This window comes from Chlorocebus sabaeus, chromosome 16 (assembly GCF_047675955.1).
Source record: "Chlorocebus sabaeus isolate Y175 chromosome 16, mChlSab1.0.hap1, whole genome shotgun sequence".
Classification (NCBI taxonomy): Eukaryota; Metazoa; Chordata; class Mammalia; order Primates; family Cercopithecidae; genus Chlorocebus; species Chlorocebus sabaeus.
Window position 1 is genome coordinate 11,766,972 of NC_132919.1, and position 288,358 is coordinate 12,055,329.

At 40.1% G+C, this 288,358-nt stretch overlaps 3 protein-coding genes and 2 pseudogenes across 7 annotated transcripts in view; 3 read left to right on the forward strand and 2 right to left on the reverse strand.

The window, feature by feature from the left end:
- DNAH9 (dynein axonemal heavy chain 9) overlaps positions 1 to 48,458 on the forward strand; it is a 372,533-nt gene extending 324,075 nt beyond the window's left edge. Inside the window, exons 62-69 of the mRNA XM_008010391.3 lie at positions 1,456 to 1,583; positions 8,677 to 8,904; positions 10,874 to 11,065; positions 12,770 to 12,961; positions 15,580 to 15,750; positions 20,719 to 20,901; positions 39,788 to 40,177; positions 47,391 to 48,458. Coding sequence (XP_008008582.3) covers positions 1,456 to 1,583; positions 8,677 to 8,904; positions 10,874 to 11,065; positions 12,770 to 12,961; positions 15,580 to 15,750; positions 20,719 to 20,901; positions 39,788 to 40,177; positions 47,391 to 47,618 — 1,712 coding nt within the window. The 3' untranslated portion in view covers positions 47,619 to 48,458. The remainder of the gene's footprint in view (positions 1 to 1,455; positions 1,584 to 8,676; positions 8,905 to 10,873; positions 11,066 to 12,769; positions 12,962 to 15,579; positions 15,751 to 20,718; positions 20,902 to 39,787; positions 40,178 to 47,390) is intronic.
- Positions 48,459 to 50,320: 1,862 nt separating this feature from the next.
- Positions 50,321 to 70,461, reverse strand: ZNF18 (zinc finger protein 18). Of its 4 annotated transcripts, none has more exons than XM_073004699.1 (7): positions 70,278 to 70,461; positions 65,548 to 66,016; positions 64,111 to 64,300; positions 63,610 to 63,698; positions 57,435 to 57,519; positions 56,620 to 56,730; positions 50,321 to 51,629 (listed from the first exon to the last, which is right to left on the reverse strand). In XM_073004699.1, the coding sequence occupies exons 2-7, from the start codon at positions 65,932 to 65,934 to the stop codon at positions 50,842 to 50,844; spliced, it is 1,650 nt and encodes a 549-aa protein (XP_072860800.1). In that variant the 5' UTR covers positions 65,935 to 66,016; positions 70,278 to 70,461; the 3' UTR covers positions 50,321 to 50,841. The 4 variants fall into 4 exon arrangements, with proteins under 4 accessions (XP_072860800.1, XP_008008600.3, XP_008008596.3 ...); XM_008010409.3 differs by lacking the exon at positions 70,278 to 70,461 and adding an exon at positions 69,492 to 69,574 and having other exon boundaries at positions 56,620 to 56,727; XM_008010405.3 differs by lacking the exon at positions 70,278 to 70,461 and adding an exon at positions 69,492 to 69,574.
- A 29,190-nt stretch (positions 70,462 to 99,651) lies between these two features.
- On the forward strand, positions 99,652 to 220,298 carry MAP2K4 (mitogen-activated protein kinase kinase 4). 2 transcript variants are annotated; one of them, XM_008010410.3, is made up of 12 exons: positions 99,652 to 99,821; positions 111,023 to 111,055; positions 133,287 to 133,389; positions 159,326 to 159,500; positions 172,916 to 173,035; positions 185,119 to 185,238; positions 187,858 to 187,909; positions 190,731 to 190,858; positions 203,186 to 203,263; positions 207,036 to 207,184; positions 216,312 to 216,357; positions 217,619 to 220,298. In XM_008010410.3, exons 1-12 carry the CDS (start codon positions 99,707 to 99,709, stop codon positions 217,730 to 217,732), a joined length of 1,233 nt encoding a protein of 410 aa, XP_008008601.1. In that variant the 5' UTR covers positions 99,652 to 99,706; the 3' UTR covers positions 217,733 to 220,298. The 2 variants fall into 2 exon arrangements, with proteins under 2 accessions (XP_008008601.1, XP_008008602.1); XM_008010411.3 differs by lacking the exon at positions 111,023 to 111,055.
- LOC119620398 (small nucleolar RNA U3) lies at positions 155,023 to 155,101 on the reverse strand (annotated as a pseudogene).
- LOC140708600 (dynein light chain Tctex-type 1 pseudogene) lies at positions 190,865 to 200,897 on the forward strand (annotated as a pseudogene).
- Positions 220,299 to 288,358: the final 68,060 nt, after the last annotated feature.

A 288,358-nucleotide genomic window follows, 5' to 3' on the forward strand; every position in this document is an offset into this window, starting at 1 on the left:
TCTTGGGTTCATCTCAGTTAAGTCTCCAATATCTATTTCTTACTACAAAAAGCCGTCGTCATGCATTGTCCTGTACATTTCAATGACAGTCTATACACTTTTTATATTTAAAAGAAATAGTCAACATTAACCCTTATTTCCAAAAATTGTCTTGCACACGTATCAAACTACATCTTCAGTTTTAGTTCCTCTGAAACTAAATTTTTTTTAAGTATGGATTTTTATTGTTCCTCTTTTTCAATTTCTCCCCTTTTGTCTACTTCACCTTGCTAGAAACGTTGCTTAGTGATTCCTTCATGGCATTATACATTTTTATGATTCTTTTATCTAAAGAATATTATGTAATTTCTCTACACTTTATTGGATTGTGCCAAGAGCTAATATTCTCTGTATTAGGGTCATTTATTTGGGTTGTTTCCCTTGGGCTTGGAGAGCAGCTGAAGCCCACTGGCCTTGCTCCAATGGTGTGGCTGCCACGTTTGTGTGTATGGTCATTCCTTAATCCATCTGCAACACCAGCAACCCTGATATACATCCAACAGAAAATTCACACCTACACAACTAAACAGCTTTGTGTCTTGCCCCTCTTCACTCTAATTCATGCAAAATGATGAGATAACACTTTTCTATGTGTTGGGAATGATAGGAGAGGAAGTTAATAGGGCAAAAAGTACAGGAAGCCAGAACTACCTGAATCCTGCCCCTACTGGCCACACTTCCCAGTGAAGTTCCAGAGAAGACACAATATTTATTCAGAGCACAAGGCAAGCCACAAAGGACCACACCCACATGCTTGCTACTCTTCCACCCTTCTCTCATCAGCACTCCCTAGAATCGTGGATCAATGTCTGGTCTGCAGATAAGACACATAAAGAATAGCATCAGCAATCCTACCCCTCTTTGGGAATTAAGTGCAGAGGGAAGAGTGAAGTGATTTTGGTCTGAACAAGTGTTTCCTCTTTTTTTTTGAGACAGAGTTTCGCTCTTGTTGCCCAAGCTGGAGTGCAATGGCATGATCTTGGCTTACTGCAACCTCCGCCTCCTGGGTTCAAGTGACTCTCCTGCCTCAGCCTCCCAAGTAGCTGGGATTACAGGCGCCTCCCACCATGCCCAGCTAATTTTTTGTATTTTTAGTAGAGATGGAGTTTCACTGTGTTGGCCAGGCTGGTCTCGAACTCCTGACCTCAGGTCATCCACCTGCCTCAGCCTCCCAAAGTGCTAGGATTACAGGCATGAGCCACCACGCCCGGCTCAAGTGCTTCCTTTTATATGAGAACCAAAAGCTAGAAGAAGTAGCCTCCTGTGAAGGAAAAGGGTCAGTATATGAGGCTTGGGTTATAGATTCGGGCATGCCTGTGTTTGAGAGGTGATCTGAGCGTGTGCATTTCTTTATGAACGTCAAACATCCATCATTAGACCCAAGAAATAATAACGACGACTCCATCCCCCTTGCAGGAAGAAAACTTGGATACACCTTCAACAATCAGAACTTTCACAACGTGTCTTTGGGGCAAGGACAGGAAGTGGTGGCTGAGGCTGCGCTGGGCCTCGCTGCCAAGAAAGGTCACTGGGTTATTCTGCAGGTATGTTCCTCTACCCTGGTCTGTGTTATCTCGACCCATACTTGCCTCATCCCACGCTCACTGGGCATCTCCATCCACTCTTAGCTTCTCCCCACCTGTCCTTTCACACTGTTGTCTCCTTCATTTCTTCATCTTCTCTCTTGCCAGTTCTCCTCACTCATATGTTCTCTTCCCCAGACCATGTCCGGGAACAATCCTTCTCCCCTCACCTGCTCTGCCACTCTCTCTAGTTTAAATAGCTCTACTTATAAAAGGAACAGATTCCCACTCTGATAGGCATTCAGGAAGTTAGCATTTACGTTGAAGGCCCTGGCAGCTGGATGCTTTCAACAGCCGGTTTCTTCCTGTGAATTTCATGGCACGTTCCTCTGCTGTGCCTTTCTGTTGGACTGTGTGTCATATACTCTTTGTTACGGGCATGACTAGGATATGGGAGCAACCTTAGCCTCTTCACTGAAAGCTCATGTTGGTGTTTGGAAATCTGGAACCCCTACTACGGATAATTTCACCAAACAGTTACAAGGAAAAAAAGCCTACCTCTCTTCTATCAGAAGAGAGGGTTAAAGAATTTAGCCCTCTCTATTAACCCCTATTACATTTTATTTAACCCCCATTAAATTATTTCATTTAACCAATTTTCATTTCAGCAATTACTACTAACTCTTTTTTTTTGAGATGGAGTCTTGCCGTGTTGCCAGGCTGGAGTGCAATGGCGCAATCTCGGCTCACTGCAACCTCCGCCTCCCGGGTGCAAGCGATTCTCCTGCCTCAGCCTCCTGAGGAGCTGGGATTACAGGAGCACATCATCACGCCCAGCTAATTTTTGTCGTTTTAGTAGAGACAGGGTTTCACCATGTTGGCCAGGCTTGTCTCGAACTCCAGACCTCAAGTGATCTACCTGTGTCAGCCTCCCAAAGTGCTGGGATTACAGGCATGAGCCACTGCACCCAGCCTAACTACTACTAACTCTTACATAGCATTTTACAGTACACAAAACCTTTTCAGATCCATCTATGAGGGCCTGCCTGCCTAATCCTCTTTTATGCCACTTGTATAGATGCTGGAGTTGTGGCAGAATGCATAGCTTGCTCCTCTTTTCTCCTAGAACATTTTGGAATCTTCTATTAGAGCTCCATTGCTATGTTGACATGATTTATTTTATGATTGTATTCTCCACTAAACTTTTTAGGTAAAGAGATGTTCCTTCTTTACCTTTTATCACCGAGCCTACTGCCTTGAACATAGCAGACACTGAAACAAAAGGCCGGTGGGTCAAGGAATCCATGAAGAAATTAAAGAAAGAATAAATGCAAAAGCCAGTCGCTCCCATTCTTCCTGGCTTTCACTGCCATGAACCTCCCCCATCTCCTGATTACTGGTGACATCACATCTTGCTGCTGGGTCTTTGTCCTTAATTATTCTATTATTTATTTGGAGCCTAGCAACTGAGAGATCTGCCCCTCCGGGGCCTCCTTTTCCAGAAACATCAGGAAGTTCAGGAGAAAAGATAATAACAGCTGAGCTTCCTCCTTCCTCCCTCATGGGTCAGCACAGTGCTTGTGTTATGCCCAGACCGTTTATTCCCCGAAGAAGACTACCAGAGTCCAGAGTCAAAGCTAAGCAGCAAGGATCTTTATTACAGGTTCGAACCTGGAACTCTCCCTCGCTCGCGAAACGAGACGGGCAGGAGAGCTCCCCCACTGAGCTCCGAGCAGTGTTATATAGTCTAAGAAAAGTGGGCATAGAATTATTATACAAATCAGATATATGATTGGCTAGTGTTTGAACAAGGCGATTTGTCTAACTATGATTGGTTCCCGCCATTTCTGATATTTTGGTTTAACCTTTGAGGCGGGAGAGCAGGTTTATGGCAGCAAGAGTTTATCTTACTTTTTTTTTTTTTTTTTTTTTTTTTTTTTTTTTTTTTTTGAGACGGAGTCTCGCTCTGTCGCCCAGACTGGAGTGCGGTGGCCGGATCTCAGCTCACTGCAAGCTCCGCCTCCCAGGTTTACGCCATTCTCCTGCCTCAGCCTCCCGAGTAGCTGGGACTACAGGCGCCCGCCACCTCGCCCGGCTAGTTTTTTGTATTTTTTTTAGTAGAGGCGGGGTTTCACCGTGTTCGCCAGGATGGTCTCGATCTCCTGACCTCGTGATCCGCCCGTCTCGGCCTCCCAAGGTGCTGGGATTACAGGCTTGAGCCACCGCGCCCGGCCGAGTTTATCTTACTTAAACACATCTTGTGACCTTGCCTCAGAACTTACAAAATTTCTGGTACGTGCAGAAAAACAGGTACTCACAGAACTTACGAAATCTCTGGTATGTGCAAAACAAAATCTCTGGTACGTGCAGAAAAACAGGTACTCACAGAACTTATGAAATCTCTGGTATGTGCAAAGATTAGAGAGCAGAACAAAGGGTGTAGCGGGGAGGGGGGGGCGGGTACACATCTATCTTTGTGTCCTTTCACTTGAAGGTGTGACCTCCCCACCCTCTCAGGCACATTTGCCAAGAGACCCCTCCAGACACCAGTGCTGGGAACCCAGGCACTTGTCATGGACATCAGAGTCTGTTTCTGAGACTGTGGTGCTGCCTCTGCTGCACCCATTGCCCCCCAGCACCTACTGGCCTTGCAGGGCACCAAAATCTTGTACTGATGTGGTTGCTCGGAGCTCTCCAACACTGAACTCAGTATTCCCTCTTTATTTCCTGGTGATTGGACATTTCCAAAGGAAACGTGTGCCAAACAATCTGGAGGCCTGCCTTTCCCCCTGAATAAAGCATTGGCGTATTGAATAGACATCATCTGTCCAAACTGCAAAGTGCTATCAGAAACGAAAGATCCTCACTGGTTTGTGAAATCTCTTGTAGGAATCACAGCTACCTGGTTCTAAGAATTTCCTGACATACTGAACTAGACTGGACTGGAATCCTACCCAGCAATGTTTCCCGGCCTGTAAACCTGAGAGATTATCTGGAAAAAAAAAAAAAAAAAAGTGGGGGAGGAATACACTTAAATTCCTATTTCAAACATTGGAAAATACTACATACAAATTCCTTTTAAGGATTTTTTTTTTTTTTGAGACAGAGTCTCGCCCTGTGGCCCAGGCTGGATGGAGTGCAGTGGCACAATCTTGGCTCACTACAAGCTCCACCTCCCGGGTTCACGCCATTCTCCTGCCTCAGCCTACCAAGTAGCTGGGACTACAGGCGCCCACCACCATGCCTGGCTAATTTTTTGTATTTTTAGTAGAGACAGAGTTTCACCGTGTTAGCCAGGATGGTCTCGATCTCTTGACCCCGTGATCTGTCCGCCTCGGCCTCCCAAAGTGCTGGGAGTGCTTGGCCTCCCAAAGTGCTGGTGTGAGCCACTGCACCTGGCAAGGATATTTTCAATGATATCAATAGGATAATGGTTCTGAGAATCCTTTGGTATAGAAATCTTATTCCATCCAGTATTTCCCAAATTCCATTGAACACAGACCTTCTTTTTTTTTTTTCTTCAACTTTTATTTTGAGTTCTGTGGTACATGTGCAGGATGTGCAGGTTTGTTCCATAGGTAAACGTGTGCCATGGTGGTTTGCTGCACAGATCAACCATCACCTCAGTATTAAGCCCAGCATCCATTAGCCGTTCTTCCTGATGCTCTCCCTCTTCCCACATCCCGCAACAGGCCTCAGTGCGTTTGTTCGCTACCCCATGTGTCCATGTGTTCTCATTGTTCAGCTCCCCCTTATAAGTGAGAACATGCAGTGTTTGGTTTTCTGTTCTCCCATTAGTTTGCTAAGGGTAATGCCTTCCAGCTCCATTCATTTCCCTGCAAAGGATATGATCTTGTTCCTTTTTATGGCCGCATAGTATTCCATGGTATATATGTACCACATTTGCTTTATCTAGTCTATCATTGATGAGCATTTGGGTTGATTCCAAGTCTTTACTACTGTGAATAGTGCTGCCATGAACATATGTATGCATGTATCTTTATAATAAAATGATTTATATTCCTTTGGGCTTATACCCAGTAATGGGATCGGTGGGTCAAATGGTATTTCTGCTTCTATATCTTCCACAATGGTTGAACTAATTTACACTCCCACCAACAGCATAAAAGGGCTCCTTTTTCTCTGAAACTTCACTAGCATCTGTTGTTTCTTGACTTTTTAATAATCCGCGTTCTGAGTGGCGTGAGATGGTATCTCATTGTGGTTCTGATTTGCATTTCTCTAATGATCAGCAATGTTGAGCTTCTTTTCATACGTTTGTTGACCGCAATGAATATCTTCTTTTGAGAAGTGTCAGTTCATGTTCTTTGCCCATTTTTTAATGAGGTTGTTTGTTTTTTGCTTGTAAATTTAAGTTCCTCGTAGACTGTGGACATTGGACCTGTGTCAGATGGATAGACTGCAAAAATTTTCTCCCATTCCGTAGGTTGTCTTTTCACTCTGTGGTAGTTTATTTTCCTGGGAAGAAGCTCTTTAGTTTAATTAGATCCCATTTGCTAATTTTTGCTTTTGTTGTAATTGCTTTTAGCATTTTTGTCATAAAATCTTTGCCCATGCCTATGTCCTGAATGATATTACCTAGATTTTATTCTAGGGTTTTTCTAGTTTTGGGTTTTACATTTAAGTCTTTAATCCGTTTTCAGTTAATTTTTCTATAACACATAAAGAAGGAATCTAGTTTCAATTGTTTGCATATGGATAGCTAGTTCTCCTAGCACCATTTATTAAATAGGGAATCCTTTCGCCATTGCTTGTTTTCATCAGGTTTGTCGACGATCAGATGGTTGTAGGTGTGCAGGAACACAGACGTTCTTTATGGATCTAACATCTTTTAACATCCCATGGTGCACTTTTGGGAAATGCTGCCTGAGGACCCTGACCCAGATGAGCTAGGGGTTCTATTCTGGGAGAGCTGGCTTCTCTGGTCCTTGGTGACAGAGCAAGGCCCACAGTCTTCCCGCTCTTCCTTCCTGGCTGTAGGAGCTGTTAGGTGGTTTTCCCAACCCAAGCCCATCAACCCAGTGGGGCAGCCTCAAGGATTTCTGAATCCACCCCAGGGTTCTATACACAAGCAACAGACATTCTTTCTGCCAGACCTGCCCAGTAGCAGAACTTAGAGTTTCGAAAGGAGGAGCCAAATTACCCACATGTGGGTTGCTGGTGATGCTGGCCACAAGGAACCCTGGATCTCAAGTAGCCCACTAAACACTCTGCTCCAATTGATTTGATTATAAGTAAATTCTTTAACCAATTTTCATCTCAACAACTACTACTATCCCTTACATCGCATTTTACGGTATACAAAACCCTTTATTTTTATTTTTATTTTTATTTTATTTATTTATTTATTTATTTATTTATTTTGTAGAGACGGGGTTTCACCATGTTGGCCGGGCTGGTATCGAACTCCTGGCCTCAAGTAATCCATCCGCCTTGGACTCCCAAAGTGCTGGGATTACAGCTGTGAGCCACTGCACCCCGTCCTACAAAACCCTTTCAAATCCATGTCTTTGGTTATCTGCAGCCACTCTGTGAAATAAGTATGGCAGATGTTATTGTTATTTCTCTTCTTATAGAAGAGAAGGCAGAACTCAAAAGACCAAATTACTGTGGACCAAGTGCTGGGCTTAGCTCTGATCTGTGTATTTAAGGCTTTGCATGCTTACTTCCTCAAATATTTATCAAGGAGCTTTTATCTATCCATTATAATGAAACACATTGCAATGAAGCCAGGTGACTCTCCTAACTACAGTGAAAGGCTCATTCTGCAAAGCAGTGGTAAGAAACAAATGTAGGTTTTGATAGATAGACAGATAGCAATCAAATGTGGGGGGAGGAGACAGGCTCAAAGACCAGACGGAGGAGCTTGGGATTAGAGTAGAGAGCCTTGTTCGGTCTTTGAGCAGCAGTGACTCAGTGTGTTTTAGGAAGATAAGTTTGGCAACAATTAACAGACTGGTTTGGAGAGTGGAGACAGAAGACTAAGGAAAGCTAGCTGGAAGGAGTTTAAATCAGTGCCTTTCAAATGTTAACGTGCGTACGAATTACCAGAGGATCTCATTAAAATGCGCTGATTCAGTAAGTTTGGGCGGAACCTAAGATTCTGCATTTCTAGCTAGCTCCCAGGTACTGCCAGCAATGTAGATCCATGAGCTCCAATTTGTACCATCAAGGTTTCAAGTAATCTAGCTGTCGGGTGTTAGACTTGGAACATTATCATGTGTTACATTCTTTTTTATTATTATTTTTATTTTTTATTTACTTATTTATCTTTCTATTTTTGAGATGGAGTCTCGCTCTGTCGCCCAGGCTGGAGTGCAATGGCGCCATCTCCGCTCACTGCAAGCTCCGCCTCCCGGGTTCCCGCCATTCTCCTGCCTCGGCCTCTGGAGTAGCTGGGACTACAGGCGCCCGCCACCACACCCGGCTAATGTTTCGTATTTTTGGTAGAGACGGGGTTTCACCGTGTTAGCCAGGATGGTCTCGATCTCTTGACCTCGTGATCCACCCGCCTCAGCCTCCCAAAGTGCTGGGATTGCAGGCGTGAGCCACCGCGCCCGGCCCTGTTACACTCTTAAATTGTGGTCTCCGGACCAGCAGCATCTGCATCACCAGGAAGCTTGTTAGAAATGCACATTCTCAGGCCCGATCCTGGTCCTGCTGAATCTGAAACCCCGGGCTGGGGCACAAGAATCTGTGTTTTAAGAAGCCCTTCAGGTTATTCCCATGCACAGGCAAGTTTACAAACATTATGCTGGAAAGCCTTAGGCTAGCGAGGGATAGAGTTTAATTGCAGAATACTGGGAGGTCCTCACTACTGGGCATCTCAGAAGTCTTTTCTATGATGTGGTTTAAGACACTTCTGCCTTTAAAAGTCATTGAGTTGCACAGCATGTGAGTGCATGTAACGCCATTAACTGTACACTTAAAAAGGGTTTGAGGTGGTAAATTTTATGTTATGGCTTACCACAATTTTTTGAAATTATTTGATGCTAAGACCAGTCCCCACTCTGGCTGCCTTCCTGACAACTGTTGACTGCTAACAGAACTACGCAGATGTCTGTATGGGCGGGGGTTCCTTCCTTCCCACTAGAACATTCACCTGGTGGCCAAGTGGCTCAGCACCCTGGAGAAGAAGCTGGAGGAGCACAGTGAGAACAGCCACCCAGAGTTCAGGGTCTTCATGAGTGCAGAGCCGGCACCCTCCCCTGAGAGTCACATCATCCCCCAGGGCATCCTGGAGAACTCCATTAAGATCACCAGTGAGCCCCCCACGGGCATGCATGCCAGCCTACACAAGGCCCTGGACCACTTCACTCAGGTACTGCCCCGGGAGGGAGGGAAAAATAACAGCCCACCTCGCAATCAGCTGATGCAAACTGGTGCGGGGAGAGCATGCAACTCAGAAGGGAGTGGGGTGCTGGTTGGGCTATGGAGCAATGCTGATGTGGGTAAAATGTGCCCACCTGATACCCACTCAGGGCAACCCCACTCTCCATTGCCAGATAACCCCAGGGGAGTAGAGCTCAGGACATTTCTTTGGCAAGAGATGTGGGGAAGCCTTCTGCAAGTTTACTGTTACCTAATATTCCAAGATGAAGAAGGGCGCGTTGCTGTAAAAGTAATTGACAAGATACACTGGGTCACACACCGGCGGGCTGTCTTCAGGCAAGGGGATGACACCGTCAATCAGATGATATCACTTGACATCTCCATGAATCTGAGTATCAAGGGTTCAAAGAATCCAGGTGTCAAGCGGTGGAGATATGGATCTGAAATGTAACTGCATGTTAGACCCCTTCAAATATGGCCCCTGGACCAGCAGCAGCAGCAGCACCTGGAAACTTGTTAGAAATGCAGATTTTTTTTTTTTTTTTTTTTGAGATGGAGTCTCACTCTGTAGCCCAGGCTGGAGTGTAGTGGCACAATCTCGGCTCACTGCAAGCCTAAAGTAAGATGAAGACCGCGTTAGCCAGGATGGTCTCTGTCTCCTGACCTCGTGATCCGCCCACTTCAGCCTCCCAAAGTGCTGGGATTATAGGCATGAGCCATCGTGCCCAGCCAGAAATGCAGATTTTTAGGCCCCAATCTGAAACTCTGGGCTGGGGCCCAGGAATCTGTTTTAATGAACCCTCCAGGAGATTCTTATACACAGTCAAGTTTGAGAACACTGTGCTCCGGAGAGACCCAGAATACGAAGGCACGGTGTTCAAATGCAGACCGCTACATGTCCATGACTGGGAATTCCAAGGCTTATGTTGTAGCATATTTATTTAAAGCCAGGTCCAAGCCCATGGTGGCCAACTTTGTATATGAAGTTGCACTGTCAAAGTCTGCGGCTCAGGCTTCTTTGATCTTCTCAAGAAGTCACTATTTCTTGTTGGTTCTCTTTTGGGAGTTCCACCTCCCTGGGCAGGGGAGTACCCAAAGGCATAAATCGGAGCAGAGTGGGGGCCATGGGATCACCTTAAAAGTCTATCTGCCACACCACGCTTTGGGGGAATCCAAGGAGAGGGTTCCAGCAGCTGCTGGGGAGGTTTCCTTCTCAGTTGTCATCTTGTAACAGTACCAGTGCGTCTCAGGTTTCCCAGAAGCCCTGCTAGCTCACATGTTGTCAGATGGGCCATTCAACAGGATGACTGTGCCAGCTAAACCAGCATAAACCTTTGGGGCCTGGTCGAAGCCTAAAGGAAGATGAAGACCACGTGGCAGTCAGAGTCTCAGAAGATTTTACTGACTGCGTGACACTCTCATAGCGTAGGAGTCCAGCAGCCCAAGTCTGGGCGGGGGTGATGTTTCCTCAAAGATTTGAGAAGCAAAACGCATTCAGTCCCCCTCTGTACTCTTTTTCCAAGCTTAACTCCAAGGCAGTGATGACACCTGCTAAGGTTCCACAACAGGCAAGAAAAGCGTGGTAGGAAGGGAAGATATGGGAGATGCCGCCATGGGAGGTGCACCCACACCCCACACCCCGGTACACAACATTCTCGTTGCATGTCGCCCTGATCCCCATCAGCTACAGGAGCGAACCTTGTTAGCACGTTCATATGCGCAAACTTGAACCCTAAACCAAACCCCATTATAACCTGAATCTAAACCTTAATTCAATGCTCAACTAAAGCCTGACCCCTCCACCCATTCCCCCCAGGCTGTCGTCTCACTGTAACTCAAACCCAAACCAGAATATATGGTAACATCTTCCAACACGAACCCTGATTGTAACCCCACCCTAGCCAGCCCCGTATAAGAGAAGCTGTGTGTGAACATTCAAAGCAATGCTGTCATTTCAGGACACTCTGGAGATGTGTTCTCGGGAGACGGAGTTTAAGAGCATCCTCTTTGCTCTGTGTTACTTTCACGCGGTGGTGGCAGAAAGACGGAAATTTGGGCCCCAGGGATGGAATCGCTCGTACCCCTTTAACACCGGAGACCTCACTATCTCCGTGAACGTCCTCTACAACTTCCTGGAGGCCAACGCAAAGGTAAAGGCCGTGGACGTTCAGAAACCAGCCAGGTTGGGAGAGGGTTAAAATTATTTGATTTTGAGGGGTGAATCAGAGGGGTCTGGGATGGGGCTTGAGAATGCGCATTTCTAACAAGCTCCCTGGTGATGCAGATGCTGCTGCTTCCGGGACCACAATTGAAGAGTGTAACTCATGGTCAGGTTCCAACTCTCACTCCCCATTACCTGACAGCTAGATTATTTGAAGCCTTGATAGTACAAATCAGAGCCCATGGATCAACATCATTGGCAGTACCTGGGAGCTAGTGAGAAATGCAGAATCTTCGGTTCCGCCCAAACGTACTGAATCAGCGCATTTTAATGAGATTCTCTGGTAGTTCGTATGCACATTAAGGAAGGCCACCTCTCACGAGGGTGATGCAGTGCCATCCCACAGAAGGGGCATGTGCACGCTGAAGGGCTGCGCCTCTCACAGCTGGGATGAGGCAGTACCAACCCCAGGACTAGCGCAAAGGCTGAGGATAGTAGAACTGTGAGGTGAGAGCCATGGTTGCTCAGGACGTCTAACTAGAGACTCACACAGTGAGTCAGTCCCATGAGAGAGTGTCCCGGGCCCCAGCAGACCACACCTGTGTCCTCACAGCGTGGCAGGTAGGCTGTGGATCGGCAGGAAGAGACTTCAGACTCGCCTGATGTAAGTTCCCAAACTGACGCTAACGATCACTGCTCTTCCACTTAAGGGACTATTCACCTCATCAAGGTTATTCTAGTTCAGGAACCAAACACAGAGTCAGCAGGGCCACCACCTCTTCCTTGTGCGGAAAATGAACCAGGCCCAGATGTCCTGAGAAATCCTTCTGTCTCCAGCCCTTGGGCCTGGAAAGCCCACGCCCCTCGACAGTATTCTTTCATTGCTGGCTCTCCTCCAGTGACCTCCCTCCCTAAGTTTCACACCAATGAACCTGTGGGCTTTGTTTATTCACTTTGAACTTTCAAAGGGGACGGTTAATCTTGCCATTAAAGGCAGAAAATTAGAAAAGTACTCTGGTCCTCACTTTTCTCCTTTTGACATTCACCTATTTAAATTGCTTCTAGGTAGAGCCTGCCTTCATTTTCACAGTTAATGATCATGAAAGAGGGAAGGCATATCTATATGTGGGACGTGAGGCTGGCATCTTTCCTCTCTTCATTCTTTGATGTAATTATTCAAGCTTTTTTTTTCTCTCTCTCTCTCTCTTTTTTTGAGACGGGGTTTCACTCTTGTTGCCCAGGCTTGAGTGCAAAGGCACGACCTCAGCTCACCACAACCTCCACCTCCCGGGTTCAAGTGATTCTCCTGCCTCAGCCTCCCGAGTATCTGAGATTACAGGCATGCGCCACCACGCCCGGCTAATTTTGTATTTTTAGTAAAGATGGGGTTTCTCCATGTTGGTCAGGCTGGTCTTGAACTCCCAACCTCAGGTGATCCGCCTGCCTCGGCCTCCCAAAGTGCTAGGATTACAGGCGTGAGCCCCTGCACCAGCCTTCTTCAAGCTTTTAATGAACTCCCCAAACACCCCTAACCCTGCTGGGCACTGGGGGTATGAAGATAGACAAGATATCACTCCCAATCTCAAGAAGCATCCCCTCTTGTGACTTTCTGTGCTGCCCAGATGGCAGGCCAGCCCCGACGCCTGTGTGGAGATCTTCCTTCCTTCCTGTCTTTCTTTCCTCCGTCACTCAGGTCCCCTATGATGATTTACGCTACCTGTTTGGAGAGATCATGTATGGAGGCCACATCACAGACGACTGGGACAGAAGACTCTGCAGAACCTACCTGGAGGAATTCATTCGACCAGAAATGTTAGAAGGAGAACTGTCTTTGGCCCCAGGGTTCCCACTCCCAGGCAACATGGACTACAATGGTTATCATCAGGTGAGGCTCTGCTCTGTGCTTCTGATGGCGTGAGGGTGCTCACAGGGACCTGGGTGTTCCTCCCACGCTGACCTGAACCACCAGGGAAGCTTCTGCTGGGCCATCACCATGGCTGCCGGCAGGGGCCGGGACAGAAGGGCTTAGACAGCTGAGCTCATGCCAAATCTGGTCCTGTGCCCCAAGCCTGCCCTGTTTAAGTTGAGAGATACGGGATTTCCAGCCTCAAATTAATAATCAAATGGAGCCTTTGGAGAGCTCTCCTTTCTTGAGGTTTGCTTCAGCCGTTCTCTGTGTTAATATTTTCTACAGATAACATCTGGGACAGTTATTTGGTGGTTTTCACTTGGAATGTTGACAAAGCCATTTGTCATGGAGCAAAATTTTAGGCAAGACCTTAGCCAACTTTTGGTAAAGTTTCTGTTGGTGATTCTAAATATCCCTGGAGGAGAATGATCTTGTGCCAAGATCACTCAGATCACTCACCCCTCCGACTCCCTGCTGGTGGCTGTGGGCACCGGCACATACCACATACGTATGCCACAGTCAGCATTCTCATGAAGGTTTTCTTTTTTGTTTCTTTTTTGGGACTGAGTCTTGCTCTGTCACCCAGGCTGGAGTGCAGTGGCGCGATCTTAGCTCACTGCAACCTCTACCTCCCGGGTTGAAGCTATTCTCCCTGCCTGAGCCTCCTGAGTAGCTGGGATTACAGGCGCCCACCACCACACCCGGCTAATTTTTGTGTTTTTTACTGGAGATGGGATTTCGTCATGTTGGCCAGGCTGGTCTTGAACTCCTGACCTCAGGTGATCCACCTGTCTCGGCCTCCCAAAATGCTGAGATTACAGGCGTGAGCCACCGCGCCCAGCCTCATGGAGGTTTTCTTACTATTACTTCAGTCTTTGATGTTACTGTTACCACAGCTATGTTTAAAGTATTCATCTTAGCCTATTTCACCTACCATGGAAAACATTCCGAAAGATATTTTTTTAACAGTTTTTATTGGTAGGCTTTTGAACATGCCTAGAAAAACTCTTGAATATAAAACATAAGGGAAATATTGATCATAGGAATATTAACTGCAAGTTAAAAAAAATTTTTTTTAATTCATGAAACTTAAGGGTAAATCGTAAAAGTCATTTGATCCAGAAAAATTGGATCTATAAGAAGAGATTTAAAACAACAAAGCTCTTTAAGGAAAATAAGAGGAAATGGTTTTTAACTACTTCACCAAAGGAAAATTGTGCAACAGCGTCCCCTAGTGTCCATGGGATAATTCGACAGGCGGCTGGAGCAAGTAACAGGCAAAGTCTGGTTCTCTTTATTCAGCAAGAGTGCAATTGATTTGCACATTTCCAAGTGACGGAGGTACACTCTCTTTCTTTATACTTCTCTTTAATGTGTCAGTTAATAGATGGTTCTAGGGCATCCACATAGATTCCAGACCTGCACAGAACGCTGGAGGAAATACAAAAATGAACATACAAATCGGCCTTTGAGGAATGTGCAATGTATTACACTAGGTGTTAATAACACCAAGGAATCATCAAAATGATATCAGGGACAGAACTTGAGGGATATTTTCCCACCATCGTGAAAAGAGTCATGAAGAGGCACTCAAAGCATTCAGAGCCAGGCACGGGGGCTTCCGCCTGTAATCCCAGAACTTTGGGAGGTCAAGGCTGGAGGATCATTTGAGCTGACGAGTTAGAGACCAGTGGGCAACACAGTGAGACCTCGTCTCTACAAAAAATAGAAATTAAAAAATCAGCTGAGCATGGCGGCATGTACTTGTAGTTCCAGCTGCTTGGGAGACTGAGGTGGAAAGCACTTGGGCCTGGGAGGTGGAGGCTTCAGTGATCTGTGATGGTGCTGCTGTACTCTAGTTTTTTCAACAGAGTGAGAGCCTGGCTCCAAAACAAACAAACGAACAAATAAATAAAAAAACTGAGCCTTAGCCGCTGGGGAGGATTTTTAGACATTAGGCATGGCAGACTCTGGCCAGTAGCACTGACCACAGAAAGGAGTTGCTTGGGTGACACACAGTTTGAAAATTTGTTTTATTTGAATACCTTTCACCAGGGGCGCAGACTCTCCGGTTCACAGCCAATCTCACCTCCCTCGTCCTAAGCCCAATTCACTAGCTTATTTTGCATGTGCCATCCCATGTATGTGTTCAGGTTTGTCATGTCTGATTTAGATGGAGGGGAGAGAAAAAGAAGAAGGAAAGGTCTGGAATCCTAGAAGAGCTTAAGTAAAATCACTAGGGAGGGAGGGATGCGTATTTTTGAAAGACTAGGAGAAGTCCTCCTCTGGTCTGCAGGAACAAGAGTCATCAGGGAGCAGTGGGACTGGAGATAGATAAAGTCATCTAAGCATCCCAGAAAAGAAAGAACGATAGAATGAATGTGGAAGTTCTGGGAAACAGGTCCAGCCGACAAAAACAGATGATGTCAAGGTGCACTAATAGTGGAGAGGGTGCTGAAGTCAACCAGGGATGGCGAGCAGTGTCCCTGGAGGGAGGACACCAGCCCATGGACTCCCTGCAGAGGACAAGCCGGTGTGGGAGATGGGAGGTATGTGTTGGTTGCTTTTTAATCGAGCTTGCCCTTGATTTTCAGTACATCGACGCTGAGCTGCCCCCAGAATCCCCCTACCTCTATGGCCTCCACCCAAACGCAGAGATTGGCTTCCTGACCCAAACCTCAGAAAAGCTCTTCCGCACTGTGCTGGAGCTGCAGCCTCGGGACAGCCAGGCCGGAGATGGAGCGGGGGCCACAAGAGAAGAAAAGGTGTGTGTGGTGGGGGCTGCCTGAGGTCATTCTGGGGTAGCCTGAGGATCAGAGATGCACATCTTTCCCCTGCTGGCCATTTTGGCAGTACACAGCATAGACAACACACAAGGCAGCAACCACCTGCAGCCTGGAGATGCTTGCCTGACACCACCAAGAGCCTCTCCCCTCCCCCGTCATCACCGTGCTGGCCATCAGTTAAATCATAGGAAGTTCCTGCCATGGGGTTCAGCAGTTTGCTTTGCCAGTCCACCCAAAGTCCATTTGTATTCAGCTTCTCTGCCAAAGTGAAGAAAGGGCAGGGCTGAACAGTGGTGGCTTGGGAAATTTGAATGCGACTTCCTGATTCCCTGGCAAACCAAGCAAGGGTGGGGAAGGGGCTGCCCCTAAGCACCCCCACCTCAGTTCACCAAGCAGATGCTGGTGGGGAAGAACACGCTCCTCCACAATGCAAATGCCTTCTCTTTGTGTGAATGGCTTCTAGTCAGAGAGTCTCCTAACACACAGTTACCTGCTACTAAGCACAGGACTTCCTGAAATGTTGGGAAGGTGGAAGGGAATGACGGAGTAGAAAGGCAGACCAGGGTGAGGTGTGGGTTTCAGGACAACCCAAGGCAACATGGGGGCTCTGATCCTGGTATGGGGGTAGCTGAGGATAAAGAAAGAATGGGCCTCACGCCTGTAATCCCAGCACTTTGGGAGGCCGAGGCGGGAAGATCATGAGGTCACGAGTTCAAGACCAGCCTGGCCAACATGGTGAAACCCCGTCTCTACTAAAAATACAAAAATTAACTGGGCGTGGTGGCGGGCACCTGTAATCCCAGCTACTTGGGAGGAGGCTGAGGCAGGAGAATCACTTGAACCTGGGAGGCGGAGGTTGCAGTGAGCCAAGACCGCGCCACTGCACTCCAGCCTGGCGACAGAGCAAAACTCCATCTCAAAAAAAAAAAAAAAAAAAGGACACCAAAGGGAGATTTCTCCCTGAAATTTTTTCTGAGACAAGCTAACCAACTTCCTAAAGACGTGTTTGTACCACCTCACATCCACCTCATGGCACTGCCTGGAATTTTTTTTTTTTTTAATTTAAATTTTTCTGAGTAAGATTTTACTCCATCACCCAGGCTGGAGAGTTCAGTGGCATAATCACAGCTCACTACAGCCTCCAACTCCTAACCTCAGGCAATCCTTCCATCTCAGCCTCCTGAGTAGCTAGGACTGCAGGTGTGTACCACCACGCCCTGCTAATTTTTTAACTTTTTGTAGAGACAGGGTCATACTGTGTTGCCTAGGCTGGTCTTGAACTCCTGGGCTCAAGAAATCCTCTCACCTTGACCTCCCAAAGTGCTAGGATTATAGGCGCGAGCCACTGCACCCGGTCCTACTTAGGTTCTTTAATTTAGAGATACCATTAGGTTTACAAGTAAACATCCTTGGGAAGATTATCCAACTTTGAGGCTCTAGAGACCGATTTTAGGAAAGCAAACTGATACTAAAAGAGTTGGACTTTTATATAAAGCTACGGAGTCGTGTCATCAAAATAGTATTTCTCAAATTTTAATATGCCTAGGAAGGTGCCAGAGAGATTGAAATTCTGACTCCGAGGCCTGGGGTTAGGTTGCACTGGCAACCTAGTGATTTTGATGAGGTGAGCATACTTTGAGAAGCTGCCCCATATGACCCTCCTCAGTCCATTCCACTATTTGATGTACAATTTGAAAATAAAGAGAAGAACCCACCCAGAATGAATCATGTTGCTAGATCTAAAACTGAAAAAGGCTGAGACTGTATAAGTAATAGACTTAGTGCTCTTCAGTCAAGGTTCAAAGAAGGTTCTAATGCTTATCATTTCCTTATCCCCTCCCCAAGCTAACCCAAGAAATGGGGTGTGTGTATGTGCTCGTGTGTGTATTTCGAAATGATATAAACTGTGATTCCTTGCCATGCACAGTGCTGCATGGGACAAGTGGGCAAGTTACTGGGTGCACATCTGATTGTGCAGTATCCCAGTATTTGGCCATGGTGGTATTTCTCACATAGCTCACATGTTCCTATGAGCTATGTTCCTTCCTGTCCACAGAGCTGTCCAGCTCAAGATGAGGGACAAAGAGTCAAAGCCCAGAGAGTATTTTGTTGTTAAGAAGTAAATGACCAAGAGGTTGCACGCTCCACCTACACTCATGAACTCTTGACTTAATTCTGCTCACATGTTTACATCTATATGAAGGGAAGCTGGGGATTTTTAGTATATAGCTAAAGAGGAGAGAGAAGAGAGGCTGGCATGATAGACACATGGATGGATGGATGGATGGATGGATGGATGGATGGATGGATGGATGGGTGGATTGATGGATGGATGGGTGATGGATAGATGATGGATGGATAGATGGATGGATGGATGGATGGATGGATGGATGGATGGATGGATGGGTGATGGATAGATGGGTGATGATGGATAGATAATTGATGGATGGATGGATGGATGGATGGATGGATGGATGGATGGATGGATGATGGATAGATGGGTGATGATGGATAGATAATTGATGGATGGATGAATGGATGGATGGGTGATGGGTAGATGGCTGATGGATAGGTAGTTGATGGATGGATGGATGGATGGCAGAGGAATAGAGTTATGTACACTCAAGGGCATCTGCAGGAATATATACCAAAAAACTAATAGTCGAACGGTGTTTTTCTCCCACTGGGGGAAGAGTTAAGACTGTGGGAGGACTATGCTTCTCATATCATGTGTATCAGAAATGTTTAGATTTTTCTGATAAGCATTTATTACTTTTCTGAAAAGGAAGAAAGCAGAAGTGTTTGTCTGTGGAAATAAAGTGGACCCCATCCCTTGGAACCCACTCTTCCTATCTGAGAGTCTCTGGGTTCCTTGAGCAAAAGAGGGCTCTGCATATATCTGCGGAGCTGGGCCCTTCCCTATCAGCCCTCTCCCTTCTCAGGCCCCCACACCCTTGACAGTCTGATCAGAGAAGAAACAGAACTCTGTGTCCCCACATCCTATGTATTTTGGAACAATACCTCCAGATGATCTTTTCATCTTTTTGTGAATCATGTCCAAATGGAAGCTCACTGATACAGAGCTGTTTTTTCAAACTCTGCTCCAGAGAAAAAATATATATATAATTTTAGCCGTTTGTCTTCTCCCCCAGCAGCCGCTCTCAGGTACTATTAAAATCCGATTCCAGTTTTTGCTATGACAGCACCAAAGACCCATTCGTGACAGAGTGATTGGTTTTTACTTTCTTTTTTTTCCAACATCAGCTCTTTTCCTGGAGATGGCATTGTATGTTAACAATACAAGGCAAGGTGAATATTTATCATCCTTTACACTTATACAGTTCTTTACAGCTTTCGGAGACAGCCACACTCATCAGCTCATTTGATTTGATCTTCACATCAACTCTGGGAGTTGGGAAAGGGGACGAGTGGAAAAAAAGACACTCGTGGAAGTGTTTACAGTTGGAGAAAATTGAGGCCTAAGCAACTTGCTTACGTTCACATGGGTAATGCATGGCAGAACTATTAACTCTGTCAGGCCTTCTTGGTTGTAAGCAATAGACACCAACATTGCTTAACTAGGCAAGAAATAGCTCATTCTATCAAGGGAGTCAAGCTAAGAACAGATAAAAATCACGATGGCTCTAGAGTCCCAGGAAGAAGGGTAGACCATCCTTTCCAGGCACCTCCCTCCTGCCAGTGGTTCCTTGGATTCCAGGCTTGAGATTCAATTTGTTGTGCTCCTGGAAAACATAATCTGATTGGCCTAACTTGGTTCAGGGGAAACTGGGCCCAGTGACTAAACATAAACATAAAACAATGAGGAAGACGTAGTTTCACAAAGGAGATAGGGAATTGTTCCTAGAAGGAAAGAGAGATAATGAACAGACAAAAACAACAGATATCCTCCACAGGCACCTAGAGCTCAGCTCTCAGGACTCCAGAAAGGGACTGGTGCTCGCTCGCTCACTCCCTCCCTCCCCTCTCTCCCTCTGTCCCACCCTGCTGGCTGTGTGGTCTATTATGTCTGCAATGGTTTCATCTTTCTTTCTCTGCTGACAGACCTCCTGGGCTTACTCATTTATTCCACAATGGCAGACTCAACCTCCAAGTGCCCCAAATTAACTCAGAATCTCTGACCCTCAGTTCCAATTTTCCAGGAGAGAGACCCTAGTTGTCCCAGCTCTGCTCATCTAATTAGCTGACAGTTTGTGTGGGGAAAAGAATTGTGGGGTACAACAGGAGGTTTACATGATAGATGAGGGTGTTTCTTCCAGAACTCAAGGATAGAAACTGCAGTGTTGCCTCATAGAAACTGAGAACTGAGTGGATGGCCAGATAGATAGATAGATAGGTAGGTAGGTAGGTAGGTAGGTAGGTAGGTAGGTAGGTAGGTAGGTAGATAGATAGATAGATAGATAGATAGATAGATAGATAGATAGATAGATGGATGATTGACAGATTAGATAGATGGATAGATGATTGATAGATAGATATTATTTATAACTGTATATGGATATACTGTATCTGGATATAGATAGATTTATCATTGCGGCTCATCACTTCAGCTTCACATGGCCCACAGGGGCCAACTTTTGGCCCAAGTCTGTCTTATGGCTTTCTAGTTCGATTCCCACAGTCAACTGGGTCAGCCTCTGAGTTTTTCAACTCCAAATTCTTAGAGAGGTATCTGTGTTCATCTTATTACGCTAGCCATGCCAGTCCTAGCCAACTTGGCCAGCCTATGAAGAGGTCCTACTGTGATTAGTCAGTCCTCAGACCTGAATCAGTTGACCTGGACAAACAGGCAAGCATTTGGCCAGGTTGGTAGGGGGAGGGGCAGCCGATGATGGATGATTGGCATCCCTGGTCCCATACTGTAGGAAACTGGATTCCTTCTGGAGAATAGAGCCCTTTCTTAACGCTGTGTTTCCTTCTGTGGGGCAGGTCAAGGCACTTCTGGAAGAAATATTGGAGCGGGTGACAGACGAGTTTAACATCCCAGAACTGATGGCCAAAGTGGAGGAGCGCACCCCCTACATTGTAGTTGCCTTCCAGGAGTGTGGCCGGATGAATATCCTCACCAGAGAGATGCAGCGCTCGCTGAGGGAGCTGGAGCTCGGCTTAAAGGTGAGTGCGGTCTTGTAAGGCATGGTGGGGACGTTGCTAGAGGACACAGCTGGAAACCTATGGGGAAGAAGGAGCACTGGGGGACCTGGAAGCTGGGGAGCAGTTGTCCTGCAGCATCCTAGGTGCCCAAAAGGTATTACTCCCCAGAAACCGAAGTCTGGCCATGAGGTTGTCTGCAAGAACCAAGGTGTTATACAATCTTTGACATTTCTTGTCAACAAGGAAAGAGTCTACTATTTCTACTACCAGTTTTACTTTCCTCACCATGAGATGATGTAAAATGCCTAGCACAGAGCCTGTTAATTACTGTTCACCCAGACGACAGGTAGATGGGAGCTCTTTCTGCCTTTGAGGAGCTGAGGAGGGTGACTGCTGTTGGTTTGCATTGTCTTGTTTATTAAAAGAATTGTAAATGAACACTCAGACAAGCCCTGGAAGTCCAGGTATGGAACACGCGGGCGCCTTCATCATGTCTGGCTCTTGGGGTTAAACAGCCAGGGTCACATGTGGATAGGAAAAACACGTATGAGTTTTTTCACACAGAGTCACATAGATGATGAAACAGACTGCAAAATCTAGGTTAGGGCCGGGCTCACGTCTGTAATCCCAGCACTTTGGGAGGTTGAAGCGGGCGGATCACAAGGTCAGGAGATCGAGACCATCCTGGCTAACATGGTGAAACCCCGTCTCTACTAAAAATGCAGAAATTAGCTGGGCATGGCGGTGGGCGCCTGTAGTCCCAGCTGCTGGGGAGGCTGAGGCAGGAGAATGGTGTGAACCCGGAAGGCGGAGCTTGCAGTGAGCCAAGATTGCACCACTGCACTCCAGCCTGGGCGACAGAGCGAGACTCCGTCTCAAAAAAAAAAAAAAAAAAAAACTAGGCTAGGGTTTTTTGTTTGTTTGTTTGTTTAATCTCTTAATGTTCTTTCTCCTTCCTCCACCCCACCTCCACATGGGTAGAAGGAAATAAGGAAGGAGAGACAGGAAGGGAATGTTGAAGATGGACAATGTTTGGTAACGTTTCCAAATTCTGTGCCGGCTTGTAATCAAATGAAGGACAAAATTCCACAGAGTAAATAAGAAGTCTGTCTGTCGTGTAACGCAGTTCCATTACTTAGGTATGCAGCTCTATGTCCGTAACTATCTTGAGCAGGTGTGCTGCCATTTTAAAGGCTTATGGAGCTTGTGTGATGTGGTACAGCCTATTTACCCATTCGATTTCCAATTCATTCACTCATTTTTCTTCCGAGAGCCTTTGCTGCATTTGGAGTCATGAATCTCAGAGCTTGCCTGGGCAAAGATGAAGGGTGCGGGAGGCAGATGTCTTGTCTTTCAGTCTGATTCAAGTAATGTTGATTGATGAGCCTCTTGGGCAAGTCTCAGCACTGCCTGCTGGAGGGTGCAAAGGAGATTGGAAAGGGAGCCTTCCCTTGAAGGACAGTCTTGTGGGGAAACACACACACACTGATATAAAGCAGGGTAGAATTAATTAAGAGCCACATAGAGAGACGTGGGAGAAGAAAGAAGAAAGAAGTTTTGTATGTGGGGTAAGGAAAGCCCCAGGGAAGAAGTGGCATTCATGGGGTTCCAGAGGAAGGGGAGGATTGTGACAGGTGATCATAAAAGGCAGGGGCTCCTAGAGGCACAGAGCACAGCAGCCCACGGTCTGTTCTCAGAGTTAACATGGTTTGGCCGCAGCTACAGGCCCACTCAGGTGAGCAACAGTGATAGGGTGAACTTCCAAAAGGTGACAAAACAATGACAGCAAAACAGCCGGGACCTTTGTCTACTGGTCCCGCTGTGAAAGGAAGACAGACAGAGCAATTTCCATTCAAACTTGCTGTCATGAATCCCGGACTCTCCTTAGGACCGTCCCCCAAGCTGGCCTGGTCCTCAGACTCTCCGGAAGTTCTATCACATGTTCCCATCTCCAGGCTCCAGTCCTACCAACCTCTGGGGGTGGGGCCTAGAAATCCGTAATGTTTCATCACCAGCCCGGAAATTCTTTTGATGACTCAAGTTTGGGAAGTACAGCATGAAGGTAAGAGGCAAAAGAAAAAGTTAGGACGGTGGTATTCATGGCAAAATGAAGGTGCAAAGGGGATGGCAGCAGAGTTCAGAGAAGAGAGTTTTAAGTCTAGGGAAGGGATAAAGCTGAGCTGGCCAGAAAGAAGAACAGCAGGGAAAACAGGCAAAGCAGGTGACTTGGCAGGAGGAGTTCGCAGGATGGTCTGGCCTGTGAGTGAGAGGTGGAGGGCCCGAGTAGGGCAAGTCCCTCAGATGGAGCAGCGAGGAACGTCAGCTCCGAGTTCTTCCCGGAACACTGGTGGAAGGCGTGCTTGGCTTTGCTGACCAGCTTACCTGGCAGGGGGGAGGGGGAAGAGGAAATTCTGCTTGAGGTTTTCCTTCTTCACTTTCTTTGTTTAACAATCACTTTATACTGGGCGCGGTGGCTCACGCCTGTCATCCCAGCACTTTGGGAGGCCGAGATGGGCGGACCACGAGGTCAGGAGATCAAGACCAGCCTGGCCAACATGGTGAAACCTCATCTCTACTAAAAAATACAAAAATTAGCCACGCATGGTGGTGGGTGCCTGTAGTTCCAGCTACTTGGGAGGCTGAGGCAGGAGAATAGCTTGAACCCAGGAGGCGGAGGTTGCAGTGAGCCGAGATCGCGCCACTGCACTCCAGCCTGGGTGAAAGAGCAACAGTCCATCTCAAAAAAAAAACAAAGAGCCAGATTAGATCCCCGGTCAGCAAGCCAGACTTTAAACCTGAACAGCTTCACATCTTTAGAAACAGATTTTATCAATCAGGAGGGGCAATCAACCACTGAAGCTTAGAAAAAAAAGCCTGATGTCATCACACGTTTGAATGATAAAAATTAGTTCCTGGCCAGGCGCGGTGGCTCACACCTGTAATCCCAGCACTTTGGGAGACCGAGGTGGGTGGATCTCAAGGTCAGGAGCTTGAAACCAGCCTGGCCAATATGGTGAAACCCCGTCTTTACTAAAAATACAAAAAAATTAGCCGGGCATGGTGGCTGGCCTCTGTAGTCCCAGCTACTCGGGAGGTTGAGGCAGGAGAATGGCGTGAACCCAGGAGGCAGAGGTTGCAGTGATCCAAGATCACGCCACTGTACTCCAGCCTGGGCAACAGAGCAAGACTCTGTCTCCCAAAAAAAACCAAAAATTAGTTCCCAGCCCCTCCCAGATTCTGGGCTGGCCATGGCTCCATCTAAGATATGCAGTGCCTAAATGAAATAGAATGCAAACCACATATGACAGCCACATAGGTAATTAAAATTTTCCTGGAATTCACATTTTGAAAGTAAAAAACCAAACAGGTGAATTTAACTTTTATTTAACTCAGTATATCTAATTCTTGAATTTTTTTTAGTAGAGATGGGGTTTCACCATATTGGCCAGGTCTCAAACTCCTGACCTTGTGATCCACTCACCTCGGCCTCCCAAAGTTCTGGGATTACAGGTGTGAGCCACCACACCTGGCCAGGAACTGATTTTTATCATTCAAACGTGTGATGACATCAGGCTTTTTTTCCTATGCTTCGGTGGTTGATTGCTCCTCCTGATTCACAAAATCTATTTCTAAAGATGTGCAGTTGTTCAAGTTTAAAGTCTGGCTTGCCGACTGGGGATCTAAACTGGCTTTTTTTTTTTTTTTTTTTTTTTTTTTTTTTTGATGGACTGTTGCTCTTTCACCCAGGCTGGAGTGCAGTGGCACAATCTCAGCTCACTGCAACCTCCACCTCCTGGGTTCAAGCTGTTCTCCTGCTTCAGCCTCCTCCCGAGTAGCTGGGATTACAGGCGCCTGCCACCATGCCCAGGTAATTTTTGTATTTTTTAGTAGAGATGAGGTTTCACCATGTTGGCCAGGCTGGTCTCGAACTCCTGACCTCAAGTGATCCACCTGCCTCAGCCTCCCAAAGTGCTGGGATGACAGGAGTGAGCCACCGCACCCGGCCTGCTCTGGCTCTTTATTCTGATGCACTGTGTGTTGACTTAATAGTGAAGATCTGGACGGGTGGCCCGTGCTATGGCCCTTTAATCCCCACTCACTGGGCAGCTATCCTGGCCCATATGCCTTTGGCTTTCCAGTGCTCTACCAGAATACCTGAAGAGAAAGGCTGCTGCCAACCCAGCCTGGAAGCCAGCCTGGAAGGAGTAGGACCCTTATCACTTTCACTTCTTCCCATACTCTCAGCTCCCAGTGTCTTAAACAAATGAAAGCTCCTTGCAAAGAACATCTTCATAGAGAAGAAAAAGCAGAGAGGAGCTAAGCCTCAGGACAGGTTACAGCATGGAGCCCCTCCAGGAGGGAGGCCCTGGGTGCTGCTGCCCTGGCCCCTGGCCCTCTGTGGACTGAACGCCCGCTGCACGACCGTGAGCCCAGGGCAACAGCCGCTTCAGACATACCAGAGGCGCCCTTTTCATACGGAGGTACCTGGCCTCACTCCCAGAGGTACGAGTCCTTAGTTTGGACTACAGCCTATGAATCCAAGCTTTTAACAAGCTCCCTGACTTAAAAAGAATGAAGACCTACAGGAAAAATGAGGTTTCCACTCTGTATTATGCCAAAGAAAGATTATGAAAGCATTTATTGATAGGGACGAATGAAAGGGTTAAAGTCACAGCCAGATAGCCCTCCTATCCTGAAAAGGGGTCACCCAGCCTGTAGTTCTCCCTGCAATGCCAAAACCAAGGAAGCATCCTGTAGACCCTGAAATGCAGCATTTTCTTGAGCACAGGGTCCAGTGTTTTAAGTTTTCTTTTCATTGACTCTTGACCTGTGAACAAGTAAGTGTGACTATCAATCGCTGTTAAACGGGATTCAGGCCAGAGGAGTTTAGGAAACTGGTTGAATGAACATAAGTAGGTGTCTTTGCTTAGTATAGCTTGAGACCTTTTTTTTTTTTTTTTTTGAGACGGAGTTTCGCTCTTGTTGTCCAGGCTGGAGTGCAATGGCACGATCTCAGCTCACTGCAACTTCTACCTCCCAGGTTCAAGCAATTCTCCTGCCTCAGACTCCTGAGTAGCTGGGATTATAGGCGCCTCCCACAACACCCAGCTAATTTTTTGTATTTCGTAGAGATGGGGTTTCACCATGTTGGCCAGGCTGGTCTTGAACTCCTGACCTCGTGATCCACCCGCCTTGACCTCCCAAAGTGCTGGGATTACAGGCCTGAGCCACTGTGCCCAGCCAATGATTTTTTATTTTCTTCTTTTCCTAAATGACTCCTGGTTCTCTTCTCCAGGGCTGTCCCTGCTTCATTGACAAGCTGAGAGACAGAATATTCTTTAGAGTTCCATCACTTGCACATTCAATTAGTATGTGTAAAATTATTGTCAGAATACATTATAATCTTATTATAAGCAGATGTGAGAAATTTTTAAGAAAGCCAAGTTACACATATTATGTCCTCTGCTTTCAAAATGATTTTAGATTTCTGCAGGGTGTTAAAAATTAAGTACTGCATATATTTCTAAATTTATTAGATCTTATTTTCAGAGTAATTTTAAGTTCACAGCAAAATTGCACAGAAGGTGTGGAGATTTCCCATGTGTCTGCTGTCCTCAAAGACAAATTATCCCCCCTCGACTCTCAAATTCAACACCAGAGTGGTACATTTCTTATAACTGATGAATCTATACTCATACATCATCATCACCCAGAGTTCATAGTTTACCTTGGGGTTCATTCTTAGTGTTAGACTTTCCATGGATTTGGACAAATAATTAATAACTTGTGTCCACCATTACAGTATCATACAAAGTAGTTCCACTGCCCTAAAACCCCTTTGTGTTGCATATATTTTAAACTGTTTTTTGTTTTCAGAGATGGAGTCTTTCTCCATTGCCCAGATTGGAGTGTGGTGCTGTCCTCATGGTTCAAGAGATCTTCCCACCTCAGCCACATGCGTAGCTAGAACTATGGGGGCACACAACCACACCCAACTAACTTTTTGTTTTTATTTTTGTAGAGATGGGGTCTCACTATGTTGCCAGGCTGGTCTCCAACTACTGGCCTCAAACTCTCCTCCCCCTCGACCCAAAGTGTTGGAATTACAGGCATGAGCCACTGTGCCTGGCTACTTTAAACTTTTTTCAAGCACAGTATCTCTTCCTATAACAAAACTTATAGAAACAGTTTGCATGGCTTCACTGTTTTCAGAAATGGCACATCTCTGTATGAGGGATGGTAACAGAGAGTGCGCTATTGACTTAGCCCACAGAAATGACCAGAAACAAAGGACTTCTGAGTCCAGGGCTCCATCTGAGTTCATCTGTATCTGCCTCTGTCTGGCCCAGTCCTCAAAGCACATCCCAAACGACCAGGACATTTCCGTCACACTTAGTCCAGTGTACCGCCAGCAGTGCACAACCTGATACCTTAGGAGTTCTGTTGAGTCATGTTACAGGGCGACTCCAGAATGGGGCCTTTATTCCCCTATCAACTCACAGGACAGACGACATTCACAGTATGTTTCCACAGATGCACCCAAATTTCATACAACCCCAACCAATTTTGTATAGAAGCAAATTTAGTAGAACTATATTTTGCTGTATGGTTTGTAAAGGCATTTTATAACCATGGAAGTTAATTGGCCATTGAAACTTCTTAAAGTTTTTATTCTAAAGGGAAAAATGAATACAGTATGGCCTGTATTTTTTTTTAAATGTCCATTGGACTCATTTCACTTTTGAAGTGAGTCACGACTTTTCAACGCATCTTCTTAACCAAAGGTTGGCAAGCAAGTAGTGGATTGTATGCACATAAAAATTTGTATTAAAACTGTCATTTGTAGTTTTTAACGTAGGCCAGGCACGGTGGCTCACACCTGTAATCCTAGCACTTTGGGAGGCCTAGGCAGGTGGATCACTTGAGGCCAGGAGTTTGAGACCAGCCTGGCCAGCATGGTAAAATCCCATCTCTACTGGAAATACAAAAATTAGCCAGGCATGGTGGCTCATGCCTGTAATCCCAGCTACTTGGATGGCTGAGGCACAAGAATTGCTTGAACCTGGAAGGTAGAGGTTGCAGTGAGCAAAGATCATGCCACTGCACTCCAGCCTGGGCAACAGAGCAAGACTCTGTTTAAAAAAAAAAAAAAAATTAACGTAGCTTTGGCAAAAACATGCATAATAGTTTACATTACCAAACAGAAGACTTCGCCTTTCTGCCTAAAATGCCATCATCCCCCAGAGCTTCCCGGGATGGTAAAGACAGTCTATATCTGTGCTAATAAGATCGCATGTGGCTATTGAGCACATGAAATGTAACTGATGTGACAAAGAAACTGAATTTTTAATTTTTTTTTTTTTTTTTTTTTAAGATGGAGTTTTGCTCTATCGACCAGGTTGAAGTGCAGTGGCGGGATCTTGGCTCATGCAACCTCCACCTTCCAGGTTCAAGTGATTCTCCTGCCTCAGCCTCCTGAGTAGCTGGGATTACAGGCGCCCGCCACCAAGCCTGGCTAATTTTTGTAATTTTAGTAGAGATGGGGGTTTCTCCATGTTAGTCAGGCTAGTCTCGAACTCCTGACCTCGTCACCCACCCACCTCAGCCTCCCAAATTGCTGGGATTACAGGCATGAGCCACTGTGCCCAGCCAAATTTTTAATTTTTTTTTTCTTCAAGATAGGGTCTCACTATGTTGCCAAGACTGGTCTACAAACTCCTGGCCTCAAGCAATCCTCCTGTCTCAGCCACCTGAGGAGCTGGGATTATAGGCGTGCACCAATACACCCAGCTAATTCTTTATTTTTTTGTAGATACCAGGCTTCACTGTGTTTCCTAGGCTGGTTTCATACTCCTGGGCTCAAGTGATCCTCCTGACCTGGCTTCCCAAAGGGCCAAGATTATAGGCATGAGCCACTGTGCCCAGCTCTCAATTTTTAATTTTGTAATTTTAATTCACTTGCACTTAAATAGCCACATGTGGTTAGTGGCTACTGTATGAGACACCGTAGACCTAAAGTATATGTATTTGAGTCCTGTAATGTAAGGCCAGGGACAATGGGTAAGCACTTGCCTTATAGCTGTGTTTGCTAAAGAGAGTATCAGGTAGTTTCCCCGTAAAGCACAATATTTCATCCTCCCCCTAAAGGTGAATTTCAGCCCCTCTCTCCTAAAATGGCTTGTAGCCCTTAAAGGCCATTTTTTTTTTTTTTCTATTCACAGCAATTACTTTTCCCACTGATCTCTCTCCTGGTTCTCTTCTCCAGGGCTGTATTAGTCAGGTATGGCTGCTATAACAAAATACCACAGATGGTGTGGCTTAAATAACAGACATTTATTTCTCACAGTTCTGGAGGCTGAAAGTCTAAGGTCAAGCACTGGCAAATTTGGTTTCTGGTGAGGGCTCTCTTCTGGGCTTATAGAGAGGTGTCTCCTCTCTGTGTTCTCAAATGGCAGGGAGGCGGAGCAAGAAAAGGGGAAAGTAGGAGAGAGACTGAGAGATTTCTTCCTCTTCTTATAAGGCGAAAGTCCTATCAGATTAGCCCTTCATCCGTATGATGTCACTTAACCTTAATTACCTCTTTAAAGACTCTATTTCCAATACAGTCACATGGAGGGTTGGGGCTTCAACGTATGAATTTGCCAGGGACACAGCCCAGTCCATAGCAGTGGGTTTTCTCAGCTGTCCACCCTGCAGCTTCTCCCCTAAGAGAAGTTGCTGCATTAGTCTGACTTACCGTTGGAGCCTCCTGTACCCAGACTCAGTGGTTCTACCAGCCACCAACCCACAGCCCTTTTGTGCTGCTCAGGCCTCAAGGGGCATCAGTGGCTTTACCTTGCTTTTGCCCCTCCTTTCACTCTCACTCACCTGATTCCGATTCTCGTTCATAAATGGGAGAAGTGAGGTGGTATCAGAGCTACTGGACATTGGGAGTATGTCCTGTTAATGGGCATAATCCACCATGTATGTTAGAAAAGAAGTGCCGACAACCACTGATCTGGGATGCCTCCTGCCTCCCTAGAAGGCAACGCGCTTCAGCCACCGCCGCCTCTGCCGCAGTGCGGGCTCCAGGCTGTCTTGACACGTGTCTCCAATAGCCATCCCCTAGCGTCTTTCCCTGGCTAAGGCTGTTTCTTTCTTAAAAACACACCTGCATTCCCAGTTCCCACTGAATGCAGGTGTGTTCTTAAGAAAGAAAGAGCCTTAGCCAGAAATGTTTTTAGCCGGTGGTAGAAGGCTGCCTACACTGGGCACTGTTTTAGGTTCTCTTATAATTTAAATAGCAAGGAGGTTCAGGGAAGAATAACCGCAACCTTGGGTAATCCACTAGGGCTTTTGCGAGTGGGAGAGCTGATACCTCACATTCTTAGCAGGTGAAAACTTGCCATGATGGAAATAGTAAAGAGTTACTGACATATCCCAGATTATACGCTGTGATATGAATTCCCAGCATGCCCACCCCTGATTTCTGAGTTCATAGTAATTCTAGTGAACCTTAGTAGGAATTCTGGGTAAGAAAATGAGGTTGCCATTGGTCTTGTTTGCATCACCAAGCCCAGACATCTAGAAGAGCCCCTCACCTTGAAAAGCAGACAGATTTTAAATTAACCTCCCCTTCCCACTCACCTTCATCTCCCTAAGAGTTTTGACCATTTAGTTCCACATTTTGAAAGGAATACATGGGTGAAATTTGGGAAGAGAATCTGTGCTATGCAATGTTTCATTAAAATCTTCAGTTTTTCAAGTCTCTCTAAAAAAATAAAATAAAAACACACTTGCAAATGTGTCATATGTAAGCCTTTCCATGACTGATCCAACTTGACTGCGTTTACTTACCTCTTCTATACCTCTGCAGTACATAGATCCAGCATTATTCCTGGATTAATATGTACTTATGCCTGCATTTCTTTATGATTGCTATTAAGTTATCTCCCAAGCCTTTTCCATGAATACAAACCCTCCTTCCCCAGCTAAACTGTAAACTCCTCAAGCAAAGACTCTCTCTTCTAATTGCTATAGATTTCCGGAGGAAAAAAGGCTGGTATAGCTCTCTCTCTGTTTACCATGGGTCTGAGCAAAGGGAGGGAGGTCAGCTACATCTGTTCACTCCTCAGGATGCGTCTTTCTGTTTAAAATAATGTGTTTGCTCACCAATGCAAATACTCTGTAGCCTGAAAAGGATTCAATGGGCTTCCCTTTTATAAATAAGGGATTTGAAAAGTTACACACACATACATTATAATCAGTCCACTAAAAGTTAGTGCAATGGATTCATGGTGAGTTTTAAGTTTTTGAATAATTCCATTTACATACTTAGATTTATTTTTTGGCCTAAACAGAGAAAGGAACAAATTTTAAAAGGAAAATTTATAATTGTGGTAGTAACTCTGAAAAGTATTATTGAAGCAGTGCTTAAAAGTAACTCGTGGCCTTCTGCTTATGACCAACAAGCCAGATTTATCTTTCTACCTTAAACTGCTAGAAAATTAGACAAGCTATGAAAAATATCAGTTTTCAGATATGAAACAACAGGCAGAATAAGACTATGATACTTGAGAGAAAGGAAATAAGAGATGTGAGGCCTTCATTCTACAAGCTACAGGTTATAGTTCAGGAACCCAAAAGAGTCCCACAGTCTTGCTGAACTGGGAAGATGTAGAATTTGCAGAGTAAAGTACTAAGGTGGGGAGCTGCACAGAGAAAGAGCTCAAGAGATCCACAGAAGGAATCCTCTTGAGACTGTGGCTCTGCACATGAGTGAGAGGAAACTACCCAAGGCTGAGAAGGAACCACCAGAAAAAAAAGTACAGAGAGCAATTCTCAGAGTTCACAAAGCGCTGAGAATAGTTTGTGTTCCTACTAGCCAGAGCAGAAATAACTCAAAAAATATGAGGTGTCAGGGAGAATTCTCAGAAGTGTATCAGCTTAGTAATGGGGCTACATTGAACCTAGACTAAAAACTGGTCTGACCCCAGCCTAACAAACTTAAATGCAAGTCACCAACAGATCCATTGATTTCAAGTCAATTAACTGCTGACCAAAAATAAATTCCACCACTGTTTAAAGGAGTATAACAAAATTCAGCACGCAATAATGTAAAATTCACAGTGCCTGACACAGAGTAAACAAATTACAGCCACGTAAAGAAGTAGGAATACACAGCCAGGAGAAAGTGCGATCCGTTGAAATGGAGCCAGAAATGACAGAGACAATGGAAAACAAAGATGTTAAAACAACTATTTTAAGTTTGCACCACATATTCAAGAAGCTAGAAGAAAACAAGAGTATGATAATGTAAAACATGTAAGATATTTATTAAAAGACCCAAATGGAATTTGTAGAGATGAAAAATACAATATTGATATGAAAAATGAACTTCGGAGAATTTGCAGCTGAGTAGGCACTGCAGGAGAAAATATCAATAACCATGAATACACAGCAATAAAAATATCTAAAATGATGAAAAAATTGAAAAAAGTAAACAAATCACTAGGTCCTGTAGGATGGAATCAAGTGATCTAACATACTTGTAATTGGCGTCCCAAAAGGATGGGGTTGCTGATAGAGAAGGGGGGCCAAAAAAACCATTTGAAGAAATAAGGGCCACAGTTTTGCAAATTTGATGAAAACCACAAAACCTATAGGTACAAAAAGCTCAACAAGCCCCATGCAGAATAAGCCTAATGAAAACATTGTAAATACACCTCATAATAAAACTGCTGAAACCCAGGGATAAAGAAAAATTTTTAAAGCAGCAAGAGGAGAAAAATTAAAATTATATTTAAAGGATCAAAGAAAAGAATGATGGCAGACTTCTTGTCAGAAGCTGTGCAAGTCAGAAGAAAGTGGAGAACTATCATTAAAGTACTAAAAGAAAAAAAAAAACTGTAAACTTAGAATTCTTTGCCCAGGAAAAAATAGCTTTCAAAAAAGAAAACTAAGTAAAGATGTTTTCAGACAACTGAGATAATTCATAGCCAGCACGCCTGTGGTACAAGAAATGTTAAAGAAATTTCTTAGAACCCGGGAGGCGGAGGTTGTAGTGAGCCAAGATCATGCCAGTGCACTCCAGCCTGGGCAACAGTGCAAGACTCTGTCTCAAAAAAAAAAAAAAAAGAAAGAAATTTCTTAGAAAGAAAGAAAATGATATCATATGGAAATTTGGATCTGAACAAAGAAATAATGGTCTCCACAGATGGTAAATATATGAGTAACATGAAAGACAGTTTTACTCATCCAAAATCTTTTTTTAAAAATAATAGACTGTTTAAAACAAAAATAATAAAAATTTACTGTGGGCTTTAAGCATATGTAAAACCAAAATGTATGCCAACAACAGCATGAAAAATGAGAGGAGAGAAATAGAAGCATATTGTATATGATTCTTACACCATATGTGGAGTGGTATAATTTTGAAGTTAGGGTGTGATGAGTTAGAGATATGTATTGTAAATCCTAGAGTAGCATTCAGCAAACTCTTGGCCAACAGACCAAATCTAGCCCACAACCTGTTTTGGCAAGTAAACATTGGAACACAGCCACAATCATTCATTTATACAATGTCTATGGCTATTTTGTGCTACAATAGCAGAATGAGTAGTGTCAGTAGAGACCATGTGGCCCACAAAGCCTGTAATATTTATTTACTATTTGACACTTTACAGGAAAAAAAAAGTTTGTCATAAAAGCAGCCATAAAATAAATTATCTACAATTATTGTAATTACTGTATTGGTAACTACATTAAATATAAATGGCTTAAGTGCCCAGGGTACTGATTAGAACTGCCAGATCCAATTTTAAAAAGCAAGACCTAGCTATAGGCTGTTATGTCCGGAGTCCTGTCTCCAGACCACTCCTACATTTGGAGATTTGCTAGAAGGACTCATGAGTTTCAGCATATGATTGTATTAATACATATGGCTAAAATTTGTTATGGTGCTTTAGTAAGAATACACACATAGCCAGATCATAAAGGAAAAAGACATAGGTGGAGTCAGGAGAAATCCATGTACAGGTCTCCATATGCTGCCTCCCCCTCATGAAGGATCACATAGAGTGCATCCTCTCTCCAGCACTGGAAATGGAGTAACATGTGTGTAACATTTCTGCCCAGGGAATTCCATTAGAGACCCCAGCACCCAAGGATTTTATAAGGAGCTGGTCACATAGGCACCCTCTGTCTAGCACATTCCAAAATCCCATGCTTCCAAATAGGAAGTAGGTATTCAGTGTAAACCAAATTGTTTGCACAGTCTGGATATAGTCAACCACTCTTTTCTATTAACCGTTAACGAGGCGCTAAGTTTCTAGATGCCAGCCACAGGCCAACCGTGCTAGCAGGCATTTCTAAGGATAGCAGTCTCAAGCTTGCCTCTTAACTCTTTCAGCACAGATGACCACGAAAGCAAAGAACAAAAAAACTTCACATATTAAGCTAAACACAAGTGAGAAGAAAAAGATGAGAAAAAAAAATAATATAAAAACTAATCGAAAGGAAGTTGTAGAGGCTATATAAAAATCAAACTATATTTTTAAATAAGCAATATTACCATGGATGAAGAGGAGTATTATGTAATAAGTCAATTTGTGAAGAGCATATAACAATCCTAAGTGTATAGGCACCTCATAACAAAGCATCAAAATACATAAAGCAAAAAAAAAGATGATAGAATCAAAAGGAGAAATAAATCCACAATTATAGTTGGTTTCAAAACTCCTCTCTCAATAATTAGTAGAACAAGTAGACAGAAAACCAGTTAGGACAAAAAATGATCAACCAACTTCCCAATTTTACAGACACTCCGATGGCAGAATACGCATACTTTTCAAGAGCACATGGAACATTCACCAATATCAACTATATTTTATGTCATAAAACAATATGAGAGGATTAAAATCATACACAGTATATCAACTGACCATAGTGTAATTGAACTAAAAATAAATAACAGAAAGATAATCAGAAAATCTACAAGTATTTGGAAATTAAATAACATATTTCTAAATAATTCTAACATATCAAATAAAATAAAAATAAAAATATATAAAATTGGTAACATGTAGCTAAAGCAGAACTTAGAGGGAGATGTATAGCATGAGATGCAAATATCAGCAATGAAAAAATCTCCCAAATCAATTATCTAAGCTGCACCTTAAGAAACTAGGAAAAAAACAGCAAAACAAATCCAAAGTAAACAAAAGGAAGGAAACTATAAAGAGCAGAATTAATGAAAGTGAAAACAAAACTTATAAAACTTTATGAAACCAAAAGCTAGTTCTTTTTAAAAATGAATAAAATTAATAAACATTTACCTGAATTTATAAGAAAAAAAGAGAAAAAACAAAAACTTGAAAAAATCAGGATGGAAGGGGAGATATCATCATAAATCCTATAGACATTAAAAGCATTATAAGAGAATATGAGTAATTTTCTGTGATTAAATTCAGCCACTTAAATGAAGTGAACCAATTCCCGATAAGACTCCATCAAAGCTCACTCCAGTAAAATATATCATCTAAATAGCCCATATCTATTTTAAAAATTGAATTCATAATTTAAAATTTCCCACCAAGAAAACCCCTGATCCGCAAAGTATCCTTGGTAAATGTTACCAACATTTAAGGATGAAATAATACCAATTTTACATAAACTCTTCTCCTTCGAGGAAGATGGCGTAGACATATGTTCCCCTGTTCCTCCTGCTAAGTATAAATAAAAACCATGGCCAATGTATATAGAAGAAACATAAGACTCTGAAACATGTAGAGAGGAACGAAGACTATCTAGGAACCTCAGGACCCAAGAAAGGACATAATAGTGAGTTTCTTGGATTTTCTTTATGCCTCATAGACCTCAGAATGGGAGAAAAAAAAAGAAAGCCAGCAAACCAGAAATGCCAGTGGATGCTGACAAAACAGCAACAAGAACAAAACTGTTCTCTTCATCAGAGAGAGAGATGAACCAGTGAAGAGACAGCCTAGCAAGACAGAAAACTTTTAGACAACAAGCGTGCTACTTCAGCCATACACCACAGAAAAAACAGGAATCCTTATCGTGATTGAAATGTCTTGTGTCTTGACTGTATCAGTGTCAATATCTTGCTTGTAATACTGGACTATAGTTTTGCAAGCTGTTACCATTCGGGGAAACCAGGTAAAGGGTACACAAGATCTGTCTGTATTATTTCTTACAACTATAAATGTACCTATAATTATCTCAAAATTGTAAGTTTAATTTAATGTTTTAAATCACCATGCAAAACCTGCAGATGTTTATAACGGCATTATTCAAACTGCCAAAACTTAGAAGCAACCAAGATGTAGCTCAGTAGGTAAATGGAAAAACTGCAGTACATCCAGACAGTGGATTGTTATTCAATGCTTTAAAAAAAAAAAAAAATCAGCTTTCAAGCCATGAAAAGAAGCAGAGGGAACTTAAACGCATATTACTCAGTGAAAGATGCCGATATGAAAAGGCTACATACTGTATTATTCTAACTATGTGACATTCTGAAAACGGTAAAACAATGGAGGCAGTAAAAACTCTGGTTGCCCAGAGTTAAGAGTGACAATGGCATGAGTAGGTCAAGCACAGAAAAATTTTAGGACGCTGAAACAATAATGATGAATATGATACTATAATGTTGGATACTTGTCATACACTATAATGACACAACATGATACTATATTTGTACGATACTGTAACGGTGGATACATACAATTATACTGCAATAATATATAATACTATAATGGTGGATACTTGTTATTACACTATAATGGTACAATATGATACTATAAGGGTAGATACATGTCATTATAAATTTGTCCAAACACATAGAATGTACAACACAAAGGGCAAACTGGGGTAAACTATGGACTCTGAGTGATAATGAGGTGAATGCAGGTTCATTACATGTAACAAATGTACCACTCTAGTGGGGAATGCTGATCATGGCAGAGGCTGTGCATGTGTCCAGGGAAATCGCTGTACTTTCTGCTCAATTTGCTGTGAAACTAAAACTGCCCTAAAAAAAAAAAGCATATTTTTTTTAAAAAAAAAAGCATAGAGAAAACTTCTCAACAAATTTTATGAAAACAGAATTAACGTGACACCAAATACCTTATGAGCAAATGACAGATGAGCTTTCCTCATAAACACAAATGCAAAACTCCTTAGCAAAATGTTAACAAATCAAATCACACAATATAAGAAAAAGATGATATGTCATGGCTAAATGCGGTAATCCTAGGAATACAAGATTACTAATCACACAATATAAGAAAAGGATAATATATCATGGCTAAATGCAGTAAGCCTAGGAATACAAGATTACTTTTAAGATTCAAAAATCAGTCAGTGAAGTTTACCATATTAATGCGCTAAATTTAAACATTGTGTGATCATCTTCATAAATGCAGAAAAGGCGTTTGATGAAAGTGAACACCAAATCTTCATTTTAAAGTATCAAAAAAAAAAAAAAAAACAGAAATCAAAGGAAATGTCAACTTAAAGGATATCCAAAGAAAACAGATTTAATGGTGAGGGACGGCCTGCTTTCTCTCTAAGTTTGGGAACAAGGCCAGGTTTTCCACCCTCATCACTTTTGTTCACCATGACCGTGAACGTCCTTGATAATGCAGTAAGGGAAGACATGGCTACACAGAGGGTCTCATAAGACAAGGGAATGATCTTTCTTGACCATTGATTTTGTCCTTTGCACTAAATTTAATCTTTACACTTAATGTTATTTTATTAACTAACCAGTTAAAAGGAAACAATTATTACATAAGCTATACAATGCATGTAGCAATGAATTATCACATAACTACAGATATGAGGAAGACCATATTGTCTGAGAAGCTCGATTTGGGCTCAGAGACATAAGCAGCATTTGAAACCCTTTTCTCAGAAGCCTGTGTACGCTAAAGCAGAGATTCCAAAGAAAGGAAACAGTTTTTTTCTATTTTAACCTAATAAGGTTATTCATTTCAGCAGATCCTTAAGGAAATCTACCGGAAAAAACTTGCTCATCAAATTCGGGTTTGTTTGAAAGTGATAAACTTTGGTGGCACATACAGGGCTCTTTTACATCCCATTGAGCCTTGATGTGGCCTCAGATTCATCACAATGCCCTGCTCTGGTCATCCACCTCAAAACATCTGGATAGACACGTGGAATGAAATCTATTTTCTATCCCTGTAATAAAGTCCTGTTACTTGGGGGGAAACATTTTTAATTCACACTGTACTCATTCAGGCTGGTCCATCTGTCACCGGTCTGATGAGGGATATTTGTCTTTTCTTTAAAATATTAAGGTTTTTATGTCTTAAAATAGTACGGCCACCAGACACTACAGTCTAGAAAGTGAATTCGTAATAATTACACTCCATGTGGGAAGTTCATAAAAAAGTTACCAGTGTAGTTTATTTCTTATAAATCAGGAGCCTCTGGCTGTCACTTAGGAGACTGAAATATGTTCATCTTAAGGTAGGTATGCTTAACTGTTTTTAAGAATTCCAAAAGTGGGCCAGGCACGGTGCTGTAATCCCAGCACTTTGGGAGGCCAAGGCGGGCAGATCACAAGGTCAGAAGTTCGAGACCAGCCTGGCCAACATGGTAAAACCCCGTCTCTACTAAAAATACAAAAAAGTTAGCTGGGTGTGGTGGCACACGCCTGGAATCCCAGCTACTTGGGAGGCTGAGGCAGAAGAATTGCTTGAGCTCAGGAGGCGGAGGTTGCAGTGAGCAGAGATTGTGTCCCTGCACTCCAGCCTGGGTGACAGAGCAAGATGCCATCTTGAGAAAAAAAACAAAAAAGCATTCCAAAAGTTAAGAGGAAGAGTTAGACCTAGAATTCTATGTGCCAGTCTCCTTTCCCACAGGCCAGGAGACTCCAGGCCCTGTGGAGGTGAGAACATCTTACATTTTAGCAGTCTGCCCTTGATGAAACAACCAAACGCTGTCAAGTGCCCTAACACCTGTTACAGAAACCACAACCATAGAAATGGGGTCTTCAAGAAATTGCCATAGATCACTGGCAGAGCCAAAGTTACAAAGTTTGCTTTTAAAGATGGTGTTCAGGCCGGGTGCGGTGGCTCACGCCTGTAATCCCAGCACTTTCGGAGGGTGAGGCAGGCTGATCCCTTGAGGTCAGGAGTTCAAGACCAGCCTGGCCAACATGGTGAAACCCTGTCTCTACTAACAATACAAAAATGAGCCGGGCGTGGTGGCAGGGGCCTGTAATCCCAGCTACTCAAGAGGCTGAGGCAGGAAAATCACATGAACCCGGGAGGCGGAAGTTGCAGTGAGCAGAGATTGCACCACTGCACTCCAGCCTGGGCAACACAGTGAGACTCTGTCTCTGAAAAAAAAAAAAGATGGTGTTCAGTGTAAACCTTTCTTTACAAATCCTATCTAGCTGTTGAAAGAGTGTCCCTTAAAGTTGATTACATATCCAATAGCTCGATTTCTGAAGGAAATCCCTGATTTGGGGTAATATAGATCTTTGCAGGCGTTGGCTTCTTGGATTTCTAAGCTGCATGCAGGAGAGTCATGGAATTTGAGCTTTAGGGTAGGGTCATGTAGCACTGAACCCACAAATGGTTTAAAGCCTGCAATGGGAAGGAATTGTGTTTTTTGAAACACTGTCAGTAGACAGTTGAGACTCCGACATCAGAGCAGGGAGGATTTTCAAGGACCAGCTTCTGTGAGACAAACTTTCCAAAGCAAGTACTAAACAGGACAGTCATTATGTCACCCAACCCGGAGTCACATTCAAATGACATGAATAAGGATGGATAACTCTTGTCCGCCTGGGTGCCATGAGCCAAGGGTCTCTGGGCCCAGTTGCTTGGAGGGACTTCCCACTGTCTCACTCTTTCCCCCCCCTATTCTTTATCTTCAGGGGGAGCTGACTATGACCAGCCACATGGAGAACTTACAGAATGCCCTGTACTTCGACCTGGTGCCAGAGTCCTGGGCTAGACGGGCCTACCCTTCCACAGCAGGCCTGGCAACCTGGTTTCTAGACCTCCTCAACAGAATCAAGGAGCTAGAGGCTTGGACGGGCGACTTTACAATGCCCTCCACTGTGTGGCTGACAGGTTTCTTCAACCCCCAGTCGTTCCTGACTGCCATCATGCAGTCCACGGCTCGCAAGAATGAGTGGCCACTGGACCAGATGGCCCTGCAATGTGACGTGACGAAGAAGAACAGAGAAGAGTTTAGGAGTCCTCCTCGGGAAGGGGCCTACATCCACGGCCTCTTCATGGAAGGTGCCTGCTGGGACACACAGGTAAAGCTTGGGATGAACCAAAGGGCATCTTTCTGAAGGCTGATTAAATACACATTGCTTCCTATGAAGTGTGACTACTAAAAGAGATGCTCCTGAATCTTTTTCTCTAGATAACCTTTCTTTCCTTGAAGCCATCAAGCCATTTTTATTTAGCCAGGGATGATGCAAAGAACATAGCCTTTGCAGAGGCAGTAGAGTGGAGAGGTTAATAGCAAGGTCTTTGGAACCAGACTGGCTGGATCTGAATCCAGCACCATTTATTAACTCTGTAACCTTAGATACAGTTTCACCTTTCCAGATCTCACCTGTTAGATGGGAGAATAGTGTCATTGTAAAAATTAAACGAGCTAATATGTAAGACACTTGAACAGTACCTGGCACATAGGCAGTGCTCAAAAAGTGTTGGAGTCAGCTATCTCTGCTGCTGCTGCTGCTGCTGCTGTGTATCTGTCACCCAGGCTGGAGTGCAGTGGTGTGATCTCGGCTCACTGCAACCTCCGCCTCCTGAGTTCAAGCAATTCTCCTGCCTCACCTCCTTGGTCCACTTTCCTCATTCATGAGCTCTCAAAGGGCAGGAATCTTCTGCCTTTTATGTTGTCCTATGTCAGCGAAGAGGAGTCAGTAGATATCACTTAAAGTGGCATTTTGAAAAGATTCCTCATCAAAGGCTAATAAAAACGTGAGTCACGTGAGATTGGAGATGTTTTGTCACCGGTAAGAAACTAGCAAACAAGCACAGATGGCTGGGATAAATGTAATGAACAAGAATGGATAATTCTAGAAGTGTACACTTGTTGTACACATAATCTGGAAAGAGTCCCTAGTCAAATATCCCACTTGACAGGTGACACTAAACTATTCTTAGCAGTCAACATAAAGCTAATGGGGCAAAACTGTTAGAAGATCCAGAAGATCCCAGGAGGCCATGTGAATATGCAAATAGAAATTTACTTGGTTAAGTAGTACCCCCAAAAATTCATGTCCAGGCATAACCCCAGAATGAGTATTTAGAAATAAGGTCTTTGCAGATGTCATTAGTTAAGATGAGGTCATACTGGATTATCAGGAACCCTAAATCCAATGACCAGTACCCTTACAAGAAGACCACACAGGTTGGGCACAGTGGCTCACACCTGTAATCCCAGCACCTTGGGAGGCCGAGGCAGGCAGATCACCTGAGGTCAGGAGTTTGAGACCAGCCTGACCAACAGGGCGAAACTCTGTCTCTACTAAAAGTACAAAATTAGCCAGGCATGGTGGTGCATGCCTGTTATCCCAGCTACTCGGGAGGCTGAAGCAGGAGAATTGCTTAAACCCGGGAGGCAGAGGTTGCAGTGAGCCGAGATTGCACCATTGCATTCCAGCCTGAGCAACAAGAGCAAAACTCCATCTCAAAAAAAAAAAGAAGACGACGACCACCTAGATGGACACAGATATGGGAACAATAGACACTGTGGATTATTAGAGGGTGGAGGGAAGGGTGGGGGTTAATAAAAACTACCTATCTGGTACTATGCTCACTAACTAGATGAGGGGATCCATACTCCAAACCTCAGCATCATACAATATTCCCATGTAACAAATCCGCACATGTACCGCCTGTATCTAAGAGTTGAAATTTTTTTAAAAAGAAACGAAAAGGCAAAGGAGATGGAAAATTTTGTTGAGACATGTTTTATAATGCTTACTGTTTTGTTGGATACAGCAAGTAACAGTCTCCTGGAGTACTATTAGCAGTAGGAAATGCATTCATTCCATATAGGCTTTCAGTTAAACAAATTACCTCAAAAAAAAAAAAAAAAAACAAAGAAGACCACGTAGAGACACAGAGGAGAATTCCCTATGAAGAGAGAGGCAGAGATTGGAGTGATGCATCTACAAGCCGAGGAATTCCAGGGATTGCCAGTAACCATCAGAAGCTAGGAAAGGTATGTGATGGTTTCTGCTTCAGAACCTCCAAGAGGACCCACTCTGCCCACACTTTGACTTAGGACTTCTGGCCTCCAGAACTATGAGATAATATGTTGTTTCAAGCCATCCAGTTTGTGGCATTTTATTGTGCCAGCCCTAGGAAAGCAATTCAAGAGCCAACAGAAAGGACAGTAAAGTAGGATAATGTTTAGACATCCTGAATCTTGAAAAGGAAGTTGACTTCCCTCTCTCCACTTGAACATTTGCACAAGATTGTGTCAGTGGAGATCATATATGGATTGCATTAGGTATAAGGTGGCCTAGAGCAAGCCACAGCTATTAATAGAATCCTCCAAACCACCAAAATGAGAGAAGTACCAAAAGGAAAGTAGGCAAGAAGCTCAGAAGGAAAGTCATGACACTGGAGGTGGGGGAAGGATATCAGTTTCAATTGTCAACCTCCCATTTTTCATAACTCATTGTAAATAATAATAAAAACTTCCCCAAAATCAATACTTGTTCACCATAAGCTGTTGTTCTCAAAGGTTTTATCCCAGAAAGATGTCAGCAAAAATGGAAGAGCCAGGACCTCCTAAAATCCTCTCCTCCATAAAACAATGAGAACATTCACAAAAACTGAGTCAGAATCAACTTTCTTAGAATTCTGGAAATTAACCAAAGGCTTTCAGCAATCCAAGAAGTGTTTATTCAAGCAAAACAGCTGAATCTCAGTAGGAAGAACAGTCTGTGGCCTTTTAACTTGTCTATTCCCATCTCTACCCAACCCCTAGCTTGGAGGTTGCCTATAAAACCAACAGACCACAATCACAGTGAAAACCAGTAACCTAGAAACCACTGGAAGGGGCAAAATGGGGTTGGAGCACTTTCAAAGCCCTGTTAACCCCACAAAAAACTGTCATTATTTTGCCTGTCCATGGATTCCCTGGACTCACAAGTCTTTCTTATTTCACCTGAGTTGGAACTCACCCAGAGCAACAGCCTTTCTCCCCAGGGCATTTGTTGAAGACAATCAAAGACAACTGCTTAACACTGCAGTTTGTCTGAAGTGGTAGATAATAGCAGAGCAAACAATAGGCTAACCAAAAAGCTTAAAAGGGCAAGCTGGAGAATGAGATGGCCACAGGGGGCTTTGAAAACTGCTGACATGTTCCTGGAAATCTAGGCCATGCCTATGTGCAGATCTGTGCACACACCCACAGCTGTGGACATGCTCAACAGAGTTGAGAAGGCTGTACACTGTAGCTAACCTTGAGGTTCTAGGAAAACAGGGGAGTTAAATCTAAGTTAAATTGCCTGGCTAAGCATTGAAGGTGTGCTCCAACACTTGCACACAGCCACTCAGCCAAGACTTTGTGACTTACTGGTTCCAGGCATTTAAGAAAATCTGTCCAATTATTTGGTGACCTCTAAGCTAATAGGGCAGGCCACTTCAGTTGCCATACTTGACAAAGAATATAGACTTTACAGAATCAGTTCAGAAAAGTCACTAAACAAACCCTGAAGAGAGAGAGAATATGATTTGCAGAGTGGCCACATTATTTAAAATGTCCAAGTTTTCAACAAAAAAAAATTATGACATACAAAGAAACAAAAATGAATGGGCCATACACAAGGAAGAAAGCAATCAACACAAAGTATTCCTGAGGGGGATCAAATACTGGACTTGCTAGACAAAGACTTTAAATCAGCTATTTTAAATGTGTTCCAATAACCAAAAGAAACCATGTCTAAATAACTGAAGAAAATTGTGTCAACAATGTATTACTGAATAGAGAATACAGAGAGGAAAATTATATGTTTTTAAAAGAATAAAGTAGAAACTCTGGAGTTGAAAAATATAATACCCAAAATGAAAACTCAATAGAGGAATTCAATAGCAGAATTGAATAGGCAGAAAAATCAGCAAATTTAAAATCAGGTGAATTGAAATTATCCAGTTAGAATAAAAAAAATGAGAAAATGAAGTGTCTCAGAGACGTGTGGGACACCATCAAGCATACTAACATATGCACAATGACAGTTTAGAAAGGAAAGGAGAGATAAAGGGCCAGGATAATGACCCAAAACTGTCCAAATTGGAAGAAAAACATTAATTTACATGTCCAAGAAGCTCAATGAAATTCAAGGAGAACAAACTCTGAGATCCATACCGAGACATATTATAGTCAAATTGGTGAAAGATAGAGACAAGAAGAAAATCTTAAAAGCAACAAAAGTGGCTCATCACTTACAAGGGGTTCTCAATGAGAGTAATAGCTGATTGCTCATCAGAAACCATGAAAGAGAAGGCAGTAGGATGGCACAGTCAAAATGCTGAAAGAAAAAGACTGTCTGCCAAGAATCCTACCTGCAGCAAAACTCTCTTTCAAAAGTGAAGAAAGTTAGATATTCTCAGATTTTTTAAGAAGAGAGAGAGAGAAAGAATTCATCACTAGTAAACCAGCCTTATAGGAAATACTAAAGGGAGTCCTTCAGGCAGAAAGGAGAGGACACTAGACAGAAACTCAAGTCCACACAAAGATATAGAATATGGATAAAGGCAATTACATATGTAAGTATAAAAGATAGTATAAATGCATAATTTGTCATTTTTATTTCTCTTCTATCTAACTTAAAGGACAACTGCATAAGGAAATAATTATAAATCTGTGTTGATGGATAGAAATGTATAAAGATGTAATGTAAATGATAAAAACAGCCCAAAGGAGGGAGAGGAGACGGAGCTATACAAGATTAGTTTTTGTATACCATGGAAAGTAAGCTGGAATTAGGCCAGGCACAGTGGCTCAGGCGTGTAATCCAAGCACTTTGGGAGGATGAGGTGGTTGGATCACTTGAGGTCAGGAGTTTGAGACCAGCCTGGCCAACAGGGCAAAGTGAGCCAAGCATGTGGCACACACCTGTAGTCTCAGCTACTGGGGAGGCTGAGGCAGAATCGCTTGAACTCAGGAGGCAGAGGTTGCAGTGAGCCGAGATCACGCCATTGCACTCCAGCCTGAGCAACAGAGTGAGACTCCATCTCAAAAAAAAAAAAAAGTAAGCTGGAATTAATCTGAAATAGATTGTTATGTACATTAGAATTTTTTGTTTGTTTGTTTGTTTAAGACTGGGTGATTTGCTTTGCCACCCAGGCTGGAGTGCAGTGGCATGAACAGGGCTTACTGCACCTCAACTTCCTGGGCTCAAGCAATCCTCTTGCCTCAGCTCCCAAGTAGCTGGGACTACAGGCATGTGCCACCATGCCTGGCTAACTTTTTTGAATTTTAATAGAGATGAGTTTTCCCTATGTTGCCCAGGCTGGTCTCCAACTCCTGAGCTCAAGAGATCTTCCTGCCTTGGCCTCCCAGGGTGCTGAGATTACAGGTGTAAGGCACCATGCCCAGCCTTGGAATGGTAATTGTAATCCCCAAGGCAATTACTAATAATTTAAAAAATAGTAAACAAGGGAAATTAAAATGATACACTAGCGTATGTCTATTAATACAAGAGAAGACAATAATGGAGAACTAGAGAAATAAAAAAGACATAGACATATGGAAAACAAATAGCAGATTCTACTTAATCAGTGATTACATTAAATGTGAATGGATTAAGCACTACCATTTTAAAAAGGCAGAGATTAGCTAAATGAATTTTAAAAAATAAACCATGAAACCCATCATGATCCAATTATATCATTTCCACAAAAGACACGTTTTGGATTAGAAGATACCAATAGGTTAAAAGTAAACAGATGGAAACAGATATGCCATGAAAACAGTAACCAAAAGGCAGCTAAGAGGCTATACTATATCAGACAAAATGGACTTTGTAAGATACAAATTGTTACCAAAAAATAAATAGGATAGAAATTATAGAGAAAAAAAAGGACATTTTATGAGAATAAAAAGATCAACCCATCAAGAAGATACAATTGTATATATGGAGGCACCTAACAAAAGAGCCCCCAAAAAATACAAAACAGAAACTGACAGAATTAAAGGATGAAATAAACAATTCAACCATAATAATTGGAGCTGTCAATACCTCCTGCTAATGTGACTGCTAATATAGAGTTTCTTTTTGGGGAGATGAAAATGTTTTAGAATTAGACAGTGATCATGATTGTACAACTTTGTCAACATACCAAAAACCACTAAATTATACACTTTAAAAGGATTGGTTTTACAGTATGTGGGGGAAAAAAAAGAGGTTCTACCTCTGTTCCTTATCCTTGCCATAAACATTCATCTCTGTGGGGCAAGGAGGTCCCCATTGTTTACCTTAATTCTGTTACTCACCATCCCTTACCTCATCAGCCTTTAAAAGAAGTGAAGAGGTACATCCTTCCCTTTAAATAAATTTAACACAAATAAACCAGATTTTGTCCACGGCATAAAGGCCTCAGAGTCACATGGACACAAAGAATCTGTGAAACACTCTGAATCAGCATTTCCCAGACTACGTTCCATACAGCACTAGTGCCATGGGAAATGAACAGGTTGCAAAGAGAAAGGTTCTGTGGTCAACTAAGTTTGGGAAACATCAGGTTAAATAAACTGTTTTCTTTATTCCTAGGACTTCTTGTCTTCAGTGTGGTAGTGTATGTTGTAAAATGTCAAGTCCAGAATATGGTAAGCACCACTTCCCAAATGTATTTGACCAAGGGAGACTTTGGCTCCGCAGAACATTTCTCGGGACTAGTAGGAAAAATTGCTGTGTACAGCTGTATTGAAATAGCTCAGAAAATCATACGGAGGCCTCATGTGGAAAGCTACAGAAGAGTCAGGTCCACGTTACACGAGTAAAGATAGAATGTAGCTCTCTCTACTCTAGAGGATGGAGGAGGTTGCATATGAAACAGAAAAGAAGCAGAAACAGGACATAACAAAAGCCTTAAAAGCTAAAGCATTTGCTGGCAGAAACTGTGTCTTAGTCATCTTTAAATCCCCAGCACCTAGCCTGACATCTGGCAAATATACACATTCGATATGCTTGTGAAATGAATTAATGGAAAAAGAAACTAAGGGAGAATCAAGCTCCAAAGGGATTCATTTGTATATGATAAATAATGGCTTTTGGAACTCTGCTTCACCTGATTTAGGCTGAGAAGAATAGAAACGTGTTTCTACATATCAGATGCATTCCATCACAGGCTGCTGAGAAAACCTGGCAGAGGGCAGGCATAAAGGCAGCCATGCATGCCCGGTCTTTCCTCCCTTGGATCTGCTGACAAGAGCAAGGCTGGTTAGCTGGGCTCTGGGTCTGATCTCAGGTGCCTCTTCTTATGTTTTATCCTCAGGCTGGGATCATTACAGAGGCAAAGCTGAAAGATCTGACACCCCCTATGCCTGTGATGTTCATCAAGGCCATTCCTGCAGATAAGCAGGACTGCCGCAGTGTCTATTCCTGTCCTGTGTACAAGACTAGTCAGCGGGGACCCACCTACGTGTGGACTTTCAACCTGAAGACTAAGGAAAACCCATCCAAGTGGGTTCTGGCTGGAGTAGCCTTGCTTCTCCAGATTTAGCTTCCTGCAGAGCCACCGAGAAAATAAAAAGGCTGGGCTTGGAGGCTGCCCAGAGGGACAGGTGGGTGAAGTGTGACCACAGACACTTAGAAAAATAAGAAACCATGAGCACTCACAATTCTGTAGAATTCCTCTAGGGAACTTGGAGAGGTGTGCCTGCCTAAAGTGAGGTTGAGCTGGTTCCCAGGAACCAAAGGAGGATAATTTCATGATGCTAAACCTTTCTTAATAAAATGATTTACTCTTCCACTGTGTCTGGCCTAGGATTTGAGAGCTGCTGAGTCATAAATGATCATGTAGCAACCAAGAGAAATAAGCCACAAACACCTGGGCCCTGACCTTATTACACAACACTCTCCTAGCTCTTTTTCCAGACCACCCCACGCAGTCCTTGACCGGTGGTACTGGCATCACCCATGAACCAGAATCTCCATTTTAACAATCTCTGTGGAAAATCTGTACGCACACTATAGTTTGAGAATCACTACCCTGGGGCAGGGATCACCAAAATTTTTCCATGAAGAGCCAGTTCGTGAATACTTTACTATTTACCATGCCTCTGTTTGAACTTTGCAACTTTGCCATGGTAGCCCAACAGCAACCATAAACGATGAGTAAATGAAGGGGTGTGATTGCATTCTAACAAACTTTATTTACAAAAACAAGCAATGGGCCATATTTTGCTGGTCCCTGCTGTAGAGGATAAGGGATGTGTATACTGATATTTATCCTTCATTAATTCATGCAGCCACTCAATACATTTTAATCTAACACCTACTATTTGTTGTGGATACAGTGTGAACAAGCAAACAGGAAGTATCTCCATCATCCTTTAGATCATTTAAGAGGAAGCCAAGAAGAAACATTTACTCTAAAGTTTTTTTTTTTTTTTTCCAGTGGAGTCTCACTCTGTCACCCAGGCTGGAGTGGCACTGGCGCGATCTCAGCTCACTGCAACCACTGCCTCCCGGGTTCAAGCAATTCTCCTGCCTCAGCCTCCTGACTAGCTGGGATTACAGGCGCCTGCCACCACGCCTGGCTAATTTTTATATTTTTAGTAGAAATGGGGTTCCACCATGTTGGTCAGGCTGATCTCGAACTTCTGACCTCAGGTGATCCGCCCACCTCAGCCTCCCAAAGTGCTAGGATTACAGGCGTGAGCCACCGCGCCCGGCCATTCTAAAGCTTTTTAATCTAAACATTTTCTAGATTTACCTCTGTAGAACAAATTTTCACTGGAAGTCCAATGGGTTCCACAGTTTTGATGAGTTTTAAAAAGCTCTATGAGGCAGCTTGTTTGGTAAGAAAAGTATAGGAAGACCCAGTACTCCTTCTGTGATTATTCCCCCTAACCTTGCAGAAACTTAATGTTTTGATTACTGTTTTGAACAGTGGTTCTTAAACTTCAACAGGCATCAGAATCCCCTGGGGGGCTTGTTAAAACAAAGATTGCTGGAACCCACCGTTCAGTGTTTCTGATTCAGTAAGTTTAAACAAATTGCCAATGCTGCGGGTCTGGAGGCCACAGTTTGAGAACTCAGGATTTAAAACCTCAAATCCCATCATGCTGTAAATCTCTGCTATACAGAATATGGAATCTAATGCTAATTCCTCTATGATTTTCCTGCTTGCTTCCTTGCGGTTCCTGCACCCCCTAAGTGGGGCCTTCTCATCTTCATGATACAAGGGAGTTAATAAATTTTACTCTTGGAAGCCAGGAACTCCAGCTCGGGTGTTGTCCCTCCCCTCCTATCAACTAGTAATGCACTTGCAGTTTCCTGACTATAGGCTAATCTGTTTTCAGAGAGATAACTCTGTCCACATTAGCATCATCCTTCCTGAGCCTCACTCATAGTGTATAATAAGATCAAGCTGGGCTGGGTGCAGTGGCTCACACCTGTAATCCCAGCACTTTGGGAGGCTGAGGTGAGCGGATCACGAAGTCAGGAGATCGAGACCATCCTGGCCAACATGGTGAAACCCTGTCTCTACTAATACAAAAATTAGCTTGGTGTGGTGGTGCGTGCCTGTAATCCCAGCTACTCGGGAGGCTGAAGCAGGAGAATTGCTTGAACCAGGGAGTCGGAGGTTGCAGTGAGCCGAGATCGCACCACTGTACCACTGCCCTCCAGCCTGGCAACAGAGCAAGACTGTGTCTTCAAAAAAAAAAAAAATCAGGCAAAAAGAAGGAAGTGGAAGACGGTGGGAGGGGGAAGTCTCACTATACAGGCAGGACACTTTGAGGCATGTAACTTGTGGCGACAAGGACAATTGGACAGTTTAGATACATGTGTTAATAAACTGCTAGACAGTATTATAAACTACATCAATACTATTGATTTCTTCCTAACACTCACAGACAAAATGAGATTAAAACAAAGGTAATTTTAAAGCATAGAACACACTTTGGCAAAAATGATAGCCCATGTGGGATGCCAGGAGGAAGAGGGGCGGCTTGAGGCAACAGATCAAGTGGAAGGTTGGCTCAGAAAGAGGACACCAAAAACAAACTTAGCTGAGACAAGCCCTGGCCAAGCTCTCATCATCTGAACATCAGCCTAGGACTTTCCTATTACTGTTCTGCTACATCATGAACTGGATAGGTTTATAGGGGCTGACTTTGGAGCTCAACTGCCTAGGGTCTTCTATGAAATCATGTGCTTTGAAATACAGTCAAACACACAGTGAACACTTCAAACAAGTAAGATAGAAAGTGACTCTAAGTTTATTTCAAACAAGGGACGCTTGAAGTGAGTTTTTCGCCCCGATGACAAAGAACGCACGTGAGCTCACTGGCCCTCTATGCTTCTCCTCTTCTCCCCTTCTGGAACAGAAGACCTGCTCTAGAACCCATTTTAAGGGGCTCATCTGAGGTTCTTCCCATAAGCAGTGACTACAGCTAATCCCATTAAATGCTTCCCAGAAAGCACTTCTAAAACTGGATCTCCAGTTTAGACTTTTTCCCCAGTGGGTCCAAAGGAAGGATGAGTGGAAACATGAAGACTATTCTTTCTCCTGAGGCAGAATCAAGAATTTAAGCCATTGTGAAATCCAATCCAAGATATCCTCCAAGTCCAAAGCCATGTCCAGATTCTCGCCTCTCCAATCCATGAAAAGAGATGAACAGGGGTATCCTCTCAGAGACACAGTTCCTCTTGATGGAGCTGAGTATATTTTTAACGGGCCGGGAGACAGAGATGGGGAAAGAGGGTTTGGTTACTGGCTACTTAAAGGGCTTCTTTCCTAAGTGGGATCTTTGATGTTTGTCAAAGCTCGACCTCCAGCTGAAACTCTTCCCACAGTGCGAACATTTATAAGGCTTCTCTCCTGTGTGAACCCTCTGATGTCTATTGAAGTTTGATCTCTGAATGAAACTTTTCTCACAGATGGGACATTTATAGGGTTTCTCGCCCGTGTGGATTTTCTCATGGTGGCGCAATCCTGAGAAGTCACTAAAGCCTTTCCCACAGTAATCACATTTACAGGGCTTCTCTCCTGTGTGAGTTCTCTGATGCTTCACAAAGTCTGAACTCCGCAGAAAGGCTTTTTTGCAGATGGTGCACTGAAAGTATGTCTCTCCGTTGTGAGTTCTTTGGTGAAAAACAAGCTGAGAATTCCTATAAAAGGTCTTCCCACACTCCCTGCAGGTGGGGAGCTTCTGGGCCATGGGGGCTCTTGGCTGCCCCTTCTGGGAGGTCTCTCTCTTCTCCTCAAGCCACATGGTGGACATTTCTCCTGAATGAGGATTAGGCAAATGCTGACCTAGTTGTTTCTCAGAAATCCTTTCTGGAGGAGAGAGCTGCTCCCCTGTTCCCTCATCCTGAATGTTTTGCAGAGCCTCAGGGAGATTCTCTCCTTCTCCAAAGCATCCTGGGTCATCCTCACTGAAGAAGCCCCTCAAGGAACCCTGAGAAGGAACCTCTCCTGAGGCCTGACAGGAAGCATGCAGGAGCTCCTGGTCTCTGTGATTCTCCAAGTTTAGGTTCTCCTTGTCATTCTCTTGTCTGTCTCCTAAAAGAAGAAAGAAGATTTGAAATGGTTCAAGTGCTGTGCCCTGTTTACTAACTCATATGTCAAAGAGAGGGTCATCATAAAACATTCATTTTCTTTCATTTTTTTTGAGACGGAGTCTCGCCCTGTCGCCCAGGCTGGAGTGCGGTGGCGCGATCTCGGCTCACTGCAAGCTCCGTCTCCCGGGTTCACACCATTCTCCTGCCTCAGCCTCCCGAGTAGCTGGGACTACAGGCGCCCGCCACCACGCCCGGCTAATTTTTTGTATTTTTAGTAGAGACGGGGTTTCACCGAGTTAGCCAGGATGGTCTCGATCTCCTGACCTCATGATCCACTCGCCTCGGCCTCCCAAAGTGCTGGGATTACAGGCTTGAGCCAACGCGCCCGGCCTCTTTTTTTTTTTTTTTTTAAGGGCATTAGTAAGTGAGGAAGAAAACTACCATATGCCTGAATGCTCAAACTCACTTCCCCTGTCCTGGGTTCAAGGCTAAATGGTTCGGCTCTGGAGCTGAGGATTTTTAAACAACACAGGAGCGCTCATAAAGTGATCACTCCAAAAATAAAGCCGCATGTATTTCTTAAGGTCCAGGAAAGGTCCAGTAGTATAGGCAACTACTGCTTTTAAAATGATTTTTATCTGATTATGTATAAAAGATAAATATGGCAACTTAAAAAAAAAAACTCAAGAGAGAGAAATATATACAGAAGAAAACCAAATCCGCCTCAATCTTACCACCCAGAGATGACAACTGTGAGTATACATTTCCTTTCAGTCTTTTTAATTTAATCTATATGTATGCAGGTATATGCTATTTTCTGACATAATTTGTGTCATATTGTACATATCGTTCCATATCCAGCTATGTAGTATTTAATTGTGAATGGTGGCATTAATCAATGTAATACGGAGTCTCCCTCTCCCCTTCATAAGACGCCCAGAATTTGTGAAATGCACGTGTCATTTTACCACAGTTGCAGTGCAGCAAGGTTGTACTATAAAAGTGAATCCCTTGATCTGTGCTTGAATCTAGTATTTACATGTGCTTTATTAAATCACACTAGCAACTGGAAGTTTGTTTTTCTCACCGTAACTTGGGTTTTTGGTTATACTACTTAATGATGCATATAGAAAATTTTTATTTTGATGGTAGGATTTTCAACTTTTATACATGATTTTAACTATATAGATCTAAAGATGCCATTTACCTTTCTCTTTCTAAAGATCTCTAACTAAAGATCTCTTTCTCTTTCTAAAGATCTCAACTAAATCTAAACATGCCATTTACCTTTCTCTTTCATACATTAGTGTCTTTTCAATTGTCTGCCAGGGATCTAGGCATCTTCTAGAGAGCTAGATCTGAACTTGTGAAGTCAAAAAGCCTTAGAATGTCCCTGAATCTAAAAATAAAATAAAATAAAAGCCTTAGAATATATTCCTCTCCAATGGCAAAGGTACTTTCTCTTGTCTTTAAAAAAGCCTTTATAAATATCATTTTAAAGAGGTGAGTAATGGCCCATCAAGAAGATGCCATAATAAACACATAATTTGTTCCCCTACCATGAAAATCTAATTTGCTTATTGTGTTTTTGCTACAATAAATAATGCTGTGATCGGCATTTTTCTTCATAAGTTTTTGCCCACATTTCTCATCAATACCTCAAAGGAATTTCTCAAAGTGGAATTACTGTGTCAACAGGCATAAATATTAAGGCTCTTGACACCTACTGGTAACCCAACTTCCAGAACAACTCTGCCATCCTCTCATATGTGAAACTGGGCAGAGGGGGAAGTAGGTATTCAATACTTAAATATTGAATATTTTTAAACATGCCATTTAGACGGATGAAAAATGGTTTTTGTTTTAAATTTTAATTCTTAAGTTATGAAAGGATGAATCTTTATCACATTCATGAGCTATTTTTCATACTCGAAGACTACTGCTCATATTTTACTGGGAAAGTACATTTTTCGTATCAACTTTCTTTAACTCTTTCTATATTAACAAAAATAATCATTTATCTGTCATGTTCATGAAAACTGTTTCTTGTTATTGTTTTCTTGAGATGGAGTTTTGCTTTGTCAACCAGGCTGGAGTGCAGTGGCGTGATCTCGGCTCACTGCAACCTCTGCCTCCCAGGCTCCAGCAATTCTCTTGCCTCAGCCTCCTAAGTAGCTGGGATTACAGGTGCCCGCCACCATGCCCGGCTAATTTTTGTAATGTAGTTAGATGGGGTTTCACCATGTTGGCTAGGCTGGTCTCAAACTCCTGACCTCAAATGATCTGCCTGCCTCAGCCTCCCAAAGTGCTGGGATTACAGGCGTGAGCCACCGCACTGGCCTGATCATGCTAAATTCTTATACAGACCAGCATCTCTTTCTATGCTCCCTTTTCTGTTCCATTGATCTGTGCATCTACTTTTATATCAGCATCACACTATTTTAATGGTTTTTACCTTTATAATACAAGACTTAATATTTTCAGATCTAGCATTCATGAAACATTCTTCTTTCAAAACTTTTTTTAAAACTATTCTTGCATGTTATATTTTTCCAGATAACTACTTTAAAAACTTTAATCCTTTGGATTTTGATTAGAAGGGGAAGTAGATGACTTTTTGAGACTGCCCCCTGCTGGCCTGTTTTAACTAGGAGCTGTTCTTCCACACAGTCAACTATAACAGCATATTCACTCTCTACATTGATTTTTGCCCCTGATCTGAGTCCAGATCTGGTAAACTAGCACACTGTTGTATTTTTCAAACCAGGCCTTTCCCATCTGGTTACTGTGACTTCCACAATTATTCCAGGTCTCTTCCCCAGACAGCCGGACTCCTGCACTGACTTCCTGCAGACTTCTTTCCTCCAAGTGTTCCCTTCCTATCTGTCCTACACGTTGCTGCCAGATTCATCTTCCTAAACCTCTTTCCACATATCCTTCTTTTTTTTTTTTTTTTTTTTTTGAGACGAAGTTTCATTCTTGTTGCCCAGGCTGGAGTGCAATGGTGTGGTCTCGGCTCACTGCAACCTCCGCCTCTCAGGTTCAAGCGAATTCTCCTGCCTCAGCCTCCCAAGTAGCTGGTATTACAGGTGCCCACCACCATGCCCAGCTATAAATATATACACACACACACACACACACATACACACACACACACATACACACACACACACATATATATGTGTACATATATTGCATTTTTAGTAGAGACAGGAACCTATAATAGTTTTTTTGTTTTTTTTGGTTTTTTTTGTGTTTTTGCCTATCAAGGCGGGATGATGACCCTTATAGACTCCTCACATCTGGTTACAGGCAGTATCTAATGGGACCATGTCAGCAGAGGTGGGATGAGGGAAAAACAAACAAACAAACAAACAAAATGAGTAGGAATATAGTGAGCTATATATTGCAAATAAGATCAGACTACCAGGAGCTATATGGGAAATCTCTGTAGCTTCCATTCAATTCTACCATGAACCCAAAACTGCCCTAAAAAATAGTCTATAAAAAACATCCTACGGCGACAACCTCCAAAGGATTATTTTCAACCTTCTCTGACTACAACGCACAGTAAGTTCTACGGACTAAACTGTGATCCCCCAAAATTCTTATGTTGAAGCCCTAGCCCCCAATATGATGGTATTTGGAGGTGGGGCCTGGGGCCTTTGGGAGGGATTAGGTCTAGATGAGGTTCTAAGGGTGGAGTCCTCATGATGGGATTAGTTTCCTGTCTCCCCTTCTCCCTCTCTCACCTCCCCCTCTCCCAGTCTCTCCCTGCCTCTCCCCGTCTCCTCTCCCCAAACCCCCTCTCTGCTCTGTGATGACACAGCAAGAAAAGCGAGGTCAGCAAACCATGCTGGCACCCTGATCTTGGACTTCCCAGCCTCCAGAAATGTGAGAAATAAATGTTCGTTGTTTAAGCAACTTAATCTATGGTATCTTGTTACAGCAGCCCAAGCTAAGGCAGTAATCAATATATTTATATTGAAACACAGTACACACACACATATTTTAAACAAGTATTTCCTGAAACACTACCCACCCCTACATCTGATATTTTTTCCTCTTCAATCTTATTGTTGTTTTGTTTTTTTTTTAATGCTGGTTGTAACTCTATCATATGATTTCACAACTCACTAATTGGTTATGCAATGCAGTTTGAAAAATACTGTTCCAGAAGAAATCCTTGTGAAATAGCGTGATAAATATGTTGCATAAAATTAAAATCAAATATCTCAGCTAATGATCGCTCTCTCTGTGGTATACTAGCAAAAGAAAATAATTAATTAGATGCCACTGGGGAGAAAGAATGGCTTGCCCTACCATTCCCATCCTTGGTCCTCTTCTTCCTCTAAGGTGCTGGGATTTACTGTGTATGTAAGTGTGTGTATGTGTGTGTGTGTGGGGGGGAGGTTTCACAGTTAGGTTTTACATCACTTCAGTGTTTTAGAAAAAGTGTAGAAAGCAAAGAATGACTGCTATTTTACAAGAGAACAAGTTCAGATTTCTTCTTCCCTAGTCTTAAATAAATTATTTGTATGAAGTATTTGTTGATGTTGCTGCTTTAAAAATGTGAAGTGCACAGGGATTAGATAAAACTTTTTCCGTTTGTTTTATGTCTAGATACTCTAACTTCTTGCTAGGCTGCTACATAGTCCTTTTCAATGAAATTCTACTCTATTTGTATTGGTCTCAATTTGTGTGAATCTTAATTCCTTCTGAGAAAGAAAGCTAAAACAACAGAAGAGATTGAAGGTAACAGGTCTGATGTGTGGTCTTCCTTCCATGGTTAAATGTGTGTCAGCAGCCCTACAGCCAGAGATAAATAGACACAATCTCAATAGTCAAATCGAACCAATCAGATCATGGCTAGTTACAACCAACGTAATAGAATATTCTATCTCCCCCGACCTCCTTCACCACTCCCCAGTCACCTCCAATTTCATGAGAGGCAGTCAGAAATGATTCCAGACCAATGAACGATTACTCACCTATGCAGGTGGGTCTTGGGATCTTCTCATTGACATGAAGGTACAGTCCTGCCAGCTCTTCCCCATATTCTATTGAATTAGTCAGGTCAGGTTTGGAATGGGAAATGCCTGCTATAGAGAGAAAGATGTATGGTGGGCCTGGATGAATGCGGAAGACTGGGAGCTCAAGCTGTGTCTTTCAAAGGAGTACCCTACGCATTAGAGACAATATGAAGGCTCTGGACACTTGCAGAAATTCACCTTAGAACAGCGTGTGGAGCTTGTAAGACACCAGTACTCACAGGATGACCTTGTCTGATGGTAAAGGCCACGAAAACAAGAGTCTAAGGAGGTGGACAGAAAGGTCTGTAGACTACCTGGCAGGCTGGTGTGAGCATCATGACTGGGATCCCACCAATGGTTGGCTGACAAGTGTGGCTTAGTAGAAAAGAGCGTGGACTCAGAATCAGCCACAACTAAGTTCCGTCATGACTCAGCCCACTTATGAGTTATGTGGCAGTGGGTAAGTATTTGATCTGACACTCACGTTCATCAGGTTTAAAATGAGGATACCATCATCAATTTCATAGATTAAAGAAGTTACTCCATGCAATGTACCCACGAACAGTTCCTGGCACACTGAATACTTCCAATACAAGGAAGTTCTTACTGTAATTCTGCTATCTCCAACTTGCCCCAGTTCCCAACTATGTCCCTAATGATTTCCTTCACCTGGCAATTTTACGTTCAGCAGATGTCTCTATGAGTGCATGGAAAATGCCTCACAGTTTTCCAGTCCTTCCACCTCCTTCCATCAGGCTAACCCACGCCCTCACCTCCTGAGACCATTTTCCCATAGGTCTCCAGCATGAGATCCCAGTATTGCTCCTTTTGAGTGGAATCCAGGTGTCTCCACTGTTCCTGGGGGGAAAAAAAAAATACAATACCATGACTCCAATGAAGGTGTTTGAACCTGCCTTCCCTGCCTAAAGGAAAGCTGAGAAGAAAGAAACGTGCCATAGGATCATGGCCATCCCAAGACCTGAGAAATCCCAGCAGAGTGGTTCAAGGGACAAAGAGGCCAAAGGGAAAACAACAGTCCCTATATCCGTGTTTCTTTCCTTGGTGAGAAAACATCTAGGCTTTACATTCTGCACTTTTTCAGCTGAATTATTTAAAAGTGGAGAATATAGAGGGCAGGAGCCTTTTCCATACTATTTTTTTTTTTTTTTTTTTAGATGGAATCTTGTTCTGTCGCCCAGGCTGGAGCGCAGTGGAGCGATCTCTGCTCACTGCAACCTCCGCCTCCCAGGTTCAAATGTTTCTCCTGCCTCAGCTTCCCGAGTAAGCTGGGACTACAGGCACACGCCACCACGCCTGGCTAATTTTTGTATTTTTAATACAGATGGGGTTTCACTGTCAGGATGGATGGTCTCAATCTCCTGACCGCGTGATCCGCCTGCCTCGGCCTCCTAAAGTGCTGGGATTACAGGTATGAGTCACCTCGCCCGGCTGGTACTATTTGTTTTTTTGTTTGTTTGTTTTTTAACTCAAGTGCTTGTACTAGAGATCTTTGACGAGAAATAGCCTGATAGTACCACTGTTTAATTAAAATCAGGAAATTCAAAAAGCAAAAGAAAGAAGTTAAAAAGGAATCTGTTGGAAAAGCAAGTGCAAATCAGTAAAATGTAGTTAGAGTCAACTGCATTGTAAGCTTTACCCTGAAACAAAGATTGGTATATTCAGAGAAGAGAGAGGCTATAACCATACTTGAAAGCTCTTATAGTTCTGCATTTAGAGTCTAACATTAAATCAGTTTTCTTGCCAGATAGTGGAAAACTGGTGGGTTCTCTGGAGCAAGCTGTCCCTCCACAATCTCCAAAAGAAGCCCTGCTTTTCCTATGAAACAACAGACTGGAGACTCAAAACTGGGAATACCATACAGTTAGGGTCTGCTTTCGTGAATTCAAATTTCAGTCTTCCACCAAGAAGCTGACTATTACAAACTCAGACTGTATAGCAGAGGGATTAGCAACCCATTTTTTTTGGAGTCAGACATACTGAGTTTTAAGTCCCAACCTTGCCACTTTCTAGCTGTGCGACCTTGAGCAAGTTACTTAACCTTCCAGAGTTTCAGGCCTCACCTAATGATGGCACTGAACTCACAGAAGTGTTGGGAGGTTTGAGATAAATAATGCAAGTGTCACCTGCTTTCACAGCACACTGTACTTTTTTTTATTCACAGCATTTATCTGTTTATTATTTATGTGTTTGTACATATGTATATGCACACGTGTAAGTATTTGATTAACTGCTGCCTCTACTAGCAACGTAAGCTCCATGAGGAAAGGACTCTGTCCTACTCTTCATTGTGTAATACCTTCCCAGGTCCCAAGAGCCTGCCCAGAACAGAAGAGCCACTCGATATATGTTGCCGAGGTGAAATAGAGCCCTTAGCAAATAGGTCCTCAGTAGATCCTATATATTATTACTATGACATGCAGTCTCCCAGACTCACCCAAAGGGTCTGCAGAGAGAATTACTGGATTCTGCACACTTTCAGAAACCCCAAAGTTGACAGACATGAATAGCCAGGCTTCAGGGAACAGAAATGAGGAGAGGAATTACAAAGTCATCCTCCTACTGTATACAATATACTACTCGGGGAAGGCACTCTCTGATATGGTTTGGCTCTGGGTCCCCACCCAAATCTCATCTTGTAGCTCCCATAATTCCCATGTATTGTGAGAGGGACCTGGTGGGAGATAACTGAACCAAGTGGGCGGTTCTTTCCTGTGCTGTTCTCGTGATAGTGAATAACACAACATCTGATGGCTTTAAAAATGGGAGTTTGCCTGCACGAGCTCTCTCTTTGCCTGCCACCATCCTCGAAAGATGTGACTTGCTCCTCCTTGCCTTCCACCATGATCGTAAGGCCTCCCCAGCCATATGGAATTGTAAGTCCAATTAAACCTCCTTCTTTTGTAAATTGCCCGGTCTCAGGTATGTCTTTATCAGCAGTGTGAAAACGGACTAATACATTCTCAGTCCTAAGTCAAGTCTGCCCCCAGCACATCAAAGAGAAGTGGAGATGGCTCAAGGAGAAAGGAGATACCAAAAAGTGTTTAATTAGCAGGTGCTAAGCCAAACAAACAAACGAAAGAGGGTTTGGACGTTTTTGGGTGGGAAGGATAGGAAGCTGAAAAGTGACCTCAATATGCCTAATTACATAGTCAACTATTAACTATCACCACATTTTTCATGTGAATTTAAATTTTCTAATGTTTAAAGTATAAACAGCTAGCAGCTTATTCTGTTAATCTCCTGTGAATGCAGCTATTTTAACAACCTCCTGAAAATAATCACTTGAGCAAACACTTGAGCTGAATACGGGAATTCTCAGTCTTTGTGGTCAGAACACACAGACCCTGGCTTCAGTGCTAGCAGAGGAAAGGATGTACATGCCAAGCACAGTAGTATCTGCCTGGCTGCCTGGCTTCCTGACGCAGGATCTACTCCATGAACACAGTTAACTACCAAGAAGAGGACAAGGCAGAAAAGGATACAGCCACCAAAACCCCCAGGGGTCAAAGTCAGCTCATTCAAAAACCAGAGAAGTTGCTTCAGGAGCACTAACAGGGTACCTCCAGCTTAAAGACACAAATTTACTCAAGGAACTGCCAAGAAGTTGGGTGCATTCGAATAAAACCTCCTACTGAAGAGGCAAGACACCAATGGCAACCAGTTTGCCTTTTTCTCATATTTAGAAGAGACGGAAAAACCTAACTTTCTCTCCTGAAAGACAGAAGCATGGGATTGATGGGAATATTCTATTTTTGTGTGGAACTGGCACCATCTTGTGGGTTTATAAGATATTACAACTGACTTGCACTGAGTTAGTTACATGCTGTTCCTTTCCTTTAAGTTTGAAAACAGAGGAAGGTGAGTAAATGCATTGCTGGAGTACTATGTAAGGTTCCAACCGAGTCATGGCTTCTACTAATGAAACAACTACTGTGTACTGGGAGTAATACCATGTCATCATTCTGGCATTATTTATGAAGTTCCTTACTTACTTAAGAGATTAGAGGGAGTGATTAATTTAAAAATTCGTTTTACTTCCAAAGGATTCCATTAAATATCAAAGTCTTTCTGATGCCAATAACTGCTGTTAGTTTGGAGGGGATATTCAGATTGGGTAGGGATGAGTTTTGTTCGTTTAACTTAAATGGTTGCTAACCAGTTATCTTCTGAAGGTAGGGAAATACAGACACATGTATATGTAAATACAGTTGTAAAACACAAATTGGTGCTGATGAGCATTTTAAATCTTCTGACTTTAAGTTATCCAGAACAGGTGAGAATACTCTGTATATACTGCGGAAACAATAATCCTCCAAGCCTGGTTGACGTATTCCACAGAACACCCAAATCTTTCTCACCAAGCAATGTCTTGCTTCACAATTTGGTTTCTGGACACCTTGAAAGCAGGCAGGAGGGTGCATGTGGTTCACTAAAAAGATATGTCTCTCCCTTGCCACCTCCCCATCCACCTTCCCCCAGAGTAAATTATGAAACTGATACTCTCTAGTTTTTGTATCTCTGAGCCTGGAGAGCTGAAGCTCAGACCCTGGTCTGAAACACAGCATTAAGCACCACCTCCTGCCGTCTCTATTTTCATCTTCACTCTACAGTAGATTGCAAGGCAAGTCCCGGGAGGAGTTCCCTCGACGTTGTAAATATGTTTTAATGAAGGTATATAGGCTCGTGAAAAAAAAAATATTTTTACAAAATTCAACTTTTCAAAATTGTTAACTACATATCAACATAAATCTGTCCCAGAGACTTCTATGTACAGCAAAAATGAAGTATTAGGAATTGCTGAATGTACCTCCTGCCTGAAACAACTAAAAATGGGACAGAATGTGTGAAACAATCATTTTCAGACACTGCACATTACCCAAGCAGAGCAGAACAAGATCCCTGGAAGTGGGAAAACAAACTCAGTGAGCGCTAGTTATCCAAACGTACTGCCTAGACAGAGGATCCAGGCAGCAGCACAGGAAGGGGAAACCCAGGCTGAGCCAGGCAGCCTCCCTGAGTTGAGCAGAAGGAGCTCAGAGTCTGGAAATGCCAAGGTGCTTAGAGTTGACAGGGCAGAGAAATCAGAGGAAGAAGCTGCACAAAGAGAAAGCTCCAGAGATCTACAGAGCGTACCCCCAAAGTCTGGGAAATAACCACCCAAAAGAATCAGAGGGAACAATCTCCTGAGTTCACACAGTGCTGGAAACAGTTTGTACTTCCACCAGGCAGAGTGGAAAATGAAGGGGCATCAGATTACTGGTATATGAAGGGGCATCAGATTACTCAGAATACTCCGAAGGGAAGTGCCTTAGCATGGAAAAAATAATACTAGACTAAATGTTTCTCTGGTGCCATATAATCAACCAACTGTGTTCAAATAACTGCATCCCATAGCAAAGTTCAAGAACATTTACAGTAATACAAAAATATACAGCACCCCACCAATGTCTGATACCCAAAGATTACCAGGCACAGGCAACACGGTAAGACACAAAAAAATGTAAAAATTAGCCAACCATTGTGGCACATGCCTGTAGTTCTAGCTACTCAAGAGGCTGAGGCAGGAAGATGGCTTGAGCCAGGAAGTCAAGGCTGCAGTGAGCTATGACTGCACCACTGCACTCCAGCATGGGTGAAAAAGTGAAACCCTGTCTCAAAACAAACAAACAAACAAATAAAAAAGACAAATATTACCAGGCACACACAGAAGCAGGAAAACACACCTCATAATGAGAATAATCATTTGATCAAAACTGACCCAGAACCAATACAGGTAGTAATCGGTAGATAAGGATATGAATACAAATACAACTATATTCCACATGTTCAACAAGCTAGAGAAAAAAGTGAACACATTAAGTACAGACATGAAAGATATAATAAAGCCCAACATCAAACTTCTAGACGTGAAACATTCATCCAAAATGAAAAATATACTGGAAGAGATTAACAGCAAATTAGATGCTATAAGAAGAAAAGACTAACGAACTTGAAGACATAAAAATAGAAACTGTCCTAAATGAAACACCAAGACTTCAAAAACAGAATGAAAAATATACTGGATGAGATTAACAGCAGATCAGATACTATAAAAGAAAAGATTAATGAACTTGAAGACATACAGAAATTGTCCAAAATACAACACCAAGACTTCAAAAACAGAAAAAAAATCAGTAAGCGTGGGACAACTTGAAGAGCTCTGATACATGTATATACATTATCATTATACACATTCCACAGGTATTATTTCCGAAGTCCTTAAAGGAGAGGAGAAATAAGTGAGACAGAAAAAAAAAATGCTTTAGAAATAATGGCCAAAAATTTTCCAAGTTTAGTGAAAACCATACACCAACAGATCTAAGAAGCTCAATGAATCCCAATTATATGAAATGTGAAAATGACTCTAAGGCACATCAAAATCAAATTGTTTCAAAAAATGAGAATACATGGGCAGATCATGAGGTCAGGAGATCGAGACCATCCTGGCTAACACGGTGAAACCCCAGCTCTACTAAAAATACAAAAAAAAAAACATTAGCCGGGCGCAGTGGCGGGCACCTATAGTCCCAACTACTCGGGAGGCTGAGGCAGGAGAATGGCGTGAACCTGGGAAGCGGAACTTGCAGTGAGCCGTGATCGTGCTACTGCGCTCCAGCCTGGGTGACAGAGCGAGACTCTGTCTCAAAAAAAAAAAAGAGAATATACGGAAATAAGCAAATATATATACACTATATGCATAAGAACAAAGATAAGAGTACATTTGGCATGATTCTATTTTTATAAAACTCTAGAAAAAGTAAACTAACATATGGTGACAGAGAGCACATCAGAGGTTTCTTCAGGATGGGGAATGGGGTGAAGAGGCAGGGGGAAGAGATTATAGAAGGTAAAAAGTTTCCTTTTCACCGTTTTTGTACCTCAGCTCACCTGCGGTGCTGCTGGGAGCACTGAGGCTCCGAGGTCCTGGTCTCTGATCAGCCTTTCCTCTGGTCGGGCAGGCTGGGAGGCAGCCAGGGCTGAAGTGAGGAGAGGAAGTTTTCAGGATCTGGATGTCTGCCTTAACCACTCCCCAGAGGGCACAGATAACAATCTTCACAAATCAGAACAATACCTGGACTGTCATCTATATTACAAGAGTTCTGTTTCTCTCTCTGACAAACTCCAACTCCCTCCAACCTTCCAGTCTCACCCGTATTTTCTCCCACCTCCTTCCTCAGAGCCAAAATCCAAATGGTCTGGCCCAGTCATCAAGCAGTTTAAAACGCAGACGTTGACTCTCCAAGCAAGCGCGGTTTATTTAGGTCTAACCTGTTGGCAAACCTCTCAGGGATACCCCAATCTGAGCAGCGCACCATTTCAACTCACTTAGGCCTACTAATCCCAATCCCAGAATCTCTCCAAGAGAACACCACACAGCACCATCCTCACCTAGTTCCGCTTCTGTGTCGGATTCCTCCTTCACGATGTGGCTCAGAAGCTCCCCAGGCCCTACCGAAGAATTCTCAAGTCCCAGTTCCTGAGGCACCACTTCAAGACGGGGCTCCACTTCCCCCACTTGGCAGCTTGGAGATTCCATCTTCTCTGATAAGATGTCCTGTCCTAGAACCTGGATGCTGATCTAGAGACCATGTATTAAGTAGTAATTACTGAAGAAGCCAGTGTAAGGATCTCTAAAAGATACAAAGCTTCCCCTTTGCAACAGATCACAAGACAATTTCTAAGGATGTGGAGAAGGAGAAAACCAGCTTTTATTTCTAGTCCAGCAGGAACCAGGGTAAGAAATGTCCTGAAAAGACACCAAAAGCTGAGGCCTGAACCAGGCATGGGAGACCTTCGAGACACGCCACTAAGGTGCCTCTACGGGATATGCCCCGCCAATGAAAACTCCGGCAACTTCTGAATAACTTCTCAAACGTTCTAAAGGTGGAATATGCTGGGAGGCTGTACCCTCAATCCTCGACAGCTAAAAAGTGTTGAGAGTCAGGGTGTTAGAATTAGGTGAGGTTGAGGGAACCCAGCTGCGGTATAACAAGAAATACACAGTTAGTCTTTGTCCCCTAAAGCCCTGGTAATTTCCTCAGTGACAGAGGTGAAGGAAGAGGCTTTGTCATTCATAACGAGCCCTTCTCCACCACACCTGAGTTTATGCTAGGCTTCTAGATAACTTCAGGGCAGGGGGCTGGTTGCCTTGAGATTAAAAGGTTGGAACTTTCAGTCTCTCTCCTCCATCCCCCCACCCCACCCCCCACCCCGCTTCTGAGGAGGGGAGGGCAGCTGGAGATACTCAATCACCAATGCAAACGACTACGTCAAGTGTGCCAAAGCAGTGAGGCCTCCATAAAAATCCCTAAACCATGGGGTTCAGGAAGCTTCCAGGTTGGTGACCTCAGGGAGGTACTGGTAACTAACGTAACATGCCAGGAGAGGCATGGAAGCTCCATGCCCTTTCCCCCACAGCTTGCTCTACGCAGCTCTTCTCTCTGGCTGTTGGTGAGTTGTATCCTTTATAGTAAGTCAGTAACAGGAAGTAAAATCCTTCCCTGAGTTCTGTAAGTCATTCTAACTAAGTATCGAACTTGAAGAGAAGATTGTGGGAATCTCCGAATTTATAGCCAATTTGTCAGAAGTTCAGGTGGTCCCTGGGACCTGTGACTGGCATCTGAGAACAGGAGCAGTCTTGGATTGGGCCCTGAACCTCCAGAGTTAGCTTCAGAACCGAACTGCAGGACACGCTACTGGTGTTAAGAGAATCAGAGAAGTGAAAAGTCCCACCCATTTGGTGTCATAAGAAAAAAGACCACACACCTGACAGGACCAGAGAGGAGCCCTGTGTTTCACTCGCCAATCATAATACCCTCTGCTTACCCATTGCCACAGTCTCTGCGGGTCCCCCTTCAAGCTCTCCACAAGGGTCACTGCCTCTTCTCCACTTCCTGGACACTGTTTCCGCACCCACATCTGGATCTCCCCGGGCAGGATGGTCAGAAACTGCTCCAACATGAGGATCTCCAGGATCTGCTCTTTGGTGTGAACCTCTGGCTGCAGCCACTGGAAACAGAGCTTCCGAAGCTGCTTCAAGGTCTCATGAGGCCCAGACATCACCTGGTAACGGAACTGCCTGAAAAGCTGGCGCGCGGTCTCAGGGCTGGAGAGTTCCTCTTGAAGGGCAGCATCTGATTCCGAGAACTGGGAGTCCTCAGCCTTCGCCAGTGATGGCAGCAGGCCTAGGGCCTGCCCCAAGTCAACGGGCATTGTCCAGCCTGGCAAGTCCTCTTAAGTAAAGTGCTTCTGAAGCGGAATTGTCTCCGGAAAGAACTAGATCTTCACCAGGACACTAAAAAGGGAATGAGATTGAGTGCTATACAGAGGAGGGGGACACATTTTCAGAAATGCCCTACCCGAGAAGCCTTGGGGTCAACTATGGAGGTTTTGAAATTGTTCAATGGATACACGATTCTATTATGAAAGATTATAAACTTGAAGCCACAAAGCAAACTACTGATACCGTATCTTAACAGCCACCATTTCCCTGCCCATTTTATAATGTTCTTTCTTGGTCTTCAAATGTCCAGACAAAATGAAGAATAAAATGCACCATATGAAGCATTTTCACTATAGGTTTCCAGGTAAATGGCTCTTCTACAAAACACTTCTACGTCTTCATCTCTATATCTGCATACTAAAAAATAAAGCTGGAAAAAGATATTAATGCCCTAGGAATACAAGCTAATGCCTAGATGCTTCTGTAATAAATAGGAGGTTAAAGAAAACAAATTAAGTCTTCCCAAAAAGGTGTAACGAAATTTCCAAGACACGTCTTTTGAGTGCCATATTGAAATAGGTCTATTTGAGAATTTATGAAAAAAACAAGTGTCATAACTGACACTTCCAACCTTGGGGTTAAAGAGGGTTAAGAAGGCCAGGTGTGGTGGCTCACACCTGTAATCCCAGCACTTTGGGAGGCCGAGGTGGGCAGATCATGAGGTCAGGAGATCAAGACCATCCTGGTCAACACAGTGAAACCCAGTCTCTACTAAAAAAAATACAAAAAATTAGCTGGGCGTGGTGGTCAGTGCCTGTAGTCCCAGCTACTCAGGAAGCTGAGGCAGGAGAATGGCGTGAACCGGGAAGGCGGAGCTTGCAGTGTGCTGAGATCACGCCACTGCACTCCAGCCTGGGCAACAGAGCGAGACTCTGTCTAAACAAAAAAAAAAGAAAGAAAATTACAAGGAAGAGAAACTACATTTCCTATTCACTAAGTGGAAGTGAATCACCATAAAGGTCGTCACCTTCATCATCTTCACACTGAGTAGCCTGAAGAAGACAAGGAACAGGAGGAGGAGAAGGAAGGTTGGTCTTGCAGTCTCAGGAGTCACAGAGGCCGACGAAAATCCTTGTATAAATGAACCCTTGCAGTTCAACCCTGTGTTGTTTAATTAAGAGTCAACCATAATCCAATACCAAATGTTTTTTATGTGGTCCTCATTAAATTTATTTTTCCCTTAAAAGGAAACCCAGGTCCAGGCGCAGTGGCTCACGCCTCTAATCCCAGCGCTCTGGGAGTCCAAGGCGGGTGGATCACTTGAGGTCAGGAGTTCGAGACCAGCCTGGCCAACATGGCGAAACCCCGTCTCTACGAAAAATACAAAAATTAGCTGGGCGTGGTGGTGCACGCCTGTAATCCCTGCTACGAGGGAGGCTGACTGAGGCAGGAGAATTGCTTAAATCCAGGGATGGATGTGAGCCAAGATCACACTACTGCACTCCAGCCTGGGCCAAATAGCGAGTCTCCGTCTCAAAAAAAAAAAAAAAATGAAACCCAGGCCAGGCACGGTGGCTCACGCCTGCAATCCCAGCACTCTGGAAGGCCGAGGCAGAGGATCACCTGCGATCAGAGTTCGAGACCAGCCTGGCCAACATGGTAAAACCCCATCTCTACTAAAAATACAAAAATTAGCCGGGCATGGTGGTGTGCACCTGTAATCCCAGCTACTCAGGAGGCTAAGGCAGAACAGCCTGAACCTGGGAGGCGGAAATTGCAGTAAGTCAAGATCGTACCACTGCACTCCAGCCTGGGCTACAGAACGAGACTCCGTCTCAAAAAAAAAAAGTCAGTAAAGACAAAAAATCTGAACACTATCAACCAACTTGCTCTAATTGACATTTTCAAAACACTAGACCCAAGAACTGCAAAGTATACATTCATTACAAGTGCAAGAAGAGTATTCATCCAGACTATATGCATAATTTTCAAATGACTGGTATCTTAAAGTTAGCTCTAAAAATATTACACAAAGCGGTATTGCTAAAAAGCCATTAAAGCAATACCAAAAAACACTCAAAAACCCCATATCTGATAGAAAAGGAACACAAGAGAAACAAAAACCAGAAAGGTCAAATGGAAAACTTTAGAGTTTCCTGGGTTCGAATATATTCTCTGATCATAGTGCAATTCAATTAGATATCAATAACTAGAAAATCCCAATTTACATAAATTATTAAAGCTCTTAACCCATAGTCAAAGAAAAAAATCACAAAGGAAATTAAAATATGTTTTCATACTGAGTGACAATGAAAATTGCCTATCAAACCACCTGGAAAGCAGCTAAAGGATTGCTCAGAGGTAAACCTACAGTTTCAAGTAAAAGCTTAAAAAATGAATAAATATATTTTTTAAAATCCCTTGCTTTTAAATCCAACCTATTTGGCTCAAGTGTTTCAAATAACAAGTGGCAAGATTTTACACAGCAAGATACCGACCTGTAAACTTACTCCAATTTATCTGTTTCCTAAATTAAGATAGCAGTTTAGATAATATTTAAGAGAAATGACATTTTGGAAAAACTTTAAGTACTTAAATCTTGTGTTAGTAATATTATACTCCCAGGTAGTGTGGTAAGAAAAATGTCTCGATTATTCAAAATTAAATTACTTTATAGAGTATTAAAATACTTTAATAGAGAGTTTATGTTCCAATGACCTCATGAGTAACTGACCCCATTAGTTATGAATAAAATTAAGGTTATCTGTCATACCTGTTATTAAACCTTTAACAAACAGAATGAATTTTTAAATGTGCATTCTAGGCATAATATACACACGCAGTTACATACATGGTTACATATACAAGTAACCATTTGTTAAGCACCTACTACGTATCGGCTCATTATCAGGCTCGGCTCATGTATTTCTAATTCTCACAATTACCCTGGTGTATAGATCAGGAACCTCTGAGGCTCACAAGTGGCAGCCAGATTAAAACCCAGGAAGCTCTAAAGCCTTTGCTTTGGGGAGAACTGCCAACGCCTGGTGATTTGTGGGGGCGTTTTCTGGTTGTCACAAGCAGCTAGGGGAACTGGCATTTAGTGTTCGAGGCCAGGTCAGCGCTGCTCATCGGATACATATTCTCCACCATGCGCCCCCCAAAGAGAGGGAGAGACTCCAGGCATCATCCCATCGGGTTTCCTCTTCCCAAGACTCATTTTCAGCCCTTAGGGGAAGACGGCGGGGAGGAGCCCGTTTTCGGTCCCAGTGCAGAGACCCTCCGGTCCCGCGGGGCGCACAGGCACAGGAACGCATAGCCGGGACGGGGTTCACACATCCCCCCGCACCCAGGGTCCACTCCCAGCCATGGCTGCCCCGGCCCCGCACTCGCCACGTCCCCCGCGCACTCCCAGATGTATGGGCGCGGGGGCCCGCTGGCCCCTCGGCCGCTCCGGGGGACCCAGCTGAGTCAGGTGCGGACGCAGATACCGCCAGGCCTGACCCCGAGCGGCCGGAGGCCGGGACCGCCCCGCACGCGCGCTCACCTCGGCCCGCGGCGCCGGCTCCGGGCGCACTTCCGGGAACTGGGCGGCTGCGCGCGCCTCAGGCGCCAGGCGAGCGACGTGCGGCACCGGGCGGAGCTAGGGGCGGGGCGGGGCTGATACCGAAGCTCCTATTGGCCGTCGGGGACGCCCCGCCCCTCTCTGGCGCCGCGGCCCAGGAGCCTCCGCCGACACTGCAGTGCGGTTCCCGAGTCAGCGCCATCCTCGGTTCCTTTCGTCACTAGTCACTGTTCGTGAGTTCCTTCACTTCTCACCCGCCATTTATTGCGCGCCTATTCTGTGCTAGGTACTCGGCCAAGCACTGCGAGGCCTTCAAAGATCATTTCTTTGTCTCTCGCAAACCCTTCCTGCCAGTCCCCACACCCAAAGCTGCAACGCTCTGCCATTATCCCTGATTCTTAACCGGCGCCTTTCTCCTCCTTTCCGTTCTTGCCTCACTTGGCCTCCCTGAGACATTTGATTTGCCCCGACCTTCCTCCTCTGTCTTGATTCTCCCACTCTCACCAGCTCTGCATCGCCTGGGTCCTCTCCCACTTCTTCCCATTCGGTTGGGGCTAGTCCAATGTAGTGCCATCCTCTTTCCACCTACGTCTCTCTCTCAACAAATGTCATCCCTGACTCTTCCCTTCTCCTTCCCTTTCCCACACGCCGGCAATGGCTGAATCCTCTGATTTTACCTCATTGTCTCTCAGACACCTCGCCCTCTCTTCTCACTACCCCTCCCTCGGGTCAGTTCCACACCATTTGTAATGGCCAAGGCTTTCTTACCCTTTCCCCAGCGTCCAGTGCTGCCGGTTTCCAGGCCATCCTGTGCTGGGCCACGACAGTCATCTTGTGATACTAAGTTGCATTAATAGAAGTATCATGTCAAAGTTTGGGTGTTCCATCTTGGGCAACTGGCAAAGAGGAGAGTATTCAAAAACAAAAGAGCTGCCATGTTCCCCAATAATCTATGGAAATAAAATTAACAATAAATAAAAATTTTAAAAGGAGCTGTCATTATCATAACGTGTCCTATACTTGTCCCATGTTTACAAGAATTAAAGATATCTCCTCTGGAGGAATAAAGCTTGATGCGGGGAAGGGATTACATCTTCATCTACCTGAAAAACTGACCAGTGGAAAAGGGATTCGACATGTTCTCTTAAGTCCCAGGGTCTGAACAAGTTCCTGTGTGTGAAACTGTTTCAGCCTGATATAGGTGGAAGTTTCTAGTCTTTTTTGTTTTTGGTAGAGACGTGGTTTCACCATGTTGACCAGGCTGGTCTCAAAATCCTGACCTCAGGTGATCCACCCGCCTCGGCCTCCCAAAGTGCTGGAATGACAGGCATGAGCCATGGCACCTAGTTGGAAGTTTCTAACATTCATGTGATTGACGGTGCTGCTTTGAGTTCCTGAGGACAGCATGGCTAACAATTTACCAGGCACATTTAGAAGGACACCTTCATTGGGTGTTGCTTCCAACATCAATGTGCTCTGCTTCTAAGAAAGTCAAGAGATAAGGTGGTTTGGAGGGGAAGATTATATGAGTTTATCTTCAATGTGTTCGCTTTTAGCTGATCAACACCCAAGGAAGATAAGTCAAAACCATTCATTGGGTCCTGACTCCTTTGTGAAACTGATGGAAGCTAAAACTTTTCCCAAGAAAAATGCACATACACATCTACATACAACACTTTGCACTCAAATTCAGGGAGCTAACACAGCCTTGAAACCCATCCTTGGAACCCACAAACCTCAGATTGAGAGCTCTAATCCTGGTAGATGGTTCCTGATATGAAAATGACACTTTGAAGTTTAATAATTTCTTTATAAACTGGCACCTTAGGAAAAGGCATAAACACTTCTTTCGAAACAGGCTGAACAACCAAAAAGTTTTTTAAAATAGGGAGATATCTACCTCAGCTTAGGAAATAATGAAAAAGTGTCATCTATTTCTATTATTCACTCACTCATTCAATAAATATTTACCAGATGATGTGCCCAGCACTCTTCCAATAGCTATCTAGGCAAGAATGAAATAAACACACAAAGTCCCAGCCCTCCCAGGACTTATATTTTGTAGGGTGAGCTGGACAACAAATAAATACACAAGTAGTAATTATAGGTGTTGTGAAGAAAATTACATTGGGATAAGGAGGAAAGGTAGTGTTAGAGATGGAGTGCAAGTTATATAGGATGGTCAGGGAAGGACTAACAGATAAAACAGCCTTGAATCCAGACCTGAAGTTAATTAAGAAGCAAGTCTTGCGTGTATCTGTGGGAACCTCCAGGCAGAGGAAATTGCAAAAGTTTTTTTTTGTTGTTTGAGACCGAATCTCACTCTGTTGCCCAATGCAGTGCCAGAATCTCGGCTCACTGCAACCTCCACCTCCAGATTTAAGTGATTCTCCTGCCTCAGCCTCCTGACTAGCTGGGATTGCAGGTGCATGCCACCATGCCCGGCTACTTTTTGTATTTTTAGTAGAGACGAGGTTTCATCACGTTGGCCAGGCTGGTCTCAAATTCCTGACCTCAGGTGATCCGCCTGCCTCAGTCTCCCAAAGTGCTGGGATTACAGGTGTGAGCCACCATGCCCACCCATAAATGTTTAAGCCCTGAGACAATGAGTGACAATAAAGAGAAGAGGTATAAAGACCAAGCCCTGGACCACACCAACATAGAGGGTCAGGGTAATAAGAAAAATCTATCAAAGGAGAAAGAGACTGAGGAGCCACTGAGGTAGAAGGAAAACAGAGAGCGGTATCTGGGAAACCAACTACATAAAGTGTTCAAAGAAAGAGAGAATCGCCGGGCGCAGTGGCTCATGCTTGTAATCCCAGCACTTTGGGAGGCCGAGGCAGGCGGATCACCTGAGGTCTGGAGTTCGAGACCAGCCTGACCAACATGGAGAAACCCCATCTCTACTGAAAATACAAAATTAGCTGGGTGTGGGGGTGCACGCCTGTAATATATAAACTGGCACCTTAGGAAAAGGCATAGACACATAATCGCTTGAGCCTGGGAGGGAGAGTTTGCAGTGAGCCTAGATCACACCATTACACTCTAGCCTGGGCAACAAGAGCGAAACTCTGTCAGAAAGAAAGAAAGGAAGAAAGAAAGAATCATCAACTAATCAAATGCCATGATCAAATGTAAGATGAGTATTAAGAATTGACTATTTGTTGGAGCAACAGAATAAAATCACTGGTGACCTTGACTAAGAGTGGTTGGAAGTAGAGAAATCCTGAATGGAACAAGTTCAATAAGGAACAGGAAGAGAAGAATTAGAGCAGCAAATATAGACAAGTCATTCAAGAAGTTTTGCTATAAAAAGAAATAGCAAAATGAGACAAATTAGGAGATCTTACAGCATGCTTACACACTGATTAGAATGATCCAGTAGGGAGGAAAAATTTGTATGGAAGGGGAGAAAAAGTGACAATTACTGAAAAATGTTCTTGAGTAGAAATTGATTTTTGAATTACAAGGCTTCTGGGTACTCGCATAATCTAGGCCACATGGAACACCCACAGAAAACAATCTCCACTAAAGAGGAGCTTAAAGTCAAAAGTTACAAGCCACGCCAAAAGCAATTCCTCATACAGAGAAAATGGGGAATGGAGAGGGGTTGATCAAAGGGCACAAAAGTTCCAGTTAAACAAGAGGAGTAAGTTTAGCAATCTATTGCACAGTGTGGTAAACGTAGTTAATAATGTATACTTCAGGCTGGGCGTGGTGGCTCACGCCTGTAATCCCAACACTTTGGAAGGCCGAGGCGGGCGGATCACAAGGTCAGGAGATCAAGACCATCCTGGCGAACATGGTGAAACCTCGTCTCTACTAAAAATACAAAAAAATTAGCCAGGCGTGGTAGTGGGTGCCTGTAGTCCCAGCTACTCCGGAGGCTGAGGCAGGAGAATGGCATGAACCCGGGAGGCGGAGCTTGCAGTGAGCTGAGATTGCGCCATCCCACTCCAGCCTGGGCGACAGAGAGAGACTGTCTCACTACAAACAAACAAAAAAACAAACAATAAAAAAAAAAGTATATTTCAAAATCACGAAAAGAATAGATTTTAAATGTTCTCACCATAAAAAATAAGTAGGTGAGGTGATGAATATGTTAATTAACTTGATTTAAACTTTTACAATGTATACCTACATCAAAACATCACATTATACCCCATAAATATATACAATTATTATTCATCAATTAAAACTAAAAATAAATGTTAAAACTCTATTATAAATGACAATCACTAGTTACTAAAATAATGAAAGCACATGCACTCCAAAATTCAGAGATAATAGAGCAATCTGAAAGATATTTTAAAATAAAAATTCTGAGTTGTTCAAAGAGGTTAAAAAAAGGTAAAAGCTGTAGACCAAAAGAACCATGTGGGGAAAAAAAGAAGAAAGAAAGAAAGGATGAAGGATGGAAGGGAGAAAACAAAATAAAACTGCAGGATCAAGTCTATTTCTTACAGACTAAAAGACACTAACTTTTTGGCTGGGCACGGTGGCTCACGCCTGTAATCCCAGCACTTTGGGAGGCAGAGGTGGGTGGATCATGAGGTCAAGAGATCGAGACCATCCTGGCCAACGTGGTGAAACCCCGTCTCTACTGAAAACACAAAAATTACCTGGGCGTGGTGGCATGTGTCTGTAGTCCCAGCTACTCAGGAGGCTGAGGCAGGAGAATTGCTTGAACCCGGGAGGCGGAGGTTGTAGTGAGGTGAGATCGCGCCATTGCACTCCAGCCTGGCGACAGCAAGACTCTGTCTCAAAAAAAAAAAAAAAAAAAAAAGATATTAACTTTTTTAATTAGGGGAAAAAATAGTCTAACATTGATGAGAGTCAGACACGGCAAATATCTTTGTTCCCATTGTAGAGATAAAAAAAAATTCGAGATCCAGAGTGTGTAAATGCCTAATTGAAAGCTGCAGACATTGTTACTGAGGCTGAATTTAAACTCTGCTTTTTCTGACTGCAGATCCCATGCTCTGCCCTCTCTCTGCTGCATTTGTCCCAGGATAAAGTAGGGCTCACAGGACAAGCTGTTCAAAGAAATTGTATAAGGTTTGGGCAAACTATCATGGGAGATACTGTGAGACCTTGAAATGAATATATGGTTGAAGTTAAATTGCGTGAGATTGTTGTGAGCCGGATCAGCTATTTCAACAAACATTCTCTGGAACCGAGGAGCAGAAAGATTTGGATTGACTCAAGGTGAAAGGAACCTGGGCATCAGTGGAGCATATCAGTGTAAGCCATGTGGAAATGGCTGACCACATGGACAAGAAAGGGAAGGGAGACCAGAACAGAAACCACTCCCAACACCCTCCCTTTGCCATCAAGATGTAATTTGTATCCTGTTGACTTCAATATAGCAAGGAGTGATTTAATTCATGTCTTTTAAGGACTATTGAGAGAACAGAGAATTAAACAAGATGGTAATTGCTTTTCTCTGGTTAGGAGAAATACTAACATATGTCACGTTTTATGTGGGATGTCCTGGAGGAGATCTTTAAGATGTTCAAGAGGCCGGGTGCAGTGGCTCACGCCTATAATCCCAGCACTTTGGGAGGCCGAGGCGGGTGGATCACAAGGTCAGGTGTTCAAGACCAGCCTGGCCAACATAGTGAAACTCCATCTCTACTCAAAATACAAAAAATTAGCCAGGCGTGGTGGCAGGCGCCTGTAATCCCAGCTACTCGGGAGGCTGAGGCAGGAGAATCGCTTGAACCTGGGAAGGCGGAGGTTGCAGTGAGCCAAGATTGTGCCACTCCACCCCAGCCCGGGTGACAGCGTGAGATTCCGTCTCCAAAAAATAATAATAATAATAATAAAACTATTCAAGAAGGTTCAGGTGGGGCTGGGAAATGACTTCCTATAGTGCCTACAAGTGACACACAGGGCCACAAACCTGGAGTGAGTCCTGGAGTGTATACCTTAAAAAAAAATATGGTGGATAAATCCTGATGCATCTCTCACCAAATAAAATTTTTTCCTGAAGCCATAAAATGTCTTTAGACAAGATATTCTCTATCTGAGACTTCAGGATTTCAATGACTAACTCCCCTGTATGCAAGTGTTTGCAGGTATGAGCATTTTTTCTCAGATGGAGTTAAATTTAAAAAGTCATTGCATACTTAGGCAGACCCCTTTGAACTTTTAAATCCATGGGCCTGGAGACATGATAAAGAAGTTAAGCTTCACTGGTATTGAATACAATGGACTGGCCAGCTCCTTGGTTTGCTCGTATGTTGAACAGGCTTCAGTCAGGATATAGAAGGTGCCATAAGGGAACGTGAGGAGGCCCACGCCATGGACAGTTAAAAGTGAGGTCCTAGGCCGAGTGCGGTGATCTCACACCTGTAATCCCTGCACTTTGGGAGGTGGAGGCCGGCGGATCACGAGGTCAAGAGATCAAGACCATTCTGGCCAACATGGTGAAAACCCATCTCTCCTAAAAGTACAAAAAAAATTAGCTGGGCGTGGTGGCGCTCACCTGTAGTCCCAGCTACTCAGGAGGCTGAGGCAGGAGAATTGCTTGAACCTGGGAGGCGGAGGTTGCAGTGAGCCGAGATCGCACCACTGCACTCCAGGCTGGCGACATAGCAAGACTCAGTCTCAAAAAAAAAAAAAAAAAAAAAAAAAGTGAGGTCCTGGACCAGGTGCAGTGGCTCACACCTGTAATTCCAGCACTCTGGGAGGCCGAGGCAGGCGGATCACAAGGTCAGGAGTTTGAGACCAGCCTGACCAACATGGTGAAACCCCATCTATAATAAAAATGGAAAAATTAGCCAGGTGCAGTGGCACACGCCTGTAATCCCAGCTACTTGGGAGGCTGAGGCAGGAGAATCGCTTGAACCCGGGAGATGGAGGTTGCAGTGAGCCGAGATTGCACCACTGCACTCCAGCCTGGGCGACAGAGCGAGACTCTGTCTCAAAAAAGAAAAAAGTGAGGTCCTTACATTGTCACTTATTCAACATATTGAGACATATTCAAGTTAATATGTGCAGGAATCAGTGGATTTATGGATTATATTACCTAGTTTTAACTAAATTAACCTTAGCAAAAGGGATCCTAGTTTTAAGTTTCTTGCAAAATAATCTCAATTTGAAGAGAACAGTAATAATGCAGGCACATGTAAACAGCAATAAAACAGCATAGCTACACCTCTAACTTGAGTCTTTTTGCAGATACGTTGGAAAGTAATGATAATGCCAATGAATCAGATCTAACCAAAGTCAGGCAAAATAATTTCAAATATTAAGAAATCTATTAGAAATGTGCATTTATGGCTGGGCACAGTGACTCAAGCCTGTAATCCCAGCACTTTGGGAGGCTGAGGCGGGTAGATCACCTGAGGTTGGGAGTTTGAGACCAGCCTGACCAACATGGAGAAACCCCGTCTCTACTAAAAATACAAAAATTAGCCAGGTGTGGTGGCACATGCCTATAATCCCAGCTACTCGGGAGGCTGAGGTAGGAGAATCGCTTGAACCCCGGAGATGGAGGTTGCAGTGAGCCAAGATCGTGCCATTGCACTCTAGCCTGGGCAACAAGAGCAAAACTCCATCTCAAAAAAAAAAAAAAAAGTGCTTTATATCTGTATCACTATACTGAATGGCACCTTAACAAGATGTATATTTATGTGTATGTATTTACACTGAGTGTGTAAATTCGATTTGAAATGTTTAAATATATATTTATACATACACTAAGTATAAATATGTGTGTCTATATATTTGTACCCATATATAAGTATATATAAATATATATGCATGTATGTGTGATGTATGTATATTTATGCAGGTTATGGATACAGAATTTTTATATATACAGATTATATATACCGATAATAAGTATACACAGGTACTAATATATGCATATATATTACACATACAGAACACGAAGAAAATTTAACAAAACTTAAAGTCATATTCTATCAAGTACTTTATGAAACTTCATCAAATCAAATGAAAACTGGTGGCCTCTTTGGAGGTTCTGATATATGAAAATCAATACGCAAAATATTCCATATAAAAAGTTTTGTGCGGCCGGGCACGGTGGCTCACGCCTGTAATCCCAGCACTTTGGGAGGCCGAGGCGGGCGGATCACAAGGTCAGGAGATCGAGACCATCCTGGCTAACACGGTGAAACCCCGTCTCTACTAAAAATACAAAAAATTAGCCGGGTGAGGTGGCGGGTGCCTGTAGTCCAGCTACTCAGGAGGCTGAGGCAGGAGAATGGAGTGAACCTGGGAGACGGAGCTTTCAGTGAGCCAAGATTGTGCCACTGCACTCCAGCCTGGGGCACAGAGCGAGACTCCATCTCAAAAAAAAAAAAAAAAAAAAAAAGTTTTGTGCTTTTCACTTTAAGCCCCTTGGTAAAAATTATAAAAATGCCATGTCTCTTCCAATTAGTTTGCAAGAGCTACTGACTCACATCAGAGACTATAGAAATTAGTAGCCACATTTCATAAACATTTTTTGCTTAATTAGCAGATGGCATCGAAAAACAAATATCATTTTTAGTATCTGCTGCCAATGATGTACTTTATCCATTTGGAGGTTTGGGAGGTTTCTTTTTTCACTTTTGACAACCATTATAACTAAGTGTCAAAAATAAACTGAATTTAGAACCCAACTTTAAAACTCTCTGTATCACAGAGTATTAAAGATTTGCTCAGATAATGAAGTGTATTATATTTTTGGTGAGAACTTTATTGAATAAATAGGATATATATTTTAAAATATTATTTTTCCATTTTTACCATAGCCTTTTTAACTTTCAGTTTTGAATATGTTTTATAATGTACAACATGTAGGGAAAATAATACATGTATATATTATTTATGAATAAATACATACACAAACAGGGGATACATAGTCTCAAAATACTTTTACTAGAAAACAATGATTGATCAAAAAAGTGTAGATCTCCCTGTTCTAGATCTGGGAGCTTCTTAAACTGGGCTACAGATCAGACTCACCTGGAGGGCATGTTAATTCCACATTATTTTGACTTCTTTCCTGAATCAGATTATCCGAGAGGCAGAGTCTGGAAATATGATTTTTTAACAACTTCCAAAGTGCTGTTTTTGGCACTGATTGTGAGTGGCATTCAAATTGTGTAAATAAATAATTGTCTATTAAATCAAACTGCAGGACACAAACAGATGTTAGTTGCCAAAACTTATGTGGGCGGGAAGGATGATAATACAGGGAGTAATACAATTAACTGGCAATCAACATGGCTTTGGAAGAAGTTAAAATAGAACAAGGTTTCCGGGCTGATTTTTATCCAGGAACTCCTAACATAGATATCCCCAATATAATAATATATTAGTGCCATCTTTATGCATCTCAATCTTCTCATTAGTAAAATGAGAGGTAACAATGTCACTTAATGCTCAGGACTGTTAAGAGAATTAAATGAGACAATATATGTAAAATACCTAGAACAGTGCCTTGGCACACAGCAAAATCTAGCTGTTATTGAGATATCGTAATTTGTATGTATCATCTGTTTTAGGATAGGTGATTCCTAGAAAGAATAGTAATAAAAAAATTATTAGAAGTGAGCATAAATTAACTGGGCACGGTGGTGCATACCTGTGGACCCTGCTACTTGGGAGGCTGAGGTAGGAGGGTCACTTAAGCCTCAGAGGTTGAGGCCACAGTGAGCCATGATCTCACCACCACACTCCAGCCTAGGGGCCAAAGCTAAAAAAAAAAAAGAACTGAGCAAAAATATGACCACACCGTTTTTTTTTTTTTTTTTGCCACAGTGTTTCAACAGCATCTAGATATCCCAGAAGAAAGAAAGAAGCTGTAATTATCAAACATAAAAGTCTCAACTAAATGAACTTAATTATGTAAATTGTAAGACATTCTGTAATAACGTAATAAATATCATATTTTTATCTCAAAATTAAAACCCAAAGGAATTACGTGACTGTGGCCTCATAGAGATACCTAACGACCACATGAATGTGGTTTTCTGTGTTAGGCCAATGTTTACTGTTTTATTTTATTTTGTTTTGTTTTGTTTCCGTCTTTTTAGAGTCCTGCCTGTACCTCTGAGCTTAATCTCTGTTCTGGTAAGATGTCAAGATTCTGGCCTCCTCCACCAAGAAGGAGGCCAGGGTTTCAGCCACAGAGCTTCACCACCAAATGTGGAGACATCATCTCCCAGTGAAGACTCTCTCTATGCTGATTTCCCTTTTGAGCTTCAGTTCCTGCCAGAAAAAGAGCGGCAGCCTTCAGATGCAGATTTGGGAAGGTTCTGAAGTCTTTAGGCTTCTTTATCTCATTAGCCAGGGATCCTTTAAAACTTAGGGCGTTCTATACAGGTAACAATCTTAGAGGGATTGTGGAAGAGGCCTCGTGTCCCCTTAAACCTTCCACCCACTCAGAATTCTTTGGTCCTCCGAAATGTCTCACTTTGACCCCTTGTTAGCTGAATTCTGATTTTTGCACAGTCACTTGATGCTGCCTGTGGCCTCTTTCACTTTCAGGTGCCTGACTCGTCGCTGGACTGATGGCCCTGCTGACTTTGGACAGTCAGACTTTGCCCTTGCTGGGTCTGTGACATCTATCTCACCTTGAAAGCCAGGACTCCTGAAAATCCCATCAGTACTGAGCTGTGGGAAGCCTCATCTGTCCCTGCCGCCTGCTGCTGGGGATGGCTAGACGCCTGCCCACGTTGCGATTTTCTCTGCACTCGGTTTTTCAGACTGAACCTTTCTCCCTCTGACAGAAGCTTCCAGGAGCATGTGGTGGCTCCTGAAGGTCTCACGGATCAATTTTTAAAAAGCAAGCTTTTTCTTCCCCTGGAGAAACAGCAAGATTGGTGACTCGTCTGTCACTGCTAATTAGCACAAAGGGTCTGAACACTGGGGAACGCAGAGAGAGAAGATGATTGGAATTAACCAGACACCAGGGTTGAAAAAAAAAAAAAAAATCCTGAATGTAGTGGTGCTCAGAGAACAGAAAGAAAAAAGTTAATCAGCAGCAGTGCTCTGCTGTAGAAAGTCTTGAGGAGAGCCACTGCAGAGTGCCTCGGGTTGCCCGTGGAGATACGAAGAAGCAGCAGCATGTAGCCAAAGGCACCAAACAGAAACCCCATCTTGGAAGGGGCTGGTTACCAGGAATTAAGCAAGGAATGCATTCATTTAAGCTTACAGAGTTCTATCCAAGGTCAGTTCTCTTCTCTGAGGCCGATATGGACCCTTCCAACCAGGAATTGGAAACTAGCAGCATGTATTTTCTTTTTCTTTTTTTGAGACGGAGTCTCGCTCTGTGGCCCAGGCTGGAGTGCAGGGACCTGATCTCAGCTCACTGCAAGCTCCGCTTCCCGGGTTTACGCCATTCTCCTGCCTCAGCCTCCCAAGTAGCTGAGACTACAGGCGCCCGCCACCTCACCCGGCTAGTTTTTTGTATTTTTCAGTAGAGACGGGGTTTCACCGTGTTAGCCAGGTTGGTCTCAAGCTCCTGACCTCGCGATCCGCCCATCTCGGCCTCCCAAAGTGCTGGGATTACAGGCTTGAGCCACTGTACCCCGCCAAAGCATGTATTTTCTTTGGCAAGCACAATTTAAAAAATTTACTTGAACTGGAATGCCTTTTAGTCATGCATACAATTTGCAGTGGGTCATAAGTATGACCATCCATTATTATTACTATTATTATTATTCAGAGATGGAAGGGTCTAGCTATGTTGCCCAGGCTGGACTTGAATTCCTGGGCTCAAGGGATCCTCATGCCTCATCCTGCCAAGTAGCTAGGACTACACGCTCAAGCCACCATGGCCAACTTTGACCATCCCTTTAGATCAGGTGTCTTTAACATACTTACAGTACCATCTGGACCCTGAAGGCATTTGAGCAAGACTGCACTCAAATATTCTCCAGAAGGCAGAGGAGTTAAGGTTAATGATGCTCACCTCGGAGTCTGAGTTGTAGAGTCTACTGGGGATGCCCAAAGCCTTTGCTGGTCAGAGGGCCTAGGAGCTGACGACTGCAGATTGGGCGGGTTGCTGCCCTTGCTAAATCCCTTATCCCACAGTTCACTTGATACTTATTACCAGTCTGTGGCCTTCACCAGATGGTAGGCATCTAGGAACTGTTGTTCCCTCCAAGATCCTTATTATTCAGGGAACTCCCAAAAGAGAAATACGAAGGAATTTGGTCAAGGTCAACAGATAAGAATTTAGTCTAAGGCCGGGCACGGTGGCTCACACCTGTAATCCCAGCACTTTGGGAGACCGAGGCGGGTGGATCTCGAGGTCAGGAGATCCAGACCATCCTGACTAACATGGCAAAAACCCGTCTCTACTAAAAAATACAAACACTTAGCCGGGTGTGGTGGCGGGTGCCTGTAGTGCCAGTTACTCAGGAGGCTGAGGCAGGAGAATGGCGTGAACCCGGGAACCAGAGCTTGCAGTGAGCCGAGATTGTGCCACAGCACTCCAGTCTGGGCGACAGAGCAAGACTCTGTCTCAAAAGATAAAAATTAAAAAAAAAAAAAAATTTAGTCTAGGTCGTAACTATATCCCAAGAACCAAAATTTAGATACCACGGTCCAAAATTCAGAGCATAGCATTTACAACTGTGACACCCCTGGCCAATTCCTGTCTTATGGGCACAAGCTATACAGATATCAGCCAGTGTACACTGGAGGAAATGAAGGAAAGAAAGGAACTCAAATCTTAAGCCTGTGTGGGAGAAGGAGGCAAGTTTTCAGGGTTATACTCACTTATAAACTGGGATCTTGCCTTTTTTCCAGTGAAGAATCCACTGAATTATCTTAACTTTCCTTCACATACCTGAAAACAGATATATTCGAGGAGACATGGGTTGGTGTAGACAATGTTTTTTTGTTTTTGTTTTTTTTCCCCCCATCTTTTATACCTACACGGCTACTTCTAAAACTGCCTGCTTCACTCGGGGTTCCAGGAGGACAGCCTTGGGTTCAGGGCAGCCACGTTCTTTTTCTTCCAAATTGCATCATTTGGACCTCTAGAAAACAGGGTCCTCTGGTCCTCCATGATCAATTTCCACCCATCTCTGTGCCATTCATTCCCAAGCTTTTATTTCTTTTTCTTTTTTTTCTCTCTTTTTCTTCTTTTGAGACGGAGTCTTGCTCTGTCACCCAGGCTGGAGTGCAGTGGCATGATCTTGGCTCATTGCAACCTCCGCCTCCCAGATTCAAGCAATTCTTTTGCCTCAGCCTCTCGAGTAGCTGGGATTACAGGCTGTGCTCGGCTAATTTTTGTATTCTTAGTGGAGACAAGGTTTCAGCATGTTGGCCAGGCTGGTGTCGAACTCCTGACCTTAGGTGATCCACCCGCCTTGGCCTCCCAAAGTGCTGGGAGTACAGGCATGAGCCACTGCGCCCAGCCATTCCTGAGTGTTTTTTGTTTGTTTGTTTTTTTGGGTTTTTTTGAGACGGAGTCTCGCTCTGTCGCTCAGTCTGGAGTGCAGTGGCGCGATCTCAGCTCACTGCAAGCTCCGCGGCCTCCTGAATTCACGCCATTCTCCTGCCTCAGCCTCCCGAGAAGCTGGGACTACAGGCGCCCGCCACCGCGCTCGGCTAATTTTTTTTTTTTGTATTTAAGTAGAGACGGGGTTTCACCGTGTTTGCCAGGATGGTCTGGATCTCCTGACCTCGTGATCCACCTGCCTCGGCCTCCCAAAGTGCTGGGATTACAGGCATGAGCCACCTCGCCCGGTCTCCTGAGCTTTTAAATCATGCCTCCTTGCTCCTGCCTGCCTAAGACGTAAAAGAAACAACAAATACCCTAATTTCGCTTCTTGAAAAATCACTTAAAATACACCAAATGATCTATTAACATATATTCCTAGAATTCCAACATACAGATTTGTGAGATAGTAGAAAAAGTGCCTAAAATATGGCTTATCTATGTAGTATTAGGAGACGGTAGTTTAGAAAATACTACAGGAACATCACCTTTTCCTTGACTGCACATGTGGCTTGGATTTAACAGACCAAAACGGGTGAAAGCTTTATTGTGGTGCCTGTCAAGATTAGACAGTCGGAATAGATAGTCAGAACATCAATAGATAGTCAGAATAGACAGTAATGGAAAGGATAGTTTCACAAGACTTTATTCTCAGGCTTAATTACAACCAATAAAAACTTATAAGTAAAAAAAAAAAGGTACTATCAATGAATTTCACTGTATAAATATAGTATGAAATGTTTACTAAATGAACAGGATTTTTCATTTATATATCTTGTAATTCTTTGCTCTTCTAATTGAATCTGAGCCAAGAATAGAAACTCAGTACATTTATTTTCTGGTGCCTTAAAGAGAAAAAACGAAAAGTTTTATGTAAGTAAAACAGAATGTATTTATAAGAACAGACTGCTTTTCTTTAAAACAGCTTCCAAAAAATTTGTTTCTGAATCTTTTTTTTTCTTTTGTTTTTTTTTTTTTTAGATGGAGTCTTGCTTTGTTGCCAGGCTGGAGTACAGTGGCACAATCTTGGCTCACTGAAACCTCCATCTCTCGGATTCAAGCAATTCTCCTGCCTCAGCCTCCTGAGTAGCTGAGACTACAGGCGCCCGCCACCACACCCAGCTAGTTTTTTGTACTTTTAGTAGAGATGGGGTTTTAGCATGTTGGCCAGGATGGTCTCGATTTCTTGACCTCATGATCCGCCCGCCTTGACCTCCCAAGTGCTTGGATTACAGGCGTGAGCCACTGCGCCTGGCCGGTCTTTGATTTTTTAAACACTTATTATGCCATGAATTCATAGGGAATAGGTTCCAGTAGCCCAGGCTTCTTCCCATTGGTTCTCACAGTGTGCTTCTCTGGGTAGATAGAGCAGGCTGGCACTTCAGTTGAACCCAGGTACTTTTCTCTTTGTCTTCTTTATTTTTCTGATAATTTTTCTTCACTTGTTTCAGGAAGCTATCTTGGCTCTTCACGTGCTTCATGTGCTCAATAGGCACATTAATTCTCTTGGCAAGAATCTTGCCCTTAACTTGTTTGTTTACAACAATGCCAACAGCGTGCTGGGGGACACTGTAGACTCTTCCAGTTTCACCATGGTACACTTGTGGGGCATTCCTTGTTGAACAGTACCCATTCCCTTGATGTCTACAATATCGCCTTTCTTTTAGATTCGCATGTACATGGCCAAAGGAACAACTCCACATTTTCTAAAAGGCCTGGAGAACACACATCGGGTGCCTCTCCTCTTTCCCTTTGTGTTCATCATTTTGGTGAATTACTGGAAGATGGCAGTTCCCCTGAATCATATTTTTAATGAAACTTTAAAAGAATATAAATGTATGGTAATAAATATTTTCTGTTTCATGTTTATTTAACAACAAAAGAAAGGACATTCATCATTCCTGATTTAGTTACTTTTTTTTTTTTTTTTTGAGACGGAGTCTCATTCTGTCGCCCAGGCTGGAGTGCAATGGTGTGACCTCAGCTCATTGCAAGCTCTGACTCCCGGGTTCAAGCAATTCTCCTGCCTCAGCCTCCCAAGTAGCTGGGACTACAGACGTCCACCACCACACCCAGGTAATTTTTGTGTTTTTAGTAGAGACGGAATTTCACCATATTGGCCAGGATGGTCTCGATCTCCTGACCTCATGATCCGCCTGTCTCGGCCTCCCAAAGTGCTGGGATTACAGGTGTGAGCCACCATGCCCAACCAAATGTTCTTAATTATTTTATTTTTTTGAGACGGAGTCTAGTTCTGTCACCCAGGCTGGAGTGCAGTGGCATGATCTCGGCTCACTGCCACCTCTGCCTCCCTGGTTCAAGTGAGTCTCCTGCCTCAGCCTCCCGAGTAGCTGCAATTACCAGCATGCACCACCACATCCAGCTAATTTTTGTATTTTTAGTAGAGACAGGATTTCACCACATTGGCCAGGGTGGTCTCGAACTCCTGACCTCGTGATCTGCCCACCTCGGCCTCCCAAAGTGCTGGGATTACAAGCATGAGCCACCGCGCCTGGCAGTTACATCTTAATTCATTAATTTTCTTTAGGAATTATGTTCATGACATTTACAGTCCATAAGCTACCAAGGAATATATAACGTAAAGTGAGTGTCTCAATCCTGTCCACCAATCACCCAATTTCTCTCTCTTGAGACAACCAACATTTTCATTATTTTAAGTATCTTTCCAAATAAATTTACAAGTAACTAAATATTACATATATATTTCTCCTTCTTTAATACAAATAGTAGCAAACCATGGTGTTCTTCATCTGGCTTTTTAAAAATGTAACAATATATATTGACAGTCATCCCATATCACTACACGAAGAGCTTCCTCTTCTTACAGCTGCATAGTATTCTCTCCATGTTTATTTAATTGCCCACTAAAGGACATTTAAGTTGATTCTAATATTTTGCTATAAAAATACTATATTCAATAACCTTGGACATATATCATTTTGCAAACATGGGAAGATCTGTAGGAATACATGTCTAGAAGCATAATTTCTGGGTTAAAGGGTATATACATTTTTAATTTTGATAGCCATTGTTAACTTGCCCCCCACTGAGCTGTGCCAATGTTCATTCCCACCAGCTATGTAGAAGAATGCCAGCTGCCCACATTTTCATCAACATATTGTGTTATTAAACTTTATCTGCTAGATAACTGAGCAATTATATCTCAATGTGGTTTTAATTTACATCTTTTTTTTTTCTTTCTTTTTTTTTTTTTTAGACAAATCTTCTTCTGTGGCCCAGACTGGAGTGCAATGGCATGATGGCAGCTCTTTGCAGCCTTGAGGTCTCGGGCTTAAGTGATCCTCCTGCCTTGGTCTCCCAAAGTGTTAGGATTATAGGCGTGAGTTACCGTGCCTGCCTGCATCTTTGCATTTTTAAAGAGACATTTATATTCCTTTTCTGTGATCCGCTTGTTAATTTTCTTGGCCCAATTTTCTATTAGGTGGTTGTACTTTTTCATGTCGATTTGTAGGAATTTTTTTTTTTTTTTTTTGAAACAGAGTCTCACTCTGTCGCCAGGTTGGAGTGCAGTGGCGCGATCTCGGCTCACTGCAACCTCCCCGCCTCCTGGGTTCAAGTGATTCTCCTGCCTCAGTCTCCCGAGTAGCTGGGACTACAGGCATGTGCCACCGTGCCTGGCTAATTTTTGTGTTTTTAGTAGAGACGGAGTTTCACCGAGTTAGCTAGGATGGTCTCATCTCCTTACATCGTGATTTGCCCACCTCGGCCTCCCAAAGTGCTAGGATTACAGGCGTGAGCCACTGTGCCTGGCCAATTTATAGGAAATTTTTATTAGTGAAGTTAATCCTTTATCCATGTTATAAATTGAAACATATTTTCCCAGTTAGCAGTTTGTCTTTTGACTTTGCTTATTGTGTTTTTTGCCAAGAGAAATTTTTTAGAAATTTCATCTTTTGACTTGTGTCATTCTTAGAAATGATGGACTCATCTCATATCTTAATGATTTCTTATTTTTTCTTTAATACTAAGATTTTTGATCCATTTGGAACTCCTCTAGATTTAAAGTTTGAGCTATGGATTCAAGTTCACTTTTTAGCAAATGTCTACCTTTATTTGAGATCTCACCTTTAATTGTGCTATATTCTCAAAACTATTTGAATCTATTTCTAGTCTTCCTAATTAGTTTTGTCACTCTGTCCATTCATGTGCCAGTTCCACAATTCCACAAAGTTTTAATCAATGTAGATTTAAAGTATTTTCCTATCTGGCAGAGCTAGATCCCCTTCTCTTCTTTCAGATTTCTTTTTTTCTTTTTTTCTTTTTTATCATTTTGTCTTATTTTTCCCTATGAAATTTATAATCAGCTAGTCCGTATTTTTTTTCAAACTAAGAATGGGAAATCTCTATCCTATAAATTGTGACTAATCCACAAAAGAAGTAATTGTAAGTCATATAAAAAGTAAAAAGCAACTTTGTTTAGGTTTTATAGATAACAACAACATGTTCACATTCATTCTCTTGAATTAAAGAAGTGACTTGATAACATTTTACTTAGTAAATGTAACAAATTTGGAAAATATATTTCGGATCCATTTTAAGGGTCAACACGTTGAAATTGGGCAATCTTGTCCCCGGAGACATTTGCCAAACTCTGAGGACATTTTTGATGGTCTTGGGTAGGGAGGAGATATTGGTGTTCTTGGCATCTACTGAGTAGGAGCCTAGGATCCTGCTAAGTACCCTCCAATGCACAAGACCCACCTCCCCAGACAATTGATCTGGCACAAAAATGTTAACAGTGCAGATGTTGAGAAACCACAATTTAGAGAGAGCAGCAGAAGGATAGTGTTGGTTTGTTGTTTTTGTTTTAACTACAAAGGAGACAAAGATGGAGATGATCTATGAGAAAGAAAAGGTGAGCAAAGGATATAGCAGTGGTAAAGTTCTAGTTCTTTATTGGTAGTATGGTTTGGTTTTGTGTCCCCACCTAAATCTCAGGTCAAATTGTAATCCCCACATGTGGAGGGAGGGACCTGGGGGAGGTGACTGGATCATGGGAGTGGTTTCCCCGTGCTGCTCTTAGGATAGTGAGTGAGTTCTCACCAGATCTGATGGTTTTATAAATGGTAGTTTTTTTCTGCGCTGACACACACTCGCTCTTGCCTGCCACCATGTAAGACATGTCTTTGCTTCTCCTTCGCCTTCTGCCCTGATTGTAAGTTTCCTAAGGCCTTCCCAGCCATGTAGAACTGTGAGTTAATTAAACCTCTTTCCTTTCTAAATCACCCAGTCTGGGGCAGTTCTCTATAGCAGCATGAGAATGGACTAAAACAATGGTATTAGAATGTACCTATGTTTTGTGAGCTACAGGAAGCAGCCTACCCATTTTTGGCTAAGAAGCAAAACAGAGTCAGGGAGACAATGATTTTGAATGAATGAGTTGAGTTTAGTTAAAGATGATTTTTCTTTGCCCTACTAGGAGCTTGTATCTGAGATACTCATATGTTAGAAAAGTCAGCAGAAAAAAGGTATTTAAAAATTTTATATTTGTCTTTTTTTTTTTTTTTTTTTTTTTTGAGGCGGAGTTTCACTCTTGTTGCCCAGGCTGGAGTGCAATGGCACGATCTCGGCTCACTGCAACCTCCGCCTCCCAGGTTCAAGCAATTCTCCTGCCTCAGCCTCCCTAGTAGCTGGGATTATAGGCGTGTGCCATCAGGCCCAGCTAATTTTGTATTTTTAGTAGAGATGGGGTTTCTCCATGTTGGTCAGGCTGGTCTCGAACTCCCGACCTTAGGCGATCCACCCGCCTCGGCCTCCCAAAGTGCTGGGATTACAGGCGTGAGCCACTGCGCCCAGCTTGTCATTTTTATAAGTAAAATATTATATATATATATATCATTATTGCTTCAATGTGTAATACTGGAATTATGTATGAGACTTGCAATCGTAGGTTTATAAGACATTTGTGTTTATCCTTTATTCTTTTTTAAATATTGCATTGTGAGTACTGCTTATTAGTATTGTATTACAGGTTTGCATATCCTTTAGATATCAAAATAGTTAAAAGTTTTTCTGTCATTAATGTATTACAAACAAAAGTAAAGTGTTCCTGTAGTATTAATGGGGTATAATTTTCACAGCTATATTCAGAGTTAACAAAGCTCTTAGCATCTTAACATAAAGTAAGTTACATTTTTTCTGTGTCTCTACTTTGTCTTTTTGTAAAATGTAATTTAGGTTTTTTCATTCTTATGAGATTTCTCTCCTGCTCAATTACATTTCTGTGCTGGGTATTCTTTATTTTGCTATTAATTCAAATGTCAGGTAACTTGATTCTTTTCAACATTCTAAAAATGGAGAATTTCCTACGTGTCTAACAATAATTTTTCAGTTATTCTATATTGCTGATAAAGTGCTTCATCAACTACGGACAAAATTTAGTCGCAGATATCTGATGGTTAGAGTAAGCCCATGAACCTGTATGGAACAATTTGGAAAAGAGTAAGGCTTTCTTGAGCTTTGATTGGTTGAATTTGATGTACTGGGACCAAAAGTGACTGACAGATGGTCACAAGAGTTCATGCTGTGGTAACTCCTCTTGAAATGAACATATGTTTCATTTTTAGTTGATAAAAAATACAATGTCTGCCAATGTCCTATTCATTGGATATCATAGATGAAATGCCTCAAAACATAACGTTGTTCACTAGGGTGGCTTCAATAGAAAAGCCAGAGAATAACAAGTGTTGGTGAAATTGCAGAGAAATTGAAACCCTCATACTCTTAGTGGGAATCTAAAATGATGCAGCAACTTTAAAAAGTCTAGCAGTTCCTCAAATGGTTAAACATAGAGGTACCATAAGACTCATCAGTTCCACTCCTACATGGAGTGGAAGATACACAAGAGATCTGAAAATATACATCCACGGGAAAACTTGTACAAATGCTCATTGCAGCATTATTCATAATAGCCAAAAAGTGGAAGTGACCCACAATGTCCATCAATAGACAAATGGATAAACAAAATGTGATATATCCATACAATATAATATTATCCAGTCATAAAAAGGAACGAAACACCGATACATGGTACAACCTAGATGAACGTTAAAAGCATTATGGTAAGTGAAAGAAGTTAGGCCGGGCGCGGTGGCTCAAGCCTGTAATCCCAGCACTTTGGGAGGCCGAGATGGGCGGATCACGAGGTCAGGAGATCAAGACCATCCTGGCTAACCCGGTGAAACCCCGTCTCTACTAAAAAATACAAAAGTCTAGCCGGGCGAGGTGGCGGGCGCCTGTAGTCCCAGCTACTCGGGAGGCTGAGGCAGGAGAATGGCGTGAACCCGGGAGGCGGAGCTTGCAGTGAGCTGAGATCCGGCCACTGCACTCCAGCCTGGGCGACAGAGCGAAACTCCGCCTCAAAAAAAAAAAAAAAAAAAAAAAGAGGTTAGATACGTGTTGTGTGACCACACACTGTATGATTCCATTTCTATGAAATGTCCATAATTAGCAAATATCTAGAGACAGAAAGTAGATTCGTGGTTGCTTAAAGCTAGGGGTAGGGCCAGTTGGAGTCCAATGGGGAGCAACTGCAAAGGGTATAAAGTTTCCTTTGGGGATGATAAAAGTGTCCTAAATTTGATTGTTGTGATGGTTGCATAACTGCGAATGTACAAAAACCACTGAATTATACACTATAAGTAGGTGAATTATATGGTATATGAATTATAGCTCAATAAAACCTAAAAAAAACACAGTGAAACAAAACAGTATTATTAAATTCAAACCCGATATTGTTACCTACTCTCGAAAGCAAAACCACACCCACAATGCACTCCGCCAAGTCATCATTAAATTCTACAATCTTGAGTTAGCCAGAGGTGCCTGTTGTGGTCTCACATTAGACCACATTTGACACATGCCTTTGCACGTGAGGCCCTTCCCTGGCTACGCCCTAGGTGATTCCTTTCTTTTAGATACATTTCAAGAAGTCATTATTTTTATCAGAACCTACCCAGTAAGATTGTATTAGTTGGACAAATTCAGACTTAGTTGTTAGAAGTTATAGTACTTGGTTTGTTATTTTGTTCTAGGGAGTAATACCATTTAGCAAAATGTTTAACTTCTGTGTGACATTTTTAGTTTTGTCATGCTTTTTTTTTTTTTTTTTTTTTTTTAAGACAGAGTCTCGCTCTGTCGCCCAGGCTGGAGTGCAATGGTGTGATCTCAGCTTATTGCAAGCTCTGACTCCCGGGTTCAAGCAATTCTCCTGCCTCAGCCTCCCAAGTAGCTGAGACTACAGGCGCCCGCCACCTCGCCCGGCTAGTTTTTTGTATTTTTTAGTAGAGACGGGGTTTCACCGTGTTAGCCAGGGTGGTCTCGAACTCCTGACCTCGTGATCCGCCCGTCTTGGCCTCCCAAAGTGCTAGGATTACAGGCTTGAGCTACCGCACCCGGCCTGTCGTGTTTTTTATACTCCCTAATATTTTATTATAAAAAATTTCAGACATATAGTGGAAAAAATTGTAGTTAATAGCAGTCTATCCACCACCTAGATGTCACCATTAACATTTTATTATGCTTGTTTTAGCATATCTCTATCCATCTTTCTATCCCTTTATCCTAACATTCAACCATTTTTTCAAAGTAAATTGCAGATACCAGCATTACATCCTCTTAAATACTGCAGGACTCCTATAACTAGCTAGAGTTTTATATTTGTATTTCTTTTTTTTTTTTTTTTTTTTTTGAGACAGAGTCTTGCTCTGTCGCTCAGGCTGGAGTCCAGCGGTGCGATCTCGGCTCACTGCAACTGCCGGCTCCCGGGCTCAAGCGATTCTCTTGATACTCAGCCTCCTTAGTAGCCGGGACTACAGGCATGCGCCACCATGCCCGGCTAATTTTTGTATCTTTAGTAGAGACAGGTTTTCCCCATGTTGGCCAGGCTGGTCTGAAACACCTGGCCTCCCAAAGTGCTGGGATTATAGGCGTGAACCACCACACCCAGCCTGATATTTGGTTACAGGTTTTTCTTTTGATGTAAAATTTACATACAATGAAATGCACAAATCTTTAGCATATATTTGCTGCATTTCGACAGGTGTTTACCCTTGTGTAACCCAAACTCTTATCAAGGTATGGAATATGGCTATTACCCCAGAAAGTTCCATTTTCCCCTTCCCAGTTAATCTCCAAGCTTCCTTCCCTCTATTTTAGTTTGTTTCTTTTTATTTTTTTAAAATTATTTATTATTAGTTAATTAATTTATTTATATATTTATTTTTTTGAGATAGAATCTCCCTTTGTCTCCCAGGCTGGAGTGCAGTGGCACGATCTTGGCTCACTGCAACCTCTGACTCCTGGGTTCAAGTGATTCTCCTGCCTCAGCCTCCTGAGTCACTGGGATTACAGGCATGCGCCACCATGCCTGGCTAATTTTTGTCTTTTTAGTAGAGATAGGGTTTTGCCATGTTGCCCAGCTTGGTTTCGAACTCCTGACCTCAGGTGATCTGCCCGTCTTGACCTCCCAAAGTGCTAGAATCACAGGTGTGAGCCCCTGTGCCCAGTCCTTCCCCCCGCGACCAGTGAGGTTACAGCAATGGAATACAGAATACATGGACAGGTTGTGGGTGTAGTTCTTGCAGAATAGAATCCCATACTTTCGTAATATGTTTGTATTTGGTGAGACCACAGTATTCACTAGCATAAATGGTAACATAGTATTCACTTTTGGTAATGACTTAGAGTGAGATATTTACATTCTTTCACTCATATAAATAATGTTGTCATGAACATTTGCTCATAAATCTTCATACATCTGCATGATTATTAATAGTCAAAATTAGTAATATTGGCTGGGTGCGGTGGCTCACGCCCATAATTCTGGCACTTCGGGAGACCAAGGTGGGTGGATCACTAGAGGCCAGGAGTTCAAGACAAGCCTGGGCAACATGGTGAAACTCCGTCTCTACTAAAATTACAAAAAATTAGCTGGGCATGGTGATGTGTGCCTGTAGTGCCATCTGCTTGGGAGGCTAAGCCATGAGAATAACTTGAACCCGGAGGTGGAGGGTGTAGTGAGCTGAGATCATGCCACTGTACTCCAGCCTGGGTAACAGAGCGAGACTCTGTCTCAAAAAAAAAAAAAAAAAAAAGTAATATATTCTTTTATCTGAACCAGACGAAACTTTGGTTCTTTAGTGGCATGAACTGGTTAAAGTTTCTCACAGACCCTGTATTTCCGATTAAATGCAATGCTCGAATGACATCCAGAAACCTCCACAGCTTGCAGCTCTCTGCCTGAAGAGGCAACATCCATGATTGGGTGGTCTGGTCCTGAGCCCTTGGCAATTTGAGGGTGGGCGTGGGCGTTTTGCTCAAAGACAATTGCTGAGGCTATATGGAATATCTGGTGACCGTTCCATCCAAATAGAGGTGTCTGACCTTGTTTCTTTCCCAGAGGCTGAAATCGGGGTCCTAAGGTGAAATCCAGCTGTAAATTATTTTTTCTTTATTTGGAATGTGAAGTGTAAAATGTATTCTTGAGGCAGGTGTGGTGGCTCACCCCTGTAATCCCAGCACTTTGGGAGGCTGAGGCAGGCGGATCACCTAAAGTCGGGAGTTTGAGACCAACCTGACCCACATGGTGAAACCCCATCTCTACTAAACATACAGAATTAACCGGGCGTGGTGGCGCATGCCTGTAATCCCAGCTACTTGGGAAGCTGAGGTAGGAGAATCACTCGCGCCCAGGAGGCGGAGGTTGCAGTGAGCGGAGATCGCGTCATTGCACTCCAGCCTGGGCAACAAGAGCGAAACTCCATCTCAAAAAAAAAAAAAAAAATGTATTTTTAATCTAACCATTGACATATGTATCAAAAAGAGCAAGCAAGCTAGATTTCTCAACAAAGGTTCTCTAAGCAAGGAATACACAGACGTTACTCTTTCTCTGCAGCCTCTTTCAGGATGAGGCACTTTGATATTGCCATACATTCCTCTTAACAATCATCTTAATTTGTTATTTTCATCTACTCTAGTGGGAAGATAAAATCACTACATGGCAGAGCCAGGAGTTGCAGGCACATTTGGGGATTTCTTTAAGGATAACTTATAAATGTAAATTTGCTGTTTATTCATATGTGTTGCTTAAATGCCTTCTTGTCTCCCCAATGATTATGCCAGCTACCACTATAATTACTAAAAAGGTTAACTTTTTTAAGCAATTTATTTTTCTGAACTGTGTATTAGTTTGCTAGGGATGTCATAGCAAAGTACCAAGAGAACCAATAAACAACAGAAATGTATTTTCTCACAGTTATGGAGGCTGGAAGTACAAGGTGTAGGCAGAGTTGGTGTCTTTTGAGGACGCTCTCTGGGGCTTGTAGACAATCATCTTCCCCTCACTCTGTGTGTCTGCATCCTAATCTCTTTATAAAGACACCAGTCATATTGGATTAGGTTCCACTCATATAACCTCATTTTACTTTGAGGACCCTATTTCCAAATATAGTCACATTCTGAGATGCTGGGGGTTAGGATACTCCAACATGTAAATTTGGAGAGGGAGCAGAATACAATTTAGTCCATAAGAAATCATAAAACACAAAAATGTAAGAGAAATGTGAGCATAAGAAAAAGTTAAAAAGCTCATACATAGCTTCCTCAGTTGGAACAAATCAAAGCGCATTCTTGTTTTTGTCATATGCAGATCTACTTATTGGCTCTTACCTTACTAGTTAACAATACCAACAGCAATGCAAGTATATGCCAGTTTTATCACAAACTCAGAATTAGGTATTATTAGACAAAAAATAGGATTAGTTATATATTTATTGTATTTCTTTTTAAATTCAATTTCCCAATTTCCCTTAATGAATTTGCTAGGTTGAATGTTTTCTCTCATATATATATATATATTTATTATTTTTCCCTATTTCTTAATCCATCTTTTCTAATCATTGGCAACCTGTGTTGATGTTCTGAAAGAAGTATTTTATCATTTATTATACATATCTGTATATAGATATATATTTTATTTTATTTTATTTTTTTAGAGACAGAGTCTTGCTCTGTCACCCAGGCTGCAGTACAGTGGCACAATCTCGGCTCACTGTAACCTCTGCCTCCCAGGTTCAAGTGATTCTCCTGCCTCAGCCTCCTCCAGGAGCTGGGATTACAGGTGCCCGCCACCACGTCTGGGTAATATTTTTTTTCCTGTATTTTTAGTAGAGACAGGGTTTCACTGTGTTGGCCAGGCTGGTCTTGAACTCCTGACCTCAAGTGATCCACTCGCCTTGGCCTCCCAAAGTGCTGGGATTACAAGCTTGAGCCAACACCCCCAGCCTTCTTTTATATTTGTTATTTACAATATTGGATATGTGTGTGTGTGTGTGTGTGTGTGTGTGTTTAAATTAATTTTCTAGTAGTTGCCTAATCTGCAGTGTTGCTTCTAGGATTTCTATTAAAAGAATATATATTAAATTCGTATTAAAGGCCAGTCACAGTGGCTCACACCTGTAATCCTAGCACTTCAGGAGGCTGAGGTGGGTAGATCCCTTGAGGCCAGGAGTTTGAGCCCAGTTTGTGTAGCATGGTGAGATCCCGTCTCTATAAAAATTACAAAAATTAGCTGGGCATGGTGCATGCCTGTAGTTTCAGCTTTTCAGGAGGTTGAGGTGGAAGAATCGCTTGAGTCCTGGAGATCTCAGCTATAGTGAGCTGTGACAGTGCCACTGCACTCTAGCCTGTGTGACAGAGTAAGACTGTGTCTCAAAAATAATAAATAAATAAATAAATATGTATAATTCGAAAAGAGGGCTTATAGCACATTATACGAGACTGTAAATATATCAACTGTGCACATTGAAGAATGGAAGTAAGATTTTCATGGTGTGGTTTTTTTTTTTTTTTTTTTTTTTTTGAGACAGAGTCTCCCTCTGTTGTCCAGGCTGGAGTGCAGTGGCATGATCTCGGCTCACTGCAGCCTCCGCTTCCTGGGTTCAAGCAATTCTCCTGCTTCATCCTCCTGAGTAGTTGCGACTATAGGCATGCGCCACCACGCCCAGCTAATTTTTGTATTTTTTAGTAAAGCCAGGGTTTCACCATGTTGGCCAGGATGGTCTTGATCTCCTGACCTCGTGATCCGCCCACCTTGGCCTCCCAAAGTCATAATGCTTATGGGAATGGTAAGACTAAAGTCCCCCAAGCCATTTCTTGGCACCATTCCAGTGCCCAAGGAAGCCGAAAACAGAACTGAGATGTACACACAAGTGACATGTAGATAAGGGAAATTGGAACCCTACTGGCAAGTACTGCAATAAAGGATGAGAAAATTGCTCCAGTAAAACTCATTGGTATTTGATCATCCTGTATCTAGAGCCTGGTGATGACAGGATACTATATTTGAGATATTTGCCAGATGACTATGGGGCTGTTGAAGTTTTTTCCCTGTATGCCAAAGTGGCCAAGCCAAAGGAAATATAAAACTGTTTTCCTGCTGGGAGTATGGAGGAGGCTCCCCATTTTCCTTCACGCATCTTTTCTAATCATCTAATCATCAAGTTGTGTTGATGTTTTGAAAAAAGTATTTTATTTGATTTTTTATACTTATGTCTGCAGGTACTAAAATATAAACTCTAAAGAAAATAAATTTCCTGGATCCCTTCCTTACACCTTATACAAAAATTAACTCAAGATGGATTAAAGACTTAAATGTAAGACCTAAAACCATAAAAACCCTAGAAGAAAATCTAGGCAATACCATTGAGAACATAGGCATGGGCAAAGACGTCATGACTAAAACACCAAAAGCAATGGCAACAAAAACCAAAATAGACAAATGGGATCTAATTAAACTGAAGAGCTTCTGCACAGCAAAAGAAACTATCATCAGAGTGAACAGGCAACCTATAGAATGGGAGAAAAATTTTGCAATTTATCCATCTGACAAAGGGCTAATATCCAGAATCTACAAAGAACTTAAACAAATTTACAAGACACAAACAACCCCACCAAAAAGCGGGCGAAGGATATGAACAGACACTTCTCAAAAGAAGACATTTATGCAGCCAACAGACCCATGAAAAAATGGTCATCACTACTGGTTATTAGAGAAATGCAAATCAAAACCACAGTGAGAGTGCCAGTTACAATGGTGCCAGTTACATGCCAGTTACAATGGTGATCATTAAGAAGTCAGGAAACAACAGATGCTGGTGAGGATGTGGAGAAATGGGAACACTTTTACAGTGTTGGTGGGGAGTGTAAATTAGTTCAACCATTGTGGAAGACAGTGTGGCAATTCCTCAAGGATCTAGAACTAGAAATACCATTTGATCCAGCGATCCCATTACTGGGTGTATATATCCAAAGGATTATAAATCATTCTACTATAAAGACACATGCTCACATATGTTTATTGTGGCACTGTTCACAATAGCAAAGACTTGGAACCAACCCAAATGCTCATCAATGGTAGACTGGATAAAGAAAATGTGGCACAGATACACCATGGAATACTATGCAGCCATAAAAAAGGATGAGTTCATGTCCTTTGCAGGGACATGGATGAAGCTGGAAACCATCATTCTCAGCAAACTAACACAAGAACAGAAAACCAAACAATGCACGTCCTCACTGATAAGTGGGAGTTGAACAATGAGAACACATGGACATAGGGAGGGGAACATCACACACTGGGGCCTGTCATGGGGTTGGGGACTAGGGGAGGGATAGCATTAGGAGAAATACCTAATGTAGATGATGGGTTGATGGGTGCAGCAAACCACCATGGCACGTGTATACCTATGTAACAAACCTGCACATTCTGCACATGTACCCCAGAACTTAAAGTATAATTAAAAAAAAAAAAAAGAATAAAGCTACTTTTCAACCTGTGCCTTAAAAAAAGAGAATGTTAGGGAGCCCCTTATAGCTTCTCAATTTCTTTGTTATTTATTGTTTCTCTTCCCATCTGCACCATGCAGAAGATGTAGACAGAATATTTAGCCTGCAATCAGCCATTTTTTTTTTTTTTTGAGACAGGATCTTACTCTGTGACCCAAGCTGGAGTGCAGTGGTGCTATCACAGCTCACACAGCTCACTGCAGCCTTGACCTCCACAGGCTCAGGTGGTCCACCTCTGCCTCCTGAGTAGCTGTTGGCCAGGCTGGTGTTGAATTATTAGGCTCTATTGGTCTGCCCGACTCTACCTCCCAAAGTGTTACAGGTGTGAGCCACCGTGCGCGGCCTGAGCTGAACAATTGGATGGGAATTTTTCTTTTTGGGTTCTTATAAGATTTCCTCTTCAAGGGCCTCACAATTAAGATGCCCCAGGAGCAACAAGAGCTGGGTGGGCTCCTGATTTCCACATGAGGATCTGACCATGTTTATAAGATCTGGACTTGAAGATACTGGGTAGTTAGCGAGGCCCATGGAGGAGAATTCTGGCAGGCTCACCACTTAAGTACACCTACCTGCTCTCACCTTCAATTTGTCTTTAATGCCTCTCCACTTGACCTTTATGACTAGTCACTTTTAGGAGCTGAGCATTCAAGATGATGGATGAAGTTGGGTTGAGAACAAGAAGGCTATTTTGATCCAGGACACATTTCCAACATGCTGTGAGGAACTCCCAGCATCAAATAAGGTCTAGGTGGAAGAAGTTTTGGGAAAGAAGTCTAGGTGTAGATCACACGATGCTTCTAAATGGGAGAAAATGTCCAGCTCCATGGCTTACATTCTTTGGGATGTAGGATAACTGGCTATTCCATTTTAGGCAAGGCTGCCTGGCTAGAAACCCATGTCTTATCATTTCAAGTACATTGTGGTGGGTTCACAAATCCTAACCTCATAGAGAACTTTCTCTTCTTTTAGCTACTGTCTTCCTAAAAATAAAAGTCTCCGTGCAAAGCAATGGAAGAAACCTCATATTGTTTTTTTGGGGTTGTCATTTTATGTAACTTACAATAACGACTATGGCTAGTCTTATACAAGATGTAAAGGATTTGGGGGAGGGAATCCAGTGTGCATTTAGGAGAAGATGGTGATGTAGATAGCAGATTTCAGGAGGCTGGGGAGTGTTGAGTACTTAAAGATACGCTTCTCAAGTTTAACGGGCGGTATTATTAAAATGTAGCCTCTAGTTCAGTAGTTTAGGGATGGGTCCATGGATAGCACTTTGGCTAGTTCCCCTTAGGACTCCCCATTTCCCTCAGAGAAGTGTAGAGGGTTGGGGTATTGGGCTTAAGAGGAGCTCCAGACTGTAACCATAGCTATAGGTAACTCCCCTCTGGAAGTGATGTGTTAGCAACTGGAGAAGAAAGGGATCCCTTGGATCCTTTTCAACTTTACTATTCTGGTTTGGGGTTCTGAGATTCCAAGAAGGGGGACTTTTGGGAATCACAGACTTCCATGGGGATGATGAAAGCTGTGCACCTTCTTTCCCCACAAATGCAGGCCCACCTTTAATTCCGCAAACCACTTTAAGCCCCGCGGGCCCGCAGCCTTGGTCCAAGATAGCTGTCTGCTTCACAGGTCGCGCACCCTTCGCGGGGCGGTTCTGCAGTTCAGCATCTGGAGCCGGCTCCGCGTCGGGCTCGGGCGGGGGCGTGCCAGGAGGCGTGTCCTGGGCGTGTCGGAGGCGGGGCCAAGGCGGGGGCAAGCCGCGCCCCTCCGCCGTGCGAGAGGCCGAGCTTGCTGCATTGCAGCCGCCGCGGCGCCGCTCGGCTCCTCACTCCCAACAATGGCGGCTCCGAGCCCGAGCGGCGGCGGCGGCTCCGGGGGCGGCAGCGGCAGCGGCACCCCGGGCCCCGTAGGGTCCCCGGCGCCGGGCCACCCGGCCGTCAGCAGCATGCAGGGTAAGGAACGCGGCCGCGCCGAGACCCCGGCCCCCTAGCGCGGCAACCCGCGTCGTCGCGGCCTGCCCCAGCGGACGCCCCCGGACCCGGCTGAGGAAGCCACGGCAGCCGCCGGCTTCTCCCTCTCTCCCTCCCCGGCTTCCCGCCCCGCTCCCGGCCGTCTCCGGCCCGGCTTGGATCTCGGGCTCCGGTCCGCATAGGCCCCAGCCGCGGCCTCTGCCTGCGCTTGGCCCCTGGGCCCTACCGGGCTCCCCGCCGGCCCCCGGGGCCCACCTGGTCCGGGACCGCCCCCGCGGCCACCCCCATCGCCCCCGCCGCTTACCTGGCGCCCGCCCGGTCCCCGTTTCCGGGAACGCGCCGGCTCGGGGCTGCAGCAGGGCGGGAGGGGCGTCGGGCCTGTCTCCTGGTCCCTGACGCCGCTCAGGTAGGCGGTGGAGACAGCGGCCCCGGCCGGCGCCCCTCGGCCCCGCCGCCGCAGTGGGCCCCGCTCAGGGCCATCTTGGCTGTCGCCGGGTACAGCTGGAGCCGGACCACCGAGCTGACCTCGGGCTCCGCGGGCCTCTTGGAACCTGCGTTTTCAAACTTTTGTAGGGTTTGTGTGCGCTGGAGGGGATGGGGGTGGGGGGCGGGTTGCCCAGGCCTGTGCCACCTGTAAGGTAGGTAGGTAGGCTGCCATTGGCCTGGGAGAGGCATTTTGTTCCAGGCCAGGGATTTCTGTGTTAGCATTGCATGCAGGAAGAAAAAAAAAAAAAAAAAAAAAGACTGAATTCGGTTTAAATGGAGAGATGCAGGAAATAGACAGGGGTCAAAGGGATACTGTAGTGTCTGGACATTTGAGGCAGCTCTGCTAATTAATGGCTTTCCCCAGTGGGAATGCTTATTAGCTCTGAATGGCTCTTGACAGGGGGTGTTTTGAAAATACCAGGCCCGAGCCTGTTAGGGACCATTTCCTTAAATTTACTGGGGAATTTTGAGTAGTAATGCTATTTTTAAAACAGGGAATCTCAGAAAATCTCTTGACAACTTTAGCAAACTGCTTGTGTTGAATTATTAACAGAATAAGGGTCGGGGTCCCCTTGGTAGTCAGTGTGACCATGGTTACTTTTTTATTCCTTTCTTCTTAAAGGGCTTCTTGTCTTTAGTTAGGTTCAGCAGACATTTATTGAATATTTCATGTTTATAGAGCATGCCGTATTTCAGGAAGAAGAGACAGGATTTTATTTATCTTTACATCCCTGTCACCCTCCCCATGAAATAATTTTAATGTACATAAAAACCAGTGATAGATATATAGACAGGATGATGTCAGAGCTTAGAGGACACTTTCTGTGCAGGCCCTAAGATCATTCATTCAAATTGAATTAGTTATTGGATGTCCACTGTGTTGCACAGCACATTATACTGATGAAGTATAAGATTGACTTCCTGACTGTACAGCTTTAGAATCTAGGTGGTGGGGGGCGGAAATGGAATGACAAAATGACAATTTAGAATTGTATTTCTTGTTCCAGATGGGTGACTTATAAAGCTTATGAAAACAAGGTGGTTCGTTTGTTTTATTGGTGGGGAGGCTGACAGTTTGAAATAGCTGGATACTTTTTTTTTTTTGATTCAAAAAATATTTATTGAGCATCTGCGTAAAACGCTCATGCTGAGTTTATAGAGAATTGAACAGTCTCTTAACTGTCCTCATGGAGGTATCCCCCTGTGAAGATGGGGGAGGGCAGGTTATTTAGCTCAACTTGAAAAATTACTAGTTGGGAAAGTAATAAAGGTAACAAGCTGGGTTTTGTGATAGAAAATAATAGAGGGCAGTCTGCTTGATAAGATGGTCAGAGAAGGCTTGTCTGGAAAACCTAACCCTCTTTTACCTGAAGAGGGTTCTAGGCAAAGGGAACAGCGTGTATGAAGGTTCCAAAGCAGGGAAGAGCTTGGAGTGTTCTAGAAACTCTTAAGACAGTGGTTAGGACTTTTTTCTGATGCTCTCCGTTCTCCTCAGCCCTTGTATGTTGTTACCCAGTTAACTATCTAATAAGCAGGACCCATTTTAGAAGGAAAAAGGACCTAAGACCTCTCTTTGAATTATTGCCGAATTTTCTTTCTTTTTTTTTTTTTTAAATCAATATTGTGTCTAGTCTTGATTGATTCAGGAATGTGTTGTAGCTTGTTCTTGAAACTCTTTTCATTAGTCAGAGTGAAGTGCTTGACATTCTCAGGATGTTGTCTAGTACAGTCTGAGTTACAAAGCTTGAACTTAAGCAGCAATTTTGGATCTTTCTTTTTGGTTTGTTTTGTTCTGCTAAGAGTCACACCTCCCATACTATACTTCATCTACCAAGGATCTTCTGCTTTCGGTCAGACTTCACAGAATGGGCCTTAGAAGATGTTTGATGTACTCCCTTCTCCCCCAATCTAGTTATACTTGCCACTCAAAAAACTTCCTTCCTGGGAGTTGTTAATGACCATGCTCTTTGGAACAGCAGGATTCAGTTATGGGACATAAAGAATGTTTCATGCAGTAGACCTTGGCCATCGTCTTACGTGATAAGCACTGTGGTGGGCACTGGATAACCTTGAATACTTTTTCGTGGCTTCATGTTTGTGGCCCAAGAGTGGTCCAGGCTGGGCAGTATTGTTTTCTTAATGTACTGCTTAAGAACCAGAGCCCTGGAGTCCTGGGTTTGAATCTCTTGGCCGGGATTTAGGTATGCGTGTTGTGACCGGGGCAATGAACTTAGCCTTTTGAAGCCTCAGTTTCTCACTTGGAAAGTAGGAATAATGCTTACCTCCCCGGTGGCTTTGAGAATGCATGTAAGCCTGGGACCTGGCATGTAGTAAGGATGCAATACACATTAGCTATCATTGTTAGTAGCGACAATATTGTTACAGTCTCATTAATGTTCCCTTTTATTATTGGTAAATGAGTCCCTAACCTCTCATTATTTACTACACAATTTCTTCAGCTTCATATTACTAGGTCCTGCTGTTCTCTCTAGCCTGTTGATTTCCCCACTTTTTGTTATCAATCTGCCCTTTCAGAGTATCCTAGATGAGATTTTATTCTACTTCAAACTCCAGATCTTTTTTTTTCTGGATCGGAGGACTCCCAAATGAATTACAATGTGAACGATATGAAACAGAAGTCTAGCTATCAATTTGCTTTGCTCATTTTTTTCTTAGGGGATGGTTGGAATGGGATATATAGTGAATTTGACTTTATAACAGTAATCAACAGACCTAGCTTTAGTTGCAAGTTTATACTAACAGTTGTGGCTTCTAATCTGGCCATTTGTGCCACACTGTCCCTTAGGTAATAGGGAATAACTGCTAATTTTGTTATTACTCAATAGATTTGAGTGTTTTCACTCATTCTGACTCATTTTTTTTTTTTCATGTTCATTCACAAACACACCCAACCTTTATAAGTTGAGTGGTTCTTATGCTTTGGTTCTTTGATGACTAAAGCTAACAAAATGTAGATCTGTTTGCCAAGTTAGGTAAGTGGTTTTATAAAAGTATATTTGGCATTAGGATGAGTTTGCATTTGAGAGAGGAAACAATACTCAAATGAACTACTCTGAGAAATGTTTTTTTCTTAATGTTTCATCAATGATTTGTTAATGTAGATAGATTTAATAGGAAAATTTCTTGCATATTAGGGCTTCATTCTGTGGAAAAGTATGATTCTTTAGTCAACCTAAAATATGGAATTGACTTGTAACGTTCAAGAACCTTCCTAGCCATGGCTTGGACTTTCTCTTGTGGCAAATCTAAAGCCTTGTGACTTCAGCTGGGTTAGTGTGAATCCTGTAAAGAGAAGATCCCGTTATACCAGGTAATTAATCTTAGAGATGTGTAGCAAATAGTACTAGATAGTATCGTGGTTGGCATGTTAGAGAATAGCATATTCTGATTAATAAAGCTTGCCAGTTAGTTGAGAATTCAACAGCTTGTATAATGAAATTGCACAGGCAGGATGATTCCTTTTCCAGTAGTAGCTGTAGCAGTTAGCGTTCTCATAGCATGTAGTAATGTTTAAGAAACAGAAGGATGTTGAAGTGGAAAGAGCACTAGTCTTAGACCCAGAATACTATGGTTAAGGTAACTGCTCTGATGTTTACAAATACTGTGATTTTAGAGAAATTACCTAACTTTTCTGAACTCTCTGTTTAGAAATTTCTCATCTGTTAAAATAGGGATAATGCCTAACCTGTAGGGCCATTTTAAGAATCACATTCTTAATGCACATGAAAGTGCTTTGAAAATTATAAAATATAAGTATATACGGATTGTTATTAGACATTATTTGCCTGCTGTAGTTACTAGTCACTTAAAATGTAATAGATTTCAAGATCTCTTAGCTGAGAAATGTCAGTTTTCGATAGATGTTTTCTTACAGTGGTTAGAATAAAGTCTATAATTCATTAGGAAAAACACTGAGCCATTTGTAAAATACTTGTTATGAGAAATAGTTACAAAGTATATGTTGTAGGTGCCTCTGATTCTCTTAAAGTACTGATCTAGGCAGTTTTTTTTCTTCCTCTTCTTAGGTCTTAATATAGGTATATAACAGAAAACTTAGGGACCAGTCTAGTCCTTAGCTACTTACTCTTAGCTGAGCATTTTTATATATCAATTTAAGTAAAAAGATGATAGCTTGATTCTGCTTTAGAAAACACACCCAGTACTTGAAAATGTAATGAAGTATATCTGTTAAGAAAAAGTTTAGGAAGATGTAAAATCAATGTAGTTATTTCTCCTAATAATATTTGAACATAAAATGTATATGAAATGTCCTGCTTTTGATTTTGTCTATTTTTACCAATTATTCTGGTTTCCGAAAACCATGGGAGACCTTTATCTTTAATTTTAAAGAACTGAATTGTGCAGTGAGGAGTTTAAAACCCCAGAACTGCTTGCCTTTCCCAGTTTGTTGCATAACATTTCTTTCACTGTTTAACATAACCTCATACAAGTCCACTTCAGCAAATTAATCCCCACTCAAAGCACAGATTGCATTTCTTTTTATGTTCCCTTAAAAATTAGAGCAACCCTAGTATTAAAGTAAAAAAGTGGAAACATCTCACCTCACTTTTAGAATGCATATTTTTTCACATTTTCCTCTAAAATACCTTAATAGTGTAAATGTGTGCTGAAACTTAAGATGGGATATTAGTTAACCCTGTATTTTGAGTTGTTTTCTTTTTTTGTAAATTTTTCTTCTTTCACTAATTTGAGAAGCTGGATTGATGTGAGCCCACAGAGTTTCCTTATTTTTAGGGGTCTGGATATCATGATCCTAACTCCATTCTACATAATCCAGGTCAGTCTCCTTTGTAGTTTCTAGGAGATGGAGATAGCTCCAATGATACAACCTGAGGAACTTTAATTGAGGCTTAAAAAAGAAAGGGAAACTAACAGTTAACAACTCTCTTTTCACTGTTCTTACCTAATTTGATGCTCACAACCACCCTTTAAAGGTAAGTGGGCACAGTCCCTTTCATAGTTTAGGGGGTAGACATTTATTTGTTCTGGTGGAGGTGGGTTTTAACCACCTGTGTGACTGGTAGCCTTTGCTCCTCTTACTGCTGTACTGCATGGTTCTCTGAGCCTCTTGAAGTCATTTCGGCCATTCAGGTCTGAAGGAAGAATCTTTGCCAGAAATGAGGCAGATTCAGGAATAGAGGAGAGAGATTATTTTAGGTTTCAGTCAGGGGGTGGAAGCTCCAAGCAACCAGCCACCTTTTGAGATGATTTTGGAGCCTTGGTGCTCCAAGAATGGTGCACTTTATGTTACAATGTTCTAAACTTGCTGGAGGGTTTACAGTGGCATTTTGATTCTGGAGACATTTCGATTGGGAATCTCCAAGTAAGTAGAAGACTTTTTAATTACAGGAAACCAGTGCAGATTTGAAAGGTAATACAATCCTTTTAACACTCTATATAAAAGGAACTCATTTGGCATAACATTTAACCAATGTTGCCATTCTGGCTAAATTTGTAATCTGGGCAAATTACTATTTTTGCTAGTGGATGTGGGTTAGCTTCTAGCTGTTTCCTCCCAATTCCAGAAAATCTTCAGGTATCTTCACACGCTCGGTAAGGTTGGGAGTTTAACGTGTACTTCCATTATTAGAAAGTATTCAAAGTTATAAGATTGGCCTTGCTTGTAGCTGCACAGTGAAAAGGAGATGATTAGCCAGTAGTTTACCCAACTCAAGGTGGGCCTTTTGAATGAAGAAAACAGTTACGTCATATGCAGCTTGGTTCTTTAAGAACAATACATTATTCTCTACCACAGAGACAGAGGATTAAAATGGACATCACAGCAGCTTTTTCAAGCTATATTGTATTTCATCTTACCCAAAATTGCTCAAACATTGAAAAACGAGGAGTCAAGAAAAGTGTTGCCAGACGTATATATCTGAACACACACACCAAATTGTTCAGACATTTAAAAAAAGAGGAATCAAGCAAAGTGTTACCAGACATATATATCTGAGATATCTATATGTCAGATGTGTATATATCTGACATGCCTATGTCTATTTATTGCCTGGCTTTGCTAAAGAAATCAGTGACATTAAGGAGCTCCCCTGATGATTTTGGCAGTTTCCCTGGGATCTAGTTATGTGTCTGTCGTGGGGAAGCATCCATCTTTTTGGGGTTGTTAGAGTCCTCAGGATGCCAGGCTGTGCCTAGGAAGGGTTGTGGCAGAGGTGTAGAGTGTGGGGTGGGGATCCCCAGGGCTGTTGGGAGTCCTTCCCTTTTAATTCTCTCAAGATGACTGTGAATGAAAGGAGAAAGACTGGTTTTGTGTCGGTTGAGCTGGTCTGGTGAGCCCCAAAAGATAGGGAAGGTGCCATAATCATTGCTCCCATGAGGAAGAGAACAGGAGTAACAGTGCCTATAATAATAACCTGCTTTAGTCCAGGCTTTTGGTTGGACTTTTTAGATTTATTTTCCCATTTAATCATCACAAAGCTCTTTTGGGTATTATTTTATTTTTCACAAATGAGGAAATTGAGGTTCATAAAAGTTAGATACTTGCCCGAAGGAACATAATTGTAAGTTACTGTCTCAGTATACTGTGCGTCATTAAACAGGCTTGTGAAGGTAATGTGGCATTTAGTTTTGTGGCCAAAGAATAAATAAGGTGGTCATTGCCCAAAGGGAGAAAAAGAGCTGGCATTATGAGGAGGACAAGATCTTGAATTTAAAAAGTGTGGAAGGGATTTGATTAGTATTTTGTCAACTCCTGACTGGTGGTTGATTCTAACAACCTGGAATTGCTAACTTAGGGTGGCTCCCTTTTGATAAAGTTTCAGAAAGTTGAAGTAAGGAAATCTAAAAGAAATAAACCAGCAGGAAATAAATCTTGGGGAACTTGCTCTGAGTACAGTGAAAATACAAATTTAGGGTAGGTTTAGATAATGCCTTAGATGTTAGAGCCATAGTGATTTACTATGGGTAGCTGCGGTTTAAGGCATATGCCAGAATTTTGAGGTTGGAAGTTTGAAGGTGTCAGACAACTAGACCCTTCATGCTTGTGACAGAGGAAAGACTTTGTAGCATGGTCTATGGGCATGACTCAGTAAGGCAGCTCTGATTTTCTTTACTTTAGTGTGGGTTCATATTGTAGTTCATAATGCACTTTCAGCAGTACAAAAATCCAGAATGTCCAGGGAATCAGAAGCAACTCCTGAGGAGGTAGGAAACCACTTATGTCCTGCCCCACCCCCTCTCTGATTTATATCATCAACCTAGAAGAATGGGAATAGAGATAGCTGCAAAACCCTGTGATGGCCAAATGGCCATTACACAGGCAAAATTAGATTTAGGCACACTGTTTTCAAACCCTTGAGATAATGTTATTTATTTTAAAATGACACAACTAGGGCTCAAGTGAAATGACTTCAGTTTCACAGTTGGAACTAGAACTCTGCTCTCCTAACATGCTCCATTTTGTTTTTTACTTTATCAAGTACTGTTTGCTTTTTGTCTTTATAAACCCTTACACATCCTAAACAGCCTCTTACCTCACTATATGTGGTAAGAACAGTAAATTGCAGGTTTCAAGTTATGACCACATAAAATATCTTAAAATTGAGGTAAGAGGGTGAGAATGGGGGCAAATGTGGGAATGAGGGTAGGAGAGACCTACAGAGAAAAAGGAGGAGGAAAAACCCCCGTGGAGCTTTATTTCTCGTATAGGCTTACTAGCATTCTGTCCTATGCATTTTGATACTGATTCATCAATGTGAAGAATTTAAATTCTTAAATAAATATTATTCTTTATATTTATTCTAAGGTTTAATTAAACTTGCCTGGGGCCAGGAAAAATGAAAAAGACTCAAATTTACCCCTACTTGCAATGGGGAAAATATAAATGGAGGATCATGTCAAATTAAGCCCCAGGGTACAGATAGTTCACCCAGATATAAAAAAGTGAGGCACACAAGACTTTTAAAATGTAGCCAATTACTATCAACAAGTTCAATCGATTATCAAGTACTTCCAGAGATAGGACTTAAAGTAAGTGAATAGGAAGTCAGAATTTCAGAGACAAGGGAGACTTCAAAAATTAAACATATTGGCCAGGTGAGATGGCTCATGCCTATAATCCCATCACTTTGGGAGGCCGAGGCAGAAGGATTGTTTGAGACTAGCCTGGGCAACATGTTCGGACTCCGTCTGTACAAAAAAAACCACAAAAAACAAAAAAACCCAAAAATTAACCAGACATAGTGGCTTGTACCTGGTGAGATGAGAGGATTGCTTGAACCCAGGAGTTTGAGGCTGCAGTGAGCTATAATCATGTCACTGCTCTCCAGCATGGGCGACAGCAAGACCCTGTCTCTTAAAAAAAAAAAAAAAAATTGAACATATGTGAGTGAGTACTAATGAATATTGTAGCATAACTAAGAACTTGCATTTTGTAAAGTTGAGGATATTGGAAGTTTTCCTCACTTTTCCTTCCCACCATCTTTCTCTTGTACAAGACTGTTGCTTGCCCCCTTTGCCCATCCTTACCCTTTTGAGTGTGAGCTAGTGGAGCTATTTGGTACTTTCCCAAATCTGTACTGTAAGCACTAACTTTCTGACTTTTGCAGGTCTTAGACGTTTAGACAGACTAAAAAAGCTTCTTACCTAATTTAATTGATAATGTTAAGAAAGTTATAGAATTGCTAAAGAAAAGGTGAGCCAGTGTGTTCCAGTTAATTTAGCCCTTGCTTGTCAGCGGACTCTGGGCTAGTTACCAAGTATTTTCTTAGTGAGAAATAATGCGGAGAGATGGATGTTTGGATGAGACCCCAGAATTTGTTCACCTGGTCACTTCATAATTAGATACAAAGAACAAGTCTATACTTATGCCTTGAACATTTTAATCCCCTTTCCACCTCCTTTGTAGCTACTTACATAGATTCTGCACTGGTGAGAGAACTTCAGGTTTTGAGAGTTTTTTAGCGCTTAAACTGGGGCTTAGCTTCTAATGTGTTAGAGCAGTCATTGGTGATGTTCTGTCATTCTCAGTCACATATACCTTAACATTTTTAATATGCACTTATTAAGCAATGTAACTTTCTTTTTTACACAACCTTACATACAGATCCAATTGATTTCTTTTTCATGTACCTTACAAATTTGTTTTCTTGGTCCTTTCACCATCTGTATTACTATTTTGTTCACCTCTTATCTCACCTTTTCACCTCTTTCTTTTTGCTACCTAGTAAGGTATTTTGCTTTAAAGTTGTTTGTTTCCCCAGCCTCCTCTCCAGTTGTAGTAGAAGGTGAGTTTTACCTCCCTTTTCCAATGGGATGCGGGGAAGACTTGCCTGCTACTTCCAGAGGACCCTTTTCTTCCTGAATGTACTCAGTTCATTTTGCGTAGTAGGAGGCCAGCAGCTTTTAGTTGCTTAGGCTTATAAGATCCATACATCTCTGTTTTTCTTTGTGAATTCTGTTCCCACTGCACGTTTGGTGGGGCAGCATATTGACCTTCAGTGGTAGAGAGACCGGGGTCAGACCTTCTAGGTTTGCCCTAGTACTTCTTTCCCACGAAGTCTCCATTCTCACTTCTTCCTGCATTTTGTTTGTGTGATAAGGTAGTCAACAGTGGATTACTTTGGTGGTGCACCAAAGATACTTTCATGTCAAAGTGGCTACATTAGCATTTTTCAGTTTTTGTACTTTATAGATGGTATCTTCTTAGAATCCTAAGAATTTTGATAACTGGATAGGAAAGACTACTTAACTATCCTTCCTTCAGTCCTGGCTCTTTTTTCTGTATATTTTGATTGAATTTGTTTAAACACAAAGTTATTGTGCATTTACTTCCTTCATTTTGTTCCCCAAAACAGTAATAAACACAAGCGTAGATAGACCACTAACAAAACCAGATATCCACTCACTAAACTAGGGGTGAAAGAATATTTTGTGAAGCCTTTTGTTTTAAATGGCTTATTTTACTGGGTGCCTCTTATTAACAATTATATCTGTATACAATGTATGCATAAGGTGTAACCAGATCCAACTGGATTTGGAAAATGTGTTTAGGTTTCTAAGGGGAATTCACAGGTTTTCTTCTTATAACTTCTAAAGTACTCGGCTTTCTTATTCCTAGGGACACTGTCTTTTTTTCAGGCCTATTTTAGAAGAATCTCAACCCCTCTTCAGCAGTTCATTGTCTTATTGTTTGAGGTTAGCTAATTTACTAGGAAATGTTTTATGTGTGTAAGTTTCACAATTTATGAAGTGCTGAAACTTTTGAATCGTAGATGGTAATTAATCATGGGTAACTCTAAATCAGTAATTTAAGTTAGTTAAGTAACTCATATTCTGTATTTGTAGGTTGAAAACATTGAAAAAATGGACAGAACTATCTTAAAGGTTACTGTTAACTTGTAAGGGCTTATATTGTAGTTCTTTTTATTAAATATATATGAAAAATAAAGATTAAGACTGCAATGCAATTTAAACTTGATTTCAGTTTCATGGAATATATTACATCTACATCTGACAGAACTAAAGTTTTTAAAGAAAGCTCATGTGTTATTGTTGTCTCTGGTGGGGGTAATGTGATTTGACTTGTTCTTGAATTCGTTTTATTCAAAATTTAATATAAAAATGCAATGTCATGTTCCAATTTTGGTTTGTTTGATTTACAGTAAATGAACTGGAACTTATCTTTTTTACTTTAGGCTTTCAGATAAACTTCTGTGAAAAGGCACAAAGTAAGCTACAAATTTTATGATATTATGCTATTTATTTTTTTCATATCCATCTTGGTATTGGGAATGTGTCCACTATTGTTTCAGCTAACTAGCCTTGGCAATTTTACATTCAAAGAGCTTCCATTTTTCATTCTTCCAAATATTAAAAAAAATTATATTCTTGATTGTAAATTGTACTTTTTTCACTTGAAATTGAAATAGCAAAATATATATGGGTATTTAGATGTATATAATATGGAAATATGTATTTAGGTATAGAAAAGTATATATAGGTATTCAGACTTAACCCTAATTTAAATTACAAATCAAAGAGAATTCACTTTTAAGATCGTGGCGCAGAAAGTATAGAGCTATTTTCAGAGATCTTATGCTTTAAAATTGAATTATAAACCATACATTGAATATATTTGTAATTTTTTTGTTTAAAACAAGACAGTGTTTTTCTCTTGCCTCCCTCACCATCCTTATTCTGTATTAGGACACTAGTCTTCATATAATACAAAATAGACTTTCTGTATTAAAAAAAGTTATAAACCTTGCATTTTATTTTATTTCATTGAGACAGGGTCCCACTCTGTTGTTCAGGCTGGAGTGCAGTGATGCAATCATAGCTCACTGCAGCCTTGACCTCCCTCAAGCGATCCTCCTGTCTCAGCCTCCTAAGTAACGGGGACTACAGGTGCATGCCACCATGCCTGACTGACTTTAAACTTTTTTGTAGAGACAGGGTCTTGCTTTTTTGCCTAGGCTAATTTCAAACTCCTGGGCTCGAGAGATCCTCCTTTCTTGGTCTCTCAAAATGCCAAGATCACAGGTGTGAGCCACTGCACCTGGCCGAAAAGAAAAAGCATTTAAGCTTAAATGTCATCTGTATAAAGTACAGTTAAAAAAATCTCATCTCAAGGAGACTGCTCTCCAGTTAACATAAAAATATACCAAAATGTGATATAGGTCGTTTTGTCTTCTGCTTATTTATTCATGAACTGAAGAAGAATGATGCTTTGATCTGTATCATTCTTGAGTAAATTGATTCAAAGGCAAAAAAAATTAACCTGGAAAAACATTTCTGTGTTTAAATTTTTTTTTGGAATGAGAATGTATAGTTTCCACTGGTTGATCATTATGATGCCTTTGAAATGTAGTTAGCAAAAATTTATTTCTTGAATGGTTCACCCACAGTGTAACTGTAGAGATCAAGCAGTTAGATCCTAGGATAAAAGTTTTTTTAATTGGTTCATTACTGTTACTCCTCCCTTGCCTTAAATAATGGACTAAAAATAATATATGATTTCCTGCTCATAGTGAACCTTTATATAGGATACATATCTATATGTAATGAAGTTACAACTTCTATTTTATGTTTTTAATTTTGACACGTTCACTGTGATAGTTTTTAGCTTTGACTTTTAAAAATGTCTACTTAATATTTAACCAGACAGTGTTTAGCTTTTATTTGTATTTTAACCTAAAATCTAATTAATGAAAAAGACTGTCTTGTATTTTTGTTCATTTTGGAAACAGGGTCTCACTGTGTTTCCCAAGTTGGAGCCCAGCCTCGAATTCCTGGGTTCAAGTGATTTTCCCACCTCAGCCTCCCAAGCAGCTGGAACTACAACTGTATGCCACCACAGCCAGCTCATTTAAATTTTTTTTTGTAGAAATGGAATCTTGCTATGTTGCCCAGGCTGGTCTCGAACTCCTGGCTTTAAGCAGTTGCACTTCGGCCTTCCATAGTGCTGAGATTACAGGCATGAGCTACCACACCTGGCCTGACTTTTTAAAAATTTTAAGTTGTATTCACATTATTGTTCTTTTATTTAACTTAGTGCTATTGTAGATATAAAACAAGAGAAACATTGATTATAGTAAGATTGTATATACAGTGTTTATCAGTAGCTTTGTATGTGGATTACAAATGCCTTTGAATGTTCTAAATGGCTCTGTTTTTGTCGTTATAGAAATAATAGATTTGCGGTTCGGCCTGCTTTGATACGTATGGAAGAATTTAACAATGGAGGCTTGGGACAGCGAAACCTATTAGAACTTAATTATGTGGTGGAGGGGCATATGTATTCCCACTTTGATTATTCACCTTGATTGCCCTCACCGTCTCTTTATACTGTGGCTGCTTTCTCCTCGCTTTTCACATCTCTCTTTTTATTTCTGCCTCTTCCCGTTGGAAGGCTCCTCTTTATTTTCCAGCTTTTGGGATTCAACACAGTTACTTATATACATTCATTCACGAATCACATATTGGACACCTAGAAACCATACAGTAAGCGAGATTCTTGGTACAGAAATGAATACAGTACAGGAATAGGCCCCTGGCCTTAGCAAGCTCATAGTGTAGTGGACTAGAGTTGATCCTTCATTGATTACATAAGGGTTCAACCCCTGATGTTACATACTAATTGATTTTTAGCTGGAACCCGGGTGAGGATGGTGCAGGAGTGGATCTGTCCTGGGCACCTTTGATCCTGCTGTTATCTCATGAGAGAGAATGAGCATAAAGGGTGCTGAGAGTCTTATGATAACTGCTTTCTTGATTGAACACCATGTCTTAGGGATCCAGCAATGGGCCTACCCTACTTTGGAGTTAAGCAGATGTGTCTGTGCTGGCTCAGACCTCAGTGAAAGACTCAGGGAATGGGAGTGCACACATCAGGGAGGGGAGCTGGAGACTTGATAGAGATGGCCAGCCCTAAGTTGACAGTGTGTGTTTTTGTACTATCAGTACCTATATTTTAGTATAAGTTCTCAGTTGCTTACATATATTAACACTTCTAAATCTGGTCCTGTGATTTGCATGACTTAAAAAATTAGAAATCAAATCTGTAATTTTTGCAATCTGCTGGTTTGCTCTGGAATACAGACATTAAAATGAGTAAAAGTGATCACTCATTTCTTTAAAATGGGGCTTGGGCTGGGCACAGTGGCTCATGCCTGTAATCCCAGGACTTTGGGAGGCCACAGCAGGCAGATCACCTAAGGTTGGGAGTTCAAGACCAACCTGACCAACGTGGAGAAACCCTGCCTCTACCAAAAATACAAAATTAGCTGGGCGAGGTGACACATACCTGTAATCCCAGCTACTTGGGAGTCTGAGGCAGGAGAATCGCTTGAACCTGGGAGGCAGAGGTTGCAATGAACTGAGGTCGTGCCGTGGCACTCCATCCTGGTCAACAAAAGCGAAACTCTGTCTCAAAATAAATAAATAACTCCATCTCAAAAAAAGAAAATACAAATGAAAGTGAAGACTTGAAATCATCAAAGGACTGATTTCTCCACTGTTGGGCACACTGTATTTCTGGAATCTTCACTTTTATTCTAAGGATATTTCAAAATTGTCAGATAAACTTATGTTTAATTTATTAAAACTATATGTCATACAGTAGTTGTAGGAAGGTATGGGGCAAAAAGCACAAAATTAGATATTCAAGTCTGATAAGTCTTGAGTACTGGCTTCTTCAAATGCTCAAATCTATCACAAATAAAAAAGATTTATTGTAAGATGATTCTGATGACTAATGGAAGCTCTGAAGGATTAATTTTTTTCATTGTTTGACTTCACGTAGTTTTTGCTCTTTATATTGCTACATCACTCTCTTTTAATCACTTTTTTACAGTTGCCTGTTATGAGTCAGTGGAGTTTTATTGGAGATGTGTGTGTATGCATTTACATGCACAAATAGAGATTACATATTTAATTTGGGAAACAGATTTCTATAGAAATTCAATAAAAATTCACTCTGCTCCTCACAGTCTTCCTTTTATAGATTATGGTTTATGCATTTATCTACTCTTCAGTTTATTTTCTAAATATATGTTTATTTTAGATAAAATAAACTTCAAGTTATATTTATTTAAGACCATAGTGTCATGTTTTCTTTAATATTGTTGGATCATTGAATTTTTCTGAAGTCTGAATGTAAGAATACTTTAGGGAAAAAAATATTTTTCCATTCGTAAATGTAGAGTTGTAAGTGTAGAGGTCCTGTCTTAGAAGGTTGATAAATTTATCAGTTATTTGAAGATAATGTTTTTGTACATGTAAAGGTATTTATATAACTTATGACCATATCTCACTGACTTTAATGAGCTAACCTGTGAACACAGTTGTTTAGAATATGACTGACTTGCTTTATAAAACCAGTTTTTCATATTTTTTTTTTTTTGAGGAGGGATGAGGATTTGCCTGAAAACATTTTTTTTCACAGGCTACCCAACTACCAAAAAATCGTTCTTCCAAAACTTCCTGATGTTGATTCCTCGGGAAGAGCAACTGAGTTGCCCAACGTGTCCCACTCATGACAGAAGCCCCCTTTCTTAGAAACATAGTTTTTGAGAAGTGCTTTTGTGAATTGAATTTACCTTAGTGTTGTCAGCATTCTAATTTTTTTTTTTCAGATGAGAATCGTGACTCATTAAGGATCCAAGTGGGCATAGGGATTTTCCCCAGAAAATGCCTAACCGAATTGTGTGCTAATCAGAGTGATAGTAGCTAGGTGTTTGGCAAATACTCTTTTAATAATTTATTTTTCACCCAAAGGTACTTTTAGCTCTTTATCTATCACCATCCTCCCCCCTACCCTTTTTTTTTTTTTTTTTTTTTTTAACTGTAGTATATTATCAGTTCATGGCTGAAGAGTTCTGGAGCTCCAAGTATTTTGGGTAGCGTTAAGTTTCTGTAGCTTTGTCTTTTACATTTTTGGTGGCCTTAAAAACTTTGTGCTTTTAAAAAATTGTTTAACTTGGAAGTGTTTGCATAGCAACAGGATGTTTATTTAGAAGATTAGATGCTCCAGAGCTATTGTTCTGGATGCTACGAATTGAAATTAGAGTACAGGTGGTGGTGGGTTTTGGTGGCACTGCACATCAGTATATTTGGAGGAAAAAAAGGAGGCATCCTGGAGACTGATTTAAAAGTATCCGTAATTGTTTCTTAAATTGGTAATAATAAAAAGGAAACCATAAAGAGGAAGAAGGATGTTTTGTGAATCTTCCAAGAAATTTGGGAAAGATATGAAGTTTACTGACCTGTTAAGAAGTGTCTGTAAATGATGATGTTTTGACTTTATTGGAGTGGAATAGAGGAAGACAGGAAAAGTAAGGAGTGGAGGGAAGGTTAAGTTTTTCTGCATTTGAAACAAATAACTTACAAAATTCAGCTGGTTAAATTTCTAATTCCTCATTTTATGTGGCAAAAATCTGCAGCCAGTGACAAAAATTATATCATTTGGAAATTATTAAATTCAACTGAATTTGTTAGCAATCCTAAGAAACAAAATGTCTTTTACTGCTCTTGGAGGTTTATACCGTTTATATAAGTTTATATATAGAGAGATAATGAAGTTAGTTGAAAAATGAGACTTTTGTAGGATTAGCCATAAGCCAGGCTAACATCTAATATTCATTACTATATATTGTGGGGACCATGATAAATTGTCAATGGGAAGTCCATCTGCTTGGAAAAAAAAGTTTTGATACTAGTTAAAGCCCAGGAACTGTAGAAGTGATATATTCCAGAGTCAGGATTCACCTATTCCTCTCATACTTTATGCTTATACCTTATACTATTCTAAAGGGAATGTTGCTTAGTTGTCTTTGACCTTGGAAATGGTGGGAACTTGAATTTGTCCTGAAAATGCTTTTTGTTGCTAGGAGAAGGAAGGTTTCTAACAGCTATTGCACCTTAAAATAATTTGGGGATGCTTAATGTGTGACATTTTTGGTAAGAAAATAATTAAATAGTGACTTTCCCACATTGCAGAAAGTTTTCATTTATATGCCACTTGAACTTTACTACTAGCAACAAAGGGATGTTGACAAAACTTTCAGAATTGAACAGATACGGAGTAGAAATGATATGGAAAGTTTCCAGAGAGTATTCCCAACTGAATCCAGTTAAAGTGGTTTTCAATTTAGCTCATACATTTAGGGTGATGGTTTTCAGATAAGGTGTAGTAAATATTTGGATTACCACTACATGATTTTATGAGTTCCGAATCTAGGCAAAAATGTCCAGTTAATAAGATGCACTAAGAAAAACTTGTGACTTCATCTTGTTGTTCATTTTCTCTAGGTAGAAATGCCAAATGAACATTAATCAGAAAGGAAAATCAAGTGCATACGAACATATTCACTCCCTTTTAGAGAAGCTCTTTTAAGGATAAGGAAAGAGAGGCACAAATGTAACAGTTAACAAATCTGTATCTGTATATGTCTTCAATAGATGGATAAAGATATTACCAATGATAGGAAGCACTGGGATCCTTAAAGATAAATTAAATCTAGAGCCTGCTCTGAAGAAGTGTATGTTCTTTGAGAGATTGAGCATGTGTAGGGGCTGTGTGGTAGAAATAACAACTCTGAATGTGTGTCAAACCCTGCTCTAAGCACTTTATATTAACTCCTTTAATTCTCACGACAACCTTATGAAGTAGGTATCATAGTTAGTATAGATGAGGAAACTGAAGCACAGAGAGGTGAAATAAAATTTCCAAAGTCTTACAGCTAATAAGGGGCAGAACTGTATGACCTTTGTCTGGTCACAGTTTACACGTTGTAAACCTTAGTGTTTTACTAATTCTTGAAAGCAGTTGGCGCTTACAGGAATGATTTTCTAAATCAAACGGCTTTTGAGGAGTCTTCATTTGCACTAGGTTATGAGATCTGGACCTACCATTTATATCTTGGTCAGCCGTTTGTAAGGCTTATTAAGGTTATCCAGTAAGCCTTACTGAACATTAAAGTAGAAAGATTTGTGTTGCTATGAAGTTAGAAACACCGGATCTGCCACTAGGGGAAAAATGTTTGGCGAAAACGTAAAACTCTGCTGGCCTATAAAAGGAATAAATTGCTCCAGGATTCTCAAATGACTTATGTGCCTGGGTACAGCTGAAGAAGATTAGTAGGAAGGAGACCTGTGAAGTTAGTGGACAAGGTGGCACAGCCGTGAACTCTGTGAGGACACACTGCGTACAGACTGTCGTAAGGACAAACTGACACTTTTAGCAAAATTTTTATGCATCCTCACCCCACTTTCTTTTTGGCAGGGTTAGAAGAAAAAACATTTAATTTTTGAAAACTTTTAATAGTAGAAAATTTCAAACATATACAAAAATAGAGTAGTGTAATGAACGCCCATGTACCCATTATATAGCATTAACAATTACCAACGTATAACCAATCTTATTCTTCCTCCCTCCAGCTATCTCTACTGAAATACTTTAAAGCAAATTCTGATTATCATTATTTTATCCATATAAATGTGTTACATGTCTTCTAAGTGATAAGGACTCTTAAGTACATAACCTTGGTACAATTATCTTAAATGAACAAAACAATGTTACTAGATAGTTACTGAATGTTCACATTTCCCCAAAAACTTTGTTGCTGCTTTATTTACAGTTAATTTGTTCTAGTTGAGACCTCAGCAAGATCTGTGCACACATTGTGTTTGGTTGATATGTCTCTTGAGTTTCTTTAAGTCTATGGTATTTCCCTCTTCTCTCTTTTCCTTACCATTTATTCATTGAAAAAATTAGTTAATTTTTGTAGCATTTTATACATTTCAAATTTGGCTGATTGCATCCTTTTAGTGTTTAACATGTTCCTTCATGCCCTGTTATTTACCTCTAACTGGTAGTTACAGAAACTTGGTCAGATTTTTGGCAAGAATACTTACTTCATAGGTGGTGCTGTGCGCTTCCTGTTGTATCACATCAGTAGGCATATGATTCCTTGTTGGAGCTCTTATTAAGATAAACCAGTGGGCTTAGGTGCTGCCAGTGTGATGCATATAGTGTAAAGTTCTCCGTCAGCCTTTCATCTGGTAGTTTTGGCCCATTAACCTTGTCTACATTAATTATTTTCTTAGGAATAGGTTAACTGTCATTTTCAGACATTTGTGGGCTTTGCAGATAGTAGTTGTATCCAGCCAAAAAAAGACAAAATTTGTGTTTAGGGCATACCACTAAAAGCACATTGTAGTTAAGCCTTGATCATCTCTGACTTAACTGTGCCAGTAGTGAAGGATATGAAAGTATATTTATATGCACACATATGATATACAAATATGTATTGGGATGCTCTGTATTTGGATAGAATGAATACTGGAGACCTGTCCTTTATACCCTGGAACATGTGTTGACCCATTCATTAGGGCTCATTAATCTTTGCAGACAATCAAAAGACATGTCAAGTAATAAGATGTTCTCTGGTGAAGTTGAGGAGCCAGTGGTTAGGCAAGACTAGTCCCGCCAAATGAAGGTCAATCCCACATCAGAGTCCAGCTTTCAAAATTTGTGTTCAGTGCTTAGAGTGCTCAGACCCTTCAGGGCATTGCCTTCCCAATCCTTGGGAATCAGATTGAGTCATCAGAAGTCAGTTTTGTGAGGATTAGAAGAGGATAGGATTTCTCATCCAAGATTGAATAATAAAAATCTGATGACCTACTTGTGTTTTAATTAGTAATTACCTTTTAATGACCAGTATATTGTTGTCCAGTGGTGTCATTCACCCTTTAGCAGTAATAATTTCTTAACCAGCTTTCCTTTTTTCCTATTCCTGTTCCTTCATGTAACTTCAACTAAATTATTAAAGTCTCTCTCATAATGTTCTACAACTAATTTGCTCTTTTGATTTTCTTTTTGGGTCTTTGTAAGGAACAAATTAGAAACATTTCAGTCGAGATTCTCTCATGTACTATATACACATGAAGTAGATAGAATGCAACATATCTTCTTTGAATTCCATTCATGCTCTTAATTATTCTTAATTTAGTCCAGCCTTTTAAAACTTTCAATTTGTAGAATACATTTATGGGCAGCAAATAGTTTTTTATTGTATCCACTAGGAAATAAAAGTGTCATTCACATGTTACTGTTTTTGAAATTGGGAGTTACTTAATGAGGATCAAAAGAAGCCATTCGGATGGGAAGAGGAGCATAACATTGCTGATTATTACAGTATTACCTTTGTGTGGAAGATGCCTGCTCATTTTCTACCTCTGTTATTTGCTTTTGTAGTGACATAGTTGGATTTTGATTTAAATTTGACTGTGAATTGTTACCTAACATTTCTTAAAAATGATTATATAGTGTAATGCAGCACTGAAATGGAAAGTTGGTGGAGTATACAAAAGATCGCCACATGTCTTCTTATGACTCATGGCAGTTAAAAATGCCACATATCTTTTTCGAAGCCAGAAGATGTCTGACTAATTTTTGTGTCATGAAGTTCTATTGTTAGCATTTTTCTACTAAAAGCTTCTGGTAACTTTTTCAGAGAACCTGCATAACATCCAGTTATACATATTTTGATTAATGAGGAAAAAAAAGAAACAACAGATTGGACCCATCAGGAAATACGGATAAAACACTCTATTGTGTCTCTTAGTGAAACTGTTTGTCCTCAAGATGTTAAATCAAACATTTGAGCTTCGATTCCTTATTTATTGAAGAAATATTTGAGTTCCTATTAAATGACAGGTGCTGTTACGAGAAGAACTGAGTTGTCGGACTCATTAGAATGTTCTATCAGATTTCCAATGGTCAGAAGTTGTGCAGATGGAGGCTGGGCATGGTGGCTCATGCCTGTAATCTTAGCACTTTGGGATGCTGAGGCGGATGGATCACCTCAGGTCAGGAGTTTGAGAGCAGCCTGGCCAACATGGTGAAACACGTCTCTACTAAAAATACAAAAATTAGCTGGGTGTGGTGGCGGGCACTGATAGTCCCAGCTACTTGGGAGGCTGAGGCAGGAGAATTGCTTGAACCCAGGAGGTGGAGGTTGCAGTGAGCCGAGATCGTGCCATTACACTCCAGCCTGGGCAACAACAACGAAACTCTGTCTCAAAAAAAAAGAAAAAAAAAAAAAGTGCCATGTAGTGGTAACAGGTTATTCCAAGCCTCTCTAAATCGTCTTAATTAAATTAAAATATAAACAAAATTATGTATATGACTTAATTATTCTTTTGCCTCTCTGGATTCCTAAGGACACATCATGGTGAAAAACAGTTATTACAGGTAAAGTAGTGGTATGAATTGTTTGCTTTGAGGATAAAGTAATTGGTCAGTTGGACAAGGTAGTCAGGCGTGTCCTGGAGGGTGGGGAGAAGTCAGCTTGGAATAGAAAATTCACTGAACCTGGGCAACATGGTGAAACCTCTTCTCTACAAAAAATACAAAAATTAGCTAGGCATGGTGGCCTGTAATCCCAGCTACCCAGGAGGCTGCGGTGGGAGTGTCACTTAAGCTCGAGAGGTGAAAGCCGCAGTGAGACATGATCATGCCGCTGCACTCCAGCCTGGGCAACAGAGTGAGACCTGTCAGAAAACAAACAAACAAACAAACAACTGTGATTCTCTATGGAGTCGAAAGGAAGGAAGGTAGACTCTCTAACTTTCCTGAGCGAGGAGGATGTGGACATACATGCTCTTTCTTTGCTTTTAGAGGATGTTCTTGAAGTCAGGAGTCTGCTAGGTATTTGAAGGACATCTGGCTGGATAATCCTTGATAATATTTTCACATCAGTTTGTAAATCAACTATTGATATATGATGGAGAAAAATATATTCATAAACCGTATCTTGCCACTTGATCTCTAATTCACTTGGAATTTGTTTTACTTGTTTTTAGGCTTGTTTATGTATTTGGATAGTTATAAAAACCAATTACCAATATTAATGGAAATAAGGAAATTTTTATTTTATATTTTCAGTATTGACACCTTGGGATGTTTTCTGACACCAAGCAATTCTCCAGTTCTCTGACAACAATCATGTATCCAACAATTGAATTCATTTCTGACACTGTTTACCTGGAGTTAGCATCAGATCTCACAAGTTAAAGGACTCAGTGCTTCGAGATTATCGTCACTTAGGAGGCTAGTCACAAACGGGGTGTTCAGGATACTCATACTCCTGCTTGGATGACTACAGATTTGGGGATTCCCATTATCAAACTTGACCACACCCCCCAACAAGTTTGATAATTTGCTAGAATGTCTTACAGAACTCAGGAAAGAACTTTATTACTGTTACTGGCTTATTATAAAGGTTTGAAGAGCCAAATGGAAGAGATAGAACCTTGTATAGGTCAAGGTATTGGGAGTGAGGGGACAGGGAAGTAGCACAGAGGTTCTGTGACCTTTGTGGGTACACTGTCCTTGATTCATTTACCAATCTGGAAGCTCCCCAAACCCTATTGTTAGGGGTTTTTATGGAGGTTTTATTAGGTAGGCATGATTGATTGTATCATTGGCCATTGGTGATTGAACTCAGTCTCTAGTCCTTTTCTCCTTCCTGGGGGGCATGTGTATGGGGGCGTGGCAGCTGAAAGTTTTAACAGGCTACTCACTCGGTTGTTTTTTTTCTGGTGACCAGCCCCTATCCTGAAGTTATATAGGGGCCTTCAGAGAGTTACCAGACACTTGCACAAACTCGGGTATGGCTGAAAGGGCCACATTTTCGGTAACAAAAGACACTCCTGTCACTCAGGAAATTCTAAGGGTTTTAGAATCTCTGTGCCCCAAACCTGAGACAAAGGCAAAATACAGTTATATTTTTCATTATACTACAGGTACTTCTGTAGCAAAACTGCCTTGCACACAGTTGGCCCACAGCTTTGAATCTATCTGGGAAAAAGAGTGGTAACCCAATATTGTGTTGTCTACTGGATGGCTGGTTTTTGTGTTGTGAAAAGGATGAACATGTTTTGTTTCCTTGGAGCAAATGGGTACTTACGCTAGGAAGTTGTCTTCGTCTTATAGCTTTCTTTATTCTAATCTACTTGCTAATGAAATTCATATAGAATTGAAGTGCAGAAGAGTTAATTACTTAGACTTATGACCAGTCTGACTTTCTTGTATAGTTAATAACATTATTACTTACAATATTATAAACTTGCCAAGGAGGAGAACTCGATTGTTTTGATGTAAGGAAAAAACTCCAACTTTTTTCCTCTGCTTTCACACCATACAACAACAATCAACATAGAAGACTTTGTGACCAAATATGGGGGATTTTTCCCCACCAGCAAATACGCAATCACTTCTGCAGCAGATACCAGCTGGGTGTCCTCCAGTTCAGTTCTCACACTGTTTACCTGGAGATAGTGTCACATCCCACAGGTTGAGGGCTCAGTCCTGCAAGACCGCCCCCACTTCAGATACCAGTTGTTAAGTCTGGGCCTTCAGAACTTCTGACCGTCCAGCTCCCAGTTAGGGTTCCCATAACCCTCCTTTGGGGTTAATTAATTTGCTGGTCTTTCTGAAGCTGCTAGGTGCTGCCAGTCATCAGTCAACTCATTAGCATCCAAAAAATACATCACCTTGGAAATTCCAAGAATTTAAGCAGTTGTGTGTCAGGAAATGGGGACAAAACCAAAAATATGTATTTCTCAATACCACATTTGGTAGCTCCTCAGTTTGTGTGCTGTTGTGAGTACTTACCTGTCAGCTGAAATATGGATCCCCTTAGCCCTGTGGCCACTCACTAGAGCTCTGTGTCATTGTCCTTGAGTCAAGAACAGCCTTATATTTCTTTCATTGTGTTGTACACATTTTTTTTTTCGTATGCACATATAAAAAAGGTTTGGAAGCACTGATTGGAAAAATGTTGATGTTATAGTTATAAAATATGGTTAATGTTTTTATTTCACTTATGGGTGGTGAAAAGTCGTTAAAATAGGGTGGTGATAGGCTGTTGTGGCATTTACCAAGCAGGAAAAATAAATGTGATGTGAGACCTGTGGGCACTTGGTTCCTTGCTAGGGTTGAAGCAAGCTGTTCTTCAAAGAGTATCTGATATGTGCCTCTGTCTGTACAGTGAGGTCAGACCAGAAGCCACTCTGTGGGCTCTGGGATATAGATGGAAACCAGAACAAGCCTTATGACTTTTCTTGGCATAGCTTTCATAAGTTTGCATATTATATTCCTTGTTCCATTAGTAAGATTGCTACCAAAAAAATAAGCATCAGTTATGTGGATGGTTTTCCAGAAATCTGAGTATCTTGTTCTTGGTACATTGTGAAACAGTAACTTGAAACTGGGGTGCTCATGAGGAGCTTAGTTAGAATATTGAGTTTGATTAGGAGGCAGAGGTTATCAAAGTGGCCTGTGTATTACGAAGTAAGAGACCACTGTTGACTGTTGTATATAGAAAATTTTGTTGGAGTTGATCAGTTTGGGTTTGTGTCTCACTTGTCTTCATGGGATTTCTGTTGATACATTCACAAGTTCGAGGCTTAAAAACACAAATGCCCTTTGGATTTGCCAGAGTTTTAGGCATCACATGGATTTAAAAATGGTCTGAGCACCTGGATAAAATGCTGAGTACCTTTACTGACTCTTGATATGCTACAAATGTTTCCTCTTCCTGGCTAGAACTCTCAGCACATGTATAGCAGTAGTGCTTCTATGTGAATGGAATCAGTGCGGTTATATAGCAGATTAGGCTGTTCTTATTAAGGACTGTGAAGGATGGTGGTGTAAGAGAACTTGTTAAATGAGCTAGGGACAAATTAAGGATTCAGAGAACTATTAATACATTCTCCTCTCCCTTGAACCGAAGGTGGAGATAACTGGCTGCCTCCTTTTGGGTGTCCATTTGGAACCTTCTCAGAGTGGTTGTGTAATTGTGGAATTCCAACTCTTAGGTTCCCATGAAGTCTACTTGCAAAATCATTGGAACATGGAGTTGGAGTTTAGGGGTTATTTTGGATAAGCTTTTTATATTTTGTTGGTGATTAAAATGTTGTTAAATTTAGCAGCAATTTAAACTACAGTAGGGCCTTCTTGGATTAGTGGCTCCCTGGGTAATTTTTATGGGGTTGTACTAATCATGACTTGGCCAGAGAGATTTTCAGTTTAGCGTGTGGAATTATATATTTGCTTGTTGGTAGTAGACATCTGGCTCAGAGTCTGATAGAAAGTGATGCTGTTACTGGCTTTAAGTGATAGCTCAAAGGTGTGGCTGGCTGTAGAATCCCGTAATGATGGCACTGTGCTTAACTGATGTGAAATAACTGGAGATCAGAGAGGGACTATTATAATCAGTGGCATTGGTGGTTAGCTGAATCAGAGAATGGATGAATCAGTTGTGAGTTTCTGTTAATAGGTTTAAAAGGAAATAGGGTGTTTTGGGAGCTTCATTCCATGAAGCTTCATAAACCCCTTATTTTATGATAACTGAAATGAGTTAAAATTTTCTTTTCCTTGTTAGATGAACAGCTTGAAAGTGAGTTCAGGCTTTTAAGCCTTCAAACTCTCCCTGAAGACTTTTGTTAACCAAACAAGGACCCCATAGTAAGAGGTATTCTACAAGTAGAATGCTGCTTTTGCCTTTGTCTAGTGTTCTAAGAATCTGATAGGAGCTGTTAAGCCTTTTGTTGTCAAAGCAGTAGCCTTGCAGGAACTGATAGAGGAATAACATAGTCCTTGGTATTCTGGGTTAAATTTTTTTTTTCTACCCAAGAAAAGGACTATGAATCTTTTGCCAGAGGCCAGAAATGCTGAGGGTGAATTACTTTGTCTTTTCCTTGGCAGCAGAGCCTCCGAGGCCCAAGCCTGTCCGATGAGGAAAATGTTTAATATTTAGGCAGCATGGCTGTTAGTAATCTACTTTTACCCTAGTTTAGGACTTGGCCATCGTAAACATAGACAACTATCATAATTGATAATAAAGCTGGAATTGATACCTAGCTGACTCTGTTATGCATAGTAATGTCTTTACTCCTCACAGTGCCCCTCTGGGTATCCCATTTGGCAGGTATCCCATTTGGCAGGTGTGGCACTGAGGCAGAGAGGTGAAGTCATTTGCCCAAGAGATATTATAGAGCTAGTAAGTAGCAGAGCTGAGCTTCAAAACTAGGGCGATTGGCACTGCTAGTCTATATTGCTTTTTCTGGTTTCTAATTTAGTACAATTAGGAAGGATCCTGGTTTAGGATAGGAATAGGATTTTTACGGGAAAGTGGTTTTAAACAAATCTACAAAGAAAGCTGAATTCTTTGTTGCTAATATATTTTGTTGGTTTAAACGCTATCAAACATTTTCCAGTTTTCTTCTCTAAATAATTTAATAATTTCTCAATTAGGTTTTAATATGTACTTATAACTAATATCATAGTAGTTACCACTTTTCATGTCTACTGTTTGCCAACTATTGTAGCATATTTAAGGTATATTGATCCTTATCACAACAGTACTGCCAAGTAGGGAGTTGTTTTTACCCTGGTTTCACAGGTGTGGTTTACTAGACCGCAGAAATATTCCTGTTTTTATTTTTATTAGTATTTCAGTGTTGTTAGTATTTTCAGTAGTGGTCATTTGACATCTAGCAAAATAACTTTCTTCCCTATTCCTACCCTTTAACCTCCCTGTACTACGTTTCTTTTTCTTTTTCTTTTTTTTTTTTTTTTTTTTTTGGTTTCGTGACAGGATCTCACTATGTTGCCCAGGCTACTTTTGAACTCATGGACTCAAACAATCCTTTTGCTTTGGCCTCCCAAAATGCTGGGATTATAGGTGTGAGTCACCATGTCTGGCCTCACATTGCTTTTTAATTTTTTGGCAGAATGCCCAACGAAACAGTCTTTGTGGAAGCGTCAGCTGCCTTATCTATTGTTCACCTCCACTGCCTGGCATAGTAACTTGTTTGTAATTGTGGTATTTCTGCACTTGTTGTTGTGTAAAGTATTATATTGGGCTTTCTAAAAATCCATTTTACACTCAAAAGTGTAAAATGTGCTGAAAGTTGCTGTTGGGATATTTACTTGATTTCTTAAATAAACTCAGAACCATCTAGTTTCCAAAATGCTTAGCGGTGTGGATGCGTAACAGTGCTTTAAAGATGAGAGTTCAAAGTTCTGAGTGAGATTTTATGAGTGTTTTAGTAATTGCTCACTCTTAGGTATCAAGGGTTGCCGGCAGGGAGATGGGGGCAATATAATATTAGCTGATAGCAACTCACTTAATACATGGATATATGGAATACCTGACATTGCGAGTGTAACATCTCTTTTTCTTTCTTTCTTTCTATTTATTTATTTATTTAGATGCAGTTTCACTCTTGTCACCCAGGCTGGAGTGCGATGGCGCGATCTGGGCTCTCTGCAACCTCCGCCTCCTGGGTTCAAGTGATTACTACTGCCTCAGCCTCCCTAGTAGCTGGGATTACAGGAATCTGCCACCGCTCCCAGCTAATTTTCGTATTTTTAGTAGAGATGGGGTTTCACCATGTTGGCCTGGCTGGTCTTGAACTCCTGAGCTCAGGTGATCCACCCGCCTCAGCCTCCCAAAGTGCTAGGACTACAGGCATGAGCCACCGCGCCTGACCTAACATGTCTTTTTCTTTTGAGCTTATGAAATATTAGGTCTCTCATTACCATAGTAATTTAGGGAGAAAAGAGAAATGAAAGTAAGTTTTTTTCTACCACTTTATTTCTTCATTTCTGAAATTGTTTGACTCTAAAGTTGCACAGTTGGAATTGTGTGTTACTCATTTCACAACCAGTGATTACAGATAATTAAAAAATTATTCCAGGTAATCTTTCTGTTTTGAAAATGAGATAGTGACAGAGAGAACCAAGGAAGAAAAGAGAATTTAAATGACAGCTCCCCTCTCTGCGATATGATATTCTGAATACTTGCAGGTCAAATACCAATATTCTTAAAGGTATTCTGTGAATGACTTGTACACTGCAGTTCCAGTTTCCTCTTTTTGGTGTGGTTGGTTCGAGGGAATACCCTGTGGTATCAGTGGGTGTTCCCTAAAAGGGATTGATTCAGATTGCTTTTTGATTATTCCTTCCTGGCTCCTTTCGCATGTGAGTAGTTGGCTTAAAAGGGCAACTATTTAATTTTTATGATTCTTTTCATTAGTTGAGTGCTGGTTCTGTCTCACCTGAGCTCGCTTATATGTATTTAGTAGGTCTGTTAGGATGACTGGGACTGCTGGGCCTTTTGTTCCACGTGGTCTTTCATCAAAGAGAATAGACTGAGCTGCTTCACATTTAAACTCAGGGTAGCTTTCCAGGAAGGTGAAAGTGGAAGCTGCAAGGCCTCATAAAGGGCTTAGATTTGGAAGTCATACAGTATTCCTTCTGCTATAATATTGTGGTTACATCAAGTCCCAGGGCCAGCCCAGATTCAAAAGGTAGAGAAATAGACTTTAACTGTTTATGGAAGGAGGAGCAAGGTCCCTTTGCAGATGGGTATGGACTCAGGGAGCTGTGATTCCTTGGTGGTTATTTTTGTGACAATCTACCAAATAACCCACATTGAACTAGCTATACTCTAGAGGCAGCTATTGTAGGTCCTTCAGTGATCTTCATTACCATGAACAATAAAGTACTTTGCTATTACTACAACAGATGTTAAAGAAGGGCTCTCGAATATGGTGATATCAGTGGTGTTGAAGATATGCGGATTGGCTAAAATGTTGTAGAGATGGTCTCCATTCTTACAGGCTGGGCGGGAGGATTCGAGTGATTCTAGTTCTCTGATTCTGACCATACAGGTAACAGAATCTTGCTTTCCTATGATATAATGAAACAAAACAAGCCCATTAGATGAGGGATGGGGGAGCAGTGAAATGTTGGTAAGAAAAACAATCTACTAATATTTGTAATTTAATAAGTATTTGTTGAATTGCTGTTTTGTCTGAGGTACTGTTATAGGTGATTTGCAGAGTTCAAAGATAAATCAAGGTAGTTAAAATTTTAAAGCAGAAAATTGTTTACAATTTGATGGAAACAGACTTGAGGATGAGAGAGGACGGTAAGGTGAGCCCAGTGTAAACAGTGTTTCTCCCTGGGGGACAGACTGATGTTTTTGGAAACTAAATAATGCTGATTGTTAGTAGAGGAGCTGACACCTTTTTCTGTTCTGTAAAAGGTGAAGGTGAAGGAGAGATACTTTTGGTAACCTAGATTGCAGAGATTCCATAGATTTTGTATTGAGTAGTGAACTCTCAACTGCCCTGTTGGGGTTTTTGGCCAAGATCGAACCAAACTATGCTCAGCTTAGCTGGTTGTGGAAAGCAATGTTAAAAAGGGTTGTATTGCTTGAGAAGTTGGTGGAGGGAGAATGTTTAGGGCTCTTTATCATCTTGTTTTTAAAGCTAAATAAACCTAGAAAGTGTCTTCCCTCCAACTTCAATATTCTGTGAGTCAGTGAGTTTCTCACAATTAGACAAAGGATATTCCTAGGCCTCAGTGAGTGTGGATACACTTGACCAAATCCCTTTCTTCAGGATTGCAGTTCTTAATATTCTTGATGATTCTGTGTTTGGGAGTGCTTTTCTCATGAGAAGTTTGAGGAAGACACTGTGTGCAGATGCTGTGGAAAGCTTGTTTGAATGGTGCTGGCTGTTCTCTTAAGGCAGAGTTTTGAAACCAGAATTTCAGGGATGATTCTAACAGATTGTTCTCCTCAGCCTTGGAGTGACTGAGTGAGGACAGGACTGCTCAATGCCTAGTCCAGCCTCTGGGCCAGCTGCAGTTCTAATTTTCCCAGCATGTTGAACAAATGTTCTTATTTTCCAAACAAGCCATGGCATGAAAAAAGGTAGGCAGTATTGCTTTGAGGGGTAGAACAGTGCTTTGGAAGTGTGATGAGGACAGATACTGTTTTCCCAAGTCAGGGTCCTTGTTTGCAAACAACAAAGATTTACTCCAGCCAATAATCATATAGACTTAAGTTGTCTGAGTCTGTCCATGTCAACTTTATTCCCAAATCAATAAACATTTGAAAGTGTTTTCTGTATCAGGCACAGATCTAAGGTTTAAGGTATATAGAGAATCCCTCACAGGAAACTCCTTCTGTATAGATATTTTAGGATGTTTGATGCCTCGTTTCTTTCCTGCTATTGTCAAAGGGACGATGTTTATCTGTGTTGACTGGTTAGAAATTGATTATATGACAGTCCCACCAAAGGGGTTATTATAATCACAAATTCATAATGTTTTTGATCAGTTATTTTAAACCCTGTTGTACAGACATTTCAATCTTTGTTAGCATCTAAAAATCTTCACAGGTCCTTTATAGTATCACTTCCCTTCTTTCTCCCTGTGAAAGTTGTTTCAGGTTTTTGAAAAAAAAAATCATATGAATGTCCTATTTGCTTGTAATTTTTTGTCATTAAAAGTATCTGAATACATGCTGACAGATTGCCTTTCAGTTTGATTTTTTTGAGGGATCCTTGAAAAAGAAGTAAAGGAGAGAAGGACCCTACCCCAGTAGAGGCTCTGGTACTTAGAGAAAGTGAATGGGAGAGAAGATGCCTCCAGATAGCCAGAAATAGCTTCTCCTGAGTATTGTAAAAGCTATTTTTCTACTTTTCTTGAATCTCACCATCGGTTGACATTTTGGGGCCTTCCTTTTCCTCCTCAAAACTGCCTTAGAAGTTTATCTTAAACTGACTAGTATTTGAAGAGTTGGGGTACACAGATGAGACCCAGCAGTGTAACTTGATCATGTGCCAATTTCCTTGGCACTTGTTTTAGGCTCTGAGTGATCTTTGCTTGGAAAGCCTTCAAAACTTACAGAATTATTTAGTGTATTTTGTTAGTAAATGATCAGAATATAAATTTGGACTTTTTCAAGATAATTGCAGATGTCTCTGAAGTGTAGAATGTGTTTAAATCTAATTTATGTAACTTAAATCACATTCTGTTAATCATGGTGTACATTTATGAAGTTAATGGCCTTTAAAGCTTTCAATTTAGTTTTTATTTAAATGTGAATGCAATGCTGAAAAAGAATCTCTGTGTATTCAGTATAAATATTTATGTTCAAGAAAACAGCTTAAGTTTTAATTGTTGTAATATATTTTATTGTTTATCTGGTAAGGTTAGCTACTATTCTGTCAAATTGGGCTTTTGAAGAAAGGACCAATTTTTGTTTTTCTTTCGATAGTTTTCACAATAGTTCTTTGTTCTGTCCTTGTCTTGCATTTTGTCTGAGTCTTATTTTCATTTTTCTTCACATGGAGATAATGGATGATGTGCCAGATGGTTTCAAACACAAACTACTTGACATATGCTCAGTTTTTGATTTGAGGAGTTTGTAAAGATTGAGTTTCTTCAAATTATGATAGCAAAGTTCCTTAACTTAATCTTTTCTGTAAACAATTTGCCACATTAAGGTAATTCACAGGTTCAGGTTCCAGAGATTAGGGGCTTAGTATCTTTGGGGACCACCATTCAACCCACTACAGTCTGCTTTCTGGGCCCCAAATATTCATATCCTTCCCATGCGCAAAATACACTTACCCTACCCCAGCGCCTCCAGAATTTTGACTCATTACAGTATTAAATGTAAATCTCACCTAAATATTATCAGCTCAAAAATCCTGAATCCCATTACCAAAATCATTTAAATCAGGCATGGGTAAAACTGAGTATTACCCAGGGCAAATTCCATTTGGTTTCAAGACCTGGGAGTAATCCTCTGTATTTAAATGTTTTCTAAAGAAAAGTTTTCAAGAAGTAAAACAGCATATTTACCAAAAATACCTTTTGTTGTGTATTGCTGAACCTCTCACAGAAAGTTTTTCTACCAGCAATATATCTTAATAGTGATTATTTTGCCTAGCCATTCTGATCATCATGTTATCATTATGTATATATAATATAAAACCTTCAAACTTTGCCATTTTCACATGAACAAAAGCTTAAAATGTTTTCGGTGTTAGTGCCTTTTTATATTTTTTCTCTTAATTTGTCTTTACTGCTCATATTCTTATCACTTTTTTTCTGTTTTTCTTGGTTTGTATGATGTCTTTGTATAATTTAGAGCTACTTATTTTTGTATTGTCAGAATTTTCCCAAGGTTTAATTTTTTTAGTTTTGTTTTTTTTTGGTAATATACTAAGGGTTTTATTTTTTTTTTAAATACAGTCATATCTGCTATTTTTCCCAGCGTACCCTTTGCACATGTTGTTTGAATGTCCTTCCTCTACATTGTGTGGAAAAGTCATACTGCACTCTCCTTATTTCTGCAAATGGATGTGTCTGGTCTTCACGGGAATTCACATGATCTGGTAGAAAGGAGGCTCATCTTTGAAAGCTCATCCAGGAGCCATGGCAAGGCATCTGTGCTCTTGTCTCTTTGCCATCTTCTCCATCCAGTGTGGCTCTGTCAGATTTTCAGATCTCACGTTTACAGTTTGAACCCTCTATTAAATCCTCATCCACTGAGGTCAGAAAGTGTTTGGATTGCAGAGATGTTTTTTTGAGTAGTTAGTTAACTGTATCATAAACTCTAGAGAGTGAGTGCAGGAAAAAGTGTCCCTAAGGTGAATGTGAAACCAAGATATGCTGCAAATGCTTAAAAAATTCAATTCTGTTACAAAGTATCCTTATAAGTCCTAAAGAAATGATTCTGTAAGACTTACTGATATAGAAAGAAATGTCAGTGAATAAAGCATTTTACAAAGTAGTTTCATGGTCTGATTCCAATTGTAGTGAAAAAATACATGTCCGTATCTATGTATAGAAAAAAGTCTGCAATAGAAAGTAAACTGATTATTTTGAGGTAGTTGGATTGATAAGTTTATGTAAAATTTTAACCCTATGTATTGTATAGATGTATATGTAACATTTTTAATATATTTGATCTTTTTTTGCATTTTCTGCTCTTCTACAATGGTTGTTTTACTTGGGTAATAAAAAACGTTGGTACCTCTTCCCTTCCTACCCCAAGGAAACAGCTTCATGGAAATAATTATTTAGAATACTTGTGTTACTAACTTGAAGTTTACTCTACCATGATGTTTTTAGCAATTTTTTAGATTCTTCACTCTGTTAACAGTTTATATTAATTAAAATGAGGGAAAATGATATTTATTAAACTGAGGGCGTTAAGTATAACACTGGATAGATGGTAATATTTTTAGAATTTTTCAGGATATCTGCTGAGATAATTGATTTTTATAATAGTATTTTCATTTGCAAAAGTATTAACTTCCCTGAATAATGGAAACTTGAAGTGATAAGCATTCTATCTATTGTATCATACCTAGTGAATGATTTGTAGTTAGTAACAACTTTAGATTATTTTATTTTTTCTTAGTTCTGAGAAATTCCTCATTGCCTTTCAAAATATTGTCCTATATTAACTGTTTGTTAGAGCAAGTTCTCTTGCCTTTTGGTGTGACTTTCTTATGCCCTCAGAATAGTACCTGTTTTGTAGTACTTGAAACTTTTACTTTTTATTTGTTATTTCTTAGGTAAACGCAAAGCACTGAAGTTGAATTTTGCAAATCCACCTTTCAAATCTACAGCAAGGTTTACTCTGAATCCCAATCCTACAGGAGTTCAAAACCCACACATGTGAGTATTCTTGGTAATCAAATAAAAGGCTCAACTCAAGCAAATATTTTAAAGTTATTGTATTTTATGAATTTTTCCAATTATGAGATGTCAGTGTAATTTCTCTGACTAAACTCTCTGGGAATATTGTTTATTCTTTTCCTTCTGGAGTTCCAGTTAAATTGCAAGTTGCATTTAGGAAATTTAACTGTCTTCTGTCCAACTGTACAAATCTTCACCACTTAGTGACAAAATAGAGTCCCATCTTAATAAGCTAGATTCCTGCAAGATTTCCATGTCATAGTAAATGGAAAGAATTGTGTACATGTGAGTTACAGATATCAGTGGTTATTTCATTTACTGGATTTTTAAATTAAACAATAGAAATAATATTGTAGCGTCTCAGTGAAAATATTATTAGAGCATCTTAGTTGATATAAAACAATACCTTCAGAACAGTATTTTATATTAGCCTTCAGTTGAATCTAAGTGATGTGAAATATTAAAAAAATCTCTTCTTATTTCCCATCCTAACCTATCATGAAAATGAAGGCCAGTGACTGTACTTTTATAACCATGTCCATAAAAATAATTTTGAGCCAGTTTCGATATTGAAAACTATAAAGCAAGTGGTGTAAGGTATGACTAAAAAGCTGACAGATACATTATTTAAAAAAAAATAATAATTTCTCAACAATTTGTATCTAGACCTTATTAAGCTTAAAATACTTTTATTCTTCCCAAAGAGGCACTTTTATTGCTATTTTCTCTTCTTTCAGAATTTGGTATGCATTGTATTTACAAACAGTAACAAATTGGTAGAAGGTAGTGTCTTGCAAAAGAGATGCTTAAAATATTTTTAAAACAGCAATGTCTAGAAGGGAGTGGGGTGTGGGTATGTATATATATACTTATACTTTCACTTGTAGCCTTAGAGGGAATGAAAGATATTTTCAATAAGAAGTGTAGTAACAATTTATTTTTCTCAATTATCTATCAATTTTATTAGATTAGTGTTCATAATTTTATACTTCTTGTTAGAGCTCAGCCTAGAGTCCCACCCTTTTTGTCTTCTCTGAAACATCAAGTAGGGGCTCTCATGAGGAAGGAAACTTAGTATTTGTTAATTAGTCAGAATTTCAGCAGCAAGGAAACAGTTCTTAAAAGAACCTCCTTCCTTATTTCTTAGAATTTGTAGTGAAAGCTAGTACAAAACTAATTATTTAATGTAGCTCATTTCTGTTACCGTAGTTACTAGCTGAACCATATGTTTGAAGTCTAAGAAGGAAAGGATGTAGCAGTAATCACCAAACTTACCAGATCTTTCTTTTTCCAAAGCCTTTTTGGACAAGGAGAAAGACAACCTGACTTAAATTAGAACTGGAAAAACATTCATCTATTTGTACTGTCTTCCCTCTGGAGTCTCTTTATGTATGTGGAATTCATGGAGCAAAATTTTTTAAGCAATAGTAAACACAGGGTGGAAAAAAACTTTCTTCCAAAGTTGAGTTCAGGTTTTATTTTTTGTTTTGTTCTTAACTAATGTTTTATAATAAACCTATAGCCAGCTAGGTTTCTCATCCTTCGTTTCTTCTCAGCAAGTATTTAAAGTTTGAAAGGACATGGTGATAGGTATTTTTACCTTATGGTAGAATCTTTAGAGCTTGATTCTGGTATGTAAAAATTTGAGACCCAGACTTTGTTGGAAGTTTTTTATTGTACAGGTCAATTGTTCTGGGTTAGGAATAGGTAACTGCTAGCGTTGTTACTGGTCAGGGATAACTGTTTTATTACTTAGAACAGCATTATCTCCTCTACCTTCCCAGCCCCTTCCAAAAGATATCCTTTTGTACTCTTCCTCTGAGTTGTTTGCCATCAGCACTAAAAGCCATTGTTAGTTTCTGTTTAGGATGAGTACTTGCAATTAGAAAAACATAACTTGTAGTTTGTGGGGGTTTTGAAATAAGATATCTCTTACCATTTATATGTTTTTTCCTCCTAAAATTTCCTTGAACTTTAATAATTACGGATGTGAATATAAAATTTGTTCATGAATTTAGGAAAAGATAAGATGAAATAAGCAACCTAATGAAGTTAAGATATGTCACAGGATCTGGTTTCAGATCTCCTTGGCATTTGATATCTCCTGGATTGCAGGATCCTTTGCAAGATTAAAAAAAAAAAAATGTAAGACGGTGTTCTTTTTTTCTGAGAACCAACAGTTTAAATAAAATTCCAAGAAGTGACAATTGGCTGTGGTAATTTTAGTAAGGCATAAGGTAATATGGAGTGAATGTCAGATTAAAGTGCATGAGGGGAAATCATTTTAGATAACCTGCGTGATGAAATGTTTCCCAGAAGAACAAGATTTTACTGCATTTCGAAAGCCAGGCAGGGAAGGTTAAGTGAAGACAAGAGACAGTGGCATTCTGGTGAGCGCATATGTACAAGAGAAGTTTTGGGAACCATGTGTAGATGTGTTTAATTGTAGCAGAGATGTTATTTATAGATTACCTATTTCTCTCTCTCACTGAAAGCTTTTAGCATGTTTTCTTTATTCTTGATATTCTGTAATTATATGAGGATAAGCCTCAAATTGCATCGTCTTCCCATGTATCAGATTAACCCTTTTAAAGATTCGTGTATCTCTTTTTTCTGGGAAAATTGCTGCTGCTTTCCTTTTGGTACATTCTTTCATGGTTTTCCTATCGCCTTCTCCTGAAACTTGTGTTACTAGGATGCTGGACTGTCTGTATCCCCTGTATCTTAGACTTTAAAAAAATGTGTTCCGTCTCATTGTTTTCTTACTCTGTATCCTGGGAGATTTTCTTTATTTTCCATCCCCTCTAAGGAATCTTGGCAATCAGTTTTAATTTCCAAGAGTTGATTGTGGCATTTTCTTAGGATTCTGTTCTTAATTTATGGATGCAAAATAGGGAATTTAAAAATTCTTTTCTGTTGTTTGAATTATCGATTTCCTCAAGGGTCAGTTTTTCTGACCCTTTTCTTTCTCATTAGTTTTTTTCACATCTTACAATTTTTTTTTTTTTCATGTCTTGTTCTTGATTGTTTCTTGAATGAGAGCTTTGGTTATGGATCATCACCTGGTGGGCTTGGCTTTACTTTTCTGTGAGTATTTTGAGAGCTAGCTCTTAGGCCAGGAATATTACCGATGCTAGAATTAGTAGAGCCAACGTTCACCTTAGGAAGCCTGGTTCTCTCCAGATACGTTTGTTTTCTTTGAAAACATGTCCCCTTTTTATTTTAGGGGAAGAGTAAAGAGGAAAAGTGGAACTGACTAGATTTTCGTGTGTGTGTGTGTGTTTTTTTTTTTTTTTTTTTTTTTTAAGTGGCAGAGTCTCACTATATTGCACAGGCTGGTCTTGAACTCCTAGACTCAAGGGATCCTCCCTCCTCAGCCTCCCAAAGTGCCTGGCCTAGACCTTCCTTACAGAAAGAAGTTTAATTAACTCCAGTTTCTAGGCCTTCATTTCTTCTGATCATGAATTCTCTCTGATCCAGGGTTCTATTGGGACCATGATTTATCTCTCATATTCACTGCATGTCTGCCTCCTACCATCTGTTACAGGTTATAGTTTTTTCTGTTTATTTTTAAACCTTTTATTATGGAAAATTGCAAAAGTAAAAGTAAAGTGGTAGATGAATCTGTCTTTACTGTCAATCAGCTTTAACAGCTTCAGCAGTTAGTAGCATGGCCATTGTTGTTTTATCTTTTCCTCCAACCCCTTAGTTTTAACCAAATCTCAGATGTTATGCATTCTATAAATATTTTAGTATGCATTTATAAAAGATAAGAGCTGCTTTTGAAAGACATAATCATAGTACCATTGCTACATCTAGTAGAATAAATAATTCTTTAATATCATCAAATAAGCAGATGACCTCATTAGTTTTTTTATTTTTAATAGTTTGAAGTAAGGTCTCTACAAGGTCCTGCGTTCTATGCAGTTAGCTGATCAGTCTTTTAAACTAGAGTTCCTTCTCTTGAAATCAATTAGTTTTTCTTTGTGATACATTTTTATCTACTCTCAGGCATTCGGAAATTTAATTCTTTTAATTTGTTTATTGCTTATTTCCTTAAAAAAAGGATTTTGGGGGGGGTTCTTGGAGGATGAGGAGACAACCTGAACAGGAAACCGTGATTTTTAATTATCATTGATTAAAATTATAAATATTTCTGACAGAAAATGCATATTATAATAGAGACTCTTGTACCCACTAACATTTTGCCCCTTGGCTTTTAAAATGAAAGATTAAACTGGATAGCCAAAGAGTACAAAGAAAGAGCAAAGGAAAAATGTGTGGCTACCTTTTAAATTTTCATCAGGTTTGGATTCTACTAGACACTGTAAGTCTTTTTGATACTCTAGGGATATTCTTATAAATGTGGCCAGCTTATGTCAAAATCATGTTGTGTATATGAATTTGACAAACAGAAGTAGATATTCTGGTAAACATTCTGTGTTTTCATGATGGTGAGTTACGGTTGAGTCCTCTCAGTGTACTGAATCATTTAGAATGTATTCAGTACAATTGTTATTCTGAAAGAACAGCCCTTTTATCTTCATAACATATCACAATTGTCAAGAAGAAACACTAGCTTAAAAGTTAACACTGGAAATAAATAGTGATGAATGCAGATAACATTTTGGGGCTTAAGCGTTTTGGAACCACACGTTTTAAGTTTAAAGGGCTCTCTTTAGACCAAAAGGATCTCTAGGATCTCCCTTATCTTTGTTTCTTGCATTGGAACAGACACCCAATTGTGCTATAGAACATCTAGGAGTAAAGAGGTTTCAAAGTCCCTAGTTAATAACTAATATTCCTCATATTTCTTGATGAGCCTTCTCAGTAGAACTTTATCTTAAACTTAGAATTTCTTCTTCTGTTGGTTAAATTGTGAGAACTTTGTCTTTTAAACGTTGCTGTCTTAGAATTAATGACGAGGCCGGGCACAGTTGCTCACACCTGCAATCCCAACACTTTGGGAGGCTGAGGAAGGAGGATTGCTTGAGCCCAGAAGTTCGAGACCAGGCTGGGCAACATGGCAAAACCCCATTTCTACAAAAATAGAAAAAATTAGCCATGTGTGATGGCATGCGCCTATGGTCCCCCCAGCTACTTGGGAGGCTGAAGTGGGAGGGTCAATTGAGCCCTGGAGGTTGAGGCTACAGTGTGCCACTGCACTCCAGCCTGTGTAGGAGTAGAGACTCTGTCTCTATTAAAAAATACAATAAAAATTTGTTTTTTAAAAGAAATAGCAATGGGTAGAAATCTAGGAGTCTGGATTGTCGTTATCTCTGTGACCTTGACTTTATCACTTAATTCTGATCTCAATTTAGGCATTGAATTAGAATAGCGGCATACACTATTTTATGTAATGAATTGGGAGGGGAGAGAATTAAGCCAGCTTTGCACTACTTTCTTTAAATAAAGTTTCATCTACAAGACTGATAGGCTAAAAAGATAAAGGAGGACCTTCTCTGACTGACGTGTTTGTGAGGTGGGAGAGAGCTTGTAGCGTTGTCTGCCTTCATTCCCCAAAATAGTCCCAGGACATCTCTGGTGAATTTCTAAGTGTGAATACCTCTAATCTACATGAATTTGGAAGGTTTTTTCTATCTCTGAAATTTTTGAAGCAATCACGATACTATGAAATCTCTACATTTCTGTGGTGGAACACTTTTACAAAATAGCAGTAATGGTAGAAGTATTTATGGGTGTGTGTTAGTAGATGCTGTTTAATCTCAAATGTGTTAAATACTATGGCGTGTGTGTGTGCATGTGTGTGTGTGTGTGTGTGTGACTGGTTTGGCGCTACTGCTGCGAATCTTTTTTCTTACTGTAGTAAATACACATAAAGTAAAAAATTTTTATCTTAACCATTTTAAGTATACAGTTCGTTGGGATTAATTACGTTCACATTGTTGTGCATTTGTCGCCATCATCCATCTCTAGAACTCTTTCCTCTTCTCCAGTTGAACTTCTGTACCCGTTAAGCAGTAAGTCCTTATTCTCCTTCCTCCCAGCCCTGGCACCCACTATTCTACTTTCTGTCTCTGTGAATCTAACTGCTTTTTAGGTACCTCTTATAAGTGGAATCATAACAATATTTATTTTGTGTCTAGCTAATCTCATTCAAAATAATGTCTTCAAGGTTCATTCATATTGCAGAATGTATCTTTCTCCACCCTTTTTAAGGGTGAATAATTATTTTATAGTTATGCGTATGCAGCATTTTGTTTAGCCATTTATCTGTTGTTGGACATTTGGGTTGTTTCTACCTTTTGGCTCTAGTAAATAATGATGCTGTGTTTGGGATAATCTTTAAAGCTTAGATCATTGTACTTCTTAAAGTTACAGTTTAGGGATATTCAATCTTATCTTTAGTCCCACATTGTACCTCAGCGTACCTGAAGCTGTGGTACATTTCCGTAAGTCAGCAATTCACTGGAGAAGTGATTCTCTACAGAGGTAGCAGTGGTAATAGAAGTGGTAGAACTGATTCCCTTTGTGGGCCCTTTCCCCCTTGAGATTCACATTCCGTTCGAGCTGGATGTTTATAGCTGAGGTGGTGGATGCTAATTCTGGAATATATATTTGCATAGATTAATGATACGTGCTGTTGAGTTGTGTGCTTTTGGTATTATAAATTGTCTTTGTTCTTGAATCAGAGACCGAGGCAGACATTAGAAGATAGCCCTGGGTTTTTAACCAACAGTACTTCCAAGTGCTGTTCCTTGAAGATATAGCTGACTTCTTAGCTGTTGATGAGTGTTTCAACTATTTCTAATAAGGCAGTTATGTTTTTGAGTTCTGATTTCAATCAGAATATTATAAGACCTTTTGCCTTTGTAGTATGTATGTTTCTGGAAACTTTTAAATATTATTAAGGAAATTTGCTATATAAAGGTAACATTTTTTTCAGTGTTTTTTTTTTTTTTTTAATCTACAACTGAGTAACAGTATGATTATATTATTGTTCTTGAGCAAATTTGTTTTCCCCAGAGTTAATAACCGCCTCATTTATGGTTCACTGTGAATCTTCTCTGAACGTAATTAAATACATCAGTTGATCACTCAGTTCTTCCCCTCTCCTCCCCCACCTTTTTTTTTGTGTTAGCTATCCAGCCATACTGTTGCTTTAATCTGGAGTGGTTATACTTGAGGCCTGCTTCACAGGGCTGTTGCCATTGTTTTGTGAATGCCTGATTCTGATTCTCTGTTTCTGGGATTTTATCTTTTTGTTTTATTTTTCGCATTCCCACTCTCATTTTGGTAGAGTATATATTCTAAGTCTTCCTGAGATAATAATTCTTAGTAGTTTTTAACTATTTCTTAAGCTTTTTGGTGTTTGTGTGCCTGAATATGCCTTTGTCTTTTTTCAGACAGGGTCTTGTTCTGTTTCCCCGGCTGGAGTAAATGGTGCTATCATAGCTTGCTGCAGTCTTGAACAACTGGACTCAAGTGATTCTCCTACCTTAGCCTCCTGAGTAACTGGCACTACAGGCATGTGCCACCATGCCTGGCTCATTTTCAAATTATTTTGTAGAGGACAGGGTCTTGCTATGTTGCCCAGGATGGTCTCGAACTCAAGCTGTCTTCCTTCCTCGGCCTCCCAGAGTGCTGGAATTACAGGCATGAACCACTGCTTGGCCTTGAAAATGTCTTTAAATAAATAACCCTCATAATAGATTAGCAGTTTTATTGGGTATAGAATTCTGGGGTAGAAATTTTTTTCCAGAATTGTGTTTGTATTTTGACAATGTTTTCTGTTTTCCATGGTTACTTTGAAACATTAGATGTGACTTTGATTTGAGAACCTTTGTATGTAACCTCTTTTTTCTTTTGTGATTTATTGTGGGGGTTTTTCTTTTTCCCCAGTGTCTGAAATCTTGATATATTTGCATTCTTCCCCCCGTACACCTCCCCTATTCCCTTTTCCCAGTCTTCTCCCTCCTTCCCCTCCTCCCCTTACCTTTCTTTTTCCTTGTAGTTTGCTCTCAGTGGACTCTTTCGATCTAGAAACCACTCTTTCATTCTAGGAAAGACAATTTATTATTCTTTTATTCATCTGGGATGTGTGTTCTTCTTACATTGCTATATCGATTCAATGAAATCCCATCAGACTTTTAAAATATGTATAATGTGACATTTTGATTCTAAAATATGTATGAAAATGGAAAGGACCTAGCCAAAAACAATTTTGTAAAACAGTAAGTTGGAGGACTTAAAACAACCTGATTTCAAGGTTGACTGTAACACGGTCAGCCTACAAGTACAACCTACAAGCTGCAGTAATTAAGGCTTGGTGGAAGGATATTAAAGATAAACAAATAGATCAGTGGAATGTAATAGAAAGTCCAGTAGACAAACACACATGTGTAGTCCATTTATTTTTGACTTTGATGCTTGTACAGTTCAGTGGGAAAAAAGATAGGCTTTTCATGGTGATGGAACAAACTGGAAAAAGGTTTGAAAGGATAAATCTTAATTTCTATTTCACACCATATGCAAAAATTACCTCAAGATGATTTGTTGACCTAAAAGTAAAAGCAAAAACTCTATAAAGCTTCTAAAATAAAACATGCAAGATATGTTTATTGTCTGGCATGGGCAAAAATTTCTTTGATAGGACAAAGAAACTACTAAAAAATAATAAATTGGATTGTATCGAAATTAAAAATTTCTGCTCATCAAAAGTTTTTAAAAAAAATAAACAGGCAAGGCTAGGCGCAGTGGCTCATGCCTGTAATCTTAGCACTTTGGGAGTCCGAGGTGGGTGGGTCACTTGAGGTCAGAAGTTCAAGACCAGCCTGACCAAAATGGTAAAACCCCATGTCTGCTAAAATACAAAATTAGCTGGGCGTGGTATTGCATGGCTGTAACCCCAGCTACTTGGGAGGCTGAGGCGAGAGAATTGCTTGAACCTGGGAGACGGAGGCTGCAGTGAGCAGAGATCGCACCACTGCACTCTATCCTGGGTGACAAGAGCAAAATTGTGTCGAGGCGGGCGGCGGGGAGCAAGGAGGAGGAGAGGGGTAGGGGGAGGGAGAGAGAGAAGAAAACATTCACAATGTATGTGTATCTGACAAAGGACTTTTGTATATATAATGAACTACAACTCAAAACAACCTAGTTTACTTTTTTGTTTTTGAGACAGAATCTCTGTCACCAAAGCTGGAGTACATCATAGCTTACTGCAACCTTGAACTCCTGGATTCCAACAATCCACCTGCCTCAGCCTCCAGAGTAGCTGGGACTACAGGCACATTCCATCACGCCTGACTCATTTAAAAAATTTTTTTTGTAGAGGTGGGATCTTCCTATGTTGCACAGGCTGGTTTTGAACTCTCCTTAAGTGATCCCCCTGCCTCGGCCTCCCAGAGTGCTAGGACTACTGTCATTGAACCACTGGGCCAGCCCAAACAACCCATTTAAAAAAATGGTTTAAAGACTCTGATAGACAGTTTACAAAGAAGGTATTGGAATGGATGGTAAGTATGTGAGAAACAGCTGTAAGAACATTAGTAATAAGAGAAGTGCAGACTGAAACAAAAAGGTGATACCACTACACCTTCACCCGAATGGCTAGAATTTAAAAGACCAGGCAATATCTTGGCAAATATGTGGTGTAAGCAGAATTTTCCTGTATTGTTGAGGAAACAGAAAATGGTACAGCCACGTTAGAAAACTCTTTGCTAGGTTTTTAATAAAATAAATAAGCACCTGCCTCCTGACCCAGCAGTCCTACTTGTTATTTGTCTCAGATGAAAACACTCTCAGCAAGATTTGTAAGTGAATGTTCATGGAAAGTTTATTCGGAATAGCCTCCAAATTAGAAAGAACCCAGAGTGTTCAATAATGGAAGAATGAAGAAACAAATTGTAGTATATTATTTAATAAAATACTCTTCCTCAGTAAAGTGGAGAAAATACTGATACCTGCAACCATATTGATGAATCCCTGAAAATGCTGAGCAGAAGAAGCCAGACACAAAAGAGAACATACTGATTCTATCTCTATGAAATCTAGAGAGGCAGGACCGGTCTCTGGTGATTGAGATCAGATCAATGTTTGCCTGTGGAGAAGATTGACAGGAATGGCACCAGGGAACCAGGGAATTTTCTGGGGTGATGGAATGCTCTATATCTTGCTATATTTTGTGAAATAGAAAGGTGCCTGCATTGGCAAAACTCATTGAGCCACATATGCTTATGTTTTGTGCATCTCACTATATGTAAATGATGCCTCCGTTTAAAAAGCAATCCAGAACAATAACAATAATATATATACATATTATTATTATTATTGGGTTTTTTTTGAGACGGAGTCTCGCTCTGTCACCCAGGCTGGAGTGCAATGGTGCGATCTCAGCTCACTGCAACCTCTGCCTACTGGGTTGAAGTGATTCTCCTGCCTCAGCCTCCCGAGTAGCTGGGATTACAGGCCCACTGTGCCTGGCTAGTTTTTTGTATTTTTAGTAGAGACAAGGTTTCGCCATTTTGGCCAGGCTGGTCCTCAGGTGATCTGCCTACCTCGGCCTCCCACAGTGCTGAGATTGCAGGCATAAGCCACTGGGCCTGGCCTAATTTTTGTATTTTTAGTAGAAACGGGGTTTCGCCATGTTGGCCAGGCTTGTCTCGAACTCTTGACCTCAGGTGATCTGTCCGACTCGCCTCCCGCAGTCTGGGATTACAGGCTTGAGCCGCTGTGCCCGGCCAATAACAATAAAAATTATACTGATAGTTTTTTTAGTCTCACTGAGCAGTATTTGTGGTTTTCTGTCTTTGTTCTCGAAGCACCTATACATTTCAACAATTTAGATGACCTGATACATATGTGAACACTGTGTTTTTATTGAATTCAGCTTTCATGCCTGTAGAACAATATTGTGATCAATTTTATTTCTGCCCATGTGGTTTCCCTTTTCATGATGTTTGGAAGAACCCTAGAGTGAAATTTTTAAGAAGGTTATCAAGTTTCTTTTGAGGATTAATCTAGAGTATCTGTTGCACCACATCAGGTATAGTGTACCCCTAAGTAGCCAGAGTTCCCTAAAATGTGTGGGGACATGTTTTCAGTGTGCTTTAAAATAACATTTCTTTCTTTTTTTAATACAGAAAAAGTATAAAGAAGAAAGCCAAAACGGCCCATTATCTTATCATCCAGGTAGTTCATGTTACCCTTTAATAAATCAGTAGTACCTGCTTCTGGTAAGATAATTCAGTTGGTGCAGAAAGTTATAAAACAAAAAATAAACTTCGTGCCCTTAATATTTATTTCCAGAGATAACCCTATTAAATGTAAAATGCCTTGCACAAAAGCTTATTATATGTCAGAATACATAATAATTTATATAGATCCTTAAAGAATATTTACATACAGTAGCAGCTTTTTTCTGCACTTTTTTGTAGCTTGAGTTTTTATTGACTTAATAACTAGTACGTCTTGAAAATATTTCTGAATTAACCCATACCCTTTTCCTCCTCCTCCTCTTCTTCTTCTTCTTTTTTGTTTTTTGAGATTTTCTCACTCTTGCCCAGGCTGGAGTGCTGTGGTGTGATCTCGGCTCCCCGCAACCTCCACCTCCCAGGTTCAGGTGATTCTTGTTCCTCGGCCTCCCAAGAAGCTGGGTTATAGGCATGCACTACCACACCTGGCTAATTTTTATATTTTTTGGTAAAGATGGGGTTTCACCATGTTGGCCAGGCTGGTCTTGAACTCCTGGCCTCAAGTGATCCACCCGCCTCGGCCTCCTGAAGTGCTGGGATTACAGGGGTGAGCCACTGTGCCCCATGCACATACCCTATTCTTAGTTGTATAGTATTCATTTCATTGTATAGATGTATTATATTTCCTTATTGATAGCTATTTAGATTATTTTCATTGTTTAATTAAAAACAATGTTTTAGAGGACAACTTTGTGCTGGTGAAATGTACTTTTAAAAATTAACCAATGTTTACTTCTTCATAGATTGGTAATTTTCAGCCGTTGTCATAGGAGAGACTGGAAGTAGCTGTGTCTTCTCAACCTTGTTACTATTGAGATATTAGATTGGAAAATTCTTTGTTGTGGGAGGCCATCGTCCTGTGCATGGTAGGATGTTTAGTTTAGTGGCGTCCCACTAGATGTCAGTAACACAAGCTCCCTACTAGCTGTGACAGCCAAAATGTCTGCAGACGTTACTAAATGAACCTTGGGGTGCAAATTTGCTGCTTCTTAGGACCACTGGTACAGAGAGCACTGCAGGTTTACACAGATGAATCTTTTTCCTCACTGAGGAGCTGCAGAAGTCAGATATAAGAGGTGTATTCCTTGGGGTTTGAATGGATGCCAGAAAAGGGGAATTGGGGAATGGCTATAGGGATATCTCATAGAGTCCAGGGAGAACATCAAAGCTTTGGGAGCAAGTCATAGTTGCCAGAAACCAAAGCAATCCAGTACGTGTTCTTTCATACATTTAGCAAATGTTTGTTGAATGTCTGCCTTCTGCTAGTTACTATGTTGTGGGCATAGGTATTTCATGTTGAAAAAAGAGATGTGATTGTTACTTCATGAAGCTTGAGATTTAGAGGTAGACAAAGATGTGTGTGTGTGTGTATAAAATTATAATCACCTACATGCTATTAAAGGAAGAGAACCAGGTGCTAATGAGAGAATGAAATATGGGCCTAATTTAGAAGGAGGGTGGTGAAAATGTAGTCAGTGAAGGCTTCTAAACCTGAGTGAGTTTTACTAGATTTGGGGGAGGGATTGATGAGTGTTCCAAGTGGAAGGAATAGCATGTATTTGAAATTACCAAGGTGGGAAATATTCAGCTTGTCATGGAATGGAAGGAATGGCAGTTCACATGGAAGATGACTGACTGAGAAAGGAAAAACAAATTTAGATTAAAGTTGTAGAGACAGTTAGATATGGAGAGATGGGCCAGATAATGTAGGGCCTTGTAGATAAAGAGCTGGATGACATCCAGAGTGTAGTGGGGAGCTATAAGCAGGTGAGTGATTTACAATCTAAACTGATTATTTACAGTCTAAAGTAATTATTCTGGCTGCTGTGTGGCATATGTATTGAAAGGAGGTAAGAATATAGTTAGGGAGACCTGATAAAGCTGTGGTAATATAGCTAAAGCATAATAGTAATCTATTATGACTTTAATAATATTAAATTGATGACAGTTGAGGTAGAGAGAGACTGTGAAGAAATTTTGGAAGTAATTAATAAATATTGGTGATAATTTATAGATGATGACAAGGAGGAAGGTGTTCATAGTGACTTGTAGAATTCTGGCTTGAATTAATGGGTTCAGCTGCGATTACTGTGATGGAGACTACTGGGTATGGAGCATCCATAAATGGGGGTCATAGGGCAAGATTGAGTTTTAGATATACTAAGTTTGAGATATGTGTGACATATTTTATTAGTGATATCAAAACATATATATATAGTGTGTGTATATATGTATGTGTATGTACATGTATGTCTGTGCTTATGTGCATGTATCACATACTGTGGTGTTGAAAATATGAGTCTAGTGCCAGAGGTGAGGTTGTAGATTGGAGATAAAAAGTTGAGAATTGCTGGCATATAGATGAAAGGGTTGCCTAGGAATAGAGAGTGAGAATGTATTTTGATGAGAAAATTGGGTCCAGGACTGAGCCCCAAGAAAATCTAATATTTAGAGGTTGGATAGAAGAGGAGGGACAGGCAAAAATTAAAAGATGCTTGATAATTAGGAAGCAAACTGGTAGTATGTGATGTTATGGAAATCTAGCATTGTTTCAAAGTGCAGTTGGGAAGGAATTATGGTTGGCTATGTCTAATGTTCTGAGAATGCCAGTAAAGCTACCCTCTTGGCAAAAGCTCCCGAGTTATACTTTAAACTACTCTTAATTTCTTATATACGTGGGAAGAGGTTTTAGCTGCCACTGGAAATTGGAGCCTAAACAGGGAAAGGATCTCATGAAAACATGTAGCCTATAGATTTAGGGCAGTTTTGCTTACCTTTTCTTGAAGAAGCATAGCCCAGAAAAACTGTTCTAAGGGTAAACTTTGAGTACAACTGACACAGGATCAGCTCTTAGGAAACAGTCAATAGCAGCGTGATGCAAACGTGAATGTTTATCTTGTCCTCTTTAATGTTACTCTTTTCCATGGTGATAAAACATTTCTTTGTATTTGATAAATCAGTACTACTTCAAAATACTGCAGACTTACCTAATTTGTCAAATACATTCTGTTCACTAAATATGAATATCAGAATTTGAAATTTTCTATTTTACAGTGTTTGAGCCATTCTTCTGGACATTTCATTTTTCAGTTCTTCCTTTTGCCTCATCTTAGATCACAGCAAAGATACTCATTTGTTAGTAGTGCCAGGAAGCAGGCAGTTTCCATGGTAACTGACAGACCGAGTTTACTGTGGAAATTTCCGGAATTAACAGAGCTGCATTGCAGAAGGATGCATAAAGCAGTATTCATCTAGAGATCGTAACAGTACGGACACAGAAGAACAGTTGCAGTGGTGTGCAGGGTATGTCTTACCTTTATTTTCCTGTCTGAGGAAGATTAGTCATGTATATGTGTGTGTGTGTATATATGCTGAGGAGACAGTAAAACAGCTTGGGGCATTTTAGTATATGCTGGCTTGATAGAGTCAAAGTTGCTTAGGAAAAAGAAGGAAGAAGTGATTTGGGAAAGAAGGTATATTTGATAGCATTGGGAAGAAATCAAGATCAGATGATTGAGGTAGAAGAATGTGATAGTGAAATAAGAGGAGAAAACATACTTCAAACTAATTAAATAATAAAAGGTTCTTACGGATAGCGGTTCTAGGCACAAGAAGATATTTATTTATTGAAGGAAAATAGTAGACATTGTCAAGTTTGAGAAATCAAGTTTTCGTGTCCAGGAAGAAGAAATCTGTTAAGATAATTACCTATTACTTGCTGAAAGATAGGTAGATATGAGAGATGTCCAAGATATTAAACAAGGAGGTTTGCTGACATCTTAGTGTACTTACCTCAGTGATGAGAGAATCCTAGGAGGGTTTCTGCCCCTAATTCCACTCCCTGTTGATTGGTGGGGGATTTTCAAGAAAAATTCTGAAATGTATCTTGAGATTAAATTCTGGAAACAAAACTATAGGATTTGGGCAGATAATTGAAGGTGCCTGTCATACAGAGCATAATTATAAATTTAAAAGAGAAAAAGGATATAGAAAATATGATTTAGATTATTTGCATAGGTGCAATTTAGGTTGCTAGATATCATTTGGTATCATTTATATCATGTAGTCAGCAAACTACAGCTCGAGCTGAATCCATCCTGTTTGCTTGTATTTGTAAGTAAAGTTTTATTGGAACATAGCCACACCCATCCCCGCAAAGCCTAAAATATTTGCTATCTGGTTCTTTACAGAAAAAGTTTGTAACTCGTGATTTAGATGGTATACTGGATTTTTCAAGGCTTCTGTGAGATTACCACGAACTTGGTGGCTTAAAACAATAGAAATTTATTCTCTCACAGTTCTAGAGGCCAGAAATCTGAAGGTGTTGGCAGGGCCATGCTTCTCCCGAAGGTTCTAGGGGAGGATCCTTCCTTTCTTTCAGCTTCTGGTACTGCTGCTCTTCCTTGGCTTGTGGCAGCGTAACCATAATCTCTATCGCCTTCTTCCCCTGTGTCTGTCTTGTGTGTCTCTATCTTCTCCTTTTCTTTGTTTGGTCTCTTATAAGAACAGTTACTTTATTTAGTGCCCACCTAATCCAGAATGTCTTTTTTGAGATCCTTAATTTCATCTGTAAAGATAGGTTACTTTCTGAGATTCTGGATGGACATACCTTTTTTTTTTTTTGTGCAGATGGTATTGAAGAACTGGGTTTTGGCATAAGTCACATTGTATATTAGGGATAGCCAGTTCTTAGTGTTTCCTTTGACCTGCTGGAGAAGATATTAAACCAGGTTTCAAAGGCAAGGTGATAGAGGCATAGTTGAATCATAGAAGATAGCTTTTGTGACACAAACATAACCAGTAGAGTAAAGGGAGTACTAGAAAATTCACAGGAGAAAGACTACTAAAATATTCACAGAAAGCTGATGAAGACCAGTGCCTGATGCTTCATATCGTTGTCTTCTTGTCTCTTCATATTTTTCTCCCCTTAGCTCCCACCTCCAAAAAAACAACAAAATGATTTTGAAATTTTAATGAAAAATAGTTGGCACGAAAACAAAAATCACAGTTTTGAGGGATGGCTCATGGCTAAATTATGGCACTGGGAAATATATATATGATTCAAAAGAAATAGACTCAATAAGCAAGTAGAGGAGTGGCAGTGTAGAAAGTATACACCAATGTAGAGACCAGTGAACCTGAGACTTGGCTGCTGTTGAGAGTCTTTTTGTCATTGTGGGAGTATACAAACTCTTGGCCTAGGCAGGAGAGAAGGTCTGTGATGTTTTTCCTCTTCTCATATGGGCATATTTGTAAACCATAGTAACAGTGGTAGATATCTATCTTTGCATTCCCTGGAAGTCTCATTTACCATATTTGGGTATATTCTGAAATGTTTAAAAAGTGATGAATTCACATGGTGAAGAATCAAATAGTAGGCAAGGGATTCCAGTGTAGGTGCTGGAGCTGCAGAGAAAAGCCACCTAATATTGCCTATATTCTCACCTGCACACTTTGAAATGAAACTTCTGATACAGACTTTATGGAGATGATCATCAGAAGAATTAAACAAATGGTTAATCCAAATTAGGGTTCACTAAGAGTAAGTAAGCAGTACCAAACTAGCCTAATATACTTTTTTGAGAGTGTTATTAGGACTGTAGAGCAGGAGTTTGGCTGAGACTAGGTGTATCTTGATTTCAACCTTCATGGGCACAGAGGAGGAAGACAGTATTTTCAGGAAGTTTCTTAGAAGGACAAGAGTGAAGTCCGGGTTTTCTTTCTAATCAAATTCTGTTAGTCTGTGACCATGTATATTCTGAACACCAAATTGGAAGCCATGGGAATGAAAGTTTTTATTTTCTTCCTTTAGCAAAACATTTGAATTGTCTGCCTAAATAGCTTCATAGAAAGATGCAAATTCCCTTGAATCCAACTACAACTAGACTTTTAATTTTTCTGTTAGTGTCATGAGTATATGATAATAATATCTTAAGGAACTAGAATAAAATCAGGTGTAAAGCATAGATTGGGGTTAAATTAAGCTGGTTGATCATAGTTCACATGTACAGGCTAAAATTTAAGCAGTATAAGGTACTCATGAATACCCTAGATTTCAAGTCTTTGTATGATGTAAAATAAATGTGTCTCTATATAGAATTTATTTCTATAAAATTGTTTTCCTTTTCTCGTTGACATGTTTAGGTAAGTGTCTCAAAAATAATAAAAGTAAGCTTGAGAATGTTTAATAAGTAGGTGTTCAAAACACAACTCACATAGTAATAGTATTAAGAATTAGCTAACAGATCACAAATGAAAAGTTGTTGAGACTCTTGGTTTTTAATTTGCTTTAAGAACTAAATTTCTGACTTTGTAAAAGCAATTTGAGGTTTGTAGTGCAAAATGATATATGAGTAGCAGTGTCCTGCTAAAATATTTGTTAAGAAACATAGATGAAAATATGAAACACTGAAAATTAAGATGACTTAACTCCCTATAGGATCTAATAATGGATTCTAATAGTAACACAGCCAGAATAAGGAAAATTTTTACCCAGAGTTTCTTTTATAGCAGAGGCTTCATCCCTTTTCATGTTTATTTCTTCTCCTGCCCATACTAGTAACTACCAGAAAAAAACTGGGGAGGGATGGGAAGAGGGAGGAGAAATGGATGCTGACGAATTTTATCTGGGAAGTGTGGTCATTATGAGTAAAGTGTTGTAGGTGGAAGTAGAGAAGGATTGTAGTAACAGTATAGTGCTGCTGTGCTGCCCAGTATAGACTTAGGATTGTATTTTTATGTTGCTGTTGTCGGTTCAGAATACGGTATTAGAGACCAAGGAAGTTGGAGAGAGGAGAATTTACCATGGGAGCAATGAGTGCTCTAATTCGTAATATACTAGATCTAGATATCTCAAATCTGCCTTTGAACCATAGGCATGTAATGGGCAAATCCCTATCAGACAAGTAGAGTGCAGTCCAAGGATAATCTTCTTTTTCTTTCTCTCCTTCTCTCAACAGTTTTATCGAGGTATAATTGGCATAGAATAAACTGTATATATTTAAAGCATGTAATTTGCTAGGTTTTGACATATGTGTACATCTGTGATGCCATCACCATAGTCAAGTTAACATATCCATCATTCCCAGAATTTCTTCCTTCTCATTGTAGTGGGTTTTTTTGTTTTTGTTTTTTGTTTGTTTTTTGAGATGGAGTCTCACATTGTCGCCTGGGCTGGAGTGCAGTGGTGTGATCTTGGCTCACTGGGAACCTCTGCCTCCTGGATTCAGGAGATTCTCCTGCCTCAGCCTCCTGAGTAGCTGGGATTACAGGTGCCCACCACCACGCCCAGCTAATTTTTGGTATTTTTAGTAGAGACAGGGTTTCACCATGTTGGCCAAGCTGGTCGCAAACTTCTGACCTCGTGATTCGCTCACTTCGGCCTCCCAAAGTGCGGGGACTACAGGTGTGAGCCATTGCGCCTGGCCTCTTGTTACAGTTTTTATGTTTAGATGTTTGATTTGGTTATTTTTTCTCTCTTCCACGTCTATATTTAACATACTCTATCCATCCTTTAGTTTTTTAATATATGGAATGTAGTAAATGTTTCATTGTCTTTATTAATTCTAGTATTTTTGTCATTTCTGGGTCAGTTTCAATTGATTGATGTTTTCCTCTTCATTACGGGTCATGTTTTTCTGCTGTTTTGTGTACTGTGGTCATTTTAGATTGCGTGCTGGAGATGATTGTGTGATGGCTGTTTTTGTATTTTCATGAATGTTGAGTTTTGTTCTTTGGTTAAGTTACTTGGAGATACTTTGATCCTTTCAGGTCTTGCTTTTTAGCTTTCGCAGGTGAGACTACTCTAGAGGTAATTTTGCCTCACTAGTAAGGTAAAATCCTTCTAACTACTTTATTGGATTCCAATCAGGAAGTTTTCCACTCCAATGGCTAAGAATAGGAACTGCCTTGTATGAGCCTGGGTATCATTCCCTCTTAATCCTTTTAGGTGGCTGCTGCTTCAGGCTTGTATAGGTTCCTCACAATCATCCACTGATCAAGGAGGGCCCTCTGCGTATCTGTGGAGTTCTCTTTCTGTGTAGCTCTCTCTTATCCTGTACTCTGCCATGTGAACTCTGGCTACATTGGTCTCCCTAGATTCCCAGATCCTTGTCCTCAACACAAGGGTACTGCCAGGATCTGCCTAGATCCCCCTCCCTGTATCACAGTTGGTGAACTCTTTAGGGAGTAAGCTGGGGGCAATTGTAGGGCTCATCTTACGTATTTCCTGTCTTTCACTGTCTGCTGCCCTTTGTTTCCTGATGATTTCCAGTGTCTTCCAGATTGCCTGTACATTCTGTTTTTTTCAGTTGTTTTAGGTATGAGGGTAAGTCTGTCTCCTGATACTTCATAGTAGGACAAGTGAAGGTGCCACATTGACTCTCACTGTGAGACGGAAACAGGAATTGTGGAACTAGGGAATAATATCTTGAAGACTTTGAGAAAGAGCATCTCCAAACAAGATATCTTGCAGGATTCAAAATAGTTTCTTACAATAGTGACTGACATTCTTAATACAGTGAAAGAAGTCACGGCGTTTATAAAGATGGATTGGAAAAATCTCAAGGAGAAAACAGACTGGATAGATAGGCAGCAAGATTATAGAAAAGGGACAGATGAGGGAAAGACATAGCTAGGGACCTGAAAAGCACTGGTAGAGTGAAATCCCTTTTGATGCAGTTGTGAATATAAATGATACTACACGGCAGCAAAAGAATTTGAAGGCAGTTATTGATTTGAAAGCATACCAATTACTGAATTTCTTAAAAATATAAATTCATAAACACAGGGGAAGGTAAACCACAAACTGGGAAAATATTTGCAGTGCAGGACAAGGGTTGATGGTGTTAATAGGTAAGGAACTTGTTAGTAGAAGCAGCGATAACAAAACAAACACCTGGACTAGGAAGGCTCAGGGGTGCTATCTTAGTGAGTTATTCATCAGAAAAAAAGACACATTTGTTCACCAGATAGCATAAGAATGTTCAACTCTAGCAGTTGAAAAGAATGATCTAACTCTAACAGTTTTCAAATTGGCATGAGGAAAAAGGTGCTGTTGACTAAGTACAGTGGGCACCTTTTGGCTGATAGTACTCCTAAATCAGTGCAGGCTTGATACGCAGCCGTTCCAGTAGTGATACCAATTATTTAAAGACTGTGTTAAAATATGTTAAGTGAAATCTGTAAGCAGTAGGTATAATACGCTATTTTTGCAACCTATTCCCATAGTATAGAAAGATACAAAGTAATACGTACTAAATTGTGAATATTGGTTTTTTTCTGGATTATGATTGATTTTTCCATTTTCCTTTTTATCTTCTACCTTTGTAGCTTTAGGAGGGATTTTAGATTCGGTAATCTGGTTGGAAAAAGCAGTTCAAGTTCTGGTCCTGCTGCTGAATTTGCACAGCAAACACACTGCATCTAATAGAGGGTAGGGGTGAAGGTAGACGATGTGGCTAGAACTGTCCTAATAACCGTACTTGACTGGCCACTGTATTTCTTAAAAAAAGCAAGGCTACCTGCCTATTTACGAAGTCCCAGGCAGCTTTATTAGACATTGTATAGAAATACAGCTTTTCTCAGTGTCCAGTCTGATTGATGTTCTGGGACATTATGTCACGGTTCTTTGTGTGTTTGTGTGTTTTTTTAATCTGTAGGATTTCAGAAATTTCAGACTAGTAGATTAGTCTGGGTCAATGAAAGGACAACTAAAATACAATAATTTTAATTCAGTATTAAATTTAAGTTAACAGATGCATTTGTCATTTCTAGCCAGAAGATAACAGTCAGGAAGGACTTCAGTGCAAACATGTAGGCTTAAAAAAATTAGTTTTCAGATTTTAATCTAACAAGATAAATCTCCGATATCAAAATGTAATTTCTGTACATTGAATTGTACTTTTAATAAGGCCTGTATTATATGAATTCATGCCCTATATTAAGTATTCTATCTATAATCTTGCATGTTTTGAAAAAGTTAGGACCATTCATATTTCACTTCTTTTGAATGTCTGTGACATCTGTGGCGGTTTTTTCCGGATGTATGTGTGTGTGTTTTCTCTAGAACGTGGAACTGCTAAGTCTCTGGGAACCAAGAATTATTAGATGTGGAATAGTAAGGCTCTGAAATCAGGGACACCAGAGTTAAGAATTTTGTGTGTGTGTGTATTTTTTTGTGTGTATTTTGTGTGTGTGTATCTTAATCAGATTGTATTGCCTTATTCATGTGTTTTTTGCGGGGTACTGTGGTATGGACTAGAGAACTTGGAGTGACTCATGAAGAAACCTTGGAATGACACATGAAGGATGATAGGAAAGTCGTTCTGAGGCAGGATGCTTTACTGAATTGTTTTCAACCAGGGTATCAGACATCAGGAATGAGTTCAGGAGAATGGAAACGTGTTAGGTGCTCTACAGGTTCAGAGACACTTTCTCCAGTAATGAACTATAGAAATGACCCCTGAAAGTATAGTCTTAAGATTCTATTCAAGGAAATACTTTTGGCCTGTTGTCTAGAACTGCTCTGTGGATTTGGAGACAGTTAGCATCCTTGGCCCCCAGCCACTAAATGCTAATTGCACTTCCCAGTGATTGTGATGACCAAACTGCTGCTGATGCTGGAGGTGTCCGGGCACTACCTCCTTTGAGAGTCATTGGGAAATAAAATAATGCTAGGGGCTGTATTAATTAAAAGTAAGTTTGTTTGCATCTAAACAACAACCAGGATAGGAACAAATAGTGGCTTAAACCAGATAATTTATTTCCCTTTCCCATAGAAAAGTCTGGAGATAGGAAGGCTCAGGTTGGTGTAGTGGCTTCATTGTTATTGGAGTCAGTGCTATTTTCTGCTCCATCATTCACAGGACATTATTTCACTTCTGCAGGGCATTGAGGGTGGCTGGAGCTCTAGTCATTACCTACATTCCAGGCAACAACAAGGAGGTTGGAGGAAAAGAACAAGAGTCTTTTTCCCAACTGAGTTAGCTCCTTTTAAGTACTGTGTTCCTATTTTCCACCTCTAACTGCAAGGAATGTTGGTGACTTAGCTCCGGCTGCAAAATACCACACACTAGGTGGCTTAAACAACATAATTTATTTCTCACAATTCTGGAGACTGGAGAGTCCAAGATTAAGGTGCTGGCAAGGTAGGTTTTAACCTGAGGCTTCCTCCCTTGGTTTACAGGTGGCCACCTCTCACTGTGAGCTCAGATGACCTTTTGCACATGTGAGAAGAGAGTGAACTCTGTGGTCTCTCTTCTTGTAAGGACACTAATCTCAGTGGATTAGGGCCCCACCCTTCATTAACCTTCATTGAACCTTCATTATCTTCTTATAGGCCCTGTCTTCAGTACAGTCACGTTTGGGGTTAGGGCCTTAACATGTGGATTTTGAGAGGGAACACAGTTCAGTTGATAGTAGTTGGGAAATGTAGCCTTTTAGCTGGGTGCATTGCTGCCCCAAGTAAACGAGGATCTTGTTAGGGAGGATGAAGAGGAGAATGGATGTTGGGTGACAGCTGATAGTTACTGCCACAGTGGCTGTTGTCTGAGTTTCCAGGTTGGTAATGAGAACCTTGGGGTTGGAATCCTATGAAGTGTTCATTGGAGGCAGGTAAGGGTGATCTGTATAAAATAATGCACAGAAAATTATGAAGGGAAAGATGAGGGATTTTAGGAATTATTTTTATTTCGGGGAGTACATAGTAGGTGTATATATTTATGGGAATACATGAGATGTTTTGATACAGGCATGCAATGTGTAATAATCGCATCATGGGAAATTGGGTATTCATCCCCTCATGCACTTATCCTTTGTGTTACAAACAATCCAATTGTACTAGGAATTATTTTTGATAAAATATAGTCCCCATTCTCAAGAAAGTGATATCCTAAGGAAAAGTTAGGGAACTTTTTTTTTTTTCTTTAAGAGTATAATTGTAGGCAAATATTTATCAGCAAATAAGGGCAACTTTGCATCTTTATTGATTTCTATTTTTCACCAGTCTTCTCATGGGGTATGTTTTCTACTGTTTATGTTCTTTCTTTCCTAGGCCGCTTACATAGTTTAGGACAGAAATTGATTGACTGCAGAGTTTAATGGTAACGTTCTGGTCCGGTTCCTGTATCTAGTCACTCCAGCACTGTATCTATGTATAGCCCTTCTGTGGAAGCCATTGTGGTTGTACCAGCTGTTAAAACAATTGCTGTGAAATGGACTCAGTTTTACTGGAAAGATTGCTAGCCCAGTATAAAGATGAATGTATGAACATGCCTTGCTGATGTCATAACCGTGGCATGTTTTTCTGTGTTTTTACAGCACTTTTTCTTTGTAAATGAGAAACTTGGAACTCTGGGTAGGAATCACGTTCTTCTCTTTTAACAGTTTTACAGAGATAGAATTCACGTTCTGCAGTTCACACATTTAAAGTGTATAGTTCAGTTGCATTTAGTATGTTTACAGAATTGTGCATCTGATACCTTATTCAATTTTTGGATATTAGCCCAAATGATACCCTGTATCACTTAGCTTTCAACCTATTCATTTTCAAAAAGAAAAAAAGGGACTTTATCCAGGAACTATACAAAAAAACTACAGTGAGCTAAACTAATTAGTAGAGATATTCCATAAATACTAAAATATGATCTTTAAAGTAATAGAGATAATATTATAACCATTTTCATTCTGTAATTTCTATATAATAATGAAGTATCTTTCATTTCAGTTCTCAAGAATGCTAGCATAAGTATTATATAGCGGTGTAGTCATGAAAGTCACAGTACATCATCTTTACCATATTCTCTTGGTTAGAGGCAAGTCACAGGTCCCACTCACACTCAAAGAGAAGTACCTACACAAAAATATGAACACTAAGAAGGTGGGGATCATGGGGACTTCCTGCAGCCTGTCTGCCACAGCCCCTCAATTAGCGAACACTTTATAAAATTTTGCTTCTGATTTACAAGTAATCTTAATTAACTTTTTTCCAGCTTCCCTCAGTGGTAGATTGGTGCTGTATATTTCACCAGTAATTAAACTATGCCATTGAGATAGTATTTATTTGCCAAAGGTTATAGAACAGTAATCATTATACATGGAACTTCTTCATGTTAGAACTTTTTTCAGACTTAATCGTCTATTTCATGAAAAAGATTACCAAGAAAAATTTCCTATTTTTGCCTAGACCTGAGTTCCATCCTAAAAAAGATCAGTTTTGGCGTCATCTTCACCTAAATGGTCACTTATGCTACTAATTTCCAGGCTTCTTGTGACTCTGGATGCTAGAGTATCAAATAATATGGGTGAAAGGATTTTGAACTGAAAAGCACTTGAATGAATGAAGCTGGTGTTGTCACCTAGTATGATTTGAAAGTCTGTTATTTGGAACACTGATATAGTAAATTGTTATTTAGACCAAGTGTCTGAATCTTTGAAGTGTAACTTTGAACCTTAATATTAGAACATACGATTATTCTCGGGGTGGGGGTAGATTTTAAAGTTCTAAGTTTTTGGGGAACCTTAAAAGTTGCTACAGAATACCATTCTACTGATTGGAGAAAACATTCCTAAATTTTGGAAGAAGAAAAATAAATGACCAAGCACATAAATTTTTCCTGTTGGTTTCATAGGATCAGAGTTAAAAAGAAATCTTGATCATTTCGTATGAAACTGAAAAATGTAGTTGATATTTAATGAATTTTTTTCATTGTGTGTGTGGTTGATAGTTTGTTCCTACACATTGGGTTTGGTGTGTGTGTGTGAGAGAGAGAGAGAGAGCAAGAGAGAGAAACAGATTGGTTTTACATTTTTCATTGGATTTACTTTTTTGTAAAGCATGGTTAGAAATTAATACTTTGATCTCCAGGTTGAGATTTTGGAGATGATTTTTTATTTAATGGAAATATGTAATGAGTGAGCTCTTTTGTCTGTGAGCCACTTATTTTTTATCCCATTGCTTTATCGAACCAGGGCTGAAAATTTCAATTTTGAATAGCACATGGCAATTTTCCTCTTAGAGCCAGCTAGCTGTTCAGTTGACTGTTCTCCCACCTCAGCATGGTATTAACAAGAACGGGACAGTATACTAAGGCACTCTTTCCCAGACATTACTGGAATCATCTGGGGGTCTTTAAAAATACTGTTTTCTGACTCCTGTCCCTGGATAATTCTGATTTAATTGCTATGGGATGATACCTGGGCATTGAGATTTTTAAAATCTCCCCCAGGTGATTGTAAGGTACAGCCAACTTTGGGAATAGTTGTACCAACTGAAGATTGAGGCACTGGAATAACTAATGTTGGGTAAGATAGGATAAGAACTTTTTTCAATGAGGTTCGCAGCTCTTGGGATTCTCACTTGATAATGCTGTTTGGATAAATCCTTATCCAAGTTTGAATAAGATCTTATATTTAGAAATGAAAACTGATCCGCAGAATTAATAAATGGGAATTGTTTAAGTCTTCTTGGGAATTTGTTTTTATGAATCCCATTGAAGCTATGTCTATTGACTACCTAAATCTAGATCATTCTTAATCCAGTGTGTAAAAAACCAGGATGACACAAACGAAAAACTTCAAAAACCTGGAGGTCAGACTATTTTAGTAATTTAGAAAACATTTTTCCCACACATTAATCAGTACTAAAAGAAAAAAGTTAAAACCTATTTAAAATGTGGAAAAATTGCTTCCCAATATTTTAACAGAGAGAGACTGAGAACACACAGCATTGAGTCATCAGGAAAACTGAAGATCTCCCCTGAGCAACACTGGGATTTCACTGCAGAGGACTTGAAAGACCTTGGAGAAATTGGACGAGGAGCTTATGGTTCTGTCAACAAAATGGTCCACAAACCAAGTGGGCAAATAATGGCAGTTAAAGTAGGTGATGCCATGATTATTTTTGGTACTTTAATCCATTAGGTGAAATTTCATGGTGCAGTAATACCACTGTTGTGTTCCTACTTTTGTGGTAAATGTGGATGTTTAAAAACTTGTTTCTCCAACTCCTTTGAGGGTGTTCTGTGTAGAGGTTTCTTACTGGTGGCACATTTTCTATCTCTTTGGAAACATGAGTGTATGAAGTGTGCATGTTGATTGCATTTTTGGCATGATGCATTAACATGTTTTAAACTTCAGGCCCTTCTACTGCCAAGGTGAGTTCAGGCTGGGCGGCTGCACCCCTGGGAGCAGGGCAGTGCTGCACTGAGCCAGGCGGGAGCTGGAAGAAGACGCAGCACACTGGGTTGGGCAAGGTGCGGGGCTAGGGCTAACAGCAGTCTTACTGAAGGTTTCCTGGAAACCACGCACATGCTGTTGCCACTAACCTCAACCTTACTCGGTCCTGACCGGCTCGGCTTCTGTTTGTTTATTTCATCTCTACTCAGTACTGCCCTGTTCCCTGGTTTTAAAGTTGTACTGAAATGCATACCTTGTGATAATGTTGTCACATTTTGTCCTGATTGTGAGTGTCATGCCACTTAATATGTTCATTAAAAAGAAAAAAAATGGCCAGAAAAGGAAATTTGATCCATAGACAATACCTGGCAAGCTTAGGCTGGTACCTGTAATGAGCTGGTGGTTTCCATTTGACTCCTAGTAGTTTCATGTAATGTAACTTATTCTTTTGTTTGTTTAGATGTTTAACAAATCTTTGCTGTATGTAAGATAGTTCAGGAAAATCAGCAACAGCAGGAACAACTTGCAAAAACAAAGGAAAAAAAACCTAGCTGTGGCCATACCCTCTCTGAGCTTAAAATTCCTATGGGAACAAAAATGTTTCAGTTTACAAGAATTGAGAATGGATTTGCATATAGTCCAAGCTGATCATCTTCCTATTAGTGTCCTATTTTGAGAGTTTGTCAGAGTGGTTGATAAGAGTCCTTAGTTTTTTCTTGACATTTGAGAATGAATTTATATTAAAATAAAATGCTTTCTGTGTAGAAGTCTGTTGTGAGCCAAACCTTACTGTAACTATTTTAGTATCCTTCATTGTTGAGCATTTCTTTTTACTGGGTCATATGAAAGTAATGTTAAATTAGTGGTGGGGAAAATTTTTATGATTCTCTCTATGGGTTCTTAACATTATTTTTGGCTGTATTTTTAAAATGTGGTGAGAACTATAGACTTTTCGTAGGCAGATGTATATATACACAACATTTTACATACAAACCACAGACCTCTGAAGATGCACAGGTGAAGAACTCTGCATTATGTGTTAAAATAAAATGTTTTCTTGGAATATGCAGTGATTTCCGTATTCCTGTCTTGTGCCACTGCAGTATAAGTGGAAAGAATCATTTTATTTAGACTCCTGGATGAGTGTTGTATTGTCCTTTTGCACTACCTGTGTGTGACATCCAGTTTTAGTTGGCTGGATCTTAAGGGAAAGGTTTCCTATATAGTTAAAGTTGTAAACTTTTCTTTCAGGTACTAGGGAAAGTAATTTAAACAAATTATTTCCTGCTTTTTACAGTTTGTGTTATGTGTGCTTCAACTTTGTTGATGAACATTATAAACTGTTTTAGTAATACGGATTGATTTTAGCCGTTGTTAAAGAGGTCATAAAGGTAAAAAGAAGGTACTTCATTTTGACATTTAAAAGTTTTTCTCACTGATTAATTTGATAATATTTTGGGTTGTGTAATGCTTACTCAAGTTTTGTAGGAATTCAAGAATGAAAATAGGAAATTGTTGTCCATCATTTGTAATTTTACCTTATCAGTGGCTACTGTGACAGCTCCAGTTGGGATGCTATTAAAAATCCCAGCTGTACGGGAAGAACTTTCAAGGCAGTCATGAGACCTACAAACTGGTTGCTGTCACATGTATACCCACCGCATGGTACTACCTAGCTTTGTTCACCATCTCAAATTCTTGAACACGCGTAGCAGTTGGGGATGGGAGAGGATGGCAATACAACACATCAATTAACATATCGATGAGGAGTACCTTTGGATTCCGTGACTTCATTAATACTGAAAGGATAAGTGTTTTTGCATTAATATGCATTAAAATTTGATACCAATCGATGACTGATGTATGCCATCTCTGAATCAAAGAATGTATTTATTGTTGGTTTCTTCAAAGAATAGTCTTTCATCACACTTGAGAGAGTTCATTCATTCCTCACTTAGGTACATTGACTGGATTGACAGGCACAAATATACAGAATCAGTATATGATTAAGGAGGAGTTTGATTTGAGACTTTACAGTTGAAGGAACCATGAGACAGTGGTTCACACAGCTGAGAGCTTTCCATTGCTGTTGGTGAAATGAGAAACACACTTGAAGTAACTGATTGCTTTATTAGATGCTTTATTAGATGTTAAACTGCAGTATTAGATGTTTACTTTCAGTATCTATAGAAAAGTGAACTGTGATATTAGCTTGATTTTTTTCTTTGTATTTTTCCTCATTTTTGGTTTTGAGGAAGTCCTCCCCCAAATTTATTTTGCCATATGTAAGAAGTATTTGAAAAAGGTGACTTCTTAGTAACCAGAAATAATTACCCCAAAGACTTAATCTAAAAATCAGTTATGATATAATCAGATTTAGTGAGGTAACATTGTAAGGGTTATACTTAAAACATGTTTTTGATCTTTGGTTTGAGGACAGTCTCCCAAGCTATCAGTGAGTTCCTGCATTAGGACCTAAGATGTGAACATTTTTTACCCATTAGTTTTAATTGCACATGCTTGGGGAAAGGGTCTGCTCTCCTGTGAGTGGGAGTAATTTGTATAGTTGTGCCTGAGTGACTAGTCTTAGGGCTGCCTAGGGCAAAGCCATTGTTGCCTCTGGGGTTTCTTAAAGCTCAGGAGGACAACCTTCAACTCTTACCAGGGATTTACTTCTGACTGTGATCAGTATCCTTTACAAATAATATTTATTTAGTGTCCTGTTTTGCACAGTGGTGGGGTAACCACTGAATGAAAATATTATACATGAATAGTCACTGTCCTCTACATAAAGTAGGTGTTTGCTCCTGGCAGGGTTAAATGTAGCAGGGTAAAGCCCAGAGTTCAGACCAAATGTTTGAAGAGGCAATTAGGATTAGGTTTCTGAGCTAGGGTTAGAGAAATTCAGATCTGGGAGAAACACCTAGCATCACTGATCAGAATCAGGATCCCACAGAAAATCTAGGGACACAGGAGAAAAGAGAAAGAGTAAATGAAATGTCACAGCTTAGACCATGGGCTTACAAGCTCAGATGGCTGACAGAGGGAAGAGTGATTGCAGGCCTCCGATACCTGACAGTATGTTCTCCACCTGACTCTGCCTGCAGTGTAAAAAATCCTGCATGCCTAGAGTTCCAGCTTCCCTGCTGTTTTCTAGCAGACTCATGTCCAGATTGACTTCTTAAAGGTATGCATGCCCTTTTCATGTTTGTAGAATATGTGTGAAAACCCAAAGGAACGTGGAAAAGTAAGAGTGAAAATGAGAGGGAATATAAGGACTGAAGTTCCTGTCACTAAAGATGATGGCAGGCAATGGAATCTGAATTGTTGTGTGAAGGGTTAATACTGTAATAAAGCTGTCATCTCATTGAAGAACTGAATAATATTGAGCAGGTAGGTGGGAATAAGAATGTGTCATGTTAAATTTGTCATTGTGGATCATTATGATGACTTTTCAGTCTTCTGCTTGAGAAATTACCTGGATTAATCAAGAAAAACAGATCTGTTGTTTGAGGGTAGGTGCATAGGCCAGATTAAGTTAGCAATGTGACCTGGTATGCATGAGTTTCAAGTGTTTTCTTTCTGTTGGAGATCTGCCTAACTTGTTCTTTTGAACCTCAACTCTACCCTTTCAACTATACTATTTCATTGGTGTGAGTCTTGCTGATCCTGGCCTGTTAACCTGATTTTGATTCCTGCAATCCTGCCTCTCCTTGGTATTTGGATTTTGGCTTTAGTGTCCTTGACCTGGAATTGAGACCCAGCCTAATCCTGATGCTTAATAGTAAGGATGAGAGCCCTCTGCTGACAGTATCAGCAGCCCACAGCTCAGCTGTTCTCTGAGCAGAATGGAACTTTAATTTGCTGGTTGGGTAGGCCTCCATGGTGTAGATAATACGGCGAGTATGGGAAGTCAGATATCAGAAAAGTATGACTTGGCTTGTTTTCCTGCCACTGGAGAGACCATGCCACTTCTGTCAAAAGTTCCATTACCAAATGATTTCAGTGGGGATTATGATGATGAATAATGATTTGAGGAGGTTCATTTTAGTGTTTAAACACTGGTCTTGCATGTTCTGAAAGCACTAGAATGATGCTGGGATGGCCTTCAATTGGAAAAGTTCCTTTTTGATGGCATAGAGTGCTTTGTTAGGCCATTTTATTCACTTCCAAAGGGCCGCAGTGATCATATTTGATTATCCAAATCACCTGTGGGATGCAGATGCCATGGCTCTTTTGTTTAGAATTGAGACTGTAGTCTAATATCTTATGCTGTCGTTTGGTCAGATCGTGTGACTTGACTAAGGCATCTGTGACTGACTGAGCTGTATTCTTTTATGCTTCCTAAGATTGCTTCAAAGCTATGGTGGTCATATGAAAAGTGTAAGCAGAGCATTTCCAGGAGGAGGCATATTCAAGAGCTGTGGCAGGGCTGTCCTCTTCGCAGCCTTAATTTTGAACTTAGGTTGCTTATTCCCAGTATACATGTATGTTTTTTTTGCTGTCACTCCAAGTTAGTGCTTTTCAGACTGTCAGTTTGTTGAACTAACAGAATTGTATGTGCAACCCAAGAAATAAATCAGTACTGTTTGGGGTTATGTGAGGGTGGGAAGTGGAGACTCTACCTATAGTCATATTGGAAGCCCTTGGGGCACCAGCTCCGAGGAATTAATAGGGGTACAATTAAGACAGTTTGGAAACGGTTGCTCTAGGTGAATTTTAGTCAATCATTATGTGTTTTTGAACACTCTAGAGATCTGGTTTCTGAAACCTTCTACCATTACTTGGTTAACCTGAATGAATTTTGACATTGGACTAAATCCCAGCTTATTTGGTTATCTGGAGAAAAACCTGTTTTTTGTTTGTTTGTTTGTTTGTTTGTTTTGTTTTGTTTTTGAGACACAGTTTCACTCCATCGCCCAGGCTGGAGTACAGTGGCACAATCTTGGCTCACTGCAACCTCCGCCTCCTGTGTTCAAGCGATTCTCTTGCCTCAGCCTCCCAAATAACTGGGACTAAAGGCATGTGCCACCACACCCGGCCAATTTTTGTATTATTAGTAGAGGTGAGGTTTCGCCATGTTGGCTAGGCTGATCTCAAACTCCTGACCTCACGTGATCTGCTGGCCTCAGCCTCCCAAAGTGCTGGGGATTACAGGCGAGAACCACCACGCCCAGCCAACAACCTGTATTACCATACCTCACTCTGCATGGGTGTCATTTGAGCCAGTATTTGATACATTTCCTGCATATTTTCTATCATTCTTTGTCATCTTATGACCATGCCTCTGATATTTGTTGAATATATCATATTTCTACTGCTACCTCACTTTATTGTCGTAAGTACTGAAGTGATGGTCTGTCATTTATCGTCTTTAGACCCTTAACAATTTCAGTGCTAAGATTGACATCGCTTCTTTAAATGTGGATGAGTAGTTAGGAAGAAGATGATACCACTCTTACCAAGGCATGTCAAACTTGTTCCATTAACTTGGTCCTCAGGGCAGCTCTTCCCATAATGTAATATAACACATGCTTTTGGAACTTATCTCTCAGGTGCTCTGATAATACGTAGCAGAAGGTAAGGTAAAAGGAATTAAGTGGATCTCAGTATCCCCAGTGAGAAGGATGGGGCTTTACTATTAATTAATTAATGAGGCTGAGATACAACTGAGAGTTTATTAAATTGATTTTAAAAGATTTGAGTGATTTTGCAATTAAGAATTAGCAATGTTTCTTCTGCCCTTAGTAAAACCATTTGTGTTTTCATAATTGAAAACAGTTGACTTAGCAGACACTTATTTTTTCACAGGAAAGCAAGATTTACATCTGTGATCAGCATTCCAGATATCTTGCTTGCTTCTTTTACTGTTTGTTTTGGTTAATGTTGCCATCTGCTTTGACCTTATTAATGATGGCTTTGTGAGATATCATGGCCATTTTCGTGTGTGATCTATTTAGAAGACTCTGGCTGATAAGGAGGAACTCGTACCACAAATAAGGAAAATGAGAATACCCAAGATTTTCTGCAGCCTGGAGGAAGGTGATAGGATATTGATGTGCTGCTATGGTTTCTAGGATTTTCCAGTTTTGGTTTCTAGGATTTTCCAACTTTGTATTACAATGGAATTCTGGACATTTTTGCTGGGAAAGCAGCAGATTTGTAGGGATCAGAATAATAGGGACACTGTAGGAGTGTGATCCTTGCTCTCCTATCCTCTACATCACTGACTTCGGTTGATCTGATGTCAATCATTGACTAGCAGTGGACTCCCCTTCACATTTTATTTATAGACAGTAACCTTAAGAGGGATCTTTAGCAAGGATTACTTAATGAACAATTGAAGGGTATGTTTATGGCATAGCAGTATTGGTGTTTGTAGATCACAGAAACTGGATGCATTTTCAAAATATTATTACAGCTGTATTAAGATAATCTTTGTTCTTTTCTTCTTTTGATTTTTAATGCTGAACCTTTGCTATATCACTCTTCATTTTCTGTGGAGAGGAGGTCCCATGTGCTGTGTTTGCTCATGTACTAGTTCCAGAATTTCTGCATGGGGGATAAAATACTTACTGATGTCTGCCTGGTACAAAAGGTAGACAACTGTCATAGGGAGCTTTCGATTTGCTTCTTGTCTTGGCTGTGGTGGTTTTAGCCATCATGTAATTCGACAGGACAACAACTGGCAAATACTTAAGGAATACAGGTTCTTGTTTTTTTTTTTGTTTTTTTTTTTTTTTTTTTTTTTTTGAGACGGAGTCTTGCTCTGTCACCCAGGCTGGAGTGCAGTGGCGCAATCTCGGCTTACTGCAAGCTCCACCTCCTGGGTTCATGCCATTCTCCTCCCTCATTCTTCCCAGCAGCTGGGACTACAGGCACACGCTGCCACACCTGGCTAACTTTTTTGTATTTTTAGTAGAGACAGGGTTTCACCGTGTTAGCCAGGATGGTCTCGATCTCCTGACCTCCTGATCTGCCCGCCTCGGCCTCCCAAAGTGCTGGGATTACAAGCGTGAGCCCCTGTGCCCGGCCCGGAATAGAGATTCTTTTGGTAACCTTAGATGACAGTAGGTGCTTTTGTAGGGGAACAAGCACCCTGCACTGAAGTATGGGCTTTAGCTAACCTAGTTATAGCAAATTCCACGTAGATTGCTGAAGAGTAAATACCTTCTGGTATTCTGATTTTGGTTGGTGGTGAATTGAAAATGATGCTTTGCCTTGCTAATGGCCAAATTACTAGTAGTTTGCATTATTTTATCTTGTGTCGATTTGTTTTAATTGATCCCTAGAATAATCTCTGAAGCCCTATACTGTTTTCTTGTAATGATTGAATTCATCACCTTGCTGAGTTTCATTGTGTCTGAGTCCTAATTTCTGATCCAGGAACTCACCTGTTTTTTACTTTGGAATACTCTACCCATTCCTAACTTCTCTAAGCAGCTACAGGTGTACTTGTGCAGCGGGGAGATCTGTCTCCTACTCTGCTCTTACTGTCTATTTATACTGCCCTCTGGGACCCTCAGCTGAGCCATACAAACACCTGACAAGAATTTGTCATGTGAGAATTTAGAGATCTGCCAGGACTGATGGTCATTCCTTTCCACGTCAATTTTCCCATTTCTTATGCCCCTCACAGCTCATTTCTCCATGCATTGTCTCCATTTCAAAACAAAACAAAAATAGCATCAGTTAGAATTGGTAGCCATTTTGTAAGTTTATTTGATTATGTTGCTGTTTTCAAGTGTCTGTGGCACCACTGCTTTCTAAAGTTGTTTTCTGGACTCCTCAGTTCTTGATTCCTTGCATGTTTGCTGATGATTCATATCCTTTTCGCCTAGAATGTTCAGATCCTAGGAACTGACACCTGTCATGTCCTCTGTGGAACTTCTGTTTTAATGAAGTGCATATATGTCTTGTCATCCAATCGTTTTTTACTCTTGAGTCTTTTGAGTATATAATGACCTATTTTCCCTTTCTCCATGTAGGAATGGGATCAGGTAACCCAGAGTGCCTCTTCACACACATTGTTCAAGAGATAGCATTTGTTTTCTTTCTAACAGCTTTCTTTCTATAGCTTGACTTGGCAGGAAGAAAAACTGGGTTGATCTGGAAGAATCAATAGTTGTCACATCAGGACACAGGCAGTCACAGAATGGGTCATTTCAAGGCAGGCCCTGGTGCTTTGGGATAAGGTGTGTGCGCCTGACCTCTCTAGTAACTGAGATATCTTTGAGCACCCTAACATGTAGATGTAAGGGTTAACTCTGAATCAGGGTGACTGGCAAGGACCACTATCAGAATCAGCTAGGTATTTATTGAGCATCTAGGCACAATGCTACTTGGTGACCTGCTTCTTAGGACCTACAACATGAGCCTTTATTTTGCCTCGTCTGCAACTCCACCCTTAGCCATTGCGTTGTCAGCCTGCCCTCCTTTGCCACATTTGAGTCTTCCTAACCTTACCCCTTAATAGCGATCACTTCATCATCGTGCTCTTTCCCACTATCCCTTCTCCCGGTCTCTTCCCACCCATGAAAACAAATTTAGAAAATGAAGGGAAACAAACAAACAAAAAGTCACCATTTTGATGGGATTGAGGCATGATATCTGAGTAAGAAGGGAATCAATTACTTTTCCTTGACAGTATCTACTGCCTGTTTCTCTCCATCCTCTTGTTTGCTTCTTTTTCTTTGCTCTTCCACTCCAGTCCTTAAGTGAGTTTAGTTTTATTAGTTCCTCTAGTCCCTTTTCATTATAGCAATGTGTCATAGTCTGCTTTAAAGTTTTTCATACTTACCGATGTTTTACTGCTAGTCATTCATGCCTGGTGAGCACCAACAAATCGTATGTGAGAGATGGATTTGGTAGGGTTTGGATACAAGGCTGGAGAATTGTGTCAGTGTGAAGAGAGAGCTTCCCTGGAGATCTCAGTATAAAGTTAGAGGACACCTGGAACAGCACCACTTTTACATAGTTCTTCAGTATCAGTAAAAGGTTATTTATACTTTAAATTCAAGTTGTTAAAAATGGAGGCATTCCACATGAGGCTAAATATTATTCAAGATTTTGATCAATAGATGTTATAAGCTGTCAACATTTAAATATACCAGTGACTTCTAGGTGCCATGTTGCACCAAAAGAAGGAAAGCAACCTTTCAACAACTGGGAATTTGGGACATTTCTATATGATTGGGACTGTTCACCAAGTGGATGTTGCTGTGTTTTGCGATGAGGTGGAGTAGAGGGCAAGGGGATCATTTGTAACTGAAAATTTTTAGCTTGTCCTATGGGACTTGTTAACTTTCAATTACTGCAGCCTAATCCATACAGAACTCCCAGCAACTAAATTTGTGGCTGATCCAACCAATGGCATGAGTTGGACTGGCAGTTATAGAAAAATTATGTTCTTTGGAATTTTTTTTTTTAATTGGACAAGAACCATGCATAATGTTAATAGTCTTAACGCCAGATAACTGGGAATGTAATCTTTTTTCCCTGTGTCTCTAAGTGATTCTCAATTGGAGTCGATGTTGGCATTTCTGATGTGTATCTACCTGCTGTTTTTACTGGCCTTTACCTGCTTTACTGGGCTTATACTCAACCTTGAATACAGATTTGGACACCAGTTGAAAAAATTAACTTCAAATTTATAAATTTCTTTACTGTAGAAAACTACTTATATATGTAGAGTAGTAATTTTTGTTTTGATTTTCAATGTTTTCTTTATGTTATATTCCAAATAAAGTAAAACTTGAATTAATCTGAAAATACTTTTTATTATTGGGAAAGAGATGTGGATTTTTTTTCAAGAAACAATTTAATTTGTCCTGGGGGCATGTAATAACTTAACACTAAGTTAGTAAAGTTGTGTTCAGTAAAAGAGCTCAGTAACCCCATAATGAAAAAGAATGATTTTGAAAATAATATAAAAAACTTAATGTTCTTGAGTTGATTTTCTTAAGTATTTTATGGTTTCCTGTAGTTTTCATTCTACTTTTTACTGGCAGGGAAAAAAGGTTTGCTGAGCTCAAGTAAACAGCCTTATCTAACTTTTAAATTTATATAAATAAATGAAATTTTCCTGTTACTCAAGGTTTTTTAATCAATGGTTGTTGCTTCTGAACATTATGATTATGAGAATTTCAAGTCGTATAGTTGGTGTCACCTTTGTACTTCCATTTTTCTGTGCTCGTAGGGACAGCTTTATAAAGGGAAGAGAAGTTTGTTCTTATTGATGTGTTCAATTTTTAGGTAGTTCTGCTCCTTTAATGTTAGAAGATCCTGGACTCATTTGATTCAAATGTAGAAGTCTTTCCTGTAGATCTTGTTCTGATGGTCGGTTAGAAAAGCTTTCTTGGTAGTAGCTTTAGTCTCTAAGTACGCTCTGATTTGAATCGTTGATTGTCATTATGTCTTCTGCTTGAATTATTTATTGAGTTATTAAAATCACTAATTTGAAGTTACTGCTATTAGAGGCATGTGTTTGCAGTTAATCCCCTTTTGGGATCCTTTAGGCCTTTTGAAATAGTTTATTAATTGCTCACATGATAAATGTTACAGTTCAACCCTAAAACATTAGTATAATTAAGAGTTAGCTGTTATTGCTCAATTCCAAACAATTCAGATGCAATACCAGCAGCTACTTTTCTACCCACTGCCAGGTACTTAGACAAAATGTTCAGAGAGTGTGGGGAGGTGCTGATCTATTGAAAAGCACAATCAGCTTCATGCTATACTAGTAGGCATTCAGCTGCTCTGTGTTCTATTTTGTACTAGAAGTGACATTAAAGAATACTTACAGTTGAATAGGTTTTCCTGCCAGTGATCTCAAAGGTTAGAGCTGTGCTGGGAACTCTCTACATTCTGGTTAATAACAGTTCTGTCAGTGATTGTCTCAGTGTTAGGTATCAGTAAGATGTTGGAACTTCAGTTAGGCCTTTATATCATGTAATCCATATATCCTTTCTGGAGTTACAGTAGGGTTTTTGGACACTGGCTCGCTCCCTAAAGTCAGTTCTTGATGATAACTATTGAGGTTTTGACTGTAATATGCTTTCTAATTGAAATATAAATATTTGTGCAAATGTGTATTTAGCATACCACACAACCAGTTTTGCAAAACAAAAAATAAACTAGTAAAGAAGATACCTTTTAAAATAGTAGTTTATGTGTATTAGTGTATTTCCATTTGCCAATATATTCACACTAGTAAAAATAGAAAAAAATACATTTGTTAACACCTTTTAATAGTGAGAATTAGGTAGAAATCTTCCCCAACCAAAGGGTTATTTGATTTTTCTTCCCTACTTGTCTCTAATTAACAACTCTTCATCTATTTTAAATTTAGATATATAGGATAATTAAGATTCTTTTATAAATAATTTCTTGAATTAGCATTTTCACAGCTACACGTTGAGTTATTTTTTAAAAAACAGGTATAAAGGTAAAATATTTACAAAAATTATTACATCATGCTTTGTACAAATACAGATCACGTCTATTTTGACTTTTAAAAAATATCCTTTCTGAGCAAACGTGCTGTGAAGTAGATTTAAAAGTAAGATTAATAATCCATAAACTATGAAAATAATCAAATTGAGAAGGGAAACTTTCCTTAACATTAATAGAACTAGTCTTATTTTGTTTCTATTTTTCATTCTTACTTTAGTCCTTGTTTATCTGAGTATTGATATTTAATATAAAAGTTGTAGATAAATCTGTATATAACATAGATGACAGTTAATAAATTTTATTTGCTTATGAAATACTGTAGCTAGCAAGCTGTAAATTTTAAGTAGCAAAATTAAATTTGTTTGGAATATATGGAATTCCTCAAAAATGAAACTGAGAGAACCTACTTCTATTCCTTAAACAACTGCTTATTCTCATGTCACATGAAATACATCTTTTGTATCTCTTTGTGCCTCTGGCTTTTCTGTAAAACGGGCTCAAGAATTTAATTGACTGCCTTCATCCCTTTCAAGAACATTGACAGATACCTCGAAGTCTTTGGAAGACAAAATGCCACCTTGTGTATTTTTTGATACTAACTTGCCTTGTAAGTACATACTATGTATTGTACACAGTGGCGTGGTGTGACATTGTGAACTTTTTTATGAGAACAGAAGTTGTTTGCATGCTTTGATGTTAAACTATAATTTTATTATTAATTTTTTAAAATTTCTGAACATGATTCTTTCCTATCTCTCCATTGCAGTGGGAACTGTCCCTCCCAACACCTCTGTGTTCTGTACTGTTCCTGAATAAGAGGTGGGAGGTGGGGTACTTATGTTTTCTGGCAGTCTCTTAGAAATGTGCAAAGAAATTGTTGTGCCACTTAGTTAGGAATATATCCCTGGTCTGCAGTAGATGGAGGAGCGCTTTATCAGCTTAGGAATAGACAAAAAGAGCACTCTATTTCCTCATTTTTAGGCTTTCTTCCACAGGTTTATGCTGCCCTGCATGCTGACTCGTGGGTTGGAGAGTCAGGTAGAACTTTTTGTTTTTAATGTATAGAAAGTGCAGTTAAAGGACAGAGTCCCAGTCTAGGATTTTGGAGACCTGGATTCTTGTCTGTGCACTACTCCTATACTAGTATTCACTTTATCCAGTTCTGGACTGTTTCCCATCTTTATGAATGAGGACACTGTGGTATGGGGATGCTAGTGAGTGAAGAGGGATGTTCTTGCATTGAATGCCTAGATTCCATACAATTTTGAAACGGTGATTAAAAGTATGTATAAAGCTACCTATAATTATTCATATGAAGCTGTTACAACTCATTATCATTTTCTTTATATTTGCGTATGGGGGTTAATTTTTACTGCCTAAGAACTTCATTGCATAACTCCCAACATTGTTAGTAAATGCTTATGGTTAAATTGCCCTGTCTCCTTTAAAGGATTTCTGAGTGCTGTTTGTTAAACTTTCTGTGATAAAAGTAATTCTTGTGAAGTGTAAGGAAAGATGATAACTTTCATATCTGGTATTTGTGAAGCTTGCTTGGTAGTTCTTAGTCTCATGGTAGAGGTTTTTCTCTACCATGGGACTAAAAATTATTGTTTTTTTGACAAAAGTATTTTGTTTTTTTGATGTCTTTTGTCATTCTTTTCCAGAGAATTCGGTCAACAGTGGATGAAAAAGAACAAAAACAACTTCTTATGGATTTGGATGTAGTAATGCGGAGTAGTGATTGCCCATACATCGTTCAGTTTTATGGTGCACTCTTCAGAGAGGTAGGAATAAATTGGGTTTTAGCTGACTAATGAATATCTAATTGGGACAAATGAAGATGGCAGGATTTGATTCTATTCTTAAATGCAATATATTAGTAACAAGTTAATATCTCAGTATCTTAGTATGTAACCATGATAATGTACATATTAACTTCTGACTGTTTTTGGGTGGTGGGTAAGGGGTGAATCACACATACGTGTGTGTGTGTGTGTGTGTGTGTGTGTGTGTATTTTAGTATTTGTGGCTGTCATTTGTAAATCTCATACAAATATTTTATGTTCTTTAAGAACCTGAAAAATCAGCTGACTTCTAAATATCAGCACTTTTGCTACAGTTTTAGATTTTCATTGGGCCTTGAGCAATGCCCCCCCCACCCAACTTTATATTTTACCTTTTACTCATCTGTCATCAAGCATATATCTGCATTTAATATAAACACTTATGTGTCCCTGCCCATAATCCTGAAGTATACCCATCAGACATGGAAATGAACAATTACAATGTAAATTATTTTTTTCTAGTTCTCTTATCCAGATTTTTGTGTAGAAGCTAAAGCTCTTAATTTCTTGGTGTTATAATCCTGTTTCCTCTGGTGGTTTTGTGTCCCAACTTGGGTTATCGTTTCTGCTTCCGGCTCTCAATCCACTTACTCATTTCCAGTCATCCAGCTGCCTAAAATGTGGAAGTGAGTTTGGGCTAGGAGTAGAACTGGAGCTGTAAATGAAGCAAAACGTTATGGTATCCTAGACTGCCATCAAAAATTGTGATACTTAGTTGGACTTGAACTGAACTGCTAAGCATTTCAAATACTGTTTTAAAAAAGTACCTTTCTCATTTTGCAAATGTCAGTATGAATAGCTGGGTTGTTATAAACTGGTAAGAAAAACCCTCCTACTCTCTCATCTTTTTGGGATGGGATTATAGAGTGTATCCTTGGGGTTTGTATTGTTATTGGCTTTAAAATTAATATATATTTTTGAAACAGGGCTGAATGTAGCACTGAATAGAAATATGAAATCTTAACAATTGGAAAAGATGTTAGAGGTTAGTTAATTCTAAACCTAATTCTGAAATTTTTATTTGTTTTTCTGTACTCTTACTAGGTAACTAGTAACAGCACATTCTACTTTATGAGAGATTCCCATTTCTTTGTTGAATCACTAATTGTTAGTTCTAGACTCATGTAGTTTCTTTCTATTCCTGTCTTTTTACTTTTTAATGATGAGAATATTCATTTTTATGACCAGATATACTGTATTTATTAATTTTCTTCCATCATTTCACATCAGATTCCATTACATCAGTATACAGTCATGTGTTCATGTGCATGACTGTAACTTGGACCTAAATATTATGTAATGTTATTCTAAATGTTTGGAACTTTCTTCATGTTGCACAAGAATCTTGCCATCTCCTCCTCCCTTTATTCCCAAACTGTGAACTTTTCTTCACAATCATTGAATCATCACACCATATGCAGAACAATAATTAATTAGGGACTGAATTAGATATTCTCTCCTAACTAGATTCTGTGGTAAGTTTTTTCAGTGCTGTATTCATTTTCACTATAGACTTTCCCCACCTCTACCTGAACCCTAAATCACCTCCATAGTGCTGGAATATACCAATTTATTTCACTCGTTCATTTATTTAATCATTCAAGTACCATTTACATACCTAGCCTCGGGCTAGATAGCGTGGGAGTCTGACTACATGAAAAGAAAGCCGAGTAAGTCGTATTTGTGATTGACAAAGGTGTGGAAACAAAGCACAGAAGCTTGGAGTAGCGTCTGAGCGATATCCTAATGGTTTTGTTATCATGGATAGCTGAGTCACATTTGGTTTTATGTCTTAGAAGGATTGAAGGGAGTTGACATATGCAGCTGTAAACACTAACATTAGTTGAATGCTTTGCAGTTTTCACATATATTTTCTTCCCAATAATCTTTGGGATTTGGTGGTATTATCCCCTTTTTTCAGATAGGAAAATGAAATCTAGTGTATTTGACAAAAGTTACACAGCCAACAAGTGGCAGAGATGGGATTCCAGAGACAGAAATCTCGCTGTTCCTTCTGTTTTATTACAAGTGGTCCAGAGATGAAGATACATATATAGATGTAGATATATATGCTTTTTAAATAAGATTTTTGATATGATAAGATGCGTGATAAGGTGAAGGCTTAGGAACTACACAGTTAAGCTGTACAAAGACCCAGAATGCCTAAGTAGATGAAACATGAACTTTACCCCCAAATTAGAATGCAATCTGTAATAGGTACTTTTTGAATAATAAAAGATTAAGTTTTAAGAAAGCAGAAAGTAACAACTTTTACAATAGTATGTTTTACAATAAAAATATAGTTTTTCAGTAGTTTTACAATAAAAGTGTAGTTTTACAAGAAAAGTGTTACTTTTATTATTCACCTTTAAAGAGTGAATAGTAGAAGTGTATTTCCCCAAGTTACGAAGGTTAAAAATATTAAAATAGCCAGGCACGGTGGCTCAAGCCTGTAATCCCAGCACTTTGGGAGGCCAGGGTCAGTGGATCACGAAGTCAGGAGCTCGAGACCAGCCTGGCCAATATGGTGACTCTATTAAAAATACAAAAATTAGCCAGGCGTGGTGGTGCATGCCTATAGTCCCAGCTACTCGGGAGGCTGAGGCAGAAGCATCACTTGAACCTGGGAGGTGGAGGTTGCAGTGAGCCAAGATCTCGCCACTGCACTCCAGTCCGGGCAACAGAGCGAGACTCCATCTCAAAAAAAAAAAAAGAATAATAGTATGTGTGTGTGTGTGTATACATATATACACACACACACACACACACATACATATAAAAGAGATTTAATAAGAGTTTAAAGAAACATTTTTCTTTTGCAGTTGATGAGTTACATGTACCTTTTTTGGTGACATGACCTTGAGTTCCAATAATAGACAAAAAAAAAAATCTGAGTTCATGAAAGGAAATAGTAGAAATGAGTGTATGTAGTCAGGACTTTTGACCTTACCTTACTAGCACTGTGAGAGAGACAGTGCTTTCAATTCCTGTTACTGTGAGACACCCTCCAGGGATTTCATTTCGCCTAATTTATACAACCACTGGACTTCAGCTTTTGATTTGGTTCAGTCAGCCATCCATCAAGGAGCTTATGAGATGTTACTTTTCTCATTCTTGCAGCGACTGTTTATTTATTTTAATTTAAATGTTATTTAAATTTAAGGGATACAAGTGCAGTTTTTTTATATGGATATATTGAGCAGTGGTACAGTTTGGGTTTTTAGTGTATCCATCATGCAAACAATGTAAATTGTGCCCATCAGGTAATTTTCCATCATCCACCTCTTTCAACTCCTCCCTCCCTTCTGTGTCTCCAAGGTCTCCAGTTCCGTATTCTGTCCATGTGTGCCCATGATTTAGCTCCCACTTATAAGCGAGAACATGTGGTATTTGTCTTTCTGTTTCTAGGTTGTTTCACTAAAAATGGCCTCCAGTGTATCCATGTTGCCACAAAAAAAAAAAACAAAACATGATTTCATTCTTTTTTTAATGGCTGTCAGTATTCTATTGTGTATGTATGTCACATTTTAAAAACTGTGGACATTTAGGTTGATTGCATGACTTTGCTATTGTACATAGTGCTGCAATAAGCATACCAGTGTAGATCTCTTTTCGATATAATGATTTATTTTTCTTTGGGTAGATACCCAGTAGTAGGATTGCTGGATCAAATGGTAGTTCCACTGTTTAGAGATTAATCTTGCTGTTGGGTAATATTGAGCTTCTGAAAGTTCCGTCACTTATTCAGAGCAGTGAATAGTACTTAATACTGAAGTTGGTAACTTCTGTGTTGCCATTGTCTTCAACCATGCATAGTTCTTTCTAGGATGGAACCAAACTCAAAAAAAAGTCCAAAGTACAGCTTGGATTTGGTTTAGATAAGTTACTAGGTCACTCAATTGCACGTGTTCCTAAGAGTCATTTTCAGGCTTTGTAGGTAGGTGGAAAAAAGAGCTTGATATTAATTGAATGATGGAAGTAACTGCTAGCCTATATTTTACAAAAAAGACCTAACATTTATCTTAACAGTGCTGAAACCTAGTATCACTTAAAAATTTTTCTAATACATAAAATTTGAGAATTTCATAGCAGGTAAACTCTTAAAACATCTTTTGAGGTTGGGCAATAAATTCTAGTGCAGAAAGCACTGTTCTTGAGTAACTTCTAAATGTAGAAGTTCATCAGATTATAGAAGGCAGTGATGCTGGCTGAAGCGAGTTATCGCCCCCTTTTTTATCCTTACTTCCACCCCTCTTCTCCTTTCCCTCTTCTTTCTCCTTGCAAGTTTTAAATGCAGCTTATGGAGGTAAAATTGACATCTGATAAACTTCCCATATGTAAAGTGTACAGTTTGATATGTTTGAACAAACATATACGCCTGTAGAATTATCACCAAAATCAAGGTAATGAATATACCCATCACTCACAAGTTTCCTTATACCACGTAGGTAATGCCTGCCACCTCTCTGCTGTCCCCATCCTCAGATAACCACTGACCTGCTTTATACCTTTATAGATTAATTTGTATTTTCTAGATTTTTATATAAATGGGATCTTACAGTATGTACTTCTCTTTTTCAGTTTGTCGTCTTTCATTCAGTATAATTATCTTGCATTTATCAGTAGTTTCTTTTTATTGCCGAGTACTATATGTAATGTTCCATTATGCAGACAAATCAGTTTGTTACTCATTTACCTGTTGATGGCCTTTTGGATTGTTTTCAGTTTTTGTCTATTACAAATAAAGTTGCTTTGAGCATTTATGTACAATTGTTTGTATAGACATAAGCTTTTATTTTCCTGGGGTAATTTCATGGGAGTGGAATGGCTGGATCATATTGCAGGTGTATGTTTAACTTTTTAAAAAATGGATAAACTTTTTTCTAAGGTAGTTGTACCATTTTATGCTTCCATCAGTAGTTTTTGAGAGTTCTGTTTCTTCCATGTCTTTTCCGTCACTTAGTATGATCTGTCGTGTTAATCTTTAGCCATTCTAGTAAATGTATGGTGTAATCTCTTTGTATTTTTAATTTGCATGTTTCTGATGACTAACAGTGTTGAATGTCTTTTCATGTGCTTATTTACCAACTGTATATCTTCTTTGATGAAGATCCTGTTAAAACCTGTTGTACATTTTTATTTAAATTGGGTTTTTTTGTTATTCAGTTTTGGGAGGTTTTTAAAAATATATTTTGAATACAAGTTTGTTATCAGACCTCTGATTTGCAGATACTGCCTCCTGTCTGTGCTTATCTTTATATATATATATATTCTTAACAGTGTTTTTGGAGATCAAAAGTTTTTAATGTGGGCCATTAAAATTTTTGATATGGGCCAATTTTTAAATGTATGTATTGTACTTTTTATGTTGTATGTAAGAGCTCTTGTCTAACTCAAGCTCACTTAAGATTATTTCTTATGTTTTCTCCTAGCAGTTTTATAGTTTTAGGTATCACATTTATACTTACCCATTTGGAGTTAGTTTTTATATATATCGAGAGTTATATAGTGATGGTTTTTTTTTTGCATGTGGATATCCTTTGCACCTTTATCAGATATCAGTTGTCCATATAGATGTGGGTCTATTTCTGGACTATCTGCTCTGTTCTGTTGATCTGTTGTTTGCACTAATCTCACATGGACTTCGACTACTCCAGCTTTGTAGAAAGTCTTCAGATTTGAGAGTGTTGGTTCTTAAACTTTGTTCTTTGAAAAGTTGTTTCAGCTCTTTCATATCCTTTCTATTTTCATCTGGATTTTAGAATCTTCTTGTCAATTTCTACCAAAAAAGACCTGAAAAAACCAGCAAAAAAAAACAAACAAACAACCTGTTGGGATTTTTTATTGGGATTTTGCTAAATTTGTAGGTCTACTGGGGGAGCATTGATATCTTAACAATATTAAGTCTATTGACCCTTTGCTGTGGCATCTCACTTTATTATTTTACATCTTCTTTAATTTTTCTCAGCAATATTTTATAGTTTTTACTGTGTGTCTTTCATCTTTTTACTAGAGTTGCCTTTAAGTGTTTATTTGTAATGCTGTAATATATATTCTTAATTTTCTCTTGTGACTAATATGCACGAATATCGTTTGATTTTTTTATATTGATCTTGTGTGCAACAACCTTGCGAAACTCAAATTCCAGTTGCTTTTTTAGCTCCCTTCAGATTTACTACATAGATCATCATTTTGTCTGTGAATAGAGAGTCACTTCTTTCTTCCCCAGTTAGTTCCTTTATTTATTTTTGTCTTGCCTTATTGCACTGGCTAGAACCTTCAGTATGCTGCTGAATAGATACGGTGAGAGTAGACATCCTTGTGTTTTTTTCTGATCCTAGAAGGAAAGCATTCATGTTTTCATCATTATATATGATATTAGCTGTGGGGTTTTCATAATTTTTTTTTAAATCAAGTTAAAGAAGTCTCCTTTTACTCATAGTATGCTGAGAGATTTTGTCAGGAATGGATGTTAGACTTTTATCAGATTCTTTTTCCAGATCCTTGAGATGTTTTTGAGATGTATGGTTTGTTGGTTGTTTTAATAATGGTAAGTTATATGGATTGATTTCTGATATTAAGCATAGCTTTTATTTCTGGGAGAAATTCAGTTGGTTATGACGTATTGTCTTTTTTATCTGTCATTGGATTCAATTTGCTAAATTACTAACATTTAGCTAATTTGCTAAAATTCATTTAAAATTTTTATATCCGTGAGAGACATTGATGTATAGTTTTCTTATTTTTGTCTGACTTGTATCAGTGTAATGCTAGCCTCGTAGAATGAGTTGGGAAATATTTCCTCTTCCTGAATTTTCTGGGAGAATTTAGATCTAATTGGTATTTTTTTTTTTTTTTGTAAATATTTGATGAAATTTACCAGTGAAGCCACTTGAACTTGGCAATGTCTTTGTGAGAATATTTTTGACTGAATATCCAGTTTCTTTCAAAGATAGAGTTCTATTCACGTTACATATTTCTTGTCGAGTGATCTTTGGTATTTGTTTCTTTGAAGAAATTTATCCCTTTCATCTAAATTATCAAATTTATTGGAATAAAATTATTCATGATATTTCTTTTTTATTATTTTAATATTGGTAGAGTCTGTAGTGTGTTACTTCTGTCTTCCCTGTCCCTCCCTCCCTGCCATTTGTTTCTGATACTGATAACTTATGTCTTCTTTTTTTCTTTCCAATTAGTCCAGCTAGAGGTTTATCAATTTTATTGACCATCTCGATGAACCAGCTAGCTCTCAGTTAAATGATTTTCTTTTCTTATCTTTTTTTTTTAAAGTCAAGGTCTTGCTCTGTGGCCCAGGCTGGAGTGGTGCAGTGGCATCATCCTAGCTCAACCCAACCTTGAACTCCTGGGCTCAAGGAATCTTCCCACATCAGTCTCCTGAGTAGCTGGGACTACAGGCATGCACTACCACCACCACCCTGCTAATTAATTTTTTTTTTTTTTTTTTTTTTTTTTTTTGTGGAGATGGGATCTCACTTTGTTGATCAGGCTAGACTCAAACTCCTGGCCTCAAGCCTTTCTCCCACCTTGGCCCCCTAAAGCACTGGAATTACAGGCATGAACCACTGCGTCCAGCCTCAGTTACATGATTTTCTGTATTGCTTTTCTATTATTATTATTATTTTTTGATGGGGGGGATTCATTCTGATTGTGGTTTCTTACTTTCTTTTACTTATTTTTGCTTGATTTGCTTTTTTGTTTCTTTGTTTCTTAAGGTGGTCCATGTTCTTTTTAAACTGTGAAATATTTTAAACATAGACAAAATTACAGAGGAGAAATAGCTACCCAAATCCTATATTGGCATATTTACTCTTTATATGTCTTTAAATATTATAAATGCACTTAAAGCCCTCATCACATTTTGCTTTCCAAATCTCATCACTACCCTGAGTGTTTCCTTTAACTTGCTTGTTGGTTTAGGTCATCCATATGGGCATTTTCCCCTACATTTTACATAATACTGCTTTCTGTATTTTCACAATTTAAGTAAATGGAATGCTAAATGCATTCTCTATCATACATTTTATTCAACAGTTTTATTCAACATAGTTTTCAAGATTTATGTAAATATAGATTCATAATATATAGATTTAATTTATTTTAACTATGTAGTATTCTAATGATTAAATACACCCTATTTTGTTTTATTTTTAGATATAATCCTAACATAGATTGCTTCTAATTTTTTACAATTATGAACAGCACAAAAATGAAGAATTGTTTTGCATGTCTCCTTGACAACTTAGCTTACAGATTATTCAGCATATGTCCCTGGAAATACAATTGCTAAATTTAATGATACCCGTATCTCCAGCTGGAGTACTGACTTACATTTCCACCAAAGTTTCTGTATTGAGAATTGTATTTGGTATCAGTCATTCCTGACTGTTAGTAGCTTATGGTTTCAGTTGTTATGGTTACCTCTTGATCCACGTTGGCTCCTAGAGTTCAGCTATCATGTCCACACGAAGGGGGAAAAAAAAGGGAGGAACTAAAAGGATTTTCCTGGAGTCATGAACCAATGATTTTGTGTTGATACCTCTGTGGCTGCCTTTCTTTACATTTAAAGACCAGGAAATGTAGATTTTAGCTAGGTATATTGTGCAGAGGAAAGGGGGAATGTTTATTGAGTATGCCATCAGCATTTACTGTCACAGATCTTTTACCTGGTCTGTACTAACATTTGATAATAAACGTTTAATTTTTGGCAGTTTGAAATGGTATCTCACTTTTAAAATTGCATTTCCTTGATTGGTGAGGTTCAGAATTTTTTACATATATTTAGGCTTTTTTTTTTTTAATTGCCTTTGATATAATTCTACTAAGTTTTGTCTTTCCCTAATTAATTTAGCATAACTGTTTATTATTCAGGATACTGATCTTTTGTTTCTTTACATCCAAATAGATGCTTTTATCTCTCATTTTTAAACTTTTGGTATGTTCTCCTTGTTTATACAGAAGTATTCATTATAATGGGGTTAAATTTAACAGGTCTTATCCTTTATGATTTGTTGTTTTTATGTGTGTTCTTGGGAAAAATTTTTTTCCGACATAAAAGTCATGGAGAACTCTTAGAAAAAAAAAAACTTTTGCTTTTTTGCAAAATCCATTTGGGAGTTTTTGTATATATATTTGTGAATGATTTGATGTCAGAATTTAATTTTTTTCTATATGGAAGGTCAGTTGTCCCAGCGGCATTCATTGAATAATACATTCTTTTACTATTATTTGCTTTAACTTTTGTCATATATCAGATTTCTGTATGTGCATGAACTTTTGCATCTGTTTCTTTGGTGTATTTACCTTTTATTTCTGACTGTTTCATAAAAAGTCTGTGTAGTAGGTCAGTATCTCTTCTTTAAAATTATCTTAGTTATTCTTGGCTCTACTTTAATATAAGCTTTAGGGTCAGTTTGTTTAGGTCCTTGAAAATTTTGATTAGAATTTAACTGAATTCTTAGATTAATTTGGGAGAATTTGACATGCTTCTCATCTTGAGTCTTCACATTTGTAATCATGGTCTGCCACTCCATTTGTTCAGGTTGTTGTTATGTCCTTTAGTAACATTTTATATTTGTTTTCATAAAGGTTCTGCCTATTTTATTAGATATATTTCCTGGTGACTTAGTGTATATTTTTATTGAGAATGATATCTTTTTAAATTTATTTTCTAATTAGTTATTATTGGTATACGTTATTGGTTATAAATGAATCTTTAGGAACCCTTATGTTACCTTAGTAGTTGAGTTTTTCATCATTCTCTAGCTTTTTTCCCCCAGTAAACCCACATGTATTAACTTCTGCATTTCAGACCTGTGGTCATCCTGTTTTCTGCTTGAGCATGACAGTTCATGCTGCTGTCACTACTTTTTCAGACAGCACAGGGCGTTTCATTTTTTAAATTCAGCTCATTACCATTGTCTTGTTCTCTGTATGACCAAAAGGAACTGTCAGAGAGATAAGAAGGTTACGTTAGGTTATGTTCCTTAAAAATTACAAAGATGTCTTTCTCTCTCGAGCTCATTGCTCTTTTCTGTCCCCACTTCTCATCTTCAATTCTCAGTTTACTTCTTACCTTTATTCTCCCACTCCCATGTCCATCTTTCTCTTTTGTTTGCCAGTATTTCCCTTCCTTCTCCCTTCCATTTGGTAACTATAGTTTTTAGCACCTGCCAGGCACTTTAGTTTGTGCTTTGCATATGTTAACTCATTTGCCCTTTATCACAGTCCACTGAGGATGGTGGGGCAGTCTCATTTCATAGATGAGGACGTGAGGACACCCAAGCTTATAAAAGTAGAAAGTAGGAGAGCTTGGATAATGTCAGGCGTTTCAGACTCCTAATGTCATTTTTTTTGTTTTGTTTTGTTTTCACTTTGCTATATTATTGAGGTTCTTTCTTTCTACCGTTTTTATAAGTGGATGAGGTAAATGTGCTGTATGTCTCTAATAAAAATTTTTAGTAAACCTATTTAGATAGTGTCTCTAAAATAAAGCTATGTCTATTTTGGGTGGAGGGTGTTACTTGATCTTTCACGATAGCCATTCTCACAGGTCTCTCTAAAGAAAAAGAGGTTTACAGAGAAGAAAGACTTAAATGCAGAAATAATCAGTAAAAGTTTACTATGTCAGATATGCTTTACAAAAACATATTATGTATAGCCATGTAGCTAGCTATGTGAATGTTCTAGAAAGTGGTCCTGTTGTAAGAGTGCATTGTAAACATTGATAAAAGAAAAACATTAGGGACACTGGATTCTATTAATGGGTAAGTGTATTGTTCTGGGCAAGTAATTTTACTTTTAACAGACATTAATCTCCTATATAATCCAAGGATAGAATTGATTATATAATTATTATATATTTGAAGGATACGAGATTAGTGGGTAGAAAATCTTTGCTGTATTTATAAATAAGCAACAACATAAAGAACTGTTTAAGGTAATTTTTAAAAATCATTTTGATAGTATTTTCATTTTTGTAAGGTACTTTGTAGTTCTTGTTCATCTGTGTGTCCTGTACTTTTATTATAATCATGGTATCTGCTTTTATTTTTTATTTTTTCATGACTCATGCATCTCTCTCATGAACTGTATTCATTTTCAGAAATATTGATTTTAGATAATCTCTTTAATGTTGTAGCATTCCCTTTTGTGAGATAGTTCATCGATTTCTAGTTTTGTTTTTTCTTTTTGTAATTAATGGAGCATTTGTTTCAGTTACATTCCCAGACATAGGATGATTCTGTAAAATGGTATCAACACATTTATTTCTGTTTTATTGTCAAATTGCTGTCAAATTGGTTTAAAACAATCTATAATGCAAGAAATGTTTGAATGATTCAGTTTAATTATAGCCAGCATCCAGTCGTTTAACAAGTGTTTATTGAGTCTTTGCTCTGGCAGAGGTTACATTCTAGTGGGGAATATATATGACAAACATAATAAATAAGTAAATTACACTTTACATTAGAGCATGATGATGACTTGACAGAACAGAGCAGGATGGGGGAGTGCCTGGTGGGATGACTTGCGCTTTACATTACTTAAAGTAGGCCTCGCTGAGAAGGTGGCATTTGAACAGGGTCTTGAGGCATGGGATTTACTTTATGTATTTTTGTCTTTTGTGGCTAATTTAAGAAGTTTATGTGGTCTCTTAAGATTACTGTCATCTATTTTCATTGTTAGTAAGAATGAATGGTTTTCTACATATTTCTTACTTTTTTTCTATTTTGGCAAAATTTGAAATTTTTATAAAAGCACAGAAGTTTTCTGTGTAAGCCTGTCCCTGTCCATACACTTAAAGAGTGAGGAAAATTGGCTTTAACTACATTGTTTGTATTTAAATCTGTTGAAGGCTTTAATAAGAAAACAAAAATTATTACTAGTTTGAGATTTGAAATAAACAAGAATAAGATTGCTCCTTTCTATTATATTTACATTTTAAGCAAAGGCAAGGTGATATTTAAGATATGTAAGAATAACAGATATTTGTTATTTTATAGGGTGACTGTTGGATCTGTATGGAACTCATGTCTACCTCGTTTGATAAGTTTTACAAATATGTATATAGTGTATTAGATGATGTTATTCCAGAAGAAATTTTAGGCAAAATCACTTTAGCAGTAAGTACCTGGTCTTTATTCATTGTATATATAGTTATATAGGGATGCTGCTGGAGTTTTGAATGCACATATTTGAGTGTCACTCACAGTACCTTCCTGAAAATAATTCATGGTGAATAACCAGAGACAAAGTTACTTCTGTGGGGTAGTTAACACAATAGTAGTCATAATGGTCTCGATAAATACTGCCAATGTTCTTTCCCTTTGAATCTCAATGAATCATAACAGACTGTTCTGTAAATAAAACTAGAAAAAGAATTTTCTGTTCATTTTTTCCTGTTGCTTTAACTATTTTTAAATAGGTTATATTAGTACAGTTATCCCAAAATTGATCAGAATCACAGCAGTCTCCTTGAAGCCCCATAATTGAAGCCCTTGGACAAAGTATGTTTACTGTGATTTAAGATTTTGGTTATTCAGTCTAAACTACCTAAAATTTTGACTAGCAGTTTCAGGGACCAGTGTTACTACTAAATTTGGTTAATTCACTTTCACCAGAGTACCAAAAAAGAAAATAGGTACTTTTTTACATATGTGTTTATAGTTTTGAAAGTAAATTGGTTGATCACTTTGTTTCTTGCTCTGAATCTTTAAGTTGGCAAATGTATGTACATTTTTTTCCTAAAGGAAAAAGATAATTTACTTTTCATAGAACAAAATTCATAAGATTCTTAGAAACTCCTGAGAATCTGAGCTAATGGCATATTCTAGGTTAGTTGATATATAAACTAAATCATACAGGAAGTTGTAAAATAGATACTTTGGTTGCATGTAATTTCCCAGCTCTTCCTTACCTGCGTTCTACCCCTCCAATGTAGTTCACCAGGATATATATACCCTTTCGAATAATTTCATAAAAAGATTTTATGAAAGTCATTTTATTTTTAAATTTTATGAAAATAATTGTATAAAATGAAGCTAACTTAGACTAAAAACTTACTCATTATTTAGCTGGGTAATGAAATTTTACAATGATTAGTTTAGCCATCTCTCTCCAATATATTAAACCAGTGTTATCTTGAAACTTGTTACTATTTGTAATAATTACAATAATAGAAAAATGACAATAGCTAATGATTATTAAATGCTTATTTGCATCAAACTGTTTGTGACATTTAATCTTCATAGCAACTCTCTGTGGTAAATAGTGTTACCCCGTCTTTATGGATGATGATCTAAAGCATAGACAGATGAAATAATTAATGTGCTTTGAAGTGTATGCAGTTATAAATGGCAAATGATTTAAATCCAGGCAGCCTGATCCCAGAACCCTGCTCTTAACCACTCTATGACAGGATGACCATGAAATTAGAAAACAGAAAATTATTTTAGGTTGGAGATAAAATTTTAAATGAATTATTAAATTATAAGTCTAAGTTACTGGGTTGGTTTGTTTGTTTTAGCCATCAGGGAACAACATATAAAGACAACTAAGCTTTTAGATCTGAAATTATTCAGTATCTTTGGTTAACAAGAAATGACAGAATATTGAAATTAGACCATGAAATTAGAAAACAGAAAATTATTGCAATATAAAGAATATATACTGTAGAAAATGATTTATTCCATATTAGCGTTAGTCAAGACTTGGTGATCATTTTATATATACTAAGCACACATGTAAAATTATTTTGTGTTTAGTCTTTTCTTGCTAATTACTAAACCAGCAAACACACAAGCATAGCTATTCACAACCAATTTATGTGTTCTACATTTCTCGTACCAAGCAGCTTGACATCAGCAAAGACTTAATCTTAGAGCAAATGGTTGGCCTGTTGTTTAGTTCTCCTTTAGTTTGAGGTTGTGTCTCTCTTCCTTCCCTTCCTGAATAAATGTGTAATATTCTGATCATGATCAGTGACCAGGCAACAGGATAAATTCCCACGGTAGTGAACAGAGTTACACTAGCTCTTCAAAAATCACCTTGAAGGCTTAGCACCCAATGAGGGTGGATAATTGTGAGGAACTGAGAATTTAGAAAACTTTTTATTTACTATTGGACTTAGAAATTGAAATCGATTTTGCTGCAAGTTATTACTCTTAGTTGAAATGGAACCAACTCAGTGATCATTGTTGTCCTGTTTTTATTTTTGAACATGTTAGAGGCCAGGCAAAATGGTTCATGCCTGTAATCCCAGTAGTTTGAGAGGCTGAGGCAGAACGATCACTTGAGCCCAGGAATTTGAGATCAGCCTGGGCAACATAGCTAGAACCCTGTCTCTACTAAAAATTTAAAAAGTTAGCCAGGCATGCATCTATAGTCCCAGCTACTTGGGAGGCAGTGGTGGGAGCGAGACCCAGTCTCAAAACAAAAAGGGAAAAAAGTACAAGGAAATTTTAGGTTGGAGATAAAATTTTAAATGAATTATTAAATTATAAGTCTAAGTTACTGGGTTTGTTTGTTTGTTTTAGCCATCAGGGAACAGCATATAAAGACAACTAAGCTTTTAGATCTGAAATTATTCAGTATCTTTGGATAACAAGAAATGACAGAATATTGAAATATTAAGCTTAAAGTATATGCAAGGGATTACATGGGATATTACTTGTTTTCAACTATTATGCTGTTTGAATAAAAAGAAACAAGTTACTTACCCCATCTCTTCTTTTTCTCCCTAGACTGTGAAAGCACTAAACCACTTAAAAGAAAACTTGAAAATTATTCACAGAGGTGGGTATGGATTGGCATTTGCTTAATGGAAATTAACTTTTTTCTCCTAATTGATGAAACAGTTACTGAAACTTACAGTGTCACTGTATAAACTTTCCTAAAATAGTCATATTTTTAGCAAAAAATGCTTTATGTACTCTAAAGCTCGTATTATTACTATTTTTTTCTTTGGGATTCAATAAATTTCAGTCTTAGTATGTTGGACTTAGAAACTGAAATAGATTTTGCTGCACATTGTTATTACTATTAGTTGAAAAATAATTATGCATTTGCCTGATAGATAATTAATGTTTTTCTGCATACAAATAAGGCATCGAGGTGGTCCTGTGGACATTCAAAGAAGAATCTGAGGGATAGTAGTGTCAAGCATTTTAAAGGCACGCTATCCCTATCTGTTGTTTCTTCTCACATTAGAGGATGTTTCTAAATTGAGAGAAATCTTTTAATTGGTATTATAAGTTGAAATTTCTCTAAAGCATGTTGTATTTGTGTAAACAGTGATCTTGCCCTTATTAGGTACATATTCAAATGAAACATTTGATGTAGTTGAAGGCCAAACCTAGAAAAGTAGTAACCCTGTGGGAATCCCGAATTTAATCCAGCAAATAGATGAAATGCTTGCTTTTCTTATTACCGTGCTAGACTCAGGGTAATGAGGTGCTGGCTTTGAGGAAACACACTGGGTCACTACCCCTCAGCAAATTTGTAATGGAAAAACCTAAGACAGTACGTGGCAGTGTGTGATTTAGCCTGACAGTAAATAGGAAGAAAAGTAAAAGGTCAAAATCAAGAGAACTGAAAAATTTCTAATTCTGGGAGACAAGTTCTGGTGGTTAAAGAAATCAGTAATTGAGCCATTTTTTAAAGTTATTTTGTTTGTGGTTGACACTAGACCACTGAAATTAGTGAACCTTGAACATCAGTGTATTTTATTTAATTTTGTTTGGCTTAATGCTTGTTAGAAATAATATCATTTTTTCTTTTGGCCTAAAATTATGTAGAGTTAGGTCCCTACACAAAATTCTTTGTTTCTCTTGTAGTTCTTCTTCTTGTCTTGATTTTTTTCCCTTCTTCGTTAGCTGTGTTTTATAATTGTGAGAGTAGCACCTTTGAGACATTTGTTAGTTACCTTAGGGATACTTAGTGACCACAGTAAAGCACCAAGGTACTGCCTGGGAAGTAGTTGAATAAAATAAAAAATCTTCAGAAGTAACTTTTGTTTTTCTCTTACTAAATAAAGTGACGAGTTTATAGCTGTCTTTTATCAGTTAGGATCAGTTACCTTTTTTGTTGGAGTCAGTGCTTTTGATTATAAGTGATAGAAAATTCTGATAACTCTCGTTAAACTTCAAGGAAATTCATTATCTGTCATAATAAATCCAAAGATGGGGTGGCTGAAAGCACAATAGGACTAGGGGTCAAGCTTGCTCCTTTTGCTTCTGTCCTCCTTCATGTGTTAACTCTGTCCTCAGGGTAGTAACAACTAGAGCAGTTCCCACTGTCATGTCTAGATGTGACTGCCTCTTGAAGAAGAGGTGCTCTCATGCTGTGCAGCTCTGTGGGGAATATGGAAACTTTTCCCACATCTCTTATACCTTTTCTTGGCTCATTCACTAGAAGTGCCTCATGCCCTTAAATCAGCTACTATCAAGAAGCATGAGACTACCCTTATAAAACTTATACCAGCCAACAGCCAGGATTTGGAGGTGTGGCTGTTGATGAGAAGAGATACCTCAATAAAACACAGGTTCTGTTAGAAGATATGGATGGGGCTGGGCGTGGTGGCTCACACCTGTAATCCCAGCTCTTTGGAGACCAAGGCAACTGGATGACTTGAGGTCAGAAGTTTGAGACCAGCCTAGCCAACATGGTGAAACCTCATCTCTACTAAAAATACAAAAATTAGCTGGATCTGGTGGCGCATACCTGTAATCCCAGCTACTCAGGAGGCTGAAATAGGAGAATTGATAGAACTTGGGAGGCGGAGGTTGCAGTGAGTGGGGATTGCGCCACTGCACTCCAGCCTGGGTAAAAAAGAGTGAGACTGTCTCAAAAAAAAAGAAAAGAAAGGATGGATGGTTAGGAATGGATTTTTGATAGGCCCACAGCTGTTTCAATCATGGTAAGAGATCTTTACTGAATTTTTTTGTGGATCACCTTCTGAGTTACATTTAGATGTTTTCTGCATCCTATATTTTAAAACCTCATTTTTTATTCATTGAGCCAGGGTAGTGACAAGGACGTGGATGAAGGACTGAGCTATGGATAGAGAATTAGTTGGCACATACTGGTAGTGACTTGATTGTCAGTGAGAAAGGGATTTTGACATTCCTTATATTTTGACTGTTATGCAATGAATCTGAAGTAAATAAATGAATTTGTAAGCCTTTTGAAAACAATTTAATGCCTAAATTTCTTGTGAAATTTTTTTTTGATACTCAGTTTTTAAGCACTGGCATTCAGAAAATTGTTTTCCTTTCTCATTTTCAATAGAAGAAAACCATTGTTTTTTCTGTGTTTTACAAATATGAAGATGTTAAGAGAAAAATCAATCCCTGTTTATATCTTATAGATTAATAAGATGTTTGTGAAATAACTTTTGCTGTTATATTTACACAATTATAGTTATTAAAGCTACTTGTTTAAAACATGAGTAATTATTGTATGTGATAAATGAAGATGCTTTACTTCTTATATATCTGAATTTAAGGACTTGACCACTTACGTTGTCTAAGGTTTTTCAATATTTTTGCTTAAAGTGAGGCCTTATGTAACCTAGGAAGAAGCTAATTTTATACTGAATGATATCTGTGTCTTGCAGATATCAAACCTTCCAATATTCTTCTGGACAGAAGTGGAAATATTAAACTCTGTGACTTCGGCATCAGTGGACAGCTTGTGGACTCTATTGCCAAGACAAGAGATGCTGGCTGTAGGCCATACATGGCAGTAAGTGTTAAGTCCAGGCCTTCTTGTTTGATAGTCATTGCACAGAGAACCTATGTTCTTTTGTGCTGACCATTAGTCATGCGATTTTACCATGAAACTGCTAGAATATTTCCCTTACCCTTAGGCCCATGCTCAGGTCCTAGCATCTCCATGAAACTTTGCTAAATTATCCCAGTCAGCTCCTGTTTTCACTCTCTTGCGTTATTTCTCTTATTTGGTATTTAGCAGTTGTGGTCTTCTCTGATTATTGTTTGTTCATTATATTCAATTCAACTCATTAAGCAGATGGTAACTTCTCAGAAAGTTCCCACCATCCCTTAGTGAGACAAATGGGAAGCCTCGGGTTCATAGCAGAATTCACTGTGTTACAGAGTCTGAAGCTATATGTTTTGAATATTGTCAGTCCCTGTTTTAGGGGTAGATGAAGCACACCAACAAATGCAGAAGTCGAGGCCTTCAGTATTTTCAACCTGGAGCGTCTTTTCCTGCAAAGAGACAGATGTACACTATCCATCCATAGATATCACACTCATCTTACCCCAGTATATTCGCATACAGTGTTCCTACAACCTGGATTTTGATCTATATTTGAATAAGAATTTAGTGTCCGTGTTTGAGACATTTCCCAAGGTGTTGATGTCTTTCTTTAATGTTGCCATGGTTCTTTGGGGACAAATGTGACACAGGCCAGGCGTGGTGGCTCACACCTGTCATCCCAGCACTTTGGGAGGCCCAGGCAGGAGGATCATGAGGTCAGGAGATCGAGACCATCCTGGCTAACATGGTGAAACCCTGTCTCTACTAAACATACAAAACAAAATTAGCCAGGCATGGTGATGGGCGCCTGTAGTCCCAGCTACTCGGGAGGCTGAGGCAGGAGAATGGCGTAAACCCTCAGGGCAGAGCTTGCAATGAACCGATATTGCGCCACTGCACTCCAGCCTGGGCGACAGAACGAGACTCCGTCTCAACAACAACAACAACAACAACAAAAAAGTGCGACACATAAGGTTTTGTGGTTGTTTCTTGAGGCCTTCCTGCCAGCAGCATTTCTTTCCATCTTTGTAGACTCTTTTCAACTAAAGATAAGCTTAGAATTGAATAAAATTTTTCTTTTTCTTTGTTTCCTCCTTGATATATATGTTTTCAAACCTAGTGCTATAAATAATAAAAAAGTAAGAGTCACAGGCTAGATATTATAGGTGTTCTATATTGTTTGTGATATATTGTTTGTGAATGGATAGGCTTAGTGCTACTACAAATTTCAACTTACTGCATTTTTCAGTCCTCTTTTGGTTTTGTTATATCTTCCCATATCACTTTTTCTTCAGATGAACATGTAAAAGGGGTATGTGTGTGTGTGTGTGGGTAGACACCTAACCTGTGTGGTAAGACCTTCTTTTAAACTTTTGGTTTTGTGGATGTTGACTGGCTGGGCAGATTTCTTGACTCAGTTTGGAAGATCATTTGTTATCGTGATAACTAGGGACAAATGGCATAATAGTTTCAAAGGCAGGAAATAAAAATAATGAGACATGGAGCATTGGGAAATGTGATTTACATATTTATTAAGGATACCCTGAGAATGAACTGTAATTGTTATCTACAGTTTTAGGGCTTGTCTCAATATTAACAGTGACTAAATGTTTTTGTTGTGTGACACTAAGAATTATATTTGATGGAAGCAGGCTTTGAAAATGCAATTGAAGCCCAGATAAAGTAGAATACTTTGAATTCAGCTTTTAAAGAAAGACGCAGACTTTCTTTAAAACAGACTTTCTTCATTCTTGTGCAGAGATATGCTTTGCAGGCCCAGGAGATGTAAGACTTCTGTTTTCCTGCTGACCTTCATCTGTGGAACATAAAGGCTGATAAACTCTTCGCCTCTAATCTTTACTGGACCAAACGAAATTCTTCTGTCCATTCTCGTCTTTCAAAGCCTATTTAGATAGACAAGAACTTAATGTTAATTTTAAAAGCCTTCGAGTGGTTTGACTTTTCTTAAAATATTGACAAAACATGTTGGAGGTATATCATTTTATTTGAGATTTATAATTGTCTTTAGTCTACAGGACTTAGGATTACTCATTAGATTGTGCAACATAAAAAAATAAATAAAATGTAGAGTTTACACATACATTTTCCCATAAATGGATTTCCTGTAAACATTTTCCCAACTCCATGCCCTCATATAGGTACATAGTCTTATGTTGCTTAACCATGGGAATATGTTCTGAGAAGTGTGTCGTTAGGCGATTTTGTTGTGCAAAATCATAGAGTGTACGTACACAAACCTAGATGGTATAGCCTACTACACACATAGGCTATATGGTATAGCCTATTGCTTCTAGTCTGCAAGCCTATACAGCATGTTACTCTACTAAATACTGAAGGTAGTTGTAGCACAACAGCAACTATTTGTGTATCTAAATATAGAAAAGATAGGTCAACATATGGCAAAAAGAAGGTAGAGGCGACACTCTGGAGGAAAGATGGAAGACTACCAGGCTGCGGAGGAGACTGCTTTTGTCATTGATGAGTTGAGCAGATTGTAAAAGAGGCTATAGAAAGCGCAATTGGTGGTAACGCTTATCAACACAGCAAAGTGAATCAGTGGACCACAAATGTAGTAGAACAAACTTCCAGCCAACTCACCAAGCTGGGAAAACCACTGAAATACGTTGTGACCTGTGTAATTAGGCAAAAGAACGCAGCTGGATTACACATGGCAAGTTCCTGCTTCTGGGACAGCTCTGCTGACAGGAGCTGCACCATGCGATGGGAGAATAAAACCATGTACTGCATCATCAGTGCCTTTGAACTGGGTATTGGACCTCCTAGTCCAGCCTGTGACCTTCCGCCACCAGTTCATCTTCTAACACCAGCTATGAATTCAGTGAACTCTTTTCTCGTTCTTTTTAATTCTGTTTTGTGGCACTCTCAAAATGTAGAGGAAAAAAACAAATGACTGCACTGTTACATGAACTGTGCACTAAACTCAGATGAGTATCCCTGTAGGTCACCTGCAGCCTGCGTTGCCACTTGTCACTCTGAATATTTCTTTTCAAAGGTGCTAAAATCTGAAGCCTTCTAGTGTGAAACTTGCTATCCTCTCTGAAATGATTCAAATACACTAATTTTCCATACTTTATACTTTTGTTAGAATAAATTCAAATCTAAAAAAATATGACATGAAGAATAAAGAATGGTTCACTGAGAGAAGGCACTTATCATGAATGGAGCTTACAGGACTAGAAGTTGCTCTGGATGAGTCAGTCAGTGAGTGGTAAGTGAATTTGCAGGCCTAGGACACTACTGTAGACTTGATAAACACTGTATACTTAGGCTACACATTTATAAAAAATTTTTTCTTCAGTAATAAGTTAACCTGAGTGTACTGTAACTTTTTTACTTTATATACTTTTCAATTAACATTTTTAAAACTTTTTTTGTATTAACACTTAGCTTAAAACACACACTTACAGCCATACAAAAATATTTTCTTTCTTTATATCTTTATTCCATAAGGCTATTCTGTTCACTTATTTTTTCTTTTTAAACTTTTTTGTTAAAAACTAAGACATCATTCTAGGCCTATACATGGGCAGGATCGTTAATATCACTGTCTTCTACATCCACATCTTGCCCCACTGGAAGGTCCTCGGGGACAGTAACGTGCAGGGAGCTGTCATCTCCTTTGGTACCAATGCCTTCTTCATAATACCTCCTTGAAAGACCTACCAGAGGCTGTTTGATAGTTAACTTTTTTTTTAATAAGTAGAAGGACATCAAGGATAGTGTACTGTGCGTAATTGTATGTGCTATACTTTTAAATGACTAGCAGTGCAATAGGTTTGTGTAAAACAGCATCACCACAAGCATGAGTAATGTGTCGCTGTATGTTATGAGGGCTATGGTGTCATTAGGAGATAGGAATTTTTCAGCTCCATTATAACCTTATGGGACAACCTTTGTATATGTGGTCTGTCGTTGACCAAAATGTTGTTTTGCAGCACAAGACAATTTCTGTATGTGGGTATGGATGTGCCAAACCACCTGAAAGTAAGTTATATCATGCATTTTATTCTAAACACTTCAGTGCATATCTCCCAAGAAAAAGACCATTCTTCTACATAACCACAATATCTTTACCACACCTAAAAAAACAAACAAGAATGTCATCTTTGAGTATCCCCATTCCAAAAATTTGAAACCCGAAATGCTCCACAATATGAAACGTTACCAGCACCAGTATGACCCAAGTTGAAAATTCAGCTGACCTTATGCGATGGGTCACATTCAAAATGCAGGTGCACCACACCTTGTTTATTCAGTGTTCCCAAGGTATAAAAGACCCTTGTAGCCCCCTTTAGGTGCAATATATCTTTTCCACACATGCCCAGATTTTCCCCACATAAGCATGCCTACAAAGGATAATAAAATGGCATGTATGCAGGTCAGATGTGCTGATGACAGGTTCCACACTATACCCCACATGGGGTCAAGACCTACCTGCATTACTCATTATACATTTTTTGTTTGTTTGCTCATTTTTTGCTCAGTAGCTTAAAGATAATGTTGAAAATGTCAAAGAGGCCTGCAGATACCCCTAGAAAGACAGCAGTTTGTTAAAGGGGAAGTGTTTATTTTTATAGCACAGAAAGTCAAGCTGTTAGAGAAACTGGACAATGGTGTAAGTGCGAAATGTCTTACAGAAAAGTGTGGTGTTGGTATGACCACCATATATGACCTGAAGAAACAGAAGGAGAAACTGCTGAAGTTCTGTGCTGAAAGTGATGAACAAAAATTGCCGACAAATAGAAAAACACCACCTATAGCTGAAAATGAAGATCTTGATAATGAATTGAAAGAATGGATCTGTCAGACTCGCAGGGGACACATGCCACTTGATGATATGCTCGTCATGAAATGACCATCTACCATGATGAACTGAAAACTGAAGGGAACCATGAAGATTCAACAGGCTGGTTACAGAAATTTAAGAAAAAACATAGCATTCACTTTTTAAAGATTTCTGGTGATAAAGCATCTGCCGATCATGAAGCAGTGGAGAACTTCTTTGATGAGTTCGCCTGGGATAGTGATGATGAAAATTCAACATCAGAACAGGTAGAATGCTGAGGAAATACCACTGTTTTGGCATGATTGCCCCAGAAAGACACTACAGCTGTTGAGACAGCCCCTGCAGGATTTAAGGATGCCAAGGGCGGAAAAACTGTAACGGGATGTGTTAATGCAGTAGGCACTTATAGGTATAAATCTGTAGGAGGCAAAAGCTTGCATCCTTCCTGTTTGCAAGAAGTGAATGTCTTACCAGTCCATTATTATGCTAATCAAAAGGCCTGGATCACTCGGGATACCTTTTCTGATTGATTTCATAAATGTTTTGTACCGGTGCCTTATGCTCATTGCAGGGAAGCTGGACTGAAAGATTTTGTTATTCATTGACAACTGTTCTCCTTATACTGCAACCGAAATTCTCATAAAAAACAATGTTTATGCCATGTACTTTCACCCAAATGTGACTTCATTAATTCAGCCATGTGACCAGGATATCGTTATATCAGTGAAGGGTAAATATAAAAACACTTTCTTGAACATCATGCTAGCAGCAGTGAACAGAGGTGTGGGTGTGGAAGGTTTGCAGAAGGCATTTAGCATGAAGGATGTCTCATATGCTGTTGCCAGGACTTGGCCAGCAGTGACGTAAGACGCAGTTGTGCATGCTTGGCATAACCTCTGGCCTGTGACTATTCAGTGGTGGTGGTGGTGATGACAATGATGAAGAAGAAGAAGAACAAGGTAGTGACTTGGGATGGATTCCATATATTAAAGTGAGAAAAAAATGGTATCTGACCTCCTTTTATATGCAAAAAATACATCTTTTGAGTCTGTCAGTAAACTGAAAGAAGTGGATATCAAGGAAGTTTTTATTACCAAATAATGAAGCTTCAGTTTTTCATTTATTGACTAATGATGAAATAGCTGAAATGGTTCTGAATCAAATGATGATGAAGATGACGTTAACACCGAGGAAGAAATGCCCATAGAAAGAGCACACATTCTGCATATCAAAAGAAACTGTCAACAGAGTAAACGGACAACCTACAGCATGGAAGGAAATATATACAAACTATGCATCTCGCAAAGTTCCAATATCCCGTATCTATAATGAACTTAAATTTATAAGAAAGAAAACAACCTCATTAAAAAGTGAGTGAAGGACACGAACAGACACTTTTCAAAAGAAGACATGCATGCATCCAACAAGCATATGAAAAACACAATGTCACTGATCATTAGAGAAATGCAAATCAAAACCACAATGAGACATGTCTCACACCAGTCAGAATGGCTGTTAAAAAAAAGTTGAAACAGCAGATGCTGGTGAGGTTATGGAGAAAAGCGAGTACTTGTATACTGTTGGTGGAAATGTAAATTAATTCAACCATTGTGGAAAGCAGTGTGGTGATTCCTCAAAAAGCTAAAAACAGAATTGTCATTCAACCCAGCGGTTCCATTACTGGAATTGGGTATTTAACAAAAGGAATAGAAGTCATTCTGTCATAAAGACACATACACACATATATGCATTGCAGTGCTATTCACAATAGCAAAGACATGGAATCAGCCTAAATGCCCATCAGTGGAAGACTGGATAAAGAAAATGTGGTACATATATACTGTGGAATACTCTGCAGCCATAAAAAAGAATGAGAGCATGTCCTTTGTGGTAACATGGGTGAAGCTGTAGGTGATCCATTAATATCTAAGGATACTTAGCAAACTAATGCAGGAATAGAACCAAATACCACATGTTCTCACTCATAAGTGGGAGCTAAATGATGAGAACACATGGACACAAAGAGCAACAAAACAGACAGTGGGGCCTACTTGAGTGTGGAAGGTGGGAGAGGATCAGAAAAAATAACTGTTGGGTACTAGGCTTAGTAACTGGGTGACCAAATAATCTGTACAACAAACCCCTGTGGCATGAGTTTACCTGTATAACAAACCTGCATGTGTAATCCTGGGCCTAAAATAAAAATTAAAAAAGAATAAAAATTAGGCTGGGTGCGGTGGTGCATGCCTGTAATCCCAGCACTTTGGGAAGCCAAGGTAGGCGGATCACTTGAAGCCAGGAATTCAAGACCAGCCTGGCCAACATGTGAAGCCCCATCACTACTAAAAACACAAAAATTAGCCAGGCACAGTGGCACACGCCTGTAATCCCAGCTACTCAGGAGGCTGAAGCATGAGAATTGCTCAAACCTGGGAGGCAGAAGTTGCAGTGAGCTGAGATTGTGCCACTACACTCCAGCCTGGGCAACAGAGCAAGATTCTATCTCAAAAAACATATATAAATAAAAAGGAAAGAAACTAAAAACTAAAACTAAAAATAAATGGAAACAAGCTCCCTCATCCACGCCCCCCAAAAAAATGCTCTTGATGAAAATGTGTAATGGACTTTATTAAAGGATTAGAGCAGTATGCATTCATAACACAACAGGAAATCGTGCCAGTTTATAAAGTTGAAGAGAGACTTCTAAGATAAAAACCATTGTTAATGTGTTAGATGACTTGGGAGGAAACATTTACAAAGCCATCTAGCAGAACGCCTCCTCATTACTAAAGGACCTACTTCTTTAGGTCCTTTACTAAAGGATCCATTACTAAAGGATCCCCTCAGATGCCTCTGATGTTTCTTCTCACCTAAAAAAATATAAAATACAGTGTCCAGTAGCCTTTTAATCAAAACACAGCGTCGTAGTTGGAGGCTGAAAGCCTGCAGCTGTTTGTTGTTGCTGCTGTTTAACAGCTGATGTGGGTATTCTGGCGATGCTGCTGTGCTGCTTAGTTCCCCAGAACTCATTGTTTTTCACTGTATTAATGATACGTCGTATTTTTTTCCTGTTAAGTATTTATGTACAAACAAGTGTAACATAATGATTGCTTATTAGTAGCGTGTAAATTCCGAGTCCGGAATGATGGTGATGCCCAGCAACCACAGATTGTCTACCTGGGTGGCTGAGACAGTGACACTTTTGCTTTTTGGTGGTTCAGTATACACAAACTTTGTTTCATGCACAAATTTATTTAAAATACTACCTCCGGGCTATATATATAGGTGTATATGAAAGATAAATTTCACATTTAGACTTGGATCCCATCCCCAAGATATTATGTACATGCAAATATTCCAGCATTTGAAAAAATCCGAAATGGAAACGCTCAGGTTCCAGGCATTTTGGATGAGGATTTTGGATGAGGAATACTCATTCCGTATTATCTAATATGTGGTTCATACTCAGATTTCCCATATGTCAAAAAAACTATTTTTTAGCTGTCAATCCAGGGTCACGTTAAGATTCCACATTGATTTTAGTTGTTACATTCTTTATTTTAATATATACTGAGCTTGATCATTTTTGTTTTCTGTGACATTGGTGGTTTTGGAAGTGTTTTCAGAAAGTCTCGCATTCTTATAATATCTGATCGTTCCCTCATGATTAGATTCAGACTACAACTATTTTTAGACATGCATTCTTCATGTATGAGGAGTGCTTTTTATTGCATAACATTGCAAAGCACATAATGGTTACTATTTGTAATGTTTACAGACATGCCTTTTTTTAAAGCAGTTGAAACAGTTGCAGAATAGAAACTGGTATGTTCCTCTATTTGTTTAGGTCTTCTTGCCATCTCTCAGCAATGTTTTGTAGTTTTCAGTGTGCAGCTTTTGAAGACCTTTTACATTTATTTCTAAGGAATTCATGGTTTGTGATACTGTGAAAGGAAAATAAAAACTTGGGACCCCGATTTACTATGCCAAAACAAAAAATTCAGCTGAAAGCTGAGTGATGTAAAAAAAAACTGCCTTTCCTTTTGTTCTTAAGCAGATAGCTACAGATAAGGTGTTAAATATCTCCACAGGTAGTTACTCTGTTCACCTTATCTTATTTAAGTGCTGACTTACTAAGGATGAGAGAAATACATAATCGACTATTCCCGTACTTGCTCCTTTTCTCTTGCAACATATGGATTCAGTAATGTGACTACACCCTCCCTCTTCCCCCTGCTGCCTGCTTTTCCCCTTTAAATATTGAAGCCCTCAAAATCATATTTGGAGAAAGGCACAAACTTCCCTTTCAGGCATGTCTGTTGTCCTTGGCAAAATAAACTTTTAAATTGATTGAGACCTGTCTCCGATTTCTTTTTGCCTTAGAATACTGTTATTGGGAATGGAATTAAAAATATTTTCCAGTATGTTGCTATTATTATATAGAAATACAGCTGCTTTGCATGTGTTAACATTGGATCCTGTGACCTTGCTAGTTTAGTTTTACTGTTAGTTTCAGTAGGAATTTTCTGTGTCTGTGAATAAAGGTAATGCTTGTTTTCCCCCTTGCCTTTCTATACTGGCTGGGTCCTCCAATATAATGCTGAATAGTAATAATGATAGTTAACATATTTGCCTTATGCCTAATATTAATTAAAAAGAAAGTGTTCTATGTTTCACCAGTAAGTATGATGTTAACTCTTGCTTATTTTAGATGCCCTTTATGGAAATGAAGATGTTTTCTTCTCTTAGTATGTTGTTATTTCTGTTGTTATTAGTGGGTTTTAAATTTTGTCAGATGCTGATTCTACATTTATTGAGATGATCACATTATTTTCCTCCATTCTATAAATAATGGTGCGTTGCATTGATTTTCAAGTATTAAGCTAGTATCGTATTCCTGAGATAAACTCTACTTGGTTATGATACATTACCTCTTTGTATGTTGCTGGATTAGATTTGCTCCTATTTTGTTACTTTTGTGTCTTTGTGTACAAGGGCTATTATCTTGTGATGACTTTGTCAGGTTTTCAAAAATGGTTATGCTGGCCTCATGAAATGAGTTGGGAAGCATACCCTCTCTCACTTTCTTGAAAAAAAATTTTTGTAAGACTAGTGTTATTTCTCGCATATTTGAAAAGAGTTCACCAGTGAGCCCATCTGGGTGTGGACTTTTCTTTCTGGGCAGGTTTTTAATAACATTCATTAAGTAACATGGTTTAAAGGTTATTCACACTTTGATATTCTTTTTGGTAAGTTTTCGTTTTCACAAAATACTTCTATTTCATCTATTTCTGTAAGAAGAGTAGCAATGTCCCTTCTTTCATTCTGATTTTAGTAACTGGAATCTTTTTCTGTGGGTCAGTCTAGCCAAAGTTGTGTCAATTTTATTGATCTTTCCAAAGTACTGTTTTGGTTTTCTTGACTTTTCTCTATTGTTTTTCCATTCCTGTTTTACTTGTCTTCACTTTACTTTTTCTTACGTTCTTCCTCCTGCTTGCTTTGGGTTTCATTTGTTCTTTTGTTCTAATTCTTTAAGCTATAAAGTAGCTTTGATTTGAGATGTCTTCTCTTCTAATGTATTCATTTTACATTATAAATTTTCTTCTGAGCACTACTTCTGCTATATCCCACAAATTTTGATAAGTTGTAGTTTCATTTTCATTTACTTCAATTTTTTAACTATTTCTTGAGACTTTTTTGATTCATATGTCATTTAGAGGTGTGTTGTTAAATCTCCAAATATTTGAGGACTTCGCAGATATCTTCCTGCTACTGATTTCTATTTTATTTTTTTTTGTGATCTGAGAACATGCCTTGCATGCTTTCCATCTTTTAAAACAAGGTATGTTTTATGCTCCAGAATGTGGTCAGGATTAAGGAATGTTCCATACTAGTTTGGGAAAATGTTGATTTTGATGTTGTTGGATGTAGTATTTTTTCTCTTGGTTGAATATCTGGGATTTTAATGTGTACCTTATCAGGCAAATACATATATGTACAACAAAAAAAGTAAATAGCTTACAGTGAATTGTATGCAGCACAGTACTCATGCTCAAAGCAATATACAGAAGTCTTTAAAGTAGTTGGTGCTCACAGGCAGAGAATGTAATACAGTCAACTGTTATGCTTCTGTGGACATTTCTTTCAATAGCAGTTACTCTCAGACTTGGCGAAGGATCCATTGTCAACTCTGTGCCACCAAGACCTTCTCTCTTTCTTCCCTGTCCCTGACACATCATTTAGATGGTCCCTAATTTCAAGGAAATGTAAAGATGTTCCTTTCACAGAAATTACTAAGAATGATTTCTACTGTACATATGATAGGATAATATATTACTGTCTTGGTAGTGCTTTAATTTGGCTACAAATGACTAACAGACAGATATCTTTACACATATGTGTAGTGATAAATTTAGCTTTATTGTGAAGTGTGGGTGGAATAATTGTGATAAATTTAGCTCTTGTTTTGCTTTTGTGTCTCAAATATATTGTGGTATGGCCTCATGCACTGAACAAAGTCTTTTTTTTTTTTTATATACTTTAAGTTCTAGGGTACATGTGCACAATGTGCAGGTTTGTTACATATGTATACATGTGCCATGTTGGTGTGCTGAACCCATTAACTTGTCATTTACATTAGGTATATCTCCTAATGCTATCCCTCCGCCCTCCTCGCTCCCCACAATAGGCCCCCGTGTGCAATGTTCCCCTTCCTGTGTCCAAGTGGTCTCATTGCTGAACAAAGTCTTTTAAAAATCAAAGACAGTCTTTTTTGTTTGTTTGTCACTCATTGCCACAAATGTGACCTTGTAATTCTTTTTTTTTTTTTTACATTTTTTTTATTTTTTAATTTTTTTTTTTTTGAGACGGAGTCTCACTGTGTCGTCCAGGCTGGAGTGCAGTGGCGTGATCTCAGCTCACTGCAAGCTCCACCTCCCGGGTTCATGCCATTCTCCTGCCTCAGCCTCCCTAGTAGCTGGGACTACAGGCGCCCGCCACCACCCCCGGCTAGTTTTTTGTATTTTTAGTAGAGACGGGGTTTCACCATGTTAGCCAGGATAGTCTCGATCTCCTGACCTCATGATCCGCCTGCCTTGGCCTCCCAAAGTGCTGGGATTACAGGTGCGAGCCACCGTACCTGGCGACCTTGTAATTGTTTATGTTTTCAAGTTTTCTTCCTTTCCCTCCCTCTTCCCTCAGCTTCAGCTTTGTAAATGCCTTTGAGTCTTTGGGGGGGAATAGTTAAATGAATTGCTTGGTGTTCTCTTTATGGAAGTAGCCGTTAAGTTTTTTGTTGTTGTTTTTATGATAATGATGACTTCCTATTACTTCCAGTCTGATCCTAGACATGGATTTCTCTAGGAATATACTGGCATTTTGGCTATCTACCCAGTTGTTGCTTCCATTTGCTTATTCCTTGAGAGTAAGGCAATTAATAACTTACGCTTGTCTTTATGTTCCAGCCTGAAAGAATAGACCCAAGCGCATCACGACAAGGATATGATGTCCGCTCTGATGTCTGGAGTTTGGGGATCACATTGGTATGTTTATGCGGATTCAACCTTGCCACAGTAGTGTAACAATAAGAAATTTAGAAGTGAAAGAAAACTTAATGAGACTTTCCCCCCTCATTAAGAACTATAATCACAGATACTATGATTTTAAGTTGCTGGAAAAAAAAAAAAAAGTATGTATTTATTTACCTTAAAAATCAAATCAGACTTGATTATTTCCCTTAAAGTTATGTGAAGTGTCTAGAGCCCTTTAATGTTTTAGCTGGATCTCTTGGCCACAGATAATAGGAGTCAACTATTATCTGCAACTGCACTAAGAATTGGAAAAGGAGAAGCCAGCTTACCTGCAGTCAATTCTTTGATGAAGGCACATCGGCTTCTCCCTTTTCAGGCAAGGTGTAGTATGTCCAGTAGTACTGTATATAGTGCGTATATTAATTATATATATTTTTATATGTAGAAAATAGTTTCTACTTGAAATTTTCTATTCACTGAATAGAAAAATTACAAGTGAATGAGCTGAAAGTAATTCAGTTTTTGAGGGACAGTATATTAGTCCATTCTCACACTACTGTAAAGAATTACACGAGACTGGGTAATTTATGAAGAAGAGAGGTTTAATTGCCTCACAGTTACGCAGGTCATACAGGAGCAGGGGAGAGAGAAAGTGAAGGGGAGGGTGCCAGACGCTTTTAAACAACCAGGTCTCATGAGAACTCTATCATGAGACAGCACTAGGGGGATGGTGTATTAAAAACCACCCTCATGACCCAGTCACCTCCCACCAGGCCGCTCCTTCAACACGTAGGGATTACAATTCGACATGAAATTTGGGCGGGGACACAGAGCCAAACCATACCAGACAAGAACTACCTAGGTGATAATTCTAAATGAAAGTTCTACCTTAGAACAACACTGGGAAAGACTAATAAGAAAACTACTTAATTTGCAACAAGCAAACGCAATTATATAAACTCTTCCTCCTTACCTATGGACTCTATTGAAATTTTGGTTTCATTTAAAATATCTGTATCAGTTCAGGCTGCTCTAACCAAATGCTGACCTCTGGGCTATAATCTTATCAAGAACAGAAATTTCTCACAGTTTCAGAGGCTGGGAAGTCCAACTTAGGCACTGACAGATTTGGTGGCTAGTGAGGGCTTGCTTCCTGGTTCATAAACAGCCATCTTCTTGTTGTGGTCTCACATGGTAGAAGGGGAAAGAGAGCTGTCTGGGGTCTTTCTAACAAGGGCACTAATTAGATTCATGAGGGTCCCACCCTCGTGACCCCATCACTTCCCAAAGATCCACCACCAGATACCATCGCATTAGGGATTAGGCTTCAACATATGAATTCGTTGGGGGGTGGGGACACACAAACGTTCAGTCTCTAGCAGTATCTTTGCTCTTTCCTTTTTACCAAATTTTGTTTTGAGGTCTTAGGTTTGTTTTCTTGTGCTTGCTGTTCTACGAGGACTTGCTGGGTTTTTCTGATTTGGGGTAGCTTCTTTAGCTGCTTCTACATTGAAGGTGAATTTTGTATCCCTAGATGAGGCTGTCCTGTAGGTAGGCAGGCCAATCCTATTCTTTCATTTCCTCCCATTTTCAGTTTTTACTACCTAAGACTCTGTAGCCCAGAAATACACAGGTTCAGAGCAATGAGCTTTTTTTGTAGCTTATTAAATAATCTTCATGTGTTCATTGGTGTTACATGTTTCTAGGATCTTCTCTGTCATCAGAAACACATACCCTTGTTAGTTATTCTTGATGAATCATATTGCCAGGCCTAGAGAATTCTTTGTATAGAGAGTTGAAGGCTGACAGCTCACTTCTGCAGAGGACTTCGTTTACTTTATGACCAAATATAGGAAATACCTTCTGGAAACTTTTCTCATTGTGAAGCCAGCCAGCTAAAGAAGAGATTCTTTCTTCTTTAGACAGGAGAGAACATGGATCTTGGGTATCTTTTAGGTTTGGCAGCTGGTCCCAAAGACTGCAGCAAGACCTAGAGCTTCCAGCTGAGGCAACTATTTGCATATACAGGATATTTACAATTCAGAAATACTTATCTATGACTAAACAATTACATTTTAAAAGCAAGTATGTACTTTCTTACAGAAAGAAAATTTTGTTTTGTGAAAGGTTTTAACAAAATTTTTTAGCAAGTTTAAGTACTTTTAGCTAAACCTTGTTGTTTGAAAGGTATTCTGTACTTAGAGTTGGTTCATAATTTATTTTTCATAAGGATAATCTTATAAAAATTATGAAATGTATGAAATTAATTTCTAAGTTCCTAAGTCCTTTATTTTATTATATGCAGCCAATTTTTCTTTCTATTATTAAAACACAGGAAGGAATCTAATGAAGTTATTCCTAATTCTGTGAATAACCAGGAAGGTTTACATCTTGAAAAGCATTTATACTTTTAACAAAAAGAAACCTCAGCTGAAGGAATACATTTTTCTGTGTGTGTATGCATGAATGCCTGCTTACTTCTGTGCACACATGTGTGTAATTAGAAACAACAGTGAGCTGACAGAGTCATCTTTTAGGAAGGAAACGGAATCAGTGTTCTGAGAGTTCTCTCTCTCTTCCTGTATGCCATCTTCCTCTGTAATATGTTTGGAGCTTCATCCTCATGTATCAGTCCCCTGTCAGTGCATGTAAAATGGGATTCATTATGCGATGGTGCAGATTTAGATATGTTTCTTGGAAAAAACAAAATTCGTAGTGTTTTGTTTTGTTTTTGAGGCAGAATCTCGCTCTGTCACCCAGACTGGAGTGCAGTGGCATGATCTCGGCTCACTGCAAGCTCTGCCTCCCAGGTTCATGCCATTTTCCTGTCTCAGTGTCCAGAGTAGCTGGGACTACAGGCGCCTGCCACCACGCCCGGCTAATTTCTTTCTTTCTTTCTTTTTTTTTTTTAATAGAGATGGGGTTTCACTGTGTTAGCCAGGATGATCTCGATCTCCTGACCTCGTGATCCACCCGCCTCGGCCTCCCAAAGTGCTGGGATTACAGGCATGAGCCACCGCACCCAGCCTAATTTGTAGGTTTTCATTATTTTTCAGAGCAGAAAGGGAGATAGATGAGAATATGATTCACTGGTTATTAGAGAATATTTTTGACCCTTGATGGGATTGGGACATACGTAAGACTCTTCAGATCTCTTCTGGTGTGGCTTAGAAGTACTGTCCAGAGCCCTTTATTGGGGCTTCAGGGTGCAGGGTTTGACCCTGACTTGATTTCTTCACTACTTGTAAAATTTGGTTATGGTTGAAATTGCAGTAGTTACAGAATAGCTGTAGAGCAGGATTTGCACATTGTTTCCTCCAAGCTCAGATTGGGCTTTTGTTTGTTGAATGTTCTTTTGCCTTAAAAAAGAATCTAACCACTATTCTGGACCAAGGCCTTCCTCTAAGATGGCTAAAAATTATGCATATTCTATACTAAAATAGTTCTAAAACCAGTCTTCCAGACTCTACCACAAAGAGGTCCGAACCAGAGGCCGCCCTGGAGCATGCATTGTAGGGACATTGTCTAGGCTTAAATTTTGTGTTCCCATGTATTCCAAGTCCTTGAATTTGGTTAATTCAGAATTCTCTATATGATCTTGATTTCTAAATATAACTTCTACTTAGCCTTTATGATTCTAAAGATTCCTCCCCAAACTAACCTGTGTTTAATTCAAGGCTTTACAAGAGTATTTCTTGTAGTTTAGATTTTTTCGTGGCCATTCCAGTGGAGAGTAGTAAATAATGCCTGGTGTATTTTGCTCTTTCCTCTTTGTTCTCTTTAGTATGAGTTGGCCACAGGCCGATTTCCTTATCCAAAGTGGAATAGTGTATTTGATCAACTAACACAAGTCGTGAAAGGAGATCCTCCGCAGCTGAGTAATTCTGAGGAAAGGGAATTCTCCCCAAGTTTCATCAACTTTGTCAACTTGTGGTGAGTACCTGATTGATGAACGGTCGAACATGCATGGTGAGAATAGTGAGATTTACTTGGTCTTAGCAGCACATGGAGGAAGGGGACCCTTGGTCATATCACCGTGCTTTTTAAGCTGGGACTCCGGATCACTGTGGCTGTATGGAAGGTTACAGCCAGCTGGGAGAGGCATCACCTTCTTATTCTGCTACTCAGGTATTGGTGAAAAACAGCCATGAGTGGTGGAGAAGCTGCTGTCTCCAGACTTCCAGTACCCTGGTACAAGAAATACCAGGTTAAACTTCTAGGTGAGACTGATCATCTTACTCTAATGTGGTTCTCACAATGCAGTTGCACCAAAATCACCTGGAAGCATTTACAGAATCAAGACCTTGCCAGATCAGACTTTCAGGGTTGGATCTGTGTTCTGACATAACATAGAAAACAGTTGGGTTTATGTAGTACAGTCACATCCACATGCAAAGTGTAGTTGGTAGAACTATATATCTTTGCTCTCTGAAACCTTACTCCAAGGAAGGTGTGAACCCCACACCTGTTGTTGTTTGTCCACCTTTCTAATAGTTTGTTGTGTGTTTGTGTGTATGCAGCACCTAAGAATAAACATATGCATATATGGAAGTAATATAATCATGCTTTATACTGTTTCAGTCTCTATTTTAAATAAAATATTTCTGTGTTATCATTTTAATATTTTGACATTTATTTTGTTTATCCAACATGATTTAAATGTAAGACATGGTATGAACAAAAAGCCTCAGGGCATTTTGTGTATCTTCTGTTTATTCCTGAAAATGCCTTTTTGTTTCTCATAATTTTTTCCTGCCAAGAATGCGATTTCTCTCTACTCATTTTAGGTCTTATAGACTTATATTAGGGAACATTGCCCTCCTCTGTATGAAAAATTTAAAAATATTTGTTTGACTATAGTTTTTAAGTCTCTTTCATCTTCTGTAACCAAATTCTACTTTTGTGTTGATTTTTCAGAGGGGAGGGGAATACTTCAAGATTTTCTAGGTAGAAGAAGGACATAAGGATGACTCAGATTGGCTGCTTCCTCCTTTTAAAACACAATCCTTTATTAATTTGCACACAATATGAATAGTTTATAATTGCATAAATGTGATCATTTTATGTATTTCATTTTTATGAAATATTTGCTTAAAAGGATCTGTATAAGTCTTAGAGTATAATATCTAAAATGATCACCTGTGAACCTTCCATCATGGTTGCTTTCTTTTTAATTCCTTGATATCTTTATTGGTTTTGTTCTGTATGTGTTGGTACTTGTACATGTTTCTGTTTCCCTTGATGCCATAGTAGAGTGGCAGTTTTAGACATTAGAGTCTCATTGTTTTCCCTGAGTAGGTTCATAGTTCCATGTCATTGCAAATCGTTAACGTCTGCATTGAAGGATACTTATGTTTATAATATGCTCATATTAGCTCCCATATTTGTCCATTCTTTCTGCCACTCTTTGTCTTGGACATTGCCTGTAATCTCTGACCTGGATCATTCAGATTTCTCATAATCCAATATTGATTTTCTTATAATCCAATATTGCCTTATTCCAAATTATTCCCCTTTTTATTAGAGTTGCATTTTTTATGATGTATATCTGATTATGTTACTTCTCTGTCTAAAGTATGCATTCTTAACAGAGTGATGTTGACCCTAAGGAGGCAAAAACTGATTTTGGAGAAATGAAAATCTTGGATTGTATAATGGTTTTTAGTCCTCCAAAGGGCCATAGAATATAAACAGATATGTACTATATCTGTCATATTTAAATTTCATGATGGGGAGGATAAGTAATGAAAAAAAAATTGAGAAATATTATTCTAGAAACTTCATCTTGTCCTTAAAATTAATTAATTTAGGCTTTCAGAACCCATAATGATCTGGACTTAGTTTATTGCTCTGGCCACATTTCTTTTTTTTTTTCTGAGATGGAATCTCACTCAGTTACCCAGGTTGGAGTGTAATGACGTGGTCTCCGCTTACTGCAGCCTCCACCTCCTGGGTTCAAGCGATTCTCCTGCCTCAGTCTCCTGAGTACTGCTGGGATTGCAGGCACCTGCCGCCACACCCGGCTAATTTTTTGTATTATTATTATTATTATTTTTAGTAGAGACGGTTTTCACCGTGTTGGCCAGGCTGATCTCGAACTTTTGACCTCGTGATCTGCCCACCTTGACCTCCCAGAGCGCTGGGATTACAGACATGAGCCACTGCACCTGGCTCGCTCTGGCCAGATTTCTTATGACTTCCCTCTCCTTGAATGGTTTTTGCCAAACTGAATTTCTTCAGTTATGTAAATTAAAAGCACATAGAGGATAATATGGGAGAATATTTTCATTACGTTTGGGTAAAGATTTCTGAAACAGAACATAGAGAAAGATTGATAAAATTGGATTTCATTAAAATTAAGAACTTCCATTGATTAAAAAGACAGCACTGAATGACATGCCAAGCCACACAGTAGGAGGAGTTATTTTTCATACCTATATTCGACAAAGGACTTATACACAGAATATGTAAAGAATACTTAAAAATGTAGAACACTTATGAAAAATAACAACCAAAAATAACAAAATACTTGAAAGGCACTTAAAATATTCAGGAGGCCAGTAAACATATTCAGTGTGCTGCCTTCATTCTGCATCATTGGTAATCAGGGGAAATGCAGGTCGAAACTACAATGAAATACCACTGTAATCACCAGAATGACCACAGTCTAAAATACTGACAGTAGCAAGTATTGATGAGGATCTGAAGCAACTGAAAGTCTCATACATAACTTGTAGGAGTATAAATTACTACAGTTCCCGTGAAAAACAAGCAGTAATCCAGTACAGCTGATCTAATATGGTTTATGTATACACCATGGTTCAGCAATTCAAGTTCTAACTATATACCCAACAAAAGTGTGGACATAAATACACTAAAAGACATATATAAGAATGTCCAGAAAAGCAGATTTATAACCTACTATTGGAAACTCTTTGTACAGTAGAACAGATAATAAGTTGTAGCATTATGTATACAGCGGTATATAGCATCGAGAAGATAGAACCATTGCTTCACTCAGCAACTTCAGTAAATCTCACGACTGATGTTGAGTGAAAGAAGTAAGACAGAAAGCAGCATGTATGGTTCTATTTCTATATGAAAGTTAAAAGCAAACAATATAAGGTATTGGAAGTCAGAATATTGTTACTTTTATTTTAGTTCTGCACTTAGGAGTTGTGTTTTCTGTGTGTCTGCTTCAATTAAAAGTTTTCCTAAGATAAAAAAAGGATAAGACTTATGGTTCAAAAGGAAGACCTTGCCGGCTGAGGTGTCTGAGCCCCCAGCATTGGGAAATGGTTGACTCATGGGTTGATAAAAAGAATTTACAGACAACAGTATAGGTTTGAAAAAGGAAAGTTAATTAGAAAGAAAGCATGCTGCAGAAGAGTGCAGCGGGGCACTGAGCATGCCACAGTGGATTTTTCCTTAGGGGTATTTATGGACCTTAAAGCTTGAGGGTAATTTGGACCATATTATCCATGTAGGTCACAATAAATGATTACATTTGTAGTAATTTTTTCCTTAAAGTCAGTAAGTGTTGCACAGTGAATTTTGACATGGCATTCTGAAGATGTATAGAAATTCTAGTTACTTATAAAGTTTTTTTGGGGAAAAAAAATCTGAAACCAATGCCTGCTTTAGATAATAGGGAAATCTAATTACTTTTTGGTTTTGGGTTTTTTTTTTTTTTTTTTCCATATAGAATCTCGCTCTGTTGCCTAGGTGGGAGTACAGTGGCGCAATCTCAGCTCACTGCAACCTCCACCTCACAGGTTCAAGCTATTCTCCTGCCTCAGCCTCCCAAGTAGCTGGGACTACAGGCACATGCCACCATGCCTGGCTAATTTTTGTATGTTTAATAGAGATGGGGTTTCACCACATTGGCCAGACTGGTCTTGAACTGCTGACCTCAAGTAATCCACCTGCCCCGGCCTCCCAAAGTCCTGGGATTACAGGCATGAGCCACCGCGCCAGGCTGGGAAGTCTAATTCTAATTTTCCCCAGATAAGGAATTTTGCCTCCAGATTGCCTGTTTGATAGTCATTGGGTGGTTTTTGCTCCCTTCTAAATTCCTCATATAAGGAGTTTTTGTCTCTGGGGCCTGTTCAGTGGTCACCAAGTGATTTTGCTCTCCTCAGATCTCAGCCCACATTTTAAACTGTGACCCAGATTGGAGTGCAGTGGCATGATCGCAGCTTACTGCAACCTCAACTTCCCAGGCTCAAGCGATCCTCCCGTCTCAGCCCCCCAAGTAGCTGGGACTACAGCAGTGTGCCACTACACCTGGCTAATTTCTTTTTTTTTTTTTTTTTTTTGAGACAGAGTCTTGCTCTTGTTGCCCAGGCTGGAGTGCAATGGCACAATCTCGGCTCACCGCAACCTCCACCTCCCAGTTTCAAGCGATTCTCCTGCCTTAGCCTCTGAGTAGCTGAATTACAGGCATGCACCACCACACCTGGCTAATTTTGTATTTTTAGTAGAGTTGGGGTTTCTCCGTGTTGGTCAGGTTGGTCAGCTCCCGACCTCAGGTGATCCACCCACCTCGGCCTCCCAAAGTGCTGGGATTATAGGCGTGAGCCACTGCACCTGGCCCACCTGGCTAATTTCTTAAAACAAATTTTGTAGAGACTGTATTTCACTGTATTACTGGGTTGGTCTTAAACTCCTAGGCTTACGCAATCCTCCTGCCTCGGCCTCCTGGAGTATTGGGATTACAGGCGTGAGTCACTGTACCTGACCTGGATAAGCCTTTTAAAGTGCCACTTATTTATTTAGGACAGAGTCTGGCTCCGTTGCCCAGGCTGGAGTGCAGTGGCGTGATCTTGGCTCACTGCAGCCTTCACCTCCTGGGTTCAAGAGATTCTCCTGCCTCAGCCTCCTGAGTAACTGGGACTACAGGCACGCACCACCACGCCCAGCTAATTTTTGTATTCTTAGTACAGACAGAGTTTCGCCACGTTGGCCAGGCTAGTCTTGAACTCCTGACCTCAGGTGATCCGCCTGCCTCAGCCTCCCAAAGTTCTGGCATTACAGGGATGAACCACCGTGCCCCACCTAAAGTCCCTTTTAAAATGTAAAAGAGTTGGTGCAAAGCTGAGGAATCCATGGAGCTCTGAAATTGACTGAAATTCAGGGAGGGAAATTATGGGAGAGAAGGAAGAGTCAAAGTAAATTATGATAACCCAAGCAAATGTAGATTTGCTGTCAAAATTCATATTGTATATGGTAAAAATACTTAGAGAATTTAATTTTAAGAAGAATTACTTTTCAAAGTCCTTGGTTGGAAAGATACCCTCCTCTTGCCCCCAGTTGATGGGCAGAAGCAAAAGCGAATCATTCAGCCTAGGACTAAATGATTCCGAAAAATAAAGTTAAGTGGAATATGTAGTCCACAAAAAAATTTCAACACTCACAAAAGAAATGAGAATCAGAAACAATGGATAGTAGGAATAGATCTGCAAAGACTTCAAATATTGGAATGAAAGGAAAAAAAAATATATGTGTAAAGAAAAATAAAGAGGCAGCTGAGAAATATAAGCAGGGAACACATTTGTAAAGAACCAAATAGAACTTCTAGAAATAAAAAGCATAAATTAAAAAACAATAGCTGGATTCAACAGATTAGATATCGTTGAAGAGAGATTAATGAGCTAGAAGATAGAGCTGAAGCTCTCCCAGTAGAACTTTTTGAGGTGATGGAAATGGCCTATATTCTGCTCTGTCTAGTGTGGTACCTGCTAGCACTTGAAATGTGGCTAATGTAACTAAGGAAATACATATTTTATTAGAATTAATTTTGCTAATGGCTACCTTATTAGTCTAAGGGGAGCCAATATAATTATTGATAACAGATGATTAATGTCAGCTGTAATTTAGAAACAGAAGACAGTCAATGTTAATAGTTTAAGATTTCCACCCAAATAGCATCATAGGTTTATACACTGACATAATTTTCTGCTCCAGTAGATGAAATAGAAAAACACAAAACCAGAAAGGTATGGCAGCTTTACAAAGAAGGCAAATATCTGTGTGGGTGAAAAATGCAACAAAAATACTTACAAAATGCTGTGTAGATCTGAAGCCATGGGCTTGCTGTGTTCCAGGTCATTTTTCATTCTGGAAAACGAAAAAAATGATTTCAGTTACTTCCTGGGCCACAGCTTTAAGCAAGCTATGGTACTACACAACAACAAGGCTTTAGATACCGATTTTGCAACCAGAGGACTGGAACTGTAATTGTCCTAATACCAACATAGGAGTGGAACTTGAAAGGTCCATTATAGGACCCTGTTCAATACTGGTGGCCCTGTGAAATAGAGGCAACTGTAAAACTGCTCTATATGTGTATCCCTAGCTCCCAGTTCAGTTCATAGTGATCAGTAGGACACTCAGACATTTGTTGAACAAATGTATGGTTATGCGTGGAGGGTAAGCATGTTACTTCAAAATGAGTCTGCAAATCAAAATTCCTAAATACTGAAGGGTAATGCTAAGAAAGCATTTAACAAAATGGAACAGAAACTTACTTTAAGTTGAAATAGATATCTGAAATTGTCTGAAATATGCTGTAAAAGAAAATCAGTATATTTAGGTTGCTCAAGGAAATAAAGGTATAAATTCAATTAAAACTGAGGAAGAAACAAATGAAGCAGTTGGAAATAGAAGTCTTGGAAATGGAAAAATCATAGCTGTTGATATGAAAGACACAACAGACTTGATGTACTCTAGACTGGAAATAATCGAAGGCAAAATTAGAGAAATAGAAAACGGAGCCGAGAAGTTCCCCCAGCATGACACAGATTATATGAAAAGCAGTAAAGAATCGGAATAGAATACCAAGTAAGAGGTTCTAAGATGCATGTAATGGAAATAGAGAAGGCAACTCTGAAAGTGGAGAAGCAATATTTACAGAGATCATAGGGGAAAGAAAACATTTGAAAACTGATTTAGTATAGGTTTTCAGATTGAAAGTGAAGTCTGTTTATCATGTAGGATAAACAAAGGTAAAAGCTTAAAGGTAAATTTAAATATAAATTTAAAAGGTAAATTTTAATTGATATTGTGCAATTTTGCTTCAATGCATAAATGATGAAAAAGATATAAACAAAGGTATAAGGTACATAAACTTATACCTTTGTTTCTCATCATTTATGCATTGAAGCAAAATTATCAAACAATATCAGGAAGAGAAAACAGATTATCTGTTAAGGATTGATAGAACTGACAGCAGGTTTGTTCCCAGCCACAATAGTTGCAGGAAAAAGTGGAGTCACAGCACCAGAGTGCTGAGGGAAAATAATTGTCAACCTGGTCCTAAAGTTTTATACTCAGGCACTCAAATATTCACAATAAGGAAGAAATACAGACATTTTTAGGAATGGGAAGACTATGAGCTTACAATTCATAGACTGTTTTGATCCTTGAATGGTGTGGAGGTTAGGGATGCTGACCCCCTGTTCAGTCAAAAATCTGCATATAACTTTTGATTACCCCAAAACCTGACTACTAACAAATAGCCTACTGTCAACCAGAAGCCTTGCTGATAACATAGTCAATTAACATAACGTTTTGTATATGTATTATATACTGCATTGTTACAATGAAGTAAGCTAGAGAAAAGAAAATATTATTAAGAAAATCATAAGGAAGAGAAAATACATTACTCAGTAAGTGAAAGTGGATCGTCATAAAGATCTTCATCTTTGTCTTCACATTGAATAGACTGAGGAGGAGGAGGAGTTTGTCTTGCTCTCTCGGGTGGCAGAGGCAGAAGAAAAATCCACATATAAGTGGATTTGTACAGTTCAAATCTGTGTTACTCAAGGGCCAACTGTACTTGACCAAGAAGAAAAGTTAACCCAGAAGAAGGATGTCACGAGTTGGATACCTGGAAAGCAGGCTTTTGAGACAGAGATAAGAGTGTGGGACGTTGACTAGGTAGTGATCTTGGGATCAACACTAGCAATGAGAAGGAAACGAGATTGAGCAGAAGAAGCTGAGTTGCAGCGCCGTGTCAGTGAAAGCCTCAGGCAACTCTTTGGGAATCTGTGAAGCTGGGAGGGCCTTTAGTATTGATCCGCCTTGGAATGAGGACCTTGGATTTTTATACACTTTTGTGGCTCAGTCATTAGAGACGGACTGTCCCAGGAGGGCTAAGGTGGCTCTCTTTGGCTGTTGTAATTCCGAAGAGGCCGATAGTAAAGGGTTGTCAATTGGTAGCATGCCCCACAGTGGAAGAATAAGTCCTTCCTCCTGAAAGACGGAATCTACATAGCACATTGCAGTATCCATTACAGAAAGTGCGATACGGAAGACAGCAATGAGTTTAGAAAGCGGTGAACTATGTTACCCATATTCATGTTTGATAGTAAAATACTGAGGTTGGAAGGGAATGGTGATTAAGATACGGGCCCAGATAGATGAAGTAAGTATAAACAAAATACTTTTGGCAGCTTTAATTAGGCAAGGTAGAATTCAAGGAGACAAAGAGAAAATGTCAACAGGGCAGAGATTTGTATATACTGATGTAGTCTTTAGTGAAGTTATGTTGTTTTAGACTTTTGGACCAAAGAACATATTGAGATACAGAGTATAAACTTTTTAAAACTTAAGGATAAATTGATAAAAATGTATATGTAATTTATCTCCCAGAATTGCTTGATTGCTGGTTTCTCTTGGGTAGTCTCTGCATAAATACCTGTCTACTTTTTTATTTACATTTAGAAAAGCATATATGTACACAAATAATTTTATACTTGTACAACATTTATATATTTAGTGTTGTGTAGCTATGCCATTTAGTCAATTTTCAAGAATTAGTATTTTTCTAATTTTTAACTAATCATCCTACACTGACTATCCTAGAGATAAATCTTCAGATTATAGACTGTCATAATTTTTTGTACGTGCTTTGCTGTGTTTAGCAGGCTGTCTGCATTGTTACTTTGGATCTGAAGGAAAGAACTATTTCATTCTTTGTAATATTTCATCTGTGAAAAGAAAAATACTTAGGCAAATGAATCTACATTTTAATAATGTTATTTTTCTGTTATTTTAGCCTTACGAAGGATGAATCCAAAAGGCCAAAGTATAAAGAGCTTCTGGTGAGTGTGGGGCTGTGGGGATTGTAGGTACCTACCTCCTCACACCGGAACTCTCTTAACGTGCTGGTTCACTAAGCAAGCAGTGGGCCTCTCTGTCATAAACCAACATCTCAACTTTATTGCGTGTTCTTTGTTAATGTTTTTAAACAAATATTTGGAAAGAGAAAATTTGTGGTTATAATTTTGCTACTAATACTAGCTAAATTCTCATGGAAAATTTTGGTCTTAACATGTTATAAAAATTACCCCCAAAGAATTCTGACTTTCACTTTAAGAAGCCATTTTCCGTTGCATAGTCTATGTGATGCCGCCATAAGAAAAAAATTGGTGAAAAGTTTGTGTTTATTCTGCCCTAATAAAAACTCACACAAATTTACATTATACGGCCTATTCCCATTTCTTTGAAAGTTCTCATTCATCCCATGGAACTTGGGTGTTTTAAGCAGTCTACTGGGTGTGGCATTGGTAGGGCAGTGGAGAAAGTATTGTGATATAATAATGTGGGAATATTTTAAGAAAAGATCCATTTGTTTGTCACATTTAACTACTAGCTCTCCAAGGAGGTTGTGACAAACTTACGATATTGCAGTCCATCAATGACTGTAAAAACATCCAGTCAACATACTTAGGCTATAAAAGAAAACTGTTGATAGAGATGGAGTTTAAAAGGTGAAGCAGATGCTGGGGCCCTGGCTCTGGAGAGTACAGGGAAGAAGCTCCTGGGGCAAATTTTTCTTAGGCCTCTTTTGGTCAAAAGGATTACAACCTTTTTGTTAAAAGGTCAAAAGAAGAGGTCAAAAGGATTGTGACCTTTTTGTAAAAAGGTCCTCTTGTTGTATATGGGGGAAATGGAGGTTGAGATTTATACTGGTGTCCCAAGAGGAATAGCGACTGGTATTTACGTCATTCTTCTTAGCTCTTAGATGGTGTGGTGGAGACTCCAGCTATGTTTAGTGCTGAGTAACAACTTAGCTGTCTCCCTCAACGAACACTCCGTGGTATCCAGATAAGTTTCCAGACCTCGTTGCCAAGGTGGCACCTTCAAATCATTAGCACGTATCCTCTCCAGGCCTGCCCATGGCCATTAGCATATCTGCACGGAATGAAGGCTGTACTCACCTCTCTGAACTTGTGGTGGGGCAGTATTTCACAGCTGTGTGTGGTTGGGAGCCTGGAGTTCTGTGTTCTATAGAAATTGGAAAATGTTCAGTTTGGGCTGTCATACAAACTTTTGACTTTTTTGTTTACAATTTTCTTACAGAAACATCCCTTTATTTTGATGTATGAAGAACGTGCCGTTGAGGTCGCATGCTATGTTTGTAAAATCCTGGATCAAATGCCAGCTACTCCCAGCTCTCCCATGTATGTCGATTGATATCGCTGCTACATCAGACTCTAGAAAAAAGGGCTGAGAGGAAGCAAGACGTAAAGAATTTTCATCCCGTATCACAGTGTTTTTATTGCTCGCCCAGACACCATGTGCAATAAGATTGGTGTTCGTTTCCATCATGTCTGTATACTCCTGTCACCTAGAACGTGCATCCTTGTAATACCTGACTGATCACACGGTGTGAGTGCTGGTCAGAGAGACCTCATCCTGCTCTTTTGTGATGAACATATTCATGAAATGTGGAGGTCAGTACGATCAAGTTGTTGACTGTGATTAGATCACATCTTAAATTCATTTCTAGACTCAAAACCTGGAGATGCAGCTACTGGAATGGTGTTTTGTCAGACTTCCAAATCCTGGAAGGACACGGTGATGGATGTACTATGTCTGAACTTAGAAACTCGGGCTTGAGTGAGAAGAGCTTGCACAGCCAACGAGACACATTGCCTTCTGGAGCTGGGAGACAAAGGAGGAATTTACTTTCTTCACCAAGTGCAATAGATTTACTGATGTGATATTCTGTTGCTTTACAGTTACAGTTGATGTTTGGGGATCGATGTGCTCAGCCAAATTTCCTGTTTGAAATATCATGTTAAATTAGAATGAATTTATCTTTACCAAAAACCATGTTGCGTTCAAAGAGGTGAACATTAAAATATTGAGACAGGACAGAATGTGTTCTTTTCTCCTTTACCAGTCCTACTTTTCATTGGGAAGACTCAGGAGTCTGCCACTTGTCAAAGAAGGTGCTGATCCTAAGAATTTTTCATTCTCAGAATTCGGTGTGCTGCCAACTTGATGTTCCACCTGCCACAAACCACCAGGACTGAAAGAAGAAAACAGTACAGAAGGCAAAGTTTACAGATGTTTTTAATTGTAGTATTTTATCTGGAACAACTTGTAGCAGCTATATATTTCCCCTTGGTCCCAAGCCTGATACTTTAGCCATCATAACTCACTAACAGGGAGAAGTAGCTAGTAGCAATGTGCCTTGATTGATTAGATAAAGATTTCTAGTAGGCAGCAAAAGACCAAATCTCAGTTGTTTGCTTCTTGCCATCACTGGTCCAGGTCTTCAGTTTCTGAATCTCTTTCCCTTCCCCTGTGGTCTATTGTCGCTATGTGACTTTCGCTTAATCCAATATTTTGCCTTTTTTCTATATCAAAAAACCTTTACAGTTAGCAGGGATGTTCCTTACCGAGGATTTTTAGCCCCAAATCTCTCATATGCGCTGGTGTTTAAAAGGCTAAGAATAGTGGGGCCCAGCCAATGTGGTAGGTGATAAAGAGGCATCTTTTCTAGAGACACATTGGACCAGATGAGGATCTGAAATGGCAGCCTTTACCTTCATCACCGGCTAGAACCTCTCCTAGTCCGCCACCATTTCTTGGCATTGGAATTCTACTGGAAAAAATACAAAAAGCAAAACAAAACCCTCAGCACTGTTACAAGAGGCCATTTAAGTATCTTGTGCTTCTTCACTTACCCATTAGCCAGGTTCTCAGTAGGTTTTGCTTGGGCCTCCCTGGCACTGAACCTTAGGCTTTGTATGACAGTGAAGCAGCACGGTGAGTGGTTCAGGCACACTGGAATAGAAAACAGCCATGGCCTGAGATGCAGGTTGATGCCGTTACAGAACCAAATCATGGCGGGTATTGCCGTGTCTCCTCTCAGAGTGACAGTCATAAATACTATCAAACAATAAAGGGAGAATGGTGCTGTTTAAAGTCACATCCCTGTAAATTGCAGAATTCGAAAGTGAATATCTCTTTGATCTACTTGCTTCATTTCCCTATCTTCTCCCCCACGGTATCCTAAACTTTAGACTTCCCACTGTTCTGAAAAGAGACATTGCTTGATGTCTCCCTTCGACCACAGCAAGCCATCCTCCTCCATTGCTCCCGGGAACTCAAGAGGAATCTGTTTCTCTGCTGTCAACTTCCGGTCTGGCTCAGCATAGGGTCACTTTGCCGTTATGCAAATGGAGATAAAAGCAATTCTGACTGTCCAGGAGCTAATCTGACCGTTCTCTTGTGTGGATGTCCACATAAAAAGGCAATTTTAGTGTATTCATCATAGATTATTATGAACTATAAACTTAAGGGCAAGGAGTTTATTACAATGTATCTTTATTAAAACAAAAGGGTGTATAGTGTTCACAAACTGTGAAAATAGTGTAAGAACTGTACATTGTGAGCTCTGGTTATTTTTCTCTTGTACCATAGAAAAATGTATAAAAATTATCAAAAAGCTAATGTGCAGGGATATTGCCTTATTTGTCTGTAAAAAATGGAGCTCAGTAACATAACTGCTTCTTGGAGCTTTGGAATATTTTATCCTGTATTCTTGTTTGAATTCCTCCTCTATTTAAGATATATACATGGAATCGAAGTGTTTATGTAATAGTTCTATCCTTTTGCCTGCAGGTCAGTTGTAATAAATCTAGGATGTGATGATGACTTTGTAATTTGATTTTCTGAAATCAGACCCTGAGAAGGGAAAATCAAGTAAATTACATTAAATTATCTGTGCAATTCACACCGGGGAAAATGACCTCCTTTTGGAAGTGTTTTATGGCTGCTTTCTTTTTCTTCTTCCTTCCCATGGCTACCCTTTTTGCTTATCCTTCTTGAAACCACAGATGTATCTGTTAAGCACAGCTTGTCTTGAACAGGCGTCACAGTCTCTTGAGTTTCTTTGTTGTCCTGACCTGCCCCAGCTTTCTTAATGCTAAAGGAAGTGGGTACAGTTCTTCAACCTGTGTCATGGTGGAGAGGTACGACTTGTAAGTCTGTCTGGGCCCCATGTATGGTTTCCAGCCATGCCCTTGGCTCTTGGTGCTACAGCTGCCAGGTGAGCATTATGTCAGGTTACTTACTGGGTTGGAATCACTCACTGTTACCTTAGAAGGGTAGGGAAGATTGTGGGTAAAAGACCTCTGGGAGGTCAAACCTGGGATGTTTATGGATAAGAGGACAATGGAAGTGAATAAAAAACCATAGGAGCCTGGAAACTGTTGGAGAAAAGCACTTTGCAGCTCCAGCACTGTATGTATCTGCTGTACTCTACCTCCTACCAGTGACTGATCGGATAACAGATTCATTGATATTATGGTGATTCAGCACCTTACCCTTGTGCCTGCTCCAAACGGAATCTGAGATACTATTACAGAGCCCGATGTGGTATCAAACATTCCCCTGAGAGGGGTGTGAAAGCAGGAATTCTGGCCCCTCCAGCTAAGCCTCAGCTGCTAAGGGAAAGGGTACTCATTGGGTTTCAACACTGGCATGAGAGATAGACTACACACTCCGTGTTTCATAGGACACTGCCTTGTATTTGTTCATCTCATTTGATTCCAAATGCAGCCCACTAAACTCAAATGGCTGTATCCCCTTTTAGATATAAGAAAACCAAGGTCCGGAGAAGTGAAGTTCTGGCCCAAATAACAGTAGGGAGCAGAGCTGAGATTCAAATTCAAGGCCATAACACGTACCCTAAGAAGTTACATTAATTTAAAAACACTGTTATTAAAGAAGCGTTGTGGAGTTGAGAAGCAGAAGAATGCATATAGTTGGGGACACTGTGTTCATAAACCTGACCGGGGCCTGCTTTGTTGTTTTGGAAACAAGTTGAAGGCAGAGGTTCTGGGGGCCACAGTGGGGTTACATACAAAGTGATCCATACATAGGCAGCTGTGTAATTACCCTAGAATTAACTAGAGGAACTCTAGGTTGTAATTCTTAAGTGCAACACCTGAGAATTCAGTGTCATGGACTGAACGTCTCCCTTAGCATGAGAATGTGGCAATCACTGAGAATGAGTGAAGTGCCCTTTCGTTCATTTGTTTGTTTTTTATTTTTTGAGACAGAGTTTCGCTCTTGTTGCCCAGGCTGGAATGCAATGGCACGATCTTGGCTCTGCAACCTTTGCCTCCCAGCTTCAAGCAATTCTGCCTCAGCCTCCCGAGTAGTTGGGATTACAGGTGCCCACCACCACGCCCGGCTAATTTTTTTTTTCTTTTTTTTTTTCTTTTTTTTTTTTTGAGATGGAGTCCCACTCTTGTTGCCCAGGCTGGAGTGCAATGGCATAATCTCAGCGCACTGCAACCTCCGCCTCCCAGGTTCAAGCAATTCTCCTGCCTCAGCCTCCCAAGTAGCTGGGATTATAGGCACCTGCCACTACACCCAGCTAATTTTTTTTTTTTTTTTTTTTGTATTTTTAGTAGAGATGTGGTTTCACCATATTGGCCAGGCTGGTCTCGAACTCCTGACCTCAGGCGATTCACCTGCCTCACCCTCCCAAAGTGCTGAGATTACAAAGAGCCAGCATGCTCGGCCTCCCTTTAATTGATTTGATCCAACTGTCTTAGCTGCAGGAGAATAGAGAAAGGACACGTAAGGTCTTAAAAGTATGCTTGGGACACTGGTTACTTGTCATGGCGGTGTGTAGTGATTATGTATCTCCATCTCTTGTGCAGGGCTATATGCACCAGTCACATCCATTGCACCTGGACTTACTGCTTGGGACGTGAGGGACAGATAATCTAAAGGCTTGGTCTTAACCTTACTGGCTTGGTTTTAAATACCTCATTAAGTGGTTGAGAGAAAATGTAATCAGCAGTAATAACTCTTAGGATGAACGGTAAGAACCACGTCATTGAAAATTGACACTAGACAACATCATATAAGGAACACCTGTAGAATGGGAAACAGCTTGTCCTCTGGTAATTTAGTACAGACCGAAGTTATCTTTATTTCTTGTTTCTTCCTATCCGATACGTGAATATCCAGAAATTCTCATCTCAAACCTTGAAATCGTAAGGATAGTGGTTCAGTATCTGCTTTTGATAACATTTTGTTTTGTTTTTCTGATATGCCAAAGTGTATTTATACGTCTTAAATGTAAAATGTAGTCCTGCTATTTAAAACTTGTTAACCCGTATAGCATATAGTCACAATTCAGTAATTGTTATGCATAACGAATTGAGTTTCTGTCTGCATTTGAAATTTCTATCTACATATGCATTTTGCTAAAGAATAGTGTATTAAGACTTCCAGTTCTTCCTAATTCTTGTACAGATTTAATGTGAACACCACTCTTTAAGGTAGATAGGGAGGGTATTTTGTTGCTTCAGTTCTACACATGGGTTAACAGTACTAAATAATTAAGTAATTTGCCTAAGGTAATACATCAAGAGGATATATAGAGCTCAGGTCTCTTGATGGCTTATTAGGATTCTTTTTTTGTGTGTGACAGGGTCTTGCTCTGTTGCCCAGGCTGGAGTGCAGTGGCACGATCTTAGCTCACCGTAGCCTCCGCCTCCCAGGTTCAAGCAATTCTTCTGCCTCAGCCTCCTAAGTAGCTGGGATTACAGGCACCTACCACCATTCTTGGCTAATTTTTTGTATTTTTAGTAGAGATGGGGTTTCACCATGTTGGTCAGGCTGGTCTCGAACTCCTGGCCTCACGTGATCCATTTGCCTTGGCCTCCCAAAGTGCTGGGATTACAAGCGTGAGCCACCACACCTGGCTTGTTAGGATTTTTATGAAACTGTGCTTCCTGTTTGACAACGATGAATTACAAGGTTTAAAAGCAAAAGCTTGTTACTTACATATGACTCCCGCCTGCTACATTTATTCTAACCCCTGGAACCATTTTCCTTTGGAAAATTGCCTTTAGCACATGATTAGAAGCAACATTACATGATCGTCTGCTCACTTTTAATCCTAAATGGTATTTCACAGTTTCTTGCTTAGTTCCTAAGACTTGATCTCAACCCACTTTTGTCTGTTTGTAGAAAGTAAATTCATCTTCAAATCACGAACAGTAGTTTCATTCAGAAGCAGAAAAGGTTAAGAACTCGTTAGGATCAGTTTTTGTTCCTGAAGGTGTCAGGGCCTTTCTTTAAAACATGCTTTCTGATAAGTCCTTTCTCTTTCACCTTCCACTTCTAATTAGGGACCAAGTTCTTTGATTACGTTTCTTAATTTTCTCTAGTTCCTTTTGTTCCTGTTTCCATTGACACTGTGTATTCATTCCTCACTTCTGGTTTTGCTCCCTTCAGACCCTTCCCCACTACTGTCCTTAGCCTTTCTGAAGTATTTCTCTAATCATGTTCTTCTGTTTAAATTCCTTAATGAATCCCTGGAATACGCAAAATGAAGGCCAAACTCATGGTTTTAGATGTAGTGTTATTTAGTCCTGAACACATAGATAGGACGTATTATCTTCATCTTAAAGATGAGGAAATGGGTTCACTGTGATTGGTAACTTGCCCACTATTTCACAGCCAAGGAGGAATCTAGAAGGATCAAGAATAGGGCATGATAATCAATGAGTGGATAAATAAATTGTGGTGTATATATACCGTGGAATACTACTCAGTCATAAAAAGGAATGAAGTAATGGCATTTGCAGCAACCTGGATAGAGTTGGAGACCATTATTCTAAGTGAAGTAACTCAGGAATGGAAAACCAAACATCATATGTTCTCACTCATAAGTGAGAACTAGGCTATGAGGATGCAAAGACATAAGAATGATACAATGGACTTTGGGGACTCGGAGGAAAGGGGAAAGGTTGGGAGAAGGGTGAGGGATAAAAGACTACACACGGTACAGTGTACACTGCTTGGGTGATGGGTGCACCAGAATCTCACAGATCACCACTAAAGAACTTATTCATGTAAGCAAACACCACCTGTTCCCCAAAAACCTATTGAAATAAAAAATAATAATCTAAAATACTTTCTGTTAAATTTGAAAAAAACAATAGGGCATGAGTCTGAAAAGGTAGACAGTCATACTCATATAGGAAATGGTGCATTGTGCCAATAATGTTGAACTTTGTCTCTTAATTGCTGGTGAGCCATATGGGATTTTAAGCAAGGAGATTGTTTGATCTGATTTGTATTTTAGACAATTCATTTCAGTGACTATGTAGCCTAAAATGGAAGTGGGGAGACTTGGACACGAATTAGAAAACTTGTAATATTTTAGGCAAAAAATGTAAAAAGTTAAGAGAGGTAAAGTGGTAGAATTGGGAATGGAGAAGAGAGAATTTTACGAGATACTTTATTGGTTCCCAATCAAAAGTGTGGGGTAAAGAAGCCTGGAATAATGTTTTCTGGTTTGAGTGGTTTGGGTGGTTTTATACCATCTGTTGCACCATTCATAACCTTTCATGGTTTATCAAATCTGCTTTGCTCTGTTATACCTTCTAGTTGCGTAAGCTGGTTCCTTTTGTTGGGAATTCTCTTTTTCTTTTTCTTTTTTTTTTCTAACTTGCCTTTTGAAAGCACCTACTCATCTTTTAAGACCTTAGGTTAAATGTCAGACACTTTAGGAACCCTTTCCCAAGTCTATTCTTGGAGCTCAAGGGAACAGAATATGTGTTTCTACATATATTTATGTTACATTTGATCCTGTTGAGTTACGGTCATTCATACATTTTCTTACTTGGTGTTAATTTGAAGTTAGTCTTAGTCATATGTAAGATCCAGTCCTCTAGTCAGCCTAGGCTGTCATATTATGATACTGATTTTCTGTTAGAAAAGCCACATACAGCTGATTTTATCACACTTGTTGAAGATGGTATTTTATTCTATTTAGCTTAGATGATTTTCCCCTAGAATACAAAATAAATTGGATTAATGTATCCATGGCATACTTCTGTTAAATGCAAAGTGAATGTGACTTGTAATTGGGGCTATCCTACCACACAGTCAAAGGTTAGCAATCAAATTTTAGGTATTGTATAAACAAAAGTAGTCAATTATCAGTAGCTATTAAGAAAGTACTAGTGTGTTCCATTTCTGACAGAATGCTAGGTTATATAGCATTAATTATTCTCCCAATTGGAGTAACTACACTGGCAATTACAAAATAAAAATATTTATTTTTAAATGCTTTTCTGAGCTGGCACAAAAATAAGGAATCTGTCAAGCTCCCACGTAAATAGAAGCAGGGACTCTGAATTCCAACCTGCTTTTACTTTTTTCTAGAAATCCATTTCCAAATCATGAAGAGTTGCTTCAGTTGAGGACAGAAAAAAGTGTTAAGAATTGGCTAGGATCAACTTTTGTGTCTGAAGATGTCAGTGCCTTTCTTTGAAACTTGCCTAACCAAGTGCCGATAAGTAGGTCTTTCATGCTGAAAGTTTCTTCTGAACCCTGGGAACCTTGAGCTTTGGGGGATATCTAACAGGAAATCCTCCAATAAAGCTGAGACCCCAAAGGGCTCCATACAAAGTGTAACATAGGAAAATAAACAAATATGCCAATCTGTTGGAGATGAATGAAAACATCTTTGCCTTCATCTTGGCCCATGTTGGAGGAAATTTCCAAGAATCCATAACCACAAGTCAACTTCCATGCGGGTTCATGGTTAAATTTACTATCTCTGTGGTTCAAAACCCTCAGCCAGACAATTTAAATGGACCTGTGTTGGTAGTAGGTAGGTGACTGACAGAAGCAAATAAAAATTATCTTCTGAGAAACTCTCCTTCAATTCAGGCCTCAAAGAATACTACAGGTAAGGTTCAAAGGGAAATGAATAGCTCACAATCAAAAACCACAAACACAGAGAGAGGTCAAGATGGCTGTTGGAAGAAGCTGTAGTCCATGGCACTCAGGGAGAGGAATGAAAGCGGTGAGTGAATTCAGCACCTTCCACTGAAATTGCCAGGTTCTCGCATTGTGACTGGCTAGGCAAACAACTCAGCCCATGAAGAACAGAGGAAAGAGGGGTGAGGCAATGGCCCACCCAGGGGTGGCACAGAGACAAAGGAGCCCCAATCCCCATCCAAGGGAAGCAATAAGCGAGTGTGCGACTCTTCCTGGGAAATCATGCTTCTCCCACGGATCTCTGCAACCCTTGGATCAGGAGACCTGCTCGTGAGCCCATGCCACCAAGGCCTTGGGTTCAATACACAGAGCTGTGTGGAGTTCTGGCAGACTGGCCTCTCAGGCACACACACAGAGACTCAGGAGCTTTACATTCGTTGTCCCCAGGATCCCTGGCAAGGTGAGAAACCCGTTTGTACATACCCCTGGGAAAGAGGCTGAATCCAGGGAGCCCAGCAGTATCATTCTGTGAGTCCAACTTCCACGGCACCTCACAAGTTAAGACCCACTGGCTTGGAATTCCAGCCCACCAATGGCAACAGGCTGGAGTCTGCCTGAGTTGGGACCAAGTTCCCTGAACGGAGGGAGAGCCACCATCTCTGCAGTTTTGTTGACTCAGCCATTTCAGCCTGCTGGCTTTGGAGAATCCAAATAGTCCAGATGAGTAAGGGCCCCCCACAATACAGCACATCTGCTTTGCCAGATTGTGGCCAGACTGCTTCTTTCAGTGGGACCCCAATTCATTCCTCCTCACCGGGTGGGGCCTCCCTGCAGGAACTTCAACCACTTCAGCTAGGGTTATATGGATAGAGCTCTGATCTTTTCCTGGGATGGAGCTCCCAGCGGGAGGGGCGGCCACCATCTCTGAAGATTAACCAACTCAGCTGTTCCTGCCTGCTGGCTTTGGAGAGTCCAAGTGGTCTGGGCAAGGAAAGGTCCCCCCAACACAGCACACCTGCTCTACCAAAATGCAGCCAAGTGGCTTCTTTAAGTGAGTTCCTGATCCCATTCCTCCTGACTGGCTGAGACCTCCCAAAAAGGGTCTCCAGACACCTCCTACAGAAGCATTCAGGATGAATGGATACATGGATATATTTTGTTGTTGATACATAATAATGTATGTATTTATGATGTGTATGTGATATTTTGGTATTTGCATACACTGTATAATGATCAAATCAGGGTAATTAAGATATCCATCACCCCAAAGATTCATCATTTCTTTGTGTTCATAACATTCCAGATCTTCTTTTCTAGTTATTTAAAAATATACAATAAATTATTGTTAACGATATGATATAGTTTGCGTATTTGTTTCCCCTAATCTCATGTTGAAATATAATCCCTAATGTTAGAGGTGGGGCCTGGAAAGGAGGTGTTTGGATCATGAGGCAGATTCCTCATGCATGATTTAGCATTATCCCCTTGGTAGTGAGTAAGTTCTCACAACATCTGGTTGTTTAAAAGAGTGTGGCACTTCCTTGGCCCTACACCTTGCTCTTGCTCTGGCCATGTGACCTGCCTGCTCCTGCTTGCCTGCCACCGTGAGTAAAAGCTCTCTGAAGCCTTCCCAGAAGCCAAGCAGATGCCAGCACCATGCTTCCTGTACGGCCTGCAGAACCATAAGCCCATTAAATCTCTTTTCTTTATGAATCACCCAGTCTCAGGTATTCCTTTAGAGCAACATAAGAACAACCCAATACAGTACGTTTCCCTATTGTGCTATCAGGTACTAGAACTTCTTTCTAACTGTATTTTCATACACATTAACCAACCTATCTTTATCATCCACCTCACCCTTCCCATTCTCTGGTAACCATTATCCTACTCTCTATCTTCATGAGATCAACTTTTTAAGCTCCTGTATGTGAATGAGAATATGTGATACATGTCTTCTTCCCAGCACTTTGGGAGGCCGAGACGGGCGGATCACGAGGTCAGGAGATTGAGACCATCCTGACTAACACGGTGAAACCCCGTCTCTACTAAAAAATACAAGATTTTCTTTCTTTTAAATATACACCCAGCAGTGGGATTGCTGGATCATATGGTAGCTCTATTTGTAGTTTTCTGAGGAATCTCCATACTGTTTCCCATAGTGGCAATACTAATTTACCTCCCCACCAACAGTGTATGAGCCTTCCCCTTTTCTCCACGGCCAGCATCATTATTTTCTTTTTGATAGTAGTGATTTTAACTGGAGTGAGATGATATCTCACTGTGGTTTTGATTTGCATTTCCCTCTAGGATTAATGATATTAAATATTTCACATATTTTTTCAGATCATTTGCCCCTTTTAAAAATAGGGTTCCTTGGTGTTTTGTTGTTTGTTTGTTTGTTTTTGCTATTGAGTTGTTTGCATTTTTTATATATTCTGGTTACTATGCCTTGTCAGGGGAATAGTTTGCAAATATTTTCTCCCATTCAGTATAATATTTCTTCATTCTGTTGATTATTTCCTTTGCTGTGCAGAAGCTTTTCAGCTTGATGTGATCTCATTTGCCTGTTTCTGCTTTGGTTGCCTGTGCTTTTGAGATCTTGCCCAAAAAATCTTTGCCAAGACTAATGTTCTGAGATGCTTCCCCAATATTTTCTTTTAGTAGTATCATAGCTTCAGGTCTTACGTTTACTTATATCATAGCTTCAGGTCTTCATTTACTCATTTTTTATTTGATTTTTATATACGGTGAGAGACAGGGGTCTAGTTTCATTCTTTTGCATATGGACATCTGGTTTTCGCACACCATTTACTGAAGAGGCTGTCCTTTCCTCACTGTATGTTCTTGGTACCTTTGTCAAAATGAATTGGCTATAAATGCGTGGATTTATTTATGGGTTTTCTACTCTGTTCCATTGGTTTACACATCTGTTTTATGCCAGTACCATGCTCTTTTGGTACAATAGCTTTGTAGTATATTTTAAAGTCTGGTAGTGTTATGCCTTTAACTTTGTTCCCATTGTTAAGGATTGCTTTGGCTATTTGTTGTTTTTGTTTTTGTGTTTCTATACAGATTACAGGATTTTTAGAAATTGCTGTGGTTGGTATTTTGATAGGGGTTGCATTGAATCTGTAGATCGTTTTGACTGGACATTTTAACAATATTAATTCTTTCAACCCATAAGCATGGGATGTCTTTTCTTTTTGGTTTTTTTTTTTTGTGGTTCCTCTTCAATTTCTTTCATCAGTGTTTCATAGTTTTTATTATAGAGATCTTTCACTTCTTTGGTTAAATTTATTTCAAGGTTTTTTTTTTTTGTATTTATTGTAAATGGAATTTACAATAAAGAAAACTTACAATAAAGATTTACAATTAAGAAAGGGATTGCTTTCTTAATTTTTTATTTTTTATTTATGTATTTATTTGTTTGAGATGGAGTCTCCCTCTATCGCCCAGGCTGGAGTGCAGTGGTGTAATCTAGGTTCCCTGCAACTTCTGCCTCTCAGGTTTAAGTGATTCTCCTGCCTCAGCCTCCTCAGTAGCTGGGACTGCAGGCATATGTCACCATGCCAACTGATTTTTGTGTTTTTAATAGAGATTGGGTTTCACCATGTTGGCCAGGCTGGTCTCGAACTCCTGACCTCAAGTGATTCGCCCGCCTTGGCCTCCCAAAGTTCTGGGATTACAGGCAACAGCCACCACATCTGGCCATTAGTTATTTATTTTTTTGTTTTTTAGGTTGTTCACTGTTGGTATATAGAAATGCTACTGATTTTTGTATGTTGATTTTGCATCCTGCAACTTTATTGAATTAGTTTGTCAGCTATAACAGTTTTTTAGTTTAGGTTTTTCTAAATATAGGATCATGTTGTCTGCAAAGGAGGATGATTTAACTTCTTCCTTTTTAATTAGGATGTGTTTCATTTCTTTCACTTGCCTAATTGCCCTGCCTAGGACTTCCAATATTATGTTGAGTAAAAGTGGTGAAAGTGGGTGTCCTTGTCATGTTCCAGACCTTAAAAGGAAGTCTTTTTATTTTCTCGGTTCATTGTTATATTAACTATGGATTTGTCATATATGGCTTTTACTGTTTTGAGGTATGTTCCTTTTATATAACCAGTTTGTTGTATGTTTTTATCATGAAGGAATGTTGAATTTTATCAAACACTTTTTCAGCATCTATTGAAATAATCATGGTTTTTGTTTTTGATTCTGTTGAAATATATTTAAGTTTAGGTTCTATTTTTATATTTTATGAAAAAGCCATATCTATAATATTTTGAGATTTTCCCTCTTAATAACCTTTTAGTAAGCTTCATATTGTTTTTTATAGATGTATAATATTTCGTTACATGTTCTTTTTTTAAAAAAAAAAATCCACTCTCCCATTGATGAACATTTTGGTTATTTCCAGATTTTTCTCTAGTGAACTGTATACTATGAACATTCTTGTGTATGTGTCCTGTTTACACAAGTGTCAGAGTTCCTTTCGGTATAGGAAATTCTGCTGCTATATAGTCACATTGCTGGATCATAAGGCATGTGAATGTTCAACTTTAAAGGGTAATGCCAAATGGTTTCTCAACTGGTTACACCAATTTATTCTCCAGAACTTCCCCAACATTTGATATTTCAGACTTTTAAGTTTTCTTCCCAATTGACATAGTTTAAAATGGTATTGCATTGTGATCATGATACGACTTTTCCTGATCACTAATGATGAGCAGTCTATGTATGCTTACTGGCCAGATATGTTTCCTCACTCAAGTTTCTGCTCATCTTCCCATTAGGTTACTTATCCTTCCCTTATTGATTTGTTATTGTCATTTGTGTATTATTGACTCACATTGTTCACAGGTGTGTATTGAAAATACCTTCTCTTAGTAACTTTTCATGTTTTTGAAGATATGTTTTGATGAACAATGGTTATGAACACCAATTATTCAGACATTCATACTTATAAAAATTAATAGATCTTGTATCTTATTAAAACATAAAGGCTGGGTGGGTGGCTCACACCCGTAATCCCAGCACTTTGGGAGGCTGAGGCTGGCAGATCACCTGAGGTTGAGAGTTTGAGACCAGTCTGACCAACATGGAGAAACCCCGTCTCTACTAAAAATACAAAATTAGCCGGGAGTGGCAGCACATGCTGGTAATCCCAGCTACTCGGGAGGCTGAGGTAGGAGAATCGCTTGAACTTGGAAGGTGGCGGTTGCAGTGAGCTGATATCGCGTCCTTGCACTCCAGCCTGGGCAACAAGAGTGAAACTCCATCTGAAAAAAAAAAAAAAAAAAAAAAGATAAAATAAGATTTTAATACTAAGATTTAAAAATACCCCATATTTTATTTTATTTAGTTGTTTTAAATTTTTAAAATTTCAACTTTTATTTTAGATTCAAGGGGTATATGTGCACATTTGTTACAAGGGTATACTGGGTGACACTGAGATTGAGGATATAAATGATCCTATAACCCACACAGTGAGCATAGTACCCAATAGGTAGTTTTTCAGCCCTTGCCCTCAGCATTAGTCCTCAGTGCCTGCTGTTCCCATCTCTATGTCCATGTGTACTCAATGCTTGGCTCTCAGTTATAAGTGCAAACATATGGTACTTGGTTTTCTGTTCCTGCATTCATTCGCTTAGGATAATGTCCTCCAGCTGCTTCTATGTTGCTGTAAAGTACCTGGTTTTATTATTTTTATGGCTACGTCATATTTCATGGTGTAATATTTACCACAGTTTCTCTATCCAATCCACTCTTGATGGGCATTTAGTTTGATTCCACGTCTTTGCTATTGTGAATAATGCTGCAGTGAACATACGAATGCATAGGTCTTTTTGGTGGAAAGATTTATTTTCCTTTGAGTATATACCCAGTAATGGGATTGCTGGGTCAAATGGGTCTGTTTTAAGTTCTTTGAACAGTCTCCAAACTGCTTTTTACAGTGGCTGAACTAATTTACATTCCCACCAACAGTGAATAAGTGTTTCCTTTCCTCCACAGTCTCATCACCATCTGTTACTTTTTGACTTTTAATAATAGCCATTCTGATTCATGTGGGATGATATCTCACTGTGATTTTGATTTGCATTTCTCTGATAATAGTGACGTTGAGCATTTTTTCATATGTTTGTTGGCCACGTGTGTCTTTTCTTAAGAAGTGTCTGCTTATGTTTTTTGCCCACTTTTTAGTGGGGTTATTTGTTTTTTGCTTGTTGAATTGTTTAAGTTCTTTATAAAGTCTGGATATTAGACCTTTCTCAGATGCACAGTTTGCAGATATTTTCTCCTGTTCTGTAGGTTGTCTGTTTATTGTTAGTTTATTTTGCTGTCCAGAAGCTCCTTAGTTTAATTAGATCCCACTGGTCAATTTTTATTTTTGTTGCAATTGCTTTTGAGTACTAAGTTATAAAATCTTTCCCAAGGCCGATGTCCAGAATGGTATATCCTAGGTTTTCTTCTAGGATTCTTAGTTTGAGGTCTTATATTTAAATCTTTAATCCATCTTGAGTTAATTTTTGTATATGGTGAAAGTTAGGGGTTCAGTTTTATTCTTCTGAATATGGCTAGCCAGTTATCCCAGCACCATGTATTGAATAGGGAGTCCTTTCCCCGTTGCTTATTTTTGTTGACTTCCTTGAATATCAGATGGCTGTAGGTGTGTGGCTTTATTTCTGGGTTCTCTATTCTTTCTCATTTACCCTGTATTTTATACTGAGAGTTTTAAAGTGCTATTCCTGAGTTTAAGTCCTGAATCCATTTGGAATTGGTTTTTGTAGACGGTGTGTGGTAGGAATTCAATTTCAATTTTTTCCACATAATAATCATTTTTTCCAGTTTGATTTATTAAACAATCAAACTCTCCTTTTCATATTGATCATGTATTCCATATTTATCATATGAAAATATTCCTAACCTACATGCTTGCTTAGGCTTTCAGTTTTATTCCATTGGCCAATTTATTCATCCCAGAACAAATACCACACTGTCTTTATTACGGCTTCATAATAAATCTTCATATCTGATCCCCTCTCTCTGCTCTTCTGAACAGGTATCTTGGTTATTCTTGACCCCGTTTTCCTCTATATGTATTTTAAAAATAGCTTTATTGAACTCTAATCTACATACCACATAATTCAGCCATTTAATGTGTACAATTTAATAGTTTTTAGTATATTCAAAGATATGTACCACCATTGCCACAGTCAATTTTAGAATGTTTTAATTACCTCAAAAAACCCTCATACTCTGACAAACTCTCTCTCATTCTAACCTTTCCCAGTCCTAAGTAACCACTAATCTACATTCCCTTTGTAGATTTCCCTGCTCTGGACTTTTGCACAAATGGGATTAGATAATATGTGCTTTTATGGTTGGCTTCTTAATTAATTTTCAGAGTTCATGTAAGGACCATATATTAGTACTTCATTTCTTTTTATGACTACATAATATTCCATTGTATGAATATGAATATGACTAAATAATATTCCATTATATGAATATACCACATTTTTATCCATTTATTTGTTACTGAACATTTGTGGTGTTGTTTCTACCTTTTGGCTATTATGAATAATGCTGCTATGAATATTCATGTGCGAATTTTGGTGTGGACATATGTTTTCATTTCTTACGAATATTCCTAGGAGTGGATTTTCTGGGCCATATGTTAACACTATGTGCAACCATGTGAGGAACTGGCAGACTGTTTTCTAAAGCAGTTGTACCATTTCACATTCTTACTAGCAGTATATGAGGGTTTGGGTTTTTTTACTTTTGTTGTTCTCCCTAAGAGTTTCATAGTGTAAAACTATAAAGAGCAAAACTCTTACACTTATTTACTTGACTCATTTTGAGTTACCTTTATATTTGATATAAAATAAAAGACCAACTTCATTCTTTTGTATGTGGCTATCCAGTTGTTCCTTCCCCACTGAACAGACTTGGTACTTTTGCTGACAATCGGTAGGCCATAGATGCATGAATTTATTTCTGGACTCTCAAGTTTACTCCACTTATTGATATAGTAGTCCTTGTACTAGTACCACATTGTCTTGATTGTCATTGTTTTGCAGGAGGTTTTGAAATTGGGAAATATTAAGGGAGGAGACCACCCCTCATATTGTCTTATGCCCAATTTCTGCCTCCAAAGAAAGAAAAAGTAAAAACTAAAAGGCAGAAATGAACTCCACAAGCAGACAGCCCGGTGCCACACCCTGGGCCTGGTAGTTAAAGATCGACCCCTGATCTCATTGGTTATGTTATCTATAGATTACTGACATTGTATAGAAAAGCCTTGTGAAAATCCCTATCCTGTTTTGTTCTGATCTAATTACCGGTGCATACAGCCCCCAGTCATGTACCCCATGCTTGCTCAATTGATCATGACCCTCTCACGTGCACCCCCTTAGAGTTGTGAGCCCTTAAAAGGGACAGGACTTGCTTGGGGAGCTCGGCTCTTGAGACAGGAGTCTTGCCGATGCCCCGGGCTGAATAAACCCCTTCCTTCTTTAACTCAGTGTCTGAGGATTTTTGTCTGTGGCTCATCCTGCTATGGTATGAGTCATCCTCCTTTGTTCTTTTTCAGGATTATTTAGTGTATTAGTTCATCTCATGTTGCTATAAAGAGATACTTGAGGCTGGGTAATTTAGAAAGAAAAGAGAATTGGCAATAAGTGGAGTAAACTTCAGAGTCCAGAAATAAATTCATGCATCTATGGCCTACCGATTGTCAGCAAAAGTATCAAGACTGTTCAGCGGGGGAGGAACAACTGGATAGCCACATACAAATAGTATAGAATAGAATAGAAATTGGCTCAAGTTTCTGCAGGCTGAACATAAAGGAAGCACAGTGCCAACATCTGCTTCGGGTGAGGCTTTAAGAAGCTTAGAATCTTGGCAGAAGGTAACAGGGAGCAGGGAGCCAGCATGTTCCATGGCAAGAGGAGAGCAAGAAGCAAAGGGGGAAGGTCCCAGACTTTTAAAAATAGCCAGATCTCATGTGAACTCAGAGCAAGATCTCACTTATCACAAAGAGGATGGTGCCATGCCATGCATGAGGGATCCACCCCCATTATCCAATACCACCCACTAGGCCCCACCTCCAACATTAGAGATCACATTTCAACATGAAGTTTGCAGGAGGCACACATCCAAACCATGTAATTGTTCCTCTGCTCCCCCTAAATCTCATATCCTTTTCACATTGGAAAATACAATCATCCCTTCCCCAAAGTTCTTCAAAATCTTAACGTATTCTAGCTTCAATTCACTCAAAAGTTCAAAGTCCAAAGTCTCATCTGAAACTCAAGTCAAGTTTCTTCCATCTATGAGCCTGTAAAGTTGAAACAAAATTATTTGCTTCCAAGATACAATAGTGGTATACAGGCATCGAGTAAACATTCCCATTCCAAAAGGGAGAAATTGGCCAAAAGAAGAGGGTTAAAGGCCCCATGCAAGTTTGAAACCCAGCAGGGAAGTCATTAAATCTTAAAGCTCCAGCATAATTCTTAACTCTGTATCTTGCATCCTGGTGCAAGGGGTGGGCTCCCAAGGCCTTGGGTAGCTTCATCCCTGTGGTTTTCCTGGGCACAGCCCATGTGACTGCTCTCATGGGTTAGAGTTGAGAGCCTGCAGCTTTTCTGGGCTCAGGGTGCAAGCTGCCAGTGGACCTACCATTCTGGGGTCTAGAGGGTGGTGGACCCTTCCCACAGCTCCACTAGTAGGGACTCTGTGTGGGGGCCTCCAACCCCACATTTCCCCTCGGCATTGCCCTGGTAGAGTTTCTCTGTGGGGGCTCCAACCCTGTAGCAGGCTTCTGCCTGGACACCCAGGCTTTTCCATACATCCTCTGAAATCTAGCTGGCAGGTGCCAAGCCAAGATTTCCTTCATTCTTGCATTCTGTGTTTCTGCAGGCTTAATATCACATGGAAGCTTCCAAGGCTTATGGCTTGCATGCTCTGAAGTGGGAGCCCAAGGTGTATCTGAAGTCCTCTGAGCCACAGCTGGAGCTGTAGCAGCAGGGTTATGGGGAGCAGCCTCTAGAGGTAGTGCAGAGCAGCAGAGTCCCAGGCCTGACCCTTGAAACCATTTTTTCCTCCTAGGCCTTTGGGCCTATGATGGGATGGGCTGCCTTGAAGATCTCTGAAATGCCTTTGAGACTATTTTCCCATTGTCTTGGGTATCAGCAGTTTGCTCCCTTTTAGTCATGCTAATCTCTCTAGCAAGTGGTTGCTCCACAGCCTGCTTGAATTCTTTCTCTACCACAAGGTCAGGCTGCAAAATTTCTAAATGTTGATACTCCGCTTCCCTTTTAAATCTAAGTTGCAACTTTAAGTCATTCCTTTGCTCCCACATCTGATAATAGATTGCTAGAAACAGCCATACCACTTCTTGAACACTTTGTTGCTTAGAAATTTCTTTTATGATACTCTAAGTCATCACTCTTAATTTCAAATTTCCACAGATCTCTAAAACATGAACACAATGCAACTGAGTTCTTTGCTAGGGCATAACATGGGTAACTCCCACTGATAGGGCGTAACTCCACTAACTGGAGTTATTTCCTCATTTTCCATGTCATCAACCTGGACATCACTGTCCAAATTTTTATCAGCATTTTAATCACAATGATTTAACCAGTCTCTAAGAAATTGCAAACTTACCCTTATCTTTCTGTCATATTCTCCAAACTCTTCCACCTCTGCCTATTACCAAGTTGCAAAGCCACTTTCACATTTTCAGATATCTTTGTAGCAATGCCCTACTCCTTGGTACCAATTATCTGTATTAATTCATTCTTGTGTTTCTATAAATAAATACCTGAAGCTGAGTAATTTATAAAGAAAAGCTTAATAAAACTTCTTTATAAAACTTATAAAGAAAAGTTTAATTTGCTCACAGTTCTGCAGGTTGTAGATGAAGTATAGTATCAGCGTCTGCTTCTGGTGAGATCTCAGGAAGCTAACAATGCTGGTGGAAAGTGATGGAGAGCCAGCATGTCGCATGGCAAGAGAAGAAGCAAGAGAGAGAGTGAGTGGGGGAGGTCCCAGACTCTTTTAAACAACCAGATCTCATGTGAACTCTGAGCAAGAGCACATCTATCACCAAGGGGAGAGTGCTAAGCCATTCATGAGGGATCTGCCCCAGATGTAACACCTCCCACTAGGCCCCACCTCCAACACTGGAGATCTCATTTCAACATATTTGGATGGGACACTCATCATATCCTTCGGCTATTCTAGATAACTTGCAATTTTATACAGATTTTAGGATAGAATTTTCAATTTATACAAAGAAGTCAGCTGAGATTCTTACAGGGCATGTGTTCATTCTGTAGATCAGTTTGGGAGTCAGTTTGTCATTTTAAAAATGTTAAGTCTTCCAATCCATAAACATGGGGATGTTTTCCATTTATTTAGGTCTTTAATTTCTTTCAACAATATTTTATAGTTTTTCGGGTATAAGATTTGCACTTTTTTGGTTAAATGTATTCCTAATATTTTATTTATTTTTTTATTTTACTTTTTTATTTTATTATTTCATTTTATTTTATTGAGACAGAGTCTTGTTCTCTCACCCAGGCTGGAATGCAGTGGCATGATCTTGGCTCACTGCAGCCTCCACCTCCTAGACTCAAGCAATTCTTGTGCCTCAGCCTCCCAAGTATCTGGGATTACAGTCATGCACCACCATGCCCAGCTATGTTTTTGCATTTTTAGTAGAGATGGGGTTTCACCATGTTGGCCAGGCTGGTCTCGAACTCCTGGCCTCAAATGATCCTCCCACCTTGATCTCCCAAAATGGTGGGATTACAGGCATGAGACACTGCACCTGGCCTTATTTTATTGTTTGATGCTATTATGAACAGAATTATTAGGCCCTCCCTCCCTCCTTCCCTTCCTTCCTTCCTTCCTTCCTTCCTTCCTTTCCTTCCTTCCTTCCTTCCTTCCTTCCTTCCTTCCTTCCTTCCTTCCTTCCTCACAGTATCACTCTGTCACCCAGGCTGGAGTGCAGTGGCACAATCAGCTCACTGCAGCCTTCTCTTCCCTGGGCTCAAGAGATCCTCCCACCTCAGCCTCCTGAGTAGCTGGGACTATAGGCATGCACCACCACACCTGACTAATTCTTTTTTTATTTTTTGTAGAGACTGGCTTTTGCCTTGTTGCTCAGACTGGTCTTGAACTCTTGGCCTCAAGTAATTCTCCATCCTCGGCCTCTCAGAGTGCTGGGATTACAGGTGTGAGCCACTGTGCCTGGCCCAAAATTGTTTTTCTTAATTTCATTTTCAGATTACACTGCAAATGTATAGAAATACAATTGATTTTTATATAGATACTGTATCTTGCAACCTTGCTGAGTTCATTTATTAATTCTAATATTTTTTAAAAAGACTAATTAATATTTTCTATATATAAGATAGTTTACTTCTTCCTTTCCTATCTGGTTTTATTTATTTATTTATTTATTTATTTATTTATTCAGAGCCAAAGTCTAGCTAGACATAGTCACCCAGACTGGAGTGCATTGGTACCCATCTTGGCTCACTGCAACCTCCGCCTCCTGGGTTCAAGTGATTCTCCCACCTCAGCCCTCCTGAGTAGCTGGGACTCAAGGTGCACACCACCCCACACCCAGCTAATTTTTGTATTTTTTGGTAGAGATGGGGTTTCACCATGTCAGCCAGGCTGTTCTCAAACTCCGGACCTCAAGTGATCTGCCCACCTTGGCCTTCTAAAGTACTGAAATTACAGGCGTGAGCCATTGCATCTGACCTTCCTTTCCTATTCAGATGCCTTTTATTATATTTTCTTGCCAAATTTCTCTGAATAAAATCTCTGGTAAATGTTGAACAAAAATGATGAGTGGATATCCTTTTCTTGTTTCTGATCTAAGGAGTAAAACATTCCATCTATCATCATTAAGTATGATGTTTGCTGTGGGTTTTTCATAGATGGCTCTTTTTTGGGTTAGAGAAACTATTCTTAGTTTTCTTTAGTGTGTGTATTTTTGGTTTTGTTTTTGTTTTGGAGATGGAGTTTTGCTCTTGTTGCACAGGCTGGAGTGCAGTGGTGTGATCTCGGCTCACCGCAACCTCCGCCTCTCGGGTTCAAGCCATTCTCTTGCCTCGGCCTCCTGAGTAGCTGGGATTACAGTCATGTGCCACCACGCCTGGCTAATTTTGTATTTTTAGTAGAGATGGGGTTTCTCCATGTTGGTCAGGCTGGTCTTGAACTCCTGACCTCAGGTGATCCACCTGCCTTGGCCTCCCAAAGGCTGGGATTACAGGCGTGCGCCACCATGCCCAGCCATGTTTTAGTTTTTTTAATACCATAAAGGCATGCTGGATTTTGTCAAATGCTTTTTGTGCATCCATTGGCATGATTGTGTGATCTTTATTTATTCTATTGATACGTATGATATTAACTGATTTTCAGATATCAAAATAACTTACATTCCTGGGATAAATCCTAGTTAGTCATGGTGTGTAATTCTTATATGTTGCTGGATTTGATTTGTTAGCATTTTGTCAAAAATTTTTGTGTACTTTTTTTTTTTTTTTTTTTTTTTTTGAGACGGAGTCTCGCTCTGCAGCCCAGGCTGGAGTGCAGTGGTGCGATCTCGGCTTACTGCAAGCTCCGCCTCCGGGTTCACGCCGTTCTCCTGCCTCAGCCTCCCGAGTAGCTGGGACTACAGGCGCCCACCACCTTGCCGGCTAATTTTTTGTATTTTTTTTAGTAGAGACGGGGTTTCACCGTGTTAGCCAGGATGGTCTCGATCTTCTGACCTCATGATCTGCCCGCTTCGGCCTCCCAAAGTGCCAGGATTACAGACATGAGCCACCACGCCCGGCCATGTATGTATTCTTAAGAGATATACAGTTTTTATTTTCTTGTGATGTCTCTGTCTGGTTTTGTCATTTTATTCTAAAATAATTTGGGAAGTGTTTTCTCCTCTTCAATTTTCAGAAAAGTTTGTGACTAAAGAACTGTTATTAATTCTTATTTAAATATTTGTGGAATATTATTTCTTATTAATATTATTTCTTATTTAAATATTTGTGGAATATTCACCAGAGGTGAAGCCCTCTGGGCCTGATATTTTCTTTGTGAGTAATTTTAAAACTACTAACTCAGTCTTTCTATGTGTTATGGGTCTATTCAGATTGTTTATTTCTTCTTAAATTAATTTTGGTATTTTGTGTCTTCCTGGATTTTTTTTTTAAGTTATCTCATTTTTTGGCATATAATCATTAATTGGTACTCCTTTCTAATCCTTTTTATTGTTGTAAGTTTATAGTCCTATATCCTCTTTCATTCCTGATTCTAGAAATCAGAGTCTTCTGTATTTTTATTGGGGTCAGTTTTAGCCAAGTTTGTTAATTTTATTGATGTTTTTCAAGAACAAGTTTTTTGTTTTATTGATTTATCTCCATTGTTTGTCAGTGCTCTATTTCATTTATTCCTGTCCTGATCTTAATTGTTTCCATACCTTCACTTGCTTCAGGTTCAGTTTGCTCATCTCCTAGGGTCTTAATGTATTAGGTTATTGATTTGAGATCTTCATATAGGTATTTAGAGCTATAAACTTTTCTCTGTGTATTGCTTCGGCTGTATCCCATAATTGCGCCTTCATTTTTATCATCTTAATGTATTTTATGATTTCCATTTTTATTTCTTCTTTGACCTATTGGTTATTTAGGAATATGCTATTTTATTTTCACATATTTGTAGGTTTCTCAATTTTTTTCATGTTATCAATTTATAATTTATTTTATTTTTATTCAGTGAATATTCCTTGTGTTATTTCTGTCCTTTTACATGTATTAAAATGTTTTATGGCTTTGTATATGGTCTACCCTAGATGATATTTTATGTGCATTTGAGATAAATGTATATTTACTTGTTGAATAACAGACTCTCTTCTTTCTTACAGAAGTTTTGCAGGTTTTCTTGAATAGATGTTTCTTCATTTACTCTTGGCTGTCAGAACCATTTCTAGAGGCTGTTTTATTAAAAAAGTAATTTTTATTCTGACAACTAAAATTTTGTACACTTTAACCAATAACTCTCCATTTCCCTCGCATCTCCCCCGACCTCTGTTAAACATTTTCTACTCTACTCTTCTATGAATTAATTTTTTTAGATTCCATATATAAGTGAGATCATGCTGTATTTGTCTTTCTGTACCTGCCATGTTTCACTGAGCCTAATGTACTTGAGGTTCATCCATGTTGTCCCAAGTGACAGTTGTATTATTTTTAAAGGCTGTATAGTATTTCATTGTGTATATCTACCCACATCTGTCTTTCTTTCTTTCCTTCCTTCCTTCCTTCCTTCCTTCCTTCCTTCCTTCCTTCCTTCCTTCCTTCCTTTCTTTCTTCTTTCTTTCTTTCTTTCTTTCTCTTTCTTTCTTTCTTTCTTTCTTTCTTTCTTTCTTTCTTTCTTTTCTTCTTTCTTTCTTTCTTTCTTTTCTTTTTTCTTTCTTTCTTTCTTCTCTTTCTTTCTCTTTCTTTCTTTCTTTCTTTCCTTCTCCTTTCTCTCTCTCTTTCTCTGTCTTTTCCTTCCTTCCTTCCTTCTTTCCTTCCTTCCTTCCCTCCCTTCCCTCCCTTCCCTCCCTCCCTTCCCTCCCTCCCTCCCTCCCTCCCTTCCCTTCCCTCCCTCCCTCCCTCCTCCCTCCCTCCTTCCTTCCTTCCTTCCTTCCTTCCTTCCTTCCTTCCTTCCTTCCTTCCTTCTCTCTCTCTCTCTCTCTCTCTCTCTCTCTCTTTCTTTCTTTCTTTCTTTTCTTTCCTTTCTTTCTTTCTTTCTTTCTTTCTTTCTTTTCTTTCTTTCTTTCTTTCTTTCGATGGAGTCTAACTCTGTCACCAGACTGGAGTGCGGCACTGCCATCACAGCTCACTGCAACCTCTGACTCCCTTGTTCAAGTGATTCTCCTGCCCCAGCTTCCAGAGTAGCTGGGATTACAGGCACGCACCACCATGCCCAGATGATTTTGTATTTTTAATAGAGATGGGGTTTCACCATGTTGGCCAGGATGGTCTCGATCTCCTGACCTTGTGATCACCTGCCTTGGCCTCTCAAAGAGCTGGGATTACAGGTGTAAGCCACCACACCCGGCCTACCATATTTTCTTTGTCAATCCATCTGTTGATAGGACACTTAGATTGATTACATATTTCGGCTATTATAAATAATTATGTAATGAACTAGGAATTGTAGATATCTCTTTAACATATTGATTTAAGTTCCTTTGGATATATTCACAGAAGTAGAATTGCTGGATTATATGGTAGTTCTATTTTTACTTTTTTGAGGAACCTTCATACGATTTTCTATAATGCTTTACTTCAGTTTTTTTCTTAATTCTTAAAAGTCTTTATTTCTCCCTCATTCTTAAAATAAAAGATAACTTTTGTTGATATAGGATTTTTGGATGACAGTTTTGTTTCTTTCTTTGAGCACTTTAAATATGTTATCCCACTGTGTTTTGGTTTCCATAGTTTCTGTGAAAACGTTAGCTGTTAATCTTATTGGAGTTTCCTCGTAATTGATGACTCCTTTTTTTTTTTTCTTGCTGCTTTCAAGATTTCTTCTCTTCCTTCTTTCCCCAACCCCTTATTTCTTTTTTGAATTGCAGAATTTTTACCATATCTGTTTCTAGATTTGTTTGTGTTTACCCTGTTTAATGTTCTTTGAGCTTCCTGGATGTGTAGGTTATTGTTTTTCAATAAATTTGGGAAATTTCTTCTCACTATTACTTCGAATAATCTTTCATATTCTTTCTCTCCTCTTCTTGTTACTCCCATTACATAAATGCATGTGATTGATGGTGTCCTACATTTCTCTGAAGCTCTGTTCATATTTTTCATTGTGTTTTTTTCTGTCTTTTTCTGGCTTGCATAATCTGTTTGATCAGTCTTAAGGTTTGCTAATTATTTCTTATGCCAATTCAAATCTACTGTTGGGCTCCTCTAGTGAATTTTTTAAAATTTCAGTTGTACTTTTCAACTTTATAATTTCCATTTGTTTCTTTTTCATACTTTCTTTTTATTGATCTCTTTTATTTGATGTGACTTTGTCATTATACTTCCTTTACTCCTTTAGTTATATTTTCCTTAGTTCTGTGAACATATTTATAATGACTATTTTGAAATCTTGTTGTGTTAAATCTAATATCTGGTTGTAATCATGGGAAGTTTATGTTGGCTGTTTTTAATTTTATTTTTCTGTTGTATGGTTTATACTTTCTGATTCATTACATGCCTTGTAAGTTTTTGTTGGAAACTGGACATTTGAGATACTGTAGCAACATCAGCACTCATCTTTCCCCTCTGGGGTTTTTTATTAGCCTGTTTCATTTTTAGCAACTGGTTGGATTAGTTTAGTGAAGTTTACTTCCTTTGTACCATCCCTCCACCACACACAGTGTGTTAAGCCTCTGATGCTGTTCCTGAAAAGGTGCAGCGTATGGTGGCATACCCAGCCACCACAGCTCACTACAGCCTTGAACTTCTGGGCTTAAGTGATCCTCCCACTTTGGCCTCCCAAAATATTCTGGGACCACAGGTGTGAGGTACTGCATCCAGCCCTGCTTTGTTTTTTTATAGGATGATTTATGAAATTAAAGATTTTCTTTTCCATCCATTCTCATGTTAATTTCTCTGTATCATCTAAGTTGTTACATTTGTTGGCACATGAATATTAATATATATTTTTTTCTTTTGAAATAGAGTCTTACTCTGTCACCCAGGCTGGAGTGCAGTGGCATGATCTTGGCTCACTGCAAGCTCTGCCTCCCAGGTTCACACCATTCTCCTGCCTCAGCCTCCTGAGTAGCTGGGATTACAGGCACATGCCATCACGCCTGGTTAATTGTATTTTTAGTAGAGACAGGGCTTGACCATGTTAGCCAGGATGGTCTCAATCTCCTGACCTCGTGATCCGCCTGCCTCGGCCTCCCAAAGTTCTGGGATTACAGGCGTCAGCCACCACAGCTAGCCAATACTTTTCTTTTTAATACAATTCATCAATTCTCTTTTTTCATTAGTGATATTGTTCTCATCTTCTCTTTTTTTCATTGATTAATCTTACCAGAGATTTGTCTACTGAGTTTTTCTGAAATCACCTTTTGCTTTTCTTTTCTATTTTATTTGTTTCTACTGTTATTTTTATTACCTCATCATCTACTTTCTTTAGGTTTACAGTGTTGTTATTTTTCTAACTTCTTAACATGGACATTAGATCCAATAATTTTGAACCTTTATTCTTTTTTATTTAAACATATAAGGCTATACATTTCTAAGAACTGGTATTGATGCATACCATACATTTCAATATATAGTGGTTTCACTATATTTCTGTTTGAGGTTTCCTTCAAATTTCAATTGTGATTATTTTTTTTCTCCAGGGGTTATTTAGCATTATGTTTTAATATTCTCAAAAATATTGTTATTAAATTGTCAATTATATTGCAGTCAGAGGTATTAGTAGATATAGTACTTATTTGAAATTGAAATTTTTTAGGAATAATAAATGAGCATTAAAAACATACTCTGGCCAGGCATGGTGGCTCACGCCTGTAATCTCAGCACTTTGGGAGGCCAAGGCTAGCAGATTACCTGAGGTCAGGAGTTCAAGACCAGCCTGACCAACTTGGAGAAACACCATCTCTACTAAAAAAAAAAAGAAAAAGTTAGCCAGACGTGGTGGCACATGCCTGTAATCCCAGCTACTTGGGAGGATGAGGCAGGAGAATTGCTTGAACCTGGGAGGTGGAGGTTGCGGTGAGCTGAGATCACACCCTTGCACTCCAGCCTGGGCAACAGGAGCAAAATTCCATCTCAAAAAATGTTTTTTTTTTTCTCAGTGCTTGAGAAAAATGTACACTCTCTAATTGTTAGGTTCAGAATTTTCTATGTGTATTAGATCAAGCTTGTTTACTTTGTCATTCAGATCTTTTATATTTTTGCTGATTTTTGTTTGTTTAATGGCACAGTAAATTTAAAGAAAATAGAGAGAAGGACAAAGAACTTAAGAGTTGAGCTACCATTCAACACAGCAATCCCACTACTGGGTATATACCCAAAGGAAAATAAATCATTTAACCAAAAGGACACATGGACCTGTGCATTCATTGCAGTACTATTCACAATAGCAGAGACAAGGAATCAATCCAGGTGCCCATCAATGGTGGATTGGATAGAGAAAATGTCATACGTATATGCCATGGAATACTACACAGCCATAAAAAGGAACGAAATTATGTCTTTTGCAGCAACATGGATGCAGCTGGAGGCCATTATCCTAAGTGAACTAACGCAGAAACAAAATCAAATACTTCATGTTCTTTCTTATGAGTGGAAGCTAAACCTTGGCTACACATGGACGTAAAGATGGGACTAATAGACGATGGAAATTGCTAGAGCATGAAGAGAAGAAGTAGGGGAAAGACTGAAAAACTACCTACTGGGTACCACGCTCACTACCTGGATGATGGCTTCGATCACACCCCAAACCTTGCACCACACAGAATACCCATGTACCAAACCTGCACATGTACCCCTGCTTCTAAGATAAAAGATGAAAACAATTAATTGTAATAAACTGATTCACTGTTCCATTTATGCCCTATGCCTTGCAACAAAAGGTTTGTAGACTCGAAAGGAAGGAGATATTATAGTTTTGATCTTGTTAAGACAAGGAAGTATCATTGTTTTGGAGGAAAGTTGATTCCCTGACATAGCAACATGTCTGTTAATAAGTAGGCCTTGTCATCTCACTGTGTACCCTTTCTTCATAATACTGACCTGTATGGAAAGAATAGACTCTTGATAAATATTTTTAAATAAATGAATGAATAAAAAGTAAAAGAAAAACAAAAGAAAATAGAAGGAAGTTATTATTAGTAGTAGTACTAGTAGTAGTAGTAGTATTTTTTGAGACGGAGTCTCACTGTCGCCAGGCTGGAGTGCAGTGGCGCAATCTTGGCTCATTGCAACCTCTGCTTCCCAGGTTCAAGCAATTCGCCTTCCTCAGCCTCCTGAGTAGCTGGGATTACAGGTGCCCACCATCACGCCCAGCTAATTTTTGTATTTTTAGTAGAGACGGGGTTTCATCATGTTAGCCAGGATGGTCTCGATCTCCTGACCTCGTGATCCACCCGCCTCGGTCTCCCGAAGTGCTGGGATTACAGGTGTGAGCCACCGCGCCCGGCCAGAAGGAAATTATTAATCGCAGAAATAAATGACGGAGAATCCAATGACAAAATTTAATAGGGAGGATCAATCAAGAAAAAAATGTATTTATCTGGAAGGGGTGATGAAAGGATAAACCATTGGTAAGATTTCTATTTCTATATAAAGAAGGAAAAGGTGCAAACCACACTAGGATTGAATAGGGATCTGTAACTAGACTTGCTGCAGAGACTAAACAGTGGAATGTTAGGGGAAAAATGTATGCTGATAAACTTGCAAACTTAGTGGAAATTTTAAAAAAATGAATAGAGAACTATAGTTTACCAAAATTTATTCAAGGAGAAATAGAAAACATTAGTTCTACAATTATTAAAGTCAATGAAACATAGTTTTAAAATATTAAAAAACATACCATACCTTAATGCTTGGTTTTAGTGATAGTTCTACCAAATAGAACAGATAATTTCAAATTTCCCCAAAGTTTTCAGAGAATAGAATAAGAGGGGGACATGCTGTGACTCTTCTTTTTTTTTTTTTTTTTTTTTTTTTTTTTCAGACAGAGTTTTGCTCTGTCGCCCAGGCTGGAGTGCAGTGGTGCCATCTCGGCTTACTGCAAGCTCCGCCTCCCAGGTTCACGCCATTCTCCTGCCTCAGCCTCCCAAGTAGCTGGGACTACAGGTGCCCGCCACCACGCCTGGCTAATTTTTTGTAGTTTTAGTAGAGACGGGGTTTCACCGTGTTAGCCAGGATGGTCTTGATCTCCTGACGTCATGATTTGCCCGCCTCGGCCTCTCAAAGTGCTGGGATTACAGGCGTGAGCCACCGCGCCCGGCCCTGTGAGTTATTTTTTATGAAATTGAGTAGAACCACCGAAATAAACTCATGCATGCATAAAAAACTTGATTTTTGGCAGAGTGGAAATTCTTTGTGGAGAAAGGTATATTAATGGTTCTGTGCCAATAAGTCTTTCAAATGGGGGGAAAAAAGTGATCTTAGAGTCCTAATTTTATAGCATATACGAATACATCAATTACATATAGATTTAGAATGAAAATGTGAATGGCAACATTTTAAAACTATAGAAAATAATATCTTGAAGTCTTGGGGCACCTAAAATATACATATAAAAAAACTCCTGTGAATCAATAAATGAAATACAAACAAATCAGTAAAAAAAAAAAAAAAAAAAAAATGTGTAAAAACATTTATAGGCATTTTTTTTCTTTCTTTAAGACAGAGTTTTGCTCTGTCACCCAGGCTGCAGTACATAGGTATGATCTCAGCTCACTGCAACTTCTGCCTCCTGGGTTCAACTGATTCTCCTGCCTCAACCTCCTGAGTAGCTGGAATTACAGGTATGTGCCACTATGCCTGGCTAATTTTTGTATTTTTAGTAGAGACGGGGTTTCGCCATATTGACCAGGCTGGCCTCGAACCCCTGACCTCAGGAGTGATCCGCCCATCTCAGGAATGATCCGCCTGCCTCAGCCTTACTGGGATTACAAGTGTGAGCCACTGCGCCTGGCCCTTTTATAGACATTTTAACAGGAGACTAATAGCATATGAAAAGATGCTTGTTCTTATTGATATGCAAATTGTAGATACCGTTTTCATACTCAACTATTTGAAAGTATTTTAAAAGCTGGGCAAAACCAAAGTTGGGAAGGATGTGGAACTGTGAGAACTCTCATCTCCTGTTGTTGGGAGAGTCAACTGATATAAATACTTTGGGGAGAAAGTGTTGTAATCTAGTAAGTCTGAGAATAATAATACTTTATGATCCAGAAACCTGCACTAAGTATATACGCCAGAAAAACTCTTGCCAATATATGGGAAGCATGTACAAATGTCTATATTGCTTATAAAAGCAAAGCCCAGAAATACTAAAATGTCTATTAACAGTGGAATGGATGTATAATTGGACATCTACAAGTGTATAATTGTACAATTATAGAATATTAACAAATGTATAATTATACATATTTAGCCACATATACATATAGAATGTTGTAAGGAATTAAAAATGAAAGAAATATCCCTCCACACATCAACATAGATGAACCTCCAAAGAGTAACGTTGAATATAGGAAGTAGGTCATAGAAGGCTTTTGAGCTATGAATCCATTAATAGAAAGTTCAAAATCAGGTAAAACTAAAATATATTTTAGGAATACATTTAAATATATTAAAACTCATAAAAACCAAAAGAATGATTAACTCAAAATACAAGATATTGGTTTTCTCTGGAGAGAAAGGAAGAGAGGGGCATAGATGAGTTTGCCTCTAAGAGAGTAATTAGAGTATTAAGTCTGTTTCTTGTTTTTGGTTTGTTTATGTTTTTGAGATGGGGTCTCACTCAGTCACCCAGGCTGGAGTGCAGTGGTACAATCTCAGCCTGCTGCAACCTCTGCCTCCCAGGCTCAAGCAGTGCTCCCACCTCAGCCTCCCAAGTGGCTGGGACTATAGGTGTGCCACTACACCCAGCTAATTTTTGTGTTTTTAGTAGAGATGGGGTTTCGCCATGTTGCCCAGGCTGGCCTTGAACTCCTGGGCTCAAGTAATCCACAGGCCTCAGCCTCCCAAAGTGCTAGGATTACAGATGTGAGCCACCGTGCGTGACTAAGTCTGTTTCTTAAGCTGGATGGTGGTAGGTACAGTGATGTTCGCTTTATTTGAAAAACCGTACATTTATCTTTTACATATGCTTATTTATCTGAACTATTTCACAGTAAAAATTTTTAAAAGATTCTAGAGAGGAGGAATCTGAGAAGATGGAGGAGTAGGAAGCGCCAGGGATCTGTCTCCCCATCTAGACAACAATTGCACTGTCAGAATCTGTAAACAGGCCAGGCCCAGTGGCTCATACCTGTAATCCCAGCATTTCGGGAGGCTGAGGCAGGTAGATCATCTGAGGTCAGGAGTTCGAGACCAGCCTGACCAACATGGTGAAACCCTGTCTCTGCTAAAAATACAAAATTAGCTGGCATGCTAGTGCACGCCTGTAATCTCAACTACTTGGGAGGCTGAGGCAGGAGAATCACTTGAACCCGGGAGGCAGAGGTTGCAGGGAGCCAACATTGCACCATTGCACTCCAGCCTGAGCAATAAGAGTGAAACTGTCTTAAAAAAAAAAAAAAAAAAAAAAAAAAGAATCTGTAAACAAAATTTTTACATGCACTGGGAAACCAAAAAATGTGTGTGGCTCACTTTATTGCAACATTGGTTTGGCTTTATTGTGGCTGTCTGGAACCAAACCCACAACACCTCTGTGTTTGCCTGTTTGTTTATACACAAGGTTTATACACAAGGTTTATTTATACACAACGTTTCACTCTGTCACTCAGGCTGGAGTGCAGCCACCCAGTCGCAATCACGGCCCACTGCAGCCTCGACCTTCTGGGCCCAAGTGATCCTCTCACTTCAGCTTCCCAAGCAGCTGGGACTACAGGCACACACCACCACACCTAACTAATTTTTAAATTTTTTGTAGAGGTGAAGTCTCCCTCTGTTGCCCAGGCTGGTCTCAAACTCCTGGGCTCAAGCCATCCTTCCACTTCAGCCTCACAAAGTGCTGAGATTGCAGGAGTGAGCCACCACGCCCGACGTCGCCTCTATAATTTAATACCACTGAACTGTACACTTAAAAATAGTCAAGACGGTGCATTTCATGATATGCGTATTTTACCACAATAAAAAATTACGAGAAAAGCTGTTAGAGAACAACAACAACAAAAACAGTAGAGGAAGAACATTGGCAGTTCTAATTATTTTAGATAGGGTGATGAACAACCTCAGGAACCTCAGGCCACCACAGAGTAACGGGTGACGATATCTTCTCCCTTCTCCCGCTGGTTATAATTTACTGGACCATGGAGAATCAATTGAGCCATAGGCGAGGCTATGACAGGGCTGATGGAAAACGATGAGTGGACAAATTATTCTTTGTCAAGAATTTGAACTGGGAAGTGCTGAGATAAGCAGGTGGCGGTGGGAACTGAGGCTGAAAGAAAACACGGAAATACGGAGCCCCTGAGTAGGGGAAGCATGAAGCATAAGTCACACGTAAGTCAAATTCCAAGGGAACAGAAGCCATTTGTGAGCGGAAGCTACAAGGTGGAGAATGTTCATAGAGAAGAAAGCCCATTCGCGTAGGAAGGGAAATGGACAGACTTCAGGCCTGGAGGCATAGAGTGAAATTCCTTCAACTGCCCAGGCAACCTTTGCTGAAGGCCTTGAGCATCCCTGAAGGTCCAGTCTGAGCCCCGGGGCTACCTGGCTCTCGTTCCTGTTTCCTTCTCCTTGGGTCTTCTTCATGGACCAATCCGCGACCTGCTCCCCAGCCAGTAAGGAAAGCTCTCTCTTCCTGACGTACTAAGCCCAACTACTGTACAAATAGATTGTTCTTTTCCAAATGTTAAAACTATCTAGAGGGCTCTGGGGCTGGCAGAGATGCAGGCAGCCCACTTCAACTATCTCTCCCATCAACAACTAAAGACTCCAGACAGAATACAAGAGGCCACAGTCCCTGAGGGTGCTGAAAAGTTAACGATAGCGGGTGGATTGGGGAAAGAAGTCAAAAGTTGAAGAAATGGCTATGCTTTGTCAAATCTCACAGAAAGGTACAGCGGAAAAGGTAAATTTTACTGAAGTTAAAAAATTATTTTAAAAAATAGCAGGTGAAAGAGGAAAAAGAATGGGATATGGGTCCAGAAAACCTGGATTCCACAGGCTCAGCTAATTATTAGTTGCTTCTCTTGGTTACTTTACTGAATCTTCAAACCAGAAGGCTCCCCCGAACTACGTGGAGGCAAACAAGCAAAGCAAGGCAAGGCAATTTCTAGGCGGTTTCTAATTGTGCTGTTGAAGACATTGATCTAAGGATACTGCCTTGAGAAGAAGACGCTTCTTCCAGTCCGGATGGATTTTAGAAGCCTGCCTTCCTTCCTATAGCACTGGGGGCCTGGACAGCATGGATAGCAATGGTTTTTCAAGGCGACCTCGACTGGCTTCTGAAATCCTTTCTGGCCTCAGGAAGTGAGAAGACAGCCAGACAAGTCTCTCCACAGGCAGGTAACCATTCATAACCTCTCCAAGTCAAGGGCCAGCACCCCAAAAGCTTCTCGAGCCTTGGCTGTTTATCCGTTTTTACCCCTGAACAGTGACTTGTACTGGAGAGTTGGTTGTTAAGAGTTCACACTCTGGATTTAGACTGCCTAGATTTCAATCTCGGATCCTCATTTCCTGTTGCTACGTGGAATCCTATGTCTCAATTTCTTACAGATGAGGATATACACAGTAACTGTCTTATAGTATTTTGGTGAGAATTTAATGAGAAAATGCACCCAAAATACTTACTAGAGTGTCTGACGCGTGATGAACGATCAATAAATGAACTCAATTATTAATAACCACTGCATAAAACACAAGGCGTTCATTTCAGTTACATTCGTTTCATTGGCCACTTGGGGGAGCCATATAGCTGGAAAACAAGCAGGTTTCAGGAAAGATTTATTTTAGAAAAGATTTTAGTTGGTGACTATTAAGAGAGGGAGAGTTAAGGGTCATCTAATTCCACTCGCTTACTTTTACATACGAAGAAATAAAGGTTCAGAGAGGAGGAATGATTTGTTCATAGTCATACGAGTAACTGGTAGTGTGAAGGTTAGAGACCGTCTTTCCCAATTCATTGACAAATTACTTAATAAAAATCAAGTGTAGTTAAATGCCTACTAGGTTCCAAGCACAGCTAAACTTGCTGTCTTTGCTGTGTGTCTGTATAGAGTTTAAAATAATCCTGCCATTCTCAGATTCTCTGCTGATGAACTTGTGTTGTGCTTTTTATTTTGTTGAGGTCTGTGCTTAGCAAGTAGCAGGGTAACAGATATGCGCAATACATACCGTGACATTTGTTGCTTTGTTGTATATATGGTTCTTACAAAACACAGACAAACAGGCATTGTTTTCAAGAAACTTATACGTCGAAATAAGGACACACACACGTGCACACGTACATACTCGGTTGACGATCCCATTCAATTTCAAAGCTTTCAGTGGTACCTGTAAGAGAATAATTCTCAAATTTCTGTTGGCAACCTGGATCTCTCCCCTGAACTTCCAGCTTATTTATCTAACTTCTTATGCAACATTTCCACTTGGAAGCCTATGAGACATCTCATGTTCTCGATATTTAAAGCCAAGTTCCTATCTTCTCTCATACTTGGTCCTGCAACAGATTTTCCCATTTCAGGTAATGGCAACTCTGTTATCCATTAACTCAGCCAAAACCTTTGCGTTTCCCTTAAACCTCTGCTTTCTCTCATACTGCACTACATTCTGTATCAAACATGTTGGCTCTAGATTCAAAATAAATCCAGGATCCACCTACTTCTTGTTGCCTCCATCGATCCCACCACCATCTTATGATGGTTATTGCAATCGCCTCTTAATTGGTCTTCCCCGATCTAACCTTGCCTTCCCTGCACAGTGGCAGAGTGAAGCTGTTAAAAATCTTAATAGGGCCGGGCACGGTGGCTCACGCCTGTAATTCCAGCACTTTGGGAGTCTGAGGTTGTCAGATCACAAAGTCAGGAGTTCGAGACCAGCCTGGCCAACATAGTGAAACCCCCGTCTCTACTAAAAATACAAAAAAAAAAAAAAAAAAAAATTAGCCAGGTGTGGTGACGGGCGCCTATAATCCCAGCTACTTGGGAGGCTGAGGCAAGGAGAATTGCTTCAACCTGGGAGGTGGAGGTTGCAGTGAGCCAAGATTTCCCCACTATACTCCAGCCTAGGCGACAGTACGAGACTCTAGCTCAAGAAAAAAAAAAAAAAGAAAAAAACATCTTAGATCAGGCAGGCTCCTGCTCAAAAGCCTGCAATGGCATCTGCTACAGTCTGAATGTTTGTGTCTCTCCCAAATTCGGATATTAAAAATCCTAATCTCTAACATAATAATATGACTAGGTGGAGGCTTTAATAGGAAATTTAGGTCATAAGAATGGAGCCCTCATAATGGGATTAGTGCCCTTATCAAAGAGACCTTGGGAAGATCCCTGGCCCCTTCTGCCGTGTTAGGACATGGCATAAATGATGGCCATCTATGAGTCAGGACATGCGGCCTGTTGTTGACTGAAATGTTGCTATGTGATACATGACTATTTCTTTTCTTGTCTGGTTGCTTTGGCTAGAACTTCTGGTAAAATATTAAGTAGAAATGGCTAGAGTGGACATCCCTGGAAGGCAGTGGCGTGATCTCGGCTCATGCAACCTCCACCTCCTAGGTTCAAGCAGTTCTCCCTGCCTCAGCCTCCTGAGAAGCTGGGATTACAGGTGTGTACCACCACGCCTAGCCAATTTTGGTAGTTTTTAGTAGAGACGGGATTTCACCATGTTGGCCAGGCTGGTCTTGAACTCCTGACCTCAGGTGATCTGCCCAACTCAGCCTCCCAAAGTTCAGGGATTACAGGTATGAGCCACCACGCCCAGCCAGGAGCTGTGGGTTTTTAGATGCCGTTTATTAGGCTGAAGAAGTTTTCTTCTATCCCTAGTTTGTTTAGTATTTTTATCATGAAAGTGTTTGACTTTGTTGTATGCTTTTTCTGTGTTAAAAGAAAAAGCTGTGTCTTCTACACTCACGTTTCTGACACCAAATATGTGAAGTTTTTCCTACACTAAGCAATTCTCCAACTCGTCAGGTACCAACAGGTGTCCTACGATTCAATGATGACACTAATTACTCAAAGTTAGCACAGACCCCACGGGTTAAGGGATCGCCTCCACAAGACGTTCCCCAATTCAGATGCCAGTCTCAAGCCCAGGTTGTCACTCAGACATCTGACCAACGAGCTAGAAATTGAGAGTTCCCACAATCCCCTCCTCATGTTTAATAATTTTGATAGAATGAGTCACAGAACTAAGGAGGGTGCTTCACTTATGTTTACTGGTTTACTAGAAAGCCTACTCAGGAACAGACAAATGGAAGAAATGCACAGGGTGAGGTCTGTGGGAAGGAGCGTGGAGTCGCTGTGCCCTGTTTATGAAGGCCACCCTCCCACACCTTCCTGTGTTCACTCACCTGGAAGCTTTCCAAACCTCATCATTTAAAGATTTTGTTTTGTTCTGTTTTTTGAGACAGAGTCTCGCTCTGTCACCCAGGCTGGAGTGCAGTGGTGGGATCTCGGCTCACTGCAAACTCTGCCTCCTGGGTTCAAGTGATTCTCCTTGCCTCAGCCTCCCAAGTAGCTGGGACTATAGGCACGCACCACCATGCCCAGCTAATTTTTGTATTTTTAGTAGAGATGGGGTTTTGCCATATTGGCCAGGCTGGTCTTGAACTCCTGACCGCAGGTGATCTGCCCACCTTAGCCTCCCAAAGTGCTGGGATTACAGACATGAGCCACTGCACCTCATGGAGGCCTCATGGAGGTTTTCTTACTATTTCTTTGGTCTTTTGTGTTACTATTACCACAACTATGTTTGAAGTATTCATCTTTGCATATTTCACCTACCATGGAATACATGGACTGGGTGCGGTGGCTGACGCCTGTAATCCCAGCACTTTGGGAGGCCGAGGTGGGCGGATCACCTCAGGTCAGGAGTTTGAGACCAGCCTGGCCAGCATGATGAAACCCTGTCTCTACTAAAAATACAAAAATTAGCCAGATGTGGTGGCAGGCACCTTTAATCCCAGCTACTTGGGAGGCTGAGGCAGGAGAATCGCTTCAACCCGGGAGGCGGAGGTTGCAGTGAGCTGAGATCATGCCACTGCACTCTAGCCTGGGTGACAGAGCAAGACTCTGTCTCAAAAAAAAAAAAAAAAAAAAAAAAAAGTTTATATGGAGGCTTCATGACATAGGCATGATTAATTAATTATTGGCCACTGGAGATGAAGTCAAATTTTCACCCCCACTTCCTTCCCCGGAGGCTACAGTTCGAGCTAAAATTTCCAACCCTCTAATCACATGGTTAGTTTCTCCAGCAACCAGCCCCGCTCCTTCAAGGGTCTCTTCATTAGCATCAATTCAGGTAGAGTTGAAAGGGGCTTATTATAAATAGCAAAGCTTTATTTTTACTCCTATCACTAAGGAAACTCCACTGATTTTAGGAGCTCTGTGCCAGGAACAGGAGATGAAGACCAAATATACGTACCTTATTATATCACAATATCATATGTATCTATTGAGATAATCATGTGCTTTTGTCCTGTATTTTATTAATGCGATGTATTATCCTAATTGAATTTGGATGCTATGCCAACCTACATTGTGGGGATAACTCTCCCTGGATCATGGTGTATAGTAATTTTTATACATTACTAGGTTTGATTTGATAGTACTTTTTGGGAGGAAGATTTTTTTTTTGTTTTTTTTTTGAGACAGAGTCTCGCTCTGTCGCCCAGGCTGGAGTGCAGTGGCGCGATCTCGGCTCACTGCAAACTCCGCCTCCCGGGTACACGCCATTCTCCTGCCTCAGCCTCCTGAGTAGCTGGGACTACAGGCACCCGCCACCACGCCCAGCTAATTTTTTTATTTTTTTAGTAGAGACGGGGTTTCACCGTGGTCTCGATCTCCTGACCTCGTGATCCACCCGCCTCAGCCTCCCAAAGTGCTGGGATTACAGGCGTGAGCCACGATGCCCGGCCTGGGAGGGAGATTTTTGTAAGCAATTTATAAGGTACATTGATAGATTGCTTTCTTTTCCTGTCATGCCTTTGTCTGGTTTTGGTGTTAGGATAACACTAATCTCGTTGAATGAATTGGGAAGTGTTTCCTACTCTTATTTTTTGGAAGAGTATCTGTGTGTGTGTGTGTGTGTGTGTGTGTGTGTGTATTTGTATTCTTGGGTCTATAACATATAGAACTATAGTATATTTGACAATAACAGTACAAAGGAGATGGGTGATAATGAAACTGTGTTGATATTAATTCTTTAATTATTTGGTTAAATTCACCAGTGAAATAACCTTGTCATAAACTTTTCTTTTTGAGAACTTTTTTTGATTACTAATTCTATCTCTTTATCTGTTATAGGTCTACTCATATTTACCATTTCTTCTTGTGTCAGTTTTTATAGCTTGTATCTTTCTAGGAGTTTGTCTATCTCATTGAAATGATCTAATTTGTTGGCATACATTGTTCATCATATTCACCTACAATCCATTTTATTTTGGTAATGTCATTGGTAATGTTGTTTCTTTTATTCCTGACTCTACATTTTGAAAGTCAGTCTAGTTAAAGGTTTGTCAATTTTGTTGAACTTCTAAAGGGCGAACTTTTGTCTCATTGATTTTTCTCTGCTGTTTTTTTGTCTTTATTTAATTTGATTGGGCTCTAGTATTTATTATATCTTCCTATCTGCTTGCTTTGAGTTTGGTTTGATCTTCTTTTTCTGCTTCTTAAGGTGGAGGCATAGGTTATTGATCTGAGATTTTTCTTCTTTATGAATATAGGCATTTACAGTTACAATTTCCCTCTAAGCCTGGCTTTAGTTACGTCACATAAGCTTTCGTATGTCATGTTTTTGTTTTTATTCGCCCTGAACTATTTTCTAATTTGCATGGTTTCTCCTTTGACTCATTAGCCATTTAATAGTGTTGTTTATTTTCCATGTACTTAGGCATTTGCTGTCTCCTTATGTTATTGATGTCTAATTTCATTCCACTGTGTTCAGAAAACATGCTTTATATGATTTCAATTTTCTTACATTTAATGAAGCATGTTTTATGGGCTACCATATGGTCTATCTTGGATAATGTTCTCTGGGCATTTGTGAAGAATATGTATTCTGCTGTAGCTGGATACAGGAGAGTTCTATAGATGTCTAATGAGTCTAGTTGACAGGTTTTTCTTCGTGTGTTTTGGGGCTCTGCTACGTGCATTGTAGGTTTATGATGGTTATATTTTCCTTTTGGATGGATGCTTTTATTATTGTAAAATATCTCATTTTATCTCTGGTAACATTTTTGTTTTAAAGTCTATTTTATCTGTTGTTATGTGGCTACTCCAGCTCTCTTATGGTTGCTATTATATGGTGTGGATTTTTTCATTCTTTTGTAAACTATTTGTATTTTTGAATCTAAAGTATGTCTCCTGTAGTTGGATCGTACAGTTAGATCTTGTTTTTTAAAAATCTAGGCTGTCAGTCTCTATCTTTTGATTGAATTGCTTAATCCATTTTCTAATTATACACTTATTAATATAATTTAATTATGTCTGATATTTTTCTTATTTTTATTTGATACAAGGTCTCACTTTGTCACCCAGACTGGAGTGCAGTGGTGCAATCTTGGCTTATTGCAGCCTTGACCTCCCAGGCTCAAGTGATCCTCCTGCCTCAACCCCCAAAGCTGGGACTACAGATGCATGCCACCACAGATGGCTAATTTTTGTATTTTTTTTTGTAGAGGCAGGGTTTCACTGTGTTGCCCAGGCTGGTCTCAAACTCCTGAGCTCAAGCAATCTGCCCACCTCAGCCTCCCAAAGTGCTAGGAATACAAATGTGAGTCAAAGTGTGAGCCACTGTGCCTGGTCTTATTTTTATTTTTTATTTTTGTGGGTACATAGTAGGTCTCTCTGTTTACGGGTTACATGAGATATTTTGATACAAGCATACAATGCATAATAATCACATCGGGGTAAATGGGTTATCCATTACTTCAAGCATTTATTTCTTATATTAGAAACAATCCAATTATATTCCTTTAGTTATTAAAAACGTACATTTAATTTTGACTATAGTCACCTTATTGTTCTAGCAAATACCAGGTCTTACTTATTCTTTCTATTTTCATACCCATTAACTGTGTCTGATATTTTGTGTTCTGTATGTTTCATGTATTTTTTCTTCTTATTTCTTGTTTACTGTTTTGTTTTTCATTGAGTGAATATTTTCTATTGTAACATGTTAATTTTTAACTGACTTTTAAATCTGTGTTTTTGAGATATTTTCTATATTTCATATCTATATTTTTGAGATATTTTCTTAATGCTTGCTCTCGTGCTACAATATAAATCTTAAATTATAGAACCTACTTCAGATTTCTGCTCTCTTAATTCCAGTGAGATATAGAAATACTACATCTATAAAGTTCCACTGCCTACTCACTATTTGGTGCTATGTTACATATATTATGTTTATATATGCTACAAACTTATCAAAACATTGTTATAGTTATGATTTTCTATGAAGTATGTCTTTTAGAGGAACTAAGAGAACAGAAAAGAGCAAGTAAATATTTACAAAGTTTATATTAGTCTTCTTATTTAAATTTCTGATTCTCTTCATTTTCCCTTGGATTCAACTTACTATATGGTGCTATTTCCTTACTACAATACAACTTTATTATTACTGTCTCCTTTGTACTGCTGTTGTAAAATATATTACATTTCTATGTGTTACAGGCCCAATAATACAAATACGTAGTATTTATATACTACATAGACATGTAGACACACAGACATGTGAACACAATGATATGCAATTGTTATTAAGTAGTTAAGAAAGAATATGTATACACATATACTATATTTTATATTTACCTGCATAATTACCTTTAGCAGAGCTTTTTGTTTTCTCTTGTGAATTTGAATTATTATTTTGTGTCATTCACAAGAACCACCTTTACAATTTCTTGTAAGATGGGTCTGCTAGCAATAAATTCTCTCAGTTTTTGTTTGTCTTGGAATGCTTTAATCTCTCTTTTGCTTTTGAAACATAGTTTTGCTGGATATAATACTTTTAGTTGACAGTTTCTGTTTTCAGTACTTTGAATATGGCCAGCTCACTGCCTTCTGGTCTCTGTTGTTTCTGATAGAAGTCAGCTATTAATCTTATTGGAATTCCTTTGTATGCAAGGAATTATTTTTTTCTCTTGTAGGTTTCCTAATTTTCTCTTTGTCTTTGAACATGTTGACTATTACGTATCTTTGTGTTTATCCCACTTGGAGTTTGGTAAGCTTCTTGTAAGCATATATTTAAAAAAACATATTTGGGAAGTTTTCAGCTATTATATCTTCAAATTTTTTTTTCTGGATCTCTCACTCTTTTCTTTCCTTCTGGTACTATCACTAGGCACATGTTGGTGTGCATAACGTCTCATATTTTCTCTGAGGTTTTGTTTATTTTTCCCTAGCCTCTTTTTCCCTCTGTTGATTTGATTCTTTCTTCTGACAGCTGAAATCTACAGTTGAGCCCCTCCAGTGAATTTTTCATTTTGGTTTTTTTAGTTTTTAATTCAGAAATTTCCATTTTGTTCTTTATTAAGTTCTATCTTAATTGCTATTTTTGATTTAATGTGACATTGTTATCATATCTTCTTTTAATCATTTAAGCACTGTTTCATTTAGTTATTTGAACGTATTTATAGTAGTTCCTTTAAAATCTGTATCTACCAAGTCAACATCTGGACCTCCACTTAAAGGCAGTTTCTGTTGGTTGCTTTTATTCCTATGTATGGATCACACTTTCTTACATCTTTGAAAATCTTATTTGTTATTTCTTTTTTTTTTGAACACTAGGCATTTCAGATAATATATGGTAGCAACTCCGAATACTGATTTCCTGTCTACCCCCACCCCCACCCCCACCCCAGGAAGAGCTTTGTGGTGTTGTTATTTGATAGTTTATTTGTTTAGTGACTTTGTTGCACTAGTTCAGTGAAGTTTATTTTTCATGCAGTGTGAAACCTTTCATATTTTTCCTCAAATGGCATAGACTTGGGCATTTTTCATTTTTAGGGATGACAGTGATTTTAGGCTCTCCTTGACTTTCTCTTTTTCTGATATTCCTGTAAGTTTCTGGCTTGTCTGCCTCTATTGTTCTCTACCGATGGCTAGCTGATCGTTCCATTGTTTTCAACAACGCCCCTGGGCATACATTGCTCTACAGTCTGATCCAATTAAGCTCAAGCCCTGTAGGGATGAGTTTTTGAAACCTGTCTTTGAGGCTCTTATTACTCCCAGGATGGCTCTTCTAAGCTGTCTCTGTCTTCCCTGGTTCTCTCTGGTAAACTAGCTGATCTACTATTTTGCTTATTTATTGCTATTCTGGAACTACCAGCTTCCTCTAACTGCTCACCAACAAAATCCTTCTTATTAACAATGCAAGTGCTCTTATGCCTGAACTTCCATACCCTCTGCTGAAGATAAAATCAGTCTCCTCTGATGTATGGAGTTCAGCTCTCTGTTCTTATGGCCTGCCTTACCCACTGGGCAGAACCTTTGCATCATTGCTCTAGAGCTGGGGTTGGGGATTGTCTTAGTCCATTTGTGCTGCTATAACAGAATACCACAGGCTGGGCAATTTATAAAAAACAGAAATATATTTCACAGTGCCGGAGGCTGGGAAGTCCAAAATCAAGGTGCCAGCAGGTTAGATGTCTGGCAAGGATCCGGTTTTTCCTTCCAAGATGGCACACTGAACACTGCATCCTCTAGAGGGGAGGAATGCTGTTCCTCACATGGCAGAAGAGTAGAAGAGAGACAGAGAATCCACTCCCACAAGTCCTTTTTATAGTGACATTAATCCACTCATTCAGGCAAAGTCCTCATGACCTATAGACCTCATATAAGGCCCACCTGCCAACACGGTTGCATTGGGGATTAAGTTTCTAACGCATAAATTTTGGGGGACACTGTCAAACCATAGCAGGGCAATGATCCACTTCTCTTGGTGTGATACCCCTGCTTTATGAGCATAGCTCTGGGCATGGGTGGTAATCTCTGTTGTTGTTTTTTTTTTTTTTTGAGACAGAGTCTCGCTCTGTCGCCCAGCCTGGAGTGCAGTGGCCGGATCTCAGCTCACTGCAAGCTCTGCCTCCCGGGTTCACACCATTCTCCTGCCTCAGCCTCCCGAGTAGCTGGTACTACAGGCACCCGCCACCTCGCCCGACTAGTTTTTTGTGTTTTTTAGTAGAGACGGGGTTTCACCGGGTTAGCCAGGATGGTCTCGATCTCCTGACCTCGTGATCTGCCCGTGTCAGCCTCCCAAAGTGCTGGGATTACAGGCTTGAGCCACTGCGCCCAGCCATCTCTGGTTTTCTTGGCTCATCTCCTTCACTACAGAGTCTTGACTCCATAAGTGAGCTAGAGTAAGGGCGATCTGAACCAAGTATTTTTGGCCTGCTGTGTCTAGCTTTCACCCTATACATGTGGGCTGGGTGGAGGAAGGGAGCCCCAGATCTCTGCTATTATCCTCCTTTAATAGAGTTTGCAAAACATGGAGCTGGAGGAGAGGGATGAGAACATCCTGGGAGAGGCAATATGCTTCTCCCAGAGGGAAACTGTACCCCTGGACTGAGAGCTGGAGGAGAAAGAGCTCTGTTCCTGGTGGCATCTGCCCAGAGTTGAGTTTTTGTCACACTGAGCTGCAGGGGGAGTGGCCTCTAAAGAGCTGAGTCACAGCTAAAATACCAGATTCTCACTGTTTTACTGATATTTAGTAGATTTTTTCTAAAGAAATGTTTCTCCATTTGTTTTTAGTATTATCTCCAGAGACTTTAGTTGGTTGTTTTATAAATTTCACCCATCCCATTATGGTGGTTTCATTGGGAGGAGGTCCTGTGGAGTTTCTCAGATTGCCATTCCAGAGTAGTTCTTGAGCGCTATTATGTTTATGTGCTGATCTTGCGTCCGGAAATCTTGCTGCATCATCTCATTCATTCATTCATTCATTCATTCATTTTCTTATTAATTCAAAAAGCATTCATTAGTTTGATTGTTTTGAGATTTCTAAGTAAATGAGTTCAAAGAATTGCAACTTTTACAATCATTCTGGGCCGGTCATGGTGGCTTATGCCTGTAATCCCAGCACTTTGGGAGGCTGAGGTGGGCAGATCACTTGAGGCCAGGAGTTCAAGACCAGCCTGACCAACATGGTGAAACCCCATCTCTACTAAAAATATACAAAATAGCTAGGTATGGTAGTACATGCCTATAATCCCAGCTACTTGGGAGGCTGAGACCCAAGAATCCCTGGAATCCAGGAGGCAGAGGTTGCAGTGAGCCGAGATCATGCCACTGCACTTCCGCCTGGGCGACACAGAGAGACCCTGTCTCAAAAAAATAAAAATAAATGAATAAAAAATAATTCTGTCTTCTGGAAGCTGAGATTTTTAAACAATTAAAAAATTATGTCTTTAAATAATTGCAAGTTTTCTCAATCTTTTCAATCTTTTACTTTTTCTTTTTTTATTTTAATGAATTAGACAAGACTTCTCAAAGCTTGACGAAAGGAGTGATTACAACAAGTGTATCTGCTTTCTTTTCTGTCTTCTAAAGTGCCTCCATTATGTGTGTTTGCTATAGGGTTTTTGTAGGTAAGCTTTATCAGTTTAGAAACCTCTGTTTCATAAGACTTTTAAATGAGAATGTATTGACTTATAAAAATGCTTTCCACTGTCTACTAACATAATCTTCTGAGTTTTCGGTGTAACTTTATCTTTGTGAATAAGATTTATAGATCTTCTAATGTCGAATCATCCTCTAATATCTGAGATAAAGTCTGATTATGATGGCTTATTTTAAAATATATGTTGGATTTTAGTAGTCAATATTTTATTTAGGATTTTCATTTATATTCATAAGTAAAGTTGGCCTATAATCCTCTTTCTTTGATGTGCCTTTGTATGGTTTTGCTATCAAAGTTATACTTTTTTCATACGAGTAAGACAACTTTTCTTCTTTTTCTGTTTTCTTTGTGTGTATGTGTGTGTGACAACTTGTTTAACATAATGATCAGTTTTTATTTGAAAGTTTGGTAGCAAACCTGTAAAACCTAGACCTGGCTTTGTGTAGGTATGAGGTTTAGAGAGAATTCTTTTTATTACTTTCTAAATTTCTTAAGCATTACTGGTATAAATACATTTTATATTCATTTGTATTAATTTTTTTTTGCATTTTGTACTTTTAAAATTATTCATTCATTGCTTCTGGGTTTTGACATTTGTTGGTGTTTACTTGTTCATAATATCCCTTTAAATTATTAAAACGTCAGTTGTATCTACAGTTATTTCTCCATTTATATTATCTATTGTGTGTCTCTGCATCTTCTTTTTGTCCCTTGATCATTCTTTCCAAAGTCTTATCTTTATGAGCCTTTTCTATAAGCCAACTTCTTGTTTTGTTAGTTGTCTATAATTTTCTTTGTCCTATGCCTTGTTGACCTTTACCTTTTTTATTCCTGTTCTCCTTGTTTTTTTAAGGTTTTCAACAATAGTCCATCATTAACACACAGCCAATGAGGTCATCAGACTCTTTCATACATGGACAAGTTTTGAGATGTGCCCCTTGTTGAAGAAAACCACAGATGTTTTAGTGCACTGAATTCTAAGCATGCTCTAGATGATTTATTCCATTAAGGGCAAATCTTTAATGTGCTCATTTTGAATGCATGGTTCACATTCATTTCTCCCCCCCCCCCCCCCCATGAGGTCAAATGCATCCTAGTACTCCCAATACTATTGGAGATGGCACTGCAGGTGAGGATTCTTTGCCATCCACGATTCTTTCTCCCACTTAAAGTGTGGATCACATTGCAATCACCTGGGAGTTCTTTTTAGCGATGCAGACTACTGGGCCCTAGCCCAGGCCTACTAAATCTACAATCTATATTTTAACATCTTCGGATGAATCATTAGGCATTGAAGTTTGCGAAACACTTGGTCTAACACCTTTATTTTGCAGGTGAGAAAACTAAGAGCCTCAGAAGTAAGGGAATTTACTCAAGACTATGTAGAAGAAGGAGGTTTTCATAGCAACATTATGCGGGGGAAGAGAGGGAAAGAAAGAGAAAGAGAGAAAGGGAGAGTAAGAAAGCCAAGAGACAGATGAATGCAATGGAAAATGAGAAAAAGAAGTGAGGAGAAGGCAGATGGGGAGGCAGTCTTCCCCCCGATACAGTTCATCTGACACCAACTGCTGGGCATGCTGAGTAGCCGGAAGTTTTATTCACCGTAATAGAAGCTTTTCTCAGTGTCGTTGGTATCAGGCTTGAATGACTGTCAGAAAACACACTCACATTTCAATAAACCTCAAGTTCTTTTTCTGGCAGTGGAAGCAGCAGTAACAAAGGCTAGGAAATGAAATCATCTGTCCAATGGCTCTTGAGGTGCCAAGTGTCACAGCCCTAGGGCCAACTGTCCTTTTGCAATGTGGCTTCCTTGGACCTCCTACCTGTCTGCAGGCCTGTGTCCTGGGCTGTGGATAGCCTGCTGCCTCAAGGATGCAGTCGTAAATCTGCAGCGACCCTACCCTGTCTGTTCACAGAGCCCCTTTCCAGGAAGATCAGGAATTATTTATTGCAGCCCATAGAATTCTCTGTAAGGTTTTACCCCCAGATGCAGGAGATACATGTTCTATTTCTGTTTGACATCCCATGTCAGAACTGAGCCCTGGAAGAGGAGTAAGTAATTCAGCATTATACACAGAGAGTAAAGTTATGTGGTTATATATCAACACAAGGCACTGGAAGTCCTTCGAAATCAGGAGAGTATAATTTTAGAATGAACGTAATGAAAATGTCAAAGGAGATCCATTTTTCTCTTCTACCTCTAAGATGTGCTAAAAATAATTGAGACAATTTTCCGAGTGTGGATGCATGCCTTACACTAGAGTTACCACCTGGGGAGGACGCTGAGCTGGGAGAACAGAACTCCAGGTCACCAGTCCTGATCTCTTTGGACTTTCAAGACCTGAATGTCTAGCTGCTTCTCAAATGTCTTCCCAAGACTGTCTTGACAATAGCACCTCAAATTCAACATGTTAGAAACTGAACTCATTATTTTTCCTTCCAGATTTCTTCTTCTTGATTTTATCTTTCCTTTTGTGCAATGCACCAATGCAAGATCTTCTCGGCTTCATATCCAGGTTATTAGCATCACTCAGTTTCCTGTTGCTCCAGCTCCAAGAAGTCGCTATCCTTGACTTCTCGCGTTCCGCTACTTCTCCTATCCAAAGGGTGGGTGGTTCCTGTCAATTCTGCTTTCCGAGAGGTCCTCAGATCCATCTTTCCAGTTCGGCGGCAGCTGTTCTAACCCAGGTCATTGTTTTTCACTGTATTATTGTGTATTGTGATGACCTCCAAAAGTTAATCTCTGTCCACACCATCACGAGTTTCATCTTCTGAGAGCATCAACACAGCCTGTTTCTTGCCTCCTTAGAGGCCTCCGCTCTCAGGCAGAATCAAGAACTCACTTAGATACTTGCACACACATTTTTATAACAGCACAAATCACAATTGCAAAAATGTGGAACCAACCCAAATGCCCATCAATCAACGAGTGGATAAAGAAACTATGGTATATATATGAAGGAATACTACTCAGCCATAAAAAAGGAATTAATTAATGGCATTTGCAGCAACCTGGATGGGATTGGAGACTTTTATTCGAAGTGAAGTAACTCAGGAATGGAAAACCGAACATCATATGTTCTCATTCATAAGTGGGAGCTAAACTATGAGGACACAAAGGCATGAGAATGACACAATAGACTTTGGGGACTCATGGGGATAGGGTGGGAAGGGGGCGAGGGATAAAAGATTACATATATTGCTTGGTGTATTTGTATAGTGTATACTGCTTGGATGATGGGTGCATCAAAATCTCACAAATTACCACTAAAGAATTTATGCATGTAACCAAATACCACCTGTTCCCCAAAAACCTATGGAAATTAAATTTTTTTTTTTTTTTAAAGAACTCAGAAGCATCTCCTGTCTTCCCTGTGAACTGGCCCCACCACCTTCTCCATGCCATCTGTCACCATGCCCCTCCACACAGCTTTGGCCACATCAGCCTGCCTGTTCTTCCTTCATTCACTCACACCTTAGACCTTTGTGTATTCCCATTGCCAAGGCTGGGAATGTCCTTTCCCGCCTCCTACATATCAAAAAAACGACTATTTGAACAGTGCTATTCTTTCCTCCTCAGCTCTCGGGTGATAATGCGTCCTCTGCCTTTTGATGAAATCGCCGGTGGTGGAGTCTGCTAGCACATTCTTCGGAACTAAAAAGTCCTCCAGTCATTTTTTTTAACCACACGATAATTCGTATTTTAGTAATTAATATATCCAGCCCAAGGCAATGTTTAAGGAAAAAAAGGCACCCAACTTTATTCAAGGTAAAATGTTTTGTCCCCTCTTTCACCCCAGCTATGCCTATTGTCAAAGTTATAGTGTGTGTGGATGTGTGTATATGTGTATACGTGTGTATGTGCATGTGTGTGTGTATATGTAGGTACGTATGCCTAGGTATGTATGTGTATGTGTGTATGTGTATTTATGTGTATATGTTTATGTGTAGGTGTATGTGTGTGTGTGTGTCTATGTGTATGCGTGCAGGCATGTGTATACTATGTGTGTGCATGCATGTGCGTGTGTGTGTATGTGTGCATGCATGTGTACGTGTGTGTGTATATGTGTGCATGTGCATATGTGTGCATGTTCGTGTGTGTGTGTGTATAGTGTGTGAGTACGTGCATGTCTGCATTGGATCAGATGGGGAGACGGGAGCAAGTGGGAAGCTTCTTTTCTGTTTCCCATCTTGTGTTTTCCTTCCTCCTGCTCTGCCACCAGTTTATTAGCTGAGATTTCTGACCTTCCAGGTCAGAATGGGGGTGGGGGAATGGGGATAGGTGAGGGCTAGGAGAGGTCTAGCAGAACTGGTATTTACATAAATGGGAGTTGACTGCTTCTGGCCACAGCAAGTTAGTAGATGCAAAACTGACTCCATTTGTTGGAGTCCATTTCTGGGCTCTTTGGGGTCTGCACTGGGAATATTTGACAAAGTTTCTTATAGTACATGTCATTTCTGTTTTCTGCTGCTGTTCTTAGGAATCCAGGTCTAGCGTTCCACCCCAGGCTGGGGTCCTCATTCTTCCCCAGGCAGATTTCAGGGACAGTACTTGAGTGTTTCTACAAATGTCCACTCTCTCCTACGGCCCATACCTGATCCATTAGAAACAGTTGTGCATCTTTGCCGCAGACGTGGGTGGACATGTCTACCTCTTCTGGCTCATAGTGACAGCTTCTCCTGTTTAGAAACAGGCACCATTATAGGGAGGCTGAAAGTTCCTGAGAACAGTCCATTGTGCTAGCCAAACTCCAGGATGCAAGGGAAGCACCCTGAATGGTGCCTATGATTCTTACTAGACTTGGGTGAAGAGAAAATATCCCACCAGCAAGGGACCTAACCAGCCCATCTCAAAGACAATTTCTCCAGCTTTTCCAGCTTTAACTCTATAGATTTTGGGTAGGTCAAGGTGGGCTACGGGCCACAAAATCATTCCATTACTTCCTTTGTAAGTCCTGTAGAGTTGGTCAAAGGGAAAGCCTGTGTTTGCTATTTTGGAGCACCTGCTGAAATTGACCCTGCATTGATGGCTGTCTACACTGTCATTCAAGATTGTGCTCGTGTCTCCTTCTTAGAGGGCAGTGAGAATTCTATCCTCCTCAAGGACGAATGATGATAGTGAGATAGGAGGCGGGACTCAAATCAGGAGGTAAGACCTGACTCTGGAGGTGGGGCTTGGAAACTGGACCAAACTGAGGACTAGCTAAAACAGGGACAGGGTGCAAGCACCTTTTCATAAGACACACCCACCAGTGTGCCATGACAATTTACCATTGCATGGCAATAATTGAAAGTTACTGTCCCTTTCCAGGGCAACAACCTGATGACCTGTAGTTGCCACCTTTTCTAGAAATTTCTCCATAATCCACCCCTGAGTTTGCATATAACTAAAAGTGAGTATAAATAGGACTGCAGGCCAGGTGCGGTGGCTTCTGCCTGTAATCCCAGCACTTTGGGAGGTTGAAGCAGGTGGATCACATGAGGTCAGGAGTTTGAGACCAGCCTGGCCAACATGGCAAAACTCCATCTCTACTAAAAATGCAAAAATTAGCTAGGCATGGTGGCAGGTGCCTGTAATTTCAGCTACTTGAGAGGCTGAGGCAGGAGAATTGGTTGAACCCAGGAGACGGAGGTTGCAGTGAGCAGAGATCGCGCCATTGCACTCCAGCCTGGGTGACAGAGTGAGACTCTGTTTCTCTCTCTCACACACACACACACACACACACACAAATGTATATATATGACTGCAAAACTGCCTCTGAGCTGCTAACCCCTCACACTGCCTAAGGGGTAGCCCTGATCTGCAAGAACAGTGAAGGAGCTGTAACCCTGCTACCTCAATAAAGCTTCTACCACTGGCTTACTCTTAAATTTTTTCCTGAGTGAAGCCAAGAACTCTCCTGGGCTAAGCCCCAATTTGGAGCTTGCTTGCCCTGCATCAGTGGCAGAGGGTTTCCTCGCATGAACCACAAGTTACTTTTTCCTAAAAATGCCTGGAAACTGAAGAGGGGTGCCTTTGACCAGCAGAGCTTCAGCCTGTCTTTTAAAAATTATTTGCCAGGCCCGGCGCAGTGGCTCACGCCTGTAATCCCAGCACTTTGGGAGGCTGAGGTGGGCGGATCACAAGGCCAGAAGTTCAAAATCAGGATGACCAACGTGATGAAACCCTGTCTCTACTAAAAATAAAAAAATTAGCCAGGTGTGGTGGCAGTCGCCTGTAATCCCAACTACTCAGGAGGCTGAGGCAGGAGAATTGCTTGAACCCGTGAGGTAGAGGTTGCAGTGAGCCAAGATCATGCCACTGCACTCGAGCCTGGGTGACAGAGCGAGACTCCATCTTTTAAAAAATATATATATATGATATATATAATATATATTATATATCACATATATATGTATATGTATATCATATATAATATATTATATATCATATATAATATATGTATCATATATAATATATTGTATATAATATATACTATACGTTATATACGAAATATATAATGTATATAATATATATTATATATGAAATATATATTATGTATATTATATATATATTTGTCAATATCTAGAAAGATGCACATGTGTAAAGAATACCCACGCAGGAATGATCTGTTCCCACATCTGTGTCCTTCCAGCTTCACTCTGCCTTCTGAGCACTAGCTGTCTCTGAAGGAACAGGTCCGTCACGCTGAAATATTGGAGCAAGATGGGAGATTTGTTTGGGATCTGAGTCTTACCTTGGTGCAGAGAGAGCCAGAAAAAAGTGACCCAGTTAGTCATTCAAGAAATATTTGCGCACCAAATATGCCAGGCCCTTGGCTAAGTACTGGGGATTTAATGATTAAAGGAAAATAAAAGGAAATAGTTCCTACCTTCAAGGAAGGTGGGATCCCCAAATAATGGAAAGGTATTATCATTTATAATATTTTTCCAGACCGGAGCTAGTTGGTGACCTAGAAGCCAAATCCAGGTCATTGATGTGCATTTTTGTGCATTATTTTAGAATATTCTAAAATAAGCTGTATTGGTTGATGACATTTAATAATTGAGAGATTTTACATGACAAAATCTGTTTTTCTGGCTTCTCCTGAAAATCAGCAGATCTGACAGCCCTGGATTCTGATTTTCTCAGAGCAACAACCTGCTGGAGTTGATTACCAGCTACCTTTGAGAGGAAGCATTCCCGTGCCAGTTTGCCACAGTCCCCACCACTCCCCTTTGTATGTTCCTCAGCCTGCTTCACTCATTTAGATTACCAGCCTGCCCCTGTAGAGGTTTGATTTTTGGATCTGGCTCTGATCTAGTAATTTTCAAGTTTTTTTTTTTTTTTTCAAGAAAATGCCTTTACAAAAAAAGAAAAGGCAAAATTTTATGCAAACCCAAATATGTAAAATACTTGAAAGCAGAGCTGCTTTCATTGGAGGGAAAGAGAGCAGGGAACCTCATCTTCCCTCATGTCCACTGAGGGGAGTCTTGGGGCTCTGAAGTATGTATTAATAGTTTGGAATCCCTTGCCCCTTGTTCATACTCTGACCCTGTAGCCACTTGCTGCAACCATCTATAACCATGATTAGCAACTAAGTAGACCTTCAGATTTGCCGTGTTACTTTTGCTACCTGGAGCCCCGTCTAGCTCACACCGCCCTCTTTGCTCTGTTGGGCTTAACAACCTGTGTGCCTGGGTCTGAGTGGCCCTGAGGCTGATGTGGTCAGTGCAGGACTTGCCAGGAGGCATCTTCATGGAGGACTTCACTGCTGTTTGTACCTCCCTTAGCATTTCAGCAAACTATTGGATTTCACTGTGACTTCAGCTCCTGATGAGTTTAAACAAATGAGGCGAGTATGAATCAAATCCTCACCTTATAATGAAAACAATTCAAGAGGAGGGCCCTTGGTCTTTATGTATATACAACAGTCCCCAATTTCTTGTTTCCTAAATATTTGCAACTCTCTCTGCCAAAGGGTGAGCCCACAAATGAAGAATGTGAGCTTGGAGGGTAAGAAAATAGTCTTCTTTTGCATTTAAGAGGTTTTGAGACTAGGCCAACATGAGGCCCTGCCTTAGATTTGGGCTTGGACAATTCTGCCTCTGTCTTCCTAAAGTCCTATTTTAGAGGTAAAGATTGCTATTTTTCTTGGTCTGTCCCATACGTGTGTCTTGTCAGAAGGTCAGAGGCTAGGTCAGGAGTCTGCATGTCCTCACTTTCCCCCCAATTTGTCTTAGAGACTGGGGGAATTCAAAATTTGATGACCACTTTGGAAAACAGTTTGGTAGTTTCTTGTAAAGTTAAACATTTTCCTACCTTATGAATAGATTTTTACTCAAGTGAAAAGTAAACATGCCCACTCAAGGGGCTGTACCTCAGTGTTCACAGCAGCTTTTCACATAATTGCCAAAACCTACAATAATATGGGTGTTTATCAGAATGTGAATGGATAAGCAATTGTGGTATATCCATACCACGGAATCCCACTCAGCAGTAAAAATGAACAAGCCTTGAAACATGCGAAAACATGGATGGATGTCAAAGGCATTATGCTAAGGAAAGAAGCCAGATACAAAAGACTAAGTCTTGTGTGATTTACTTCATGTGACATTCTTAAAAAACAAGCAAAGCTGTGGTGACAGAAAGCAAGCAGATAATTAGCTGTCTGGAGTTCAGGCTGGGGGAAGAGGATTGACTATACAAGGATGTGAGGGAATGTTTTGGAATAAAGTTTTGTGATTTTAGCTTTTGTATTTAGGTCTGTGGTTTATTATGAGTTAAATTTTGCCTATAATGTGGATTGAAGTAGGTTTTTTTTTCGTTTGTTTTGTTTTGCGTTTTTGTACGTGGATATCTGTTGTTCCAACACATTTGTTGAAAATGTTCTCACTTTCCCATCAAATTCTTCTTGCATCCCTCAAAAATCAACTGGTCATACATATGTCTGTGGATTGTAATTATTTTTTAAATGATAGGTGTTACTTTAAATTTGCAATGAAAGAATCTGCCTTTGCCTCTAGCTGTAGACCGTGCCTTTGACATCACTGCTTCCTCATAGTAGTAGCTGGTGTCGTAATAGCTAACATTTACTGAGGACCTACCACCTACCTAGCACTGCTCCAAAACTTTTACATCTATTAACTATCATAATCCTCACAACTACCCTGTGAAATACGTTCTGTTATTTCCATTTTACAGAGGAAAGAACTGAAGCTCTGTAACGTGAAGTAATTTGTGCAAGTTCCAAAGCTAAAATCACAAAGCTGGGATTTGATCCAGGCAGTCCGACTCTCACGGCCCGCTTAAATTCAGCACCGCAACTGCCTCTCCGTCTCTCCCCAGCTCCTGGCATACAGTAAGTGCTCAACAAGTGTTAATGGAGTCAGTAAATATAATAATAATTTATAACAGCAAATTGTGATTATTTACCTGTTTCTCACTGCAGCTTGATGATGGGCTCTTCTGTTACAGAAGGAAATGTACCCTTGACTAATTCGAAAACATTTAGTGAGGCTTAGTAATGTGTTAAATAGTGTGCCAGATGGGAGGAATACAAGGATTAAAACACAGACAAATGATTAAATGAATGAACAAACACGTTGGCTTAACCTGGTAGATTCTGTTCCCAGAAAGGTTGACTTAACTTACAAAACTATCCCTAGGATTTACGTTTGGAGTGGGAACCCCATTGCTTGCTGTGGCTCCAACTTTCTGATCTTCAGTTGGATCATCCATGGCGTGGGGCTAATAAAACCTGCCCTGCATGCCTCTTAGGGTTATTGTGAAGTCAAAATAATACTGCCCATAAAAGAATTCAGTAAGCTGTACAGAGCTAAGCAGATGTCAGAGGCTGTTACCTTGACTTTAAACTTGTTCCAGGTGGTGCGAGGCCAAATATGTGATCTACTCATGTGTATGTATTGCAGCCTCCGTCTCAGGGCAGCAGAGCGGGTGCAGAGAGCGAATCTACAAATGGTGCACAAGGAACCAGAAGGTAGGAGTTGACTCTGGCCTGGAAAATGCTCAATGGATTCTGTGTTGCTCATGGGGGGCACTGACAGTTTATCCTCACATCCTGGCTTGTGGCCTGAATAGAATCCCCATAGATTGGAGGACTGGGTGTAAGCCTGTGTTAGGTGCCTGTGTGCCTGGTCTTGCATGGCAGGGCGGCACAGAGAAAAGCCCTGATGCAGGAGAGTGACGGAGAAGACTGGACAGAGGCCTGAAAGTCCTTTGGATGTTGGGGATGAGCGTTAACTTTGTCAGTGTCAGGAAACTGGGGACTTCTCTCTCGATAAGAAAGAATGGAAAAAGAAAATCTCCCTTTTTATTCAATTCAATTCAATAAATGTTTATTGAACACCTACTGTATGCCTGGCATTGTATTAAGTACTGTGGAGTCCCTAAAGATGAACAAGATCCTAACCTTATCCTCTAGGAGCAGGTGTGCCCTCAATAAACCGAGGTATGAAAGGACATGGCTTGTAAAGAAGTCAACCCACTGAAGGTTGCCCTCTAAGCCTCATGGGTTCTCTTGGTTTTGGCTGCATCTGGATTTCCACATAAAGCTCATCTCCTTCCTTGGCCTCCACTTGAAAATTAAACACTCTAAGCAGGCATTGCTGAGTGTCACTGAGTATGTCTGATGCTTTGCTGGAGCTGTGGGATGTGATGGTGGAGAGGGTAACACTCTGAGCTCTTAGGGTTTACCTAAAACATGCCAGTTCCACAGGTTTCTCCCTAATCACCCCTCCCAGCCCCAGCTATGAGGCTGAACCTCTTCCAGCCTCCACCTAGGCCTCTCCCCGACTCCCGCCATTTTCCTTTGGCAGATTCATTTCCTCCCATAGAAATCCTGGCTTCCAAACAGGACTGGGATGTTCTTTCTCCTTCTGTAGACCCCTCGTCAATATCAAGTGTCTTTTTTACCAAGAAGCTCATTCTCTGCAAAGGAATGCTAAGAGCAGAGCTTGGAAAATATACACAGACACAGGATTTACCAGTTGCTATGGTTGTGTACCCTCAACTTCACATGTTGAAACCTAACCCCCAATGTGATGGTATTAGGAGGTGTGGCCTTTGGGAGGTATTAGGTCATGAGAGCAGAGCCCTCATGGATGGGGTTAGTGCTTTTATAAAAGAGACCCCAGAGAACTCCCTTGCCTCTTCTGTCATGTGAGGACTCAGTAGGAAACCATCACCCGTGAATCAGGAAACAGGCCTCACCAGACGATAAATCTGCCAGTGACTTGAGGTTGGACTTCCCAGCCTCCAGAACTGTAAGAAATTTCTATTGTTTATCAGCCACTCAATTTATGCTATTTGGTGATAGCAGCTTGAATGGACTAAGACATTAATTAGTCACTAGTTTTTTTTTGATTGAGGTAAAATATATATAACATAAAATTCAACATTTTACCCATTTTAATGTGTGCAATTCAGTGGCTTTTAGTACATTCACAATGTTGTGCCTCATTGTCAAATTCCAGAACATTTTCCTCACCCCCAAAAGAAACCCTGTACCTATTAGGCATTTACTTCTCATTTACTGCTACCCCAGCCATCAGTAATTATTTGTGTTGACAAAACTCGTTCCATTTACATGGCTGTATGATTTAATTTGCTCACTTGAGACATCAGAAACATCCCTTTCAGTTTAAAAGTCGATTTTTTTTTCTTGTCTGCAGTGCGATTTTGTAACTTGCCTATACCACAACTAGTGGACATTTTCTTTGATGATCTGTTGTTTCCGTCTGAGCCCCTTCAATGATCCTTGTTTGCATGTTCTCAGGTTCTGCTACTTAGTTATTTTATGTTATTTTATTTTATTTTATTTTTTTAATCACTCTGTCACCCAGGCTGGAATACAGTGATGTGATCATAGCTCACTGCAGCCTCAAACTCCTGGGCTCAATCTATCATCCCACCTTAGCCTCCCGAGTAGCTAGGACTACAGGTGTGCACCACCACATCTGGCTAATTTAAAAAAATTCTTTGCAAAGATGAAGCCTCCCTTTGCTGTCTGGGCTGGTCTTGAATTCCTGGCCTCAAGCGATCCTCCTGCCTTGGCCTCCCAAAATGCTGGTATTACAGGCATGAGCCACATGTCTGGCTTGCTACTATTAGTTGTTGTTGTTGTTATTTTTCTTTGAGATAGGGTCTTGCTCTGTTGCCCAGGCTGGAGAGCAGTAGTATGATCATGGCTCGCTGCAGTCTTGACCTCCTTGGGCCCAAGTGACCTCCCACCTCAGCCTCCTAAGTAGCTGGGATTACAGGCGTGTATCACCATGCCTCGCTAATTTTTGTATTTTTTGTAGAGATGGAATTTTGTCATGTTTCCCCAGCTGGTCTTTAACATTTGGCCTCAAGGGATCCTCCTGCCTCAGCCTCCCAAAGTGCTGGGATTACAGGTGGGAGCCACTGCAGTTAGCCCTATACTACCAGTTTTTAAAAGTTGATTCCCCAAATGAAACTGCTTTGTCAAGGGCATAAGTATTTTCAAATGTAATAGATATTAGAATATTACTTTCCTTAAAGGTTTGTACAGTATTTTTTTTTTTTTTTTTTTGGTATCAATGTCATTTTATTCTCTGTTCAGAAAGGCCTTGCACATGACTCTAGTGTCATACATCCTTCAGTGTCTGCCTTTATATGGTATCTTCATTTTCACATATTTGAGGAGGTCTGGGCCCCTAATGCACTTGGAGCCGGGATGAACAAGAAGGGTTTGCCCCCAGGGACCTGTTCCCAATGCTCTGGGCTTTTCTCTATACTCTCTTTGGGCAGATGAGGTTGGCAATGACTGTCTGTTGATTTTCTAATTTTTAGCAGGTTCAACTGTGGTGGTCTTTTCTGTTCTTCTGTAACAATGACACAGCAGGCTGGCTGGCAGAGGTGTTTTTTGTTGTTGTTGTTGTTGTTTTTAGACGAAGTCTCGCTCTGTCGCCAGGCTGGAGTGCAGTGGTGCGATCTTGGCTCACTGCAACCTCTGCCTCCTGGGTTCAAGCGATCTGCTGCCGCCTCAGCCTCCTGAGTAGCTGGGATTACAGGAGTGCCCCACCACGCCCAGCTAATTTTTGTATTTTTAGTAGAGACGGGGTTTCACCATGCTGGTCAGGATGATCTTGATCTCTTGACTGTGTGATCTGCCCACCTCGGCCTCCCATTTTTTTTTTTTATTTTTTTAAATTTTTAGTAAGCATTTTCTTTTAGAGCAGCTTTAGATTTACAGAAATATTGCGATGATAGTGCAGGGAGTCCCCATATCCCCCACATCCAGTTCCCCCATTATGAACATCTTACACTGGTGTGGTACGTGCGTTACAATGAATGAACTGCTCTTGATACATTACTATTAGCCAAGGTCCATCCTCTACTCAGATTTCCTCAGCTTTTATCTATTGCCCCTTTTCTGTTTCCAGTTCCCATCCAGGATACCATATTAGATTGAGTTGCCTTGTCCCCTTAGGTTCCTCTTGGCTGTGACAGTTTGTCAGATTTTCCTTGCTTCAAATGACTGGCATACAGCACTTTAAAAGATGAGATTTCGGCTGGGCGTGGTGGCTCATGCCTGTAATCCCAGTGCTTTGGGAGGCCGAGGCGGGTGGATCACCTGAGGTTGGGAGTTCAAGACCAGCCTGACCAATATGGAGAAACCCTGTCTCTACTAAAAATACAAAATTAGCCGGGTGTGGTGGTGCATGCCTGTAATCCCAGCTACTCAGGAGGCTGAGGCAGGAGAATCACTTGAATCCAGGAGGCGGAAGTTGCAGTGAGCCGAGATTATGCCATTGCACTCCAGCCTGGGCAACAAGAGCGAAACTCCGTCTCAAAAAAAAAAAAAAAAAAAAAAAACAGGAGAGAACATTTCTTCTCTATCATTATAGGCATTATATAAAGACCAGCAAAAGGTGAATTCTGCCTGGGATGGTGTGAGAAGACTTCTCGGAAAATGCATGATTTAACCCGGGCCTTAAAGGGTGGCTCTGTAGGCAGAGACGCTGCAGAAAGCTTCTGGGCAGAAGCGATTGTGGGAGTGAAACCACAGCCGTGGGAATGTGTTGACGCGCTCTGGGAGTGGGAATTAGTGCAGCAGGGCCAGGGCGTGCGGGGGCCCTGAGCAATGCATTTAGTGCAGTAAGTGGGCTGGTCAGGGATTGCAGACATGGCTAGTTTAGGAAGAGCTCTCACCTGCTTTCCCTATTTCTTTCTTTTCTTTTCTTTTTCTTTTTTTCAGACGGAGTTTCGCTCTTGTTGCCCAGGCTGGAGTGCAGTGGCATGATCTCTGCTCACTGCAGTCTTTGCCTCCCGGGTTCAAGTGATTCTCCCGCCTCAGCCTCCTGAGTAACTGGGATTACAGGCATGCACCACCACACCCGGCTAATTTTTGTATTTTTAGTAGAGACGGGGTTTCACCATGTTGACCAGGATGGTCTTGAACTCTTGACCTCAAGTGATCTGCCTGCCTCAGCCTCCCAAAGTGCTGGGCTTACAAGCATGAGCCACTACACTCAACCTTCCCTACTTCTTTCTTACCTCTTTTTCTAGCATGACAAAAGAAATAGCTTATCAGAGAAAGAAGAGACCCTGCCCAACACGGCCTGAGCGTGGTGTCTGTTGGAGGGACTTGACACACAGATGTACTCGGATCTTGCCAGTCTCAGGAATCAAGAGTCTCCCTCTATTATTGCAGATGTCTGTAGCCTTTGTGGGGTTAATAAGGGACACCATTTCTAAACTATTTTAGAGATTACTTTACAAAGTCATAAAAATGCACAATTCTACCAGCATTATATTACGGTTGCTAAAAATATCACATGACCATTGGTTAGTTCACAGCAATAGATATCCCACAGACTAATTTAATCATTGGCAGGAGGCCACACAGTCTCCAGACAGGATCGGAATCAAACTGGGGGCTGCTAAATTTAGAAATATAAATTTGGGTTTGTTTAGAATGATTTGAAAACTGAAAGAACACATAAGCCAGGATGCAAGCATGGTTGTCTGCGCCCAAGGCAGAGTCCTTGTGGCTTTCCTTGATCACCTTACCCTTGGGTCTGTCCTGCAGGCCTAACCCTGCTTTTGGCTTTTCATTGGAAATATTAGGTCAGGGAACCATGTCTGAAAGTCAGAGCAGACCTTTGATGTCGTCTGGGCTGGACCTACATTCTTCTTCTGGATATGATGCCATTCTCATGGGCTTACTATGAGGCCTCTATGACAGATTGATTTTAGAGATGACTGGAACAATTCTCCTATTCCTCTCTTTGACATTGTGTCAATGCTACCTACTTTTCCCACCCAGATGTAAGAATGAATGTCTGCAGAGTCGCCTTGAGGTTTCATCTGGGGCCGGGAGGCCAACGAGTCCCGCAGGGAATGACTGAAAGGGAAAGGGGGATAAAGAAAAATTGTGCCCTACACGTTCCTCTTGTTCAATGTTTATTGTGAAGAGGATTTTTTTTTTTTTTTGAGACGGAGTCTCGCTCTGTCGCCCAGGCTGGAGTGCAGTGGCGCGATCTCGGCTCACTGCAAGCTGCGCCTCCCGGGTTCACGCCATTCTCCTGCCTCAGCCTCCTGAGTAGCTGGGACTGCAGGCGCCCGCCACCACGCCCGGCCATTTTTTTGGTATTTTTTAGTAGAGACGGAGTTTCACTGTGTTAGCCAGGATGGTCTCAATCTCCTGACCTCGTGATCTGCTCACCTCGGCCTCCCAAAGTGCTGGGGTTGCAGGCGTCAGCCACCGCACCTGGCAGTGAAGAAGATGTCAAGACACAGATGTCCTTAGCCACAGGAACTCTGTGTAGGTGGGGATTCAAGTGGGTGACGGCCAGGTATGGAAAGGGGAGAGAGGCTCACTCATGTTACTATTTGGGATGTTGTCCCTAAAATCACTGAGGAAATCAGCATGGTTGAGTCAAAGGGCTGTTGAGTGCATATCAGCACAACCAGCCCGTTTATCCAGTCCCAAGTACTTCTCATGCAGCCTTCAGGGTATCTGTGACTCCCCTCTTCCTTGCTCAGGATGCAGGAGGAAGAGCTCTCACCCATTGTCACTACTTCCCATTCCATATCCTTCTTGCTGTCCTTCAAACATGCCGAATGCTTCCATATCCAGGCTTTTGTCTTCACACCCTGCCTGGAATGCTCTTCCAGCAGATACTGCCATGAAATTCTCCTCTCTTTATTTAGGGGTCAGTTCAAATGTCACCTCCTCCGAGAGGTCTTCCTGGAAGTCATATCTACAACAGCTCCTTTATAACCCCATTCTCTCTTCCTGCTTTATCTTCTTAGATATAAGCCATTACTCTGTATTTATCACATCATATTGTGTATATATACATACACTATATATATATGATGTGATATTGTGTATACATATAAATTAAATTAAATTAAAATATATATATATTTTAGAGATGAGCTCTCCCTCTGTCACCAAGGCCGGAGTGCAGTGGCATGATCTCAGCTCACTGCAGCCTTGAACTATCGGGCTCAAGCAATCCTCTTGCTGGGACCACAGGCACACACTATCATTCTTGGCGAATTTTTAAAATTTTGTTAGAGACGGGGTCTTGCTATGTTGCTTGGGCTAAATATTATACACTTATTTGTTTATTATCTATTTCTTCCACACAAATGCACACTACGTAAGAGTGCTCAATAAACAGTTGTTGAATAAATAAATGAGTGAATGAGTGATGATAATGTCCATTCCTTATACTTGGATAAAGCTTTACTACAAATATGGCTGTACACTTGCATGCAAATTCAATCAGGAATTCACATCCTCATTCTTTTAATATGGTGTTTATTTCTCCCTTGGTGTCGTAACCACCCTTGTAAATGTGTAATTACAGACTGAGATACAGGCTCTGAAGGGAGGCTACATAGACTGAGGCCTCCTAGAGAGAGCACCCTTTGAGCTGGGAACTGAACGGCAGTAGTCTATCGACTGCGTGAAGTGCAGGGAAGAACACTGCAGAGAAAACAGTATACACACCGTAGTTCCTCAATGTTATGGCACATGTTTATTCAGATCTTCACCTTTCTGACTTTGGAATAGCCTTAGAATCGATATCCATCCCACGATCACTTTTGGTCAGGTGGCAGCCATGACATATTGTCATTGCTTGGACTCATGAGATCTCTACTGTTGTTGGTGATGGCATGGCTAGACAACTGAAGAGCCATCTGAGGGAGGCTTATCAGTCTCGATTGCCATCTGAAAAACTCCCACTGGTATCTTCTGGTTAGGCCAAGAAAGTGCCAGCATCAACAATTTGAGAATGCCTATCCAGGACTTGGGGAAAAAAAATCTAGAAGGCAGGCCAGGCACAGTGGCTCACGCCTGTAATCCCAGCACTTTGGGAGGCCAAGGTGGGTGGATCACCTGAGGTCAGGAGTTCAAGAACAACCTCAACATGGAGAAATCCCGTCCCTACTAAAAATATAAAAATTAGCTGGGCGTGGTGGTGCATGCCTGTAATCCCAGCTACTCGGGAGGCTGAGGCAGGATAATTGCTTGAACCTAGGAGGCGGAGGTTGCAATGAACCAAGATCGGGCCATTGCACTTCAGCCTGGGCAACAAGAGCGAAACTCAGTCTCAAAAAAAAAAAAAAAAAAAAAAAAAAAAAAATCTACAAAGCAATAGAGGAGATGGGAACTGAGGATACCGAATCATCAACACTCTTGAAGGCTCAGAGAAAGAAAGCTCCAAGGATGTGAAATAAGACAGACACCGATGCCTCAGAGCTGAAAGCCATTCAGAAGTGCCAGTCGCTCAACGTGAGGAGATTTTAGAAATACTGTAATCAATGAGTTCAGCATGTATTTTCATTTTTATGTAGGTGCAAGAGCAATAAACGGTTCAGTCCTACGTCTAAGGAAGGCTACAAGAACTCTTTTGAGAAGCATAAGATAACAATTCTGAGCATTAATCATTAAGAGAGCATAGTGTCAAAATTTCATTGGCAGAGATTTTTATTTCTTAAAGTTACATAAAGTAACGGTACGTTTAGAATCGGTGAGATCTTGGATTGGATGGAATACGGTAAGATTGGTTTGAAGATCTGAGGGTTGGGTTGGACAGTGGCAGGGCACGTGGGCAAGCGGGTGGTGAGGAGCACCCACGTTGGCGGGAGGAGGCTGATCAGTGGCCCGTCATGGTGTGCCCTGAGAAGGGATAGCTTCTTCGAGATTGAACTAATGGGCTATTTTCTGCAACATCAATGCATTGTCATCTTAATAGCCCTCGGTACAGTTTAAGTGTAAGAATTACTTTGCTACTGACTTTGAGAAGAGGCATATGGCAGATAGACACAATACTCACTCTCCAAATCACCCCAAATAAATAGAACAATGCCAAAGGCACCCCTAGGGATATATACGGAAGAGAAAAGGCAGGGCTGAATTAACATCTACACGGCGGGAAGAGGAGGTCAGATGTCTGTGGAAATAACTGTTTAGCTCTCCAGGTCATTCAGTATTTGCAAGTCGTAAATGAAATTGTCCAAATTTGTTTTCTCATGAAAATGTCAGCTTGAGAGCTTAAAGTGAGTAATTCTTTTCTTATGGTCTGAAAAAAGAAGCCCATTTTATTTTGTTGCCCTCAAGACGAAAGAGGCTTTTTGTTCTTGTTCCATGTTTCCAGTTTGCTGGTACTTTTCAGATTTGCTTACATAGAGTGATGATATAAATTTTCAGGTGGAAGAAACTAGATGCTGACATATTTGTTTGGTTTAAGCCAGAGCTGTCATCACCAATCTGCAGGGCCTGGAAGGATGGGGTTCTTGGTTTCCCCTTTGCCTGTTCCCCAGGTGAGATCTGTGACCCACAAATGACTCTTTCTTTGCAAGACATGTTAATAGGATGGTGCATAAAAGGGATACGGCTACATAATTCTTGTTAATAAATGTCCTGTTTAGTTACCTCATGTTAATTAATCTCAAAGCAAAGACAGTTATCAGATTTTGTTTGGGTTCAAGCCTGAAAATAACTTGTAGCTTTTAAAAAATACCTAGTTTATCTTTTTCTCTTTCTTCCTCTCCCTCTCCTCCTCCTCTTCTTTTCTTCTTCTCTTCCTCCTCTCTTTCCTCCTTCTCCTCCCCTTCCTCTTCCTCTTCTTCCTCTTCCTTCTTCCTCTCCTCCCCTTCCTCCTCCTCTTCCTCCCCCTACTCTTAATGTTTGTTTTTCAAAGAATAGAGCAGAGACCAATATGTAGTCATTTGGCTTGCGAAGGAATCATTAGCTGTCATAGCTGAAAAGGAGGCCAGAGTGCACAGAAACTAGTGGTTTTCAAGCTGCTCTGGGGATCTGAAGGGTTTTAATACCCAATATATGGGATGCAACTGGAAGGCCTGATGGGCGGGGCTTCCACCCCTCGTCTGATTCAGCCACAGTGCCTTGATTTTCTTTCTGGTTCTACATATGTGATTTCTGTCTCAAGTTTTGCAAGGAGAAGAAGATTTGAACTCTTGGAAAGGTCCAAAAGCTGCTGGTGCAAATCAAACCTCTCACTCACAGATGAGGAAGCTCATGTCTGGTGACGCAAAGTGATTTGCCTAAGATCGCAAAGCTTCTGGGTAAGGGAGTCGGAGCTAGGAGTCCTTTACTTTCCCTGTTGTCTGGGGCTGAGTACAGAGAGGTATTATGCTGAGAAGCAGAGAGAAAATGGAACATAGGAAAGTGTACTGTGTTTCCATCTTTCTGGGATGCAGAGTAAGAGAGGTCTCTTGAAACACCTCTTGGGTGACAGAAGATGACATCTGCATGATGATCAACAAGAACAACATTTCATGTGTGAATCGCTTCTTTGGCTTTTGGCTAAGATTAAGTGCAATGCACGTGTGACTCCTAGTCCTCCGGTGTCTCTGATGATTAGAGGAAGACTGGTAAGGTCTGCTTTAGTCTTCAGAGTCTGTGCCATGGAGCTGTCGCCATGTCCCAGTTTCATTACGAATACAATTTTTCTTCTATACTCTGGTTTATTTTTTATTATTTTTGGTGGGTTCCTAAGAGTGATTTATAGAAATGTGCACCAAGTTAGCCATATTTCCCAGGAAGATTTAGAGTTGAGTCACACTTTGATTTATTGACCAAGGGAAAGTTTTAAGGTAAATAATTAGACATAAATAAAAACATTCCACATATTTTTTATTTTTATTTTTATTTTTTTGAGATGGAGTCGCGCTCTGTCACCCAGGCTGGAGTGCAGTGGCACGATCTTGGCTCACTGCAACCTCCGCCTCCCGGGTTCAAGCGATTCTCCTGCTTCAGCCTCCTGAGTAGCTGGGACTACAGGCACCTGCCACCGCACAAGGCTAATTTTTGTATTTTTAGTAGAGACAGGGTTTTGCCATGTTGGCCAGGCTGGTTTTGAACTCCTGACCTCAAGTGATCAGCCCACCTCAACCTCCCAAAGTGCTGGGATTACAGGCATGAACCACTGTGCCCGGTCAAGATATTTATTTTTTAAAGCAATGCCTTTGTTATTATATTGAAACAGTGAAGATTTTTTTTGAGAGGTTATACAGCATTGTACTAGGAGACTGAAAAACGATCTCTGCTCCTCGCTAGTTATGTGACACTGGGAAAGTCACTTACCCTCTCTGTGCCTTGAACTTCCTCATCTGTAAAATGCTAATAATAATAGCACCTCCATATAGGGTTGCTATGAGGATTAAATGTGTTAATACATAAAGCTGCTATAACAATGCCTGGCTTGGGATTCATTGTGCTTTGTTAGTCTGAGTATTGGTATCGCTCAACAATTCAGGGAAATTCTTGACCTGTACTGCTTTAAATGTTTCTACCCCTTCTGACTGCTAGAGACTGAATGTTTAGTCAAAACTAATATGTTGAAACTTAATCCCCAGTGTGAGGGTATTAGGAGAAGAGACTTTTGGGGGCCCATTAAGTCATAAGGACAGTAACCTCATGAATGAGATTAGTGCGCTTATAGAAGAGACCCCTAGAGGCCGGGCATGGTGGTTCACCTGTGATCCCGGCACTTTGGGAGGCTGAGGTGGGCGATTCACCTGAGGTCAGGAGTTAGAGATCAGCCTGGCAAACGTGGTGAAACCCCGTCTTTACTAAAAATACAAAAAATTAGCCGGGCATGGTGGCACTTGCCTGCAGTCCAAGCAACTTGGGAGGCTGAGGCAGGAGAATCACTTGAGCCTGGGAGGTGGAGGTTGCAATGAGCTGAGATCAGGCCACTGCACTTCAGCCTGGGTGACGGAGTGAGACTCCATTTCAAAAAAAGAAAAAAAAAAAAAAAAGACCCCAGATAACTCCCTTGCCTCTTCCATCACGTGAAAATGCGGCAAAAAGAGAGTCATCTATACATCAAGAAGTGGGCCCTCCCCAAGAGCCAAACCTACCAGTACCTTGATCTTTGACTTTCCAGCCTCCAGAACTGTAAGAAATAAATTTCTATTGTTGATAAGCCACCTAGTCTATGACATGTTTGTTATAACAGCTGGAATAGACTAAGATACAACCTATTGACCTCCTCAGGACTCATCTCTTTTGTATTTCTGTTTCTTTGTCTCTGGAGGAACTTCTGAATAATTTTCTTGTTTCCAACCTTTAAGTTATTACTATTCTGATGCACTCTGTCCAATATGCTTTGAGAGCTATTTGTGATGGAGACAACCTGCTGAACACAACAGTCCATTATCTCCTTCTTTTGTATTAATGATATTGTAGTTGGACACCTGAATACTCAGCTAGGTGACATTTCTCAGACACCTTTGCAGTTGGATGTGGCCCGGTAACTAACACTTCAATAGAATGTGACTGGAAGTAATGTGGGTCATGTCAACAGAGCAGGTGCATCTCTTCTATAACCTTTCTCTTTCTTGTGAGCTAGAATAATGCTATCCTAAAGTTGTCTACAGAACACAGCGAGTCCTTAAACTGCCACTGGTTTGCAATGGGATACGTTGGAAAATGGAAAGAAAAGCACTCAGAAACATGGCAGTAATTCAACGTTGTCACGATACCCAAACGTAGTCATTTTTCTGGTAATTCATTTTATTGCGTTTTTAAAAAGGAATGGCTCAAAGGATTGAAAAATAAAAACTGTCTTATCACCTGTGCCTGTGACCAGCTGAGATTAATGTCCTAGGGGATAGTTGAGAAACAAGAAGGAAGGAACTTGCATCCTTCAGTGACCACCCAGAGCAGAGCAGTCTGCCTGCTGCGATGTTCACCTCGGACTTTACATGAGAGAGAATTAAACCGCCGGGCGCGGTGGCTCACGCCTGTAATCCCAGCACTTTGGAAGGCCGAGGTGGGCGGATCACCTGAGGTTGGGAGTTCAAGACCAGCCTGACCAACATGGAGAAACTCTGTCTCTACTAAAAATGGAAAATTAGCTGGGTGTGGTGGCACATGCCTGTAATCCCAGCTGCTGGGGAGGCTGAGGCAGGAGAATTGCTTGAACCCAGGAGGCGGAGGTTGCGGTGAGCTGGAGATCGCGCCACTGCACTCCAGCCTGGGCAACAAGAGCAAAACTCCGTCTCAAAAAATAAAAAAAAGAGAGAATTAAACCATCATCTTCTTTAACCTGTTGAATGATTGTTAGACCTCTTTCTGTGTCAGTCAAACCTTACCTCATCACACATCCATCCCATTTTAAACCCCAGCTCTTACACATTTTATTTCTAGAAATTGTATTTGATTCTTTTAAATATCTCTTAATCTTTAAAAAGAGATTCTCATTCCTTGATCATATTTGCAAGCCTCTGTTGCTTTTTAATTTTTCAGCAGTTGTTAAAACAAAGTCTTGTTTAAGCACCAAGATACAACAAATATGAACTTTCAAATGGAGGTGCCAAATCTCCACATGCAGATAGTCATCAGGAATTTCTGAGAAACTTGCTCTGAAACACTGAGACTCTCTCAACTGCTTGAAGAATAGAAACCCAATCTCTACTAAAAATACAAAAATTAGCTGAGCATGGTGGTGCATGCCTGTAATCCCAGCTACTTGGGAGGCTGAGGTGGGAGAGTCACTTGAACCCAGGAGGCGGAGGTTGCCTCCTTAATCCAAAGGATTAAGAGCATGGACAAGAAAATATTTTGGTGAAGAAGATTTCTTCAGAAAAATTGATCTTGAGATCTCCCTCCTCTCTTCACCCCAAAGATAATCCTGCACCAAAGTTGATGGGAGGCAAAGTCAGAGCCTGCCCTGGGGACAGCCAATATCTGGCTAGACCTTGACTAACTTAAAAACTAGTTGGAAATATCTTTGTTTTATTTCTCTTTTCTTTAATTGGTTGAGGTTGAAAATTACAAAAAGAGTGCATATTACCACAATCTGGGTGCCGTAAAACAACAAAACTGTATTGTCTCACAGTTCTGAAGGGCAGAAGTCTAAATTCAGGGCATTAGCAAGGCTGTGCTCCTTCTGAAGTCTCTAGGATCCTTCCTTACCACTTCCAGCCTCTAGTAGCCCCAGGCAGTCCTTGGCTTGTGTCAGCAAACTCCAGTTTTTGCCTGCATCTTCTTGTGGCTGTCTTTCCTCTGTGTCTGTGTCTGTGGCATTCTCCTCCCTGTAGATGTCTGTGTACAAATGTCACTCTTTTTTATTTTATTATTATTATTATTCTTTTTTGAGATGGAGTCTCACTTTGTTGCCCAGGCTACAATGCAGTGGCATGATCTCGGCTCACTGCAACCTCCGCCTCCTGGGTTTAAGTGATTCTCCCACCTTGGCCTCCCAAGTAGCTGGGATTACAGGCATGTGTTGCCATGCCTGGCTAATTTTTATATTTTTAGTAAAGATGGGGTTTTTGGTATGTTGGCCAGGCTGGTCTTGAACTCCTGACCTCAAGCGATCACCTTGGGATGATCTGGGTGGGATTACAGGCGTGAGCCACCACGCCTGGCCCGAATGTCACTTTTCTTATAAGGACACCAGTTGTATTAAAGGCCCATCCTACTCCAGTATGACCACGTCTTAACTAATTATTGCATCTGCAACAACCTCATTTCCAAATAAGGTCACTTTTTTGAGGTGCTGGGGGTTAAAACTTCAACATATATTTTTTTGGTCGGGGGGAACACAATTCAACTCATAGCATAGGGAAAGAAAGTAAAGGGGTGGGGGTAACAAAAGGTGAGAAGTCCATCTTCTGAGGTTCATCTTCCTAAAACCCCTGTTTCTGCTCTACTCAGTGGTCTGTATCCTTACTTCCTCCATAAACTTTTGGTATAAACTTCCTGCTTCAAAGACTCTTGACCTTCTGAACTTCTACCTAATTCTCTGTTCCATTCCTGAAGACTGCCCTCCACCCTCACCCCCACTTTATGCCTTGGTGGTCATGATGGATCCTGCTCATCATTCCGCCTCAGCGCCTCCCGCCCTCCTCACCTAGGTCTGCTGTGCACACAAGGTCACAGCCCTGACCTTCCTGTACTCCCCAACAGGATACATATCTTGCCTCTTTGGCTTCTTGTCCAGCACACAATGAGCCTCACATGTCCAGAGATCTTGCCTTAGAGTCCCCTTCCTCCCCGTCCTCGCTGATCCGACCATCTGCCGGAAGCCGAGCTCTAGCCACCTGCTTCAGGACTGCTTGTGTCTCAGTGCTGGGAATCCCAGGGCAAACTGCTAGCGTGAGAAAGTTCTCACGTTGTCCCTTGAAATTTCCCATAGTTTTCCTTTAGGACTAGTATGGCAGTTATATCCATTTGTCAAAATACAGGGACCAGGGCTTGTAAAGGAGGAAAATATAACTGTTGGAGAAACATTTAATATTAGAAAATCTTCGTGTGGCGTGTATAAAATTAAATTGAGGCTCAGAGTTCAAACTTCTTTCCCTGATGAATCCTTTGTGTTTCTGTGAATGCACTAGTAAAATACAAGCAGCCCAGTATGTTGGAAAAACAATACCTTAAACCTTTGAGTGAGGTTGGCCCATGAGCACTGAATAGCTTACTTGAGATGGTAGTTTCCCGAGAAGACACCTCCCAGAAGAAGGCTGTGTTAGGATGATGAGAGTTTTGAGCTGAGCATTAGGGAGCTGAGGCAAGTCTTTTCACCATTCTGGATTTTGGTTTCCTCACCTGCAATAGCACAGGGTAAGCGAGTTCTTTCAGCCTTACCATTCCAATTATTTTAAAAAATGATCCAAATCTTTTAAAGTTGGGATTACAGGCATGCGCCACCATGCCTGGCTAATTTTCGATTTTTGGGGAACAAAATTCAACTCATAGCATAGGGAGAGAAAGTAAAGGGGTAGGGGGTAACAAAAAAATGAGAAGTCCATCTTCTGAGGTCCATCTTCCTAAAACCCTTGTTTCTGTTCTACTCAGTTGGCCTGTATCCTTACTTCCTTTAGGACTAGTATAGCATTAAACACATAAAGCCTATTAAATATTTATATCCTGATTCAATACATTTATACACTTTGGTTGTCAGAAAACAATAGTGATCTTTTATTTCTGTAACAATATTCACTCTACCCAAATCTAGTAGACAAATAAATCTACAAATTATTTAC

What these genes read in the sequence shown, in the direction of transcription:
- MAP2K4 (XM_008010410.3), top strand. Translation starts at nt 99,707, where the DNA reads ATGGCGGCTCCGAGCCCGAGCGGCGGCGGCGGCTCCGGGGGCGGCAGC. An exon ending in CTTCTGTGAAAAGGCACAAA is followed by an intron (nt 111,056 to 133,286) that starts GTAAGCTACAAA and finishes GTTATTTCTTAG; the next exon opens with GTAAACGCAAAGCACTGAAG. An exon ending in ATCAACTTTGTCAACTTGTG is followed by an intron (nt 207,185 to 216,311) that starts GTGAGTACCTGA and finishes CTGTTATTTTAG; the next exon opens with CCTTACGAAGGATGAATCCA.
- ZNF18 (XM_073004699.1), bottom strand. Translation starts at nt 65,934, where the DNA reads ATGCCCGTTGACTTGGGGCAGGCCCTAGGCCTGCTGCCATCACTGGCG. An exon ending in TGCTCCCAGCAGCACCGCAG is followed by an intron (nt 57,520 to 63,609) that starts GTGAGCTGAGGT and finishes TTTTCCCCCCAG; the next exon opens with GAACAGTGGAGACACCTGGA. An exon ending in CCCAAGACCCACCTGCATAG is followed by an intron (nt 51,630 to 56,619) that starts GTGAGTAATCGT and finishes TTCTTCTTTTAG; the next exon opens with GAGACAGACAAGAGAATGAC.